Consider the following 288,358-nt stretch of genomic DNA (forward strand, 5'->3'; position numbering starts at 1 on the left):
CATAATTCTAGAACATCGATGAGTTTGGATTATTCGCATTGCATCCACGGCAATGAACTTGAAACGATTGAAAATGATCGAGACTGGGGAGTCGAAGTTCAACTCCCCAGGCTTAAATAAAGAGATTAGTGTCATCCAAATTGTAAACTGGTAAATTTTAAAGAAACTAACTACTTATTAAATAGACGATTTAAATGCATATCATAAAAAAAAAAAAAAAACGGCATTATTTGGAAGAGTCCATATACAGTATTACGTCACTACTTGACAGACTATTTTTAGATTCTTGGGCAAAACTTGAACTGCAGTCAGACTTGTGAATGAATCTGTTGTTTTGCTATGTTTTGATTGTGTGAATAAAGTAGTAGCAATGATAAAATAAAATAACTTATCTTATTGTGCACTTGACAATATACAGATCTTTGTGTATATTTGACCTGGCCGATTTGACGATTTAACGTTACCGCTCTCGAACCATTTAAACTGTGGGTTGGATGTTTGTGACCACAACCCTTCCTTTGTTTGTTTCTAGAGTAGGGTTTCCGGATTATGTAGCCCTTAGCATACCCATAATAGAGCATATTACGTAACACAAAAAAATGCCTCGACCAGAAGAGACCTCATCATAGATCAACTAATTTTTTTTTTCTTGGTTCTTACTCTTCGGTCAACTTTTGAACGGCACTGTGAAATTCATTTAACCACATAATACATTATTTTCGCATCCGGGATATCCCCCTTAAAACTCCATAAAATATTGCTGCTTTGCAGGGGACAGGAATTAAGTTAATTATTTATCCTTCATGCACTGTCTATAACAAGTTTTTTTCTTCTATAGACTTTTCAGCAGCCACTGTTTCTAATAAATTATTGTCAGCACCCCCACTCCCTCCCTTCATTCTTTTTCCAAATGAAGACGCATATGAGGACGATCCCCATTCCTAGAACAAATAAGACCTCACAGAATCTTTCCTTCATTCACATCATCTACTATTGTTCTAAATCCTAAAATTAGATTCGAAGTTCATATCTAATGTTAATGATTTTTTCCCTAATTCTCCCAATTTCTCTCCTATATATATATATATATTTACCTTAGGTGGGCAAGGTTTAGATAATTAGGAAATCCGCAAGGCTGCAACAATCAAGATGGTAGACTAACAGTGGGTGACGAAATTCATCTACAATTGTAGAATCGTTTTGGAATATTTCGCCAAAATAAACCATTAGTCAATTGCACGGTATTGCATTGAATTCTCTTAATTGGATTATCGAATCGTTGTTTATTTTTTATTTGTTTTGCATTTCAAACAACAATTTTTGATGATGTAATGCAATCGGTAATGACAGCGAATGATTGTTTTCAAATGTATCAACACTTTTTATTAAATGCAACATTTTCTTTTCAAAAAAAAAAAAAAAATTCTACCTTTTCCAGTCCCATCATCGGGAAAATTCTGAGATGTTGCCGCAATTTGTATTTCATAATAAGATAAAGAAAAATATTTATACCCTTTATATGCGAAAGTTTCTGTGATTTAGTAGTTCATAAGAAAGATTCCGGTAATTGGACCACATATTTATTATGATAAATAACAATAAAAAACAAACCCGACAAATTTCGTAAGTCGGGTAATGTAAGTCTTCAAGAATCAAAGTTACCTTTGATTCTTGAAGACTTACATCTTCAAGAATCAAAGGTAACTTTCGTGTGTTTAAACTCAAAGTTTAAACACGCGAAATGAGAAATTACTCAAAATAGTTCATTCTATGCAGTTGTGGCCGTCTATCTCTTCATTAAATTGAATATCCGAATGTAGATTCAGTGCAATGCTAAGGTTGAACAATGCTGATGCTGTCACGTTCTGTTGTTCACGTTCACATTGTCCGAGGTCTGACTTGGGTATATTTTTATCAATATTTATACTTTTTTCCTATCACTTCATATACAGAAGATATTTCGGAAATTGTAGGTCATAAGAATCCAAAGGAGTTGTTCAAAGTGCAGAAGTGATGAAAACAAAGAAAAAAAAATTGCTGCAAATGACTGTCAGTGCAAATGGAAAACATACACGCACTACACGTTATGACACACCAACATGTGTAGATAGTGGATGCAGAAAAATATTCTATCTGCATGAAAGGATGTGTGCCCTTGTCAGATCAGATCAGAGAGAGAGAGAGAGAGAGAGGGAGAAAGAGATTTGTTTAATGACAATCCCGTTTTACAATCCAGTAAAGGCTCATTAGTGCCGTACGTGGTGGTTAATTCAACTGACTTCTTCTGTAAGTCAAATTCAGAGGTAAATTAATGCCGGAGATGAGATAACAATTTTAGCTCCTTGAATGCTGAGGAATCTAATTTGTTTATGCCAAGATAACCTGACGGTTAAATTTATCGAAAATTAAATTTAAATCCCGTCTTATCCAAGATGTGAACGTTATCGAAGACAGAGGTGCGTAAACATGTTCTGTGCGAGAAATAAAATGTCATTGTTCTGATAATTTCTTAACATTAAAATTAAGTAGTTGTTAAATTCCACGAAAGAACAGTATTCTGATCGGTATCTGAGATTACAGAGAAAAACTGTCAAAAGTGCCCGATTTAAACAGCGGAGAAGAGTGAAATATTCTCATCATAAGTAAAGCTGTAACTCGGATTTGTAATCAATTAAAGGATCACTGAATAAGGTTAAAACACCGCCATGGTCTGCGATTTGAGGATAAAAGCCTATCTTTCATTACACCGAACAGAAAGCGTAAAATTCAATTTAAAAAAAAAAAGAAAAAAAAACATGCTATAACATGGGGGCTTGCTAAACAGTCGTTTATCTTAAAGAATATCACATGCCTTCGAAATCTTAAGAACATCACATGCCTTCGAAATCTTAAGAACAATTACTTCTTTCGGATGGTTCATGACAAAAAAGAAGACTGAATGTTGATCAATGATGACGGAATTCAGACCGGAGATCTTTTATTAGGTGAAAGGTTTCCAAGTAGGGCACAATTTGTCTATTAAGTATTTTTCCACTACTAAAGAAAAGGCTTAAGTCAACGGATGACGATAAACTCCTTCATGAAGAAATTGAATATGGAATAATTTTTAGGATAAAAGATAAATATGAGTGGATGAGGAGACTGAAGAAGCAGCAATCAGAATATAAATCAAAACGACTACACAAATGCACTTCTGCAGACTGATCAAGGTTTTTCTGATTTCTTCCTGAAGCAGTGTCAAATGAGTCAGAGAATACAAAGTTTCGAATGGTTGCAGGACACTTACTAGAATATCATTTTAAATGTTCCGGGTGAGGGGGGGGGGGGGTAAGAGTCGAAATATCAGCTTTCTGAAAGAGCAATTCACCAATTAAAATGGGACTATTCATTCAGAATGTAAAGTTACTGATCACTTTACTTTTCAGGCTTGTTTCTAAAATTATCATCTTCAATGCTGACAATTTTTGTCATCATTTATTATTTTAATATAATGAGAAAAACTGCTGGCTATTTCAATGAAAACCAGTTATGATATGCACTATTCTTATCTTGGACAGTCTCGGCGTATTTCTTGAAAAATTAAGGCCTATATAAAATACCAGAATTGAGAGCAGGGACAAGACGTAAAACGCGAATTCGTGAGTCTCTCATGGCAAATGAACCAATCAATCAGCATATCTAAAATAATGACTTAACCCAAGCAAATCAATAAAGGATAAAATTTACATCGATCACAAGGTGAGCTTAGACCTTTTACCTTTCCTGTCTGGGATTAAAAAAAAAAAATTTTGGACTCATGTATAATGTAGAAAAGCATCAAACGAAGTTGCGGGTGGTGAATGAGCAGCAGTATATTGGAGAACTTAGCATTTAGCTGATCTGCATTGCCTAGAAGAGTATATTCACAAGAGATGAAAAGGTCCGTATTTGGAGTGGTCAGATTTACATGGTTATGCGATCAGTTTCCGTGAGATGAGATCATTTGTGAAAATATCCCATCACTCTGCCTGATAGACTGCAGTCGGAAATGGTAAGTCGAGGTTGTGTCATTAAATTCTCCAGGATGAGGACCTTTACCAGCTGGAAAATTAGATTAGGAAAAGACTATTAATAATCCCGATGATTCGTGATATTAAGAGTGAAAGAGGTTTTATCAGAATGAGATAAAGCCAATTTTATCTAATAGAAATAAGATCGAGCAAAGGCATTTATCATTTGAGATAACTCATATCAGAGACACGGCGGGATGTGAGAGCGAACATCACCATTATGTTTAGAAATGGTGTGTTGTGCGATACGGGGAAGAGTTAGTTGAGGAATCTAATGGTTGAGTTTCATTAATCAGGGTAAATGAGGCGTTAAAGACTGAAAATGAAAATGGACACTACTGTAATAAAAAGAGGTTATTCATAAATATATATGGAAGGTGTTATTTTATTTATTACTTTTCATTTTCGGAAAGTGGTCTATTCCTCATCTGTCTGACTTTTGTATTTGTTTGAGAGAAGCTGAAATTGGGAGGGACGGAATATGGTCATGATGACCTTGTTAAGCCATATGCACATGACGAAATTACAGGGAAACAGCCTATAGCGTTACCATTCCGTCAAACAGAATTCTAACGGTCAATCTAGAAGATTGGCCGTTCCAAAAGAAAATTTCTATCGTTCTATCCGTTCCAAAAGAAAATTTTGTTTGAACTCTTCACGAGGCCCGTCTCCGAATGAAGATAGCATTCACATTACATGGGTTAGAATACATTAAAGCGTGAAGAAGAAAGCCGGACTGTGCTCTCGATGAAATTCACGTAATTTGCCTTTTGTGTGAGGAGAACTTCTAGCGCATACATACACCAACGTGACCGTGTAAACAGAGAACTGTGACGCCTTCTACTGAATGGTTCTGCGAATTTCCATGTATATTCATTTCGAGGATAGATGATCTAAACAATAAACACTGGGGTAGAGTTTATATACAGGGTGTTCGGGATAAATTTGACATATTTATAATTAATTATATTTTTCCGTAAGTTACATGTATTAACACACACTTCTCTTCATTTAAAAGTTTGGACCCTTCTTCATTCATATACAAGATGTCAGAAAGGATGGATAGCTGGAACCCACCTGAATCATGGAAGAGAATAACTTGTATCATGATGATTCGTGCCCGCCATCAAAATAAGGATATTACGACTGCTGCCCAATGCTCCCTGAATACAGTAAAAACAATCAGGCATGAACTAGAGACTTGCAATGGTGACTACGAGGATGTAGCAAGAAGAAAGATCCCTAGCAGACGATCTGATTGCGTTCGTACAGCAGAATTCCTCGCAAATCTGCAGGAACAGGTGTTGAAGAACCCTGGCATTGGAATTCGGGCTTTGTTCGTGGAGTTGCTAACTGTAGTCAAGCCCTGGATAACAAGGGTAGCCAATGGTAGGCCGTATGTATGGCAGCAGGATTCGGCCCCTTGCCACACCTCTGGGAAAAGTCAAAAATGGTTGTCTAAAAATTTCTACGACTTCACCAGTCCAAATGTTTGGCCTCCAAACTCCCCAGACCTTAACCCCATGGATTATTTTGTATGGGGCGCAGTTGAAAAAGACACCAATCGCACTTCCAGTAATACAAAAGCCCAGTTAATGGATAAAATTAAAACAGTTTTTGCGGCCCTTCCCAGGGAGACTGTAGCATCAGCTTGTTCGAGGTTCCGAAGCAGAATTGAAGCTGTGATCGATGCTAATGGTGGTTATTTTGAGTAAATCTTGTTCATAGTATTGTAATTAACTCTGCCTGTAATGTTTTTTGTCAATTCATTAAATTTAATAGATACAAAGAAGATTTTCTTTTTCCTTACGAAACTGTCAAATTTATCCCGAACACCCTGTATATATTTTTCAGTTAACCAAAAAAAATATTGTAATTGATTCAAACTCCAATTAAACTGTATTATTGAACAACAGTGCAACCATCCAGCCAGCTCTGGAATGAATTAAATGAAATACTCGTAAATACTTTCTTCTTCTTTCGCTATGCCTTATCCCCGTGTTAAACGGGGTCCGCGTTCACATCTTTAATCTTTTTCTTCCCCATTCTCCGGTCCAGGGCATCTTCCCGACTCCACCCTCTTTCCCTAAGATCTTCTGCCAACTTATCCCTCCATCTGAGTTTGGACCTGCCTCTTTTCCTCCTTCCCTCCACCTCCATATGCTCTACTCCTTTACCAACATACTCCTTCTCTCTACATGACCGAACCACCTCAGCCTGCTTTCTTATACCTTCTTACCGATCGGTCCCACCTTGATCATCATTCCTTATCGTGTCCACCACTCATCCATCTCAACATCCGCATCTCCGCCACCTCCATGTGACTTTGTTGTAGGCTACATCTCCGAGCCAAGGAGCATCGCCGGCCTCACCACCATCTTATACAGCTTTCCTTTCATCTTACAACTCATTCTCTTGTCGCACAGGACCCCGCTCATCTTCCTCCAGTTCATCCAGTCGCATGTTATTCGGTGCTGCATTTCCTCATCCAGGTTACCATTCCTCTCGACGACCGACCCGAGGTACTTGAATTTCTTCCCTGAAGTTAACCTTTCACCCTGGAGTCGTATGATCATATCCTCGTCACTCTCCATTGACATACAGGGTGTTCGGGATAAATTTGACAGTTTCGTAAGGAAAAAGAAAATCTTCTTTGTATCTATTAAATTTAATGAATTGACAAAACAACATTACAGGCAGAGTTAATTACAATACTATCAACAAGATTTACTCAAAATAACCACCATTAGCATCGATCACAGCTTCAATTCTGCTTCGGAACCTCGAACAAGCTGATGCTACAGTCTCCCTGGGAAGGGCCGCAAAATCTGTTTTAATTTTATCCATTAACTGGGCTTTTGTATTACTGGAAGTGCGATTGGTGTCTTTTTCAACTGCGCCCCATACAAAATAATCCATGGGGTTAAGGTCTGGGGAGTTTGGAGGCCAAACATTTGGACTGGTGAAGTCGTAGAAATTTTCAGACAACCATTTTTGACTTTTCCCAGAGGTGTGGCAAGGGGCCGAATCCTGCTGCCATACATACGGCCTACCATTGGCTACCCTTGTTATCCAGGGCTTGACTACAGTTAGCAACTCCACGAACAAAGCCCGAATTCCAATGCCAGGGTTCTTCAACACCTGTTCCTGCAGATTTGCGAGGAATTCTGCTGTACGAACGCAATCAGATCGTCTGCTAGGGATCTTTCTTCTTGCTACATCCTCGTAGTCACCATTGCAAGTCTCTAGTTCATGCCTGATTGTTTTTACTGTATTCAGGGAGCATTGGGCAGCAGTCGTAATATCCTTATTTTGATGGCGGGCACGAATCATCATGATACAAGTTATTCTCTTCCATGATTCAGGTGGGTTCCAGCTATCCATCCTTTCTGACATCTTGTATATGAATGAAGAAGGGTCCAAACTTTTAAATGAAGAGAAGTGTGTGTTAATACATGTAACTTACGGAAAAATATAATTAATTATAAATATGTCAAATTTATCCCGAACACCCTGTATATTCGGTCTTTACCCAGTTAATTTTCATGCCTCTCTCCTCCAATACCTTTCTCCACTCTTCCAGAGTCTTTTCAAGCTTTTCTCGGGATGATTCGCAGAGAACAATATCATCGGCAAATATCATGCTTCCTGGCGCCTCCTTCTTGACGTCCTCCACTAGTACATTCATGACCAGATCAGAGAGGTAGGGGTTCAGAGTTGATCCCTGATGGAGCCCTATGACAATGGGGAACCCCTCTGTCATGCCGACACTAGACCTGACCTGAGTTTTCGCTCCCTCATACATCCCCTTTACCAACCTCACATACTTTTCCGACACCCCTTTTCCCTCATACACCTCCATACCTCCTGTCTGGCCACTCTGTCGTACGCCTTTTCCAGGTCTATAAACGCCATATGTAGCTCCGTCTGCATCTCCCTATATTTCTCCATCAATCGCCTTAGATCAAATATTGCATCCGTTGACCCTCTTCCTGGCATAAATCCAAACTGCTCCTCACCAGTTTTTCTTTCCTGCCGTATCCTTCCTTTAATTACTCTTTCCCATATCTTCAACGTGTGTGACATTAGCTTGATCCCTCTATAGTTGCCACAATCTTGAACTTTCCTTTTTACCTTGTAGATTGGGACGAGAATGCTTTTCCTCCATTCCTCTGGTATCTTTTCCTGTTGGGCTATTTTCCTCATCAGATCCCATAACATGTCTACGCCCTCGCTGTCCAAGCTTCTCCACACTTCTCCAGGTATCTGGTCCTCCCCCACAGCCTTTCCATTCTTCGTTTTTCTTAGTGCCCAATACACTTCCTCTCTGCTCATGTCCTGCACCGATCCTTCGTTCGCCTCTCCATCCTCACACCTCTCTCTTGGATTCTACTCATTTAGTAGATTACGAAAATATTCTTTCCATCTTCCTCTGATTTTGTCCTCCTCTTGTAGTACTACTCCTGTGGCGTCCTTTATCTGCTTAACTGATGTTATGTCTTTCGAGGCCTTATTTCTAGCTTTAGCTATTCTCAACAACTTAGCTTCACCACCGTTTCTCTCCAGTACTTCATAAACCTCTTCAACTGCCCTCGCCTTCGCCCTTGCCACAGCTCTCTTTGTACATTTCTTCGCTAATCTATATGCCTCCTTGTCGGCTCTGGTTCCAGTCATGTCCCATTTTTTCTTTGCCTCTTTCTTTTCCCTGATATGCAACTTCACCTCCTCATTCCACCACCATGCCTCCTTATCCTCGGGCGACCCCTTTCCTGATGTTATACCAAGCACCTATTCTCCAATTTTCCTAATATTCCGACTCTTTACGTCCCACCATTCTTCCGCATCCTCTGGTAACTTCATTCCTTCCAATACCTTTTCTTTAAACTCATTCCTTGGACATTCCTTTTCCAATTTCCACCACTTTATTTTCCTATCTTTCCGCCACTTCCGTCTATTCTTCTTTTCCCCTTTTATATCACAGTCTACCACAACCAACCTGTGCTGCGCCGCTGCACTTTCTCCGTTAATCACTTTCTCCGTAAATACTTTAATAAATATTAAAAAAAAAAGAATGAGATGTCTTGTTCAGGTTCTATGATTTGAAGCAAATTGAAACAAGGAACTTTATGCGTGCTTTATATTGCTCTAAGCAAGGTATAACATTTATCGTAACAAGGAATATGCAAATGAGGAGGTGATTACAAAATAAATCTACACAACCTAATCTACACACTATGGTCAAACCAATAAAAAAAATTACAAGCTTGCATTTAATGCTGCAAGCTTCTGAAGCATGCAATTACTGAAATATGACCAATATCAAATTATAAGCTAGATCTATACGTACATTCCTTCACATAAATAGAATGCTGACTATGACATAAGCGTGTCACTATCAATTATAAACAATTTAAATGGATTTTAGCGCACAATTTCCAAAATATATAAACAGTCTAGAGCGGACATATCTAAACAATGATAAACTGAGAAGAATTATTCAGAATGTAAGTAGCATTTACTTGGTGCGCAGCTAAGTAATGCAAGCCTTACATAGATGTACTGCCAATGAATTAGCAAAATGGATCTTGCTACTTCATTACAGCAAACTACAATTTTGGCCTTGCATTTGTAGTTATTTCGTTTACGTTATGATATGTGTTTGATTCTTATATGGTCTTCTTCTTTTAGTTCTTGAATGCCTCATGGAATTTCTTAAGAAATCCCATAAATATTTTAACCTTCCTATGATCGGCTGAGTCAACTATTCACTGATCTTACTTGATAATACAATAAACTGTTTTTCGAGCCTTCTAAATGTACCTTTTTCTGTCTCAGGGAAGTTCATGGACTACCCCCACCCCCTTCTACAAGTCTCATTTTTAATTAAAAATTATATAAAGTGGTGGACTTTGAAACATTTATGTTTATCAGATACTAAATTTGGTTCTCACTCAAATTAACTTTGTATATTTATAAGATTATACACTTGAAGTGTATAATCCTTTGAATATATAAGCAGCTGCTGATGATGAGAAATAAATTCTCGCAATACTACTTTACGTGGAAATATAAAGATTTTTCTGTGTAGTAAAAATTACGTTTTCCCATTCACGTACAGTACAGCGACAATTCTTTGTTTGCGGTTTTTTTTTTTTTTGTCTTATGTAAGAGAAACATCATTTTATATTTGACTAATTTCGCCATTAAAAAGGTACAATTAAACCGAATGGAAAAACTTTTAATAGTGATCCTAAGTGCTACATTTCATTCAATTCCATCTGCATAATTATTATTTCGAGTCATTTTTCAACAAAACTTGTTCAATTAGGGCAGCAAAAGATCAGTGAAAATCCTTTTCCCCAGTAAAATGATCGGGATGAAATTAAAGTTAAACAACGTGGGAAAATTTTTGTGTTTATCTTAAATTTGGAATCTTATTAGATTTTGTTAGGTCTGAAAACAGTTAAAAATACACTATGAAATTTCGACACGCCTTGCTAGCTTCGGTTCCTGAAAACGGCCCTGTTGCAATAAGCCATCGAAGTGGATTACTCGAATAACTTGCGAGTGGACGGATGAAAAAAAAAAAAAAAGGAGTTCGGTAGATGCTAAAATTCAATCTCTTCTTCATAAGAGATTTTTCATAACAGCAAAACGTGACATTCGTGATATTATATTTAGTGACATCTCACAGTAATACTTCTTGCAGTATCATTTTGAAATTATTTCAGAATCGCACTGCAGCTGAGTTCGTGTTCTTTAATGAAGTAAGGCAACTCCCCGAGAGCTTACGAAATAGCTGATTCTCTGATCTCTCCATCACCTTTAAACTTATACTTTTCGCAGTGTAAACATCGTTTATCCACTCGTTATAGAATTACGATCGATATTTATGACCCCTCATTTTAATAAAGTTCCTTTGAATTGATATCAATGACGATTAAAGCACAGGAAGAGATAAATCGCACGAGAGAAGTTTGGACGAAAGGCTTAAGCGTAAGTGTTTTGATGTATTTTGAGATTAGCATAAAGTTTAAACCGCGGCTTTTTTTCTTTTTTCTTCTTTTTTTCATCCTAATGTTTGTAATATGCTATGGCCGATCATCATAGCATATTAAGAAGATTCGATTTATCTCGGCATGAGCAAGCCAAGCCAAGCAGTTCCTGGTAGTAACAAGCCACAATTAGCTTGATACATAAAGGGAAAATATCCGATATTATGAGCATTTCAGAACTGGAATCGGACAGGACACGAATAACAAATGAAATACACGTTTTTTTTTTTTTTTTTTTTGTTTGTTTTTCAAGCTTTTATTTGTCTGTCGAAATCCTCGCACGCAATTCGTGATGTAAAATTTGTTATTCTTTTGATTTTATGCATTGCATTCTTGAGACATACAAAATCTAAGTGTTACATTATTAATTAAAAGCCAGAGATCACACGGATGAGCCTATTTTTAATCTCTCCTACTTCTGAAAAATAAAAAATAGAACAATAAAAAAAATCTGCGCACTTTTTCCTCTGATTCGATGTTTGAAGCATGTACACGGGGAACAAAATTTCGCTAAGTGAATGACCGTAAACAAGCAACTAAAATATCGTGATAGTTAGTACAAGATTAGGTCGTTATATTTACATTATTTACTGGACATGGCCTTCTTCACACGCGCGGAAGATTAGAAGGCGTGTTCCATTTATAGCTATGTGTGGAACGACCAGATATACCCAAAACCTCTCATTCTTCTCAAAGGAAGTCTTCTTTCGATAACGGAAAACCACTGCTTTCTTCATCCAGCTGTCATTTGCGCTAGATAACAATAGTCCTCGCCATATCCGTCAGGAGGCGCTGCTCTAGTGCAGCACGCTTTAGCCACTCGTTGGCTACGGCATCGTTCCCGTTATCATTGCCGACACCGTATTAAATATCCGAGTGCAATACTTTGAACTGACCGTATTCATTTCCCAAGGGGTAGGTCAGTGTGGCTTGACCTCCGTGATGACAAGCATCTCTCACCTTTCAGTGCTGATGGACAGTGACCGAAGTGATCTTGAAATGGCTCGCCGAAGAAAGCACCTTCTAAGCTAGTGTACCTTGCCACGGATCGATCGATCAACTCGGCTCGACAAGAGGCTGCTCCTTCGGCCTCCGCTCTCGTGTGGTTCGCAAGCGGCTTTACATGCTGACGGACATCACGACGTTATTGGAAGGTAAGAGTAATTGTCTCAGCTGACAGGGTGGGATGTCCGGGTTCGTGTTGAGATGATGGAGAGGATAATGAAAGGTGACAGGAAGTACGCAATAAAAACGCAGCATAAATATTCTCCTCTGACAAGAAAATAATACTCGTAACGTTTCGAGTTAGAAGCAGAGCGTATTGATGGGAATATTTAACATGACTACCTCAGTTACTCCGGAATTAAAGCATTTGAATTTGACGCTGGATTTAAGCAAAATTCATTCCCGAGTTTCCTCGGTATGAGCGCATACTGAGTATATATATATATTGAATAATGGACATGCTTTTATTTTAACTTATACGGTTGAAACCAACCATGTGTGCATTCTCAGATCGGTGGCGTGCTTAGGGAAGGAATTCCGCATATTCCTCGCAACTCTCAAAATGATGAATAGATAGTATGTTATTATCTGTTATTCATGCGGAAAGATTAAACAACAACAACTAAGTACTTAATTCAGTTATTGGTTTGAATTCGATCATGGTAGACACACGTTTCAGTAATGCAACGTCCGTAGTGATAAATCGGTGCGGAATCATATTGGTTTATTTCATCATCATACTGTTGCTACTGGTTCAGAGCGCATAAATAAATATGCTTTCTACCACTAGCACAGTAGTATAGATCCAGGAATAACGAAAAATATACCTGTGTGGGTTATTTTGTCGAATTTTATATTTGGGTTATTACATTCCTCAAATTTTAAATTCTAAAATGCATATTGGCATTCTGTCGTATTCGATAGTCACATACTTATGTCACATGTATTCCTTAAATCACACGCATTCCTTCTTAAAGCCCTATCAGATTGGAATTGCAGAGAGTTCTAATTTCTTTAAGTAATATTGCTCTTAAACTGTGTGTCGATATACTTATTAAATTTGATAAGACACTACAGTTGTTTACAATAAAGTAACTTCGTTTATATTTTCCAAGACAAGCAGTACTCGTCGGAAATCATTAATGTGAAAGGTTTCCAAACTTTGTTCCATTCAAGATTGTGTGTTAGTGTGTGTGTGTGTGTGTGTGTGTGTGTGTGTGTGTGTGTGTGTGTGTGTGTGTGTGTGTGTGTGTGTGTGTGTGTGTGTGTGTGTGTGTGTGTGTGTGTGTGTGTGTGTGTGTGTGTGCTTTGTTAATATAACTGAACTTCCCCAACTCTTTTAAAACGGTAAAATATGCAGTTTTGGAATCTCTATTCGGTTGTGAAGAAAACGCAGTTAGTATTTCTAACAGCTTTAACTCCATGCGTCATCACCGCTAAAAGATGGTGACATGAATGATGAGCAAATGTATTCGATTTTATTATACCAATTTCTCAAAAATACACCTGGCAAATCCTAGTTTAATATAGTACTTCACGGTATGTTAAAAAGAAAGAATTGAAATAAAACTTTAAAGCAAGACAGTTAAAAAAAAAATCAAAAACCGAAAATATTCAGTAAAAATTAACGAGATATGAATTTCGCGGTGATTAAACTTACTGAACAAACGTGCTCGAAAGCTACTTAATTTGAATCTCAGCACTTTAGTGCCTCTAGATTACTGTCAATGTTGACACTGGCAACCCGCCAAGCCAAGAAAAATGTTTTTCTTTTTTAGATAGGATTTCTTTATGCCTTTTTCTTGCATTAAACAAAGAACAGGTGGCTGCATTAACCGAGCAAGTCACGATTTTAGCCTTCAGATTCATCTAATGCTCTCTGCTAATTAGGCTAATTCTCTCAGAGATTGAGAACCAGCAACGGTATTTACACAATCAAGTAGCATGCACGTCTGAGAAGGGGATAATTTTCAGGTATCCGGCAGATTCAATCTATTGCTGTTGAATATTTATCTAAGATCTTGAGTCAAGTGTAGTATGCTTGTTTTCTCTATACGCTTCTGTTTAGCGAGGAGAAAATTCAGTTTCCGGAAGGAAAAATCGTATATCACCTCATTCCATTATTTATTTAGTCGTGAGGTGAATATACAACGTGTAGGGATTCTCTGGTTAAGTAATTGGTCGAATGTTCAGCTGACAGGTGAGGAGAAGGATTATCGTATTCCATGAACCCTGTTGTAGAGTTCAAACATGACATTCTTAATCCATTTCAGGTCGTCTCCAATATGCAGAGTAGTGGTGTCGCATCATACCGAGAGAGAGAGAGAGAGAGAGAGAGTGTGTGTGTGTGTGTGTGTGTGTGTGTGTGTGTGTGTGTGTGTGTGTGTGTGTGTGTGTGTGTGTGTGTGTGTGTGTGCTGTGTCACAGTCGTGAGGACGTCGTGAAAGTTGCAAGACCTAATTTCTAATCCTGTCTAGGAGGAAGAGAAAGACAGGAGGCTTCATAAAGCTTTTTTATCTGAAAGTGATAATGTTCTTCTACGAAGTGAAAAGGTTTTTTTTTTCTTCATCCCACAAATGACGCGGACTGGCCAGGAGAGCACAATGAAGAGACACTCATCTCGTGCCCTTACTTGCTGGGCTCGTAACCGAATCTAAACAAACTTAGCTCATACCAAGGAATGAAATTCATCTGCCACTAGAAAGCAAAGTTATCGAGTAGAATTGCATGTGTGTGTGTTTAAAAAGGGAGTATCAGGTTATCGATACAAAAATACCACCTTTTTATTTGAACCCTATCAGTGAAAGATTGTTAACGTACAGTATGGCACATTAGAATCACGGGAAACCTACTCTAGATTCAAAACTTTTTTTGAAGTCACTTCCGACCTCCAATAAGCAGGCGTGTGGTCTTATCTCACAGAGAAGGAAATTCTTTCGTTATTTAAAGACATTCATAAACCCCAATCACACAATGGGAACAGAACTCATAACCCGTTGGTTTGAAAGCAGAGACTTTATTCGATTGGCCGACCAGAACGGCTGTAATTATGTCAACATAGTATTTATCAGTAAATTATCAGTTAGTGCTCCCCCTCTTTTCCATGCTTCTTGCGATGATGCTAACTCACTTCAATCTGTTGCATTTTCGGTTGTTCCAGTAGCTGACTTTTTGCTGTTTGCTCTGATTCACCGACGAAAAAGAGCTTATTTCACCCGGTGACAACTCAGAGGGATAGCATTTAATTATATCGTGCCATCATAAGTCATCTGTAATTGATTCCATCTGTACTGGATGGATGATTAATAACAGGATGCATCACGTAAAAGTGAGTATGCGATATTGGGTCGGAAACTCCGGTTAGTTCTTTGCATCCTTGTAGTGCGTAAATCGTCTCGTTACCTAGCTTTGATCGTTAATCGAGGGGTGCATACATTTATAATTTTAGATATTTTGACTGAAAATGTGGTGACCAAAGGCAATCTGGACAGGCTGTGAGCCTTCAGGGTCTGCAAGCATCGCAAATTTTTACTTACACACACATTCATATAGCTTATTTTATATGAACTCTACTCAAGAAAAAGCTGAAACCTGTGGTATATTAATACCGTGGGCGGACTATGTAAACCTGAAACCATACCCTAGAGACAACATGGAACGTCTAAAGCCACATCAGACTTTCAATAAGTGAATGGTGGTCTCACACAGAGAAAACATCTTTTACTACCTAAAAACCTTCACAAATATCCATGCGACGTGGGATTCAACCCACAGCCTCTTGGTTGTAGAGGACGTACCCTACCCCCTCGGTGAACCAGACCAGTAAAATAAACAAAGCGATGTGTTGTGCTACTCGAGTTTGCGAATCTCACGGTTTAACTCCTTTTAGTTAAACCGTGAGATTCGCACTGTCACTTAAAATATAATAATCAAATTCCTGACATGTGTCCTCAAGGGATGTACAGGATATTATGATCGTACTATATGAAGAACTTACATCATTACTAACTTCCTATCAACAATTTTCCTTCAAATCAGTCTGTTTCCTGTCAAGACTATAACCTTATCAGATCTTATATTTGTGTCTTCTAAGGCACTTTTTAATGTATCAATTCACCTATATCTTGATTTTCCTCGGGGGTCTTCTTCCTATCAACCTGGCAGAGACCACTTGTTTTGCTAATCTTTCCTCTCCCATTCAGTTTAAGTGACCATACCACCTGAGATTAGCTCTGCTAATGCATTCCTGGATGCTAACAATGCCAAGATCTTTCCTAATATTTTGGTTTTTAATATGATATTGCCATCTGTTCACACCCCTAATCTTTCTCAGGATTCTCATATCTGTGGTCTCTAGACTTTGGTCAAGTGTTTTATTTCTATGACAGCTCTCAGATCCATAAATTAAAATCGGTTTGTACACTGTCTTGTATACAACTCATTTAGGTTTTCAACTCATTTGTTTTGAGGAATTTCTCTCTCTCTTATTCCATATGAATCTATTCAGTTGATTCCTACCATACCAGCTTTGTTGATTCCGTTGTCGATTTCCATATTTAATTACCATCTTCACTAAAAATTGTATCTAAGTAGCTGAAATGTTTTACTTGTTCTATAGCTTCTCCATTTACGATGCAGTTTATATTTTCAATGTTTCTGCCTATTTTCATTGTCTTTGTCTTGTTATTGCTGATTTTCATACCAAATATATTACAACAGTTATTCAGCTTAATCAGGGAATCTCGCAGACGTGTACTGGATTTATTTAAAAGTGTAACATCATCTGCATAAAGTAAAGAGCTGAGATTAACATATCCAATTTTGATATCAGGTTTAATACTACTTTCCTTCAAAAACGATCCATATAGATAATGAATAACAGAGGGGATAATGAACATCCTTGTCTGACAAAAGATTTAAAATCAAACCATCTTCCTGTACTTCCTTCAATTCTAACTGCTGACTTACAACTCAAATAAAGACTAAGTATTGCTTGATATAATGCCCCATTGACACCATACAACTGTAGCGTTTTGAATAGCTTCTCCCTTGGCACCTTGTCATATGCCTTTTCCAGATCTACTAAACATAAATACAGATATTCTTTTTTAAATTCCCATGATTTCTCAACTATCTGTCGTAAAGTGAAAATCTGATCCTGACAGCCTCATTTTGCCTGAATCCAGATTGTTCTTCATCAAGCTTCCCTTTCCACAATCTTTCTCAATCGTTTTTCCAAGTATACTTGCATATCTTACCAGGAACACTCAGTAGGGAAATACCTCTGTAATTCTCGCATTCAGTTTCATTTCCTTTTTTGTGCGTGGGTACTATAAGAGCTCCACTCTAATCATCTGGAATTCGTCCCTCTGTCCAGGCCCTCTGAACTATGCAGTGCAGTCACTGTAAGACTTTTATACCTCAATACTTGAGCATTTCTGGTCGAATATCATCTACTCCAAGTGTCTTTCCACATAGCACTTTTGATGGCTTTTTCTACTTCAGTATGTATATGCATTCCTGATTGTGATTGCATACCTTGTCAGTATATTTTACCACTGTGCTGTCACTGATTGTTTCATTTAGTAATTTTTCAAGTAATTACTCCATACATCAAGGATATCTTTTTCTCCCGTTTTCATGGCACCTTTATCATCTCTAATTCCTTTTACAGAACGCTTTCCTCCATTTCTGAGCTTCTTCTACAGCCTCCAGAATATTTTGCCACCTTCTTGATATTTATTTTCTATGTTCTTGCCAAAGTCCTCCCATGACTTTTGTTTAGCTAGTTTTGCACAGTGTTTAACTTTCTTACATTTGTCTTATTCTTTAAGAGCACAATCTGATTTATTTGCCAGGAACTTTTGATATGCTTTCTTCTTTTCCTTCACTGCTTCTTTAACTTTCTATGTCCACCATGGAGTTCTGATTTTTCTATCCTTGCAGATAACCTCACCAGATGCCTCTCTGGCTGAATCAATCAATATTTTCTTCAGAGCTAGGCACTGAATCTCCAAGGTTTGAATCCTTTTCTCAAACCCTTTCATTTTTTCTTCAATAATCTTTGTGTATTTTAGTCTACAGTTCACATCTGAGAGCTGCTCAACTTTTATTCGCTTTAAAACTTTCTTACATGTTATTCTTTTCAATATGAAATTCAATTTTATCCTGCTCAAGACTAAATAGTGATCACTTCCAATTTCAAATCCTCTGTACACTCTGGTGTCCTGCACCATGGAGAAAACATCACTATCAACAATAACATAGTCAATGAGACTTTTCTCATCCCTTGCCTCTTCTCTCCATGTGAATTTGTGCACATTTGTATGTTGGAACATGGTGTTAGTAATAACCAGTCCATATGATGAGCAGAAATCCAACAGATATTTGCCATTATTATTAGCTTTGCTCTTTTCTCCAAAATTTTCCCAAAATACTTCTGTATGTCTGACAATCATTTCGTACTCTGCTATTTAGATCCCCACAAGGACCAACGTTTCCTTTTTCATTGTGTCAGTTGCTTTCTCTAAAGCCTCAAAAAGTTCCTCCACTTCTACCTTAGTAGAATCTGCTGTGAGATCATAGGCACAAATAAGTCATATCCGGTGCTCCATTCTCATATCTGCCCACATCACTCTACTTCATATTCAAGAAGATTAGCCTCATATTTAGTGTTGGATACTATTAGCTTAAAATATAAAAACATCATTATTACATTCAAGACTGTAATTGCGAGAAAGATAGTCTTTGTTTCTCAATAATGATAAGATAATTAGGGTTCGCTTTGAGAAAAATTTAAGAACAAGCCTTATTCTTTCTTAAATAAAATAAAATAAAAATATTGACAGGAAAACCTAAGCGTGCAGATGAGAGATTAATCTTAATTGTTTTCCGAATGCTCGTATTCTTCCATAGCCTTTTGTTCGCTTAGTCGTTGATTTCATATTTGTGGTGTTACGATTAGTCACAGCCTTTCTGCGTGAAAAATAAGTACATATTAAGAAACCCACGATATTTCTTATTGTTCGATCTTAAGGTCAAAAAAGAAAAGTACCATATCTGAAGTGCTGGGTGGCAGATATAGTGCACGCGGCACACACCGAAAGCGATGCTTGATTGTATGGATTAATGAGGACGCACGCATGGGTTGCACAATGCCAGGATATTCTTTTGATATCACGGTCTGATTAATGCTAATTCCTCCACTGTTCGGCTTCCTGGCGAAGGTCCTGGTTCTCTCTTTCTTTTCTCCGCATGCTGCCTCTCCCTGAATTGGTAATTGGTCGATGTCTTGACAAGGAGAATGTAATTCGTAATAGCATTCCCATTGTTTTCTTTATTAATGAGAGCCACTTTAAAATACCGAGTATTTTCTTGTTGCATCCGCTCCAAGCACATTTGAGACACTTTGATGAAGAGTGTGCTTGAATTTTAATATTATTGTGCAATGCGGTCCTTCACAAATGGATAAAAAAAGTCAACAAACAATTCATTATTGATTAAAATTCCTTCTTGCTTATTGATGACAACACGCAGTTACAGAATCCTTGCAAAGAACTGCTTTGTAAACAGGAAAATTTATTATTTTGACAGCCAATTCATCTCCTCTTTTTGACATTCCTGCACGCAATACTTAATGAATGAAATACAATCTCCTGTATTTTTCAAGTGGCGCATTATGAATTACCTTCTTGAGCATAGATGTGACTCACATATGGAAAGTGTATTATTTACTGTCTCACACGGGCCTCCACATCGTTGTCAAAGCTCTTTTGGCTGTATATAAATTAAAAAATAAAAATAAATAAAATGGATTCAGTGATCCAGAGCACTTTAAAAACACTTAAAAACAGTTATATCCAGATTTTCATAAAAAATTAATTATAGAAATATTTAGTAATTATTTAAGTTAAATCGAAGATTATCTGGCTAGCCAAGTTGACAGAATTTGCTTTTAATCGAATAGTTCAATGAATGTCCGTCTTTAGGTAGATGATTTTCGTTTCCACCCAGCTCTGTTTACTAAAAGTGTTTGAGATGGCTTGAAAAAGTTCCATGTTTGCCTCTAGAGCACGGTTTACATATTATCTAACCATACCTTCATCACAGTACTAATGTGTGATAGGTTTATTGCTTTGGTGATAGTGGGACTGCATTCACATTATTAAAAAATTAATAATAAAAATTGAGATCGAAATTAGTGTACGGTTATTGGAAGTGAGTGTGGCAGAGTAAAACTAGCGTAATCGAAAGACAGCTGATTCAATAGATTACGCTGTGTTAATATCAGAAGCGGAATACTTTACTGTGGGAATTGAATGCAAAAATGTTGACATGAATACTTTTTTTATAAATTCAGTGTAGAACTCTTTTTCCATTTATGGTTTTGGTTTGTTTTCTATAAATTTAATTAGATATGGACATTTTAGAAGAATGAACGCAACGATGTCTCAAGTCACAGGACTAATAAATAATTTTCCATCTAATTTGGAGTGCAAAGAGTTGTTCCTAGCCTACTTGCAATACATTCGAATCCCAATGTGCGGTTGAATGTTTCTAAATGCCTTACAGTGAGATGATTTTCATTGCTCAATGTGAAACAGCACCTTACAATAGGTCTAAGGCGACTCGAAGTACTATGTAGCATCGTAATTCTCTGATTACCCTGCCTTGTCCACCAAAGTTTCTGGGGTGCTACAGGTTTACAATCCCTCATACGTAGAGTTCTCATTAAAAATAATCCCATTTCATGTATTTGTACAAATATTTTAAGGCTTGATCTTAACTTTTGCTGGGAGACCAAACTATTAGTGTACGAAGCCTTGGTTGGAAAGATCTAGATCTGAAGCCCGTCTAAGACGCGAAGAATCTTTATTGGAGCTTTTCAACTGAAGGTGAGATATCCAGCTTCATATGAAGGCGGAAAGGTTTTCTCTTCCGGAAACTCGAGTTTTTCATCCCCCAACAAGGCAAATTGGCCACTAGAACACAAGTAAGTTTTAGACAAAAAATGCATTACAACCAATAGTAATACAGTATATTGATTTCGTAAGGTGGTGGCGAATACCCGTGTTGGCATCCCGGCCGTTGTATCATCGTACGATAAATAAATGAAGCCTTCCTTCTTCAATTAGGCAATATATTAATGCTGCCAAAATGAGAGAGGATTTCTTATTACTCGTAGAAACATAACACAAAAGCGCCTTGACTCGCAATATACTGTTCAAAGGCGGCAAAATATTTGAATGTTTAAATTAGGAAAATAAAAACATATATAATCCTTCGTCAATCTTTTCCCGATCGTTATTGATGTTTCTCACTTCTAGGGTATCTTTTAATTCCCTTTCACCCGACTATCAATATTTTAAAAAGTCGAGTGTTGTAACTGTTAGCCACAGCTTTACAAACGGAAGGTCCTACTGCGGAAACGGTTAGACGCTTAAATTTAGAAATATTTCAGAATCTGGAAACCAAGTACACATACTCGTAGTTCTTGGTTTCCAGATTCTGATAGATGCCGTTGTTTGGAGATTACATGAACTTCAGTGACACTTCAGATCTCGATAAACAACATGGCGGTAACACGCCGATAAAAATTAACTGCACACGTTATCGGTATATATGAATGTTTATTGTTATAGTTAAAAGTTCGCAAATAATGACATACATTTGTTAATGTATATACACCACAGATGTCTATTCCGCCACCCTTCTGAGATAGTTTAAGATCACAGGACATTTCAGGTTTGTTGCTTTAATATTTAACATTCACGCAACATGTAGGAACACTCGGTTTTTTTTAAATGTTTTTTTACGGTTATTTTGTATTTTACTTATACAGGAAACATCAATTGCAATATTGTCTTTTAAGTTTTTTTTATTTATTCGTATGGGATTCCCCCCGTTTTCCTCTACTGTCCCTTAAGACTGGTTGTGCCTTCCTAGTGAGGAATTAAGTATGTACGAGTGTGTTCACTGGGCCGGTTTGCATGTTCTAAAGGACGAAAATCCCGAGTTTCCGGGTGAAAAAAAAAACCCATGCCTACGTATGAAACCGGTTAACTCAGATTTAGTAGAAGGAGACAGATAAAAGTTCCTTGTGGCATAGACAGGAATCGAACCCAGGTTTTTCCACCCAAAGGGTTTCGTCTATACCGACTGAGCTAGAGTGGTTCTTGTCTTTTAAGTTAGATGAATAGGTTTAAGCATCCTTTGACCTAGAGAACACAGTTATCTAGAACAGGTTATTATCTTAAAACTGTTAGGAACTTCATTTGTTGTAACACTTCATTCGTATATTGCTCTGTGCGATAGAGAGATAAGCAAACAGATTTTTCAATATAAAACTTTTGTCATTATAACACCAAACTAAGTACATAAATTTAAGTGATGAAAAGAGCAGCATTAATTATAAAACAATCACTATCTCTAGAAATAACGTGTAGAATACTGGTACACATTCCATACAGTGCAAGTATGAACTGAACGACAGCAACAAAAAAAGCAATTAAGTCTTGTCACTTGAAGAAGAAAAATACATCTGCAGTTCAGTATATTACGTCTAAATGGGTTCCTGGTTGGTTTACCTCTTTTGTGAGATGGGAAAAAAAAAAACTACAACCTCCGTCTGAGACGAAATCCAGGGCTGGAGAAAATCTAAATATAGTCCCGACTCAAGTGAGACAGAAACATTACCCTATTAATATGTTCTTCACGGATATAACAGGGACGGCATGCATAAAATATCACACCGAATTAATATGCGCTGTATTTGACCAAGCGTTCGCTGCAAACAGCGAACATATTAGTGAAACAACAAATGCCTTCGAAGGGCTTACATAAGGCGGATGGTTTGCATTTCAATGGATTCGCAGTTGGGTGTCTTGAAAGGGGTATTGTTCAGTGATAGTGCGGAAGTGCAGCCAGAGAAACTAGACAGTTTGAGGGGGGGGGGGACTCCGGTGAATTTGGATGCGGGCATTATAGACGTGAGGGAGCAGGAGAATGATCATATGAATATAGCTCCCGAGGTTCTGAACTCGAGTGAAATAATCAACACAAGACGTGCTAGTACTGCAATTTATGTATATTAATGCCATTGTATCCAAGGATGGATTTCTTCTACACAGAAAACTTTGGTGAGTCGTCAGAAAACTTGGTAGTCCAAGTTCAAGGAAATTCAAGTGTTCCTTCAACTTTCGCTTTCAGATAAATCTCATGCATTTATGGATGTTATTAAGTTTTATCTAGGAATACGTGAAGCGCACTTGAACTCATAAAAACTTATAAATTCATTATACATTACTGCAGCGGGTAAGCAAAGGGGTAGATTGTTCGGAAACTCTGCTATCGATACCACACGTGGAAATTTATGCGCTACTTCAGGCCTCTAATAATTAAAGGTTAGTGGTCTCACACCAGGTGATGAAATTCATCTCTCACCTAAAAATGATCACAAACAACCATGCCTATGGCAGATTCAAACCCGCAGCCTATTAGTTGGCGGGTGGATACGTTAAACACTTCTCCGACCAGGCCTGCCAGCCTAGTTGGCCAAGTAATTAACGTACCCGCTTAAACTATCTGAACATTCAACGCTAATCTGATCTGAGAATGAAAAATCTATCTAAGATATTTCGTTTTCAGATAAATGTTCCTGTGAATTCGCTCCATTATAAATGTCGGAAATTAGTCAAGATTTCTAATTCTTGGAGATTGTTCTCGCTTTTATTAACGACGAGAATTAAATATAAAAAAAAACACCTCTTTACAAAAGCTGTCCGTCTTATAAGATAATAAGACAGACAACAAACGTCTCGTCTCAGGATTTCTTTTCAAACAAACATTCATCTCACAATTAAGAACGAAGAAATTTGTAAGATATATTATTCTGTTTCTCCGCCCATTTTAACATTACTAAAGTCAAATTATCCGTAAACTCAATGTATATCACCACAATATTTTTCGCTCTCTTTATCAAATTAGAATCTTTATTTCACTCTGTTAAGCTTATACGTGGTCCACTTATAAAATATTGCAGAGTTTATCGGCAGTGGTGCGACTGTAACACGCCTGACTAAAAAATCGAGAGAATATCAAACACAGAGCACCAATGACTAAACATTATAGTTCTTTCAACATGTGCTATCGCACGTGTTGAAAGAACTATTCAGACAACCAAAATGATGTATTCTGTAATGAGCCAGAATATTAACGACGAGAATTAAATATAAAAAAAAACCACCTCTTTACAAAAGCTGTCCGTCTTATAAGACAATAAGACAGACAACAAACGTCTCGTCTCCGGATTTCTTTTCAAACAAACATTCATTCACTACACGGTGAGATAGAATGAAAATCTTAGAACCCGTAAAAATCATATTTCGAACCTTAGACATTTAAACATAAATCCAAGTTTTTAATATTTCTGAATGCACAAACATATGATTGGACTTCTTAGCAAGAGAGAGCTAGCACCCGTAAACAGTATTAAACACGTTCACAAGTATCCGAGCTGCACCCTTAAAAATTAAAACAAATTTTTGTGTTGAGTCAGAAATTTCTACATTCACATCGTCTTGTGTTCGACGATTACCCTATTTCGTTATTTTTATGCTACAATGTTAAAGGAATGACCGTCTACATTAAGTATTAGCCGGTACACGTGAAACAGCTAAGGACATTTTCTGATCCCCAGATGATCAAAGTATCTTTATTGTTTACTTCACATAACCAAGAAATGAGCAACGAAAAGTTGCTGGACAGCTAACGAGTAACACAGTGTGGAAGAAATTCCTGCACAACCAAATTTAGAACGAAATTCCAACGACCTGAATTTGATCAATGAGGCCATTGAAATTTTTATGAATGGCGATCCCGACAGCGAAAGACGTTGAAAAGTAGAACGGATGATACTTTATGATGCGGTCGCTACAAGGAAACTCACATGGCGAGAAAAACGAAGCAGTTCAGCACACTTTATTTATAATATTGAAAGAAAGATTTTTTGCTTACTACAAAAGCGACGTATTCTGTCAGGTCATTCATTCTTTTATTTTGTAACTGAAAACATAAATGATAATTAATTTAAAATTTCTTAAAAGATTATTTCTTCAGTGGAATATTTTTGTACGCCCAGAAAAATCCATCGTAATAATGACAAACCTTTTATTTAAATTTGTATTACAGTATTCTGTTCTTGTTTCCTACTTGCATTAATCACGGACTATTCCTCATGTCCGCACCAAAACTCCAAATTCAAAGATATATAACTCAAACGTTTTGAGTGGCCTCAAAGTTTCGAACTACGCTCCTCGCTAGAGGCAAACATGAACAAAAATTCCATGTTCAGTACATGAAAGGGCTCAGAGGAGTTGGCATTACGCAAATGAAGAACATCCTTCTCGGCTTCTTTCATGTGCGCTTCAGAACAATAGAAGTTTACATCTGAGGATTTATAAACTGAATTGTACTTTGTTCCAGACGTTGCTTTCTGTAATTAGTGAAGGATGTTTGATAAATCAACTGAATTAGTTGGAGTAGGTAATAACCATCTTTGAGATGGGAAAATAAGTGCTTTGCTAATAATGGCAGCCATTGTTTATTACAAAGTACTCTTAAATGTAAAATAGACTGATGCATTGACGTCACAAAAAGAGGAATGGCAAGTATTCAGAGCAACTGTAAAAGAGAAAGTTTTGATTTAACCTTAGTCCGAAAGTATTGTGTCACTCACTAAATTAAGTGACACAATACTACACTGAGGGAGGAAATCTTGACGACTGTCCGTGAAATAAAAAGCCGAAGTGAAGTTGTAAATTGAGAAATAGACATGATAACTGCAGTACCCTGTCCCCACTCGCGTGCCCGCACACACGCACAGTGTAGTGATTGATCAAATTATATTAAACTACTCGTTAATTATTAGATACAAGGCAGTGGCGTAGCTAGGGGGGGGGGGGGTGCGGAAGGGGCGAACCTCCCCGGGAGGCACTTTGAACCTTTTTGAGCTTTCGCAGTTAATTCTAAAATACAGTTTCGAGAACTCATTTCCAAATATTGTAATACTACTGAGAATTTTACTCACAATTGCTGTAAGTGTTGCTAGTTGTGAAAGGAGTTTTTCTAAATAATATTTGATTAAGAATTACCTCCATTACTATGAAATAGACTTCGTCAATATCATCGACGATTTTGCTAACAGAAAAGCAAGAAAAATAACATTTTAGAATGTTGAAATTAAAGTTTTACTTCAAAAAATAAACATAATGTTTTAATTTATTTCCCTATACGTTGTTTTGACTTTTTGTAGTATTTTTGAGTTGTATTGAGAGGGGCGGCAAACTCAGGGACCGCCCTGGGCGATAACAGATCTAGCTACGCCATTGGTACAAGGTATGCTATAAAAAAAGATAAATTCTCCATTTCTAACGGAAATCATGGCGAATAGACTACGAGGCCAGTGTATGATACCTAATAATGACTTCTGGCTAGTTTGTCGCTTGTGAGGTATGAAAAATCCGAGTTTCTCAAAGGGAAAATTCACCCTTCGCCACCATAACAAATCTGCTAACTCACCTTCAGTTGAAAAGTCTTACAAAGGGGCTCTTCGCTTCCTAGACGGAATTCGAATCTAATCTTTCCATCCAAAGGACATCCTGAACTACAGAGTTCCTATTTCGAAAGGGGGACGAGCATTAAATATCAATATATTCTATTTGAAGTGATATTAGTTCTTTATAACGCATATTTATTATTTTTCATGAACAGGGTCACATCACATATTACAAAGATATTTTTCTGTTCTCATGCATTCACCCTAAGAAACTTGGATCACTGAACCTCACATAACAAAAACTTCGTGAAAGAGTAGTAATTATTAAAGGGAAAAGTAAACAGAATATTCCTTTCTTTTCTCTTCTCAACAAAGAGGAAAGCCACTTATCAACCTACTTTCTTTCACTTAAATAATAATAATTAAAAAAAAAATCTCAGGGTGACTGTGCTGCCTCTATGAAGGATTTTTCAGTTAGAACAAGGACACAAAGTTTGTTTTTATCCTCGCGTGACGAGGTAACGGAATTAACAACAGCAGTCATCTGGTTCGTAAACTAAATGGCGTGTGTCTCTGAGTTTGCATCAATCCAACTCTGCCGTACACACACGTCTTACTAATTCGTGCTTCCTCCATTATTTAAAATTTTATTAGAATTCAGTAGATATCAACTCTCCCGCAAAGCCGCCTTGGTTGTTTTAATGTGAATATCAGTAAACAGCTGGTTTACTGTATAACCCACTGCTGAATAACATGCTTAATTAATTTCAGATGAAAGGAGGAAAAACACGTAGATGTATTGAATTCAATTATGAAAAATACACGTAAGCCTTTCCCCTCTCTCCCGTTCTCCATATCTTTTCAGCTGAAGATTAACTGTTGTTGTTTCTCTTTTCTAAGGTTTCTTTTCTCTTTAGTTTAATTTCTTCCTCACACCTTTCCAGTATACTTGTTTAAATCTCTTTATGTATTTCTTTTTCAGACTGTTTCTATGCCTGTCTGTCCGTATATCCATTTCGTAGCAGAATATGGGGAAGTTCATTTGACAGTTTAGAAACTACGAAATACAAGAAATGAAATGTGTGTTTTGTAATCATTCTTGTAGATAACTTTAAGTGTGTTTACGTTACCATCAAGGCGTGTTTACATGCATTCCTCAGATACAAGCCAAAGTTCGCTAGTAAAGTGTGCTGGGTCGATACCAAAGGAATCCATCACCTATCAGCAGGGGCAAGCGAAAGATTTCTTACCTCTTCACTTGCTGCGTAAAGTATCGCACTTTTGAGCCTTCAAGTGAGACCTGATACTGAGCTCTAGTAACAACTTTTTCTAGTGGGCTCGGGGAATATAGAGGCCAAACTATCAAGAGAAATGGCGTTACAGACTTCATCACAGCAATCTCAGAAGAGAAGGAACGAGCAGCGGGTGAAGAAATCTATAACTGGTACATCTATTTATGAAATGCAAAAAAAGTAGGACCAGGTGCGTGTCAGAAAAGTATGTCAACGTAAATACAAGAAATCTCGGAATTTAAATAGATTTTTTTCACCTCTTTCTCCTTCGGAGGTGTCCATTTTAATATTATATCAAAACAGTATAGCGTAATGGTGAATCATGATATGCTGGTTATGAATTACGTTTTCTTTTTTTGTGTGTCATGATTTTCGTTTGTTGCTGTATGGAAATTGAGGTAAATGTCTTTTTAGGAAATTTCAGTATCGAATGGTTTACAGAATTACAGTATTATTCAACCTCATGGTCTAAATAATGTACCAACGTAAGAAATCGGTATGATGCATATATAGTCGGGACTTTAGATGTCGGACTACTTTGTTTCTTTCCAAATTCAAAATCTGCTCACTCGATTGCTTGCATCATTCAAGGATCGGTTTTCAATTAAATATGAATATATAACAATACAGAAGGATAGTTTGGGAATGTTACTAAACAATCTCCTCAGCAAATCTCTCTCTCTCTCTCACCAGTGGCGTAGCTAGGGGAGAGGAGGCGGGCGGTCCGCCCCGGGCGACACTTTTTTTTGGGGGGGGGGTTTCACGTGAAACACAATTTTATTTATCGACGATTCTATTATTTATGTTAAATTAGTAATTTTTATTACTGAATTAATAATTCGTTTTTACAACTATACTTACAACTAACATAAACAAAATATAAATGTAACAAAACCGTTACATTTCACTATCATACTATAATTGAAATTCTTAAAAATAAAACAATAAAGCGCATGGTAAGGCGATTGCTTTATTGGTTATTGCTTAACTGCGTCTCAGCAGCAGGCACCGCACAGTCAGTACATATTTGTGAAAACGTATTGTTTTTTTTTTTTCCTTCTAATTTTGCGTGTAACTAAGGCCATCGACAGAGTTTTAGGATCCCGGTGATAATATTTCTGCGGTTCCCTATTATATTAGGGTTTTTGCTTAACCCTTTTGATGCATGTATAAAAATTAACAAGCATGATTCCAAAATTCTGAAATGCCTGATTCGTCATTAGTTTTTTTTTTTTTTTTTTTAATCTGTTATACATTTATATCATTTGGGTCGTTATCGAAACCGTTGAAAACATATTTATTGTATTCTTTATCTATGGTTAGTCTAGAGCAGGGGTGGGCAACCCTTAGCATGCGTGCCAAACGTGGCTCGCCAAAGACTTTTTTCCGATACGCAACCCAGCGCTTATATATTTTAACTTAATATAATACAATTTTATTAAGTAGAGCTATTCCAAATAAAAATGCAATAAAAAAAGCAACGCTACCAACTGTTTTAGTAATAATAAGTAATAATGAAATAAGAAAGAAAGATCCTATCTACGCGATATACTGATGTACTAGTTTCGTCCAGTTCAGTTGTTGCATCGTTCACCAGGCAGCCAGACGTGGCGTGACTCTTTTACCATCATTTGATATATATTTTTGTGTTTCGTAAATAGCGTATCCGTTTTCTAAAGTGTGTATCTATGCGCATTTGGATTTTATTAAATCGTAAGTCATTAAAATATGGATTGAAAGTATTTATTGTCAATTAATATGTTTAACTTATTAGATATAAAAGCAAATTTCCTTTGCATTGCCATAAACATACCGTATTTACTCGAATATAACTCGCATTTTTTTCCCCAAAATTAAACCTAAAAATCGTGGTGCGATATATATATATATATATATATATATATATGGCGATTTTCGTAAACTAAAGTTTTCAGGGGGTTTTTTTTTCGTAAAATCCCGCATATATCTCGCACCACGATTGCTATTGCTATTTCCTGCCTAGAGAGCAGTTTCCTCGTGTGCATCCTACCCAAATAGCGCCATCTTCTTTCCCATGATGTCAAGCAAAAATTAGCAGTAATTTACAAGACTTGAGATACTTAATGAACAATCCTTCACGAATGACTAGTGAACAGACGCTATGGTACTAGGCCAGTAAAGATATAGCAGCTATGAAGACGTTCATATAATTGGCGTGGTATTAACAAAAGATCGCGGAGTCAAACATAAAACCAAGCCGACAATTTTTGAATTGAAATGCTAATTCCCTTCACCCAAATTCAATATCTCAAACTGCCATAAAAATATTCACTATATATTTCTTAGTTTTAACACGTTTACGAATTTTAACACTTTCCGTTTATTTTTATTGCTGCCATGGTTTGAGCTGGGGATACATACTCCCGCACATCTAGTTTTTAGTTAGATATGTGTTTGCAGGTGCAACATATGGTTTTGCTTGAGTCTAAATAGCATAGTTTTGGGGGGAAGGGACATGCGACTGATTAGTTAGTGCCATTTTTATCCAAGCTGTCTGTGATTGCACTATTTGTTGAGAAATATATTACACAGACTGCAAATATTTGTACCTTATTCAGAGACACAATAAAACGACCTGTGTTTACTTCTGTCAGCAGTCACTATTGGCTACTAGGGAGGGCGTGTGGTTTACCACGGGAAGCGAGTTACTATCGTCCTGAAACGTGTTTAAACTTTTTTTTTCCTGTGCGGAGGTATACGCGAAACTTTTCAATTTCTTTTTTCGTAAAGTAAAATCAGGGGTGCGAGTTATACGCGAGTAAATACGGTAAGTTATTTTTAAAGCTATGTGAAATGTATTATCAATATTCAGGATTATGAAGTGTAATCTGCACGTGATTAGATTGCATGCATACCCTTCTCTTTCATTTGCATGTGTGGGGCGGCTTATAATTGTACTAATTTTTGGTTTGCTTAAAGTTGGTTGGTATATGCAGAGAGTGATTATGATGAGATTTTCCGAGGCCAAATTATAATTTTTGTCAATGTCTATATATCTCTGTCCGCATTTTTACACCCCATAATCCGATTTCATTAAAGTTAAAAGCAGTATGAAGAAAGCAATTATTTAATAATTATATATATATATATATTTATAATTATAAATATATATATATAATTATTTAATAATTATATATATATATTTGCTACCTGCTCTTTACAGATTGAGCAGAATGTCATCACCACCACCACCAGCAGCAAAGAAACATGACATTCAAATGAAAAGGATATTAGACAATTTAAGGAATACTGGACTGAAAAATTTGGCATGATTAAGAAAGATAATAAAGCATTATGCATTTTATCCAAATCAGTTGTTTGTAAGACTTCTTCTGTAAAGAGACATTTCGAAACTGTTCATAAGAAATTAAGTAATAAAAGTGACCAAGAACAGAGAGAATTAATTTCTCGTGAACTGAGCAAGACAAGAAAACAGTCCGATACGTTGATGAAATTTATTTCAGGTAGGCCTAGTTCCAACTTAGTTGCTGCTAGTTTTGAGGTTTCAAAAGTTATTGTCCAACATAGATAACCAGTCAGTGATGTGGAGTATATTAGCGCAGCATGACTAGAATAGGCTCCGTTCCTTTTGACAATCTTTCAGAAAAGGTAAAAATTATTCAGCACATTAAAGAATTGTCTCTGAGTAGAAAAACAATTAAGGATAGGATACTTAAGTTGGAAAGGAATAGAGCAAAACAATTAACAACAGATTTGGCTTCATGTAAGTTCTTTTCTATTCGTGTTGATGACAGCACAGACATTACATCATCATCAGCTAGGCTGGCAATCTTTGCTCGATTTTTGTAGGGATGACGAAGTATGCGAAGAGAGGATTAACCTTGTAACACTACTTGAGCGTATCAGTGAGGTTGAAATATATGCAAAGCAGTTATGAACGAATTATCTATTCGGCAAATTGATATTTCAAAAGTGGTACCCGTCACAACAGATGATTGGTAAGAAAGTAGAATTTGTAAATCTGTTTGCAAAATATGGTGTCATCCACTGATAGGTTTTCATTGCATCCTACATGAGGAGAATTTATGTGCAAACGCTGACCTAAAGGAACTTCAAGAAGTGATGCAAACAGTAACCAAGGTTGTTAATTAAATTTGTGCAATTGCTTTGAATAAAATACAATTTCAGAATCTATTGAATGCAGTGGATTCGGTGTACAAAGGACTAATAATGTACAACAATGTTCGTTGGCTTAGTCGAGGTCTTGTTCAGAAACGATTTGTTGAATGCCCGGATGAGATAAATCTCTTTTTGACTAATCAACAAATGTGTTATAAAGAAATGTATGACATTCTGTGGGTTTGTAAACTGATGTTTTTAGCAGATTTTTTTTCCCGAACATTTAAATGACTTGAACCTTAAACTGCAGGACACGAAAACATCTTCAAATAAACTTGCAGATCTTTTCGGATAAATATGGATTATTTTGAAATGCAGTTGATTGATTTTCAAAGTTGGAGGCAGAAATTTGTTGACCTCAGAATTGACTTGGAAAATATTGAAAAGGAGCGATTAGAGACGGGAGTAACAGAGAGAAGTGCAGAAAAAGAGGTACTAAGAACTTGGAATGCTATTCCCGAAACGTTTGTATGCTTAAAAACCCTTGTAACAGCATTATTATCCATTTTTTCATCTACATATTCTTGTGAATCATTGTTCTCGGTGATGAACTTTGTAAAGTCTCGTAACAGGAGCAGCCTTACAGATGAAATTAGTAGTGCATGTATATCTCTAAAGGTTACAAAATATAAACCTGATATAAATTATCTGCCATTAATGATGCAGCAACAGCATCACTAATGACAGCAACTAGCAACAGCAGAGGTCTCATTGATGCTAAATAAATAAAATGTCCACTATTTTTGTTTCTCTAGTTTTGATTTCATGTTTTCTGCTAAAAATGGTAAAGATTAATTTCTGTTTAATATATTATGTACGTAAAATAACAATTTATCTGTAATTTTTATGCATTACTCGTAAGGGATTAAGAAGTAATACAATTATATCTTTAATTTTTTTTCTTTTATTGTTCTTTAGTCAAGTAAAACGATTATGAGATTATGCACCGCAATATATTGGAAAAACTTGAAAAAGCTTATGTCTGACTGATCTCTATATAAAAAATAAATAATAAATAACCAGAATTATTGTTTACTCTTTTGCTGATGTTAAAAATTGCGTCTTTAAATTGTTCGGCTTTATATGGCAGCTAGAATTACATTTAAATGCAAATAAAAAATATTCACGCTATCAACAGGGTAGGACTTTTAAGTAAAAATTCCGTCATTAATTTTTACATTCATTCAATCTTACATGACTTACAATAATCAATCAATATTCTTTGATTTTACAATTCTAGTGTGATTTTTGATTATTTGAAAAGGTCTTCCCAATACTTAAAAGACACCAAATAATAACATGTTCCCCAAAATGTCGGTTGGCACGTGAGAAAATTTTGCATCAAAGATTTGGAGATTTTGGCGCGCACACTAAAAAAAGTTGCCCACCCCTGATCTAGAGTCTAGATTTAAACAAATCTATCATACTGCTGCGCGTTTGGTAGTTTACGGCGATCAGGGAGCTGCGACGAAAACGCCCGTCAATCTGACCAGTGGTGACGGTGATTAAGCCTCGGATTGTCAGAAATGCCATACGTCTCTTTGACTTTTTTGTAGTATTTTTGGTGTGTATTTGTGAAGGGCGGGAAACTCAGGGACCATCCCGGGCGGCAAAGCTATGCCACTGCTCTCAACCCTCCCTCCCTCACACACACACACACACACACACACGTGGAATCTCCAAGTGAGAAACTTTCCGTATGGGCATTCGGTTCATTTGTTGTCAATGACAATTCGAGGCTTGATTTGCAAAGAGAAAAAAGAAAAGGATCCAATAATGTGCTTCGTTTTTTCATGCTTATCCTGGACATGAAAAGTTGCCCTATCTTTATTACTGTGAATGGTTAAACGTTATGACAAAAGAAGAAGAAACTTATTAATAATGGATTCGAATATCTATGACATATTTATAAAATACATGACTGGTTGGTTTTGAGGAAATTAAGTTCATGAGGTCAGAATATCTGCATGTTGGCTTTCCGGTGCATCTGTTTCGCAGAAGGAAAAACGCCGAGAGGAAAACAGATTGAAAAAAACGTTGGTGAAATTATAGATAAGAGTTCTGAATAGCAGTTGCCATAGAAAATATCAAATAAATACAGCAGAAACAAAACATGGGAATAAAGTAATCAGCAAGTAGAACAAAATTTTAGAATAGGTTATTCTGAGAAATTAAGATTATAAATTAAGAAAATTTTGAGAGAGGTTTTACTGATACCGTCCTAGATGAAGAGTTTCTTTTAGTAAGAAAAAGCTGGAATTTGTATCGAGCTGAATTAAAATACTCCTTATATTTTGCAATTTGTGTGTGTGTGAATTTTTAAATACTAAAACAGTACACACAGATCCGACTGCATTCGAACCTAGGTCTTTCAATTAATGAGCGCGAAATAAAGGCGCACACTGAATCAATAGACCGCCATCCTCTATCAGCATGCTCAGCCGACTATGAACATCTAAAGCATGTAAAAAAGCAGCTATCTTAATTACATCTTGTTTAATTTAAATCAACCAAGAATTTTGATTATTTTTATGAATTAGCATTTTATTAGGAGAGTGTCGCAGAATGGCGTTAGCAATTATTACAGTCGCTCTTTCCTGCCGGTCTCTGTGTCACACTCAATTTATTCCCTATTACCGAGAATCGGCAGTTGGAATCTTCATTAAAATATTTTAAGGCATCTGTTTCAGTCTATTTAGGCCATTAGAAGTAAGAGACCTCAAGAGCTGTGCCAGAGGTAGCTAAGCTACTGGTGGGGCAGCCCTAACTGGACAGGTCGAGAGGTAGGCGTTAGACTAAGAAAGATCCCCTGGTCCTCCAGGTTGGATGGAGGGTTTGCGTAAGGCTGGTTACCTTACCAAGTCAAAAATTTCTACAACTCAGAGGCTTTTACTGGAAAATTCATTGGACCGAAACAATGGAAAACGACCGAGAAAGAATGAAGGTGAACGATTAGGAATCTCGAACATTTTAAAAGTAGCCACGTGGAATGTAAAGCATAAACAACAAAGGAATTAGAATTAGCAAAACAACTAAAAACTAAAAATATTAATATAGTTGGGATAACAGAAACAAAAAAGAAATTAAAGGGAACAAAATATATAGATGGTATTAACTGTGTGTGTAGACCCACATATCAGAGCTTCTCGTGGAGATGCCATTTTAATCGATAATAAACGGAAAAAATAGAATACGAAAGTACAATTTTGAAACTATCGAATTACAACAGTTAAATTAAAAGCAAATAGAAGCTACTTAAATATCATAGGAGATGCCCCTGAAGAAGGTAGAAAGGAGGATTCGGAACAATTGTATGAGGAACTACAAAATCTGTTAAAAGTAATAAAAATGACGATACGTTAACAGCAGTAAATCTCTTAATGCTAGCGTTGGAAATAATCCAATCCCAAATGTCTTTGGAAAACATGGAGAAATTTGCATGAATAACAATGGTCAAGAATTACTAGACTTCTGTACTTTCGATCAATTTAAAATAACCAATGCTTTTTTTTTCAAAAAAGAATATAACTAAATATATTTGGAATGGCAGAAGAACGAGATCTATGATTGATTATAGCATTACTAATCAGAAACTAGCTCCACGTGTTAGAGACGTAGATGTTTATAGAGGAAGGGAATTTTTTTTAGATCATTATTTAGTAGTCTTTATTTTAGATCATTATTTATATCTCTGAAACAGAAATACTAGCAAAATGGAGAAAGGAAGTAAATAAGAAAAAACAAGAAATAGAACAAAGTATATCTATTACAAGAAAAATGCATTAGAATGCTATGTCAATCACGATTAACAGATTACCTAAAAGAAGCCAAAATCAATAAAGACGTAGAAGAAGAATGGAAAACTTTAATAAAGGTAATTCATAAAGCAGCCTCTGAAGTACTTGGAAAGAAAAATAAAATATGAAAAAGAAAAACATTAAAAATCTGAAACACTGATATAGAAAATGTAATAAAAGAAATGGCACACAAATCACTGCTTCAAAAACATACAAAGGAAACAGAAGAAATATACAAAAACAAAAGAAATATAGCTAAAACCGTAGTACAGAAAGCTCACCAAGATTCTTGGGACAGATTTATTAATATCTTCTTCTATAAAATAGAAGAAGATATACATGGAAGACAAGACAAGACATAGCCTACAAAATATTAAGGAAATTAAACAACGAAGAAAGAGATACTGCACAAATCAACATAATACAAACAAAACCATGGATAGAACATTATAAGAATTTATGGTATGACCCCAATTTATTAACAGAAAATAATAATGAAGAAATCAGCACTTATATAGAACCAATAAAATTGGAAGAACTAAAAGAAGCAATAAAGGCATGAACAAATAGAAAATCAACCGGATAAGATGTCATAAATACAGAGCTTTGGAAATATGACAGAGAATGTTTTAATCACAGATTCTTAAAACTAATAAATAACTGTTGGAGAAAATGTGAGGTTCCATCAGATTGGTTAAAAGCTAAGGTTATATCTATATTTAAGAAAGGAGACAGAGGCGATTGTGGAAATTACACAGGAATAAGGTAAGTTTATTACATGCAAGTTACAAAATATACAGTAAAATCCTGAATAAAAGACTTAGAAATATTGCACATAATCTACTCTCAGAAGAACAAAATGAATTCAGACATGGAGGATCATGTATATACAATATTTATGCGTTAAAACAAATTATTGAAAAAAGACGAGAATTTAATTTAGAGACTCACAAGACCTTTTACGAGAAAGCTGTTGGTAAAACATACAGAGAAAAACTATGGAATATAATGAAAAAACAAGGATTCATTACATTTGATACAAGATATACAAAGTTTATATAAAGACATAAAAATACAGTTAGGTAATAAATTAATAGAAGAGATTGAAATTAATCAAGGTTGGAAATAGTGATTTGTTACAAAGACAGGGATGCAGCTCATCTCCAACTCTTCAAAAAATATATATATTAAAATATGAAAAATAATAAAACAAAGTATCCAGTTAATCAGAAGAACTGTTATGAATGCAATGCTGTATGCAGATGATCAGATTATATTACAAGACAATGAAGATGACCTTCAAAAATCAGTTTACAAATTAAGCAAAATAAGCCAACAATACCATTTAAAACTTTGACAAAAGAAAAAAAAAAAGTCATGGCATTTAAACGTCGGGATCATGTTAGATCAGAAATAGTCATAGAAACCTAAATATTAGAACAGGTGACATAGCTTAATTATTTAGGCTGCATAATAACTCTTAAAAGATGAGGATATCGATGAAAATGAAAAGAATTCAGAAAATCTGTGGAACAGTTTAATTTTACAATTTTATAAAGTAATGACTACTCCCACTCTTATGTGGTTCAGAAACACGAACTGTTAAAAAGAAAGTTAAATACAAGCTGGAAAAATGAGATTTTTAAGAGCAAGTAAAGGATGCACAAATTTGAACGATATAAGAAATGAAGACATAAGAAGAGAGAGAGAGAGAGAGAGAGAGAGAGATTTACAAAATAAATGAAAAGATCAAGAAATGTAGAGAGGAACGGAAAGAGCATCTGTTTAGGACGGAAAGATTTCGGCTTCCAAAAGGCGTGAATAGGTCTAGACCGAAGAGAGCGAGAGGAAGACGTGTAAAGATTTGAGGATGCACACTAGAATCGGTTTAAATGTTTCAATTTCAGTGGGAAATTGTATCCACGTTTCAACAAACAGGATGCGGGTTCGAATTCCGCATTTGTCATGAATCTTTGAATGTCTCTCGGTCGGAGATGAATACATCACTCAGTTTGAAATGGCCATCCTGCTTATTGGAGGCCTGAAGTGAACTGAAAAAGTTCGATTTGGCCTCTATAAACATTATTATTTTTTTTTAAAAAAAAGCGCTTATGCCATATAAATTTGCCAGACATCATTTTAGCTTTCATAGAAACGGAAATATTCACAATTTAAGTGAACACTTTCAAAGTATTGTGCGTAAACAGTGAATGGTCATCAGTCTGCCATTTTTATTCGACCGAGATATTCGGAAATACAACATATCCTGCTATATTTAAAACATTAAAAATTAAGCAATAAATTAATAAAATAACGGGCCTTTTAAAATAAGAAAAAACACACCCCAAATGGGTTGTTCAGCAATTCCTCCTCTCCTCGGTGAGTTCGCATCGTTCAATCGATTTCAACGAAATCTGGAATTTAGTTGTTTCTCGTGTTGTGGAGGTCCGTTGGGAAATTCAACCTAACCGGACTAAAATGAAGTGAAATCGGAAAGTGGCGGGGGGGGGGGAGGATCACTTCCTCTTCAGATGGATGCCTCTGCAGGTCTCCTTCGCTTTCCACCACAATGGAATGTATGTGGCTTTTTCTAATATTGCTGCGTCTGAAAAATTCTTTCCAATCGGACTAAACTTTCGTTGGAGCGCTCTCAATTTGTATTCCAAGTGCGTGCCTTAGCGTTTCCAACATTTCCCGGATGTATCAAAATTTTATAATGACGTGAATAGCAGCGCAGAAAAAAAAAAGAAAAAAAAAAGCTGTTGCACTTGTGACAGCTCGACTTATAACACTGAAGGAAAGTTTTTTTTTTTTTTTTTTAATGGAGTGGTAAATATCAGATGTAAATATTTCATGTTAACCAATTATTCTAGTAACTGATATTCTTTGCGTGACATTCTCTCCAAATGTCATTTCCCTCACGGCCACTGGGGAGTTCGGGTTACTTTACGTTTCCAGTAAACAGTAGCTGACCTTTCTTTTCTCAATGTTTTCGGCTAATTTGGCGACAGAAATAATGAAATCGGGCAGCCCTCGATCATTATTGTTTATTTTTAAAAGAACTAAATAATTAAACTGAGCTTATATATGCTTTCATATAAACTCAATGCTATGGTAGGGAAGTTAATCAAATCTCTCTGCACAATCTGCTATTACTATAAATTATAGGCCGGCTTTTTTTTTTCAGCTTTCCTAAATAAAAACTGTCTAAATGTAAATATTTAAAAAAAAAACATTAATTAATCTGCAGAATAGAGTTGCGTCAAAGTGATTTGTTAGAATTTGGAATTAAAAAGCAACTTCAAATTTCAAATCAGAACACGAAATGCGTTTTATAGGTCATTATGTCGAGCGGAAATATATTAAAATCACATCTAGCGCACGCAGGTGCGTGTATTCTAGATGAAACGCGCGCGTGTAACATTGAATAATAATATTGTTTTAAACATTAAATTAATTATTGAAAAATCGTTCATTTTAAACGAGCAAAAATGTATTGCTAAGGAAAATAAAACAGCAAACAATAAGATTATTAAAAGTGAGGAAAATATTGACGATAATAAGGATTATAAAAGTGGAGGATTATTTGTGAATTGCCAATATGAGGGTTCCTACTCATTTAAAATAAGTAAATAATAACCTTGGTTTGTCGAATGTCAAAGACGTTTTGTTTTGAGAGTGACCAATACAACACCCACTGAGCTACACTTTTTTAAAGAAAAATGCCCTGCAATTCATAAGAGTGTGTTGAAACACTGGTTTTCAAATGTGCATCAAATAAGTTTGTGCGAGTTGAATCGGTGGATCTTGTCGGTTTCATTTTGAGTTCAACGCATAACTCACAGCGGACAAGCAGGCATCACGGTTCAGTGGCGCGGAAGAGCTTGCAGGGTCGCAATATTAGGTGACTGAAGACAGAGAGAGAGAGATCCAAAACTGGGAACGCACGAAACACAAATATGTTTTGTACAAATGGCACTTTTAATATATTCATTTTGGCAGAAAGAAACAAATCTGGGTTACAAATAGAAGAATAACAGGAAGTGTCTTTATATTATGTAATCCAAGTGCTTTATGTTGTTTTTATTATTTTTTTAATTTAAATTTTTTAAACCTCAAACTTATCTAAGACAGCGTCTCTTCCTTAGCTCAAAGGAAGTAAGAGAACGTATTTTGGAATAATACTAACTGAAGATAAAACAATTGCATTACATACAATTCTAGAATAAATAATCTTGAAGACTTAACTGTAATGGCTAAATTTCTTCTTCTTTTGTAACTGGATTACGAGTAAGACACGTGGGGTCGAAAGCTTTCCTCTTCGAACTGTGGAAAAATCACTTTTTGAAGATATTTCATTTTTCCAAAAGCCATTCTGCCTAGTTATATTCCTCTTTTTATTTCTGCTATTTGTCTATCTTTGATTTTAATGATTATCTGAAATAAATTTTGAATCTACTCTCTTCACTTCCCTGTCGTCACGTGTAATTCTTATTAGCATTGTATTCGTCATTACTGTTTTTTTTTCCCCTTGTATTTATCCAATTTAACTTGTCAGTTCATCTTCTTGCGTAGCTTCATGACGGAGGTGACAGGACTGCATATATTCTTTTATTTACAAATTTCCACGTGTATTTCTTCCATACCTTGTTTTGATTCTAGGATAGCCGAGGTTTTAACGGAATTAAATGCGCTTTCGAAGTTCCGAAAGAAGAACAAACAGAGGTTTATTTTTTTCATTTATCTTTACTATAAACTGCCTAAGATTATGATCAGTGATGCGTTAATTACATCCAGCCCTTGCCTGTCCTCTTTCTGTTAATACACACACACACACACACGCACGGGATGGGTCCGGAAAGTTCTGATAAATACATAGAATGAAATATATATTAAAGCAACTGATAAAACCACAAGATAGAACATACGAGGATATAAGAACATAAGTTACCTTGCTAACTCTGCTACTCGTATGTTCTTTCTTGTGGTTTTATCATTGCTTTGATATCATTTTTTGTTCTAGGTGTTCATCAGAATTATCTAGAACCCCCTCGTGTAATCAAATTGACGCATTATTCTTATAATTTATTACTTTTTTGTAAATGATTTGAATATCATTATTGAGGTATTGTTGCACGTGTCAGAGATTCTTGTCTATTTTAAATAACGTCTGAAGAACTTTACTAGCTAATCAGCCACTTTTCCATCCGAACCCCTTCCTTTCATCATTTTTCAAGGCTGCCTCAACCTGCTCTCTAACAACCTTTGGAATGTCCAGTTCATAATTTCTATTCTAGATGATATGAAGTTCTTCATAATATTCTTTGCTGAGGTTTCAGTTTATTCTCGCCTTATGGTCCTTTTTTCCTTTAGAAAAAAAAAAAAAAAAGATTGCTTTTTCCTACTGCCAGAGATCTCATAACATTCATTTTTTTGTATCGCTTTCAATATTTTTGTTCATCTACAATGAATATCATTTTATGCATAATGTGGAAATGTAATGTAATGTACTGATACTTTCCTAATAAAAATAATAAAATATTTCATTGAATTAGTTAATAAAAAAATCGTCCACTTTCTTCGAACGTACGTCCCTAAGGAGGAGCTCTAAGTTATTACTTGCTGGAAATCCCAACGCACTCTTTGCGGGAAGGTCACGTTACGGTAGTCAATAAAATATCCAACCTTAAGAAAATCCGTATACTTTTGAAACAAAAGTGATTTAGACCGAAATATTTCTTCCACTCCTGCAGTAAGTGTGCTGCCTTACAATGAAGTTTTCATATTAGTTATTTACTATTTGGTGGCCGACGTCAAATGGAACACTACCGATGGGAGTCTCCACCTTTAATGTAGTAGACGAATGCTTACATCGCAGTGTGTTGAAAGAAGTAAACATCATTGCGATTATCAGGATGTCCCTTTCGCCCTCTAGAAGTGAAATATTCGTTTTGTATCGCTGTTTTAATAAACAGAACTGTGCACTCGCGAATGATAACAATAGTGCTTAATACAGTCACGTACAGCCCTCTTCCACAGATCGGTACACACCAATTTGTCACCGCTGGACATCAAACCAACGACTCGGAGAGCAATTTCATGTTCATCTAATTTTTCCCCATTAGAGTTCCTGTTTTTACACTTCGGTCCAATTTTCGCGCTTCACGTACCGCCTACATTATCATCGCTCTCTTGTCCACTTCCTGGAAATATTAATGTCTGAAGCTCCGAGCTGACGAACAGATTATCGTACGCAAGCTTGGAAGTACTCGTCTCTGAATAAAATAATGAGTGCGCGTTGCATCGCAAGCCAAAGAGTAGAAAACAGCAATACGTTACGAAGATGATTAAACCGATGTGCATCTTACGGCAACAGGACAAAGAATTATACGAAAACTTTACAAAAAATTACTTGAATGTTCCCACCTTGAGATATTAGCAGCGTGAATCTCTTCAATTCACAACGAATTCATTTCTTATGTGCCGTCTAAAACGTAACTGAACCAAAATCTTTACAGTAAGTCATTTTTATTTTCTTTAATATTTTTATTTACATTCTTTTATACAATAATTAAAAAATATGTTAGTAGCTGTCGTTCCCTTGATGTAAAATATTCTTTAATTCCTGCTGAATAAAAGGGGCCTTGGTCTTCAAATAAGTTTGACAACACAGCCGAAAGTAAGAAATTTACCTAAATTTCTATTTTTTTTTTTTCACCTCTTTAATTGATAAAGCTTTTATTATACGTGGCGATCAGATCGGTTGAGATCACGGATGACGCAGGTAAGGTCATGACCCAGTCTGTTGTTTAGCAAACGGAAAATTCTGCCGCCTCTTTGGGTTAATAACACAATTAGAAGAATAAATGTGTTCCCTTTGGAAGGGTGACGGGGGGAGGGAAAACAAGTACTTTTACAATTACAATTACTGAAAATGGGTTAGCTGGTTTCAGATGAAGTCGATGGTCTTGGTAATTGGTTTTCGCGCAAAAGATACAAACCTCTAAAGAAGACCATTCTCTCAAGCCTAGACTAAGCTGCCTCGTAGATCTCAGTTTATTACAGTAAACAGTCGGCATTTTGTTGTTTTTAATACATATACACCATAAGGCGATCAAAAAAGCGTGACCATCAAAATGCCTCCTGCTTCCCTTATCGACTGTTCTCAACGCCACGAAAATAGATGTCCAGATATCGCTAATTTTATGCATTTTTTCTTATTATTTCCATTCTGTGGATTTATTCCGTGAACTCAGAAATTAGTTCATATTCAGCCTAATTCTAAAGATGAGAAAAAACTCTCGTAAGGGAATTCTCGAATTGTTGCTTCTCACCTCCACTGATTATTTCAAAAATAATTAAGAACGATATTAAGTTCTCAACGAAGAAGATAATCTCCAGTACGTATTATTCTGCTAGTCAATCGGCAGGAATCTTCTTGAGTATACATCGACCGTTCTTCGGGAAAAGTTTTGGGGAAAAGATATGTGCTCAAACGTGGAAAAAAGTGAACAAATCAAATTCTCGTTCTATGGTGTGAATATGTTTTAATTTTGTAATTTGGTTTTCAGATTTCTCTGACGTATCCTACTAGTGATGCGCGGGGGGGGGGTGAATCTTTATCTTCAAATTTCAAACCTAATGCTAGGACACCACAAGGTTCCTCTTCCCTCTCATCTTATTGCAAGTCGACTTTTTCTCACTGACTCTCATTAGTAAAACTCCGCAATTTTATTAATAGCAATACGACACACCCCTTCTCTCTAGTTTGACAAATCTTTGTGATACGGTGTGAACGAACATATCACAACTTTGTCACCATCCTAAAATAGATGTTCTCTATTTTTCGGTCATGATGTTAACTTTTCTCTATTAAACCCGTGCAAATCTCGTATCCGTCCAAATACAAAATACTGTTCTTTTATCTGTCATTAAAACGAAGGTGACAAAAGCCTTACAAAATTCTGAAGTCAATGCAAATTATTCAAACTTACAGCATAGGCTGAACAAATTGCATGTTTGGGATGAATATAAAAAAGCTGTACTTTTTGGACATGAATCGAAAAATAAAAAAGGTAAATGCCACAGAATCGGACCGCTATAAGACGATTTAAATGAATTATTTTAAAATTTCGCATGGCATACGGATACCAATCTAAAAGTAACGAGATTGTCCTTGAGGACCTGAAACGATGAATCATGAAAAGCAAATTTTTAATTTGTTATAATTTAATCTATGTTATATAAGGTTATCAAGATCTCTAGTTATACCTCTCTCTCTCTCTCTCTCTCTCGTGTGTGTCAAGTCAAGGAAGGTATGGAATGCAGTATTAAGACAGACGATATTTCTTCATCATTCAAGCAGACATTTGAGATGTACCAAGACAAACACGTTAGGTTTTGAGGCATTCCAGGAAGGGAGGAGCAAAAGGAATTCCCAGACGTTCGCACCAACAGTTTTAAGCCTGAAACGAGATGCCATTTCAACAGCGTGTTTCAGATTACTGGAAACGATCCTGCCACAGAAAGGAAGTCTGGTCGACTACAAGCAGAATTAGACAAGAAAATCCGAGAAACTTTTTAACTACATGGAAAGCAGAAAAGAAATACAGAAAAGGTCTAAATTAAAAAAAAAAAGTATTAAATGTTTGAGTATTATGCAGATACGAAGAAATAAAATTTTCAATATAAAACAAAAAATGGAAAATTTAGTCGTGTATATAAGCTGCCTTCTGCATACATGCTATCAGAACATGTATAACACAATTGGGGTGTGTGTGTGTGTGGGGAGGAGATGTAACTTTTTTCTTTTCATAGAATGCATTCCCTTCTTCCCAATTATTAAGGCTTTAGTGGTAAGTCAAGAAAAACAAAAATTAATAATTTTTAAAAACTAATAATAATAATTATTATTATTACAATTTACGCACCGACCGAGAGTTCACTTATGTAAAACATAGCTGTCTGGCATGGGATTGTTTGGTATTGATAAGAGGGATTTTGCCCTCTTAACGTTTCTGCCTGCTCTCTGATGGAAACCAACCAGTTCAAAAAAGTTGTCACGCCAGTAAAACCTTTATCAAAGCCCTAATAAAAGACGATTATACGGACGCTTGGGCAGCGCTCGTGTGTTTTAAGTAGTGCAAGCTGAGACAGCTCCGATGGAGAGGATTATATGGTCATAAGCTCTCTGCTGAATTTTTCGAAACTTTCAAAGTGGCTTTTTTTTTTCCCTTCGGATATGAAATAAAGATCTTTAATATTCCCCATTTCTCTCCAAGCAAACAAGACTTTGCTGAAAAAACATGCATTATGCGAAGAGAGAGAGCGCATGCATTTCGCTGTCTTCACCCGCTTCGTAAGAGGAATTATGCATGTTTCCAGTAAGCAAAATATGAAAATTACCATTAACACAACACTAATGTAAAGTTTTGGCTGAAACATCTACACATTTCCTGTCCAAGTACTGCATATGGAATATTTAGTACTTGGACTGGAGATGTTGCTAGGTGTAACAGAAGCAACGTTAATAACATGCATTAATAATTTGCTTCTATTCACACCGCGACACCTTTATTTGAAGCTGCATGACGTTACAGTTTCTCCGGGTAGGCCTTTCTTCTGGAAACCACAGGACGAAATCGGAAACCTTCAAGAAAGATGTATTTCGTTTATGTGGTCTTGTTTCAAGCGGCACCTTGCGGAGGAAGGCCGCCAACTACGAGCTTTTACACTTGTTCTCTGATGAATTAAGGTAAAATTATCTGTACGTGTCAGTTTTCAGAAAATTGCGCGCTTCGGGATGATCGATGATCCTGAAATCAGCCAACACTGTTGCTTGGCCGCAATTTTGAACGAACGGCTGGCCAGGTTGGGTAGCCGAGAGCTGTCATTTAATCTGTTTTACACCTGTTTAATAACCTCACTGCAGCTCGGCCTTTGAACGATTGCAACTAAATGCTGCCATCGTAAGATTTATGGTTGTTACGGCCATTTGGGTCATTTTTCACTGGACCATAATAACAATGCCGGTGTCAAGCATAGCTCTTGTAGTATTTATGCTTGTTCGCTACGAGCATCTAACATGCACAGTTTTTAATGTGTCTTATCTAATTATAAACAAACAGTTTCTCGTATTACTATTTTCACCGTTAAAGTGTCATCGATATAGCGTCATAAAGCAATTGTCCCTGAGTTTAGTTTACCAGGGATTCTTGGTATACGTACTTAATACAATGAGGAGCCGAGGAGTGCATAATCCGAAACCTTACCCTAGAGGCTAAACGTGGAACTTTTTAAAGCCACTTCAGATATCAAACAGAAAACTCACCTTTGTGTGTGTATCCCACCCGCAAAAATAGTCCGGATCATCTCGTAATACCTATTCCGTCAGTACCGTAGATGGAATACGTATTAAATGATCCGGACTCCTCTGCTCTACCGCTTTAGGCCTACACAAAGTTTTCTCTGCTAGTCTCGTATATTTAATACGAGCTTTTCGTGATTTGTCATTCCATTCCCAGAAATCCAGTGGACCAATTTTGTTCGTTCTTGCATTAAACGAAAGCTGAAGTGTGGGCCGTTCTCATAAATTTAGAAAACTTTCCAAATATGTTGTTCGAAGGTCATAGGTCAGATATTTCAAATGCAATATTTTTTCCCCATGGGAGCCGATTCTGGAATTCGAAAGCATACTCGCGAATTCACACTTGAAATCAGTCTCGCTGTGTTATTCAGGAATTAAACCGTGGCCGATGGGAACTATAAATGGCAACACGCTTAACGTTTATAAAAAAAAAGAAAAGAAAATGCACGAAACTGCCGAAATTCTGAAGACATTTACAGAAGCACAGAGAGAAGGGGGGGAGGAGCGGATATTGCTGTTTTGTGTGGATCTACCTCCGTCCGTGACTATCTTTCCGCATTTATGAAAACTGCGAGAATTTCCAATACAAGTAACACTCGCCATCTTAATTAACAATTCATAAAAGAAAACAGCGGAAATTTAATTGCCGAAATCTATTTTTAATACGCGCACAGCTCTAAGTAGCGCCATCCCGAGTGCAATCCTTGGAAAAAAAAGCAAAAATGAAATCCCCGGATTGAATGCCAATTGAATGCACGAGAATACAAATTAGTATTCTTCAGGAAGCCCTACAGCACTTTCATCTGCGCAGAATTTTTCTTTCAGTGAATTCTGATCGTAATGAAAAAAATAAAATAAAATAAATACTAACTGACTGACGTTTTTCTTATCGACTTGGATTTACTCCCTGTATTATTATTTTTTGGGTTAAAAAAAAATAAAAGTAAATAAAATAAAATAAAATAAAATCCTTCAGTGGGCATTTCGAAACAGATCGGGCTTCCATTTAATGTTTCACGTAAATTTCAGATCTCCGTTCATTATATGGCGGTTATCACTTTGTTGTGTAACTCTCAATAATGTTGTCCAAATGAAGATAATAAAACAGGTCTATAAAATCGCATATACACTTATACACTTTATTACCTAATAAAGATAAAGGGATTGACTTTTGACGCACTAAAATTAGGCGCCAAACTACTGCAAACAGAGAAAATTGTGCACAAACCTGTGTTTCAGAAGTTTAATGGAAAACGTAGCAAAGTAATTAAAGAGAAAATTTTGAACTCGATTTCAGGTCGAATTTAAGTTTTTCGTCATCGAAACATAATGGCGGCTTTATGTTTCGGTGTGTCTAATTTATTATTTATTTAGTACTAATACATGAATCCCGCTGTAAAGACCAAACGTGGAACTTTTCCGAGCCATTTCACACAAGGCGACCGAAATCGTCTCTACCTGAAAAACGTTCACCAATATCGCTAATTCAGCGGGATTCGAACATTAAGGCCTGTAAGCTGGAGAGAAGGAACCCTAAGTACTCGGCAAAGCAATATTATAACAACATACTTTAATAAAGTAAAATTATATTAATCTTATATCAAATTAAAATTATTAATTTTAAAATGGCAGCTCTAAAAACGAGGTTTCAGTAAAAGAAATCTAACTGGCGTTTTTTCTTCCTCCCAACATCGTTGATTAAAAAAAAAAAAACTCTCACTCTCACGCAGACATCTCTCGCATCCCTTGAGGATGATGTGAGACAGTTGAGAGTGGCTCATATCATAATTACCGGGAGTGCAACTGCTGGAATATCCTCTTCTGATAAATCTCTTTCTCTCATTCCTTCGGACCAGAGCGTAAGTGTATTTTTATCACCGAAAGTTTGTTGAAACCCTGCTTACACGGCAATACTCTTCACACAAAGATGAGTTCCGCCACCCCCTAATGCGTTTCTTCGTTGTGCTTCCGCGAGGTTTATCATTAATCACATCGCGCCAGCAAGGTAAGCAACTCGTGAGTACAAGAAGCGGCCAACATCCACTTTGTGTCAATCTTCATTTTCTCGAGAAAATGTAAGCCCTTAAAAGCCATGTGATAGCGTTAACTCTCTTTCTTCGCCAATCCGATGCACTCAAACAACGAAATCTGAAATGGCAAATATGTTACCATCCAACGTAAGTGTTCTCTAATATTGAAAATGAGACGAGATAAGAAGCGCTCTTCTCTTTCGTGATTGCCTTCTAACGTTTTAAAGATAAACCCGTGACCTTTGCTGCATAGTTTTAGGAAATGAATCTAAACAAATATCAAATAAGACGTGAATGACTTTTGAACTACTGTACACTTACTGTGAGTTCGGAGTTTAGAATTGCATCGTACGAGCGAACCTAACTTACATTACTCGATAAACAAAAAGAGCGCAAAGAGTTTCATATAAACACGTGATATTAAATAACTGCGTAAACTTACACCAGCATGATGCGTGATTGGATTTCATTGTTGTCGAGACCATGCTTTTCACGCGCTTCAGTACCAAATTACGTTGTTATAGCATAAAGCAGGGGTCGGCAACCGGCGATCCGCGAGCCGCATGAGGCCCAAACGTGCGTTTTTGGCGACCCACAAAAGGTTGATCATACTTACATGGCATGTGGCCCGTAAAATTTTATCATCAAGAAAATACGTTATGGACATTCAAGAGGACGTTATCTTCTACTCAATTGCTGGATGGATAAGTATAGGCGCCGTGCTAAAAAGATTTTTTAATTTACGTGAAGAAATAGATATTTTCATGACGGAACACGAAAATACTGTCCCACAACTACCGGATAAAATATGGATTATGTCTCTTGCATTTATGGTAGACATTAGAGCTACCTTAATGAGCTTAATTTGAACCTGCAGGGCCGATGTAAATTATTAGCAGAACTGTTTTCTGACATAAAAGCTTTTGAAAACAAACTATGTCTATTGAAGAAATATACGATGGAAGAAAATCAACATCATTATATATATTGCAAATCAGCATCTACAGTTGGATAGTAAACACAAAAGGAAACTTATTGAAGATTTACAAACGGAATTTTCAACAAGATTTGTGGATTTTCATAAAAATAGCATCGAAATGCGATTATTTTTGAATCATTACTATAGACGAAAGTTTTGGATTTACAACACAATGAAACATAAAAGAACGCATTTTCGTTAGAAAATATCCAAACATTATATCTATGCTTACAAAAAGAATTTGAAGGTTTAATCATTTTCGCAAAGAAGATGATAGTCGCATTTGGAAGCACACACATTTGCGAACAAGCATTTTCTGAAATGAGTTTTAGAAAAAAAAGAAATTTCCTTCTCGACTGACTGACGAACATTTGCATGCTTCGATTCGAATTTTCACCTTAGGTTATCAAGTGGATCTAGATAATTTGGCTAAGAGAAAACAATCACAAAAAGGGACGTTAAGCAAGGAGACACACATATTGTGATGCATAAACTATATTACTTTGTTTTTACGTGATAATAATTTTTCATTGAATTTTATTTTCATGCTTGTCTCATATCCCGTACTTTAAATATTTCTGTGTGTTTTAAGATTGATATAATAAAAATTGATAACTTAAGTATTTTTTTCACTCACTAGTTTCGCTTAATTAAACACTTGCGGCCCGATTATTAAAAATAAAAGTTGAATGTGGCTCGCGCGTTTGAAAAGGTTGCAGACCCCTGGCAGAAAGCATGAAAAAATATTACTTCTCTAGTAGTGAGGATATCGAGAATTTCCTTAAGAGCTAAGACGTAGCGGCGGCGGCGGGGGGGGGTCGACAGTGAAAAGAAATGTAATATATCGTTTGGTGTTTTTATATTTCTACGACACTTTTAAACTATTAAATAAATACATTTCAAAAAATTGGTGTTCGCCATTTTTCTAATGTGAAATAATGAAAAAATGCTACTTTTAATCATCATCAAATTTATCTAGAAAGATTGCATTTTCATATCTATACCTTCATTTTAAAAGAAATGCTTTATTATTTAATAATAACTATATTTAATAACTATATTTAATTATATTTAATAACAACACTCTACAAAGAAGAGTGTTACAAATGACATCAGGATTGTGCAATACTGATTATGAAGACAGATTGAGAATCTGTAGACTGCAGACACTAGCAAACAGGAGAAGGAGGGGTGATATGATTGAGACTTCCAAACTTCTGAAGGGGTCATACAAGATTTCAATTGATGGAATTTTTCAACTTATGGAGGGTGAGGAAAGGACGAAAGGGCATCCTTGGAAGCTGAGAATGAAAGCCGCCAAGAAGGGTGTGAGGGCTAGATTTTTCTCTCAGAGGGTGGTGCGTGATTGGAATGGATTGCCGTTGGATGTTGTGAGTGCAAGCAGTGTGAATGAATTCAAGAATAAGTATGATAGCTGGTGCGTGTAGTATGTGGCCACCCTCGATGAGTCTCTGACTCCCAGGAGGTCTCTTAATAATAATAAGAAGAAGAAGAAGAAAATAATACTCAGATTCATTGCGAGGAATCTATGGACAATTATAATCGCAAGGTTGTGTGCTGTATTATACGAAACTTTATTAATGTATTTAGATGATGAGATTTTCAGTAATTTAAAATGGTTTGGGATGATGATACCAAAGTACCTTCAAATCGACAGAATAGTTGATGCCTTAGAAACGCAACTAAGAGGGAATTTAGCAATTTGCAAGCCTGGTTGCCCGAGTGGACAACATCTCGCTTTCCAACCAATTGGCAATGGATTCGAATCTCTCTTTCTGGCATGGATGTTCGTGAAAATCTTGAGGTGATTTTTGTTGACCTGCGTAAGACTACATCACGTCTATTGGAGATGTGAAGTGACTTGAAACAGTTCCATGTTCGGTCTCTCCAGGTATTCTAGGATTATTTAACCAGGTGTACTACTCATGACAGTAACCATGCGTCGTCAACACATCAACTGCCAACGTTTCATTCATCAGACTGACGTCAACAACAAAATATACTACCGCAGAAGTGAAGTGTATTCCAAATAAAAATACTGTTCTTGTATACTCCCAGAAAATCCGGTTGTATACAAGATCGGTTGCTTCTGCGGAATTTGCTATGTGGGAGAGACGGGCATCAGCAGAGATACGTATGTCAAAGCACGTCAAGAACCTGAAAGAAGCAGGACAAGGCGCGCGGGCACATGCACTGTGAAAACTGAGACAGTGGTTAAATCATTTAAGAAGTGTGGAATTAGTAATGCACTTGATAGTACAGAGGACAATTTGTTCTATGAGGACTCAGATTCTGATTTAGAAGAGGTTTAAAGTGTCTCTTCACTTAGCTCTGGAGATGAATTTCTGGGTTTTGACGATTAAAAGGTGGGTACTCTTTCCTAGTTAGATTAGTAGTAGATCAATAATGTTCCACTTATAAACGGAGTTACAGCAAGGTAGAACTTAGTCCCTAATGATTGCTGTACGAAGAACAGCAGTCAGTGACTCGCTAGAGTGCTCAGCTTGAATTAGTACCTTCCGTGAGTGATATTTATAGTCCTGAGCTCAGTGCGTGTGTTTTTGTTCTTAAAACATCTTGTAGTAACATTCTAAAATGTTTAGGTGTTTTTTCTTCGATATCTACATAATAAATCTAATCTAGATCCTTCAATGCAAAAACTTAGCTTGCACAATGTCTTCATGCGTAACTACTTTTTTTTTTTTGCTGAAGGGTAAAATTATATCTAAAAACTTGAGAGTCGCTACTTTACTGATATTTTTGATATTGCTTTTGATTTGTCACAGGGAATTGATTGTGGCATTAAAATAATTTCGGAGTAAAAATGTTTACATTGTCACTATCATCACTATCTATTTATCCATTTATATAGTTATGAAAATTATTTGTTAACTAAACCTTTACATAGGCGTTTCCTATTGGACCTTATTCTATACATTTCTATAATTAGCGGTACCATGACCAGATTTTTTTTTTTACCTCAGGAAAAAACATTTCTCATTCTAAGTCCATTTTCCCCAAGAACTGAGTTTTCTCCATTTCTAGAGCTCTGAATTGCAAAGCATTTCTTAAATTTGATAGCGAAAAGTGTAATAAAGAAGTGAAATGCAGCATCGACTTCAGTCGAGCAACGTAAGCAGTTTCCAACTATGAAGGCAGCAGTGGCATTAAATGAGTTGCGAATGGTTAACCATTAGTCAAAGTATGACTCGCACTGTTTAAAAATATAAATTATGGAACTGTGGTCAGATAACGATGTCTATATTCTAATTGTATGAGGTCTGAAATCGGGGTCAACTGTATTATTGTGTATCAACTGCGTGTGTTCTCGTGGCCGGTTTGCCCGTTTTGCATGATGAAACAAATGAGTTTCCAACAAGAGTCCTCTCCCTTCCGTATGCGGAGGGTCATTTGATTAACTCGCCTTCAGTTGAAAGCTTTAAAATTCTTCTCATCGTAGAATTCGGCATCCTTGATAACAGAGCTGCCCGAGGCTCATTATATTATATAAGCACAGTGATGGCAGATCTATCAGTGTTTTCCCTGAGTTAGTGACCGACTAATAAATTGTTGTTTTCAGTGATGTGCCGTAATTCCGGAAGATAAATTTCTAAATGCGAATTTCTAAACCAATTATGATAATATAAGGAGCAACAGAAGCGAACATGATTATGCATATTATCGTCAATAATGAATTCACACAAGGATTATAAATTTATAATTCTCGTCAATATCGCTTATTAGTGAGGATAGGAGGACATAAAATGCTGCCCGAAAGTAGCCTGTAGGTGTGATTCCATCTCTACAACTAAATATAAAATGTTCTCGTTGCTTCACCTCCTCCACACAGACATTTTCTGTACGTGTTTTGGAGACGTGAGTTATTTAACCTGGAAGAAGTATTATCCAGTTAACCATGTTTCCGTAACACAGATTATATGAAACCTGAAATTAAATTAATTGGGGTGGTCATTAATATTATTAATTGAAGCATCAAAAAGTTTTCATAAGCTTCTTATGATAAGTGGAAAGAATTTCCTCGGAGTTAAATTGTCGGATTATATAAAGTAAATGCTGCAGCTTTATCAATTTGGCATTCAAGTGATTTGATAATCCGTTCCTGGATTATACTTGAATAGATCAGTATATTTTTCATTTCGCTGTATTTTTTGACAAACACATCACCATTTCAATTAATAATAGGGGGGGAGGATTGTTATTTCTATTTTAGCTTTACAGAACTCTCTTCTCCAAATAATAAGTCCGTGGAGAAAGGGATTAGTTAGATGCTTGTGAAGGTCTTTAACTAGGAGGACGAATTTCGTTTGACTACCATCCTGCTTACTGGAGGACAGAAGTGGATTGGAGTGTTGTGTCTAGAACTGAGTTTCGGAAGGATTTAACCCTTGGTTAACCCGCGGTTCTAATAATTACAATTTCAAATCCTTTTGTGGGTGGGATTCTCATAAAACCAATGGTGTCAGCCAAGTATCCGCTTTTAAATGTAGCAAAGACAGCTCACAGGTACTTGGCTCACTTTTCTTTTATGGGATCACAATAATCACGAGAATCGGTTGGTTGTAGTTTGTTGAATTTACCTATAACATATTTGAAAGAGTATAATTGAAATCTATAATAGTCTATAATAAGGAAGAGGAACGTTCGCAGAAGCTATAGACGCGAAAAGCAGTGTAAAGACATTCGCCGTACAACATGTTGGAAATAGAATGCAACTTTGTCGTCTATTCCTTGGCTGGAAACGACTCTACTTTTTCTCAACTTTAAGTGATTAAGCAGATTTCAAAGGCCTGGAGAGATTTTTTAATCCTGGAAACTTCTGCCTTGGAGTAGAGTCGAGTCTGTAGAGTGGCCTACAGAGAGGAATCGTGGAACTTTAGGGTAAGTTATGGAGATTAAGTGTGCGTGTGAATTTTTTTGTGTGGGTATTTTTGTATTTCGTATAGTATCAGATTTGCAAATATAGACTCGATGTTGTTAAGTCTAATCTCGCTAGTGGGATAGCGTGTGTGTGAGTATAGGCTTGTTTGCGTGTATTTCCTTCAAAATCGAAGAATTTTATCGAGAGATGCTATTTTATAGAGTGTGATATCCAGTTCGATGCTTCTTTGAAGTTACGTGTGTAAATTCTTGGATCGTTTATTGGTTTGTATTGGTATAGTATCGGATGTATAAGTATTTGATAGTTGCTAATCCTAATCTTATATCTCTTTCATTTTGCACATTTACTTAATGGATATGCATAGTAGTTTAATTACATTATAGTTAGTTTTTATTAGAAAGTATGAAAATGGAGACAAAATTGCTTTTGAAGTGGAATGATCATCAAGCCCATTATGTTCAATGTTTATACGTGCTTGCTTTCTAGTGAATCGCTTGTTGATGTAACTTTAGAAAGTGAAGGATTTCAAAATCTCATAAAATAGTGCTTGAAGCGTGTAGTCTCTTGTTTCAAGCTTTGTTTGAGGAAAAATCCATGGTAAGCATATTGTAATTATGAAAGATATAAGATAAGCGGATTTAAAAGTGGTTGTGGATTTTATGTATAGTGGTGAAATTAGTGTATCTCAGGATCGTTTGCCTTGACTTTTGTTAATTGCTGAAATGCATAGGTCCTCGGCATTAATTGCCAAGACTGTAAGGACAATCAAATTTCATCGCACTTCAATGAATTGGAACACATGTTGAAGAAGATGCTACTTTGCAGCGAGTCCGATTTTTTGGATGCTGGGAATATGGAGGCGTTGCAATCACATTTCGACACACCTGAATGAATCGGACTCACGACATGCTGAAGAAGATGCTAGCGATGTCACTTCTACTACTTTGTCGTCTGCTGCATTACTGGATGCTGAGGTCGTGGAGGAGTCTATGTTTGGTAGTGGAGAATTTCAAGTGGAGTCCTCGGAGTCGAAAGAGGTTGTCCAGGTCTTATTGTCAAAGAATAATTCTAAGGGCTGTTGTTATGCAGATGTACGGAAAAAATTATCAATAGATGACCAGCAACGGATTCTGGTATCGATTCCTTTAGCAGATCTGCAGCGAGGGATTACACCGAGGGAGTCCACTGCTACTAGTCCAACGCTATCGGGCCTTCCCTTGGTGCCTTGCGAGGGAAACTTGCATGAGAACATGTGCGGGTCTAACAGGAAGGGAAGGAAGCTAATAGAAAAGAGATACCATAATAAAAAACAGAAGAATACCTCCAAATCGAAGAATGCTATTTTATATGGTCGTGTCATCAAAGACTGAATCCACTGTTTTAAATATGCAAAACTCAAATGTATTAGTAATATCAAACGAGAGAAAAAATCAGTTTGATCGTGCAAATAGGAATACTGATACAACGTCGGGCAATTCAAAGGCCTTGAATGGATGTGCACAGTTTGATTAACGGAGTAAGTGAAAGTACATCTCTTTTATTCATCCACCAGTACTTAAGGATATGGTGTTCAAAAATAATGTTAGATGTGATGTTTTTTGATGTATGTCTCAGACTTTAAAAAAAACATGTGGTATGAGATTAAAAGAAGATTTGTATATATGTTAGAAATGTAAACGTATTGAAGAGATGATACATGAAAACATAACGAAAAATATGCATGAAAGTGAAAATGATTCTGGGATGAGTGAAGAGCGAAAGTGCGGAACCGATATTTTAAAGAGATTTGTGGCGCTCCGGAGCTCACTGCTGGCACAACAGAATGAGATTCAGGGTTTATATAAGAGATTTTTGGGAATTGGAATGGAAAGGATGAATTTGGTAGAGATGGATGGACAGGGGAGGAATAAGGTGGTGGGAAAAGTTACGAAAATAACACTAGAGAATTTATTGATTCGTAGAGTAAAAACCGGAGATGTCTTTAAAGAATGTTGGACGGGAGCTACATTAGACGGTGTGTGACTAGAGCTATAAAGAGAGGTGAGAGCGTAAATAAAAGGATTTTAATGGTTAGGACGAATGATTTGGGAAGCAGCGTAAATCAGGTAGCAAGAGATTTGAATTAGATGTTGGAGACTGTTAGATTTAAGAGGAAGAGTGCTAGGATAGTCATTGTGCTACCTAAATATGATAGGCGAGAATTGAGAAGGGCATTGATGATGAATAAAATGATAGCTAGGATGTGTAGGAAAAGAGATGTGGATGTATGGGAGGAATTTGATGGGAGAAAGGAATTATATGCTGATGATGGTCTGCATTTAAATGAGTACGGGAGTAAACGTTTAGAGAAGTTACTGTTTAATGAAAATATGTGGGTGTTAGATCAGGGAAACGACAGTTATTAAGATGAAAAGGAATAAGGATGGCTGTCAGAAATAACAGTGACAAGAAGGCGGGGAAAATGGAGGATCAAGGGTAAGACTTAAAAATACCCTCCTCTGTTTATATCCCAATTGGAGAAGTATAAGTTACAAGAGATTATAGCATTGGTTATTACGGTCCAGTGTCAGATAATGGGAATATCAGAAACATGGTTGACCAGAAGTGATATCTTGACTAGTATTTTTAGAGAAGGCGGAAATTATAAAAATAAAAAAAGAGGGGGGGGTGTATTACTGATAATAGCAAATGAGTAATGTCCATGTAGATCTGTGGAATTAGGGGACAGAAATGAGTGATTTTGAAAGTGTCTGGTGTGAAATAAGTGTATTTCACCTCCAGGGAGCCCAAAGACTCGTCGAGAGAAGGCATCTACTCTACAGCTCTGTCTCTATCACTCAATCCACGAACTACACCGAACCGTAACTACACCAACAACATCTACCGCTCACCATCACCACCACTAGTATTTTTGCAAACACTCACAAACATCCATGCCCACGACGGGATTCGAATTCTCAGCCGTTTGGCTGGAGAGCGGATACAGTAACCGCTCGGCCAACCAAGCCGGCAAAAATATCTAACGCCCAATGTGGGGCGTTCTTAGTTGGGGTGTATTTACAGACCTGGGAATAATGAACGAGATGAGAAAGAAATGTATAGGCAAATTAGTTTAGCTAGTGAAAAAAGCGTTATAATAATGGGGATTTCAATTTCCGAAATATAAATTGGAAAGAAGAAATAGGTAAAAGAAAAGAGAATTTCTTGAGTTCTTACGGGATCACTATCTCATACAGTTGGTGATGGAAGGAACCCGTGGGCAAAATTGTACGGAATTTAGTGATAACGTCGGATAACGTAAGTGTTAACAACATATCAACATTGCCACCAATTGGTTACAGCGACCATGTAGTTCTGACATGGGAGATGCGAAAGCATGCAGACGCATCAATAGTAAAAGGGTACATGTGGAAGGGGTACAAGGGAAAGGGTATAGGCAGATTATGGAAAACTCAGAAAACAACTTGAAGGAGTTCGATGGAAAAAGAACTTGAATGAAAAGAGATGAATATGGCATGGCGTGGATCATAGTTAAGAAGTATTTGATGATGGAATAAGACTGTGTGCCTAAATAAAATAAAAATAAAAGAGATTAACAAAATAGGTGTTAAATGGATGAATAGGGAAATTAAGCAGGAATTGCAGAAGAAGAGAAGATTATGGAGAAAATATAAACTTCGAAGATGTGAACAGTTGCATGAAATCTATAAATTACAGGCAAGAAGAGTGACAAGTATAACAAGAAAGGCGAAATTAGAGTATGAGAGGAGACTAGCGAAACAGGCTAAGAAAAATCTCAGAATTTTCCGTTTCAGAGATATCTTCCCTTTCTTTTGCAGCTAGCAAAAGAAAGGGAAGATATCTCTGCTTAATCTGATTGTGGGATGATAACTCTGCTAAATCGAGATGGCGCAAGAGTGATCAAGGAAGAAATTATTGTGAAGTTGTTCAGTGACCATTTTGCTAAGGCTTTCATACTGTTCTACTGAAATAGGAAGTTGAGGAATCAATACTTCAACCTTGTCCCTTGAAGCTGAATGAAGAAGTCTATGATTGTTAAAGTCATCTTGATGTGAACAAGGTTATTGGACTGGATGGAATTTCATCATAGGCGCTAAGGAACTGACACTTCCGTTGACTCAATTGCTTAATGAGTCTAGCGTCCTCAACAATCCCTAATGAGTGGAACGAGGACAAGGTTGTTCCATTGCATAATAGTGGAATCAAAACGGATGTTTCAAATTAATATGAAGCAATATGAAGCTTGTGAAATACTGACTATGAAGACAGACTAAAAGAACGTGGATTACAGACGCTAGTCAATAGGCAGAAGAGAGGGCGATATGATTGAGACATAAATTGCTAAGGGGTGCTTATCAAATAGATACCCAGGATATTTTTCAAAGAGTTAAAAGAATAAAGGGGATGGAGAGATTCTTCGAAGTTGTATAAAGATGTGGAGCGTAAGCGAGCGCGGCATGATTTTTTTTGCATGAAGAGTGGTTGGTGAGTGGAATTTATTGTCAAATGAGATGGTGAGTGCGCAAACATTGAACCAATTTAAGATGAGGTATGATAAACATTATCTCTGTTAGAATGCATCTTACTATTGCCTCCCTCCATCCTATATATATATATATATATATATATATATATATATATATATATATATATATATATATATATATATATATATATATATATATATATTATGCCTGGAGAATGGGTTAATTAAAAAATTGTATAATTATCTAATTTAGCACTCTTGCACTATTTTTTTTTTCCGGCACTGCATTAATAGGTCTCGAGATATTGAGAATTGGTTTCTCCGAATGTTCCATTTTGCACTCTCAAACAAAAAATACAATTCGATCTCATCAACTTGTTTAGGTGTACGAAATGAACAGTCTTAAACTGATTTCTGGCATAAAGTCACATGTTCAATACTGAAAAAAAATCCCCATTGATATCTACAAAATTACAGATATGCTGATTACTTTAAAAAAAAAGTTTGCCTTCTGTGAAAATCTGTAAAATTAATAAAAATTCTAGGAAAATTCAAAGAACATGGCCTTCGTATTTTGTCCATAAATTACATTAGATTCTTGGGAGGTGGGGGATTAATTGGAAATACGGCCAAAGCAATTGGGCCGGTATATTAGGTCTCTTAACTGCACTGTATGCCTGTTTTGCGGGAAGAAAAAAAAATCTGATGGCTCAATTCGACACCAGTTATCTCACCTTCAGGTTGAAAGGCTCAAAGGGTTCTTCGCGTCTTAGACGACATTCGAAACCAGTTCTCTCCATCCTTAGAGAAATGTCGTAACCCAGATGTGATTGCACTACACGAGTGCTTTTGAAAAGTGGATGTGGTTTCTGACTTGTGTGTGAGTGAGGGCAGGGGGGAGAGTCTGGGCTTAAAATATGCGAAATCATTGGGAAAAAGTCGATTCTCATTTGCTTCTTCTAACTCAATTTCTGAACTCCTGAATCTACGCGGAGCAATCACCAGTAAACAGTATAACCGTTCGATTTTTTATATTATTATTGTTGTTAATAAAAAGCCAGCAAGGTTTTTATTATTTTATTAAAATTATTATTTTATTATTTTATTAAAATAAAAACGTGTCAAAAAAAAAAAGATCTGTTCAACTAAAAATGTGTATTATTAGGAAGCATTATAACGTTTGTGATCATATTTTGATTTGCCTGTTAACAACATTAACGAATACATCGCAAATCTTCAAGACTGTGCTTTCAAGAGCACAAACATCCCCCTTCCCTGGATAGTTTAAAAATGGTAGCAAGTTCTTTCTTCTGGCTTGAAAAAAATATAATATATAAATAAATAAATGTTAATTCACTGTAAAAGCAAACAAAAACGTAGAGCAGCATACAGTTAAAACACCCTCAACATCAACCTGTCACCAACCTCATTGGATTTCAGAACTGATCATCCCGAGGGGGAATGAAAATCATAAAAAAATAAAGACAGTCATGGAGTACTCGGATTATTATTTTTTAGTTAAAATGAATAAATCTGCTAAAGTAAAGTCTTTTTAACCTGTTTTTTACACTGTTATACACTACAGCTACTTAAAAGTATCTTGTGTGCCATAAAGACCTTATTCTTGGTACTTTTTTTTTATTAATCTTTTTCTTTTTTTATTCGAGTTCCTCCCACGAAAAGGCTGTTAACGTATAGTACATTAGAGTACAGCAGGTAGGAGTCAGATAATTACGAAACTCGGTTCTTTGGATCTTTATCTTTTTTCACAGCTTCCAAATAAACAGGATGGTGGCTTTTACCACAAAATGTTGTACTCGTTTAATTAAATTGACGGGGGTGAACTAAGTTGAACTTCCATAGGTCAATTAGTAACGACCATGTCCTTTGATTGGATAAACCCGAGTTCGAAACCAGTCTAGAGGCGAAGAACCACTATAAGGGTTTTTGAAATGAGTTAGCCGGTCTCATGCAGGGATTACCTTCCGTAAACTCTGGATTCTTCATCCCGCAAGAATAACATACAGGCTAAGAAGCAGAACTCTGTCATAGCCTAAATTAGGTTTCTATAAAGCCAAGCTACTTGGCCGAGAAAGGACACTGAGTCTCAGATATTAACGGAAGAACACACACATATATATATATATATATATATATATATATATATATATGCCGGGAGCCAAAACATAATGACCAGCGCATCTTTATGCAAATCGACGCAACTGCAGGGAAACGACGCCGCTTGTGCAAGTCATGAAACGGTATTAATAATACTCGATACTGCGCTCTGTTAATCAGTGTGATTCTTGTTCTTCAGATGGGAAAGAAAGCGGACTTAGTAAGTTTGACAAAGGCTAAATTGTGATGGCCAGACGACTTGTTCAGAGCATTTCCGAGACAGCAAGGTTTATGGAGTTCTCACGGTTAACCGTGGTGAGTATCTCCAAAAAAGTGGTCTGAGGAGAGAAAAACCACGAACGCCGGCAATGTGTGGGCCGACCTGATGCTCGAGGTGAGCGAAGGCTATCCCGGATGGTACGAGTAAACGGAAGGGTTACTGTGACGCAACTCGCCGGGAATTTGAATACTGGTGACGAGTGTAATGTGTCACAACGCACAATGCATTGAACCCTGCTGAAAATGGGGCTGCGTAGCAGCAGGCCGCTCCGACCCATGCTAACCTCGATTCACCATCGAAAGCGCCTCAAATGGGCACGCGAGCATTAAAACTGGACTTTGCTTGAGTGGAAGAAGGTCGTCTGGTCCGACGAATTTTGTTTCCTGGTGCACCATGTGGACGGTTGGATACCTACGGAAGTGTTAGCACTAGGATGTACCGTAGAAAACAAGTCAGTGAAGGCTGTATAATGCTTTGGACAATGTTCTGCTGGGGAACACCTGTCCATTCATTCATGTGCAGGGAACTATGGCGTCTGCCACCTACTTAAACATCGTTACACGCAGATACATCCGTTCATGGCAACGGGATCTCACTCTGGTTATGCCTTCTTTCAACAGGATAATGTGCCGTGCCATGCCATACTGTCCGGATTGTGAGAGAATGGTTCGGGGAACATGAGGAAGACTTTCAAGTATTGCAATGGCCTTCAAATTCCCCAAGCATTAATTCAATCGAGCATCGGTAATTTGTGTTGGAACAGAACATCCGCTCTGCGACGGCTCAACCACGTAACTTACAAGAGCTCTTATTGGGCGCCGATGCCTCGCCGGATAAGAGCTGTTTTGGTGACACATGAAGGACCAATGTCATTATTAGGGTAGGTAATCAATGTTTTCGCTCTTCGGTGTGTGTCGTTTCAAATGTATTACAATACAGAACATATGCAGTTTGTTAGTCTAAGAAGTTATATACCGATCCCAGATAATCAAGCAAAGTTTTTTTTTTTTTTTCGCAATTGCATTCTTACATAGCGACACGACATTCTTTATGTATCGCAGCAAATGAACTTACTGACATTTATGGATTATAAGCAAATAACCTATTGTTATTTGTTTTCTTTCTTTCCTTGTATGTCATAATAACGCAAAGGATCAAAGAGCGAATGCCTAAGTGACTCCAGCACACAAACGGTAATGCAAAGCACTTCAAATCAAGCGGAGTTGAATGCCCCCCCCCCCCTCCGTCCCGCGTAAAGATGGATTAATGTGTGGTAGCAACAGTAATGCCAACAATATTTGCTTTACTTATTTATTGGTTGGTCGTAATTGACATTTTATTTTTTCTCGCAATGTATTTCTGCTAAATTCCGTTTTATCAACCTTTTTTAATGTTTTCATTTTGCATTTTGTATTTGTTTGTCGTATTTTTAAATTACTACTTCACCTCCGCATTTATAGATTTCTACTTTTTCCCCCCTCCGCGGTGTATTTTATTCTCCCATATTACTGAATTTAGTTATGATAATTTGGCTTTTAGAGATGATTAGTTTACTTTGTCTCTGTTATATTTTCACTGCCAGTTGTCATTTCTAGATATTTAAATTCCATCATGCGGTCTTTTATTATCCCGTTTAGTTCCAATTTACATCTGATTATTATTTTGCAGCTCCCATTGTTATTTTTCCGCTGATATTTCTGAATTAAAATTAGTGCGTGTCTGTGTATTTACATAATTGCCTTTGGATGTGATCTTGCAGGTACTTCCTGCAGGTAATTCAATAACGTCTGCATATCCACCCAAATCTAATGAATAGACAACAAAAGAGAATTTAGTTTCTTGTTGTTTTTATTTCATCCATAATCAATTTAAATACAAGCGGACTTCGAAATCTTCCTGTCTAATTCCTTTCCTCGATAGAATTGGCAATTATTTATATAACAAGATTTCATTAAATATTCCTTGTATGTGTGTGTGTGCGCGCGCGCGTGTATTTCTTTTTCTAAGCACCTTGAAATTTGATTATATATCAAAAGTCTTTTTCTAAGTCACCATAAATATTAAGTTATTGTATTTTTTCTTTTCTTTTATTAGATTTACGACATCAATACATCATTTCCCCCTTAAAGAAACTAATTCGTGCTTGTGATTTTGTGCACATTTTCAAGTAGTACGAAGTAAATTTATTCGTATGTAAATCAGGTAAACTAGGTCTTCCATGCACTTTTTTGATGTCAATCAGGAAATATTATAGACTGAAAATCCTGTTCTACGGACCAAACACAGTCTTTTACAAACTAGATGTTTTTAAATCTTATCAAAAATTATTATAATCACCATCCACCGTTCATTGGGATTTGCCTTTTCTTAAAACTCAAACTTCTTCCAAATGTGTGTTCACTCATTTCTCTGCCTCCATATTTTAGCATTTCATTATAAATCTCATCAATTCCTGATGACCCATTTTTCAATTATAAGGTTACTGATTCTATTTCTGAAATGCAAACTCCAACAGACGTCTGCAATTCTCGTTACTCCTTGATTTTGCAATAGCAATCAACAAAGCTCTGACGAAGCTTTTAAAATAGCAGAAAATGTGATTGAAGAACGAATTACCTTAGCCAAGATAAACTTCACATTAAACGAAAGTGGAATAAAAATCTGTTTCTTCTAGAGAAAGATTAAAAAAAAAAAAATTGCTAAAATCTACATACGAGGGGTGATCTGAAAAGTTCTCGGCCTAACAATGAAAAAAACGAATTTATAATTTCAAAATTATTTTTATTTTTCAACATAATCTCCCTTAAGACTAATACATTTATTCCAACGCCATTATCCCGTTCCTGCAGTGGTTCTCAGTAAGAACTGCAAAATACCCCTCTACAGTTGCAATCACCTCTTGATTCGAAGAAAAACGCTGACTAGCGAGGAAGAGTTTCATTTGTGGGAGTAGAGAGAAGTCAGAAGGAACCAAATCTGGGGAATAGGATGGATGCTCCAACAATTCACAGTGCAGATACCTTAATTTTTCCCATTGCCAAAACACTTTTGTGGGCGAGTGCCTGATGAAACATGATTTTTTTTTCTGCAAACCTGGTCTTTTCTCACGAATTTTTTCGTCTACGCTGGTTAAAAGATTGGAATAATATTCCCCGGTTATTGCTTTACCCTTTTCAAGATAATTAATAAACAAAATGCCTTTAGCATTCCAAAACACCGATGCCATGACCTTTCCTGCTGATGGAACCGACTTTGTCTTCTTTGGCGTTGAACGCTGTTTGGATTCTGGTTTGTAATGGTGAATCCAAGTTTCATCCATAATAATAAATCGACGCACAAAATCAGTTTTATTCTTGTTAAAACGCTCCAAGCGCTGTTCAGAGATTTTCATGAAAGCGTGCTTTGACTCATTCATGCACTTTGACTCGCCGATCATCCAATACCATATCGTGCACTTGATCAATGATTTCTGGTGTTTTTTGTTTCACTTTTTGGACGTCCTTCACGTGGATATACTGTATATACCTTTGTTAAGGCTGGTACGGCTACGTTTAAACTCGGCAGCCCGTTTGTTAATTGTCGAACACGAAGGAGAAGAGTGCCCATAAACTTTTATGAACTCCGAATGATTTTCTTTTGGCGTTAAACCTTCTTTTACAAAGAATTTTATAACAGAACGATACTCAATTTAATCCTTTTCAAGGGATACAGACAACACTTTTGCTTTAGACAGCTGTATTAGAAAAGTTTTCGAATTCTGTCTGCAGCAAGATCACATTAAGCCTTTTATAAAACAAACTCTTGATAGAATGACTTGCAATTTCGCATGGATGCTTATGACAGATGTACCAACTTAGAAAAAAAAATCATGCCGATAGTGTTGCCATCTATGGTCTAGCCGAGAACTTTTGAAACCATCCTCGTATATCTAACAAAGAATTATATACCTTTGTTTCACCAATAGTGAAAGAAAGGTATATAATGCTGTTATACAAAGATAAATAACAGCATTATATACCTTTGTTAAGACAGAATGTCCCTTATAGATTCTGAGATTTTTAAAACGCTACATCTTGTCACACACACACACATTCGACATAGAACGAAGCCTATCCGAAAGTGCTTGTTTGCAATTTCGCATCATGATAATGAGAGTATGCTCGACTGTTTATTCGCATATGGAATCGGCGTCGTTGTCAAGCAATATTTTCAGTTTGCTTTCACCAAACGCTGGATAATTGCAGATGCTGCTTCTGTAACCACCAAAGGCTGCGTATAGTTCGAAATCGAGTTTGCTAAATATATGCCGTGTTGCTAAGAGCGCCCATGTGGAATTATATTAGCAAATTAAGATAAAGTTACATTCCGTGTAAAATGTTATTATACTGTAATAAGTCATTACTACATATAAAATTATAATCCAGTTTGGGGAGGAAATCTACTGCTATGTATACTCTTGTAGTTACACGTGGTCTCCATACACCGGTAACAGGTCTTATCACAAGGTGGCCGCCATGCAGTGGCCTATCCGTTCGTGACATCAGAACTCAAAATCAACGGCAAGAACATTATCGGCTTGTTTGTTTGTTTAGGATTACGGCAAAAACAAGTTAGCTTGTAATGAACATAATGTATCTGGACAATTTGTCTGCATTGCAAGATGAAAAACTAAATTTGCGGAAAGGTAAAACTGCCACCACTGGGAGACATAACTCACTTTCACTTAAGAAGCCCTTATAAAGGATTTCACGTCCTAAATGGATTCGAACATTGTCAGTGAATATAAATATGAACGTGCCACTTCAGTCAAGAATCCCACTGGAAAATTCAGAAAGCAAATACCAAAGAGAGAGAGAGAGAGAGAGAGAGAGAGCTTGGAAGAATAGCAGAAAAATCTCGGCAAAGGGGTGTGAAAACTATCACACAGCCATTCCGAGAATCTGGGGGGGGGGGGGTTCCGGTTAGTAGGAGGACATGTCGTAATACACCACACAGTTTAAGCAGTTGAATAGCTGCACGTAAGCCAAGCATCAACTATAGCAATCAACAGCGCAGACTAAAATGATGCAGAAAATCGTTGACTGCGTTGGAAGGAGAGATAAATTCCACTACATGCATAATTTTCGATCAGATAAAGGGTAAAGTTTGGTAGCAGAGGGACATTGATATAGTATGGACCCTCTGCTGTATTATCTGTTTCTAGATAATGCGGTACATTATATGCTGATGTGGTTTTACAGAACAAAACCATCTCTTTCAACTCGACTGATTAGGTTTTACCAGGGGATAATTCCACATGGATTGAGGTGAGTGATGTGGAAAACCTTGAATAGGTTACAGGGTCGTGACTTCAGTTCAGTACAATATATTTAGGATTGATTGAAGGAAGAATGGTTCAAAACACCTCACTTATACTATCACAAACTAGGAATATGCCTACAACGATTCAAAGTGCAGTAAATCATGACAGAAAAAGGGCCAAACGCTATTGCAGTGCATGATTCAGGTGGTTTCTCTTTGTGCTGATTGCAAAATAGTGTATATAAGCAGGCACTGAGTAGATAGTTTGTTTGATGGGGAGTCATTTAACAGAATTCAAAGCTTCATTTTAGCATTCCGTGTGTTCCACCAGGCTGTATCAAGCAGTGCTGAGGGATATTGGACTAATAGCGAAACCTAATTTTTCTGTGTATTATCATAATTGGTTCCAGTGTGCTGGTGTGCAAGCTCCCGAAAACTGCGACCACACTAAGATGATCTCGCGCAACAGTATCTGGAGTGTATGGATAATTTATAAAACACCGCCAGATAACCACTGTTCTGTTAGTTGACATGGAAAGACCGAGTAAGTGTTAGAAGAACCATGAGGTATAAAATACAATTAAATCAGAGAACTATACAACTGCGGGTTAGGAATTAACATACTGAAATGCACAGTACATCGGGTCATGTCGTAGATGGGATAGCAGCAGACAATCTCAATGAGTTCTTTTGTCATCAAAAACAAGCAACTTAGCTACCGGCATAGAAATACGCTAGCACAACACTGAAGAACTGAGGATCGGAAGAAATCCCCATGGCCCTAAGAATCCCGGTTTCATTTATTCCACTAACGATAGGTCCCGCCATAGATAGCAACAACAGAAATCAGCGAGCAATGTCCTAAGTGAAAAGGGCGCAGATCGCAGACCATTTCCTTAGACTGAATCACGTTTCCTGACATCGGGTCAGAGACATCTCATTGCTGCAGTGTATCGTTGCTGGCCAGATTCATTCTTTCATGTTCATCCATCTGGTGAAGGTTACCTCCAAGAGAAGAAAAGTATATCGCGCGTCTCAAAGAACAGATTGTTTGGAACTGTAGAAGCGATTTGTCCTGATATTTCTGAAGATTTAAATCCTCATTCACCATATTTCAACTCAATCTGTGTGATGAAGAGAACAAGCTATCGACAGGGATTTGAGGCAACTGCAGGATGCAATTGAGTATTGTTATGTCGTACATCCTGGCTCTGAATCCGCCATCTTGTTAGAACGTAGTTCTTATTTAAATTATCTGTTTTTTATTATCTTAATTAATTGTTGGTTGATTACTAATCCAAATATAGAGAAATTTATATTATCCTGCGCCACCCTATGTTCAGATTAGTCTATACAATATATAGTGGAATCAATCATCAACTAACTTTTGCAATCTCACTTTTCTACAGGCCGACGTTAATATTATCATTTAAGGCTTCCGCAAGGTCCGATAAACTTTATGAGTGGTGCAATGAAAGAGAATCAGGCAAACGCCAAATTGGAATCAATAAAACAAAACATTTAATGCAGGAAGAATGTAAAATTGACAGCTGGATGCCTGATGCCTAACTTTGAAAACAAGATAATGTAAATCAACTTAGTTCAAATACTCATAACAAACATAAAACATTAGGCATGAGACATCCAGCTGTCAATTTTACATTCTTCCGAATAATTAAAAATGGTTCACACAGTTCAATGTTACAGAATCTTACAGTAAATATTCTTAAAGTAGAATTCTCTAATTCTCTCTTAGTCAACAAACACTTAATTCAATTATGAGGCAGTTATCACTTCAAGGGGGGAAACACTTTAAAGCTCCATACTTCGGCTAATTTTAGTAGAACGCCACAGTTAATGTTAAGATATATCGGGCGGAGCTAACTCTTATTTCTTCACGCTGAAATATAAAAAAAAATGGACTGCTCTTACCGACTTACATCCTTCGCACATTGGATTCACTATAGGCACACTTAAAACTGAAGTTATTATCACTTTGAAGTAACACTATTCAAAAGGAATCTTCACTATATAACTGAAATATTAAACATTGAGCTTCACAAGTTTTGACGCACTCGTTTCAGGTAATCTACTTGTTCCTTATTTTCTTCTACGCATTAATTTCAGCTTTGCACTATTCTTCCTCAACACAATTGGAATTCGACGTAATTTTAGAATTCCGTAGAAATATTCCTAATTGCCTATTAATTTCCCAGTCCCTTCTTAATTTATTTATGGCATTTCCAAATTCCCTTTACTGCCACCCGTTACTTCACTCCATACTGTCCTGAATGCTTCTCCCTTGTTTACTCTTTCGTTTTCCAATAAAATACCTTCATTCTTCCTGCCAAAATCCGGTTCTAGCCAGTCCAGCTCATATCAACTCCTTCTCCCTTCGAATACCGTAGCACACGCTCCACCATGCGCTATCTAAAATTAACTCCGTTTCCTTGACAGTGACCAATCAAATCTCATTAGCAGAATTTCTTAAATTACTTTCATTTACAATAAATAAAATGCTCATATTACAGTCCACTTAGGATACATTTACAAATTATATAATGAATTTATACAGAATAAATAACTAAAAAAAATTACAATTATTATTTCAATAAAAAAAATAACAGTAAGTATTTAAATTAGAATTTACTTAGGAGTAAAATTAGCTCAGGATATGCAATTTATGTTAAATCATGAATGAAGTATTAATAATCATAAAATTCTTCATTCACAATTTAACAGTATGCATGGACCAAACAGCCACGTGGAACGCTTTTCACGCAACACGACTTTCCCCCTCAGCACGTTGGAATTATTGTCACTGTTTTAGAATTACGGCTGAACAGATAAAGCTATGAAGCAATTACGAGGGTGGTTTGAAAAGTTCTCGGCCTCGACCATAGATGGCAACACTATCGGCAAGATTTTTTTTTCTAAGTTGGTACATCCGTCATAAGCATCCATGTGGAATTGCAAGTCATTCTATCAAGTAGTTTGTTTTATACAGCTGTGTGAAGCAAAAGTGTTGTCTGTATCCCTTGAAATGGATGAAATTGAGTATCGTGCAGTTATAAAATTCTTTGTAAAAGAAGGTTTAACGCCAAACGAAATTCATTCGAAGTTCATAAAAGTTTATAGGCACTCTTCTCCTTCCTTTTCGACAACTAAGATATGGGCTGCCGAGTTTAAACGTGGCCGTACCAGTTTTAACAAAGGTATAATATCCACGTGAAGGACGTCCAAAAAGTGTTGTTACACTTTTTGGACGTGATCAATGATTTCGTGCACGATATGGTATTGGATGACCGGCGAGTCAAAGTGCATGAAAATTACTAAAACCACAGGCATTTTAAAAGAACGTGTAGGATATATTTTGCATGAAGAATTGCAAATGAAAATGCTTTGCACAAGTTGGCTGCCTCGCTTGCTCACAGCAGATCAACAACGCACTCGCATGAAAATCTCTGAACAGTTCTTGGAGCGTTTTAACAAGAATAGAACTGATTTTGTACGTCGATTTGTTACTATGGATGAAACTTGAATTCACAATTACACGCCAGAATCCAAACAGCAGTCAAAACAGTGGACAGAAGCCTGCTGTTCAGCGCCAAAGAAGACAAGGGCATGGCATCGGTGTTTTGGGATGCTAAAGGCATTTTGTTTAGTAATTATCTTGAAAAGGGTAAAGCAATAACCGGGGAATATTATTCCAATCTTTTAACCAGACTAGACGAAAAAATTCGTGAGAAAAGACCGGGTTTGCAGAAGAAAAAAAATCATCTGAAAAATTATCTTAATAAATGTATTAGTCTTAAGGGAGATTATGTTAAAAATAAAAGTAATTGTGAAATTACAAATTCGTTTTTTTATTGTTAGGCCGAGAACTTTTCAAACCACCCTCGAATGTATCACAGTGTAAATGCTTGTTTTCTTCTGGCCAGTTTGCTCTTTCGCGGGATGAAAATCCGTTTGTGGGTATGTAAATGAGCAAAGCTATGTCGAAGTCTGATTCATTTAATCACAGGATATAAACTAAGGTATAAAACGGAGAAGCGAGAATTTCTAAGAGGTTGCGGTAGGGGAGAAGAAGGAGAGTGACCTCAACACAATCTTCCATGGAAATTAAAATGAAGGCGAAGAGGTTGCAAGATTTTTGTTGCTGCTGATGTGAGGTACAATGTGCTCGTTGCACCAAAGAACGGCATGCGAACATTCAGTACCTATTCTCGGGTCAAAATATACGGAGCTATTACGATGGGCGCGCCACGAGCTGTGACAAATTGGTCCACACCCTGTGTCTACACGTGCTTCAAGCCTTTGGAACATCGTCCATGCGTATAAAAGAATCAACAGGGCTTTTCCCCTCGTGCCTAATCCTAGGAATTTCACACGGCTGGGAGGAAAAGAGCAAACGGTGCTGACTGAGGACACTACGGCAGTGACGGAACACGAATGGAATGTTCCTGTTGGAGTTTCTTTTTCTGTAGAGAAATATTTGAAAGTTAAAGGGCACGCGAACTTTGCATGTTTGCATTTTTTATGCTTTGTTCCCTGCTAATGTTAAAAATCTATCCAGCAGTTTTCTTTAAAGAGAGAGAGAGAGAGAGAGAGAGAGCGAAAGAGTAGATAAAGTAAATTAACTTTTGCTATTTAAAGTAGCGTCAGCTACACTTAAACAGCTTTTCTTGATATTAAAGCGACTGATTTAACCACAGGAAAGAACATATTAGTAGCAGAGCTATCAAGGAAACTTAGGTTCCTACATCCTCATCTATTCTTTCTTGTGGCCATATCAGTTGCTTTAATATCATTTTTATTCTAGCTATTATCAGTATTGCATATTTCCTTGTATAGCGTCTTACATCACTTCTCTGTAGAAGCGATGAATTTGGAAAGAATTTGCTGTTGCAGCATTAAATCTAATCGGATTAGTTTAATCCCAGCTTCTGATAAAATCAATAGGACGACACACTAAGATAGCTTGCTTCAATCAGACTACTGTCTTGGTCCGGAATATCATCTGCTTCGATATCTCCTGCCTTGTTAAAGTAGGATAAAAGCTTTTACATTTATTAATTAACTGCCGCAGTGTGCCGAACAACATACGTGGCCTCTCCGTTTACTTTTAACAATGTGTACTCTGAGAGAGAAATTAATCCACTGAACTGTCTGTTTGACGAAAGGAGATCATTCGTTAGGCAGAATACGATCTGCGTCCGACTTGGATCTCACAGGCAGCGCAATATTGAAGCAATTTGGGACAAACTGGATACTGTTTAACAAGTCAGGCCAGTCACTTATGACAGCCTTGTTAAAACGTTTGCACTGACAAGTCGAGAAAGTAACTTAGCGTATAACTTACTGTTTTTTTACCTTCGATTTTTATCTTGGTTAGTTCATAAATAAGAATATTATTATGTAACAAAAAGTCAATTATTTAATGAGCAGAACAGATTTTACTGAAAAAAGTAATTTCTTTTTCAAATAATCCCAAGAATAATTAATAGTATGTGACGTTTCGGCGTAAAGAAGTTTTAGAAGTATGGAGAATTGCTGTGTGTGTGTGTGTGTGTGTGTGTGTGTGTGTGTGTGTGTGTGTGTGTGTGTTCAATTTCGGGACACACGAATCCCTTTCTACATCGAAAAGTAGCGTCATCAAGATAAAGTTTATCCACCCCCAAGGCTGGCTTTAAATGAAAAAATAAAACTTATTTCTTTAAGGGGAAAGCAGCGCGGTCGAAATCTTTGCCAGTCTCCCTCACTCAGAACTCATTTGTTGATCCCAAATAATTTTAATAACTCTCCTATTTTCCCTTAAAGCTCATCTTCTCTACAAGCTAACTTTATCTTTCCTTACACTCATTTTATTCATAACTTCGTCGAAATGCATGGCAACATTTACCTCGCCCAACGACAAAAAATGGCTTGAGGCAGAGTGTTGTGAGACATCTCAGTCCATAACGCTAAGGAAATAAAGCAATCGTCTAATGGAATTACTGTTGTAACACACGAAATGTGGAACTTCTTTCGGTGTTTCAATCACCCTACAATTATTATCATTCTCAACAAATGTCACTAATGTCGCTTCGGAATTAAAAAGGAAAGAAAGAAAAGTGCTCGAACTTTCCGGATAGAAAAGGTAACAAAAAAAAAAATTATAACGAACAGTTGTAGATAAGAGTGTGTAATTAAAAAAAAGTAGCTAGGCGGCGTTGATTACGATGTCCACTAGGTTGTTACTTCGAGCATGAGTTGAACAGGAATTACAGAAATCAGCAAGAGAAACAGTCGACTCGTTAATTTAGAACGTGCATTGAGGATAAGATAACAACGCAGAGGGTTCTCGTCTTCACTGATGATATGCAATTTGCATATGAATCATTCAAAAAACACCAAGTATGTTATGTAAATTATTTAAAACAGAAAGAAATTTTAAAAAAATGCAATACGGCGCCATCGTTATTATTCTTCCGATTGTGTAGAGTGGAAAAAAAAAATAAATAAACATGTTTAGTGGATAACTCAAAACACCAGCGCTGAATAGAACACACCGAGGCACAAAGACGAAGAGCATGAACTTTTACTCGTCCCGTGAATGGCAGAATTACAATTCGTGTTTGTCTGAAGGTGCAATGAATGCTCGTGATGGAGAAGTACACGCGAGGAACTAAACTTGTGTGTCACGTTTGTAGTGCGTAGACGCTTGCTCTACAAAGAGCGGCGTAACGCACAGAAATTTGATTAAAATGCATTTGTAATGTCGGTCTCCGCGCAGCATTCGGATAATTACCTCGGCAATGAGGAGAGGTGGATGTTGTGCCATGCACACGAACAAGAATGGCTCGCGCATTTGCAGCAACCTTCCGAACTCAATGCGCTTAGCACTAACGTCCCCGGACATCCAAATGCTAGCACTAATTGCGGAAATGATTCGCTAATACGGCTTCTCTCGTGCCGCGAACAGGTGCCTTCATTCGTCAGTGGTGACACTAACTTCTTGGAAAACTGCCGTCTCAAAGTAAAAGTTTTTCTCTCTCTTCGCAGGAGGAAAACAGGGGAAAAAAAAAAAGAAATAACCGGTCTTACAGAGATAAATAGGTGTGAACGAAAGGCATTTAGATACCACTCTACATTCTTTGTACAAAAATGCGTTTTGATGCTCGTAAGCACGCGCGCGCAGTGCTCTCTAAGCAGCGAAGACCGAAGCGTTTCGTAGCGATTCCTGATCTTTGGTGTCATTAATCACGGACCGCTTGGCAACAATTTCGTTTTTTTTTTAAGTAGATCTTTTAAATAAATGTCCGTGCGGATTTGCAATTTCTTCAAAAGTAAGTCTGTCAGTGAGGAGAATTTTCAAAGGTGGTTTATACTCACTTGAGCATAAAACCTTTATTTGATTTGGACTTACTTTGAACACTTAGCTTGGAACCCTTTCTTCTCTTCATATATCATTCTGCTGCACAGAGAGAGAGAGAGAGAGAGAGAGGGGGGGGGAGGTGCTTTGCTTTTAACGATGCTTTAATTATCTATTGATTTTGTGTGCGCATGTGTTTGTTTCTCTTTTTTTTCCCCACTAACTCTGATTTATCTTTCTCCATACAACTTCTGTTTTAGTTTCATCGTGTATCTTACTAAAATGCAATATTGGACTGAGAGGAGGTAGAGAAATAAGCTCTTTTTTTTTTTTTTTTTTTTTTTTGGAAGATCCTGATTTGTAAAAATATTTCTTTTTGTAATTTTTTTACTATCCCTACTGAACACCTTCTCACAACCATCCGTGTATTGTAAGAATCGAACTATATTTGTCTGATTAACCCAATGCAAACCAACCGCACGACGTTTCCAAAGTAATGAAGGTGGACACTTTCGTGTCGAAGTGCCCTTCATTTTTTCTTGAGGGCTCATTCGGTAAATATTTTCAGTCAATCCCGATGCGCTATTTACTACCCAACAAATCAAAGTTCAGTAATTTGGTAAAAACATCAGGCGAACACATCTCTATAAGACCGCTTAAAATAATGTCAAAAGCCATTAAAGTTTCGGATGGAATTAACGGTATGTGTAAAGAGTTCAGACATCAAACAAAGCCACAGCTGGAATGTCAACATCGTAATCCACCCACCTAAAGGCTGGGTAATCCCGCTAAATGGGAAAAACAAATCACCATAAACAAAGAAATTCGTCTCCTTGGAGTACCGATTTCGCAGTGTCATTCACTTGAGAAAATTTAAACCGTCTCTAAGAGCTAGGGGTGGTGAAGACTAAGCTAACTAGATTGGGGAGGGGATTCTCCAGTGTAACCTAAATTAACCTGAAAACATGAATGCTAATTATATGTCCACAATGCAGGTTACTTAAGCAATCTTACTAAACAGGTAACAGAAATTAAACACTTAAGGGATGAAATATCCAAGTCGTGCTTTGAATTATCATTTGATATATCTTTCGTATAATAATAAAATAACCTGTAATTGATCATCTTTACAGCGAACAGTTGTCAAATTTGAATGGCAATTTGAACACCAAGTTTCGTCACACCATACTTTTCTATATATATCTGTTGCGATTTCTCTCTAATACAGTAAAAATTTTATTTCTTAAAACTGCAACTTCTTTTTTCGTCTTCAATTGCATCATTCCCCTTCTTGAAGAAGGTCGCTTACGAGAAAGGAAAATGATTTGTAGGATGGATTGCTCACTCATCCGCCATTTGAAGGAGAGTCCTTTCATGTTATTGTCTGCTCAAAGATAATTTTTTTTCCCTTTTTACTACTGAAAAGAATAAAATGCATCTGTAAATAAATTCTCAATGTTTATACGCATGTCGAATGTTATAAGTGTCGTGTTTTTGTGTGGGTGGGCGGGAAAGTTTTGAAAAAAATACACTGAAAATGGAAAAAAAAAGGCCCCGCAAGAAAGTTTAAGAGCGAAACGGAAATTATCTGAAAGAACAATAATAAGATAATTTCATAATTCTGATTCTGTTTTAAGGGACCTCACGCACCCAACCTCCCTCTTCAAAACCTACTACGAATATTATGAAACTAGAAATCAATCTGGTCCACAGTTCATTATTTAGATATTGGTGTAGCGTATAAAGATAAAACATCGTTTATGCTGCGGTTATAATGGTTTTAGGGTACAGTTTACAGATGTGATATCCGAAAAGAAGCTGTTCGATTTAAATTAAAATAAACATTGCAGTAGCTTAAACCAAAGCCCGTCCGTCAGCCACAGCGGCTTACCACGGAGAGAACAGCTGGTACAAAGCAACACTAAAGAAGACAAAACTCTTGGTGGCTGAATTTTTGTTAGGCACAATAGGGTTTGGAGGGCAGTGAACTTCACATGGCGCCGTTTCTATAATAGTTTCATTTAGTTTCCATAATACTTTCACGCTGCTACAAGGTCGAATATTGTCTTCTTTTAAAACAGGGCTTGATATTGGTGTAATAAGCTTGGCGCCATCACTTAGGCTGCGTTCTTTTGAAAGCGTTTCTCGTATCTACTCTGGCAAGAATACTTCGCATACTCCGTCTGAATATTATTTGTTAAGCTGCGAAGCGTGTAAACAACAACACTAAAAGTGGCTGACTAGAAACGCATGACTAGCAACCAGCCTACGCAACACCTACAACATTATGCAGGAATCCCACGCAGGACCTTTGACCTCGATGAGTAAGCCGACTTGCATAATACTGTAGCGTGTTCACCAAGAATGAAAGATGACCAGAATATATTAAACCTCAAACTTTGGGATGACTAACAAACACCGCAAAGGTATAAAGTAGCAGTGGGTAACAAGTCACGCCGCTCCAGTACCTCCCTTGCACAGTAGGTCTAGGTCGTTCTGCACTGACGGTTCACTGACATTTCTTCATCACGGAAACAGTCTCTCATACCGATTTTAAAAAAAAAAGGTGGGGGAGGGGATCTTAGAACGCAAATTCAAATACTTACCGTGATGGAGATTATTTCTCGCATTAAAATTAATATGTCCAAACTTCTAGTAACAAGAAATTAAGAATTCATATTTCTTTGGTATAAGGAAAATAAAAATAAAAAAATGAACTTATAAGCACACAGTTTGTTCCGACTCCTCCACCTTCCCGCAAACATGCCATTTCCTAAACAGCAGACGTTAACACTATGGTTAAGTGTTACGCTGCCTTTCTGATGAAGACTTAAAATCGACTGTTAATCTGCAGGTTATTGTTGTTGAATAATGCTTCAGGACCGACATAATGAACAGATTAGCTCCCAGACTGATTACTCTTCGCTATCTACGTTCATCAGATATCCCAGCGATTCTCAAACTATTTCCTCATCGCGGACCGTTTAACATTAACCGTTTGTATCGCAGACTGACTCACTTTTTCCCCCGTAAACCTCACTCGTGAACTTTTCCTTATTCTTCACGATTATGTACACCTTTCGAACAGTTTAGAAGCATTGCTAATCGCGGAACTAAATATCAAACACATTGGTGATCCCTAAAATTGGAGAAAACTAACGAAGTATCGTGCGAGACAGATTTAATGATTGTGGAAAACGTAGAAGTATCCACTAAGAGATTTTGTTTTCAGATTACCCAATTTGGTCATTTCAAAACTGCAACAGTCCGCGCGGTTAGCCCAGTGGCTATGCGCTTCGCAACCACATGCCTGGGAAAGGAGTGTCCTGGGTTCGATTCCCGTCGTTGACGTGAGGAGCTGAGGATCTTTCTCAGACATACCCAAGTTAGCCGGTCTTGGGCGTGGACTGCAGGGTTTTTCTTCCAAGTTTATCTGGGTTTTTTCTCCCGCAATGAGGCAACCGGCCCCGTGAACACACGCATCTACAGACACACCGGGAGGTATAGGGCTAGCCACCTTATCCTCGGGACAGATACGGCATGAATAAAATTAGGATAGCTCCGTAACAGGCCAATGAGGCCTAATGCGAAAAAGGAAGAATAAGAAGAAAACTGCAATATATTAAATCAAAATTCCACGTTATCGTATGAATTAACTTGCCAGGAACAAAAAACAGGATCCAATAATCCAGGAACAAACTGGATACTATTAAGAGCGAATGAAAATGCGTTCGATATTTTCATTTCCTTAATGTGTTGTATTATACCACTTCGTTATTGTCAACACCTGAGGATCCGTAATAAATATTCGACCCAAGTTGTTCGTAGGTTCCTGGAAAAATGTGTCCTTTGCATTTTTTTCTCTTATCATTGTTTTCACCATAAGTGCATCTCGAGTTTCAAAGACTATTTTGTATCGAAAAAGAAAAAAAAACTAGAAGAAATATCCCTTAATAAAGCTCATCAATGAATACCTAAAGTAGCACCAAGTGGGTAACAAAAGCCATACAGCATAATGTGAGTCAGTCAATCACAAGTGCTTTCAGGCCCGATCCTGAAAGGCGCTTACCGTACTTGTTACCTCCATCTGGAAATCTCCTTAAGGAAAGGCCATTTGTAGCCTCGGAACTGTATACTTATTTTTTTTTTAACTCTACAGCTCGAAGACTAATGTTTTCAGTCAGTGCATAATACTTGCTCATTATTACTATTACAACTAAGTTGCAAACTGACGAATCATTTCGGGAGAATGACGAATATTCTGGGCTTGCTTTTAAAATAAGTCTCAGGATTATTGTAATAAATCAATCTTCTGTCAAAGAAATTCCAATTTCTTTATCAAAAGAGAATGGCATTATAAGCAACCTAAAGAGAATTTCTGAATACTATTATATATGTTTATTCGCAAATGATTTTAATGTTCTGTTTATCCGAAACAATCAGAATCCCTCGAAGAGACATGAAAATCATCTCACAAATCGCATGAATATTTTAACACTGCAGCCATACGGTAAGGCGTACAATTTAGAAGCTGAACGACTGAAAGACAAACTATATCGCTTAGCAACAGATAAGATAGTATGTGCTTTAGCGTGATGAAGAGAATCTCCAATCGCATTTCATTTTGAAAACTACGGAACTGAAACTCACCAATCGATTTTATTTGCATGTAAATCATAAATGAGGCATTCTTGTAAGGCAAACGAAAATTTATTGCAGCTGTTATTTGTACTTGCTTACACGAGTTTACTTACAATGTTAATTAAAATTTTAGATTAATTCAATGAATGGATTTGTAACATGATAATCCTTCAAGACTGCGAGGGAAAAAATACAATAATAATAAAATGAAAAGGATTGCTTGAAATTTTTAGCTACTAATACAAACTTCAGACACGTGAAAATAAGAAAAATTCAAACATTCTGGGGGAAAATCTAGATTGTAAAAATATTGTATTTGCTATTTGCAACAGAAGAGTAGTGAAAACGTGTCCTCTTACTCTTTTTGGGTAACAAAAGTGAGTTTGAGAATTTTATCTATCTATCATAATATAAAAATTAAAAAAGTGTGAACCCACCTTTGCCTGAATTGAAGCGACGATCTCTTGTGGAACACTTTCGACCATTTACACCAACACAAAAATGGAATTTGACGCCCTTTCTCTTCAGTGCAATGTCCGTATTGTGACACGCGAAGCGCTCTCTGGTTCAATGTTTTACCTGCTCCCAAAAGTGTTTTATGGGATTCGCATGAGGATGCTGAGATGACTTGGTTCAGTTGCCTAACAATGCATTTTTTGAAATGTGAGCCTGAGCAAGATGACTACGCTGTAATAAAAAAAAAAAATCGAAAATCAACAAAGAACGAATATGATGGTATTGCAATTGAGTAACGCATTTAAAGAAGCAACTAACAGATACATTTTGAAGATAAAAATTCTTTAGTAATAAAAACATTAAAAGTTAATCAACGTTTAACTACATTTGGGATTGTACATTTTCTACAGTTAATTGACATATTAAGGATGAGGCAGAGAGTAACTTGTATGTAGCCTGTCCCAGCTACATAAAAAAAACCGTTTCCAATGCCAGTTTGTTTCTTAGAAGATGACTTTCTTCAATGGAGCTTCGTCCTGGACAACGAAGAACACAGCTCGCATAATTTCCGCTGCATAACTGTGTAGTTAATGAACACCGTCAAATGGATGATTTGTTGTAATATAACAACAGCTGGAACCATGAAAAGCAAGCCCATTCTTAGGCTCTCCTCTGAATTTCAATGCTGAAAGAAATCATTGAGGCAAGCAGTGCTAAAATTTCCAACCTAAGCCCAAGAAAATGCATCTGAGCATCATATACTAACTTCTTCCCTCAATGAATCGATTTTATTGTTCCAAAATTATAGAACAATGCATCGTACCAAATGAGACCTGGTATTCGTTCGTTATGCTGTTTTATTGTGAGCTGTAGCTTTGGAATGAGAAGCAAAGCAAAGTGTATACTGTTATTATGGTGCTATAACACCAGAACGGTGTACATTATATTATTTAAGTTAAGGGATATTACATCCCATATTGTTTCATAGCCGAATAAGAAACTCAAAGAGTTTCATGCCGAATATAGTAAATATATAAAGCTCGGCGAGGCCAAGCGTAAGCAAATACCGGGATAATGTTACAACTGACCCTTTAGGGAGTGCAAACACTGAGGCAACTCATGGTAAGGGTGGAGCATCTTGATATTTCCACATAATGTGAAACCTAGCACCTAGGAGCTGTATTACTGTTCTACATTGAGTGAGAGAAGGTCAAGAATAGTGATCCGAGCTTGCTCCACCCTTATCATGAGTTGCCTCAGTGTTGCACTCCCTAAAGGGTCAGTTGTAACACTATCCAGGTATTTGCTTACGCTTGGACTCGCCGAACTTTATATATTTACTATATTCGGCATGAAACAATATGGGATGTACTATCCCTTAACTTAAATAGGTTTATGTCGCCGAATTGAAGCCTTTGGATCTTCATATAATTAATAAGTACATTATATTAGTTGGCTTGTTAACATTTGACACCCGGGAGTAATCCTGTTGTTCTATAAATTATCAAAACATGCATCCCTTTTTCAGGAAGGTCTTAGAGGAATGTGTAACATCTTAAAGTTTATCATTCCTATATTTTAAGTTCACAGATGAACATATGAGCTCATGGTAGGACCAGCGCGCTAAAATAATTTAGAAAGACTCCGTGTCGTCATTTCTAGATACGAAACCTCGTGGGGGTGCACAAGATATTATGTAAGTGTGAAACAATTACATTTTCATGCTCAACAACTTCTTTCTAAATGAATCTGGTTTGTGGGACTTCTGTTTAAGCGACCATGGTATATTCGACTTGCTTTACTTGGGATTCTTGAATGATACTATCCTTTGAGAACCTGCAAGTCCTTAAATAATATTGGTTCTATCATAGAGTTGCAGCCATCTGTTCACTCCTGTAATGCATTCTCGGAACTCTGCTGTTAATATTAATCACTGGTTTATTTCAAACCAAAAACTCAGATCCATTAAGTTAAGATTGGTTCGAAGCCTGTTCTGTGTACTTCGAATTAGTGTTTTTGCTAATTCGAAGTCCTTAATTCCCTGTAAATTTATTCAACTGGCTCGCACGATACCAGTTTCTTAATTCTATTATCTACTCCAATGTTTAATTTCATCTTTAGTAAAAAGAGTGCATAAATAGCTGAGAAGTTTCATATGTACACACACACACACACTCACGCACACACATGACGTAATTAGACTCGAACGCAAACATTTTTGGATTAGTGATCAGCATCGGTTGTCATGGAAACAGTACGTCACATCCGTCTGGAGCAGAGGTAAATGTTTTATGCTGTCTATGAGAGACTGTCGGTAGTTGATACAGTGAAGGTTTCGTGTTTTCCTTACAATTTTCTTTGTTGTATAAATATGCCATATTCAAATAGTTATTAGCAACAATTAAACTTTTGAAATCTTCAGTAGTTTAATTAACTTGCTAAGCTGAGGTTAGTAAATCTCAGCTTAGTGGTAAATCTCAGTGGACTGTGAAAAAAAAAAGCTTTATAATGGATTCACAGAGCTTCCATTTAAAGAAACAACTCCACTTTTGTCAAACATTCATATCTAAAAAAGGAAATGTACTATACACTTCTTACGTAGGTGTTTGTTTACGGAAAACACGGAACACACATTCTCCTGGAGACAGTGAAATTACAATAAACTTGCCATGAAGTAGACAGTCTATTATATAACTTTTCTAGCATATTATAATATTCCTTGAATAGCATGTAATAATATAGTTCACCGTTATCATAATAGTATATTATATTCTAAATGGTGTAATGAATCAGAATTAAGTACCAACTGACAAAGCCGGTGTGAATGGATGGAAGGAATTATTCCTCTACCAAATCGTAAATTGGTAAAGGAAATCATTTGCATATTCACTGGTAGGCGAGCTTGATACTCGTTCCAAATGCTGTGGCTAATTTCCCATCGAACTATCTGCCTCTTTTAAGCTAATTATGAAAAACATTAGAATAAAAAATTATTTAATTTTTTTTTTTTTACCAGACATCAAGAGAATGCGCGCTTTAAAATCAGCAGCCGAACATCTTCGTAGAAGTTTTTGTTAAGCTACAATTTCAATTACCCCTAAAATCGTGCTGCTACTATGACCATTTTCTTTTCCTAAATCCTCTAAAGCTCGTGACAGATTTATCATACACTCGTGATGAAATCCCCTTGGTTACATGGAATAATCGTATAGTAAATTATGTTTTTGTTGCCTTATCCGTCTTAATTATAATGTTCAGAAAAATGAAGTGGTGAGGAATTAAGGGGGGGGGGGGGGATTAGTCGAGTGAAAGTAGTTCCTGATTCAGCATAAATGTTAATGAACAGTGGATGCAGTTTAACTCGTTTTTATGCAGAAAAGTGTACTTTTGTATACCCTATTCGCTAAATAATACACTTATTAGCATGAGCCTACGAGCCTCTTAACCATAAAGATAATTTTATCTCCCAGTCTGATACCATCCCTCCCCTTATTGGAGTCTGAGGTGGCTTGAAATAGTTCCATGTTTAGCCTCTAGAGCAGGGTTTCCAGCCTATGCAAAAATATTGAAAAAAAAAAAAACATAAATTTAATTTTTTTAAAAAAATCTTTAGTCTACTCACGGTACTAATACACTGTAGGTTTGCAGCTTTTACGTTACTTTTTCTCAGGATTTAAAAAAGAAAAAAAAAGATTATATGAAAACAGAGATTCACGATGCAGAGGGTTATGTCATTTGTAAGAAATGTCTGTCATCAAATACATTGAGAACTTCCATTTGGTACAAAAGGAAGAAGATAAGAAATAGTTAAGATATGTTCAACAGTAAGAGTTCGTTAATCGATTTATAATAGAAATGGTCAGAATGCAGTCGTCATTTCTTCCCCCTGTTCGCAGAGGGAAACTGTTATTGGTTCTGAGCGTGCAATTACAAATGAGGTTAGGGAACCGCACCGTTCGGATGTACCGGAAAGTTGGGCGGAGTAAAAAATCTTTCTGATGTCACTTAGAGGATGTGATTGTTGGGATGTTAGCATAGCAAGCCTCGGTTGTCTTTGTCATCATGACTGGCACTAATCCGTTTGACGCTCACAGCAAAAATAATTCGGCAGCTTTGAATTCAGGTTTTATTAAAAAAAAAAAAAAAGGAACGTTTTTAATCCAACGCGTGAAGACGTCCCCACTTGACCACCCTCTTATGCCAATCCGTCATCTTGAGAAATTGATTGCACCACTACAGTCAATCCTTAGTACGGGAGGACTTTAGCAGTTTTTTTTTTTTTTTTTAACCACTAGAGGTCAGGTTAAGTAAAAGATCAAATAACAGCGTAGATTCAATTTACCTCTATAGAGTGCAAGAGCATGTAGCTTGTTTTCATGTACACATGTATCTTTCTGATGATGACCTCAATACAGGGGTCGAAACGTCAAGTGTTATTTTATTAATAATAAGTAAAATAATCATTTCAACACGTGTGTTTTGTGTCCCTAAATTCGTAAATATTACTGCTGATCACCGTGTAACTTTAAAAGAAAGAACCACTACAGTCAAGTTCCTTTGCCGTGTTTCCAATGATTATACCCGTTTAATTAAAACAGAATGGTCTTAATGATTCTTGAATACAGCGAAATCGATCATAAGGAGGCCAACTTCTAGCAAAACTTGTCTGCAGTTGTGTACCATATTTCTTCTATCCTAATCTACTAGATTGGTTTCATAAATTCCGATATAAGCGATCTTTAACTAGAATTAAACAAGGCAGTCAGCGTTAGTCCAGAACGCACAATCTGACCTACGGTTTTGGTGAGCCTATTCTTGTACTAAAGTAGTACTAACTACTTCAGAAGTAGTAAGAAACTAAATGTCTGCTCCTCACGAAAAGGGCAGTCTAAAGCTCCTTAACCATAGAGATCTCCTTTATTCTGTGATCAGTACTAAGAACCAATTTGCGAACACATCGTATATGGATATGCTATGTTCAAATAAGTACTGGAAGATCTTCCCCCAAATGAGAAATCTATTGAATGCGTATTCTTCATACTATGTAGCTTATAATTTCACATAGGGAAAGCAAACATACCCAACACATCTGTATGCTCTCAGTGGCACGTGGAGAACTTACGGACTTTGAAAGACGTGTTATGATAAGAAACAATATCGCAGGCGTATCCGTCCTTGATATTGATAATGATTGCATCACCTAGAATGAAAGGTAGGCATAAACAGCCACTGGAAATATTACTGAGATAAGAGAAAAAGAGAGATAAGCTTCTTGTCTGAGGGAGAATCCTTAGCCAAGAAACGCTGAAGGAAGGTTGCAGGCTTTGGAGAAGACAAAGTGGGGCAGACTGCATGGGAACCACGAGCAGAGACAGATGAAATGAAAGAGAAGTTAGTTCGGTAAGTATGGAGCAGGTTAAATGGATGTTGACCAGGCTCTTCTCGTGTTCATGCAGTCTTGGATGAAAGTACAAGAATAATGGGGCCATTCATATTTTTATAGAAGAGACATAAGGAATTCCTAGGATTAAGTGATTGCGTAAACCTGCGAGAGAGGGAACATCAGTTAATGGGGCGGCCCTCTTCTGGATAGTATCAAGCAAAGCAATACTATCCACTGTGAGAGGGGAGAAGTAGTGTCGCAGTGGAAAAGCACATTACTTGGTTTGGGAGGCAAAAGAAAATATACCTGAGAAATATTTGTACTAGGAAAAGATGGACAACCTAATCTTGCTAAGAGATCTTGGTATTATCGAGGGTAAGGTAGAGCGAAGGAGGATCTTTCTTACTAGAATGATTATCCTCGTTCCACTGAAGAACAACAAAGAAATCAGAGCACACGACACTCGTTATAGAAAACATTGAACCGTCTAATGACTGTGCAATAATACACACACCGGCCATTGAATTTGAGCCCTTTCATGTAGATACAGGATAATATGCAGACAATCGTGGCTCCAGTTAAACGGGAACCCACAAGCCCTTTATCCAACTCTGAAGGATACTTTGTTTTTCCTATTGTGGTGCATACTACAATAGGAAGAACATTACTGACCAGAGCATTCTTAAATAGTTGCCTAGAACGCGTGTGACGCACGTGACCAAGCATTTTGCATATATGCTGAATAAGTGACGTTTACATGCAGTATATGAAAAATATTTGGTCACGTCGGTCACACGTTCCAGGCAACTATTTAAGAATGCTCTGGTCAGTAATCTTCAACAGTATTCATCACAATGGGAAAAACAAAGTATCCTTCAGAGTTGGATAAAGAGCTGGTAAGTTCCCGTCTAGCTAGGGCCACGATTTGGAGAACAGCAACTGACCGAAGCATTTAATGAAGGATGTTTCTAATCCATATCTCACCGAACTATGCGCAGATAACTGAAGATGACCGGTACTGGCAGTCAATTGCCTATACGGAAACCACTGATTTCTACGAACCGGAAAGTTCGTCTACAGTGGTGTCAGAATCACCGTGACTGAACGCTGGAAGAAAGTCTCGTGGTCCGATGCGTGACGCATCGGACCACGAGACTTTCACCTTGTTCTGCAGCAGACAGTAGGCAGACAGTTTGACGGGGTCCCCCATTAAGCAATGAATCTAGTTTGCCTTGTAAACACAACCCAAGGTTTTGGAGGTGGTGTGGGGCATATTCTGTTGGTACAGAACGAGTCCCCTGATATTGCTGGAAGGTCAAGTGTCCTCCTAGGAATAACGAAACATTTTGCTGATCAAGTCCCTCCTGCAATGTTGACTTTTATCCAGCAAGTGATGGTTGTTGCAATGACGACAATGTTAGTTCATTGCGCAAGAATTGTTGAGCAGTAGTTCAGCGATTTTTACCAACTTCCCTGTCTACCACAAAGCCTGAATCCCCATTGAGAATGTATGGGACATATTAGAAAAACAGATCCGAAAGCAGTGTTCTCTTCCGTCAAATCTGAGCCGGTTAAAGTACCGTCTGGTGATGCCTGGCATGTTGTAGACCAGGTGTGTCAAACTCAATTGGACCGCCAGCCATTTGCCATAAAAGTGTATCTCGAGTGGGCAGCAAAAAATCTTCTACTAAAAAAAAAAAAGCTGCACTAATTAGAATCGAAGGGAAATGAAAGACTGAATTAAAATAAACTGGAAAATTAATAATGAAACTTTAATTTATTCTAAGTCATTACAAAACATAAAGTAATATTATAATGATTATGACAACTCAAAAAAAATAAAGAATAATTTTATTATATTAATATTTATAAATATACAGCATGTAAACCAAATTAAACCGAAATTAAAATATTTGAATAAATCAAATATTTATACAGTCTAAAATAGTATAGTCTCATTAATAACCATCGCAAAAATTTACAGAACCTCCTATTAGTTTGAATTTTTTTGTGTTTGTGTTGAAATAAAATACATCCATTTTTTTTTGGGGGGGGGGGCTGTCTATATTTTTGGGGAATTTTTACATGTCAATGATAATATTTTGGGATTAAAAAAAAAAAATATATATATATATATATATACACATATATATATATATATATATATATATATATATATATATATATATATATATATATATATACTTGCATAATATTATTATAGTAATTTTAAGTAATTTAATTGTGGTATTTTATTTTTTCCCGACATTTGACAACGTTTATTGTTAACCAGTTTGCCAAAATTTGGACTCAAAGATTGAGAACATACGACCTTCATTATGGCAGAAAGTTCGCGTCGGTTAGTCATGATCTGTGGACTGTTTTCTTACCTTTCATACATGAGAATAATTGTTCGCATAAATAGGTGATATTTATGCGAACTAGGTGAGAACATTTGCTGCAAAGTTTTTTTTTTTTATTTCCAGATATTTTTGACCTAAATAAGTGTATATTTTTGGAACATCAACTTCTTGGTATTTCTCTTTTAGAATGGAATCATTCTGGAAATCAATAAGTTACATTTGAATAGAAATAGGAGCTTTTTCGAAATTAAAGGAAAGTGGATCTGTAAAAAGCGAAAAAAAAAACTTCTTCTTGCTCCTTAAAATCTTTAAATCGCCTATCAAATTCTTCTTTTATCTTTTCTAGTTTGGGACAATATTGAGAAAAGGTAAAACTTTGATTCTTATTGTTCAACTGTTCACACATAGGAAAGTAATTCAGAATATTCTCTTTTAAATGATTTTGAAACAAAACTAACTTACATCTAAAACTTGCAGTGCATCATACATGTGTGCTATTAACTGATCTTTCCCCTGAAGTCTGACATTTACATCATTCACATGCCCTGTAATATCAACTAAGAATGCCAGATCTTATACCCATATCTGATCATTAAGAAATACAACATCATAATTTTTCAATTTTTCATTTCTAGGAACAATTTGATCTCCTCTAAAAAAAAAAAATTTTTTTTTTAATTAAAAAAAACAGTTTTTAGACCTTTATGACAAGATAACCAACGAATCTCTGTTTAATAGGGTAGTCCTTCAAATTCGCTCTCCAAGTCTTCAAGATATTGTGCAAACTGGCGGTGATTGAGGTCTCTAGATCGGATGAAGTTCATAGTATTTGTCACAACCTTGAGTACGCCGCTCATTTCCGATACTTGGGAGCACAGGACCTGCTGATGAATAATGCAGTAAAAAGATTGCAGTTTTGGAATGTCTGGATATATTTTTGAAATTGCGATATAAATTTTTATTATTGCAATTATATTATAGCAGGTCGTTGCGTCCGTATTGTAACTATAAATGTCTTATGAAAACGATTAAATCGAATGTTTAAATCGATATTTCTGTTTTATTATAAAAAAAGCGACCATCCTTTTTTGTATCTTTCCTTGAGGCATCACGGGCCGCAAGAAATCGGTTTGGGGGCCGAATGCGGCCCTATGGCCGCCAGTTTGACACTCCTGTTGTCGACCCATGTGCAGTCCCGTATAAGCGCTATAATTCGGGCTAAAGGTCCAATACAGTATTAAAAGTTTCTAATTCGGTGGCTGGCATATATACAAGGTTTATGAAATGAAAAATGCAGTCATCAGCATAGCTATCGATAGGATTTGAGGTCCATGAGAGTTATTTTATGCACAGGAGGAAGACAGTATGTATAGACGAGAGAATTATGCGTTGGTAACAAATCTGAGGAGAAGATGCGATCAACCATAACACTTAATGAACCATCATAGAAAGCTGGCGAACCAAGTGTAAAGAGCAAAAAAAAGTGGGCCATAAAGGGATAGTTCGCTTAGTAGTCCGCTGGTCCAGATTTGATCAAATTCCCTAGAAATATCAAGGGTAACCACATCGGTTTTTCGAAACATTTTCAAAACGTATCCAAAAGTGAGTGGCGGTAATGGTTAACTGATTGGCTTTGGAAGAAGAGTAGAGAAAGAGAAATTCCTGTTGCTATTCATTAATTAGCTTGTGAGTCTCCAAGTGAAGAGAAATTGGCAGTTAATAGCCTTCTCCATAAGGTGTTTGTATTTTGTTTCGTTTATTAATTTAGTTTTTTTTAATTTTATTTTTTTAATAGGCTGAATATAGTTTTGTTTCCAAGCAGTATGGTAGATGCTAGCCATGTAGAAAGACTTAAAAAGGTGATAAGGGGTGTTAATTCTGGGGAACAAGTTTTAGGGCAATAAAAAAGAGACTGGATGACTTGGTGTGTAAGCAATTCATGATTCTTCTGATTTCTTTCTGACAAAAGATTAGAAGGGCATGCACAGCAAGTAGTTTATGGTAAAATGGAAAGCACTTTGTCTTGGTCAACAATGCTGGAGTTTGTGGAGAAATCGACGCGAGTAAGTCAACCTTGTCTTTGGGTAATCTTAAAAGAGTAGCGTCTAGATGTGAGAGAGAAGTGGAAACATGGATGGACAAAACTTTGCCTAAAGCTCGATTGCAGTTTGAACCAAATGGGCCAAATACAGGAAGGTTCCTGTATTTGGTCCATTTAAAATCAGATTATCATCATTGTAGATGCAGTGTAGGCCGAGTGAGAAGTTGAAGTTTTACTTTTGAGACACTTGTAATATACTGAATTTTCTTTTTATAACAGCCCTGGCACGTTTAGAGAACTGAGACTTGGGTAGTGGTGAAGAATTTTGGTGCGAATAGGAGACAGGCGCGTTCATTCCAGTTTAGATTACTTCCATTATTCGGTCTCAGCAGTTGCTGGAACAGGGGAAAAGGTAAAAGTAATCAGATCGTAGGAAAGAAGAGCAAAGCCACCGAGTTCATCCCAACTTGGCATTCACGCGCCAATCATTCTTAGCGCCATGTCCAGAAGACAACATGGCATAAGAATGGATGGTGAATAGTAAAGGAACCTTGGACGAGGTTATGGTCTGGGATACCAAGAGTAGAGTTAGCATCCACAGTGCATTTGGAAGGAGGGTTGTTAATAAATGATCAGGGTGTTAGCAGGATTATGAGAATCACAAGGTTTTCTAGTGTGTAACGAACTGTCCGTGTTAGATTGCTGCTAAAGGCAATCAGCAACTCCACCAACTTGATCAGTGGAATAAGAAAAGGGAAGCCAGTGTGAGCTGTGGATGACAAACCCCCCCCCCCTCCCAAAGGATGATGACCTCAGTATTTGGACTGCAGAAAATCAAGCTTGGAGCTACATAATCAAATAGGTCAGAATTTGGAGAGCGAAGGAAACATAAAATGAATGTGACAAAGTTTAGCAAGGAAATTTTTAGAGCAGAGTGGGTCAAACGGTGGGGGGCGGAATTCAAGTTCTGGCATGAAACAACATGGAATGTTGTTTCAGACAAATATACACGTGCCATTCTTATGACGAACGAAATGGTGTGAAGTTTTATTTGAACAGCTGAGGTAGACAATAGTTGAGTCGGCAGGCGACTTTCGGTTAAGAATAAAGAGTCTGATTTGGATGACTGCGGAAGTGCTCAGAATTTATTACTTTTATGGCCGGAAATGCTGGATAAGTAAATATCGGATAGTTTTTTTGGAATATTATTAATGTTTCTGTTTTTTTTTTTGGTTCGATATTTATTACATTTTCATTTGTTATTGCACTTTTGCTGTTTTTCATATAATTTTCTTTCGAGAATTGTTTTGTCGGATTTTGTGTGTGTGTGTGTGTTGTGTGTGTGTGTGTGTGTGTGTGTGTGTGTGTGTGAGAGAGAGAGAGAGAGAGAGAGAGAGATGAGCTTTGCAGTGTATTTGATTAAGTTGTCCTTCACTGTTGGTAGGGAAGAAGAAGAGTTCGACAAGCTATATGGGTTTGCAGTCAAAAACCCATATAGATTGGATCCCCTCTTTTGTCCAAACGTGGCATCAACATTTTCCCCATTACACGGATTCGTCCATATCAGATCGGGTGGAGTAAATGAGCCGGATTATGTTTTATTGTTCAGCAGTTTTCCTGCTATATTCGAGGTGGGGGAGGGGGTTGTTAATTTTTAGTTTGTTTGTTAATCTATTGCCAATTTGTATTCTCATCCAATCCCTACTCTCGATGTTTCATAAATTCTTATGAAAAGTTTGCACGCAACCAACAAAGATAGAGCCAATGGCATGAAGAGAACAGCATTGAACAGCACTGAAATCTGCCTAAAACGCAAATCGTTTGCAATTTCCGTCCCTTTCTTTTATCGGCAGGTAAACGCTTTCTCAATGCTCGCACCCACGTTCCTTTCAGAAACGCCGTTCTCATAATTAAACTTCCCCGGCCAATTCTTTCGGTTCTTTACATCCCACGATTTGTTACGGCTCAATGTACAACAACAACGGCGCCCATGTCTGGCGTCTCTCGGCGGGGAAGAAGTCGAATGATCTCCAAGAAATACGCCGAGATTGTTTGACATTACGGACGGAAGTGGGACAGGTAGGTAGGTAGAGAGAGAGAGAGAGAGAGAGAGGAAAGGTTTTATAGGGTCCTGAAGCATTCTCATCGCACTTCATTAATCTCCCCGGCGTCGGCGACTCAGTGACACCCTGCGGTGTGAAGTTCACCTTGACATCATACCTTCTCGATCTCCGCCCCGATATTTTAAATGATGGACGCTAAACGTGGGAACGAAGCCAACCAACGGATATACAAAGCAAGTGATGTAACAAGAAAAAAGTGAAATACTCACGCGATGCAATTTCGAATATTATGAGACTTGCTGTCTTGTCATATGACAACTTAAAATAATAAAGCTTTAAATAATAAAACTGCACCATTGAGATAAACATACAACTGGGGTAAGGTAGTACAACACCGGGCAACTCGCAGCAAGGTGGATCAAGCTCTCAACTCCTTGTTTCAGTATCTCCCATAATGCACAGCACATCTCCTTGCGGACATGTATACTGCTATGCATTAAGGGAAGGGCCACTACCCAGACAGGTTTCAACCTTTATTGAGGTCTCGTTCAGTGGAAGCCAGACACAGAAGTGGTGATACTAAGGCAGAAGCAATGGAGAAGTCATATTTACCTATACGAGTTGCCAAAAGGTGTACCACCTTATTATTAAATTGCTCTCGATTTAGAGAAAGATGTTGGATAAAGGATTAAACTAAATTTTAGCCGTTTGGCTTTTTATCATATCGTTTGGCTTTTTACCAAGTGAAAAATAAACTTTCAATACAAATACAAAAATAAAATGGAATTCGTCTCAAATCCGTGCTTGGATTCGACACATTTGTCTTTTGGATTGCGCAGCTTTGCTTTTAGAGATTCTCTTTTTTAGCACACCAGAAGTGCGAACGAAAGTGTGCGTAATTTAGTAATTAAAAAAGTAGGGAAGCTATGAGTAGGAATCTACGGCTTCCGTAAATTAACTCCACTCCTCCACCAAGTCCTTCCTAGTTATAGCGTGTACTACATTATTACCCCACGTTGTAAAAATCTTCACAAACAACGAATAATCATACTTAAAACAACTTGGTTTTATAATATAAAATTAAAGATTTCTTTTAAAAACAAAATTTATTAATTATTATATAAAATAATATAATAATATAATATAATATACTAATATATAATACATGCATAAATATTTAAATAAATATCACTCAAAGGCCATTCCACACAGACACACACAAAAAAAAAATGTTTGCAGGATTCTTTTATTCCCAACTTGGGAAATCAGTGGGTAGTTCTCGTCATCCTTGGCTGTCATGGGTAGATGTGTTCATGGCTATCCGGGGAGGGATAAACTTATGGGCGATGACGGTGAAACAACTGTCGCCACCTCGTGTAAGAAATACTCTCTGAAATAGTGCGAGTTCTGTAGTTTACTTTTTTCCCCAAGTTGCGTAGTTAAAAACCGGAATTCGCGGGAGACGAAAAAAAATCCTACTTGCCTGTTTCAAATATAGACTAACTGGGTATGATGTTAGAGGGGAGGGGGGGGATATTCCTCTGGCCGGGGACATGAATAACTGACTAAACACTAATCAGTTGATTTGAGACAACATGTTATCACTACATGAACGTGCGATTCGTCGGATGTGATTTTACTCCGCACAGCACGCGAAAGTTAAGAATATGAATAAAAGAACCCATGTTTTATCCTTATACCCACATTACGCGCATAATGATAAAATATTTTTACGATTAAACTTTTTTAAATTAAAATTATGGTTTATATTTAAATATTTTACATTAGGTTTGCCCGCAGCTGTGGGATGTAATTCTCTGGGGACAGTTCTAGTGCTGACAGATGTGTCTGCGGCATTTTCCAAATCCGCTGATGACGTTGAGGATGCTCGAGCATTCCGAGACAGAGGTATTCGATTCGGTCAGTGAGTGTCGTTGGCCTCCCAGGACGTTTTCCTGCTGTGGTAGCATCATCAACCTTTCATCTATGAACGACATAGGAGTTCTCAGTTTCCTGAAGATCTCAGATACAATCTGATTATCGTATATATTAGCTTGAGTGGGAAAGGTTAGTCGATCCCCCGGAGAACGATAAAGAAATCGATAGCATTTGCTCTAAAATATGTAGCTTCGTGAGTGTCATACAGCCGAAAGGCTGGCACCAACGTGCATTTCTTAACTGTCCAAACAGCGACTATTGTGTCAGCTTACAGAAAGCAAGACCTTGAATTTGAGAAACTCCCCACAGTCGTCTGAATGCCCTGAATAAAGACGTTCGCTTTCTGTAGAGAGTAAAGAGTTGGCTGAGAATACGCACCGAACGCTGTCATATCCCTGGAACGCCTACACACCTGCGAGTGACGTCGAAAATCTGTTCTCAAGAGTAGCGTCGTCACAATCATCCCCCGCATGCCACATACATCATCAAGGTGAAAAGTTGTGGGTCGGCATACGGCAGGTAGTCACGAAGTTTCGTATATGTTAATATCTTCTCACGGCACCAAAGCAGGCAGGTTCTTTGGGATGTTTGTGCCTTTCTTGTGCAAAGTAAGAAAATACAAGAAATAAGATTATCAAAATAATCTTTGTATACTTAAAAGTAGGTTAAATTTAGGTACAGCAAAGTTTTGTAAATGTTTTTAAAGGGGAAAGGACCGACGAACGAACTGTTTACGTATGAAACAACACACGATTTTTTTTTATTTTTGTCCTCTTTCATTGATCCACTCAGAAAGAAAAACCCATATGCTTGAAATCTACTGAATGACAATTTGAAACAATTTGAATTTTCCATTCAAATTGCCATTTTTCATTTCAAATCGTTATTATTCGTTACAAGTTTTTCTTTGCTACAAGTGTTTTACTTCACTAAAATTTGTCATCTCAGTTTTGATTTAAATCCGATCATTTTAAGGGCAAAATGATAGATTATAATCGTCAAGACATTGTCTGCAAAAATGTTTCTTAATTCAAACTATACCGCAGAACAGTAAAATTAAGTGTCGTACGCATCTCTCTCATAAACGTATAGATATTCCTAAGTGAAAAAGAAAGACAGTTAATTGAATCGGCTTCTTACATTAAGAATTCTGATGTTCCACATCAGAATTCTTAATGTAAGCATGCATGATATTAGTGGACTTACATTTTCTCGAGATATTCTCCGCTGATTTAGTACACCGAATTGTTTATGAAATATCATCTTCTGTGCGGGCACCCTCACGTGATTGCACAGAAGAAATAAGCCAATGGAATGAATTATGAACGATCGATACCTGAATGTATATTTATTGTTTAAAACTTTTTATTTTTCCTTGCGATTGAGAAAGGAAAAAAAAACTTTTTTTTTTTTTAAACTTTGGCTGTGCCTATGCAAAGTGATAGTTTTTCATCCTTCGAAAAACTTCACCTCATCCGTCCTGTAGGATGGGACGTGTTTGGGGGAACCCTATGCGAATGGGGAACCCTATACGAATAAATAAACCTTTCGAAAATAACTTTATATTACATCCTTTTGGCTGTTTCGTAAAATATTTTGTTGCAAAGCGCTTTTGCAGGGTAGTAAGAAGAAGGCTCTCCCAAATAAATTCAGACGAGTTTAGCTGGTTTATGGTTTATTGGCAAAAAACAGCGAAGGTCATATACTGCGCCATAGTATAGGTTACAGCAATATACAAGGTCAGACGAGTTTAGTCTTCACTTTTATGTATATATTTGTGTGTGTGTATATACACACACGTATGTATACTACAGACACACTAGTACAACTGCAATTATGAAATATATTCGTGTAGTTTCTCTCAGAAAAGAAAAAGTAGGCAGCACAGTTTCAGAGGAAATAAAGAATACGACTCACAAACCTGTATAGGAGATAATATAATTATTCTGTCGGTTGAAAGTCCGTGGCATTTACCGATTGTAGTCCTACCCGCTCTTCAACCAATACGCTGTAGGTTCGAGATCTACTGTAGGCATGAATATTTGTGAATGTCTCTGGGTAGCGAATGAATCTCGTAGCCTAGTTTAACCATCATCCCGCTTATTGTCGACTGGTGTGAAACCTGCCAGGCGCAGATAAGTGAAACAAATATGGTACAGATTTTTCGTGCATTCTGGCAAAATCTCAGTACTACTTGTTTCAACCGTAATCTCAATCTTTAGCACAGGCTATTTGAAGACAACAAAAAAAAAAAAAAAAAAAAAAAAATTCAAATATGACGTCTGTAGAGGCGGTATGGTCACACCCGTACCTCACCGAGTTTTGGGAGTGAGGCATCCTTCTGCTCGAAGAAGTGATAGGGTCACAGATTCCCTTTCCACACGCAGTTAGTAGAACACTCAAACATCCATGCCCATAGCGGGATTCGAACCAGCCGTCTCTTGGTAGGAAAGCGGATACGCTAACCGCTCGGCTAACCAGACCGGTTGAAAACTGAAGACTTACTCATTGCTGTTGATGGTTTGCAGTCAAACTTTCTTGGAGCGTCTTTATTGCTTGTCTACCTTCACGGAAACGAGTGTCCACCGTGACGCTGTAAAACGATCAAGGCACTATTTCTACAAAACTTACATAAAGCATTGTGAATCTGAGTTGGCCTTTTTTCCTCCAAGTATGGTTTCGAGTTTGCCTAAGGGACTCTGATCGTTGCTCGATAAAGTTAAAATCTGCCTCAGGCAGATTTTAACTCCATTTTGAAGTATTATTTGCCCTGAAAACAAAACACGATGTTTTTATTCAAAGTTTGGCTTCCAACTGATATGAAGGTGAAAAATTCATTTCACTGCCCACACATGTGCAGTGTGAAGAACTTTTGAAATCAGCATATTAAAGAAGAAAGATCAGACGGGAGACATGAATTTAAGCCGTAATGCCCGTCCACTCGCATAAGACAAATTTAAATGAAACTTAAAATTTAAGAAGTTTGAAGAAAATTGGTAGTGCACTTTTAATTTCCGTAAATATTGTACAATAATTCTACTATTTTGCATTAATAGCGAAATAATATTCATTGCAGTAGTGGCACAAGAGAGGAGTTACCCTCGAGCCCCAGATTCACTGCGTCCCATTTTCAATAATCTTCTCTCTTTTTGTTACTTGATAAAAGAAAAGGCACGAAGATTGGAGAACAGTTGGAAGAAGTAAACATAAATATATTGAAATATATTTACTGCGGAAGGTTAATATTAAAGATAATATTAATCAGCCATTATTTCAGCAGCAGCTTCCGCACTCAAGCCTTAAATTCAATATTCAAAACATTTATTGAGATACGATTTGCATTTGAAGCAGTAAAGGCAGCTGCAGTGATTGGAGTTAGTTGGTTGCTCTTTCTGAAGTAGACAATAAATATTTCACTCAGATAGCTTAAGAAAGTCCGTGGGCAGAATTAAGGGTGCTTACTATTTTGTGGCTCTTCGAACTAGAAGAAATACTCAGTATACCTAAGAGAGAGAGAGCCAAGATACAGCGAACATCGCTCCTTATCTTTCGGCGTTCTACTTTTATCGCCGACTCTACGCTAAGATGAGTCTATCCCACAGAGATAAAGATTTCGATGGGAAAGTAACATCCGGGATGCACCTGGAGCTTTCATCCCAGGGGCTGCTTGAACAGCTTTCGCTTCGGCATTATTCAAGAACGAAGACGTGGCGGCTCCTCAGACTTTCGATTCACGGTCTTTCAACTTCCGACTGGTGAGAAACCTAAGCATCGAACTGCAAACCAACGGGGAGTCTAGTGATAGGCTCGCGCTTACGAAATGCTTTTGATCGACCGAGAAGTTCGATTTCTGTTGTGAAGGCGGAGGTCGCTGTCGGCTATCTTTGCTGCGAAGATACTGCTACAAGTTTTCTGACGTATTCTGAAAGGTAAGGGAGTTTTGGCAATTTAGTGGGGAGAAGAAGAAAAAAATGAAACTTTAACACTCCCCGAAACTTTTCTAGTATATAAATTTTAGCTCAACACATTTCATGAATCCCCCTCTCCTCGAATACAAGTATATAAACGGCACGTACCCACTTGTGGAGTCATTTTGATGAACCCATCATGTATAAACTCATCACGGAATCGCGTTCTACACTGTGAATAGCACATTGCAGCCTTTGGTGGAATCTTGATCACATTCGGATCGAAAATGTGGTCATCTTATTTCTAGCGAAGCTAAAGGCAAGCAGTTTCGCACAAACTCTTTTACCACTAACGCGATGTGATGTCACCAAGTCGATTTTCTTCTTACATTCTGCTTCAAAGATCTCTCTTATAGGATAACTCGCTCCTTATTTTAATGGCTAAATAACATTTAATTACGATCACCTCTCTTATGTCGGATGACTTTCTCGCAGATCAGGACCTCTGCCTGCCTTGCTGTTAATAATTTCATTACTCAAGAATTCGTGTACATTTTTTCTACACTAGACATTCCGAACAAGAGTTATTCCATGCGAACTTCTCGTTTGTGACAGAAGAAAGAACAAATTGAATTCTGAAAAGGACGCTTAAATAGATTCAATCTCCACTTTCAAAGCAATCAATTAGAAAAGGAAAAAAACCGGAATTCAACTTAATTTGAATTCGTTTTTGGTTTTCAATTAATTATTGTAAACTCGTTGATTTAGGTTTTTTCAACTAAATCTCTCAAAGTTAATACAAGCAGTTAGTGACATGAAAATACTACTATAACAGTAAGATGATTCATAACTGCAGAATAGATTAAAAAATATAGGTCTAAGACGGGGGAAGTCTCCAGGACTATCTATGAAAGAAATGTTAAAAGAATGACAAAAAAAATCACATGAATACAGAGAGAATGAAATCAGATATTGTATGGAGATGAGAGAATATTAATTGAAATACCAAAGATAAACTACATCAATTACATTATTAAATACAGTATGAGAATATTTTCTGATAAAACTTATGGCATTGAAAGGAAGAAAGCCAATAAGAAGGAAAATAATTATCTTATCTACAATATAAGATACACTGAGCAGCCACAAAAATAATTTCAAAATAATGTTTTAAGGCCAAATTTAATACAAACAAATCGAGATTCAGTAAAAAAAAAGGCAATGCTTTTTAAAGTTATACTATATGCAAATGAAATGAAAAAAGACAATGAAAAAAAAAAAAAAACGAAATTACCAGTGAGATACGTTAACTGTACAGAGAAATTTTATCATCCAGTATGTGAAGATAATGCCAATAGACAATATATATATATATATATATATATATATATAAATATATGTTAGAGTTACCAAGTAATTTTATAAGCTTGGTTATTTAACTCCTAATCCCAAGTAAGCAAACAGTTATGTTTGCGCCTGAAACATAGTTCAAGTCTAAAGATGGTACAACACCAGGGCTACTCATTGTAAAGGTGGGTAAAGCTCTGATCACTATTCTTGGTATTTCCCACAATGTAACAGCTTTACATTATGGGAAATACCAAGAATAGTGATCAGAGCTTTACCCACCTTTACAATGAGTAGCCCTGGTGTTGTACCATCTTTAGACTTGAGGGCGCAAACTTAACTGTTTGCTTACTTGGGATTAGGAGTTAAATAACCAAGCTTATAAAATTACTTGGTAACTCTAATATATAGTATCCCCAAGTTAAAAAATTAATTACATATATATATATATATATATATATATATATGGTACACCTACACTTCATAGAACCTAGTGTGACAATGTGCCAAAAATAGTCAATTCATGCTGAAGAGGAGAAATAAATAAAGAATGTACGAATTGGTTACGAACACGAGAAATCACGTGCTTTATACGTAAATTTTCCAACATTTTTACAAGCAAAATAGATACCACTTTAAGAACTTTAAGAATAGTTACCACTTTAAACATTCATCCCACGAAACGCATTGATTACCCTAACATCGGAATGGATTCTCCTTCTTTTAGTGTCGAAAGGTTCCCCCCATCTGTGGGCGTACAGTGTGTATATATATATATATATATATATATATAAAGAAAAATACTCTTAAAGAAATGAGAAGACACGACTGGGGTTATCATGTGTAACGCTATAAAAGGAAGACCATAGTTACGATATCAGAAAACTGTGTTCTTCTGTATCCTTCATATTACAACTATTCGATGTTCTGTGTGATGGCGTTATTGATGAGAAAACAACAGAAAAGCAACTCTATCTGAAGTATTTTTGTAAGCTATTGAAACAAAGATGGATAACATTAAACAGCTTTAAGACTCTCCCTTCGTAAGACCTTTTCAACTGATGCCAAGAAGAAAAAGCTCGCAGAGAGTATGCGATTAGCAGATGTAAGACACTGAGCTCACCGCCTTTGTTGCTTCGACCGTATTTCCAAACCTCGTAACTAAAACTCAATCATAACTCCTTTTACGAGGGAGTTCCAGTCACCTCAGGAAAACTGCTAAGTTCGTACAAATTTTCTGTTTCATTTTGCAAAAACTGTTTTTTCTTCTATCTTTGTTATAAATAATTCTTAATTAAATGTATTACATCGATAAGAATGCAGCCTTAAGAGGTTCTCTTCTGTTAGATATCTTAATATGTTGTTCACCGCTAGTTAAATAAGACCACCAAAATCTCAAGAAGAAAGAACTTCTTCAGCTCAGTCACTTTCTACGAAGTCCTTCGACTGGACAGCATCAATTGAAGATGAATTAGCTGATCTCATATGGCTTTCTGAAAAACTGTTTTTTTTTCCTTCTTGCGATGAGGCAAGCCGGCTAGGAAACACACACACACACACACAGAGAGAGAGAGAGAGAGAGAGAGAGAGAGAAATTTAGGCGTATGATCAACAGTCTTACCCTAAAATTATGGTTATGAAAATCAATCTGGGGGGTCAGAACCAGGCCTGTAAGCACCTGAATTTTTCTTGCTGAAAAGTTTGCGTGCACTCTAAGTCAAAAATTTGATGGAGTTGCTAACTGACGACGCATAGTAAGGTCAATAATGCCGGTTATTTAATAAGAAATTATTTCATCAAACAATAGATGATATGATCACCAATTAGTTGCATTGAGAGCACATTTGATTTCGTCATCCTCTTCAATCGATATGATGGAAAGAAGTGTTTTAATTTCGCGAACGGGTCTCACGAATGAGATTCCAGTTTGGACAGTGTGCGTTCCCCTAATGCTTATCACCCCCCCCCCCCCCAAGATGAAGCAGCCTGTAGTTTTTACTGTAGAATAAAACATGCGCAAATTAACACACAGAAAATAAACTGAAAAAAGAAAGCTGCGCGATATTTATTGATTTCTCTTGAGTTATGATGTTGAAAATTTGTACGAAGGCGGATTTGAGTGTGCGATCGACTGACCAACGCTCCCAAGTCTTTTAGACATTGATTAAAGTGATGACCTTGTATGTGTGACTAATTGACACACCAAGTTATTTATCAATCCCATGTGGATGCTGAAATTCATCCCGAATGGAGCTCTTGGTACAGTTTTTGTGAAGATTTTATTTTAACTCAAAAATGGCCCCAAATATTGGAGTGGGACTTTCTTTGTAGTAAAAAAAAAAAAAGCAGAAGTCAGAGACTTCTCTAAAATCTGGAAGGATGGGTCTATCTCCATGAAAACAAAGATGTGAGACTTGAGACCTAAAGAAGTCTGACAGGAGAAGGATGGCTGCTTTTGAAATGTGGTTACAGAAGGCTGTTGAGGATATCACATACTGAAAGGAAGACAAACAGATGAGTTTTAGAATGGATCGGTAGAATTTTAATACTCCTTAAGGATATTGACAGAAGAAATTTGAAATACTTTGGACACATTAAAAGGATGCAAGGAGAATTTTTCCAAACAGTCAGAGCAGGTAAAGATCCTGGAAAAGGCGGAAGGGGTAGACCGTCATGAGATGGATGGATGGTGTGTCTGGAGTGAGGCCAGCTGGCGAGAACTAGAGCGGCACATCACCGAGCATCTGAGTGGCCATAGGACATCATCAGATGTCCTATGGCCACTTTTCTGTTGTCCTTTGATAATGTCCTTTTCTGTAAAGAAATTCAGGATTATTTTAGCGTCTATTAATCAACCGAAATCAATGATGATTGTTTTCTTCTATCGCAGTGGATAATACTTTTCTCTTAGAGATATTTTAATTTTGATGGAAATTAAGCATTTAATAATTTTGTTTGTGGATTGATTATTCAATATTTTTCTCCCCTCCATAAGTAATGTTTGCGTATACTGTAATAAGCATAAATCATTCTCTTCTCTTGGACTCACGAATGGAGCAGTTTTCTTTATGTCGTATATTGCATCACACGTATGATAGTTAATCATTGGAGATTATACTTTATGGTGTAGCAAATTTTAATTATGTGCTCTTTTTATAAATGCCTAGATTCAAGGGCAGAATCTTAGAGCGGCTTCTAGGACAATTACCCCTGGACAATACTCCCCCCCGGACAATAACCTCCTGTTTAAAAAATAAATAAATAAACCGTGTAAAAAAACTCCCCGGACATTAAAACCCGATGCAAAAAAACCAAGACAACGAACCCTCCCATTTGAAATATCGGTAGATGAAATTAAATATGAAAAAAATAAAAAATAAAAATAAATAAAAAATAGAATGCAAAATAACAATTTTAATCTTCTTCGGATGTTATCTTTGAACGCACAATCAAAGGGACTCATCACATTCCTAGTATCACGTAATTTTGTTAATAATATTTACCTGTAGTTTCTTTGATCCGAATTATATGTCAAATAATTCGGATCAAAGAATTCGGAAAAAAAGACTAATATTTCCTGTAATTTTAACTGTTATGACCATCATGAAGGATTTACGTTAAGATCATAGGATTAGGAATCTCCGCCAACAAATAATTTTCAACCAGTTTCGTCTTATTACTGTAAACATTATGGTTAATATTTGTGTATAAATAAGTAACTTACATTTGAAGCTAAAATTAAACTCCGTGCAAAAGAGCTTGTGGAGTGTTAAACGATCATTCTCATGGTCCAGATTCAGCACAACAAGAAGTTCTCAAAGCAGTTCAACAAATTAAAAGACTGGCGGAAGAAACCAAAGAAACACCGCAGCAAATTACCACCCAATCTCTTTCAACGATAAGTGAAGATGCAAAAGCCAAGTTGCCGACAGTTCATCATTTACTGTACGTCGCAAATGTCAGACGTCACCGTCAAGCTGTTAATAATCCATTACCTGTTCTGTCGAATGTTGGTGAGATGAATGTTCCAGATCATTACAAAGTTACACATGATGGCCAAGATTTTCTTTAGTTTGATTCTGGTTCAGACAATAACAACAGATTATTAATCTTTGGAATCCATGACAATCTCAGACTCTTGGAAACAACATCTCACTGGTTTCTGGATGGGAATTTCAAAACTGCTCCTCCGCTTTTTTTTTTCAACTGTATACCATTCATACACTAGTTAACGGACGAACCATTCCGTGTGTTTATGCATTACTGCCAAACAAAACTCAGGATACATATATTAAACGGTTTGAGACATTAATTATGCTCAATGGCGATTTGAAGCCAATCAGCATCATGATCGATTTTGAATTGGCATTTATAAACAGTTTAGAAAGAAGTTTCCCAGGCAGTGAAATTAAAGGATGATTCTTTCATCTAAGTCAGAACATCCACCAGAAAATTCAAGAGAATGGTTTGCAACAACGTTAGCAATAAGATTCCGACTTCGCATTGAAATTAAGAATGTTGCTGGCTCTTGCATTTGTTCCGACAGATGAAGTTGTCTGTGGTTTTGAAGAATTGTATGAATTTCTACTTCCAAAAAGCTTACTGGTCGCAGATTATTTCGAAGATTCTTACATTGGAAGACCACAACGCCATTGACGACGGCAACCAACTTATGCCATCAATATGTGGAATATGTATCAACGATCCGAAGATGAATTACCAAAAACAAATAATTCAGTACAAGGATGGCACAGAAGTTTCCTGTCCAATGGCGGAAGTTTCCATCCCACCATTTGAAAATTTATTGGATTCCTCCAAAGAGAACAAGCATTACAAGTTTAGTGGACTCAACTGTTGGCCGGTCATCCATCACAAACTCCGAGAAAGAAGTATGCTGATTCAAATGCACGGATTCCTCCCATGGTTCGCAGTTACCGTGATCGTAGCATTATTGACTATCTACGTGGGATAGCACACAATCTTTCTTTCTAAGTATTAATGCTTAATTAATAATATTAAATTACATTTCCTGTAAAAGATTCAATATTTTAAATGAATTAATTTTTCTTTTTATCTATATCCTAAAATATACATATTAAGTGTTAGTATAATTTGAATATGTATCCATGTTTTGTTGCATCAAATAACTTTTTGTTAATTTTTTTTGTCAAATTTATATTGAAAGATTTATTTTGTCAAATAATTTTTTGTATCGTTTGTTGGGTCAAGGAAATTTATTTAAGGAGTTTTTATTTTTATACCGGGGTTAATGTCCAGTTTTTTTACACGGTTTTTTATATGGGGGGTTTTAAACAGGGGGTTATTGTCCGTGGGGTTATTGACGGAGGGGTGGTTTGTCCTATTACGTCTCAAAGCTACCCGAAAGCAAAAAGAACATACACAACCTCATTTTTACAAAACTATGTGCACAATAAATTCCCTCTTCTGGTGAACAAGATGACGTTGGATAATTCTGGGTAACTCTCTGACTTGACAGCTGTAACAGTAACGTAGTTTATGTTTCGCAACAGTTTAGACCAACGAGGGGGGAGGAATCTCCGTGTCTTGATCGTCCAGAGATAGAGTCGAAGAACGTTGAGTTCTTCTCTAATAAGGAAATTGGATGAATATGACGTTGAAACTCCTCTTTTCACATGTTGGGTATCTTTACTGTAGTGAATTTAAAAGTCCGTTTCAAAAATAAAAAATAAAAATAAATAAAACGGCTAACGCCTTTTATTCCCTTATAGGGAGTAGGCGAGGCCTTTATGCCCTATCTAGCTTTTGGAGACTGAGTGGGCAGTTCAATCTCCACCGGTAGCTAATCAGAGATAACTGGCGCATGTCTATCACTAATTATAGCTGCCACCGATGAAGAGGCTGGAAAACAAGTGCTGCCATCTCTTGGTACCTAACCCTAACAAGATATGTTACTGTCTGAAATAATGAGGGTACTACGGTCGATTTTCTTGAGTTTACGGGATAAAAAAAAAAAAAAAAAAACGAGTTTCCGGGAGTAAAAACCCGCTTGCCCGTGCCAGAGATCGACTAACTCGGGAATCGGTCGAAGAAAGGCTTAGAAAAAGTTCCGCCAGTCGGCGACTAGACTTGAACTTAAGTCTAACTTCGAGCGACCAGTAAAGTGCAAATTTTTGCATACTAACTCCATATTTTCCAGAGCCGGTGTCAACTGTAAATGATACGTGAAAGACAAAAATCACTTGCTGGATTGCATGTAATGTTATTTATTCTTTCTACTGGAAGCAATTTTTAGAAATCTTACCGTTATTTCGACAGTTGAATAATAGCAGTAATGCTTCGGTCACAGTTGCGATACTTGTATGCTGGTGAACGATTCGTTTCCGGTCTCCGTGGATTGACATTTTGGCGTTCCAAACTGCTTTCAGCTTCATACTCCAGGTTGCTGTGACTGCGATTTAAATCACCGATTAAGGGCGTCTGATTATTTCTTTGTGCTCTGCATCTTCAGGGCTGATTGCGGATTTTAGTTTGAGAGCCGTTGGTGCTGCGTAGGAAAAAAACCATCACGTGTGTTAATGATGCCCGCTTTAAATAGGACAATAAGTGTTTTGAGATTTTTTTGGTTGAATATATATGTTAAATACAATACAATATATATATATATACACACACACACACACACACACACACGCCATATATTTCATGTGCATATTTAAAAAGTCCAAACTTTCTATCAAATTTATTGAATATTTAAAAATGAGTTAAACTAAATGCTAAATGTGCAACATTGCACAAATTGTTTTTTTTTTCTTTTTTTTTTTTGTTTCACAATATAAACTTCATGCCGTTTCTTCGAGGGAAAAAATATCCAGGTACTAAGTGTTCATAATAAAACTGCTAAAAAGAGTTAAATACATAGTGATAAGACAGCGGTTGTATTTTTTGTTTCGTGGCTTATGATAGCTGAAACAGTTTAAAACGAGTCGATCACAGTGAAAAAGTATTCAGATCCTTTTATCCGATACAAACCAACAGCTGCCAATTAAAACAAGTATTTTACATAAGAATTAGATTATTCGGATTCAGCCTCAGCGACTGTAATAGTATTTTTTACACAGACTTTTGTAATCAAAAAATCTTCACATTTAATTTCATGTACCCTTATTAATATTCCTGCCATAAAGTGTGTGGTCATGTGATATACCTGTGATAAGTATGCAATTTATGTTTCTTACGATAAGCTTCCACCTGCCATAAATGATGCGTGATGGATGGGATGTAGTAAATCTATGAGTTGTACACACTGAATTGACATATCGAATTCCCTTGTAATCTGATAAACGTCGAAACCGAACTCTTCATCGCGCATCCCTTTTCAGATGTAATGTTATACGCGGATGTGCTTTCAAACAGTTAAGTAATTAGTCTCTGTCACGACATTTAAAAATGAATGCATTTATGCAGTGTAGTGCGGACAGATGAAATAGAAATTAGCACTGTTAGCAAAATCAACAGCTGGTCGTGCTTCTTAATCGCAGAGTTTCTTGCATGTCTAAGAAATGCGTAGGAAAGGACGCACCACTACATTGGGGTACGTGTATGTAGCGACTGTATTTGCGTAAAAAGTTCATCCCATTGGACTGTGTAGACGCTCATTTCCAAGTGATATGGCAACTGAATAAATAACCTCACCTTTGCTTATTCCACTTTTTAGCAAGAAATTTAAATTTTCTTAGCAGCTTAACACCTATGAGCTTGTCTGTCTTTTTTTTTTTTTTTTTTCGGTTTAATGCACTAAAGTGCGGCCTTCCTTCCTGTCTCAGCGAGCGAAACAAATCTCATTCGTAGCAAACGCCCTACCTCCTCTTGAAATTGTCTTGCGCGGTGACACCTCACGTGTTTACATTAGACTTTATGACGTGTAATGCTTTTCTCATGTCCTTGGAAGTAATTACGTCACTGACGCCCGCCTACATCTCATTCCAGGGCACATCGGTTCTGAATGCCAGCACCTCCTGTAGGACCTACCTGCCTTAGTGAGTGATTCCCCCTCCCTCGCCAGGTGAAAGAGTTATGTTCATCTCCACCGTCATCTCCTACAACCTGGGTTTCTGCCAACGTTCGCTGGAGAGCCACAAGAACGTTCTCTTGCAGCCAAGGCACGGGACACAGTAATATAGCAGAATGAAACTGCGGAGCCGACGCACGTGCACTTCCTGACAAGGTCGATGTTGAAGCTGTTGTGACACAATGGAGTTAAACGTTGCTATGGTTACTCGCAGGCAACTCTGAAAAGGATTTCGCAGCCGTTTCTTTAGTCCATAGAAAAACGCTCGGTCGCAACGACGTGTCGGCAGGAGTGTCGGGCCACCTCAACCGATAAAAGATGACGACCATAGCCGCCGACGAAGCTTCCTCACCTACAGCAGAGACAATGAATCGAATGGAACTTTCTAAATATATGCCAGAAACCATTCCCAGGTGCGTTTGCAGTCGACACTCCACGCTCTCGCAATAAAGGAATGAAACTGAAACAGCGTCTCCTTGCTGCTTTCGCTGTGTCCTTCGGCGGCCTGTTTGTGATTTTTATGCTCGAGACCAATCTTAGACAGGTCGCCTTGCAACTGAAGGTCGTCTCTTCTACGCTCGGAGAAAGTCAGCAGACGGCAGCAGCCATCATCCAGAGGAGGTTTCTGAACAGAGAGGAGGCGACCAAAGTGTCCAAAGAAGCGGTTAATTCTTCTAGCCTCAGGCCGTCGGCGATTCCCTCAGGCGACCAGAAATCGCGTAATGAAGGTGTCGGAAGTCTGTTCGAAGGAGGAGTTGCTCCTCCCAGCGATAGGTCCATTACACCGGCTAACGGCAACAAAACCGACAAAGGAGAATTCATTACCTTGTTACGTTACGTGAAAGAATCGACGCTCCCCAGGACTGGATGGAGGAGGAGCGGCCTCTGGAAATTTAACCCTACCCTCAGGGAACTTCTGGGAATACAAAAGAGGTAAGTGTTTCATTTCTTTTTTCTTTTCAAATTAGGTATAGATTATTGTATGTGTATAGAGTTCAAAGGTCAGTCTCCTCGTATAGCTTACTTTTCAGCTTTGTTGCGCATCAGCGATGGCAATCATCCTAATAATGTCTTCATTGGCTACTTCACCATACTTTATCAGAACATTTATTTTATAGTAGGTTATTAGACGGTTGGTATTTTTCACTAATGTCCCTCATCACTGCTACCTACTCGCTGTACGTTATCCTCGAACCATTAGGCCGCTGATGATGCACGTCACGCACAGTGACGTATTTTGAACGGGCATCGCTCTGCATTAGGCAGATATTTCGATTTCCTAATGGTCCACGAAAGCATATCTACTTTTTCGCATACGTCTGTGTTCATTTGTCCCTCAATGTGAGCCACAGATATCTTGTCAGAGCTTGCTTCTTTCCCCCTGTTATTTCACTGGTATTATCTAGTTTAGCAGAAAGGCGAGCCGCCAACTACAAAGGAAAATTGCACCTCCTAATCATTTATCTCTCCTCTTCACTCTAATTCTTGGAGAGAAGAACGTAATTAATCAAGATAAAAAAAAAACGACTATATTTGACAGGCAAACATATATTACGCAGTGAGTATTAGAATACCATTTAAAAATAAAGCTTCGCCTTCTACGTTAAATCTCAGTGTATTTTTCGACCACTGCCCACGATGTCTATTAATTATGACCTTCTCGCATAAAAATCATCCTTCTCTGTCTAAACTTAAGCTCTCCATTTTAGACAGATCAAAATGCTCAAAAATACAAAGCCGGTGTTATATTAGCCAAAAGGGAAGCATTTCTCGCATCTGTTACGCAGATACTCGGCCGCTATTGCCCTGTTCAGATATTCCCATGGATACTGACCAACAAAAGTCCACTATTTTCTCAAGGTTGAATTAGAAGTGATTTATATGTATTGCAACTTCGAATTCAATGCACTTACTATCCCTTGTTATTCCTTCTGTTTTTTTTTTTTTTTTTTTGAACAACCTTCCTCCATCAGTATTGACTAGAAATTGCATTCTGCAGTTATTGAAGTCAAACACGAATTTATGAAGGTTATATTCGCAAAGTAAGTTCAATAAGATCAAATTAATATAATCATAAAGAACCTAAATGTAGTGTAATAAGGATGGTTAATATAAGTAATTAGCATTGTTCACATTATTAACTGCTATAATTACTGTATAGATGAGTCAACAGAGTAATTGGATGAACGACGTAATTAATACGCAATTAGTATTTGTGTACCAATTGATGTAGTTGATTAGTTCACTTGATGGCAGTTCTTATGAAAGGTGGTCATTTAAAGATGTGGAATTGTTATTAATATTGGTGATAATTATAAATTATTGTTGATTGCTGAAATTTCAATTCATGATGGTGTTTTGATAAATAATTAACATTGTTGAACATGTTGAAACTGCTTCGTTTTAATGTCATAAATACAAAGCGAGGAGGGGAGTGGACCTCGTTGGAGCACAGTTGTGATATCGCCCTTGCTCTGTCTTCTTCACATCACTGGAAATTTATTAACCACTTCTGCACTGTTAATTTGGGATTGTTTTCGTCTAAATGTTCTTAATTATTTCCTAAAAACATAATATCTGAACTCAGACAATTTTCCCCCCATTAATGTTTATGCTACATATACAGCAGAATTCTGTAATTCGTACGGATCAAGATATACCATCTCGAGGAAAGTCGAAATGAAAATAATTATCTTCCGATGCCAGTTTTGTCTGCTGTGATAGGCAGCTTTAGACACGGGAAACGCACAAAACTTTTAAGATATTCCAACTTAGAGATCGATTGTCTTGATCTTTTTTTTAAGCAAAAAGAAGTTTATATTAAGTTGTGTCTGTTTCTGGGGATGGGTGAAGCGATGTGGTCATTTAACAAATGGGCCACTACAGCTGTGGCTGACCATGCACGTATCGTGGTGTAGTTACATAGTCTAGCTCTTGCATGCACTGGCACATATAAACAGTAATCTGCTGTGTGCGCATATTGCTGGTTTGACCGTGTTTATCTGTATTTTCATTTTAACAACGTTGGCTGTTTTCAAATTAGAAATACACGGATATACAAATCGCTTACTGTTTGTTCCTTTGTAACTACAGTGGGTGAGCTGGGTAAGGAATCAGATTTCCTTACTGTATTTTCCTCAATAGTTTATTATTATTGATATAGAACGTGTGTGTGTGTGTGTGTGTGTGTGTGTGTGTGTGTGTGTGTGTGTGTGTGTGTGTGTGTGTGTGTGTGTGTGTGTGTGTGTGTGTGTGTGGTGTGTTTATTTCTCATTAAGAAACCATCTTAAGGAGCTACTGCCTTATTAAGAAAATTGATAAAGCAATATTGAGAAAGTGTTCGCAGTGCACTTCACATAGATACATTTCTTTGTTTGGCTTTTACGCAGCCCTTCCGTGAACAAACAATACGCGGGTCGACTTGCGTGGTGCCGAAGCCGTCCTGATTGTACAGCTGACCGTCGGAAAACGCAGTGCTGAGTAGTGAATGAATCACGAGATCAAATGTACATCGCATAAAAACTCCAGGAGAAAGTGCGGAAATGCTCTCCTGCTTTTTACAAGAACCTTCTGTCACAGCACTCAGAAAAACTAAAGGCGAAATTTACATTTAGATTCTGGGTTTCTTAGCTATGGGGATTTTCTGGAAATTATGCAGTTAATTATCAACACTATAATCTGCACCTTATTAGCGCTGTAGCGAAGAAATGGAGACACACGATTTACTTGAATGTTATCACCATACCAATGAGTTATTACCATAACTGGGCCTTTCAGCCAATCGTAATATAATTTTAAATTACTTTAAAATTATTTCATATCACTGTCTATTGTAGAGAATCATTTTCCATAAGTATTTAAATGGCATCCTTGTCAGTGATATAACCTTGCTAGAAAGAAAACGCACCCCCCTTTAAACCGCAGCTGTTAACAATGGAATTGCTCGTTGAACTGATAGGAACGCAAAGTGGGAAAGCAGTTTGTCAAGTGACAAAATGCAAAGGTTAATAAACCTTGAATTGGCAGAGTTTATTAAGTACAACACAGAAAAGTGATAAAATGTGTGGGGAACATGTACTCGTGGGGTTAAAGTCCGATCTGGGATCGGGTGTCATTAAAGACAGATGGATCAATGACAGACTACAAATCCCATATCGTGGAATGATATGGGATTTCTAGACACCTTTGTTATGACACAAGGAGGGTTGAGAGCTCACCTTTAGAGAATTCCTTGATTTAATTGGCGATTTCGCTTCCTTTCATGTGTTTTAATGAATCATTTGTTGATAATATTCACATTCAAACAGTAAGTGCAGAAGAAGGGTGATATCATCGCACACGATGAAATACTCTGAACATTGAGGTCTGTTTATTTTCAAAATGCTGCTCACTTTGATGTGAATTTTGCTACCACTTTTATTTCATTATCCGACAATCCACATAAAATGCAACAAGGGTTTCGTCACTTCTTCATTTTTAATGCAAGCGAAATGCTTAATCAAATAGGTTCTTAAATATTCATGCTGAAAAAATGCATAAAAACTTAAGTTTGAAGGAATTTTCTTTTATTAGGTTTTTTTTTTTTTTTTTTTTGCAAACCCATCTCTTTCGCTATATCCGAGGGCTAGTGCATTCCTACGGCCTACTAGTTGGCAATATTCCTAATCCTAGTATTTAATTGCATGCACTTATTCACCCGTGTGTTCCACGGTTGATCAGTTTCAAGGAAAAAAAACCCCGTTTCTTTCAAAGTCAACCTCATTTGCTTCTATGAAAGGACAAGCAATCCTGCAATCAGATGAATAAAACTACACGTTTTGACTCGCACCTTCAATTCTTCTGCATATGTTAAGACGAGATTAAGAAACTAGAATTAATAAGATCCTCAGGATTTCTATTTAACTCTTTCACGGCGATTAAGGATGGCACTGTGTAATTTACGGTGCATTCCACAAAAAGGATATTCCGGGTAGTAAAACTATCACCATGAAAAAATCCTCCACCCTAAAATTCTTTTATCTACTCTCGCAAGAAGTCTGGGAACGATTTCTCTGATAGTGGGGCTAGTAAGGAAAAGCAATCAGTCGAACACATTTGTGAATTGGATTAACTGCTACAGCAGGTGGTTATAGCAGAGTACAACAAAGCAGAAAGCTCGAACAGCATTCAGAAATATCTAGAAAAGCAGGCTGTCAAGAATGATCTTTTTTTTTTTTTTTACTTCACTAGTTTCCTTCCAGATATCGAAATCTGTACTATATGCCACGTTATGAGGAAAAGAATATCTATATACACCTATTCTCTATTTTCTAATCTCTGTGCGATTAGAAAAAAAAAAAAAGAGGGGGGGGAGTTATAGTGAAACCCTGGCTATACTTTCCGATGTTTGCTTGCGTGTCTACATCTATTGAAATAATCCACTAACTTCCTCGAGAAACTTCAGACACCTCAAAGATACCAAGCTGATTTTGCAGAGCAAAACCAGCTTTCTCTCTTCATAGTATAAAGTAATTCCATCAAACCCCCCCCCCCAATTAACCAACCCACTGTGTGATTTATGAAAACAAAGTATTGCACGTAATCGCGAATCGTGATAGGACAGGAGAGGATCTACTTCTGACGGATAATAATCAGCAGATAATTCTCTAATGCGCGTGTGCTTCTTAATAACCATTGCAATGATTACGTAAAGTAAATAACAGGAAGAAGCAAAACGCCACCTCCACTTGAAACTCGAAACTTTTCCGGATAAACAAACAAACGTTATCTTGCGTCACTTTTATCCCACGAACGAAGCCATCTAATTCGAACCCCTCTTCCCATGACGTCATCTGCGGGTTTCCTTTTGACATCCTGGAAATTTATGCCTCCTGGCGCTCTCACCGCATTTGTGCATGCTCGTCATAAGTGCGTTCATCAGTCCCATAAACTCGGTGGTACGAAAATTGTCATATCTGCGAAGCGTGCGAAAGGCTGCGTCAAAGCAGCAAGACGGTTCCGAATCCGTCAGAACTTCGACTACTTTTGATGTTCTCTTTTCAAGACGTTTCAGATCAAATGAAGTGTTAGCGCTTGCGTGTAGATTCGAATACAGCAAGTCAAATTCTCGAAACTTTATTACTTTGGAAGAGTTTGCAATTTTTTCTTCGTCCTCTGAAATGTTTCTTTCACTTTTTAGTCTTTTTTTATGTCGCACACAAATTCTGCCTTTTCCTCACTTACTAGCCGACCTTCTTCTATGAGGTTTAAATATCTAAAGTTACATATGATTAATAATTACTAAAGGTGTAATCAGTAATTAAATTCTAACTATAATTTTAAGACGCATGCTATTAGATGATGTTAAATTCAGTTTTTTTTTTTTTTCGAGCTGCTCTACCGCATTGCTGTGATGATCTACAAACTCTTCCTTGACCTTCCTCATTTCTGAATCCACCGTAGTAAATATAGCTTCTCTGCAGACCATCTCGACTAAAAAAAATCAATTAATCGCGTTTCTTTCCCCCCGTTCTTACATGAATAATCGGAATTACTTCCAAAATCTTTATATTTTTCAAGATAAAATATTGCAAACATTCATAGTAGTAAATATTCCGAAAAAGTCAACATTTTAAAGACCAGATTTCCAATCATATCCAATTGTACGTGAAATATCTTTACACTCAACTGCTCCCTGCACACGTCTTGTGTGTCGGGGGGGGGGGGGCAGTCGATTTCACAATCATGCACAGCACAAACCCTTCTTTCTCAGACGTGTCATGCCGTGCATTATGCCGAGAGTCGCACCCAGTTTCAACCTGTATTTAGGTCTCATCAGTCGAAGTTAGTTGCCCAGTGGAGAGCTGTCTTGGGGCCAGTTATTACCCTCTTTTTTTTTTTTCTTTCAGACCAAGGAAATTCATGGTCAGCACATTCCAAAAGTAGCGACTCATGTCGTATCACAAAAACGTAGTTTGTCCAGCAATCGGGCTGGCACTGAGTTCGCTAACTATTTTATTTTTTTTTTCAGTTTGAATGTTATAACAGTGATCATAATTCTAATTAATATAAATATCAATCAAAAATTCAATTCTGTTCATTACAATTCCATATTTTATGCAAATACAATAATAATAGGAAGATTTAATTCCAAGGTCAGTATCGTCGTCTAAACGATACACAGTGGATACGATTTGAACAGCTTAGTTTTCACTGTTAAGCTAGTGCTTGATGATGTGTTCTTTTTTAATGATAATTTCGTTTTTATTAATAAAGTAAATTGAAATTATATATTTCATTATTATTACTAAATGGTAAAATATGAAAAGAAACCAATATTAATGTGCATGCGTGTGCAAAAACCTAATCCAAATTTTGATTACGGAATATCCCTTTGTATGACAGTATATGATATTTCCTTGTTTACGTAATATAAAATAATGCTTTATACATTATCCATCTATCTATCTAGAAATGCCTATTGGATCTTCAATAATACCCTCCTGAAAGATCCAGATTACATAATAAACACTCAGGCTTTAATAACCAACCTCACTCACTCGAAAGTGGATACAGAACCAATGAAAACATGGTGGCCCACCTAAAATCACGAATAAAATCCTTTACGCAGATCTATAGTCACCAGAAAATCAACAGAGGAACATTAGAATCCGACAACTTGAAGAACAGCTCAAGTATCTCCCAGAAGAAAGCCCTGAATATAATTCAGCCTTCCAAGCCATGCAAAGACACTCAGAATTATCTACAAAAGGTGCCCTACTTAGATAGCAGTATACACAAATAAATCTTTCAGATGCCCCCACAAAATATTTTTTCTCTTTGGAAAAAAAATGCCAGGCAGCAAACTCCTTCTCTGCTATCAGACTTCAAGATGGCAGCAGCACGGAAGATCCAAGTAAAATCACTTCTGAAATCCTACAATACTACAAGAATTCATACAGCTCCACAGGAACATCCCATCATGCCATTCACGAAATACTGAAAGAAACAAAAAAAATCTCTGCAACAGATCGGAACCACTTAGAAAACAAAATCACGCTAGATGAACTGAAAATTGCATGCACATTCTTGCCAAAGAATAAATCTCCTGGCCTCGATGGTCTCACGTCAGACTTTTTCTAAGTCTTCCGGAATCAACTCGAACCACTTCTCCTCAAAACAGTGCAAGAAGCCTACCTCAGTGGGCTCCCACAATCCGTCACGACCTCAGTAGCACGATTGATACCAAACAAGGGAGACTACACGGATACCCGAAACTGGCGTCTAATCTCCTAAATAATACCGATTGTAAAATCATTTCCAAAGTTATAGTAAACCGAATAAAGTCAACACTGCCTGAAGTTATTGGTCAACATCAAACGTACTCTGTTCCAGGAAGATCAATACATGATAACTTCCATTTAATAAGAGATCTCATCCACATCGCAAACAGCCAACATGAAAACCTAGCACTCGTCAGCCTTGATCAGGAGAAGGCTTTCGACAGGGTAGAGCACGAGTACCCCTGTATAAAGTCCTAAAGGCATTTGGCTATGGTCCTCTCATCATTGAAACAGTGCAATTGCTATACAGAGATGCACACGTCTGTTTAAAAATCAACAACAGGCTCACTCGCACTTTGTCATACTCTCGAGGGATCAAGCAAGGATGTCTCACACTGGCCATGGAACCCTTCTTAAAAAGAGTACACGACACCATCATCTCCAAACGAACCAGCATAATAAAGCCATATCAAAAAATAACTCTATCAGCATATGCCGATGACGTAAAGGTAATAGTCCGAAATGAAGAAGAAATGACAGTAGCCGAGAAAGCACACAGTCTATATGCAGAAGCCTCAGGGGCCAAATTAAATTCTGCAAAAACCACTGGCTTGTGGTCAGGCAGACGGAAGACTAGAAATGATTCTCCGATCGAATGTACCTGGTCAAGTGAAGGACAAATATACTTAGGTGTGCACCTTAGCAACACCAAAATATATAACACACTGAACTGGACACAGCTGCACAACCGATTTAAACATGTGCTAGTTAAATGGAACAGCATTCGTTCCATGTCTTCACTTAGAGGAAGAGTACTAATAGTTAGCCAGATGGCTGCGAGTTTGTTATGGCATATCCTCAAAGTATTCATACCCCCTGAAGAATTTCTCCACCACATTCAAAAGGCAATCAAACGTTTCCTCGGGAATAATACTAACTGGACAACATACCCTGAACTCTGCAAGCCACTCAATAAGGGAGGTCAAGGCCTGATTTCCCTTGAAAACAAGATTAGATCCTTCAGTATAATCTTCTTCCTAAAGACACTTCATTGCAATCATACTTATGTAACCACCTTCGATTACATCAGGAAATCATCCACTAGAGGACATACACTTTCCGCAGTCCTCCGAATGGCCAGTTCTACACCATCTCCTCCTAAACTACCGCATTTTTACAGAGATGCTCTACAGCGGTGGCAAAACACTGAACTTCATCACACACTAACAGGATCAACAGAGTCAGCTGTACTTACAGAACCACTATTTTCAAACAGAAACATAACAAGTCTCACAACCGGCCAGCCCTTTCTTTTCCCTACATGGAATTGGGCAGGAATAAGAATCATAGGGTACCTCCTGACCCAGACCCTAAAGTGGAAAGCATTCACAAGCCTACCAATGAAGAACCCAAAAACTGAAAAGCAATATCAACAGCTGCAAGCCTCCATTATAAAAGCCTATCCAGATATCGCTACACCTCAGGGAATCCGTATTCCTTCTAGAAACTGCTCAGAGCCGATATTTCATCTTGTACAGTCTGAAGCCTCACTTCCAATTCTTCCCTCCAACTACAAGAAAATATGCCACTTTCTCATGTCAGTGCCTCTAACTTCGCCCTTCGTATATTCATTCTTAACCCTCTCATCTATAAGGCTGTACATACCACCCAGGTTTCAGTAGGATCTTCCAAATAAATCGAAGTGTGCCAAACCAGATTTTAACATACAGTGGAAACTATGGTATAACATCTTGCCAACTCCTAAGCTCTACAAATTTCAACTTAGAGAAACGGATCTGTGTCTATTCTGCGAAGTTTCAGGTACCTTAGAACACACATATCTAACCTGTCCTGCAAACAAAGCGATGATCACTTATGTCCTGAATACTGCCTCTAGCACCTGTAACTACGCACACAGCCAAGAAGACTACTGGAATTTAGTCCATACAGAAGAAAACAGACACAGAATATGCAATTTCTTCTTTATCTACAGCTTCTACTTAAAACACACAAGAAATAACCACCACCCATCCATCACCGAATCGGCACAAACCCTCATGTATAGCCTCCGTCGGAAACTACAAAGCAGACTTTCACTGGAATTTGATTACTACAAATAAACAAAAACTGTCGCGAAATTCATAGAGGAGTGGAACCCAACTGGTACCCTGTTCTGGATTGCCGACGACAATACACTTCATCTGAAAGATAACTAAAAGTGAAACTGAACTGTAATGTTGAGTCATTTATTGCATTTTCTATTGCATATCCGAAAGGAAAATCTTTTTTTTCTGGAATATGTAAATAGTCCGTTTGTTACCTATCTTCTAATGCATGTTTTATCAAGTTAAATAATAAAAAATGTGTGTGTGTGTGTGTGAGAGAGAGAGAGAGAGAGAGAGAGAGAGAGAGAGAGAGAGAGAGAGAGAGAGCAATATAATATATTCAACAGATATGTTTACAGCATATTTAAGAAATTAAATTACAAAATACCAATAATAAATCCCTGTTACGCACTCTCATGGGAATGCGTTATTTATCAGGACCAAAATGTTCACAAATTGTTGCAGTGATAATGAATAAAAGAACGAAGTGTAAGATCTGACAGTACTGGAGTCCTTCCATTCAAGAAGTTTACTGCTGAATCTTACTCTTGCCTGAATGTAACATTTTAATAAAAATGGTTTTGGTTTTCCTCGTCTCGGTATTATATCAACAAGATACTATTTCCATAAAGTTTCGATTAACGTTGCCTCTTTTTTTTCACTGATACTGATGGTTCGAACCACGTTGGGAAGAGAAGCAATATCCACTCGGACAAGGCTAGCTTGAACTATTTATTCAAGAGGGCCATCATGGATGCCTTTGAATGTCTTTAGGTGGTAAATGCAGTCGCCACATGATGTAAACCCGCTCCTCTTTACTGGAAGCCTGAGTTGGTTTGAATCAATAGAAAGTTCTTGAATCGTACGAATGGTGAAAGATATTTTATAACATGATTTGGTTTATATATATGTGTAGGGAGAGAGAGAGAGAGAGAGCAAGTGTTAGTGTTAACGGTTGAACTCCGAGTCATTTGCAGTGATTTATTACGAGCTCTAGGTGTACTCATGCTGCTTCTTTACTGTCTTCGTGAAATTATATTATTACTTGAGAATCTTGATGATCAGAGTTAAACATAATGAGACTTGTTCAATGTAATCGATGTTTTAATTGCTAAGCGTAAGGCGTTGCGCTTTAGCGAAAGTGCAGAAATGCATTTTTTCCCTAAGGGAAATTCGGAATAAGAGTGGATATGGACTCAAGTTCAGGAGACATTTCAGAAAAATTTGGACGAAATCGCTGCTGCTGTAAAGAGGACACTGATAATAAAGACTAGGGAGAATGAATGTTGGTCCACTTTAAGAGGCTTTGATTAGACCGCACGAGTTTATGAACTAATTCGGTCACTTGATTTCTGAGTGATGAGAGAGATGAATAATTAAGGCATTTATCATCATCATCATCATCTTTCAATCAAAAGGATTCTAAAATGCTAGTTATGAGGAGAGATTTAAGATTGTATATTGCACAACGTTTAGGAAGGAAGGACGGAAATTACTCTCGATGATCCAAGTTACCAAAAGGAGTTTTTCGGATTAATGCTAAAGGAATTGCTCATATAGTGCAGGGAAGGGGAAAGAAGAATGGTGTTATTAAAAAATAAAAGCAACGTACGTAATTAGAAACACTTCCAGATAACAAGAAAATAAGTTGCAGTACTATAGTAATGCAGCCAAAAGTGGAAGGCGATTTTCGCAATCCTTAATGGAGGTGTGAAGTAGCTGAAATATCCGAAACTGATCTAAAGAGGAAGAATGTGAGGCTTCTAAGGCAAAGTTTCGGGACCATTATATGGTTGACACTAACTACTATACTAATGTCACACTTAGTAGGGGAGGTTTGGAGAATTATAACACCCTAATCAGGGCAGGATATAACAACACATTGCAAAGCCATAAAAATTGGAATTAAAAAAAAATAGAAACAGCCATTTAAAAAAAATTGCCGATTGTAAACAGTATGGGTAACTTAATTAACACATAATTATGCAAATGGAAAAATTTTATTTTTCTGTTGAAAAGTACACGAGAAGAAAATTGTGCGCACATAAAAGACTGTTCCGCCATCTCTGCATTGAGGCCGGATGATTCACCTTTCTGAAACCTCTTATAAATATCCTTCCCCATTTAAAACCATCACTAAAATATGTGTTATAACATACAGTTATGTGTAACTCAATACATAAAAACGAATTTCTGCTCTCACTTGGATCTTGAGCAATCGTTATTCTTAAATCTTCGGCTGAGTTTTCTATGGTCGTGATATCTTCAGTGTTAAGTAAGGAGTATTGTAGTCACGGGTCAGCCGTTGCCGTGATACCAGTTTTGATAATGAGAAATTATTATATGATCGGGTGTAACAAGTCTGTTACCTTGAAATTCAGGAAAATATACTCGTGAAAAGAGCTCATTTTTTTTCTTCCTCCCCATTAATCTAGTCAATAAAATTAGCAACTAGATGAAATGTTGAAATTTTAAGAAAAGTATCATTTTGACTTAATAAATTAAAAATGGGCTGCAAAACATGAATTCCTCCATTCCTGCAGAATATGGATTACTTGAATATGGAAATGCATGTCGATTACGCACGCTAAGAATCATTGTAAGAACAAGCGCTACCGCTCATCGTTTCCTCTATCGAGATTAAGTAACGTAAGAAACTGAATTGGCCAAACTTTTAAGAAAGAGCCATTTCTTTCTTGTAGAATATTTGTGATCGTCGAGATAAAGATACGAAGAGTTCTAGAAATGCTTCTCTGTGAGTATGTAACACGACACAGCGTGAGATCGAAGTAAGATATAAGACGGGACTTTGACCGGTTGTTAAGGATGCCAAAATGATGGGACGCTACTTTTTAAATCTACCCGTGGAGCTTCAACTGCTATTTTCGACCATGAATAATACACTGAGGTCATAGTTATTCCGTACCAATACTATCCTGTGCGTGACGTCATCATCTTTCGAATTGCATTATTTATACAATGCAACGTTGAGCTGCTTTTTTATTCCCTCTAAACTTATTAAACTTAGAACCCGAACCTAACCCTACTTAAGATATCCCAGCATAAGTTTCAGATGGAAAATCAGAACTGCTTTCTTCGACCAATATTTCACTAATCATTATGGCACACTCGTTAGTTAACATCCGCTCAAGACCTCACAGTATCCTTGACCTTTTGCCTCTACTTAGATGTAGTTATAACCCAAGGACAAAGTGCAGATTATGAACACTGAGAAAAAGTAGCTTTTCGTATAAATGCGTAAGGAAAACTTGAGAATGCTATTTCCTCAGAAATTAAATCTCCAGATTAAAGCGACAACTAAGTATTTCTTAAGAATGTCATCAAACATCCTCCTTTCTCACACACGCCGAGTTTCTTCTATTTCTCCCGAATCTTGTCTGCTACTGGGATTTTAAATGTACTTGAAACTGTTCGGGTTTTATTATTGCAAATAATAAAACCCGAAACCCAAACTGAAAGAAGAGAACTCCTGTTCGGACCTCAGAGGGAAAATGTCGGTGTATATTAACGTGATTGATTTTATTTATTCATAATTAATTATGACCGCTTGTGTTTAGAAATATTTAAAAAAAAAATTCATCAGTATTTCAGAAGCACAACACGGAACGATTTCGTTTTCACACTGGTGCCTACTGGACAAAAACATTCATTGATCTGCTAGAACCTCGACCTCGTAGGTCGTTGAAATGTCGCCAGTTAAGCAATATCATGGCCATACACATAATGTCGTCAGTACTAAAATAATATGGATAAATAGGTGAACTGCTGTGTCACCTGTTAGCAAGGCATATTATCTTTATGTTCCTCTCTACGTGTTAGGCTCATTCTCATATTACAACCAAATAAGTTGGCTTTATACGAACCGAATCAAAGCCGTGACGGTGCGGCTAATCTTCATATTCTGCATAAAGTCTGCATGTCCGTCAACTGCGTGTATTTTTTGGCTACTTTTTCTGTTTTGAGAAAACGGACCACAGGGAAATTTTCTTTATCCCTTTATCTTTTTAGACATCTAAAAAGATAAAGGATTTCATTTATATAAATGGGGGAGATTCAATCTAAATCAAAGCTTTCTGGTTGAGCTATGGAGGCTAAACAAAAGCAACAATCAGCTGTTGCATTGAAAGAACGTTACATAAACTCCAGGAGGAACTTCAAGGATTAATTCCTTCAGTGATTTTACGCAAAACTTTATAATATGGTTCGATTTCCTACCAGTAATGAGAAAGGAGATCAAGAAAACCAGAATACCATATTAAGCAATTTATTTTAGAATTAGAAGTTACAGAAGTTTTAATTTCAATTTACTCCTGAAGATGAAATGAATCATTCTAAGCAACAGTAAAGCTCTTCCATAGCTGCTCAACTATCCGCCTTCGATTTGGATGCTCATTCCTGCATGCAATAATGCTTGAGGCTTTCTGTCGTTGGTTGTTCATTCTGAATGCAAAGACTGTTCGAACGACTTTACATTTCTACTCTTGGAGTGGAGGCGAATTTGAGAAGAGCGTGATGCGTGCATAGCAGAATTGTTACTATAATGGATTCCGAAGCGAGATAGGGAAAGATCTGATTAGCTGGTGGCTGAGTGAAACAGCTGATGATAAGATGAGCAGTAATTTTTTTTTTTTTTTTGGATTATATACTTGTTTGAAATAACACGTTCGTGAACCTACGAGATGCGAGATTTTTCTTCCGGAAACTCTGGATCTTTAATCCCGGAAAAGAAAAAAAAAAGTCATACCTGCTGGAGAAAACGCAATTATATACTGGTCTCAGCCGCCTCTTCGTAATTCCATCTAAACTCACATCCTACCAGAGCGGAAGGAAGATCAGACTTAATAATAGCATCGGGAGAATGGAGTACACTGTATTAATTACCTCGAGTCCTGGGACAGTGATTATCTGACCTCGCAGGGAATTAACTTCGGAAAGAGATGATAATTAGGAAGTACCGGAGATGAAATTTCAAGAAAATTCTGTCCATTCCTTCAAAGTAGTTAAGAAGTGTTACTTGGGAGAAGTGATGTAATGGAAATAACAATGAACACTTTTGCATAATTCAGTGTTTAAGTTTATCCCAAGAAGAAAATTTCATAATGAATGTAAAGTCGGTTGGATGAATAAGCAATCCTCAAGGAAATACGTTGTGCGAACAGGTTACGGAAAGGGTTTCGCTCTGATAAACCAACTGCCAGTGTGATGGATATGAGCAGGCCAGCGTGAAGGAAATTGCTAATTAAAGATTGAGGAGCTAAATTTTAATTACAGTTTGCTAGGAACGGTAAGATTACTCTCAAAATCTTTTACAATTACGTAAAATGAAGTCAGGACAATAGAAAGTTATTAAGAAACTCGACGGAAATTATTTTGAAATACCAACTATTGTAGGAGAAAGATGTAACAAGTCTTTTGTGAATATAAGAACACTAGTCTGTCAAAAGAAGAAATAGTGAATGATTAGTAGTTCAGTCCTTCAGACTGAGAAACTGTCAGCCTGCGAGATTGCAGAGTTTATTTTTATTCACAAGAGAGGTTTTGAGCAAATTGGAAAATATGGTACTTTGTTCACAAGGCAACGAAACATGAATGGATAATCGTTTCAATACCTTATCAACAACACTTACATTCTAGGTATCTTTGATAGGGACACTGACTGCCGAAAAGGTCAAAGAATGGCTTTCGTTAAGGAAAAAGAAATTAAGCAGACTTGACGTTTTTTTAGGAGGATATCACGAGAAATCAAGGATATCATCGGGAGGGGAAGGGGGATTGTCCCATCAACAAAATGTTCTAAAACTTGAAATCTTTTTCTTGATGACCCAGCATTATGTGTTACGTCAGGCATGATAATCTCGCCCTGGATTTACCGGCCATTATGGGTAAAATACGCAAGTAGTATGGGTGGCGGTTTGAACAAGATCAAGATAAGATAAGGATTCGTGACGTCGTTGTATGATGAGTTCATTGTCGTCATTGTGATGGAAATGTGGCGTGACGTCATGAGTTTGGAATTTCCCTGGGGGCAGATGTTTAGTTGTAAATAAGTGACGCCATTTTTTGAATGGAAAAGGAAGATAAATTAGTGGATAAGGAATCGTGTCGTGATTGGTGGGGCACTTTGAACAAGACCAAGATAAGATAAGGAATCGTGTCATGGATGTATGTTATTATCAGATGAAGATAAGTGACGTAATTTGTTAGCTGTAAATAAGTGACGTTATTGTTTTAAATGGAAAAGGAATATATATTAGTGGATAAGGATTCGTGGCGTGATTGGTGGGACACTATGAACAAAATAGGGGTAGGGTGAAAGGGGAAGCGACGTCCGTTTAGTGGATGTCTGTTGTTATGAGTTGTAGATAAGTAAATGGCTTGCGTATAGCATTATGGGTGATGGTAGTGATAAGATAGAGCTTGGAATGTTTGGAATTTAGCTAGAGAATCCCATTCTGTCAGGGACATCACGTGGTGCGTTTGGTTCGAGTAGTACCATTGTGGGTTATTTCAGAGATAAGGAATCGTGACGTTGTGTGTTTAGAAATTTCTGGGGAACATGTCTCTGATATGTCTCTGGTATTTTGGTTTGCCTATGGAATTGTGGGCGATATTTTTGAGATAAGATATCTTAAAATTTTCCCAAGGTGACACACATCCGTCATTGTCGTCATGTTTTGTCTTTGGTTGTCTATAGATGAAAGTACTAATTATCCAATACAGTTTGGGGTACTTCTTTCCTGTTAAAAGACTATGGGAATGAATTCTTAAAGTATAATAGAGTCTAGTGGTGGCAGCGTTTAGGCTTTTCTGAATAATTTAATTATATGCTGGTGTCCCTCAAACACACACTTTTTTTTCTCATATACATAGCTCATCCGAGTATTTTGATTTATCTATATTTAAGATCTTAAAGTTCAATAAATAAATAAATAAACAAATCGTGTGTGAATTCACTGTGATTTCAAAAGTGATCTTACTTAAATATGCATAACACATCAATGACACTGTTTGTTCTTTTAAGTTTACACATTGATTTCACAGATATTACTTACATTTCTTTCCAGAATGGGACATCTTGGAAATATTGAGGTTTTCTGAATATTCCAAATTGCTGATTTTAACATATATTCACAGCACAAAACACACAAACACAACATCTGAAGTGCAGTTGCCCTTTTTTCATTATAGGTTTCTGGGGTATTTCGTTTTCCTTCGCTCATGGCTATGTTTTTTTTCAACACTTCTGGAGTTTCTTTTGGAGAACTTTTGTATGTAGTCTAGAAATTCTAATGATAATTTAAATTTACTTACAGTCTTTCCAGAATGACTATTCTTAATGCAAATAGATATTCCAAAATTACTTGAATTAAAGCATATACATATATCCACACCACAGCACAACACACACACAAGCTTGAAAGAACGAAATTTCTGTAAATAACCTGTTTGACTTTTGTTCCCTTAGATTTTCTGTCCGTTTGGTAGTCTGTTAATTCCTTCACATTTGGGTCATACTATCTTTTTATTGCTCACGGTGGTGAGTGTAAGCTGAAACTGTCTTTTCCTGACTAATATATCCACCAGCGATCAGTAATTTCCCATCTCTCAATGTGGATTTTTTTTATATGGTTCTTTTTTTTTCAAATGATTGGTTATTTTTCTATTTTACTTTTAAAATTCAGTTAAGTACATATTATAACCAGAATAACTGAGTAAAATAAATAAATAAATAAATAAACTGTGTTATTTTCCCAAACTATTATTTCATTAGTTTTGTTTGTAGATAACCAAGTGACTCATATCCGGTCATTTGTTTTCAGTCCTCGTTCTGAGTGTGGGAACATTAGTTCATTTAAAATTTTACACTATATGATATGTTTAGGTAAGTGCACAACGTGTCTTTTCATGACTCAATTTCCTCCATTTTGATGTTTTGCACAATCTTTCTGTATTCTTATGACACCAATATTCTGTTAGAGATTAGTAGTTCAGGGTTTTAGAATATGTGAACGAAACGTTTAGAGATCTCTCAAACAATGTCAATAGTTAGCATTAGACAATTTTCTAAAATAATTAATTACAAGATATCAGTTTCCCCACTTTTTTCATTCCCTTAAAGGAATATTATGTATTAAGTTTCGAAAAAAAAAGTTTCGACTGACTGTCACATGTTTTTAAACTTTTATTGGAAAATGCAACAACAACAACAACAGCACACGTTTGTTCATTAAGTTACAAATGTATATTTTATATTGCCTAAATATTAAATCATTAAAGGCTTACAGTTGCATTTTAATTCCAAAGTTCGTAACTTACTTACTTACTTATGTAACTGAAATTTATTTATTTTTCTTTCTTTAGCATTTGTAAGTTAAGTAAGGAAAATGAGACTAAACAAGGTTTTTTCGCATTACTAACTAAAAAAAAATTAAGACATTGAACTTAACATGTGTCTGAAAGCAGGGTTACCATATTTCTTGAAAACAATATGCAACAATGTCAACCATCAAAAAAAAAAGAAAAAAGAAAGAAAGGAAGAAAGAAAGAAAAATTGTAAACATAAATAAAAAATATTTACCTTCAAATAAATATTTATGATCACACCAAGCAAGAAATTTATCACCCTTTCAAAGTTTTGAAATTCCTACCCATATTGTTTTCATCACTTGGTATCATTTAAATGAAGAACAGTTCTGGCTATTAAGTTCGTTAATGTTTTTTGTTTTTTCTCTTCCAATGGTGGGTATTATTTGATATTTGCACGTTGATTCACTTGTTATCTGCATGCTACGATACCTTTTTATTTATACAACAAACGTTTTAAGAGTTTAGTAACTTGATAGGTTAAAATATCTAATGTCTCTCTCTCTCTCTCTGTAAATAACCAAATTCTAACAGTTGTACTTTAAGTACGACTGTTTTTTCTAGTCTGTTGGAGGTATCTACATATATAATAAATAAATTGTCACTTTCCAGGTGAAATATCCTCCATTAAAATTCTGGCTATTAATTTAATACCCAATTCCTTTTGCTTCCAAGAGCTGACACAGTTTCTTAAAATATTTGAGGTCTTGCATGAACAAATAAGACTTTTAATTCACTGAGTGAATTTTCCAAAAAAAAAGTCTGGTTAGTTTGTGGCAAGAACTTTCACAAGAAAAAAAATCATTTGTACTTTATTCATTTCAAAAGACACAATTACATTATTAGCTATCATCACATCTGTCTTTTTTCCTGTTCTCCTAATGGAATAGCATGTGTTGTGAAGTTTTGAAGAAAAAAAAGTTTTGACTGCCAGTCATATGTTTTCTAACCTATATCATGTACAGATGTTTGAAAAGAAAAGAAAAATGTATCAAATAAGACTTTTAATTCACTGAGTGAATTTTCAAAAAAAAAAGTCTGGTTAGTTTGTGGCAAGAAATTTCACAAGAAAAAAAATTAATTTGTACTTTATTCATTTCAAAAGACACAATTGCATTCTCAGGTATAACATCTGTTTAATTTCGTTCTCCTAATGGAATAGCATGTGTTGTCAGGTTTTGAAAAAAAATTTCGACTGCCAGTCATATGTTTTTAAACTTTTATCATGTACAAATGTTTAAAAAGAAAAGCAAAATGTACCTTCTTTTCAACAGCAAGCTTTTCTAAGAGTTTGGTAATGTGATGGGTTAAAATAATTGCAGTCTCTCTGTAAAATAACTAAATTCTTACCTTACTTTGTGTGGGGAAAGGTAAACTTGTATTTGTGTTATGTGGAGAGTACAAACCTTTTTTCTATACAAAACTTTATCAGTTCGGGGTTTGAGTATGTGAACGAAATGTTTACAGATACCTCAAACATTGTCAATAGGTAGCATTAGACAATTTTCTAAAATAATTAATTACAGGATGTCAGATTCCCCAGTTTTTTTTCTTTTCTACACCAACCTTTTTTAAGTTTCATAATGTGATTTGTTAAAATATCTACAGTATCTCTGTAAAATAATCAAATTCTAACAGTCATATTGTTTGAATTTGGTACGACTGTTTTTCTAGTCTGGTGAAGGTATCTACAGATATATCAACAAAATTGTCCTTTTTCAGTTAATTTGTACTTTATTCAAATTTACAATTCTGTTATTTGCTATGGTCTCTGTTTTTAATTCTCCCATCACTAGAATGTATGGGTGGTAAAGTTGTGAAATAAGTTTCGACTCACACTCAAGTCACTTGTTTTAACATTTATCATGTACAGTTGCATGAAAAAAATGTACCTTCTCTTTATTTTTGGAAACAGCATAAATGTTTTCTGTCTGTTTGTTCTTTATCCTGTTTTCTCACACCCCAAAATTTGTATTTTTGCTTTCTGCACAAAGTGCGATATCTTTTTATTTCCTATGCCAAACTTTTTAAGAGTTTCAGTAAGGTAATGGGTTAAACTATATACTGTCTCTCTGTAAAATAACCAAATTTTAACAGTCCTGCCATTAGTATTTGGTACGAGTGTTTTGTTCTAGTCTGGTGGAGCTGTCTACAAACATAGTAACATAATTGTCACTTTTCATCATTTGTACTTTATTCACAAAACTACAATGCCGTTATTTGCTATGACCTCTGTTTTTAATTTCCCTACACTAAAATAGTATGGGTGGTAAAGTTGAGAAATAAGTTTCGACTCGCAATCACTTGATTTTAAAGTTTTATCATGTACAGATGTGTGAAAAGAAAATGTGCCTTCTCTTTATTTTTAAAGCACCATAAAAGTTTTCTGTCTATTTCTTCTTGTTACCTTGTATGAACATTAATTTATCCTGTCTTCTCAATCCACAAAATTTGTATTATGTAGCACAGTCTGATACCTTTTTTAAAACAGAATTGCTTTAAGGTATATAAAGTTATGGATTTTTTATCAAATTCTAAACAGAATAAACATGTAAAAATTTCATTGTGGAAAACACAACAACAACAACATCACACATCTTTGTTCATTTAAGTTTATAAATGCATATTTTAATTTGCTGAAATATTATTATTTACAGAGAAAAAAAATTAGAAATATGTAATTACCTAAAAATGTTCAAAGACTTTTGTGGTTCACTCATTATTTTACTTTACTGGCCACAAAACATCACAACACAATTTGATACCTGCACTGGATGAACAAATTGCACTAACTGAAAAGCTGGTTGACTCGATTGTGTTCCTTATAGTACTATTTACCTGATCCTTACACTGACCGTTCCTTTCAAAGTGAAACTTTTGTGCAAATGACTCACAGACATGTTTCTGCATACTGTTGGATATGATGTAGATGTGAGATTATCTTACTTTGTGACACATTCGGCAAACCGTATCTCTTTGGCTCGAAGGGTATTCTATATTATTTGTCCTTATTATGTTAAGTATTTTATCCTCAAACAGTTTTTGATGTTAGAGCATGTGACTAGTTCTCTCATGCATATGTCGGAAAATTGTTGGGATGGGGTAAAAATAGCATTAAGTGGTGGAGGTGAAAGGGTGGGCGATAGGGTGACAGTGGTCTTCCCTGCAATGCTTCCACACCCATCCTCTAATCCCTCACCCTACACTCCTCCAGAATATGTCTGCTCAGGATGAACTAGAGAACTAGTCACCTTGTGACTAGTTCTCTCACTTCTTCTTCTTCTTCTTCGCGTTATTCCCGCTTCCTATGCAGGGTCCGCGTGTTACTTAGATGCGACTACTTGTTAGTACTACTCCCAACCGACCCGTCGCCTGGTCTGCCGCTGGGGGGGATATATTTTTGACTGTAGAGGTGCATGTTCACGGGGCCGGTTTGCCTGTTTGCGGGATGAAAAACGCCAGATAAACTGGCGGAAAAAACCCTACTGACTGCGCCCAAGACCGGCTAACTTGGCTATGCCTGAGGAAGATCCTCAAATTCCTCACGTCTACAACGGGAATCGAACTTGGGACACTCCTTCCCCAGTCATATGGTTGCGAAGCGCAAAGCCACTAGGCTAACCGCGCGGTCGACTAGTTCTCTCACTCATATGTCCAAAATTGTTGGGATGGAAAAAAAATAAATAGCATTAGGTGGTGGAGGTGAAAGGATAGTGAGAGGGTGATAGTGGTCTTCCCTGCAATGCTCCCTCACCGCATGCTTTAACCCCCCCCCTCATCCCTCTCTCCTCCAGAAGATGTCTGCTCAGCGTAGTGGAGATGAGCAAGTTTCCTTATTTGTGGATATCTTTTAGTGATGTCACCTACAACTGATACTGATAACTGCAGAGCAAAAAAAAGAAAATACGCTTCCCTGCAATGCTCCCCCACCCCATACTCTAACCCCCTCATCCCTCTCTCCTCCAGAAAATGTGTGCTCAGACTAGTGGAGATGAATGAGCTCCTCGTTTGCGGATATCTTTTAGTGATGTCACTTCCAACTGACACTGATAACTTTGGAGGAAAAAAAAATATGCGTTTTTTTTTTCCCTCGAAAGTTATCGGTTGGAGGTGACATCAGTAAAAGATACCCGCAAATGAGAAGCTCACTCATCTCCACGAGGCTGAGCAGACATCTTCTGGAGGAGAGAGGGATGAGGGGGGTTGGAGCATGGGGTGGGGGAGCATTGCAGGGAAGACCACTGTCACCCTCTCACTACCCTTTCACATCAACCACCTAATGCTATTTATTTTTTTTCTATCCCAATAATTTCGGACATATGAGTGCGAGAACTAGCCACATCTGTCGGCTTGAGAATTCTGTGTATGTCGGTTTGTGCAATAGTATCAATCTGGTGGTGCTTTATTTTTACATAGTCCGGATAATGTGTTCCAGAGACCAAACATGGGCTTCTTTCAAGCCGGGTCTCACAAGAGGCGACGGTATTCATGTCTCTCTCTTGATGGTATTCACAAGCGTCCATGTCCACGGTGGAATTCCGAGTCGAAGCTTGTTTGTTGAAGACAGATGCACTAACCACTCGGCTAACCAGACCAGTAGTTGATGTGCCAGCTTGAATTTCCAATTTGTCCAACCAATAGCTCTAGTTCAATGGATGAGATCAGTGGAAAGCCAGCATTGGAAATTCCTTTTAACTATTGCATTGCATCAACTATTTTCGTCAGCATGTAAATATTCGTACTTCAATAAATGTTGGTTCCCTGCTGAATAAGTGTGCCTTTACACAACAGAATTTGCGAGAGCACAACTATAGTGAACTCGCAGCTCGTAATCTTCCTCTTCAAGACACTGTATGTTCTTGCAAATGGTACGCGGGCATAAGCGTTCTTTACTTAGTACTCTCCAGGTATCCACTTCTTTAACAGCGACAAGGCATGCCATGTTCGCTGAGAACTTTATGTGAATTTGGCCAGAGAAACGTTGAAACGTATCGTATATTATTGTAGCTGGTGGATTTAAGGATAAAAGAACCCAGAATACATCCTCTTGAGACATTGGAGCAGGTGATCTCACATCATGTGCCCAGAACTACGTTGTAGTCCTCAAAGCACGTTATTCTGAACTTGTTGATTAATCAATTGAGTTTAGATACATCAAAAGTTCCAGTTTCTCGCAGGAAGAAAAAAAAAAAACATTAGTGAGTACAGTCGTGAAATTGCCGTTAGTATTTCGACAAGAACTCTTCCATAAGGTCTTAAAACTCGTTGTTCTAAAACTGAACCATTAAAACTTAGCTAAAACTTACACAGTTAAACAGTCATTCCAATAGCAAGCTTTGAGAACCCTTAAGAGAAGTGGTTCAACATAACTAGATTACGGTGAGTATAGATTCGGGCAGCTGTAGTTACTACGTAATTCAGAAATACCTAACTTTCCCCTCCCCCCAACACGCACACGCACACACACACACACACACACACATATATAAACTGAGTTCACAGAAGGCAGGAACAAACCCAGAAGTTCGATGGATTCCTCTATAGCAGTAATGTGCAATCTAAATTGGAATAATAAAGGGATTTGTGGGTTATTTTGGATTTACGGTCTAAGCAACTAAAACATTTAACGAAACAAGACAAGGCGATTCAGTTTTGCGCTACTAATATCATTACGGATAGCAATATAAAAACGTGATGTTATACCTACTGCAATAATGTAAACTCCATTAGAAGCAGTGAAAGCAATTCATGGACTAACAAAATGTGCTTTCATCTCTCCAGAGGAAAAGTACGATGCAAATTAGATTAAAAAAATTAAAAAAATAGAATTATGTACGTTAGATATTGCCCTGAACCTGACTTGAACGCAGCAAAGAAATAAGACAACCATGTTTAATGTTTTCGATACCTGTTGTCTTTTTTTTTAATTTATTAAAATCCTACATCAATCAGTTATTAGCGCAATCGTCTCACACTCAGCGGAAATAAGAGTCAATGCATAAAATCATATGATGATGCAGACGAGCGCCTCAGGAAAAATAGCTGCTATCGCAACAAGAATTTAACACATTAGAGGGTGAAGTCGAAAAGGCAGATAAATGGACACACACACACACACACTTGATGAAATGAATATACCGCACGAATGAAGACGATATATATGAATTGTGTGTGTGAGATGAGAAAGCAATTCGACTGTTTTTCATTAGGTACAAAATACTTAAGAAAATGCATTTATAAAAATGTATGCGGCCGACTTGACTGTTGTAGTTCGAGTGAGCTTTTTTTTTTTTTTTGTCATGAACATTGTCAAACTTCTAATGAATCACAAGTCCTTCGTAAATCCACAGGATGGGAAACATCAGTCAGTAAGGCCAGCAGAATGGAATTCCTTTACCTGAAAGGATAAAGGAGGCCTGAATAATTGTACAGCAAGAATACTTGAACCACGAACGTTTGATGGTTTATTAACAAAGCGGCGAAGCATAGCTGTACAAGTAAAGGAACTAATTGCAGATAATTAGAGAAAATGTGTTTCGTAATGGGATCCCCGTATGTGGCAAAATTCATTATCGTAACAGCTGAGCCAGGAGCACTTTGGCATATGCATGGCAGCCAGTTTTGTTCTGCCTTATTTTCTCATTAAATGGTTCCCACTGAAATGAGTTCACAAATTTTAACAGCTACCCTAAATAATATATTTCACAACCAGAAAAGAAATAGTTGTTACAACTAACTGGTGTATCGTTAGGTACATCTTGCGCAGCTTAGAGATTGTTGTGCAACTGTGATTGCTGGCGTGTGAGAGATTCGAATGTCACACTAATTGATGACTTCCAGATGTCATGAAGTCTTTGATTTCTATTTAGTGTGCAGTGTGAGCGAATGACCTCGGAAGACTCCTTGAACAATCCGACGAAGAAAGTTTCTCTTCTAAGTAAGGCATGGAGGAAGCTTGCATATCTACCGTGTGATGTTCTCGAAGATGTGTGTTGCGAGTCCAATTTTTTTTCTTCTCTCTTGTTTTCAACATCGTCTACATGTTGTTCTACGGATTTCGAAACTTCTCCCAGTTTGACGTACATACATCTTTCCCAAAGAACAAGAAATCTTGTATGCCCCAGGATGGTTATAAAATAGAACTTTTCCTTTAGGGGAACGAAAGAAGCTTCGTAAGGTGTGAACTGGTTTATGGCCGTTCTAATGTTGACTGATTTTATTCAATGGGTTGTTTTTCTTGGTGTGTTGCCAATGTATTGGGGTAAGAAGACTGCGCCTTGGTAACTGATTTCAGGGTTAACAGGGGTCGTTCACTGTAAAATATCAGTTTCTTTAGTAATGTATATGAGTAGGATTTTGGAGGACCTGATGAAATAGGATTTGAAGTTTTTCTTGTTTTAATTTCATCATTCTTTGAGTATATTTAAAGTTGTTTTAAGGTTCTGAAATACTTAATTTTGTTGTGGGTAATGGAAAGAAATTGCGTGTAAATACCTGCCCCTGTGGATTTACTTCCTCTAAACTTTAATGCTAATCCTCCAGCGCTATTTCTATTGGAATGGATCTCCATAGCTGGTAATTTGTCGTTCTTTGTTATTTCTAATGTGAATTTGATTTCGGATGGCGATTATTCAGAAAGTGTGCATAATTTTCAAGATATTTCTGGGGTGTGCTTCCATGTAATAAAAATATCATCAACATATTTCCACATGTGGCTGTAGGGTGGTTTGTATTCTTCCTCAATTTTTTTTCATATAGTGTACACCCACAGATGCGAGACCCTTCGACACTTGTGCTCATGGCAGAAGAAGGTGATCCACTCCGATAATAGGGTAATTAATCCGTTTTGTGGATGAGTTGTTTATTATTACACGTCGGAAAATTAACTTTTCTTTTTTGCTCATTGTAGTTTTTAATGGTAACTATTTTGCTTGTATAACATTGGAAAAATTTACGTATAAAGCACGTAATTTTAATTTCGCGTGTTGGTGACCAATTCGTATATTCTTTATTTCTTTCTCCCCTTCAGCATGAATTGATTCTTCTTGGAAATCTTCCAGACCGGGTTCTATGAAGTGTGGGCGTGGCGTACTATACATATATATATTAGCGATCGGAGGTGATAGAGGTAGCCAGAAAAAAATGTTAGTTGCAGAACAAAAAAAAAAAAAAAAAAACAAATATGTGTGCTGTGGGTTTAGACACACAACGAAACAAAAGCGAGTTGCAAACTTATGATAATAATGAAATTTTAGTTACTACTTTTCAATAACCTGCCCTGTTACTTCTGTTTGGCAAAAAAATTAAAATATTGTTTTCTGCTTCTGGCTTAATAAATAGGTGATGATAAATACAGGGTATTCGGGATAAATTTGACAGTTTCGTAAGGAAAAAGAAAATCTTCTTTGTATCTATTAAATTTAATGAATTGACAAAAAAAACATTACAGGCAGAGTTAATTACAATGCTATCAACAAGATTTACTCAAAATAACCACCATTAGCATCGATCACAGCTTCAATTCTGCTTCGGAACCTCGAACAAGCTGATGCTACAGTCTCCCTGGGAAGGGCCGCAAAAACTGTTTTAATTTTATCCATTAACTGGGCTTTTGTATTACTGGAAGTGCGATTGGTGTCTTTTTCAACTGCGCCCCATACAAAATAATCCATGGGGTTAAGGTCTGGGGAGTTTGGAGGCCAAACATTTGGACTGGTGAAGTCGTAGAAATTTTCAGACAACCATTTTTGACTTTTCCCAGAGGTGTGGCAAGGGGCCGAATCCTGCTGCCATACATACGGCCTACCATTGGCTACCCTTGTTATCCAGGGCTTGACTACAGTTAGCAACTCCACGAACAAAGCCCGAATTCCAATGCCAGGGTTCTTCAACACCTGTTCCTGCAGATTTGCGAGGAATTCTGCTGTACGAACGCAATCAGATCGTCTGCTAGGGATCTTTCTTCTTGCTACATCCTCGTAGTCACCATTGCAAGTCTCTAGTTCATGCCTGATTGTTTTTACTGTATTCAGGGAGCATTGGGCAGCAGTCGTAATATCCTTATTTTGATGGCGGGCACGAATCATCATGATACAAGTTATTCTCTTCCATGATTCAGGTGGGTTCCAGCTATTCATCCTTTCTGACATCTTGTATATGAATGAAGAAGGGTCCAAACTTTTAAATGAAGAGAAGTGTGTGTTAATACATGTAACTTACGGAAAAATATAATTAATTATAAATATGTCAAATTTATCCCGAACACCCTGTAGATAAACAGTGCTATGAAAACTAAAACCCAAACATTGCATGGGCGCGGTCACTTTCATATGCTCAATTACTTAAGGAATCCTTAATTACTCTTTTTAAGGGCATTCCTTTATCTTAAAAAAAAATATGAATACTCAGGGAGTGCTGAATATTTTATTCCTAAAACAGTTTATTCTGAAAAGAAGAACTAAAAGTTATCAACAAAAATAAAAACGAGTTTGAGAAGTTATAGAAAGTGTGGCGTGTTGGTTGCAAATTTTCGGATGACAGTCGTTTATTGAGATCTGTACCTACCAACTGTGGGTATCATCGCATTTTCACAATCCACAGCAATTTTCTCTTCTCCTTTGCTTAAAATTGTAAAGAGGCATTAATTGCTTAAATAACGCAAGAAACCACTGTATTCCAAAGTTGATCGGAGCATGTTAAACAATTCATCAAGCAGAAGATGAGTAGGGGGATGAAAGGGGCAGAAAGAGAAATAGCGGCGCTTTTCATTTTTCAAAATTGTTTTAAGTGCTTTTTTAAAAAAAAAAAAATTTCATTTGATGCTTCAGAACTTGCCAAGCTCTGGGGAATCGATAAGATTCAGTTTTCGAACGGGAGTTAGAGCTGAACAAATTTCTGTAAATGATTCTTGAAATGAGCGGTCAGTGATTCACTTCAGCAGTTGGCTTCAAATCTGCGCCATCACTTTTGCTGCTGCTTACAGAAAGAAATCCCGTTAACATTTCGGGGAGACTTTCTGTTTCCATTTAATTCTTTGTGCAAATCTCGATGGGCGCCTTGCCAGGGTAACTCATGATATTCATCCAAAATCATAAGTAGGAGGCCACTCCCTTCTGTTCTCCTCCCAAAAAATTATAAAAATGTAAAACTTTTACCCGCGCTGCCTTTTCTCACCCGACATGATTTGGAACTGGCTACTACCTTATCGTGCAAGTGGGAACACGCTCGACTTGATTTTATGCGCTAACCTTTGGACACCCATCACCAATCAGGCACAATATTCAGAACTTTATAAGTAATATGCGATTAATTATAGCACTTCTCCAATAAGAAGTTTAGCTTGTCCCATTCCTTTTTAACTTTTTTTTTAAATTATGATTTCATAGATTTAGTATTGCCACATGTTGAGAATGATCGCAGAATTCGTAGCAAATCAAAGCTTTCAGCTCTCTCTCTCTCTCTTTATTAAAGTGGCAAATAGTCTAGTAGTCTTATGGTTTGATTCGCATCATGCAATATGTACGTAGTTTTCTTTCAAATATAGACATAAATCTCTTCGGATAAATAACATATCTCAATACATTAATAGTTTGAGAGTTTGATAAATAACATATCTCACTTATGAAAACCTACACATCAACAAGATAACAAACACAGCTAGTGTAGTATTATTCCTGATCAAAATCTTGATTTAAAAACATTCTGTGCTGAATTTGCACACATCATTTAACAGAACTGGCGCTACCTTTATCTGTAACTATGCATGTACAATCAGAAATAATTCTGAGTTCGATTTTGTTCAACACAGCTGTCGACGAAGTGCTCTTGCACAGGTACAACTTTATAGTAAACATCTGTTGCATTATACACCTTCCAAGAGTTCTTTGTACATCTTACAAAGCAACTAGTTGACTCTTCTGCACCTGACAGCTACGTTTCAAGTAGAGACAGGCGGTGATTCAGCATGAAGAGGAATTTCAACACAAAATAAAGTATTTGAACAGCTTCTAAAACACAATTGCGAATGAAGTCCGCAAATAAGTTAGCTTGTTATCTCATGGGAAAAAATATGCGCAACGTACAGGTGAATCACATTTTAGCAAAAAACAGTGGTGATGAAAACTATAGGACCCCGAAAAAAAATTTTTTTTTTCTTTCTTTCTTCTATCAAACAAATCTGATTTTCAGTGGGTTTTAAGATCCGGATCATCTCGTTTTGGGTACAACACACTATACCTCACTTATGAAAACCTACACGTCAACAAGATAACAAATACAGCTAGTGTAGTATTATTCCTGATCATTAAAATTTTTTAATGTCATATTGTGAATACTTTCTCTAAACGTTTTTATTTATTCTACCGATGATCTGGGAGTGTGGTTTAAATATCGCGAAAGACAGACATTTATTTATAATAGTTATCAAATTCCCTTCAGTGACTTGAATACAAAAAAATTGTTTCGCTTTTTTTTTCCCCGACGAATACTCGATCAGGTCTCCTGAATTTCGAGACGATGCAGATAGCGTAGAGGGTGTAAACGAGTGTGTTAAAGATGATACCGCGATTGTGGAATGTAGATTATGAGGATAGACGGAGAATGTTTGGCTGCGGACAGTGGGGAAACAGAAAAAAAAAGGGAATGATACAGAGACCTACAAACTTCGGAAAGGATCGCGTAAGATAGGGATAGATATAATTTTTTTTTAGATGGCGGGCTGAGAACGTGAGTGCATCCTTGAGCATGAGTGCAGTCAGAAGGTGAGAACTAGATTTTTTTCTCACAGAGTGGAGCGTGATTGGAATGGAATTCCTTTGGATGGTGAGCGTATGTTGCTATGGGAATAAATTCACCAAGTATGACAGCTGTTGTTAGCAATGCATGGGCCTCTCGTGATGAGTCTCTAATAACAACAATATGAATAAAATCTTGTCAAAGGGACATTTTTTGAAGTTTGAATGAGGGATATCCTGGAAACAGTTCATGCTCTGCACGAGCATTTATGTGAAAAAAATTTAAAACTGAAAATTTATATAGAATTAGTGAAAAATAGAAAGCATCCTTTAAACCCATGAAATGTTTACAACATTTTGTGGGTTTAAATTCAAATTTAAATTTAAATTTTCTTGAATTTAAATTAAATTTAAATTCAAGAACAGAAATTAGTTCAGAATGAAGTCGAAATTTCTTATGACCCTTTGCATATATAATAACGAACTGCCTTTTGATTTTGCTATCATTGTCACTTGCTCTAGCAACATTATAGTACGTTTTAACCTGAACTGCATAAGAGGCAAGTGTGTACGGGCCCACGGTATTTAACAAACTAAATTTTGTGAAATTAGACAAGATAAACGATTTGGGCACAATTATATGCTTCTTTACAAACGTGAGTGTTCTGCAGCTACAAGGTGTGTGCAAAATAATTGGCATAGAACCAAAATTTGCATCTTACCGCCAATTTCTAAAAGGTTATGTTGTAGGCAGGGTCTCACAAATTACAAAAAAGCAAGAGAAAAAAATGAAGGACGATCCCGTAAAAAATCAAGTATAGCTAGGTTTTCAGTAACGTTTAGCTGCATTTAAAAGTCTCAAAAATTTTAAAGAAAAAACAGTTTGCAACGCCATCGAATTCAACATCAACAAGTTTCTTCTTTCTTGTCAACTTTCTATCCATCCAGTGTACTATCAGAATAATCTCGCCTGTGGGAAATTTTGTATATAAAAAATATTTATATACAAAAGTAAATAAATAAACCTCCATAAAATACAGAATTAATTTTGTCATCTCGCAAGTTCGTTGAAACCAGTGATGAAGGTCTTTAGAAAAAATTAAATAAATAAGGACCAAAGGACTCAAGTCCTACGCTATCTTGAAGATTCATCTAATAAACGACCGACCGATGGATTCCATTGCTGCCGATCAACAGGAGATTTACTAGACTGGGGTCATACAAGGCTTTGTTCTTTCACCCACCCTCTTCCCTCTATATACAAACAATCTACACTTGATAACTGCCAATGCAGTACGCAGTTTTGCTAATGATAGCACACTATACTTCTCTTTTCGTTTGATAAATCTTGCGAAGCACAAGTGTAGAACTCTAACCTCTACCACCTTAAATTTCATCTTCAAAACATTAAACAATGGGGTCTGGATAACCTCGTCAAATTTAATGCTAGAAAAACAGAGCTCTGCAAAAAAGAACCCCGTTCTTCAATCTTACCCTTGATCATACTCAAATCTCTCCTAGCACAAACTTACACTGGTGACCAAAAGCTAAGGGCGAACTACATTTTCATGACTACAGCCAAATGTGAATATTGCCAGTGTAGTATTGCCAGCACGATAAGAAGCATTTTGTGTAAAAATTGAATGTCAAACTAATTCGTAAGAAATTATGAATTTAAAAACCGACATGCAAAACTTGTAATAATTCAAGGATGAAGTCAGTCAGTCGCGTACACACACCCACACGCAGAACAATTAGAGAAAGGTGCTCATGTTCCGATGCTTCTTATTGTGTAAACCACGGCTCCGAAGAAATTAACGAATGTTACATTGACCTTCTCAGTAATTCTTCTTTGCCTATGCCGAGGCAACTCCACAGAAATAACTCGGTAAAGTACACTGGTGTCCAACAGCTCAGGATGACCTATTTTTACCTGTATATGAAAAATATTGTCATGACTACAGAAAAATGTGAGAATAAATTTATTGCCAGCATACTAATAAAGTATATTACACAAAACTCTGTTCTAAATTTCGTACAAATTAAATTGCAATACTCTTTTGGCAAAAGTTACAAATTTCCTAAGGACGTAGTTAAGGAATTTATGTACAGTGCTGTTCGAAGCTGACCTGCCGTGGTGCGTCAATTAAGTTTTGCTGTTATAGCCGAAAATTTGTCTTCATGCTCCGTGGTTGAGCTGGAGCGACCTCCTAGCAAACGTCTGGAACACATTCCATTGGTTTGAAAGCTGCCCAGAACCTGGATAAACGCTATGTGATATTCCAAATTCTCTGGCAATATCAGTAATTCTGCGGCCTTCAAAGCTTTCCAATAATTCTTCCCCGCGTGAAATGATCTGGACGACGTCTTTGAGATATTACAAAACTTCCAAGTTTGCAAATTTATTCCTTCACGAAAAGGACCTTTCTTTAAATACGATCGCTTATCGCAGCCTTTTGCCTTTTATTCTTTTGAGTGCTACCACGTGATCTCTTTGCTGGCGATTCGAAAATTTGAATGTGTACCCGATTTCTATTTGAAATCATCAGTTATATAAATCGCTACAAGCTGATTCGGCTGAATTTGCGATTGTAATGTTTAGAAATAGTGTTCGTCTTTAGGTTTTGGACACCGGTGTATTAGAAATATTGCTTCCTCTGTATGCAAAAAAAAATTAGGTTTTTCTTTTTATTTCGATGACCCTACTCTCATTAATAAACTCTATTCACTTTCGCACAGGCGTTCAAGTCTCCATAGCCTGCATCTTCTATAGAAACTTCTATGGCCGTTTTTCGTGAGAACTGGCATCAATAATTCCTCCACCCTCTTGCAAATCTGTCCAAAGACGTGCAGAAGCCAACCATTACTGTTAGCTTCCGCCTAAGAGCAAAACTTCTACGATAAATGCAATTGTTGCAAACCTTGATCCCATGTTTTATATCTAAATATGAGTCATATGTTTTTTTGATATGAGCATGTATATAGATTAAAAAAAATTCCGAAGGCTTCAATTTGGCGTTGTAAAGTTATAAAGAATGTTATAAATCTGTCCTTATTTCAGCCACAATTGAATTAGAAGCTTCATGTTTCTGAATTGATCAGAGAGCTCATACAACCGTCTGCATCGGAGTTACCTTGGTCTAGTAATACTTAAAAGATGAACTTTGCTCAGAAGTCCATATGTTCACATTCTAATATACTCGTGCTTTTTGATTAAATATTATCTAATCTTGCACGCTATTTCTGTATGCATGTCTGTCGTGCCAAATGGCTAGCAAACCCAAGTGGCATTTTTCTTTTTGAAGTGTTTCCTTTTGGAGGAAAAAGCTTGCCTTGTTCCCACATGAAAATCTCACTAATTATTCCATACACGGAATAATACTCGTGGGAAAGCAATGTTCTCGTTTTCATAATACTGTCAGCAATTAAGGTACTGTTATCCGAAATGAAAATGACTCTCACACTAACATACTCCAACTGTATTCAACTGAATACCGATTTGCAAGTATGAAATGGTGAGTACTGTATAATCACTGCATTTCGTTTCAAGAAGTAATCAATGAAACTGTGCTGCAGGGTGCATTGGGTGCAATTTTAGTCTGGTTGTTGAAGCACAGCATCGTTTCATTAGGATTAAATGTGTAAGATACTTTATCTATCTATGTAAGACAGGTGGCGCCACGTATTAGCCCGTACTCGTCGCCAGGCCTCTACGAATGAGTCATTTATCCCTAAAAGAAGAAAAAACATTAGCAGTATTACACAGCTGCCTTACATTGTTTATGATATCCTAAAACAGTTTATAAATATTTCATTATCGTCTGTCATACGCGAAAGGCTTCTGTTGCTGTTTATGCTTTCCTGTTTTCTGCTGTATAAACGGACTGTCAGGGAATGTTCGGCCCTGTTTATGTCTGTCGTCAAGACCACTTTGTTTGCATCTTGGGGATGGATATTAAGCTGCTTGCAGACCCGTTTATTATCAAATCAAATTGTTTCCTCCAAAAATACGAAAAGGGTTGTCAATGTGCTCGAAAACTTCCAAGAAATGTTCAAAATGATATCCAGTGAAAGCACTTCAAGAAAATTATGCAATTCCTTCGAGTCCTCTCTCCTTCCTTCCCTCCCTCCTTCTCTCTTTTTCTTTCTTTCTTTCTTTGATGAAAGCTGCAACAGTGCAATCCATAGTTTGAAATTCCACACTGCTAGTTAACACTAAAGACAACCCTTCAAATGCACGAACAGACACACGCAATTCATTATGCAGTCATTTTAGTCAAAATTGTAGTCTTCGTTTGTGCTATATTAATAAACATATTATAGTCTTATAAATATAATTTGTGACGGTTAATAATTAGAGGAAAATTAAAATTAAAGGAGGGATCGGTTGATATCAACTGCAGAAGCACATTAAAAATGAAGATATTAGAAAAAATGTCATATCTAATATTCAATAAGGATTAAGCATCGCCAGTCTAAGGTGGTGATGTCATTTAAACGAAATAAGAAACATTAATAAAATTTGGAACCACTAAAATGTAGGGATGGATTTAATTTGCTGTTAGCATTTTGCGTTAGAAAGCTGAAATGAGGGATGTGACCATTTTGTACGACTGAAAAATAATAAACTAATTTGGAAAACGGTTGTTGATTAGGAGCTGGTCATGACTAGCTTCTAATCAACTTTTCAAAATTGGATTATGCTGGATTTTATGGTCTAATGTAACTTTTAGTATATAAGGATGTATAGAAAAAATAGCAACAAGATAATTTGCAATAAAAGACCCTCCCTAAACACACACGAAAGAACGAAAGATGTTAAATGTGAATGTATTACTCTGACAGTATTTATAAACTTGATTTAGTGAAAGGTTTGTTTTATTTCTGGAGCTGAAATAAATACATTCCCAACAGCAAACAGAATGGGTTGATATAATATGTGGGCGAACCCCATAGAATATGGGGCAGTGCGGCATCTGTAGTGCTGCACTAACAAAACTGCCTCACAACAATCAGTATGCAAATAACCGAAAAAAGTCAGATTTTAGTGAAATGAACTACATTAGACGGTTGTGGGATGTATTTCATCCCCATATGGAGGTAAACTCTGCAAGATGTTATTGAAAAGGAGACATGGATAACAAAGAACTTGATTTTCGGGACCAGACCATCACAACTTATAATTTTAGAAAAACATCGAAAAATTCAAATAAAATAATTAATCGAATCCAAGAACATGGAGAATGTGTCACTGGGGTCGATGAAGCTAAGTTTACTATGATTATGCCACGAATCCCATGTGACTAGTGAACGTAATCCAGATGAGAATAGATGATAGTATATTGGTTTGCGATTACTTGTCACCATCAGGGTGTGATGAATGAGTGTGAAGTGTGGACTCTTCAAGATATGCCACATTTCTTAAAAGTTCTAATAGTGTAACGATGGTTCGAGGAGTGAGGATTTTTCGATGAACATGAATCCAACTCTTCTCGCCAGGTCCATGCGTGATCACCTGTAGAAGCGTACTACAGAAATACTTTTATTTCTGTAGTAGACGCTTACTACAGAAATAAAAGTATCAAATTAAAGACTCTTTTAGATCTACTCAGATTCTGTCTACCCACAGGGTTAACGGACAATTCATCACGGCGCAGACAGCTCATCGCGGGGAAAATTCATCGCAGAAAAAATTCGCTGAAAGCGTTATTCAAAAAAATTGAAGTCAGTTTGATTTAACACGTGTTATTTAGAGGTGTGTGATATAAATTGTATCTGAGAGATACCGCGAACTCCGATGTCAGTATAGTATTGGTTTATTTTTTTTTATTTATTTACCGTTGAAAATGGCTGAAAAAATATATCGATTGGATAATCCAACTCATGTTGAAGAGATTCAGCGATTTTTTTACTCGAGTCCGATGATGAGAATGATAGAGTCGAATGCGAAAGTGATATTTGATAGTAAATTGTATCTGAGAGATACCGCGAACTCCCATGTCAGTATAGTATTGGTTTAGTTGTTTTTTTTATTTGTTTCTTGTTTTCAATAATTTCTAGATTGTAACTGAAAATAAATAAACCATCATGTATTATATTTGTAGTGGTTTTTTTTTTTTTTTTTTTTTTAAGTTTTATCGCATTTCAGCACATACGAAATGAATGTATCTCTCTGATACACGCCACCTAAGCTGCAATTTTTTCGACCGCGACCTCTGCATGGTTAACCTCCCAACCGGCCAGGGCGTATATATATATATATATATATATATATATATATATATATATATATATATATATATATACGTCCAGCAAATCCTGGATACGAGTCCCAAACCCGAGAAATATCATCACAGCACTGTATGCGGATGACACTGCGATACTATCAAGATCTCTCAGCCCTCAACTGGCAATCAGAAGGCTACAAGGCAGTATCAGCGCATTAGAAACTTGGCTAACAGATTGGAGAATCCAGGTAAACCCCCTAAAAAGCTCGGCTGTACTATTCTCCAGAAGAAAAGTCACCAGCAAGGACGACATTCAGCTCCACGGAGTCAAGATCCCATGGGAGACAGAAGTAAAATACCTCGGAGTGAAACTAGATAACAAACTCCTATTTAGCAATCACATTAAACTAACAGGAGAGAAGATATCCAGAGTAATTGCGCAACTCTATCCCCTGATCAACCTCAAAAGCAAATTAGATCTACGAAACAAGCTAACTCTGTACAAAACTCTAATTCGCCCAGTTATCACCTACGCTTCTCCAGCATGGAGTCATACCTCAAAAACTAACATAGAAACTACAAAGAATACAGAATAAGTGCCTAAGAATGATCCTGGATGCTCCATGGTACATAAGAAACTCCCAGATCCATCGAGAAGTAAATATCACTTACATCCCTTCTCATCTCCGTGATCTAGTCGAAAAATTCTTCTCCAAGGCAAACCTGCACTGAAATCCACTGATTAAGCAAGTTAACAACTACAGTGAAGCAATACATTGCAAATACAAAAGACCAAAATCAATTCTACTACAAACCGAACCTAGCTAACTTCAGGCTCCAAGAGGGCGAGCAGATAGCTCAATAATATCTCTTGTTCCCCTTTATCCGTGTTTACACGGATAAAGGGGAACAAGAAAAGCATTTTTGCTTCACCCATCCAGCTAGTAACGTTATATGGATACGAGTCAGACGACCTGTTGAAGAAAGATGAATATCAAGTGCATTTAATTTCATATCCATTAGAAGGTGCGATAAGCGTTCACACTGACGAGAATACTTAACCAGATTACCTCGCGTATGTAGCTACGTTCAGTTACCTATTGCCAGAAACGTAGTTGCTTGCCATTTCCTCGGTAACTAGAATCTAAATTATATTACCTACAAGTTACATTTATTTTTGCTACTTGTTTTATCGTATAATTATAGATTTTAGTGCCAGTGCTAATAAGAGATCCTTTCATATTCACTTAAGATTGTATCACTCTAGAGAACAATGCTACTATCTTTTTTTTTTTTGCTAATTATGTTAGTCGCCAATACATTTTATTCTCCCAGAACTTGATTCAAGATAATTATTTTTGTCAAACAATTATTTTATAAATTCATAGAAACCCGAATCTTAAAATAAATACAGCTTTCATCTGCTACAAATTGTTTTCTTTATTTTTTATTCATAATCTTAGAAAATTAGTTCACAGATTGCGTGAAGATTCGCTCTTTTACGATATCACCTTATAGATAATCATACGTAAATCTTGAATCGTATCATATAAATGTATAATATTTATAACGTAATCTGTAGTTCTTTTCACTTCAACTTTCTGGGTTTCCTGGAATCGCTCATTACATTTAAATGAACGGCTATTATGAAGTAAACTGCTATGCACATATTTTCTGCTAATTCTGATATTATGCGGCAATTTTTAAGTAGCGATACTTTCCCGACAGTTTATCATTCGAAACATGTAGAGGTGCATGCGTCAAAATGAAATTTTATTTCCAAAATTTTCATAATAGAATTAAAATTGTATTTCGTCTTTGATGGCTCACTCCTCCTCCTCCTCTTCCAAACTATCACACACACAAATACTGCTAATGTGTGCACCTTCTTTTTATTTGAATTCATTATTTTTCAAAAGTAATTGTACCAGATAACTTTTAATATTCCGATACTGAAATTAAGTTTGATTATTACAAATAAGCAACTTTTGTATATTTTCTCATTTATATTATTTCCTGATAAATGTAAATCATTACATTATGTGATATTGGGGAAATTAATATTTAAAAAAACAGTGTCATCATACAAAAGCAATATCAGAATAAAATTTTTAACAAATATTTTTTAAAAAGTTTTCTTATGTGGGAATTTTTTTATTTTTCACATATATCCGCGATAATTTTCGTGCGGTTAATTTTCCCCACCATTGAATTTCCAGTTATGAATAGTCTCCGCGATGAATTGTCGGCGATCAATTTTCCCGCGATGAATTGTCCGGACACGACCTACACAATACAATGGGTTAACATGTGTGAAGTAGTTCAGCATTTGACTATAGAATGTTTATATAAAAATAGTCAAATATCTATTGCAGGCGACTAGCTGTTCCAAGAAAGCATGTGCTTATTCTAATTACTTAATTGCAATCAAACCACTAATGATAGGTGCCTCTGACAATTAGAATTATTGGAAGATCAAAGATTAGATAGAGGAACTCTTCTCCAGAAAACAAGCATGGTCGCCTTTAAATCGCTGGGGCTTTTCAGTAAGCAAGCCGGTGATATCCCGTCGGGTAATGAAAATCAACTACCACCTGAAATAATCACGCTATTCTGTGATCCGAATTCGGAGTATTTGGCTACAAGGTAACGCCGGTATCCCACCAAGGCGAGTAATATTCGTACTGATTGATTTCAACTGTTGAGCAGCCAAAGATTTTCGAAATCCGTAATGTCACTATTTCCCCAAAAGACCAAAGACAATTTCGTTAAAACCATTATAAAAGTTTGTCAACGAAATTTTAACAGTACCATATTCTTTGACAATAAAAGACTTCAGAAAGTACACCCAATATTTCATTTATTTATTTTCAGTTGGTCCCCCTTGTCGAATGGGCTCGCACGAGTTAGCACGAAATGCCTTAACATCAATCTGAGCAACCGAAGTGATAAAAATCTGCAAATCATTCGTAGTTCTGCATACGAAGCATTTCGCACTATATTTCACTTTCATAATGTTTGTGCAGGACTCACCGACAAGCATTTGTAAGGCAATTTGGATAGCATTTTAAACAGATGTCGTGGAATAGGCTGTTTGCAATTATGGTACAAGCAAATGAGAGGTATGAGGCAAGAACATTATTCGGTTAACTGCAAATGTTCTTCTGGCCCTGTCTTTGAGGGATGAAATCCAGAAATTAGTTATTCACATTTGACTTCACTGGAAGCCGTATGGTCACCCTCGTACCTCGTATGGTTTTGGGATTGAAGCCTTCTGCTAGAAGAAGTGGTAGTGTCGCAGATACCCTTTTCACAAAGAATTAGTGGAACAATTAAACATCCGTGTCAATCCCGCAGCCTCTTGGCTGGAGAGCGGATATCCAAACCACTCGAAAAACCAGGCAGGCATCTTTGTATGACATTGGTTAATCAGTTCCAGTTGAAAAACCCTAACAAAGGTTCTTCGCGTACTACCCAGTTTCGAACCCAGGTTTCATTAACAAAGAAAAATTGGGAAAAATGGTATGAGAACGGCAAAATACAACTTATAGCGGTACTAAAAGTAGACCATGTCTTGGCGAGCGAGTTAAACATGGCGGTTTCTTTTCTCTGTCACAATCTCAAGTTGACTTTATGCTATGATGTACCTACTTTTGCTTCACAGTAGTTTTCTATTCAGGAAAGCAATCATATTAAGAAGTGTCATTTTCAGGGACAGAAATTCTTGTCATCGCTGGAAGCAGCATCTTTCTTCTTTTGACAGCGAAATGTGAATCAGATGTTGCGTACAAAAAAACGTTAAGGGCAATCTGACAAAACGCAGATCTTTACAATCAGCCACTGAACTTGTGAAAATACAGTAGACACTTCGAACAGCTGGCATTTCGCCACCTGGAACTGAAATCATGTGTTGGGAATAATGAAGAGAACCTGGCAGGGAGTGAGAGCTCCAAATGAAATTATACAAATGAATAGTTCTGTTCGTAACGCATCCTTTCTAGACGTCTCCCACAAGTAATTAATCTTCAAGTTTACCGACGGCATTTATGAGAACTCCAGGGAATATGAAGGTCTTTACGTATCATGCAATTTATTGGACAATATTTTCGAGGTAAGAATGGTAATTACGCGAATTGTACAATTTAAATGCAGGAAAATAACGCTCCAGTTGTGAAGATGTTCTAGTTACGTGATTATTCCGACCACTGGCATCCACGCACGCATGAACGAACACATACAGCTTAAATGATGAGAGTTCTTTGTGTATTCTTGAGTAAACGACTGTAGCGCGTCTGATTGCCTCTTATTACAAGAATCATCAGCGCCAGAATTCGTCCTTGTGTAACTCCGGTTTTAAGTCGAGTATTATCGACCCTTCACTTTTATTCAGCAGGGGACTGAATAACGCACGAGCATTCAACAGGATGTAGCCTGCTAAATGAAGCGTTAATCCAATCAAAACTGCAGTAATTGGGAAATAGCTTTTTCCCCGCTGCCCTTCTACTCCCCGTCCTCACGCAGGTACCACCCGTTTAATCGATTTCACCACAATTTGGCATATAATTGTTTCTTAAGTGGTTTGAATTTCGAATCAAGTCGGATTACACTGAATGGAAGGGGGAATTTCCAGGTGGTAGCATCCCTCGCAGACACATCTACGTGTCACGTGGTTCCGTTTTTGACTAAACGCGAAAGAAAGTTGTTTCAGATTTCTTGATACTTCCCGCACAACTGGATCAAAGGGATCAAGGAAGGAGACTAAAATGTCGTAGACACCGATGCAGATCGAATCATTCAACCAATTGAATAAACAATTTATTTATCAATTATTTTATTGACTTCATTTAAAAATAAATGAATAAAAGGCATTACATCTCGTGAACAACCTCAAATGTAGCCAAATATTGAGAAAATGTTAATGCAGATTTTTTATTTGAGAACGTAATTCCCTGCTACAATTTAAGCAGCCATAACAGGTAGCTACTTCTGGACTTTATCTCCTCGTCTCTCGGCAATATATATATATATATATATATATATATATATATATATATATATATATATATATATATATATTTTTTTTTTTTTTTTTTTTTTTTTTTTTAATGAAATTCATTTATTATTCCAGTGAGCAACACCATTCGGCATATGTTCTCTAAGTCGTCGTCTTCCTATTCAGGCTCTAAACCACGTGGCCTGTTCCGGACTCAGTCCATCTTCTTGGACTTCCCCTATTCCTTTTCCCTCCAGGATTATATGCTAAGATCATTTTTGGTAGCCTTTCTCTCTGCATTCTTGCTATATGGTCTAGCCTTTCCTATATTTAATTATCGAGTTAGTTATGGAATCGATTTTGAGAATTTTAATTATTTCACTATTTCTTTATTTATCTAATAGAGTAAGTTTTTCTGTTTTTCTAATGAATTTCATTTCTGCTGCCTGAATTCTCTGCATATCTCTTTCTCCAAAGGTCCAGATCTCACTTCCATATAATGGTTTGGCTATTGTTTTGTAGACTCTATGTCTTGTGTGTTTCTGTATGTAGTTAGGTTTAAAGGTTCTGTTAATTACACCAGTGATTTTTATAAATTTTGTCATCTTAAAATCAATATCTGTTTCATTTATGTAAGATAGTTTACAGCCTAGGTATTTGAAATTATTAACTAGCTCAATTATTTTATTATTCATTACTATTTTACTTCTGACTTTTCATAACAAGCCATGACTTTAGTTTTCTCTGTTGACATTTCTAGGCCATACTGTTGTATATTATTATTTAAATTATAAATCGATTTCTGTAGTTCATCTTCAGTCTTTCCAAAGATGATCTGATCGTCAGCAAAGAGTAGTGTGTCTATTTTTGTATGTCGATCGATTTGGAAGCCACATGTATTTACTTCTCTCCATTTTTTGATAATATTGTCCATATATATATTGAATAATATGGGTGATAAAAGACGGCCTTGACGGACTCCTCTATTTATTGGTTTCCAAGTGGATATGATATCATTTTGCCTTATTGCTATTTCATTATTATGTGCTGTAAGATCATTCTCAGACTGTAAAGAGTTGAACATAGAACATCCCTTACAAAGGAATGCGAAAAAGTATTCGTTTTTTAATTTATTTTACGAAATGAACCCGTATTTCTCATTTGCAGTTATTCAATACATCACAGGTTCTCAAACTCTTTCGATTCACGGCGCCCGTAGGCCAAGAGAAATACTTAACAGTTCCGTTCATTTAGTACAGTCAACCCTCGACTTACGTCCGTTCGAAGATACGTCCGTGATCCCATAAGGGAATAAATAACATTTTCGACTATACTTTCGTAAAAAGGTTTTTATTTAGCGACAATTCAGTGGCAACAGCGCATTTAGCGCAAACTTCCCTCGGCAGTCGGCATTTGGCTTCAACAGTTCCTCTGTGGATTTTGTGTTTGAAAAATGTTATTTTTTTGTGAAAGAGTGAAACAGTGAAAGAGGCGAGCAATTGATCTTGAAACAAAGATGCAAGTTCAACGATAGTGACGAAGCTACGACAAGGTCCTATCAGTGATTGGAAAAGCTACTTGCATCATGGATGGAGGACCTGAACCAAAAGCGCATACCTCTTAGCACAGGACCATAACTGCTAAGGCACTAAGTCTCTTCAACATGTTGAAGGAGAAAGTAGGGCCTAATTACGACTACGAATTCAACGCTTCTTCCGATTGGTTCATGAGATTCAAGCAGCGTTTTGCTCTGCTTAATGTAAAAATGTATGGTGAATCTTCAAGTTCCGATGAGAAGGCTGCCAAGGAGTTTGTGGAGAAATTGGATAAAATTATTACGGAGAAAAATTATTTGCCACAGCAAATATTTAATGTGGATCAGACTCCCTTGTTTCGGAAAAAAAATGCCCTAGCGGACAATTCATCCACAGAAAGCTAAAATCTATGCCTGGTTTCAAAGCTCTTAAACACCGTGTTATGATTCTGTTAGGGAGTAATGTAGCTGGATATAAACTGAAACCATTTGTGATATGGCACGGTGAGAATCCACGGGCCTTCAAAAACATTAGGAAGCATACTCTTCAGTCCTGAACAATAAGAAGTCGTGGATGACTCAAAAATTATTTGAGGATGCCTTAACTGTTATGCGAGTGAAATGGAAAGCTATTGTGTGAAAGAAAATGTAGAATTTAGGTTTTTATTAATTCTAGATAATGCTCCAGGTCATCTTATATCAATGATCTTCACCAAGTTCAAGGTCATGTTTCTTCCTCCAAACATACTTCATTGATCCAACCGATGGATCAGGCAGTTCAAGTAGTGTTTAAGGTTTATTATCTACGGAGAACTTTTTCACAAACCATTTTAACTAATGAAGGAAACTACCAGACTCTCATGCAATTCTGGAAAGCATTCAATATTTATAATGCTATTAAAAATACTGGTGTAGTTTGGGACGAAGTGATCTCTCAATGTATGAGTGACATTTGGAAAAATACATTAAAAAGGTTTGTGCGCGATTTTGGAAGTTTTGAAAAATATAAAGATTGAGTGAAGAAATAGTGGACCTAGCAAACAACCTGAACCTCGACGTGACCTCAATGTGCATAGTTCAACTCATAAGAAGTGTCCCTGAATAGTTGACCAATCAAGAATTGGTCAAACTGGAGGAACAACGTGTTGCAGAAGAGGAAGAACGAGAAAAGGAAGAGGGAAAAAAGAAACAATGAGAGGTAGTTAAACAATTCACAGTTAAGGGTCTTGCAGAAATGTTCTCTGAAGTTAGCGATGGTCTCAGAATGGTTGAAGACATGACCCCAATGTTGAACGCTACTTATTAGTAGAAAGGAAAGTGCATGATGAATTTGCTTGCTATAAACACATTTATGATGCAAATAAGAAGAGGAATAAGCAAAGCACATGGGACATATTCATCAAAAAAACAAAGGTTACACCAGAAGAGCTGCAGCCTGGTCATTCACATAGGGGAGGTAACGAAGATGTGATTGTGGAGGAGGATTTGTGTGATTATTCTCCTGTTTTATAGTGGAAGTAACGGACAGTACAGTTTTATAATAAGGTTTAAAATTTAAAATGAGAGTATACTTATTACTGTTAAGTCCCTAATCCCTATAACTCTGTTGATTTAATGTATCGACTTACGTCCGAACCGACTTACATCCTGCCTGATGGAACGGAACCCCGACGTAAGTCGAGGGATGACTGTAGTTGCATCCTAAAAACAAAGGCGTTAGGATTTACAATCTCGATTATGGCACTGCTGCTGGGTTGTCAGAGGCAGAACAACCATCAGTAGTGCTATAATCGAGTTCCTTAGCGCAGAAAATATCTAGTGATTGACAATCTTTAGCGAACGAATGGTATAGTATGGGAGTATCAACCTATGACCCATGGATCGGACGAACCCGATAACGATTTCAATCTGGACCGCGAAAATGTGTATGAAAAAATAGGTTAAAAAATGAAATTAAAGACACGAGCACTGTGCACACATCCAACATCTACGCCACACAAATTATATTTTATAACACTCAGACATGCGTTTTAATTCTCTCTTACGTAAAGATTACGTAAGAGAGAATTCAGGCGCCATGTACGTGTGTGGATCATGCAATCTTTGAGACGCAAAGCACAAATAAATCTAAGCAGTAGTGTTAAAACAAACAAATCGCTTTCGGATAGCTGTCAAAATCTATTTGCATTCAGAACCCAAAGATGCTAATTTGACACATCCAATAACTTAAACTACAGAGTATTAAAACATAAAATAAGCAGCATATTCTTGGAACAGATAAAATTTTAAACCAATATTTTTGTCATGCTTACTGCAAATGCATTAAATATTAACTATTGCAAAAGAAAATTTGGCTGTACTTGCAAAGTGAAAAGCATGAAACCAACGAGACGTGAGTACTCTTAAGAAATAGTACACTGCCTGGAACTGAAAGACAAGATGTATACAAGCCATAAAAAAACATTATCACAATAAATACACGAGTACAGTTCCACCATTTATGAATGAATCAGGTAAATTCTAAACTGAAAGAAGGGAAAAAAGGATTATTATGCAATGAATTTAAAATATGGCAATTTGTAAATGATATATTTGGTAAAAAATATCCGAGAACCAACACTCCAGAGACTTGGTAGCGATAACAGAAATCACGTATATCTAAAACAGTTCTACAAGATCAATTTAATAATTACTTCTCAGCTAATAATCCCTGATTAAAATTTTAATGCATCGCTGAGAATGGCACGTTTCAAACAAATTAAGAAAGTATGATAATTGCCAGTTCATAAAAACAGATGCACAAACATTATCCCAAAATATAAAGGCATCTCCTCCTCCGCTTTTTTCTTTTCGAAAATTTTGTAACTTTTTTGTTAATTTTGTAAAAAATTATATTTAAAAAAAGTTGATAAACTTTTCCAGCAGCTATTCTGTGTTCAAACAGAGCGCATTCATAGTTCAATTTTATCAACTTTATTTGTTTGTCACAGGATCCACATGAAGTGATTTGAGAATTTTTTTTGAATCCAGAAAGTTTTTAAAACGCTAATCCTTGATATAATAAGTTGCAGGCTACAGGAAGAGAAAATGCTCTTCGCTGGTTTAAAAACCAATTAACGTTTGAATGTAAAAATAAATTTACAATATAATTAATAAAAAAAATCCTTAGCCTAATCACGGTACTAATTCAGAGTAGATTAACATTTAGTGAGAGGGAGTCCCAAAAAGTGCAAACAGTAAAGAGAACCAAAATGTACAGAAGTCCAAACTCTTCAGCTGAACTATGAAGTGTCGTGAAAAAGTTCCGGTTGGGTCTCTAGAGTAGCGTTTCCAGTTGATCTAACCCAGTGTTTCTCAACGTGGGGCCTACGCCCCACAGGGGGGCAATTTGAATATTTAGGGGGAAATTAGAAAATGATGTTGCATTCGTCACCGCATCACTGATATACTAAAAACACTCACCATTGTCGGCAAGGGAGGACATCAAAATCGTTGAGGTGAGGCATCAAACTCTTTGAGGCATTGAGGTGGGACATGGTCCAAAAAACGTTGAGAAACACTGATCTAACCCTAGTCTACCGAGAAAGGTTGTAAAGCTATCGTAATTTACTAATGTAAGTTAAGTTTACATCCTTTAGTGAGTAAGATTCACAAAAAAAAAAAAAAACATAAGTGAGGGATGTAGGACGCTTAATCAGTCAACAATGAAGATGCAGCCTTTTCATAATGAATAAAGTGATATTATCGAAGCATTTAATTAAAAAAAAAAACTTTCTAAAAAAATATTTACAGTTCGAATATTGTGCAATTCAGAACGTAATATGATTGAATCGTATACCTTAGCTTTTTTTATTATTATTTTATGTGAATTCTACACACCAATCGCACATCAGCGCACATAGTGGAGCTAAGAGATTAGAAAACCTTGCTGTGGAAACCAAACGCGAAACTTTTCTCTAGCTTCTTCTGACTTATAATAACCAGTGTGCGATCTCACGCTGATGATGAAATTCTTCTGCGATTTTTTGACAAGATACCCCATGGAATACTGTTACGCGAATTAGAACAAATAGGGATGAATGTGGATAAAATGATGGCTGATGAACAGATCCAAAAAAGTAGTGTATGGAGGAGCAGAATCCAGGAAGAAGCAGGTGACCAGTGGTGTACCCAAGGCTCTGATTGGACCTTTATTGTGTAATTTGTACATAAATGATACTGGAAATGACTTGAAGGGAGAAATTCAGTTGTTTGCTGATGATGCAAAGTTGCAATAATTAATTACGCTCGTGTAGAGAGCTTACAGGATGATTTAAATAAGGTGGCAGTATGGGTGTCAGTTCAATGAGGAAAAGTTATGCATTTTGGGATTAAAAGATTACAAGCTGTGGATATTTCGTACTCCAAGAGATTGATGAGGATAGGGGACTTGGGGATGTTAGTGGATAGAGAACTGAAGTTCAGAGAGCATATTGCTAAGGTGTTCAAGATAGCTTGCAAGGTTACTTGATTATTGAAGAACACACTAACATCCACAGATAAAGAAGTTATTATTCCTCTTTATAAGGCGTTGATACATTCACATCTGGATTACTGTGCTCAGGTCTGGTCGCCTGGATTCCTCGGAGATGAGGAAGTTGTGGAGAGAATTCAGAGGACAGTGATTAAGTTGGTGAGTGCTGTAAAAAATGCTCCCTACATTGATAGATTGAGTTTGTGGATTACAGAGATCAGCTGATAGGGAGAGAAGAGGGGGGGGATATGATTAAACATTTAAGTTACTATAAGGTTTACATTTAACTATATATAAACATTTAAGGTTTTTATAAGATTGATGCAGTGGAAATGTTTCAGCAGTAGGATAGTGGTGGAAGAACAAGAGGTCATCCCTGGAAATTAAGTAAGAGTGTGATTAACAAGGGTATGAGGACTAGATTTTTCTCTTGGAGAGTGGTGAATGAATGAATTGCGTTTCCTGACTCAGTTGTGAGTGCTCCATCAGTCAATGAGTTCAAGAAGAGGTTGATAGATATTGTTTTGATAGTTTGGGTCTCCTGCGATGAGTCTTCTGACTCCATGGAGATACCCGTATAATAATAATAATAATAATAATAATAATAATATTCAATGTGGGAACGACACAAATTATGCTTTCGATACTCGTCATGGGACGGGATACAACAAATCAAAAAGAAAATTTTACTCGCAGAGTACACCTGAATATGACACTTATTCCAATTAAAAAAAAAAAAACTATCAAGTTAAGAATTCTCAAAATATTTGCTAATCTGCTTGACGTAAGCAGCTACATTTGTCGTGTACAAACCTCTTCGTGTTCTTTCTTCAAAATATGTGCATGAATAAATTGCTAAAATAGAATGCCATAAATGATAAAGATTACATCGTTCAGAACCGGCGAAAATTGTACTTATTTATTCGTTCGTTTTTTTCCCTTAAATCTTCTCCGGGTCTTTGTGATGAGGAAACAGCGTACAAAACCCGATTTGAACCATTTTAAAATCGATGGTATCGTACATCCGTGCATTATAATTTGTAGGATAACCCATTTAAAGCTATTTTAACACACACGATTACACAAAAGAGTAAAAGAAAAAATATTAAGTAACAAAAGCTTGTGAATTATGGGTATGAGGACATTTACAGATTTCTTTTATAGAGTCCTTTTTTTTGTATGTAAATCACAATTTGCTTCTGAAAATTCCAATTCCAAAACAAAACAGAAAATTCACAGTAAAATATCCATTGGTGTGGTCCCTCTACAACACGAGGAACCATTTGCTACATGATTCTGCTGGTTTGCTGGATGATTTTGTTTTGAAAACCGTTGAAACGGGTATTCTGCTCGTAGAGGGGATTTAAAACCAGGATCCTTCCACGCGAACAGCATCGTCTTTACCAACTGATCTGTAGGGTTTCCCGTATAATTGAAAATTAGAGTGTAAACTTTCCGATGAAAGTATTGGTCGAAATACTTAGCAAGCTGCCAAATAAATTACTACAGTCACTCTAGTAAAAAAAAAAAAAAGGGGGGGGGGCTTGAGGGTGCATATCAGGAATTTGATGGTGATGATTGTATTATTAATGGAACGATATGCACTTAGTATTAGTGCAACTGTTATGTGGTTAAGCAGTGGTGAAACAAAAGACTCAGAGATATTTAAATGCTCAGCTTGTATACCATAATATTGATCTCCTTAGGGAATTAGAAGAATGTTGCAAGTATATTTATTTATATTAGTGTTCTCATGTAATACATTATTGTAGCATTGTAAATACTCGTCAATTGCTATTCTAATGGTAGCCATGTTGTCACTAGTTTCATTTTTAATCTAGGTAACAGACGTATGTTAGCTGTGCGTTTTGGAACAGATGCAAAGAAAGTTTTTCTTTTATTTATTATTATTTAATATCAGTCCCATACTGGGAGGTTTCAGAACCTATATCAAATTCGTTTGTTTGTACAGTTTGGAAGTACAGATTAGAAAGTCCAGTACACAAGAAAAATCGCATTATATAAATACTCGCCGATTCAAACTCCACTGGGTAAGACATCCTCAATTTTGATGAAGAGCTGATAAATAAAGTGCATTTTGAAGTGCTTTCCTTCAACACAGATCCCAAGTCTCAGATCCAGTATAGTGCTGAAAGATGAGCTGAGTTCATACATAACTTTAGACCTCAGCAGTAGCTACTGAGGCAGTTACTGCTTCGTTTTCAACACTCTGCAGCAAGATGTGAAAAGAAAATATATATATATATATATAAATACTTTCATTTTGTAACTCAATTTGTGCTTTGGAGAAATGCAGCATTTATTTTAACGAATGAACAGCGGTAAACCCAACCGCAATATTTATCGTAGCTTAAATCCTTAAACTGAAGGAGCATTTCAATCAGCGGTTTACTAATTCTGGTACCTCAAAGGAATAGTGTGAGATTAATCCGAGATGGTAGAAGCATTTTTATATCAAATCTAGAAATCACTCGTAACTTCAGCAGAAAAACAACGCAGTCTCCAAATTATGCTCAACATTAATATTAAACCAATGGATTTACGCCTTTTCTGCACAAACAAACTCATCTCAATTTCTGAAGACTATATTTTCTATCACGAATGGGGAGGGGCACCATAATGTAGTGTTTAAAAATATTAATTTAGCGCAGAAAGATTGTATGCATGCTTTTCAGAAAGGAAGGTGGAGTGAAACGTAGACATCTGAGACGGTCTCCACCCTTAAAAGAAATAAACGAGAAGTACGTGAGATTTATTAAAGACAGTTAATCCATCAACGTTGCACATTTATTAGAAGAATGTGGTCTTTTCTCACTTAGCACCAGATCGATTACTCTATGAAGCAGTCGTTGTACTTCGCCCTGAAACTAGGGACGACTCCTTGCCATGGATCCTCTCCAGCAACGCAGTAATGCGATAGTGTTGTGATTAAACTTTCCTTGACACTCTCCGCAACACATCTTTAAACACGTAATTTCATTTGCATTGTCATCGTGTGCGACATCCATCTGATTATCAGTAGTAGGAATGCTATTACACGATCTGGTTGCTGGACAAATGGCATACTTCACTTGAAGTATGCCATGAAGTATGGGAGAGAATTGTGGCATTTTCGCAGAATTTACGATAATTCTGCATTTGCACTAGGTCAGATTTCAGGTCAAAAGAATTTTCAATGCAACGTTATAGAAAATTTCATCAAAAAATCATGAAAAGTGATGCAAGCTAAAAGGCTGGAACAGTTTGGAAATAACTACTCCACATTTGGAAATAACTACTCTTCAGTGGCATTTTTAATAATTAGCGATAGTGATCCAGTTTTACAGGAGAATTTGCACTCTCAACGATTAAAACAGTAATACAGCCTTCGAACCGTTTCTAAAATGCAATGTTCTGTTTCCATAGTACGAAGTTACGTTTACAAGTGCAGTTTTTTCCCATTTAAAAAAAAAAATGAGATGTAATATTTTTTCTAGATGAAGTTGTCGAAATTATTTGTAACGGTGTTTGCCACATATCACTTCTTATCCCTTTACAGCCTTAATTTAGGTCCAGTTGTGCGGAAATTATCGAGAAGCTTTACACAAATAAATTAGAATTTAATAGAATGCTGTAGAAATATCTGCAGGGAGGTGGAGATCCCTGTAGGTCCCAATATATTTTCGTTATGTTGGGCTGAATATTTCAGAGAACTTTAAGCAATTGTAGAAACATCCGTATTTCTAATTTAGCCGAAAATGGTTAAACAATGTGACCTGTCAGCGTAGAATGCAACTCCCCCCACCATACACAAACTTTTCCCCTTCATTTTTGTTTGAGTATTCTGAAATTCTCATGGAAGCATGAACAACTTAAACAATTGATTAAACCAGACAAATCGAGCAACTACGTCCTTCCTTACGTTTTTTCCCCATTTAAGATGAATATGTTATAGGACCTTGCGACATAAGAAAGAACTATCAGTTGAACCATACGACTTTTTACTTGAGGGGAAGAAAAATTCCACTTCATGGATCTTTTTTTTTTTGTTGTTGTTGTTAATTATTATTGATTTATTAGCCTCCTCATTTCAAGTTTGGCAGGGTCCGACCTGATCACCTGCTAAATTGTCAATGTCGAATAAAAGTAGCATGCGAACCGGAAATAAAACGTCGAATTTTGGCTCTGGTCAACTTTATTCCGTCTACTTTTATTGTATTTATTTATTTAGAACTTGACCTACTAATGCTCTGCGTGGACAATTTTCACACGCCCTGATGACCGCACGGCACTTTAAAAGATTTTTGGTAATATGCATAGAAAACACATGACTAATCCGTTAGCAGCTGCGGCCACGCACCGCACAGCTTAAGAGAGAGAGAGAGAGCATTGGCGTTAATAATTCTTATAAGAGTGAGTTGCATTTATCCATGGTGTGGATAAATGCAACTTCATGATGCTTTCGTACACTCCTTGCAGTGGCATAGATTTGACTTAGCAGCAAAGCGATGTCCAGCTGACGGAGGTAAAAAAAAAATTAATTAAAAAAAAACGAAATTGCTAGCATTTGTTTCATTCGACTGCATAAATTAAACTTGAGTGTCAAAATTAAATAATCATTAAATAACCGACTTTGTATCCAAAGATCATCACTTCGGGCTAATGAGCTAACAGCTACATCCATATCTATGGCACCTTTTCGACTTGACAATTACAGTATGTAATAAATCACATCCTCTGGTGTGGCATATTACATATTGTGAAGATTAAGTGAAGTAACGGGTCTCGTAAGCTGCAAGATTTGCCTCCCGGAAACCTGGGTTTGTCGCACCGCAAAAGTCCAAACCAGTTGTAGAACACACTCAGTTAACAGGCATAATGTTGTGAGTGCAAGCAGTGTGAATGAATTCAAGAATAAGTATGATAGCTGGTGTGTGTAGTATGTGACCTCCCCCGATGAGTCCCTGGAGGTCTCTCTTAATAATAATAATAATAATAATAATAATAATACGCTGGCTTCATAGTTGCTTCAGCTGTAATGCAACGAACCTAATCCTTTGAGTTGATCCTTTCTATAAAACCTTCATGATTCACTTGGAAAAGTACCACGTCCAAAAGAACGGAGTTCAAACTCTATCGAGCATGTGAGGAACATGTTTCAAGACGTTTCTTAGAATCTTAATTAGCTAGTCTCAGATATGAATATAAAGTTTTATTTTCTTATATTCTGGAACCATCTGATTCTTTCCAGCATACATGCAGTGAAGCAGCAAAAACAGTTTCGTCTCTAGTGTCTAGGACGGTGCAGGAGAAGTTAAGGTCATGTGGCATAACAGAAGAAACCGTAGAATTCCCGTTGATTTGGAACTGGATTGTGACAAACTACCACAGCTCATATGTGAACTGCATATCTTGTACAACGCTTTCAACTAATTTCTTGTTGAACATTTTATTTGACACTGCAGCATTTTTCTTGGTGAATCAGTGTTTTATTAGCCTGAGAATAAAATACATAGACTGTATTTAATTAATTTGAATATTTTAATCCGACAGTACAGAGATTTTTCATTAAAATGATTATACACAAAAATTAAACTCGATTAGTTCCTCCTGTATCTAAATCAAATAACCGACTTTGTGTCCAAAGCACAAAACCATCTTAAATCATCTTTTATTTCCATAGTATCCAGCTAATAAATATTCGTTATTCTAATAGTTCTATTAAATTAAACTATTAACTAAAGAAAGAATACCATTTGATTATATCGATAATTCAAACTACTCCATAAGAGCTCTCGAGTATTTGTATGTAATTTGTGAAATACATACTTGGAAAAGAAAAAAAAAATGATTTACGTGATGCCAAAAATGAAAACCATGAATCAACCTGGAAATCGTGACAAGTCACGATTAAAATATTTATATATAAGCAGAGCAATTTGTTTTAGGTTAAGAGGAGTATTAAAGTCTAGTCATAAACCTGAGTACAAGATACGTGCGGGATGAATATCCATTTATGTTGTCATATGAACTAATTTTAACCATTAATGTCAAATAATCAGATGAAATATGTGCTAACATTTTCTTAAAAAAAAGTATAAAACATTATATATATATATATCTACACTGAGGCAAAATTTGGGTACTAACGTTTGATCTGTGTTATAGCTGCACTGCATGTACGTGCTGTTTTCAAAAGTATTAGAGCAAAAAGAAACCGAAGAATGAAATAAATATGCACAAAATATTATTAGAGCCTGTGTAGCTCAGTGGATGTGGCGTTTGCACACCACGGCGCTTGGCCGCACGAAGGAAGACTTGGTTTCGAGTCTAGTCGGCGACTAGAGGAAATTTTTCTAAGCCTTTTTTCGACCGGTTCCAGAGTTAGTCGATCTCTGGCATGGGCAAGCGAGTTTTTCCTCTCGGAAACTCGGGTTTTTCGTCCTGTAAATTCAAGAAAATCGACCGTAAAACCCACATTATTTCAGACATTAAATATATTGTGTTAGGGTTAGGGACCACAAGATGGCGGCACATTTGAGCCGTCTCTCTTCACTGTGTACCGCTTAATTAGTGATAACCTTGGGCCATCTATCTCTGATTGGTACCAGTGGAGATTGAACTGCCCACTCAGTCTCCAAAAGTTAGATAGGGCTAAATGGCCTCGCCTACTCCCGTAAACGGGAATAAAAAGGCGTTAGCTGATTTTTTTTTTTTTTTTTTTTTTTTACAAAATATTATTTTAATGTAGCATTTGGATCCATGATACAAAATATGGTCAAATTTGACTATGTACATACACATGTCCGGACTTTCTGATAGCATGATTCAGCAGATATATCCTACCATTCTCCACGCAGAACATCTTTTCAAGCAGCCAATGAACACAGTTATTACTGCCTTTATCTTGTCAGAACACTATCGAGTTATCTTTAAACCCAGTGCTCACATATTCCTAGAATTTCATATTCCTAGGCATTCAAATTTCTGTCCGGCTGAAATTTGAATGCCTTTTTACTAAAGAACTACCACGCATGGAGTACTGAGTGATCTCGGATGATATCTCATATCGGAAAGCATGCGGAATTGACCATCCTTGTGTATTTCATAATCATGCTTGCACTGCTGCAGCTGAAATGTTTCTCTCATTATTAGAGATGAAATTAGGACTGTGGAGTGATGAAGCAGTTTTACTTTCAGCAAAAGATACAAAGAGCAACCGGATGACGTGCTTCTCATGGGGGTTCATTCTCAAATCTTTTGTTGATTGCGCCCAAGTACGGATGGATTACAAGTTGGTTTAATTTACTGATCAATTAGTTTAGTTTATTGGTTTAATGAAAACTATACTATACTAAAAATAGGCAATACGTTTCACCCTTTAAGTTATATCTGAAATTTTGTGATTTCAGCAAGATGTATAAATAGCGATAAGAATCGTTGGTTTCATTTCTGGTGCTAGCAGCACGCCTCCCCATTGCCTTGTCGAGAGGCATCATTGCCATTATTAACATCCATGCCAAAAAAGGGAATGTTGTGACATCACATTTTAACACTTCCTAAGAAATAAATTGTGTCATTTTTTCAGGTGGTGGCCGAAGACTACTCTTCGCTAGAAGCTCAAAAATTGGTGTGGAATGCAAAAAAAAATTTCCCCAAAGAGGTTGAACCTTGAAAATGACTTCGATGGACACCATTGGACAAGATAAAACTTGAGCGACAAGATTTCCAGATTCAGTTCGAAAACAAAAAAATTTAGAAGTTAACAATTCTGTTATAGGAAGTCAACAAGATTTATTCTTCATGTTACAGGAAGAATAAATTCCTCATCCGTAATTTTATTTGGTTTGATTTCATACCGCTCGAATTACAGCGACACAACTAAGGCTATGGGAACAGTCTGTTAATTGTTCGTCTGGCCGGTTTGCCTAATTTGTGAAATGAAAAACTCCAATTTCATATAAAGGTGAACTCTTTCACCTTTATATGAAACAAGACGGGATTCGAACCCAATCTTTCAAACCAAAAGGCATAGTTGCTATCTGACTGAGCTAGAAAGGCTCTGAGAGGGAATAGGCAACGAATTTTATCACGGATTAGTTCAAGTGTGGCTTGAACTAGTCCACTTATTGGCAACCTGAAGTGATTTGGGGTGAAAAAAGGAAAAAAAATTACATCTTTTATTTTTAGAGCAGGGTTTCAGTATTATGCACTCCCTTAGCCCATCCACGACACTAATTCTAATCCATCACAGGTTTACAACCTCTCGTACATTTACATTAGCTCAATTTATATTATAATATATAAATATATTAGGGGTAACATCCCATACGTGGATATCTGTATAATTACGATATGAAAAGAAATTAGTCCTAATTGCACTGATAGTTATTAAAAAGCAACAATAAATAAATTCCCTATACGTCATCTTTTGACGAGATTCCAATTGAATCTTTTCAACTAAGGAGCACGTTGAGTTCTTTTAATTGAATGGGGAAGCCGTAGAATGGATATGTATAGAATATCCAGTCCACACGTGCGCGCGCTGTAGGTTCGAATCTCCCATCGTGGAACATTGATGTTTGTGGGGTGATAGATGAATTTCATCGGGCCGTGTAGTTGTTTTATAAGCAAGATTTCCAAAATTTCTAAACCTTAGCTCTCCCACGATACTCATACAGTATATACAATAAGTTTACAACTTTTTTTGTAGATTAGATTCATATTAAATAAGTAAAATAAAAATAATTCATGAATCATATGCATTATGTCTGTCAACTACCTTTTGGGGAAGGGGGTTGGTCTGTTTTGCAGAGTAAACACTGAAATTTCCGGAAGGGAAGTACTCCCATCATTACACTTCGGCATAAGACTGCCTAACACTTTTTTTAAAGTTCAAAAATGTTCCTCCCGTCCTCCTATAGCTGGTCGTTAAAGTCAAAGGGCTGTTTCGAATGAATTGTGTCGTTCTGACTACTGATACATGAACGAGGAGAACAGGGGTTTTATATCCACAGTGCTTCTGTTCTTCATTTCAACAAGCGAAGTACGTCGCATCACTAAAGTTATAAGTGATGAGAGGAAAAATCTTTTAAGTGTAGTAAGTTTTAGTATATCCATTGTTTATATATAGTATATGAGATTGTTTCTTCTCTGAATATCACTGCATGTAAACGAAATATAACACTGAAGGTATTTATTTCTGTGGATGTTTCTTTTCATTTTTATGTCTAAAAAAGAGAAACTTCAAACACATTTTAGTATGCAGTTAAACCATAATGTTTGGCTGGTTTTAATTAAGTAGCATCTTAATTTTTTTCCCTAACGATATCTTCTCCTTTTTAGAGACAATCTCACCAACTGGGAAAAATTCCACTTAAGCATCACCCAAAACGAACTTTACGGTGAGAAGGATGCAACAATCGATGGTTTGTTATTGGACATGGCTACCGATCCCATTGTAAGTGTAGGTAAGTGCTGTTCCGTGCTGAACTCAGTAATTACTAATCTCGTAACCTGGATATAACTTTCACACACTATTAAGAAGATGAAAGATTGATGTCGTACTGGGAAAACAGGATATTCCACTTCGATGGATGAATTATGAGTGAGGCACAAGTATTACAAGGAAGCTAAAATTATGAAGTCAAATACACGCATCTATCTTAATTTGAATTTCTTATGACGTGGCGAGACCTCGACAAACATTTATAGCAATTATAACCGCACGAGAAGTATAAGTTAATGGTTAAACGTTTCCGAAAACTAGCACCATTTCCGTCAGATAACCACCACAAAACACTCGCCCACTTCAAGGCCGACAAAGAAAGAGAGAGAGAGAGAGAGAGAGAGAGAGAGAGAGAGAGAGAGACGTAAACTTCCTATTCGTGTTTTGGGGCTATACGAATATAGTTCTACCGAACTACGGTAGAACTATATTCGTATACGAAATGATGGACAACATTATGTACCTATGTCTAAGAATGGTTATAAATTTCGTACTTCCTATTTAGATGGGGGTGGGAAACTTGGAGAAATCTATTACTGATGAAGAGAGAGTGTAAGATTACTATCTGCATAAGTAATTTTAGACTTCCGAACCGACAAAATGATCGCTTACAGCAGCGATGCTTTCCCCATTTGTTTTTTTCTTTTTTTTTTCTTTCAAGAAGTCGTAAATAGGAAAAAATTAAAATTTTAAGTGTAAAAGTACTATATTTGTGTCGCGTGGCTATAAATGAATAATAAGAATATACCATGCTAAAAAAAAAAAAAAAAAAAAAAAAAAAACTTTATAATAGCTTATAAAAACATAACACTAATGCATTACGGTTGTTCATTGCGTGTATTATTCTGCACGGGTTGCGTTCCGAGGAGTTAAAAATCCGAGTTTCGGGTAGGAAAAGCTTCCATTTGAGAAATCGGCTAAACCTACCTTTAGCTGAAGGGGGAAAAACTTATTATTAAGCTCCTTTGCCTTCTAGGCCAGAATCGAACCCAAGTAAGTATATACAAGAAAAATATAAAGTCAACAGAGAAAATTACCTTTAGACAATTTTGTCAAGAGTAAGTGTAAGTCTATGTATAAAGTTACTCTTTTATAGAAATGTAAAACACATTGTATATCGGAACAATCACATAAAATCCGTCATCACAGCGTGGAGCTCCTGGAGATTAAAATTGCCAATAGAATGACCGCGTTCTTGGAAGAAATAAGGACAGTCAATTAAAACGTGTATGATGGTTCTTATTCTGGTTGCACATAACAAAGCACAACAGCAGATGTCGAAGGTGGTTCATATGCTTCGACGTACTTTAGAAAGGCTTTAATTACAATTCTAATAACCTGATCAGATAAATCGAAGTGTATTGTATCTTGCAGAAGCATAATGGTGTCTTGAGCAGATAAATGCTCGATACAAAAGGACCAATTAATATCTTTGCAGCCCAAGAAGTGGAAGCACAAGTGCGAATGATGTTATCATTCTTCGACATTTATCTTACAACTGACTTACTTGAGGTGATCATGCTCGGTGTTTTTGTCCAATATACTTTCCAAGAAGTGGATTTCTGTTGCAACGGGGATTATCGCTAATCCTAGTCTCAGTTCTGGGTGGTCAGGATGAATACCGTTTAGCAAAAATGCATGCGAGCCGTTTTATTGTGGCAAAATATGAATCCATTTACGTCCCTTGTTTCGAAGATGGTTAATGGCTTGCTGCAACTGTCTGTCTCTTCCAGGAATGACGAAAGATGGTAAAGTAATTCACGCAGAGAGTGCTGCTTCCTCCACCTGCAAGTCCCACATATTAGGTATCACGTCATTCGCTCTCACAGCACTACTCTTACAGCCTTACTCTTAATTTGTGGACTCCCTCTCCTTGAAGAAAAGATACGAAGGGTTTAATCCTACTCGGAATTGAAAGACTCGGTTGGAGAGAGAGAGAAAGTCTTTAATGAAAAGAAGGAGGGAGGTTCCCTATAAGACCAAAGTTGCACAGGTATTTCAATACAGTATACGGCGAACCTTCAAGATCTGTCGAAAGTTTTTTTCCCATGTCAAAGAAAACCGATAACAAGTGCTCTCACGTTTTACAGCAGTCATTTCCAAAGGGTGCTTCACTTCACGTCATTGGATCGGATTAAACGATCTAATGCACAATGATATTTTTGGAAGCCAGTGTTACGACATGTATTACGATCCAGCACGAGTACGTTTGTTTCGTGTAGTAGGGTATCTGCGGAAACCTCAAGCTTTTTTGTACATTCTGAATTCCACTATGATTTGGGGGGAGTTGGAACCTCGTTGGGCATTGCAGTTCTCGCGGCTTCTATAATACGATTCACTAGTTCATTAATAAGAGAGGATACAACAGTTGAAAAATCAAATTCTTCCGCGGTTGAGAAATATATTCCGGTTAGCTTGATCGCTTTTCATTGTGATATCCATGATGGAATAATACACAGCTGCCCATGTTGTAAGAGGTGGCTATTACGGTAAAATGATTGCCTAACTCCCATTTATACAGTGGGAAGAAGAATGATGTACAAATTGTTAAGTCAAGCTGTGACCATTTGGAGAAGCATAGAGGATAAAATTACCTGTCGTATTTAAGAGAGAGAGAGAGAGAGATTATTGGTGTCGTGCTCAACTCTTTCTGTAATGTTACTGTGTGCACTGCCTGGGTATTTGATCCCAGTGATGGTGATCCGCAAAACAGGGCGGTAAAAGAGACTCACGAGAAGCATGCCTAAGAATATGAGAAGGAAATCGTTCCCTCCACCACAAACAGTTGACATGGAGAAGAAAAGGGCGCGTCGATACCAAGGGTAGTAGAAAAGAAATAACAACTAAATATATCAATTAGTGACATTGTCACTGCTTAGCAGTATGGAAATTAAACACAGGATGACAACACAATTGCGCCATTTGTTATTGCAGTGATACGTCATAATTTCACAATTCTGTCATCGGTGTAGTGTCAGTTGCGCGCGTGTGTGTGTGTGTTGGGCTGGGTTACCAGTTTTGCAAAAGAAATGATGATATTACAAAGAGAAAAAAAAATCTGCTGTCACTGACTAAGATTGACTAATTTGGCCTTGCGTGAAAGGTCTATAAAACTTCTTATGAACCACGAGATCTGAATCAAGTCGTTTTAGTTAAGAGATCCCACCCTGCATAGATCATATACTGCAGTGCTGAGCGGACGCAATTACGACAACTGCTGATGCATTGCGTTACTTGTTTGTGGCAAAATTGCTGCTGTTTCTCATTATTTAAATTAGTGTTACTATGACAACTGTAGTATCTGTTTCCACCTATGAGTTCTCTGAAATGTTAAGAATCAATACTTTCTCCTCCTGCCAATATAAAACAGGTTGTGCAAAGGCTTACCTTTATTTCCTAAACCAATCCTTAACGGAAAATGAGAATTAAATTTCTTTTTTCGTTTTTTTTCTCAGTTAGTATACTTGTGACGTAATTCAGAACCTTTTGTGCATCTTTTCATAGAGCTACTAAATCAAAAACTGGAGTAACAGAATTGTCACAATCTGTATGGCGAAACGAAACAAATTTCATACATAAAGAAGTAACGAGTTTGTTATGCCAAAATAAGGCAGCGTTTGTTTGAAATTATGGTCGGAACAGCTAAGAGAATAGTATATTATTATCAGATTGGCTATTTCGAGGGCGAAAAAAAAAACTGTTTTCTGAACGCTGCTATCTCCGTATGAGATCGGTTGACTCACCTTCAGCTTTCTGGATCGGATTAGAATACAACTCTTTCCAACAAAAAGGAAAATTGTCACATCTTCCTTCCGATCATACTAAGAAATGAAAGTAAGACAGTAAGAGAGTGGTCTGAAAAGTTCTCGGCCTAACAATGAAAAAACGAATTCATAATTTCAAAATTATTTTTATTTTTCAACATAATCTCCCTTAAGACTAATTCATTTATTCCAGCGATGCTCCAGCGCCATTATCCCGTCCCTTTAGTGATTCTCAATAAGATCTGAAAAACATCCCTCTACAGCTGCAATCACCTCTCGATTCGAAGAAAAACGCTGACCAGCGAGGAAGAGTTTTAGTTTTGGGACGAGATAGAAGTCAGAGGGAGCCAAATCTGGTGAATAGGGTGGATGTTCCAACAATTCATAGTGCAGATCCCTTAATTTTCCCATTGCCAAAACACCTTTGTGAGCAGGTACATTGTCCTGATGAAAGATGATTTTTTTTTCTCCTGCAAACCGGGTTAAAACCTGGTTAAAAGATATCTGAATAATATTCTCCGGTTATTATTTTACCCTTTTCAAGATAATTAATAAACAAAATGCCTTTAGCATCCCAAAACACCGATGCCATGACCTTTCCTGCTGATGGAACCGTCTTTGTCTTCTTTGGCGCTTAACAACCAGCTTCAGTATACTGTTTCGACTGCTGTTTGGATTCTGGTGTGTTATTGTGAATCCAAGTTTCATCCATAGTAATACATCGACGCACAAAATCAGTTTTATTCTTGTGAAAACGCTCCAAGTGCTGTTCAGAGATTTTCATGCGAGTGCGTTGTTGAACTGCTGTGAGCAAGCGCGGCACCCATCTTGCTCAAAGCTTTTTCATTTGCAATTCTTCATGCAAAATATATCCTGCACGTTCTTTTGAAATGCCTATAGTCTCAGTAATTTCACGCACATTGACTCGCCGGTCATCCAGTACCTTATGGTGCACTTGATCAATGATTTCTGATGTTGTTACGCTTATCTTTTTGGCCGTCCTTCACTTGGATCATCTTCAAGGCTGGTACGGCCACGTTTAAACTCGGCAGCCCATTTCTTAATTGTCGAAAACGAAGAAGAAGAGTACCAATAAACGTTTATGAACTTCAAATGAATTTCTTTTGGCGTTGAACCTTCTTTTACAAAAAATTTTATAACTGCACGATACTCAATTTTATCCATTTCAAGGGATACAGACACTTTTTCTTCAGACAGCACAGCACAGAATGACTTGCAATTCCACATGGATGCTTATGACAGATGTACAAACATAAAAAAAAAATCTTGCGATAGTTTTGCCATCTATGGTCGAGGCCGAGAACTTTTCAGACCATCCTCGTAAATGTATAGAAATATGTGAGTGATAAAACAAAAAAGGTCTAAAGTGGCTTATATGTAGTCAGTTATTCATTTTGCTAATTAAGGGTACACACACACACACACACACACACACACACACACACACACACACACACACACACACACACACACACACACACACAAAAAAAAAAAAAAAAAAACACGGAAAAAACAACTACTAACATTTCGCTGGATTTCAAACTAACATATGTGGAGCCGGAAAAAACATTGTCTCGGTAAACATGGCAATTAACAACAATCACTAGTGGAGACAATTCAAAATTAGAACGGCGAAAAGTATCAACGTTCTTTTGCGCTTTCTGGTGTTGAAGAAAATAAAATTAAGAGCTGTTATGCCGGTCATAAAAACGATCCTGAAATGCATTAATTTACTAAATGTAGCCACTAATGTGATGAAATGACTGTTCTAAATACATTAATTTACCAAAATTACGACAGGCAGGCCTTTTAATGCAGATTGCAAATTAACACCCGCAAATTTTTAATTACATCTGTGGCTGCTACAATTAAAAATTTCTTTCATTATTACAAATTGTTAATTCCTTTTCCTTTATACAAAGGAGAGTAAAATACTTTGTCTTTAATAAAAGAAGCTAGTTATTTTAACGAAGAGTTCAAATAGGTCATATATTGTAGGACTTATAAAATAGCTTTCCCCCCCCCCACCACCACCACCCACACGCCTTGGATTGTCTGCTGCCAGTATTAAAATATGACTTGGCCAAATTCATTTCGATGGCATATATGCAAAACAATCGGGAAAAAAAAATACCCTTGTGAAATAAATATCAAAAAGTAAATAAAACAATGGGGGAAGCAGGGTTCTAGAGTAAGCAGGAGATCGGCGGCAACTGAGTATCGGCTATTCCATTATTTTTAACAATTCGTGTAATTTAATAATACTTTTTATCATAATTTGTAATTATATTTCATAATCCTTTCTTGTTGCTTCTGTTGCGATATTGTTCGAATTGCAGAGAATTCCATTCTTAAGAGTAACCCGAAATACATAAGAAGCAACTTTATTCTAAATTTGTTTGAAAATTATTCCTATTAGTTCGACTGAGCTGCTTATCTTAAGCAACTCACGAAATAACTCCATTCCAAATTTGCGTTTGCAGAGGAATAACAGATGGCGATGAAGAATGAATACTGCAAAGCGTCTAAAATGCATCAGAGCCCTAAACTTTATTATTGGTTTGAACAGAAGTTAACGTTTCAATTCAGCAGAAGGTTTTTGTGCAAGAAACAAGTCAGAATAAAGGAAATGAAGCTTTAGTGACCTCCCCCAATTTTGCTATGTTTTGTTATAAGTTGATCAACTAGTTCATAATTTAATTCTATTCTTGAACCTCTTCAATAATAATTCTAAAAATTTTCTAGTTATATTTTAGTGACTCGCTTTTGGAATTCAACTTTTAATATTCCGTGATTTCAGGTCCTTACATTTCCTCCTTCAGTTTTTACTTCTGAGATTTTTGGACATCTTGCAAAAATTTTTATCAACTCTTGTACCACACTGTAATAAACTTCTTCATAAGACCTCGTTTAAAGCGCATATATTTCGTCGATGTTTCGGAGGAGAACAAAAAACCAGAAGTTTAAACTTCCAAAAACAAACTGCTGACCGGCGGGCTCTTTTTTCGCAGCCTCGCAGCGTTTGTTAAGGAGATATATTTTGACGCTGCCAAGATTTCCGTATACAACATAATTTAATAAAATCTTGATAATGTTATCAAACCAAGAATCCAATTCAAGTTTCAGAATTCTTCAATTGTTCACTACGAAAGGGGGAGAGAAGACAAAAGTGTTAATAAAAAATCTTATACGAGATTTAGTTGACTGATGGTATCAGCTTATTCTTGCTCAAACAAGAAAACCAAGTCCAGTATTCGGACAAAGCAACAGTCGGATATCAAGATTTGCTGCAGTTAGCTAGCTATGGCTTCTTCTCCCCCAAATTATAACGTGTATACTATGTAATGGGGTATATTATGTAATCAAGATACCAAGTTTATATAAAATTACTTGGTATCTTGATTATATATATATATTATATACCCTAGGTAAAATACTTTCTACATATTATATATATATATATATATATATATATATATATATATACGTTTGTGTTTTCATTTATATTTTACTTTTGATTAATTTTTGGACAAGTGTCTTAAAATAGGGTTCCTTCTTCATTGTAGATCGCGCTTGTTACTACAAGCTTGTTTCGATATTCTTTATTTCATTTTTGATTTTTTTTCATTTGTACAGGATTTCCGGGAGGGAACCCTGCAACCTCTGTCCCTGGCAAATGAAGTGATCATCTTCGGTAATGGCATAAAATTATCTTTAGCAATGTTTCTTAGTTGCTACAAATGCTGACTTAGCCACGTTCCCCTGGTCACACCCGATCATTCATGCTTCATTCACCTTAGTAGTAGGGGGGTCACTTCTGACCAGATCAAGATCAAGATAAGATAAGGAATCGTGACGTGATTGGTTGATGACGTCATTGTGGGCGTGGCTTCATGGGTGTGTAATGTTTGGAATTTTTCTGTGGGCAAGTGTGTCACTGGCTTCTGTTGTTGTGTGTTGGTTCGCGTATGGGATTATGGGTGATGGTAGAGATAAGGATTCGTGTTGTGATTGGTGGTGCAGTTCTGACCAGATGAAGATCAAGATAAGATAAGGAATGGTGAGGTGGGTGTGTGTTGTTTTCAGATGTAGATAAGTGACGTCATTTTTTATTTGTAAATAAATGTCGTCATTTGTAAATAAGTGACGTTGTTGTTTTGAATGGAAAGGATGATATTAGGGGATAAGAAATCGTGTCGTGATTGGTGCTCACTTCTGACAAGATCAAGATCAAGATAAGATAAGGAATCGTGTCGTGGGTGTGTGTTGTTTTCAGATGTAGATAAGTGACCTCATTTGTTAGTTGTAAATAAGTGACGTTATTGTTTTGAATGGAAAGGGAAATATTAGTGGATAAGTAATCGTGTTGTCATTGGTGGACACTTCTGACCAGATCAAGATCAAGATAAGATAAGGAATCGTGACGCGAATGTTTGTTGTTATTTCCCCCACCCCCCCCCCCCCCCACCCCCCCCCCCCCCCACCCCCCCCCCCCCCCACCCCCCCCCCCCCCCACCCCCCCCCCCCCCCACCCCCCCCCCCCCCCACCCCCCCCCCCCCCCACCCCCCCCCCCCCCCACCCCCCCCCCCCCCCACCCCCCCCCCCCCCCACCCCCCCCCCCCCCCACCCCCCCCCCCCCCCACCCCCCCCCCCCCCCACCCCCCCCCCCCCCCACCCCCCCCCCCCCCCACCCCCCCCCCCCCCCACCCCCCCCCCCCCCCACCCCCCCCCCCCCCCACCCCCCCCCCCCCCCACCCCCCCCCCCCCCCACCCCCCCCCCCCCCCACCCCCCCCCCCCCCCACCCCCCCCCCCCCCCACCCCCCCCCCCCCCCACCCCCCCCCCCCCCCACCCCCCCCCCCCCCCACCCCCCCCCCCCCCCACCCCCCCCCCCCCCCACCCCCCCCCCCCCCCACCCCCCCCCCCCCCCACCCCCCCCCCCCCAACATACGATACTTTCACCAGACAGTACTTTACCTTCCTCAGATTTGACAGAAGAGTTTGCGCCCAGAACTCTTATTCCAATATGTCCCATAATATCTCAATGAAATTCAGGACAATATTTTGTAGTGAACAGGGAAGATGATGGAAGTCACTGTCAAGCTCTCTGAACTGAAAAATTCTTGCACGATGGACAATAGCATGATTGAACATGAAACAATCTTCACCTGACAAATAAAAAGTCAACACTACAGGATGGACTTGACCTGCAACAATGTTCAGATATTCCTTGGAAGACAATTGACCTACTGACAGTGGTTAAATTCTAAGCAAATAAGTTCTGGGATCTTACACAAAATAAGCAATTGTATTTACTTTTGAATGCTATCCGTGGAAGCTCCAAGCCTCCCTATCCTTACATCATATGTTCATAATCAGGCAATTGTTGATATTGACTTTATATACACATTCAAAACTGTAAACAGTAGTTGAATAATAACACAATAATGTAGGCATAATTATCATAAAGTGAGAAGTCACAAAACAGAAAAATGTTCCTACGAAATAACCAAGTAGTATGGGTGTCACTACGAACAAGATGTACTGGGTGATTATAAAATAACGTCAAGTTTTCAGAGCCCTCTAGCGAGTAATGTATTGGACGAAACACACCAATATTCGGTAGACATACACAGTGGAACACGGGGATTCGATTTTACGGAAAAAATAGTACCAAAAGTCGCCAACAGGCGAAATTTTGGCCCTGTTTGTCGAGTAAAATGCATTAATTTCCATTATCGCGTTTCTTGTGAGCGATCATGCAATAAAAGGAAAGCCTGTGAGATTTCTTATCATTCACAGACGAACTGCTTTTCGAAGCCTCTTACCTTACGTGAGCACGCTTTGTTAGTCAAACTACTATCAGTGGAACAATATTATCAGTGGAACAATATTATCAGTGGAACAATAATGGCAGTGCTTGTCTTCATGATTTTCAGCATATGAAAAATTTACGAAAAGGACTGATTAGCGTAACAAACTTACAAAAACTGATTTGCGCCCTGGTGATGAGACCACACGAATCGACTTATCTTTGAGATTCTTAGCACACATGGAAGTGGATGATGGCCATGGCAGATTTTATGGAGTGATGAAGCGCACTTTTATTTGAACAGTAATATTAACATGCAACTGTCGCATTTAGGCTGCAACTAATCCGCTCATGTATCGGCAGATGCCTATCCACTCATCAAAAGTCACAGTGTGATGCATATTTACGGCATCTTTTATCATTGGTCCATACTTTTACGAGAAAAATCTCCAAAATGGACCAGTGACCTGTTCCGTCAATGCTAACAGGTATGCCAATATGCTACAGAACTTTGTGGTTCCACAACTGCAGCAAAGAGGATGTCTCGATTTGACCATCTTCATGCAGGATGGTACACATCCCACATCAGACTTCAGGTACAGCATGTTTTGCAACAATATTTCTCTTGCAGAAGAATCATTAGTCATGCATTTCCCATGCCATGGCCACCGAGATCACCTGATCTCAATCCTTGTGACTTTTGTCTGTGGGGATTTATTAAAAGCATTGTGTATCAAGGAGATGTACCCAATATTCCAACTTTGAAAGATCGAATAACGTTACACGTGAGACAAATCAATTCCGATATGTTTCGAGCCACTGTTGAAAATGTCGTGCATTGTATGCAATTCCTGGAACATCAGAATGGTGGTCATATCGAACGTCATGAAATTGATGTGTGCTGTCTCTCATTTGCCATTTAGTCATTCATTAGTCACACCTACTAAAATTAATTTGGCAGTGCCAAAATTTCCCCTGTTGGCGAGTTTTGGTACTATTCCCCCCATTAAATTGAATCCCCATGTTCCACTGTGAACATCTACCGAATATTGGTGTGTTTTGTCCAATATATTACTGCTAGAGGGTTCTGAACACTTGATGTTATTTTATAATCACCTGGTAGATAAGATAAGATAAGAAAACGTGGCGTCATTGGTCGATAAGATCAGTGACGTCATTGGGTGATTAGATAAGTGATGTCACGAGTATGGAATCCTTGGAATTTCCCTGGGGGATATCTCTCTCTGTGACATCACGTTGTTGACATACTTTTAGTTAGAGTATGAAATTCTGGATGATGGTTAGAGTATGGAATTCTGGTGATGGTCTGTTGAACCCAGTTGCCGATGACATCACGTTGTTTCTTTTGGTCAGAGCATGTAATTCTGCAATATGACGCCATCTGTCAGTGACGTGAGGTGAGCCTTTGGTTCGGGTGTGGCATTATGGGTAATGATTAGAGATTGGAATTTTGGGTTTGTCATTAGGTAGCAATTAGACATTTTCTGAAGTAATTAACTACTGGATGACATCAGTGGTGTCCACCCTCCTTACCCCCACAAACATACACATACCCTCACATTTTTTTTTTTTCACATTTCGTTGCCAATCGGTAGCAGTAGACATTTTATAAAATAATTAATTACTGGGATATCTGTTTTCCCCAGCATAACTAGCCAGAAATCTGTATGTTTGTAACTATTTAAAAAGTTAGACTTTTTCTTAATTGTATAATTGTCGTTTTGCAGATCTTAAAATTTCATTACTTTTTCCTCATTAAATGTTAACTTTTTTTTGTACCATAATTAAAGAGAATTGCATTAAGGTATAAAATTATGGATTTATATATCAACAGAATAACTGAGTAAAAATTTCACTGTAGTGTAATTTAAATATTGAAAACATCCAACGACACCAAACTTTGTTCATTTAGATATGCAATTGCATTTTTTTTTTGTTGAAATATTATTGACAACTATATTCACAGAGTATAATTCGAAACATAATTACCTACAAATATTTCACAATTTCCAAAGATTTAATAATAATTTAAAAAATGTTCGTTACTCACTGTGTTTTTTTTTTTTTTTGGTTATAAAATAATTAATTATTAATTAATTATTTTATAACCACTAATTAGTACATCGAAATGCTGATGACGCAAACGAATCTTAAGATTTGTTTGCGTGATTAGCAAAAAGATTGTCTATTTCAACAACTGATTTTTTCGGAAGGGTGGTATGGAATTAACAAATTCTGAGGATGCATCAACGTCTGGTCACTGAAGCTCAAAATCCCGACTTCATTGTATTCATGAAAGCTGCTCTGTAGTTTTGAGGCCTACTTTCCCACATTTCTTAATAAGAGATACATTTCTCATAAAAATTCAAAATATGCTTTCCCAAATCTACTTTTTATGTCTCCTTCATTGACATACAGAAACTGCTTTTGTTTGCAAAACTGTTGGATGAACTTATTATCACTTCTGGCTATTAATTTTACCTTCGATTCCTTGTGCTTCAAATCTACTTCTGTAGCTGAAATTTTAATTTTTTGTTTTTTTCAAAAAGTTTACACAGTTTCTTGAAACATTTGAAGTTTGGCAGGAACAAATAAGACTAATAATTCACTGAGTGAATTTTCAAAAAGTCTGATTAATTTGTGGCAAGAAGTTTCACACTGAGAAAGGAAATAAGATTTCAATTCTACCCAAATCAAATAAGACTTAAACATCTCATATTACTGTGTAACAAAACTTTTTGTACTCAATATCTTCAAACTCGCAAATTTCTTTTGTTTTCTACTCTTACTGTAAAAATGTAAGAGCCATTTCTTGTTTTTACTTTGTACGAATATTAGTTTCGCTCTCTTCTCATTCCTCAAAATTTGTATTTGTGTTATCTGCAGAGTACGATACATTTTTTTTTTAATTTTCTATATCAAATGTTTTAAGAGTCTGTTAAATCACCAAATTCTTACAGTTTTACTTTAATTCCAAACTGTTGAACAAATATTCTAGTCTGTTGGAAACATCTACAGATATAGTAACAAAATTGTCACTATTTAGTTTTACTATTCATTTTGTACTTTATCCATCAAAAAAAAAAAGCAAAATTTCGTTATTAGCTATCTCCTCTGTTTTTTTTTTTTTTTTTTTTTTTTGTTGTTGTTGTTGTTGTTGTTGTTCTGCTGTTGAATAGTAGGGATCGTAAAGTTTTGAAATAAGATTCGACTGGCAGCCACATGATTTTCAACTTCTATCATGTACAACTGTGTGAAAAGAAAAGAAAATGTAACTTCTCTTTATTTTTGAAAACAGCATCGAGAGTTCCTAATATTGCTTGCTCTTAGAGCCTTTTGATGTTTTGAATGTCTAGTTCTGTCACTCATATGTCAAAAATTGTTGAGATGCGGAAAAACGTTCATAGGAAATGAGACTTAGTTAATTTATTTCTAAGTGTTTTTTACATTTTGCGATTGTTTGGTTTGATTAAAAGTCGTAGCGTCTGCTGTATGGTATAATGATGTGATAAATTGTCATCCTAATATTACTTGCTCTTACAGCCTTTTCATATTTTGAATATCTAGTTCTGTCACTCATATGTCAGAGGTATAATTATGTGATAAATTGTCGTAAATATATAATTAATGAACAACTTCATATGATTGCTTACTCCTTCTGTTCCATTTTTACAGTTATCACCGGCTTGTAATGAGCGGAGGAAGCAAATAGGATTAGGTGGAGGAGGGGGAAGAGGTAGTCGAGAGGGTGAAGTCACCCTTCCCTGCAATGACCTCCACCCAACCCTGCTGCAGAAGATGTCCACTTAGTAAAGGGGAGATGAGTGGCCTCACGAGTGAATTCACTGTTTGTGGACTCGACTATCAGTTTGAGATAAGTGACTTCACTAACTGATATCCGCAAACAGGGACGTCACTCGTGATGTCCCTGTTTATCACGGCCAGAGGACCGTGATTCTCATTTGTGTTAACAGTTCGTGGTCTCTCTGACTCCTTTGGCTTGCGGCAGAACTCTTCTGGTACGTCAGAAACTCTCGATTAAGGTAATGGTGACACACCTGCTTGGGGCACGCTTATGGAAATGACGGACAAACTGATCACCAGACATGTCGCAGGCTTGGACAATTTGCACTATCAGCTCAGCATGAACGAAAATAATGCTCAACAATTAACGTCTTTTCTTACAAACTCCAATTCGATTGCTACAGCTAAATGTAATTGCATAGACTCTATATGTGTTCTTCAATTAATGTGCATGCAGTCTAACGGAATATCTCATAATGCGTGCACTGAAGGGGTTGTCGAAGTTCAGTACTTTTTCTTTTGAGCCATAATGTACTAATATAGTAAGTATTATTTATTTCACAGTTCTCGGGTTTTTAACTTTTATTTCGGCTTCTTCCTAACATGGAAAATAATAATTAAAGATTGTTTCTTGATGAGATTTATGATAAGTGTATATCACTCACACTAACATATATATATATATATATACAGTATATATATAAAAGTCGCCGATAGAAAAAATTTTTGCGCTGGCGGAGTCGAAAGCAGTCAAAATTTTCACGTAAACGCAGGTAAAAAGGATTATGCAAATTTTACTGTGCGTACGTGACAGCAGCGTCACCAGTTTCACTTAAAAAGGGATTGTTGGAACCGTTCAGGCAGTTATTCGAATGACTTACGAATTGTGCTCAATATGCATCCGACCTTGCCTCAGCATGCTTTACTTGCTAAGTTATTTTACCTTAACCACTGCAATGCCGTAGCGGCCCTTCGGGAATTTAGAAGGCTTCGTAACCTGCGTACAGGTCCTATGTCAGCTGTAGCACTGAGAGCTATGATTAAGAAATTTGAAGAAACTAGATCACTAGGAGTTAGACCTGGAAGAGGACGGAAAGCAGTCAAAGAAGAGACAGTAACAGACATTGCTACTGCGATGTTCGACGACACAGGGACCAGTACTGGTCCATAAGCCATATCAAGTTGGCGAATGGTACAGTCTGGAAAATCTTACATAAAATGCTTCATTTCTATCCCTATAAGTTCAGTCGTGTGCAAGCACTAACTACCGCAGATTATGATAAGCGCATGACCTTCGCGATAATGTTTCTTGCTCGAATGGAGGTCGACAATGACAGGCCTTGGAGAATATTGTGGGGTGATGAGGCTCAATTTTACCTAAATGGGTCAACATTCAGAACTGCAGAATTTGGGCATCTGAACATCCCCAAGAGATCCAGCAAGTACTACTGCATTCTCCAAAAGTAACCGTATGGTGTGGCTTCACAGCCGATTTTATAACAGGACCATACTTTTTTGAGCGTATTATCCCTACAGGTCCTGTAACCTGCTCCATTACTGGAGATATTTATCAACGAATGCTGGGATATTTTGTCATTTCTTGCATTGCAGCAAAGACAATGTTTGGACTCCATAATTTTTATGCAGGATGGAGCACGGCCACACATTGAAAGTTCAGTACAGCTCTTTTACGCCCGCATTTCAGTAATGAGAGGATTATCAGTCAGTTATTTCCGACGGCATGGCCGCCTCGAACACAGACATCACTCCATGTCACTTTTGGCTCTAAGGATATTTGAAATCCGTTGTGTTTGTTGGTGGCATTCCCAACTTGCATGTCCTGAAAGAGAACATAAAACGGACTGTTATGAACATCCAATCCGACTCCTTAAGCTCCGCTGTAGAGCATGTCTCACATGATGTAATTTGTTGTACACAAGAAAGGTCAGCACATTGAAAATCGTGTATGTAGTTTAGGGGACCCTGATTCTGATGAATAAAACATTATTTCCTGTTAGTTAAATCACTACATTAATTTCTGTGTCTTCTTGCACGTTGTTGTTTTAGTTTATTTATTATTATTCTTATTATCATTATAATGCACAACATATCCAGCTGGAATGAGTGACGCGGCTGTCGCTTACACCGTCGAAATGTTATTATTCCATTTTATCTGCCTTTAATGTAAATCATTAAAGTTTTCGGCTCCGCTAGCGCTAAAATTTCCCCTATTGGCGACTTCTGGAACTAAATCTTTTTTTTTTTTTTGCAGAAATCATCTCCCCATTCCTTTAAAAGTCTCAATATAAAATTTGGTCTCATTCCGTTTATTGGCTTTATCTATAGATGCCTCGGAAGAGGGAAAGTTATTTTATGACCACCCTGTATGTATATATATATATTAGTGGCGTTGCATGATCATTTCGGTTGGGTGCGCTATCATGTTTTCCAGGAGGGGGGGGGGGAGTTTGGAGACAAATAATAATTCATAAATTTTTATAATTATTGATTTAATTAAATAATTACATCAATAAACGTCTTTTACCTTTTTTATGTAATTATTTGTCGATGTAAACTATAAATACATTATTTTCATTTTGCATCGATTTTAATGATCTTTCTTGGGGGGAAAAAAAAGGTATTTAGAATTAATAGTTTTAGCACAATTTCATATATTGAAAAATTGAGCGGCATATTTTATTAAAAATCAACTAATTAATGAAACCTAAATTAAATTATTTCAGTTAAAAGGCAAAAAAATCATAAAACTAAGAAGTAAAATAATATTAAATTACATACACTAACCTTTTAAAATGCATTTTTTGTTTAAATTGTTTCACTATAAATTTACAATTCACACTTCACTCTGTAACTTACTAAACAGAGGGCAAACTAAATGGCCACTGTTCACAAATCAGAAAAAGATGAACCAAAAACAGGAACACGTGTTTTATTACTGTAATAAAACACGCGTTCTATGGCTACCCCGCAAGAGGCAAACCCATAATAAAATTTTAAGACAGACAAAACGTTCCCAGGGTCGAGGGTGTAAGATTACATATCTCAATCAATTTTACGATTATAATTTGTGGAATATTTTAATCGATCCCTGGGGGGAAGTTTCCCCCTTCCCTGCGGACGCCCATGACACTGTGGGATTGTATTTTATCGATGTATGAAAGTTTGAAAAGGGGATAGCGCAGGGGTGGCCAACCTATGGCGCATGCGCCAAAAGTGGCGCATCGCATGATTAGAAGTGGCGCACTGAACCCCAGAGAAAAATTTAAAAAAGTTTTCTATTTTCTATACGATTTATACATATAAACACACAATTAACCTACCACTGTATTCTAGAGTGCGCATTTATTATACTTGTTTGATCTTGAAGCAACAGGCACCCGCAAATGCTGACATGCGTCACCAGTTACTCTATCAGTTTACAGCTAACTCTCGTGTCATAACGTTCGATGAACTGCTGATTCGATGTGACTGAACAATCCCGTGTTTTCGAACTTATATGTTTTTATTAACAGTTCTTTAAGTTTAAGATAAGATTTCTGTTTTCATGAAGGCTTAATATAGTTCTGTAAATTTAAAAATATATATTTTTTTATTTTGAACGCGTATGTCAAGTCCTTTCCCGCTCAACTAATTTGCTGATTACTGAAACCTGCAATTATTCAGTGTATTTGTATATGTGTGTTTATATGTTTTTTTTTATTTATACAATATCTTTCCTTTTGATTTACGTATAGTAGGTTTATTCCTAAAATTGAACTGATCATCAGCAAAGCTTTCATAAGGAGGATGTTTGGGTTATGTGTGTGATTGCCAACTGATTATGGCAGGAAGCGATCTCATATTTCATTGGACATAATATATTACGAGAGAGAGAGACGAAAACTCTTTATGAAAAAAAATATATATATGATTTTTAAACTTACAGAACTGTATTTGGCCTTCATGAAAACAGGAATCTTATCTTAAACTTGTAGAACTGTTTTTGAATGTGCATAATGTTAAAATTATTATTAAATAATTCAATAATTTAAATAAATTATTTAATAATACGCTTTACTTTTTGGGATAATTTTTTTTTTACAGTGAGTTACCCATTAATTTGCAAAATAAAATGAGCAGAAGAAAAGCAGAAGGTGATAGCAAGCGCCAGTTTAATGAACTGTGGGAAAACGAGCTCTTATTTATTGCGGGTCCTTCAGGAAAACCATGTGCATTGTTTGTGAAAGTACTCTCTCACATAATAGAAGACATGATCTTAACAGACACTATAGAAAACATTAAGCTGAATTAGAAGAAAAACTGAAGTTAGTTCCTGGGTCTGAGTTGCGGAAAGAATGTGTGGTTAAGAAAAAGGAAGAAATAAAAAAGAGACAAATATATTTGCGAAACGAAGTTATGAAAGTGTGGCAGTGCTGGAGGCATCTTATGAAATTGCCTTTGTGTTGGCTAAAAAACACAAGCCTTTCTCTGATGGAGAAGTTGTTAAGCCCTGTCTCGAAAAATTTGCAAAATGTCATGGTGATAAGAATGTTGTAAGAAAAGTAAACCAAATTGCTCTGTCCAAGCAAACAATTACAAGACGCATCAAAGAACTTTCCCATGATGTTAATGAGCAATTGAAAGTCCATGTTCATGCTTGTTCTTTCTTTTCTTTAGCCTTGGACGAATCCGTTGACATACGTGATGTAGAAGAATTAAGCATTTTTATAAGATGAATTGATGGTAATTTTAACATCTTTGAAGAACTAATCGGTCTTGAGTCACTTCATGGAAAAACCAGACGGTCAGACATATTTGACAAAGTAAAGTTATGTCTAAAAAATCAACAACTAGATTCTAGTAAGCTCATCAGTGTTTGCACTGATGGAGCACCGTCAATGGTAGGTAGAGTTTATAGGACTTTAACTTTACTTGAAAGGTTTTTAGGTCGTTCTCTACTAAAGTATCACTGTATTATACATAAAGAATCTCTGTGTGGAAACACTCTAAATTTGAAGCATGTTATGATACCAGTTGTAAAGTGTGTGAATAACATTAGAGCAAGAGGGTTAAACAGAAGAGAATTCAGAGAATATTGTGAACTGCTAGATATGGAATATGGTGATCTCATCCTTCATTGTGAGGTGCGCTGGCTTTCTAAAGGACAAGTTTTCAGTAGATTTTGGAAGCCGAAAGAAAGTGTTCGTAATTTTCTGGAAGAGAAGGATGAGCTGCATGAGGAAAAAGCCCTGTTGTGTGTTGAGAAATGGCTATTTGATTTAGCATTTTTAGTTGATGTTGAAAGCCACTTCAATGATCTAAATTTGTAACAAATTGTTTCCTAGCTTAGTAAATGACATCGATGCATTCAAAATGAAATTAAAACTGTTCATCTCCCAGTTAGAAAATGGGGATTTAAGTAAATTTCCCCATTTAAAAGAACATAGTGAATCTATTGAAGATAATGGCAACTTTACAGAATATACTGAGAAACTCAGATTATTGCAAGAGTTCTTTAACAGTCGTTTTAGCGATTTTGCCGAAGAAGGAGACAGCATACTTGTATTTATAAACCCCTTTTCACTTACTGAAAAAAAAATCTTGACGATGTCTAGTAACATAGAAATGGAACTTATTGATCTCAGAACCAATTCTTTATTGAAAATGAAATTTAATGAACTTCCATCACTCCCAGATGCTTCTGATATAATTAATTTCTGGCGATCGTTGCCCTGTGAACATTTTCCAGACCTGAGAAAATTTGCTCAGAGTTATATCTGTCGTTTTGGAACTACATACAGATGCGAACAAGCATTTTCATCAATGAAAATGATTAAGAACAAACTACGGTCGCGACTGACTGATTCAAATTTGAAAAACTGTTTGATGCTTTCTGTTACAGATTTAACTTCAAACACCACAAGCATAGCAAAAGCAAAGCAATTTCAAAAGTCTCAATAAAATAAATAATAAATCAATAAAGTAATCATATGAAATTGAAATTTCATATGATTACCTTATATGAAATCCTTTTATTTAAAACTGCTAAAAGTGTCCATATTACCATATATATATAATAAATCATTTATGCATAACTGTTAAATATATCCATATTACCATATTTTAAAAGGGCTGAAAAGTGGTATAAGTTTGCATGGCGGATCTTAACTTAAAAATGAAAAAAATTGACGCATGAACTATAAAAGGTTGGCCACCCATGGTCTAACTGATTAGTACACAGACACACTTTCGCACGCATTGAAAATAATAGTGCACCATGTTCAACATGTTAAACTCGCTCTTTTCCGAATGGAGAGCATTCTTTAAGGAGAAAAATCAACTTATGTGCAAATTGTCGGGTTGACCGAGTGATTTACGCCTAGAAAGAGCAAGGGGTCGGAAGGATGTAAAAAATAAAATTAAAAAGTCTCTTAGCACACGCACAGTACTAAGGGAGGCGGAAATCGAAAGTACCATAGTACTTTCGCAGGTGGATTTCACATAAGAAAAAATAACTGTAATTGCAGTGCAGTACGCAGGTGGGCTTCTCTATCGTCACTTCAGGAATGGAACTCGAACGTCTTTAAGTTAAAAGTTTCGTTTGCAAAAGAATATCAGAGCATCAGTCTTCTTCCTCTGCGCGTTTTTCCGCTTCCAATGCAGGGTCCACTTGTTACATAGATACGACTTTGATTAGTACAATACGACTTTGTTAGTACAATCCCCAGCTTGCCGCTGGAGGATTGTATTTCTGACTGTAGACGTCTGTGTGTTCACGGAGTTGGTTTGCCTGTTTTGAGGGATGAAAACTCGAATTTCCGGGTGAAAAAACCCCTACCTCCGTATGAGACTGGCTAACTCACCTTTAGATCAGATAAAGGTTCCTCACGTCACTGACGGGAATCGAACCCTAGTCTTTCCGACCAAAGGGCTTCGTCAATATGAAATCTTAATTTCCTAACTCGACGTGTGTAAATCGTCATAAATTGCAAGCTGCGAAAACATTAATATGCAACATCATTATGCAATATTAGTGGCATAAAAAATCTCGTTTAAGAAATTCACCACTGCATCGGTGCATTTTTTTTTTACATTTTTATGCATTGATAGTTATGCATCCCAATACAACCCTAGAGCTAACGGTATTTGTTTATTTATAATGAATAACACTCAATGCGATAATTATTTGTAAAAAATTAACAAAAATAAAGTTACAAATATTCTTAACAATGAGTAGAACTTCCATGCACTGCACCAAGTTGGAAACTACTAAGAAGCTGAGGAAAGACAAATGAACAGGCATGATGTTGCGATTAAAAAATATTGAGAAAACTATTAGCTGGTAACAGAAATACAAAGTATTTTAATATTTTATTACGGAAAAAAACTTTTAAATTGCAAAAGACATTTTTAATATGACTGTAAGTCATATACTAAAGGGATATCACCAATGACATTTTCCCATTAATCTGACAACCAAAAACAGTTTTCTCTTCTCCTATTTAACGGAAAAGTTATTTTTTTTTCTTCCCGAGATCATGGATGTGTGCAGATGTGTCTTCCTTTCCGTGATGACATCATCATAACTTTCCGTTAACCCATGCTACCGTGACGTCTTCAATACGGAGCATCCTGTGGCAGCAGGGTATGCATTTGCTGCAATAAATGCGAAATTTTATTGCCTTTTCTAAGAAAGCTGTCAGCATCGTAAAATGTACCGAAGAGGAGCGCTAAATAATAGGTTCTCCGTCGGGATACTCTCGTATCCGTTCAGGCGCCATCCATTTCCTCGACAAAGCGTCAACGATTTGTCACCTGATTTAAGTTCTTTTTATTTTGTTTATTTGTCTCCAATGGTCGTCCCTCGAGAGATGAGTAAAAGGATTATGTCCTTTTGCTGGCCTGACAGTAGCAATGTGTGACTGTTCTGGTGTTTGACAATCATCTAAGCTTCGTCAACACACAGCAGAGTGCTCGATCTCAGGAGAAAAGAAAGGATCTCTGGTGGTAGTAGAAGTAATAAATACGCTTCAGCGCAAGTGAAAGAAGACATTTCTATTCATAATTTACATCAACTATAATATAAATTTGAATTAAAGAGCGCTAGAATGACTGCGCGCGATCCTAAACAGATAATATAAATAATTAATTTTGCTATCTATATTTTCTTCACACTAATTTATGAAGCACTTCGAATTATAAAATTAAGGCAGATTATGAACAATCCACGCTTAAAATTAGTTTTTAAATTCCCTTAAAAACGAATCCTCACTTACAGAAACATTTTCTGTGAATATTAAACTGGTTTTAAACGTGGATTGTTCAGAATCTGTGAATTCTTCGAACCTGTTGCGAGGCCGTGAAAACTACAATTCTTTCAAATTTTATGTTCTCGTAGCACACCCTGTGAATTTTGTTGTAAAACTGTGCAGTAAAATTCACAAAAAGCTGTTTTCGACGAAATTCCACTCTGAAAGGACTTTTATTTCTGTTTTAAGATTTATCAAATGCACAGTAAACTCCAATTTTCATTTTATTTGCTCAAATAAGTATTCTTTTATTTCTCTTAGTAATTGTTGCTAAACATTACAAATTAGTCACCTACAAATATTACTTTCTAGCTCTCTTTTAACAACTTACTATTCACAATTGAAAAAAGCAATTAATTGCTTCGAAATAGGGTTCAGCGACATGCATTTGTCCACTGAAAAAGACCGGTTTGTTTTATTTGAATCTTTACGGAGATAGTTCTTGCCTGCTGTGATTTGTCTCTCGCCGATAGAAAAATCGGTCGCGAATACACTTTACACAATTTAGTTCACCTCTGTGAAACTCAGACCCATTCATTATCAATCCACCCACTGCAGTCAGGTATCGAAAAGCAGCAATCGTGCATATGATTAGTTTAAGTCGACGAATTTTTCAAGAAATCCGCGAAATTTGATTTCCGAGTGACCTGCAATAACGATACAAGACTATGTATGATTAAGAAGAAAATTATCGCTTTCATTTTTCAATCCTCCATCAAAACTATTTGCACTTTATTTTTCTACACTATTAAAGAAATATGTCGTTTGAACTTTTAGGTTTCCAAGGGACAAAGAGACTCTACCAGATCATTTCTACTTTGTAGACTTCGAGAGACATAACAGTGAAATAGCAGCATTCCATTTAGACAGGTGAGTGAAAGTCAGTTTTGCTTTTATTCTAATATTTTCTTCGAAAACTGCAAAGGCGAAAATGGGCACTGCTGACATTATTCCAGAATGTCCTCCCTTGACAACTCACTTTGTCACTATGTACTGGAGCGAGAAGAGGGGGTGGGGGGTTACAGAGAGGGAAATGAAATGTCAGTTTGATTTAAGTGAAATCACGGAAGAAACAACTGAAGCTATGGTGGTGAATGTCTTAATTGTCTTAACTGTGTTTATTGTCTGGTTTACCTGCTTTTCGGAATCGGAAATCCAACACAGTTTTAATTCCCTTTTTGTATAGGGGTGCTATGAGAGCTCTACTTCAATAATCCGGAATTCGACCCTCTCACCAGGCTTTGGGATTTATGCAATACAGCCACTGTAAAACTTTTCCACTTCTATATTTGAGCATTTCTGGTCGAATTTCATCTACTCCAGCGACCTTTCCACATTTCACGTTTTTGATTACTTTTTGTACTTTTAAGTACGAATATGTATTCCTGACTGCATTGATGTTGGGATTTTCCCACCATCATGATGTCACTGCTTCTTTCATTTAGTCTTTCAAAACAATTACTCCAGACATCTAGAATAACTTTATCCTCGGTTTTCATGTCACCTTTATCATCTTTGATTCCTCTTACAGTACTTTTTCCTCAATTTCTAAGCTTTTTCAATAGGCTCCAGAATATTTTGCCACTTTCGTTTCCTGATATTTATTACCTATATTCTTACCGATGTCTTTCCATGACTTTTGTTTAGCTATTTTGCACAGCACTTTGCTCTATCTTACATTTTTCTCTTTATTCTTAAGAGCACAAGCGGATATACTTGCCAAGAACTTTCGATATGCTTGCTTCTTTTCCTCTATTGCCTCTAACTTCCTGAGTCCACCATGGAGTTTTGATTTTCCTATCCTTGCAGACAACCTCACCTGTCTGGTTGAATTAATGGTTTCTTCAGGGTTTGCCACTGAATCTCCAAGGTATGGTTCTTGTTTTCAAACTTTTTCATTTTTTCATGAATAATGTCTGTGTATTTAAGTCTACAGTTCACCTGCCAAAGCTGCTCAACTTTGATTCATTTTAAAACTTTCTTTCACACTCTTCTTTTCAATATGAAACTCAATTTTATCCTGCTCAAGACTAAATAGTGATCACTTCATATTTCAAATCCTCTGTGCACTCTTTTGTCTTGAACCAGTGGGAAAACATCACTTTCAACAATAGCATAGTCAATGAGACGTTTCGTATTCCTTGCCTCTTCTCTCCATGTGAATTTGTGCACAATTTTATGTTGGAACGTTGTGTTAGCAATAACCAGTCTATGTCCTGAACATAAATCCAGAAGGTGCTTACCATTATAAGTTTGCTCTTTTCTCCAAATGTTCCCAAAACATTTCAATGTCTGGCAATCATTTTCTACTTTGCTGTGTAGCTTTCCAACTAGGACCACTTTTCCTTTTTCATTGAGCCAGCTGCCCTCTCTAATGCCTCACAAAATTCCTCCATTTCTTCCTTAGTAAAACCTTCTGTGGGACCTTCTTCATAAGCACAAATAAGTCTCATTGTCCAGTGCCCCATTCTGATATTTGTCCTCATTACTCTACTTGCTATTGCCTACCTTTCAAGAAGATTAGCCTCGTATTTAGTATTGAATACTATAGCTACTCCCTGTTTTTCCTGATTGTTATTGCCTGAATACAAAATTTTGTATTTGTTGCTTAGAAATATTTCACTCGTTTTTGTCTTCTTTGTTTCAGTCACGCCTATGATGTCGATTTGTTAAATATAGCCACTGTTATTACAAAGACGGAGATATTACAGATATAAAACTGACTCCGTTTAAAGTAGTAATTTCAAAGTAAAACTAGTTTTATGAATTGTTTTATGATATGAAATATTAGAGAGATGTGGGGAAAGGATGTTACGTAAAAGTCTACACCAAATTACGATACAGACAAAAAAAAAAAGTTATATTTGTTATGTAATTAAAGTAACGAAATATATAGTTTTAAATTAGCGAGCTAGTACAAAGATCAGCCCGTAATGCTCAAAACACAGAGCATTTTACATCCAAGTTTTCCTAAACCTAAATATTTTCAAACATATTTTCGAATATGCTTGAAACCGTGAGGCGTTGACACCCTTTATCTCCGACTGCCTTCAACGCCAATGCAGCTGAACTTATCTCGCATGCAGCTACCTAAGTACTCCTTTCTCTCCTTTCTACGGGAATCTTAAAATCAGTTCATATGTGGATAAGACAAACTGCACTGCATTTACGCTACTCATCCTCTTCCCCAATTTCTTGCATCCTAGAAATTATCCTTTCACTTCAGCTCCACATATCTGCTATTCGAACACGCTTTCTAAATCTCAGATTTGTCAAAGTATGCAAAACTGTTTCTCCGACAAAAAAAAAAAATAATAATAACAGTAATAAACAAATAAAATAAAATCGTCATCATCAATTTCCTGCTATATATCCCCAAGGGGTGTTCAGGTTACTGACGACACTACATGATTCAGTTTACATTATTAATCTTCTAATAATTTTCCTCCAGTCAGTCCGTTTTGCTTGTGCGCAATCGAATATTGTCACTTCATGCGTGTAAGGCACTTCAATCTGAATCAATCCACCTGGACTTCTGCCTTCCTCTGGGTCTCTTTCCTGCCATCTTGGCATCAAACATCTGTTTTGCTAACTTTTCCTCACCCATTCTATTTAAGTGGCTGCGGTCTCTAATCTTTGATCAAGTGCTTTATTTCTAACCCAGCTCTCAGATCGATATGTTAAAAATGTTTGAACACTGTCTTGTATACAGATAATTTAGCATTTTGACTAATTTCTCTCTTATTCCATAAAACTTTATTCAGCTGGTACCAGCTTTACTTATTCTGTTGTCTGTTTCCATCCATCTCCAGATTTCACTTGCTATCTTCACATAAAACTGTGCCTAAATAGCTGAAATATTTTACTTGTTCTATTGGATCGCCATTCAGAATGTAGCTGATGTTTTCTATGCCCCTGCTTATTTTCAGAGTTTTGGTCTTTTTATTGCTGATTTTCATGCGAAATTTGTTACAGCTGTTATTCAATTTAGTTGGAGAATCCTGGAGACTTGCACTAGATGTGTTTAGAAATATAACGTCATCTGCATAAAACAAGAAGCAAGTTTGACATCTCCAGTTCTAATATCAGGCCTGATGCCACTTTCTTTCATAATGCGTTCCATATAGATGATGAATAAGATTGGATACAATGTGCATCTTTGTCTTACCCCTGAGTAGTCCCTTTTGTAACAAGTAGACTAAAGAGGTAAAATTAAATGAGGTTTTAATTTAGGGATATTAATTGGATATACCTGCGTGCAAATTTTTTTATCAAAGCTGAGACGGTATACAATTAAAAGTGGTGAGCAAAAAATACCGAACAACTCAGTACAAAAATACATTCAGATAAACGAAAGACATCAATGAAATCAGTGATGAGAAACCAACACCGAAAAGATGGATTACGCAAATAGTGGATTTAAAAGAACTGAAAACAAAGGAGGGGGGGTGAATAAAAGTGTTACATATTTTAGAGGTTTCGTAAAAAAAATTACTCTTCTGATTTCGTAAGTAGAATTTAAATGTAAACATTAAATTACATTTTTTGTAGGCTTTTAGGTTTCCGCAGAGCTCCTCCAGTTGTAGGAAGGGTTTTAAACATTACTTCGGAAATTTATAGCCTAGCAGATGGCGATTTGCTGAAGACTTTCTTTGTATCTCCAGGTGAGGTTTAAACCCAATAATTTATTTTTATTTGTATGTATATTTTTAGTGAAAAATTCTATATGCTATTTTATATCTTGTTTAACGATTTACAAAATTAGCAAATTTTTAATTTAAACGATGCTCCGAGTGTTATAGCACAATATCGCTGGGCAACTTCGATGGCATCAGCCATTATCAATCCACTGCTGGATGATGGCTTTTCCAAGATGACTCCACGTCAACGGCTTTTCTTCCCCCATGTCACTTCTGAAAATCTGATTTCTCGGTCTATCGTGATTTTTGTGGCTGTTATGGTCGTTTTCTCGCTGGTGGAATCCAGTCCGGTGCTTCATTTCTCCAGCGTTAATCTTGTCTCAGAACAATATGCCAAGTCCATTACCATTCTTGATGATTCGCTCTTCCTATAATATCAGAGACTTCGGCTTGATTTCTTATCCAAGCATTCCTTTCGTGATCCACTCGTGGTGCCAAGCACACATCTCTCCACATTAAACTGTGCTGGTCTAATTTTGAATCTCCTTTACGTGTGACTCCCTGTTTCGCAGACATGTTAACACAGGGAGAAGCATCGGTAAAACACTTTCTATTTTAGAGTCAGTGGTAAGTTGGATTATAAATATCGACTACACTTTCCAAATGCGTTCCCAGCCAGGTATTATTTGTCTCTTGACATCTTGCATGGTATATGTCGGATCCACATATTCGATTTCATCGTTATTGCGTTTTATTATATCTAGTTACATATGGCTATTGAACAGTAGTGTTGATCATAACTTTGTAGCACTTAGTAACTTAGCAGAACAGAATAATGAGAATATCAAGTATAATATAATAACTTCGTAGAATATAACAGAGTGTGTTATGAGTCTTTAGATTCATTTTTGAGCTAACTATTTGGCTAGCAATTTGCTTAGATTGCTAGCCCAGATTGCTTAAACGTCTCCGATTAATCTTCGGCCCTTTGTAATTCCCAATCAAGAAGAAGAAGAAGTTTGAAAATTTCTTCTAAACATGTGGTGAATAGCTGTGTCTTTGACTTTGCATTTAGATAACATATTCACTGCTGTTATCATGAAACACGTGTGTGTGTGTGTGTGTGTGTGTGTGTGTGTGTGTGTGTGTGTGTGTGTGTGTGTGTGTGTGTGTGTGTGTGTGTGTGTGTGTGTGTGTGTGTGTGTGTGTGTGTGTGTGTGTGTGTGTCCTTTCTCATTAGGTCGGTAATGGTCGGTCACGCCGAAATGACTTATAGTCACTAATGCACTATGTAGTTAATGGCTGTCAATTTGCGTGTGTTCTTCTGGCCTCAATGCTGGATTTGCGGGATATAAAAACCTTCGTTTCGGAAACGAAAAACCTTCCGCGTCCATATGAGATCGGCTAAGCTTGCTTCAACTGAAAAATTCTGATAAAGGTTACTTGCGTCCTAGACGAACCCATGTCTTCCACCCAAAGAGTCGTTAACGACTATATTATAGAGACTCACGGTGTGTATCCGTTAGTAAAGTCAACGAAGGACTTAGTTCGTTATAAAAACAAAATTAACAATACGGTTATGTAAACCACATTTCATTCAAAATTCGAATCAGATGACAGTCTGCTTTGGCTGCAATCGCTAAGGATTCTCTTAAATTCCGAAAGGTTTAAAGGTGCGAGTATGTCTCGATGTAAAGATTGCAGCAACAAAACAGTAGTACTGCAGATATTCTTACGTTAAGATTTCACTATCGTCTAATATTCACATATATTGGTACTTCAACGACCAATATGCACAGCCGTACTATGTAACCAGAGGAGTCTTGATGTTCTTACCATCCCGTAATTCTTTATAAACAATAATAAAAAAACAAGGAATAAAAAAAATTAAAAATATGGAGATTAATAGAAATATGGGTTTGAAAATGCTCACCAGCATGCTCTTTCAAAAGACGTCAAATGATGGAGGTTCTGAAATATCAATCCTTTCCTAGCTGTAGAGTGTAGAAGATTCACTACAGTAGCGGTAGAAAACCACACCTGCAAGCAGCACCATGAAATGGATCCCTGAAAAAAGTAAAATGCGGCTACTTATTAAGCCCTTAAAATCCAAGACCTATCCATAATTTTAAGAAAAGGTGTTTAATTCAATGCCTAAATATACATTATTGTGGGTGAATTGCTTGTTTTGGGGATGAACAACCCAATTCTATATGAAACAGCTTGACTCACCTTAAATTCAACCCCCCCCCCCCCACGCACACAAAGGTTTTTCACGTTGGTTGTTCTTTTGAACCCCACCCTTCCAACCATAGGGGTTCATCGAAACCTACCGAGCAATTGAAGCCTCTTAAAATTTGCCAGGTGGGTTTATTTTGATATTTCTTATGCTTTATTTTTTCATTAAATTCTTTGTATTTGTCAATTTATTATTTTTTTTTTCAATCTATAATTAAAATTTTTTTACTGAATCGATTGTAAATTAATACCATCCCGACTTTAGAATGAATAAACTGCTAAGCGCAATATTTGCTTACTTACTTTTAACACTTAAAAATAAGTAAATCGCAGAAGTATAAAAAGTTAAATGAAACTCACCAGTCACGAAATGGAATGAAAATGTGGCTGCCCTCTCGTTAGAAATCTGAACCAAAGAGCGGGAGATATGAAGAAGGATGCATATCGCATTAAAATGTTACGAATGTTACCAAATGTTGGTTCTAAATTTATTAACCAGTTTGAATTAAATGTTGTGGAACGAAAACTGAAATTCTATTCGTGATCGGTTTGTTAAAATAACAAAATTTCATTTATATGAAGCACGTTCACACACACACACACACACACACACACACACACACACACACACACACAACACACAGACGAGCAGCGGAATCGAGATTTATTCCAAATTTCCTCTTCACGAAAAAATCTCCCAAAGGCGCTATAACCGTAAGTTACTATTCGAATGCCCCCCACCCCTCGAACCTGGCATGGTTTTTGTGAATATCATTAGTTGGCAGATGATTTTTATCGACCGTGTGAGATCATCGTCGTGATTATCGAAGGCCTGACGTAGTTCTGAAGAGTTCCATGTTAGCAAGGTTGATGAACGGAAAAACTGCTTGCACACAGTCTCGTAGAAATAATTGTTCAAAATACTGAAATCCTATTTTCTCTCTTATTTTTTTAACATAAATGTAAAATAAAGATCACAAAAAATATATACAAAATGTTCATATTTTTTTAAAAAAATTCTTAGCCCATTCACGATACTAGCAGTATTCGTGCTATAGGTCTAGAACTTTCCGTGAGTCGCATAAAAATATATAACTGTTTAGGCAACTTTTTTTTCCGTAGATTAACGTAATATTATAAAATGTATTGAACTACATGTTAGCTCTACGGAAATAAATGCAACACAGTATACAAACCAATGCTCAACAACAGAGAAAATATAATTAGCACAGAGAAATTTTTTTTTTAAATCCTAACACAAAAAAAAATTAGTTGTGCTATCAGGAAGTCAACTCAGAAAAATAAATACATTAGAAAAGGGGCGAGGCTTTCGAACGTAGCATACAGCTATTACGTGACGAGAATTCAGAAGTGAGCTGAGTGACCTTGAACGACTCGTGTGACAAATGGCTTCTGAATTAGTCTCTTTAGAGCACTGAGGCTAATGAAAACTTTTCCCGTTAGGTACAAATCAATTTTTGCGATTCGCTGTCCCGTCATGCTATTAACAGCCTCATTTCTGTCTTTCTCTTCCAGCTAATAATCTCTGTTTCCATGGTAAGTGCAGCTACTACTGCGACACATCGCACGCCATCTGCGGACACCCTGACGTATTAGAAGGAAGCTTCGCAGCCTATCTTCCTCCCAAAACGCTAGCTCCTCGGAAAGTGTGGCGGAACCCATGGAAACGGTCTTATCACAAACGTCGAAAAGCTGCTTGGGAAATAAACAATGATTACTGTAAATATGTGAAAAGAAAACCTCCGTATGACGAAGGTCGAAGATTGCCTGACCTCACGGACATGGCCGTCCTGGATTTTTTGATAGGTAAGTGTCTCAGACTACTTGAATCTCAGTTTTGAGTCGTTGATTCTTCTGTGAAGAAGGCTCCAAAAATATTTAGTGGCTTAGACTTCCACGATATCGCAATACTGCGCTGTTAAAGTTCGATACTACTAGAACACTAAATCATCTCCTAATGTGCAAGTGAAAAACTAATCAATGTTAAAAGCAGTAATTCTCAAATTGAAGCGCACAATCGGAGTAATAAAGAAATTAACAAATCAATAACAGAGGATTTAAACACTTATAGGTTTGAAATATCATCTATGAACTACGGTAGATGAATCGCATACGGTGAAAAGGCTATTTCATTAACTCTCCTTCAAAAAAAAACAATATTGAAAATTGTAATGAATTAATTGTAATGAAAATTGTAATGTAATAATTATCACAAATTTGTAGCCATTAGGAATATTGTAAAGGGCAACAGAACGCACAATAAAGAGAAAATCCAGGAACTATTGTTTGCATTACTGAACACTTCTACAAAAGAACTAATTACCTAACATTGTTATACATTGATGAAATTTCTTCATTAACAACAGATGAATTCATGGAATTTACACTCAGAGCGCAAAAATTCCTCTGTTAGTTACATGGATTTCCTACTTTCAGAAAAGCCATCCTTGTTCAGTGAAATAAGGAAATTGGAGTCCTCAACCAATATAAATCACTTCTTTTACTGGAAATATATTCCTCCACAAACAATGCAAAATGATTTGGGTGCCTTACTTGCTGTAACCATAAAATTTCTGTGCACTTCTAATAACTACAACTGCAAAAAAAGTACTATTATGCATTTGCTGCTCATACAAGCAAGCCATGGAATCCATTTAATCAAAAACGAACATCTGTGGAGTCTTTCAAAATTTCATCTGTATACAAAGACAATCTTATACAATTGTCTTTGTATACAGAGTTGTCTTATACAGTTCAAAATGCTGATGGTGTTCCATTTTACTGGTATGTTAACACCAAGAAAACAAGAGCTAACTTGAACCAATAACTCAAAGCAGTTAATTCTTCATAAATAATTTATATAAAGTATTGCATAAATATCACTGTAATAAATGTTTTCATTGTAAGTTTATCTCGTGCTAGTTTTTCGCACCTTTTGTATTTCAAGAAAGTAAACAAATCCGGAAAACAATTTAAGGAATATCAGGAAGTGTGCGTGGGCTTCTTTTCTACAAATTAATGGTCATGGAAATTGATGGTCAAGCGCTGTTATGTTTCTCTTCTTATCTTTCCTCGTAACTTGTTTGGCTCAATACGCTGTCAGGGCCAAGTAACTTGGCTTCATGAAAACCAGTTAAGGATCTGAGAGGGGGATTTATCCTATCTGCATAGAGGGCATTTCTATCAATCGTACTCGTTCTTCGGTTCTTTCGCGAGATGAAAACTGGATTTTTCGTAAGTAAAAAGCTATCTATAAGCCATCTCACGTACGTGTGAAAAAGCCCTTATTCCTCGCTTCTTCAGAATTGGAAGTGCCTCCTATGTCTTTCTTACTAAAGGCATCGTCATTTCCGACTGAACCAGGAAGCTAGCATACTGTTTGTTTAGGTTGAAGTTATCCTTTAATCATTAAATTTTACAAACTCTAAAAGTAATCTCAGGCAACATCCCTTCCTGGAATATAAGTAAGAATGTTTGTAAACAAAATTACTATAAAATAAGATTGGATTGGTTTAGTATTAAACGTCTTTTATTGTATACTGTTCAAGCATAGTCTCTGGCATGCTTAATTATACCAGTGCAAAAAATATTGTTTTACCTAATTTGGAAATGGATTTATAACGAATTCGTATTTTCCAAATAGCATTTTTGAAAAGAGCTCACCTGTCTTCCTAAAGCTAAATTTGAATGCACGCGACATAATTCTTGCAAGGGTTCCTGAGAGACTTCTTGCTAGAAAGTTAATTTTTGTTCTGCGTCATTCTTTAACACTAACAAGAGCATAAATAAAAATAAATGTTAGACAATATATAATTTTAACAAAATTTATAAGCAAATATTCATTCATCGTTTTGTACGTAGGTAACATGGACAGGCATCATTACGAGACCTTCAGAATCTTCGGAAACGACAGCTTTCCTCTGCACCTGGACCACGGTAGAGGGTTGGTATTCAAAACGTTCCTTAATTGACCACTTCTTGGTGAATTACAATTACTTTCGTTGTGATTGATATAAATGAAATAGTGTAGTATAATAACCTTGTATCCTTTAATTATCTACTGAATGTAATTAATATTTGAGTTTTTAAAGAGTTGGTAACCGTAAAACATAAGAACAAAGCATAGTGTGAGAAAGATATTAATTAGTGAAATTACTTTTTATATATTAATTATTATAATTATAACAAGAATTTAACCATCTATAAGTAAACAGATTTATTCGCTCCATTTAGCCTCATGTTCTTTTTCGAAGGACCAGAGTTTCGATGTTTTCTATCTGTTTTTATGAAAAGTGAAGATTATTATTATTATTACTACTACTACTACTGTATTACAACATGATTGGATGTCTCCGAGGAGAAAAGATTTCAGGAGAATTTCGCGCATTTTGTTTTAGGTTATCGAATTATTGAAAATAAAATTTCATCAACATGCAGCATTTTTAAATATTTGTCAGTTAATAGAAATAGCCGCTGAAGCAACATTGCGAGTGAACATTAAAAATCTCCACTCAATAAGAATCACTAACGTTTCAGTAATTTTTCTATCCTTGTAAATGGTCTTTCGTTTGATCGCACTCCCACTGGCCGTATCCACCGTTGTCGCTATCAGTTGGCTGTTTTACTGTTGGTGTTTTGGAGTAACTACCAAAGCAACTAAGGCTCTGAGATGGTATATTCTGTCTGTTAATCGCTTCTGATTAGTTTGCTGAATGAAAATCCCGAGTGTCCGGGAAGGGAAGGAATCCTTGCGAACTCTGTAAGAAACCAGCGAAACCCACCTTCATTTATAAAGTCCTAATAAAAGATCTTGAAAGGATCCGAATTAAGTCATTTCAAATAAAGAGCTTCTTCGCTAGAGATTAAGTTACTTTCGGGGCGCCCTTCTTAAAAGAGGAGCCCCAAAGATACATCTCAAAAAGATGTACTTCTGGAGCGCCTAAATAAAGCTTTTCACTAAGAAGCATTCGCAAAAATGCTTGTGAATCAACCTTGAATAAACTAGAACTGCGGCGTAGAGAGGAAGGAGACATGTACTTATATTTTTTAGGCGACGAAAAGGGCTTACGACTAAGACCATTTTAACTACCACCGAAAGTACGCTGTTATCTGTGTTTTTTTAATAAATTAAAAGTTAACTCCACTTCGATTTTATTAGCTTTTGATATGCCAATGCCATGATAGAAGCAGTCAACAGCACTTTTAAAAACTTTCACGACTGAAATTCAGATATGTTTATAGCCCAGTACACACTCATCTACGTAATAAGAATTATCATGTCTTGAATATACACATGCTGAATTTCCAAAAACGACTTTACAAATTCTCAAGTACCCAGAACGGAAAATCCAATTTAGTGAGCCTCGTTTGACCACCGCATAATAAATAATACTCATTTTGTACTTTTAGTAAAGAAATTTACTTACTATCATATATCTAAGATGTACGTCTTTATCTTGAAACTTTTCCCCGTATCCTAAAACTGCCTTATACTGTATAAATTCTATAACTGGCAAGATCACTCATTGTTCTTAGGTAACCCTTATTTGTCGCAGTTACCTTATAATTATGCTTTATATAACATCACGTATTTCAAAACATGCACGCATCATCCATGCTGATTTATATTCTTATTGATGTTTAGCTTTTAATCTTTATGCTCGCAAGTTGTTCACCTGCTAGCTTACTGTCCCGAAACTTCGAAGGATCGAGCGGCTTCAAGTGATAACTGTTCAGTTTGATTATACTTGCAGAAGGGCTGTACGTCTCATGACAAGGAAGTGCGGGTGTTCTCAACATAAAAAGGAGTCTTTCCATAGCATCTACTAAAATGACCTCTTTCAGATAGTTAATGTCTACAATGAGAGGGGGGGAGACGCTAGAGTTTATTGGGAGATAAAAAAGACAGGATAAAGAACAAGGAAAAGTGAAGAATAGCTCGGGCAATAGAGCGAGGGAGATTGGTGCTCCTTTAGGATATGTAATGCTAACTGTAGCAGAATTAAGGTTTAGAGAATAGAAGGAAACGATGAGAAATAAACGGAAAATCGACTAATGTGATATTGCCAATAATACTTCTTCAGTATGAGGAGGAACGTAAAGATCTGTCTCACTAAATTATTGCTAACTGAAGAAAAGGCTGTACATGCTTCTCTTTCTCCGAAAACGGAACTCAGGCAAAATCAGTTATTAGTGTGATAAGCAGCGGCTAAAATCTTGAAGATAATAGAGTGGTTCTACTTCTGGTATGTTTTCATCATAACAACAACATTTATTTTTGTTGTTTTTTTAAGAGGATAATAGAAAAATTTCTTTGCTTGTTAGAGAATATTATGCTGCAATTACGTTCGAAGCAGCAAGGCAATTTGATGTGTTCTTCTTGCTTTGCCAATGACAAATCCGTGTTTCCAGAGGGAACAAAATCCTTTTATCTCAGTATGAGACCAACTAACTCACCTCATGTTGAAAATCCTCAACTGAGAACCCAGAAAAAAATCATGTACCAGAGATAAGTTATAAGAGCAGTGTAAACCAAATTTATTGAACACTGTTAAGAACATATGCAAATGATCAATTTAAAATTAAAAAACAACAACTGATAGTTAGTTTAGTGTCGGGGGGGGCAGTTGGCTCAATATTTGAAGCATCTATAAAATGCAAAAATGCAACTTACACTGATTGTAAATCATTTGTGGAAGAGAAGAGATGGAGCAGGAAAGGAAAAAGTAACCCGATAGAGACGACTTAGTAGGAGGCCTGAACGTCACAATAGGCAGTGACCATTCATTCTTCTCCTCCCGTCTTTGCGGAACTGACGGTTATATCTCATCGCAGAGAGAAGATGCTTAATACATAATGCGAAAGATAAGAGGACTTCTGAGAAATGAACCGGAAATTGCTTTCATATGAACTGAATATCCATTTACTAAGAAAGAAAACAAGCTATAATTTTTCGGGGGAGGGGATGCTTAAATATCTGATAAGTATATTTCGAAAAGTGAAATATTAAGGGGAATCTTATACTTAATAACAAGATAAAGGCAGAGGAGAGAAGATATTAGAAAGAGCGCAGAATGATCAAATAAGAAGAATCTTCCGGTGGAATAATAATGCTAGTCGACGGAAAAGGATCCTCACAGAATTTCCATATGAAATGAGCCTATACAAAAGAAGGAAGGGTGTGGGAGAGGGAAATAAAAACTACTCAGACAGAGAATTATTGGTAGAGATCTGTTGGAGGGGGGGATGACAACCGTTAAGTTTTCGTTATCAATTATTATGAACCTCAGAAACTTCTATTTATGGTTCCTGATTGGCTGAAGGAATGGCGTCTTGACCCGCTAACCGATATGCTGTTCGCTCTAATCCCACTGCGACACGGATATTTACGAATCTCCTAGTAACAGATCAGTGTATTTTTGTTTAGTTTTAATTTTTGTTTTGTTTTTTTAACGATGTTCCGTGGAACCCTAGGATTCCGCGAATCCCTACAGGAGTACTCAGAGCATACAGGCATTTATAATTTGTATTAGATGTAATTTCTGGGAGAGAGAGAGAGAGAGAGAGAGAAGGAAAAAAACTTCAGTGAATGGGAAAATACTAATTTCGTTTATTAAATTGACTTATTTCTGGATTAAAATTTCATTATTCCTTTCCCATAATTTTTTATGACAGTTTCATAGGGGTTCCTTGAAAGAGAAACGTGTTTAGATAGGGTTTCGCAGTCAAAAAAAAAAAAAAAAAGTGATACTGTAGAAGATTATTTTTCTCGCCCGATATCAGACGGTCATCCCGCTAATTAAACAGGATGGTCATCTGATACTGGAAGCTTGAAGCGACTTGAAAAAGTTTCACGCTTGGCTTCTAGAAAACGGCATCCAGATTATCTACTCCTTAGTTCACAACCTTTCGTGGGTGGAATTCATAAAAAGCATTGTATAAGTTGTATTGATAGATAAATAATGTAAATCAATCAATGGAAGTTTTAAAATCCAACTTTTTTTCCCTCTTTACTAGATTCGGCAAATCGCATCATGATGAAATGTCAATCCTCGCTCCAATCTACCAATGCTGCCTAATTCGACAGTCGACCTTAAAGAAACTTCTCGATTTTCACCTCGGAGACCAAAAACTAAGCCATCGCATGCAACAGTCATTGAAGGCAGATCCTGTCTATCCGATACTGACGGAGGCGCATCTGGAGGCTCTCGATAGGAGATTGGAAATTATTTTGGAGGTCGTAAGGAACTGTTTGAAAGATCACAGGGCCGACGAAGTCATTATTTATGACATTGCGTGATGACTGAGCCAATGAACTGTCAAAAGGAAGGCAGCATTAATTGCATCGCTGAATTAAAATATCAGAACGATTCCTGAAGAGCTCAACGAAACACGTGTCCCATTTACATTCTACTGAAGCATATCTGATTGGTGAAGCACAAAAGTGGACTATCTGAAGAATGATGAGTCACTATTTACTGGTTCCTTGAAGATTATCAAATCGTTTTGCATATACCAAAGTTTAGGATTCATGTGAAATATATCGCTATTTTCTAAAAGAGGAGATGTACGGGTCACATGAGCATCTTTTTCTTATTTTACTATCCGAGATTCTAAACAAGAATTTATAAAATATATATAACCACGTTTTACCGTACATATCTACTAGTTATACTGCGAGTTACAAAATTACAAAATACAAAATATTATTATTATTAAATTAACTGCCTTATAACATTGCCTTTCGCCATGGGCTTGTTATAGTATAAAAGTTTTTAATATTAAGCTGCTGAAATCAAACCAAAACGATGTTTGAATTTTCTGTCAGCTGAATTGTTTTGCAATTAAATGCAATAGCTACAGTTGATCTATTAAAATATTCATATTATAAAGTGAAAAACGGTCGGTGTTAGCCTACATAGCAACGTTTGTTAACATTTTATCCATTTTTTGAATGACTATTGCTGAAAAATGTGAGGGAGAAGTTGCTTATAAATTAGAATCTACGTTATAATAGCCTAAACAAATTCGTTTTTACAAAAAGGTATTTTCATTTTACTGGATGGTTTATTATTCGATTATAATAGTTCCAATACGTTTAGATGCATCTTTAAGGGAAATTACATTGCTGTATAACAGTGCCTTAGGCTGGTCGGCGAAATTTTTTCATCCATGGTATGAAGATTTTAATCCTTATCTATGGACCTCTCAAACCTCTTTAATAGATCGATTTTTGGACAACAGATGTTTAGCATACATTTTATAAGAAATAAATTTACCGTATGTTTTATCTTTAAGACCCTCACCACAACATGAACGGAAAGGAGTATCACTCGATAGAAAACGAAATATTCTGATGTGCGAAGACACAATTGGACAATCCAATCTTTTGGGACTTCGAGGTCCTTGTTTTTCCTGAACAAGTTATGCATATCATCCTTTATTATATTGTTGAAGATCTCATATCGTGTTTGTATAATACTCTCGGAGGTACAACGTCTTCCTGGTCTTTTTAAACACTGATATTTCCAGAGCAGCCTCGTAGTTTAAGATTTCTGTTACAACACAGCAAACTGACAATTTATTTTCCGTGGCTGATAGAGCACTAAACGCAGAGTGCTAGGGAACAAAGGGTCTCGATCAATACCGATTTCTGCTTGAGTAGATCTATCCCCTCCCCCACCATCAACGTAATCGTTGAGACCATCTCAACATTCAAAATAAACTTCTGTTTTTTAAGAATGAAAGTGGTTTATTATGAAATTTTGAATGAATGAAAAGCTAAGAATTAAACGAAAGTAATCATATTCTACATAGCAGATGCTCAATATGAAGTTATTAATTCCGCTTTCTTAATATTCTGCGAAGAAAGTATGCATTTATGTCTCTGATTTAAGAACTGTAGTAATCTAAATGTTCCCTTGGACCAAATGTGTGATTTTCGCATGCTTGCAATTATTACAGCCGAAGCAACTGCGCCTGTTCTCCAGCCAGTTGTCTGCTTTGCGGGATGAAAAACTCCCCAACCTGAATACGAGACTGCTCAACTTGCCTTCACTTGAGCTTATAAACGTGTTTCGCGGTCTAGACGGGATTCAGGGCTTTCAAACCGAAGGGGCAAATGGTACGGAGGCATCACCATTGGCAGAGGGGACATACACAAAAAGGGTGCTACATGTAATACTTCAGTTGTAAATGCTATAAATGTCGGTGCTACATAACGATAAGCTTCCACACACAAATTTAATGAATAACGTGTGCTTGTTTCTGATTCAGAAAACTCTGCATGAGAAATTCAAATCTTAAAGAAAATATCGTGCATACTTCGTTAAGATTTAGTTTTAAAACCATCAAAAATGTTTTTGCTTACAGCAAAATGTAAGACGACAAATTAACTTCGTATACAGCACGCTAGAAGAATTGCTCCTTCAGCAGTATGACGTATCAGTGATATCCATCGTGGATTCCTTCAAAATAAATTTATTAATGCGTCAGATAAGACCAATAAATGAATGCACTGTCGCTTGTGATGCTGAAATAAAACCAAAATGGATAGTCTCGGTTAATAAACGGGCTACTCTGTAAAATATAAGTCGTACAGTCATGTAATACCGCCCTGCATAGAAATGTAGGCGCTGCGTACAATTTAATTTAGAGCCACAGCTCTTGAAACTTCGCAAAATATTATTAGAGCTCCGTGTTAAAATAGTCCTGATCGAATGCTAACTTAGATTAGAATGGCGAGAATAAAGAGTTCTTTTAATATAATAAAGAAATGACGCTATTCAAAGTGACTAACATTCTTCCGCAAATCCGAAAAGAAAGCGCATTCTGTAAAAAAATAAATACATACAAAAGTAAAACCTTCGTCGTGTTCAATATAAATGTGAAAGAGTGAAACAGCAAAAATGTGAGCACTTCAGAGACAATCAATAATGAAAGTTCAGACAGAAAGGAGGAAAGAAGAGATGCTACAAAATGTTAAACATTTCATCAGTAAAAAACTACTTTCTATCTTTATAAAGAAAATAACATTCCACATTAAAAGTAAATATTAAAAGAGTGCGTTATTTTATTTATTTTGTGAAGTGTATACTGACGCATAGTCTAAAGTAACAAACCCACATTAATAACGCCAACATCGCTATCGTTTGAGCAAAAGAAACCAACGCAAAATCACGTTTATTACTAGTTTTGGCTTAATACAAGCATTAAACACCATATTTCAAAAAAAAAAAAAAGAGCTACGAATGTCATTATTTATTTATTGTAAAAACAGCAACTAAAATTAAGTTCGATCATGTTTACAATGTTCGATCTTGGAACAGAACTGGATAGGGTGTACATCACATCCATTACTTGTGCCACATCCTAAGTTTAAGGTTCATTCATTGTATTCCAAAACTTTAGTACAACAGCCTGTTGTAGAATATTCTCCCAAGTAATTCCCAAAAAGTTCAAACCAGAAGGATCAAAATTATCGCCGATTTTAGGTACCATACAAACCACGCATTCCAGAAATGTGTTCTCGTGCGAGTCCATTACCCCCCCCCCCACACACACACAAACTGCTTCATAAATGCGTGCACAATGTAAAAGTTACGTTTCTTATTATCTTTCTTGTTCATGCTGTTGAGAATTTTGTATTCCTCGATGTCATTCTACAAACGTGTAAGCTTCTTGCGTGGCTATAAGTAGGATGCAGTTTAAAAATAATAATCTTTGACACGGAAAGTGATTTGGCTTTTTTGTTTCTAACATCAGAGACTCCTTAAAAAGCTACTTTAGTTGGCTCAATGAATGCTTGCGTTCATTGAGCCAAATTGTGTTTTCCTCATTTCCCCACTGCTGGGTTTTGCAGTACAAAACACGCTAAGCCATTTAATAGAAAAATCAAATGTTTTTGCGGTACAGCAACCACAGGAAATTTAAAACTTATTACCGTGCTAACAACTCATTTAGAGAGTTTCTTTAAAATTAGAAAGTACTGCCATGCGTCGAATTAGCATTTATTCGAACCTATCTGATATGCGAATCATAAAGGACCAATACAATTACTACATACAGCGGTGACGCATGACCGTTTTCACAATGCATAGGACAACACGGAAGAGTTCCTACTGTATAAGATTTATTCTCTCGTAGTGAAACCTAAAAAAATATTTTTGTATTTAAAATTGACCACACAATATTAAATTATGCATTAGCGTAATAACATCATCCTAGAACAGTAATTGCAACTAAGAGGTGCTGCTACTCCAAGGACTCAGTTCTTGGATTAACTTCGTGTTTTCAAAGCCTAAGTTAAGTGATCATATGCAGTAATTTCACATATCATATAATATCAAATGAATATATTTTGACCAAGTCGAGAATCACAAGAAGAAAAAGCGACTTTTTTTTTTTCGTGTACCTTTGTAGGCAGTTTACTTGAAACAATGCCATCGTTTTTGATCACTACGTTACGAATAATTAATCTGGATGGGAGAAGTTATTTTTTATTTTCAAATTCAACTCAGTTACTGCAAAACAAATAAATACAATGTTGCAGTCTACGATTTCGTCAGCATATTCAAAATCATTGAAGAAACTACTCTTACTGATATTTACTCAACACGAAGAAAAAGGCTTTTTTATGGAAGCTTACGCAGCATTTTACTGAGAGTCAAACCGGATCACCAAATGAAGCTCCTGGGAATAGTATATTGGGTGTTCCTTCTGTCTCTTAAGTTTCTTTTTCTTCTCTCTCTCTCTTTAATGACCGAATTTTTTCAGGTCTTCAATGATCAATAAGTGGAGTACTCTTTAAAATTTGTGACGTCCATTAAGACACCCTGAGCTCGAAAATGCATGCTCCTGAGTGGAAATGCAGCAGCACAATAAACAGAATTCTGATTAATAACTAATAACTAATAGTTAATAATAACCATAAATGATGGTTAGATCTCTCCTTTTTTATGGAATACATCTGACCATCAAATGAAGTCTTGCTGCATTGTCGCAAACACGGAACATTGTGACAATGCAGGATTACTTCACTGCACTGTCGAAATGATGCACCAAATCGAACTTGGAATTCCAGAAAAATCACCAAACGTTTTATTCGGTTGGATCCCGAAAAGTGAAGCTTCATAAAAGCTCTCTTTATTAATTAATTATTGGGAACACAGGAAAGTTTTACACAAAAGAGAGAGAGAGGGAGAGAGAGAATCCGGTTTTAACACTTGGTGTAATGGTTTAAGGCATTTATTCAAGACTCTGCTCAATAATTCAAGCAGCTCTCAGTTTTTTCCCAGTGTGTTATTCTAAAGATATTTCACTTGATGTTCTTTGAAGTAAACAGCGAAAGAGTAGAAAACTGTGACCTGCAGTTTTCCAAGTGCTCGAGGAATTTATCGCTAGATTTACTAATTAACAGTTAATTTAATACACTGACTAACCTAAGCAGTTTTTATAAAGGCAAGCATTTCCTTCAGTTTAATTGAGGCGCAGTACTCGAAACCAGCGTTGTTGGTTATCTCCCAGCAACCAATGACTTATTAAGATGCAGTTAGCACCTAGGAAATGAAAATAGCTAAGCTTCAAGTTTGTTCAAATAAAAGAATACTTGCAAAAAAGGAGGGAAGGCATTGTTCGTATGCGGGTATTGATGGACGATATTTTTAATTTTTAATGCACTCCATGCATGGAGAAATGTAAACTAGGCTTAAGTTGTTACCTAGAATATCTTATCCTAGGAATTCTCCTTGGGCTAAGGGAAGTATGAAGATACTTATATCAGTTTCATTATAAAGTTAATAATGTTACATTTTTAAGGCATCATATTAGTTTGTATTTTTAATATAAAATTCATTAATTATGCAAACACTATATACTTGAGAGAGGAAGAGAAATGTTGAGAAACACTTCAGAAATTTCTGGTCTACGAAGCAAAAGAGATCCATCAAATTATGAAGTAAAAAGGGTTTAAATGTATTTGCTTCCTCCTATTTTTCCTTGAGTGTTGGTAATCGTTTATCTCCCAAGGCTGTAGCCTAATTTAACATTGATGCTGGCTGTATACTCATTCACCCTCTCTTTTAAAGTTTAAAAGAAATGTTTTATTATTATTTTATTTTTTCTGTCACTGACGATGTATAAGCCAAAAAATACTAGTCACTTAGACACGTATACTCTCGGGGTTTTGTTATGGGTTCCAAGGACTATCGCTATTTACTATGCTGTGTTGTAAATATTTGTAAACTGTTGCTGACACATATCCAATGCATATAATGTTTTCAAAACATTCCTGTCTTGTCACCAGAGTTTAGATTCCATGTTGAATATATAAATAATAAATTTATTTCATGTTCCAAAGTTGTCCGTTTGTGTCATTGAATCGAACATGTCACAATCAGTATCAGTGGCGTCAAGGAAAATTTTTATCCGATAAATTACTTTAGTACTTCTCATGGCCTGAGGAAGTTACGCGTCGGGAATGATTTATTTTACGAACAAGCTTTCCAAATACATTGTGTCTCTATTTTAAACAGAGAATTCCTAGAACAGAATAAAGAAGTGCTTACAAAACAAAAGCAAACGCGTAATACGTGAAATAGTTAAAGCGACAGTTCAGAATGGATAAAGGAAATTATTGGTAAGATATAATGGCAACAGGCAGTTTGTGTACGTGTAGAGAAATGAAAAAACATTTCACAAACAGACCATCCCTTTGATAGCGTAGGACGAACGAATGAATCGAGTAAATAATCGAGCGAACGAACCGGATGAATAGAAGCACTGCAATTCACGGAGCGATAACAAAGAAACTTCTGTTATTTCTAAGAAAAACTGTACTCATATCAACGCATTTTTAAATCACTATGCTTTTACATTCCTCCTCCCCACACCACCAAGTATTGTGCAATCCAGAGAACACGGTTAAACTTGAAAGACCAGCCTGGAATTTCAAGAGAAGCTCATTTACAGATTACACTAAGTGTTGTCAACATTTAATAGAAATAAAAGTATAATTTACATTATTTCAGATCCAAAGATCTTTACGTATATCCCAGCTTTACGCTAGCTCAACAGCACTAAAATCGTTTTTTTTTTCAAATTTCTATTTCAATTTTCAGTTAATGTATTTTAAGTTTTTTGTCTAATAATTTATTAACTGAGCTGCGTGGATACGTCGCAAACGGTCTGTTAGTCGGAGGCCAGAAGTGGCTTCATTCAGGTACGATGTTTGACCATCTAAAGCAGGGTTAGAACTGTGACCTTAAGTCCACTCATGGCGCTCTAATGTTTTTTGGAGCATGCAACAGGTAGATTATTTTATATATATATATATATATATATATATATATCTGCATCAACACTTGTGCAGTCACTTCCATTTGCTACTTCTATCCAGTCGATAAAGCACTGCAGTTATTGCCCTTGGTAGTACTTTCAACTAGGAAACTAAACCCTGTTCAAGGAGAGATCGGCCATGGGTCGTACAGCAGTAGGCAAGGTTGTAGGCGTTGCCTGTTAAACCACTTTATAGCTCAATATCAGATGTACCTATTGCAAGGATCTTCAAAAAAACAATGTAGTATTCTTGTATCGTTATGAAGTTGTTTAATAGTATAATGGTTACATTTAATATAAAGGAAATGTCTTCAGCAGAATTTTTTTCGAAACAAATTTAATAGTAAATGCCAATGAGCATGGGAAATTTTTCCGACCTGTTAGGCACCAAAAGTATTTCAATCTTGTAGGCGTGTTTCTCAAAATGCAAAGGAGTTGCTTTGTCCACCCATACGGAAGTTATTCAGGGACTCAGAGTGGGCGGATATTATTCAAATTTGGTAATTTGACATCCATGCAAAAATGGGTTGCGATATTTCAATTTTTATTCGACATTGTGCAGAAGTAAAATGCCAAAACGTATCGAAATTATAAATTCCAACAACTCCCCTTCATATGGATAGAATTCAAGATATACACAAGAAGACGTTCACGGGATTCATTCGGCTTCAACTAAAATATGTTACGGGAAAAAGGTAACAGAACAATCAATGATTCATTCCGTAGCGTTTGAATGAAATGTGGCGTCTTTAGGACCTAGATTAAAATTGGTCAAGCAATTTTAAATTTTGGTTTCATTCCGACTGGGCAAAATAAAATCAGCTTTACAAGTACATTAGTCACGAGAGCGGACCGAAGTTATGGAATGCTTGATAAAAATCAAATAGAGAGAGTATCTTAAGTAGCACTGCACAACAGTCCCTAGAACATTGTAACTTTGTCGCAGACATCATGACTGTTCTCTCAAAACAACCAAAATATCGATAATCGAAAATTCCCCTCTGCCTATCCATTGGGTGTAAATAAAGCTAGTCTTTGGTGTGACAGTAACTCTCGTCGTCACACTAACTCAAGTGACGTTCGGTGCAATAATTTCCATCCTTGAACGAATTCTAGGTTAAAGGCTCGATGGTTTGGCCTCTTCGAATTCCATTTTTATTGGAAAACAATTTTAAATAATTTCTATTTTGTTTTTGCTTAATCATAATGTAAGTCATTAAAATGGATTAGTGAGCCAAAGGAAAATAACATCTGTCCAATAAAACGAGTTATTGGACTGAAGAAATATCACAAACGGTTGAAGATCACCGTGATAATACTGCTATGTTATTGAGGTCCATTCTTATAAGTTCCATACAGGTGATTGTATTCCCAGTGTTGATCATCTCCCTCTTTGCTGCCAATCTCAAGATTTCGTGAAGGCAAATATCTTACTACTTTCCACTTGTTTAAATCAAGAACAACGTAGAAGTGGTCGTGATTTAAGCAAATCACAAATTTCTAATCTTAAGCAAGACTCGAGAATAAAAAGGTGAGAAACCATTGAAATGTGTGATATCTTAAGAAAAGGAGTTCATGTAGCGCCAGCAAGAAGAAAAGTATTTGTTGTTTGAGTATTTCGTAGTTTTGAAATTTTTCTAAAAGGACCCCTCCAAAGAGAGTTTAAAATTTTAACTCTGTCATTTGGATAGCGACGGTTGGGAATGTTGATAGCCAAATTAAGTGACATCGAAAAACACTGGAAGGTAGCTGAGGGGACGAGACCTAAGCAGGACTGCCACTGCGGTATCTTCAAACAAGACGATTATTTATAAAAATGCTCGACAAAGATGTGCACATTTCACAGAAGAGCACAATCGAACTCCACTAGTGATACGTGATCAAATGAATTATTTTTTGCAATTGCTTTTTTTTGGGGGGGGGGGAGATGCAGGGACATTAATCTGCAAAATCAAATGTAGTTACAATAATGTGCAATACTACATGATAAAAGACAGACAAATATTTTAGGAAGTAGAAAGCTTATTAATGAAATCAATGACGAAATGATAATTAAATATTATTCTGATGTTAAAAAAACTGCCTGTCGTAACGTTCTTGGATACGGCTGAGCTCTAATGAATGCAAAACAAGTGCGAGTGTGTACAATATGTAAGAAATAGTTGATTCACAGACACTGCACTTGGAACGGATACTGCATCGGATACGGTTTTTAATAAGAGCGTGTCATTCATTACTGATTGCCAGTTTTCCGAAGAAGAACCTTATCAAAGTAACATACAAGCTGGTATGTTAGTCCGCCATTGAATTCTGTTAACGGAGAAATTAAGCTGGCTGGCCAAATGGATAACACCGCACTTCCTGCTAGCAGGCTGTGTGTTCAAATCCAACCATGGGCACGAGTATTTGAATATCATTAGTTGGTGGACATTTTTCGTTGCTTGATATCAGCTGACCATCCTGTTTACTGGAAGTAATCCAAACGTGGCTTGAAAATGCACCATGTTTGGTCTCTAGAATAGAATATGCAAACTGGATTATCCACCCTTAGCCCATCCATGGTACTAAATGTACGATACATTTCCTAAAAAGGAGGGGGGGGGGATAAATAGGAATTGTGCAGCTGAACCATCGCATGATCTTATTGATTCGCTGAATGTGTTCTGTTTGATTAATTCTATGAGTTCGAATCGTTCGGATCCAAATCGTTACTTAGAGGTTATCGATTTGAAAAAGAAGTTTTCAGACGAAACATTCAGAATAAGCACAACGTTTCTTATTTTCGTCAACGCTTATTAGAAAAAGTTACGTTTTGCAGTCAGTCACTCTAAGTGCAGATAAATAAATGCCAGAATTCGATAAAGAAATTAAGGAAATCTTAGACCTGGTGAAAACGTTTCTTCAATAGCTCGCATATTTTTTCTTACTGAACCACTCATGAACTCAATTCAAACTGTTACGTGAACAAAAGAAATCTAAGATGGGTGGGGATTCTTCTTTTGGTCACAAGACCGACTCGCAAATCAATATCACTGTGTGGTGAGACTTGATATGTGATGAATTTGTTTGCCCCAAGTTAGCTTAAATATGGAAGCCTATATTAAGTTGTTTCCATTTGGGCAGGCAGACTTGAAATTGTTAATTCAGTCATTCACTTTCTGAAAGTCCTATGACCTTACGTGGCGATGTGAGTAATGTGAGAGGGAATCGTTATTAAATGAGGGATCACGTCCCGGACCGCTGTGGGACGCTTCAATCAATAATGAATGCAAATCGTTTAAGGTCGTTCTTCGCGCATTCACGATGAGTAACCAGGAATAAGACATTTGCAAGAAATGTGAAAAAATTCTTAAAATTTGTAAAATGTAAGCGTATGATGAACCATGTAAACCATGAATAAAATGAGTGCATTAATCTACTCTGGAGCGGAAATATTTAACTCGGGTGACTCACTACTGGTGTTTAAAATCACTGCTGGCTAAAGAAATTCACCCAAACACCAAAAAACATCCAAACCGAAAAAGAATTCGAACCTCCATCCGCTAGCTTGTTGATAGACAGCTTATTTTAGAGCACATAAGCACCCATTCAAAGACCTAACAGTATCTTGACTGGTAACAACTGAGCTGTCTATACGAAACACTGTTCTCTCCTGTACAGTGCATTTCACGGTCTCTCGCTTGATGATGTCAGATGGGAAAAGGCTTCTCGTTCTTTCAGTTATTGGTGGGCCAAGGAAAATATTACACGTCAACATCTTTCCTATAGGTGTTTGTTAATATTTTCTTTTATGCGGTCATTGTCATCGTATGTTACGCTTTCGCGCAGGCCTATACATTTTACCACGTAAGCTTCCGTAACCGATTATCCCGCGGAATAGGTTGGTTACTCCTTATTCCCGGTAATATATTATGTCTGTCGAAGCGTGTGTTCACTGGGCCGGTTTGTCTGCTTTGCGGGAGGAAAAACCTCAGGATAAACTGGAGAAAAAACTCTGCTGTACACGCCCAAGACCGGCTAACTTGGCTATGGCTGAGGAAGATCCTTAAGCTCCTCACGTCGTCGACGGGAATCGAACCTAGGACACTCCTTCCCCAGGCATATGGTTGCGAAGCGCGTAACCACTCGGCTAACTGCGCGGACTTTATGCAGTGCACAGTAAATAATATCGATTGTTTAATACTGAATGTTTAGCACCTTATTCTTCACACCACAGGTGAGCAAAAGGAGGTAAAATGCTGTCTCATTCCAAGGGTCCTACTTGCAAAACCCTCGCAAATTGAATATCAATGATTTGTTACAAATGGCAGAAACTCAACGATCCAGAGTGGTGAGCGTATCCGTTCTCCAATCAAAAGGCTGCGAGTTCGAATCGAGTAGTGGGTGGATGTTTTGTGAATGTGTTCAGATGCATATGAATGTCATCCAGTGTGGGGATGACACATTAGTTTGCTGAAGCAACTAATGCATTTGCTGTTTTTCCGTATATTTCGTTTTCGTTTAACAGACAAACTCAATGAGCATGTTCTGGAAGCAGCATTATCATTAAATACACTTTTTTGCAATACTGTCAATTTGATATAATGGATTCAAAATGAAAAGATATTGTTACTAACGGATTGCACTTATAATTACTATAGTTCCATGGCTAGTGCCGTGCTCTAGAAAACGCAAATAGCACGTGTCTGCCATTCCTCATATCATAAACGACTTCCGCGAATGACGTCAAATCGCTGAGAGCTTTTCTGAAAGCAGTAGCGCACTTTGAACTGTTGTGCTGCTTAGTCTCATTTCATGAGCTACGATTGTTCCGCCAACCCCTTATATAAATCTTTCAATGAACTGCTCATCTTGCTAACTTCATTAAACACACTCAACCGTACTTCATTTGGAAGCAAATTTTACAACAACTGAAACCAATATTCATAGTGTGTTACAAAAGTTAACTAAATAAATTAATGCAAACAAATGTAGGCTAATAGAATAACTTACGGTTCATTCATTTAAACATTTAAAACACACACACACACACACAGAGAGAGAGAGAGAGAGAGAGAGAGAGATCGTTCTTGTTTATGATCACTCGAAGCAACTAATACATTTGCTGTGTTGGCTTTTACCGGTTTCTTTTGCTAAGGAATTTGCAACATCCATATACGAAAAAACTAAACCTTCAGTTGAAAAGTCTTTATAAATGTACGTCTTAGTTAAGATTCACCCACCATCATAACAAAAAGATGCTGTTATGCTTCTGACTGCGCTAAGAAGATGCGTGTCCAAAATCATGGAGAAATATTTAACAACAAAACAAATAAGTCAAAAATTCTAATGTGCATTAATATCATCATATCATTCCAGTAATCATTCACAGAGTATCATTCTACACATAATATATTGAGAGTACCACGGGGGGAAAATGGTTAAAATGCAACAAATATAATACCATTGTATTCGCTAAATCCTAAATGAATAGCAGCCATAAAATGAGTATGAAATATGAACTCATTTAGATCAGACTGTACTTTGTAGCCCAGAATCTTTATGGAGTAATAGCATAATTTTAATACTCACGTGTATGTATAACATGCGTTGCCAAGACAACATATCTTTTACATGCACATATTTCAAATGATTTACGCCACCTATAGAGATTACTAGTAATGAACACTTGAGTTGAAATTTCCCAACGTTGTGATTTGGCATCGCGCTCATCGTTTACACTTAGACGATTCGATAAAAAAAATATTAAAGAAATAAATCATTTTGAAATATTTATGGATAAATTATATTCTTTTTATCATCAATCACCATAAAATCAACGATAATTAAATACGATTGCAAAAGACCTCGGCATCGAAATTTTACAGATTGGCCCTGTGTTTGGACCACGATGGGCAGCTTGCAGTTTACGAACGGCTCTTGCTTTGTGGAGAAATTACCCAGCTTTATGCAAGCATTTTGCATCGAATGATAAATATAAGAGCTTTTTAAACCGACTTCTCAATTTTTAAAAGATCTAGCATTAATGATTGATATCCTACAGGAATTATCATATTTGTCATATTTGTCAGAAGCTCCAAAAAGTCGCAATATAAGTATTATAAGGGCTAAGTTAGGCTTCTTTTTTTTTTTTTTTGCTCGACGATGCGAGCTCTTTGTTAAAATTTCCATCATAGCTCACCACTGAGAATGGCCCCTCGTTGTTGGAAACCATCTACTGTGAGAATTTATAGAAATCACTTGACTGTGAAAGATCATTACCAAAAAACTACACAAAAGCTTCATACTTTCTAAGATAAAAGAGACCACCAAAAGGCTTAAAATGGAGCGCAGGAATGAATTCCTGCGCTCCATTTTAAGATTTAAATATATAACATATATAACATATCTGCGCTCCATTTTAAGATGTAAATATATAACAGAATATAACATATCACAGAGAGACATATGTTCCCCAGAAATTACCAAACATTCCAAACTCTGTCTTCATCTGAAAACAACACACATCCACGTCACGATTCTTTATCTTATCTTGATCTTGATCTGGTTAAAATTGTCCCACCAATCACGATACGAAGCCTTATCCACTAATATATCTCCCTTTCCATTCAAAACAATAACGTCACTTATTTATAACTAACAAATGACGTCACTTATTTACAACTAACAAATGATGTCATTTATCTACATCTGATAATAACACACACCCACCACATGATTCTTTATCTGATCTTGATCTTGATAGAAGTGTCCCACCAATCACGACACGAATCCTTATCTCTAATCATCACCCATAATTACATACGCGAACAAAACACAAGAACTGAAGCCATTGACACATGCCCCCAGGGAAATTCCAAATATTCCAAACTCATGACGTCATGCACAGTGACGTCATCATCTTATCAACCAATCACGTTACGATTCCTTATCTTGATCTAGTCAGAAGTGACCCCTATACTACTACTGTCCATTCGAACAGCTCTTTGATCATGGTGCTTCCGTTGATCATAATCTAAGGTAGCATTCCAAGATCCAACACTGTCGATTCGCGTTACGGCTGACACAAGCAATTTCATTGATTTCTGATGACCGCCATAACTGATGATTTTTCAAATGGACTTGTTAAGCAGGAACATTATGTTTCTCTGTGATATCACATGGTGTTTTTGTTTGCCTATGAAATTATGGGCGATGTTTTTGAGATAAGATATCTCAAACACACATCCGTCATTGTCGTCATGTTTTGATATAGTTGTCTATAGATGGCTGTACTAATTTTCCAATGCAATTTGGGGTATTTCTTTCCTGTTAAAGGTGGAAATTCTTACAGTAGAGCCGTGATGGCGGCAGTGATTAGGCTTTTCTGAATAATTCAATTATATGCTGGTGTTCCTCAAACACACACACACACATTAGACATGAAAAGTCACTAATGTATCCATGTTGATACTCCAATATGTATCCTATGATTATTCTTATGAAAAAATATCCAGTATTACAATTACACATACCAAAATATACGAGCAGTGAATTACTGAAATTACAATTATCAATTGTTATGTTTAAGTTAAAAAAAAAACTAACATTTCTCTCCAGAATGGGAACATCTTGGTACTATCTAGGTTTTCTGAATATTCCAAATTCTTGATTTTTAACATATATTCACAGCACAGAACACCAACACGAGTCTGAAAATGCAGGTGACTTTTTCATTATAGGTTACTGGGGCTAACATATATTCACAGCACAAAAACACTCAAAACATAGGAGTTGAAAGATATTTCTGTAAATAACCAGAAAGGCTAGTTGACTACTTAATTTAGATTACTATCCTATTGGTTCTCTGTATTAATTCCTTCCCACAGTTGCTCATGCTATGTTTTCCCAAGCTTGGTGGGAAAGTCTATGCGCGGTTTTGTTTAGGGTAAGTGTTATTTCCGGTTTCGAATTCAGAGTGCTGTTAGAGTATGGAATTCTGACAAGTGAAATAATTTTTTTTTCATATTGATTGGTTATTTTTTCAATTTTACTTTTAAAATTCAGTTTAACTACATATTCTAACAGAAAAACTGAGCAAAATTAATAAATAAATAAAATGTATGTGAATTTATTTTCCACCACTGTAGATTTCTCATTAAGTCTTATCTTAAAGATATCTCTCTTATCTGGTCACCAATTTGTTGTAGGTAGGTGAGAAAAATTGTGTTTAGGTTGGAACTCTTATTTTCTTGTGGGAAATTATTGCTGTAGTAAATTAATGCTTACATTTATTTTTTTTGTTTTAAACCAATATGACTATTGATTTTACCTTCGATTCCTTGTGCTCTTAACCTATTTCTGTAACTGAAATTTATTTTTTTATTTCTTTTTTCTTTAGCATTGGTAATTTTAAGTAATGGATATGAGACAAACAAGGTTTTCAACTCTCCATAGCGTTTTCTTTTAGAAACTTCTTTTGCCAGGACGACAAATAAATATTTATTTTTTATTATTTCAAATGAATAATAAAAAAGTATTTATTACAGAGCTAACTCTGTAATATATACTTTGTTAATTTGTATGTTACCTTTTATTTGACTGCAATAGTACTAAGAAAGTGTATTTACTGAATCTAACATACAGAAATTAAATAAATTGAAAAATACAGTTTTTTTTTCTTATTCTTCTGGTTTAGCATTTGCACTGATGTTCATAGTGTATGATTTGCTACTGGTGCTTACGTGTATTCAAGTGATTATTCTCCATGTGACATTTCAAAACAAGTTGAACTATGATTTTTACATAGTTCAACTATGTAAAACTCATTTCTGCTAGTTCCAATTGACTGTTGTCCTCTCAGCCCTACATTTATTTCACAGTAGGGATATTTATGTATACATTTTAACACACTTATCATATTAGATATTCTTTCCAATAAAATAAATAATTATTTATTCTTATTTCAAATGAAAATTAGCTCAGAAAGAAAGAAATAAAGAACAATTGTAAAGAAAAAAATGTTTACCCTCAAATAAATATTTATGATCACAGCAAACAAGAAATTCATGCACATATTGTTTTCATCATTTGGTATCATTTAAATGAAGAACAGGTCTGGCTATTAAGTTCATTAATGTTTTTTAATTTTTCTCTGCCAATGTCGAGTATTTTTTGATATATGCATGTTGATTCACTCATTATTTGCATGCTAAGATACCTTTTTATTTTTTTGTCACTTTTCATGTGAAATATTCTCCACTAAAATTCTGCCTATTAATTTATTACCCATTTCCTTTTGCTTCCAAGAGTTGACACAGTTTCACTGATTGGATTTTCAAAAAAAAGTATCTGGTTAGTTTATGGCATGAAATTTCACAAGGGGAAAAAATGTTATGGTCTTACTTAAATTTGTACGACACATTAATGACACACAATTATTATTATTAACAAATTGTATTTACCGAATCTTACATACAGAAAATAAATAAAGTGAAAAATACAATATATTTTTTGTTCCTTTATCTTATTGTTAAATTTGCACTGTTGTTCATCATAGGTTCTTCCCATGCTTGTGGAATTGCCATCATGTGGTTTTTGACAATTTCACTCTCATCTGAAAGTTAATTTTCATTTGGTGATCGTTGGGAATTTATTACTGTAGTAAAATTAGGGGTTGCATATTTATTATTATTTTTTTTGAAACCAATACATATATTTCCAAGCATTATTAAAAGCACAGAATCTTTCGTTATGTTTCCAAAAGCATTTAAAAGTACACATTATGTTTTCACGTTTTGGGCATCCAATTTCATTTAAATCAAGAACAGGGCTCCCTATTGACCTCATTAATGTGTTTGATTTTTCTCTTCCTTTGGCGAGTAATATTTGATATTTGCATGTTGATTCTATCATCCAATTTCTTAGTTTGTCCAGAGATAGTGAACCAACTTCCCACTTCAGCTGATGGTTATATTTTATTAACCAAGAATTCTGTTTTTTAACTCTTTCAGGTTATTCTTTCCAACTACAAGGTGATTTTGTCAATGCATATCTAAAAATAATTCAATCAGAAATACAAATTTCTTCAGGAAATAAATTTGAAGTCTTATTGAAAAGAAATTGTATATCAATTATAGCAATGATAACCGAAAATTCGTATTTTTCACCCACTGTAGATTTTGCATATTCGTTTTCTTTCATTCTTCTTCTTACATTACTTCATATGGCATCACAAATAAATAGTTATTATAATAATTATTATTATTTCACTGATTATTAGCTCTGATCTTATATTTTATGTTAACTTTCTGTTAGAAAATTCTGAACAATTAGAACTTTTCACAAAGAAACTTCCAAAGAATATTGTGGCTCACCCATTATTTTTGCATTACCAAACACAAAAGACCACAACACAAAACAGCAGCTGCAGTGGATGAATGATTACCTTAAGTCCAAAGTCACTCGACTCGATGTTTTTTCTTATAGTACTGTTTACCCTTGCTATGTCCTACCCTAACTGTTCCTTCAAAAATGAACCTTTTGTGCAGATGACTCAACGACATGTTTTCACATGCTGCTGGATATACTGTTGGTGTGTTTTTATCTTACTTTGTGTGGGAAAAGGTAAAATTTGTATTTGTGTTATCTGGAGAGTAAAAATATTTTTTCTATACCAAACTTTAAGAGTTTAACCACGTTTTTTGGGTTAATTATCTGCTGCTTCTCTGTAAAATTCTAACAGTTCGGATTTTTGATTATATGAACGAATTGTTTTCAGATAACTCAAATAACATCAGTAGGTAGCATTAGACAATTTCTAAAATAATCAATTACAGGATTTCAGTTTTCAACACTTTTCCCCGTTCCTGGCATTAATTTCACAGTAGTGATTTTTTTACAATAATTAAACAGAATTGCATTAAGGTATAAAGTTATGCATTTAAATATCAAATTCTAATGAGAATAACTGAGTAAAAAATTCACTGTGGAAAAACACAACAACAAAAACACACATCATTGTTCATTTAAGTTTACAAGTGCATATTTTATTTTGCTGAAATACTATTTACAAGTATATTCACTGAGAAAAATTCGAAACATGTAATTACTTAAAAATATTTCAAAATATTTAGTTTAGACTCTTACCATTTTCCAAAGAGTTCAATGGATAAAATTTTCGTTACTCACTGTTTCTCGGTTACATTACATCAAAATAGCTGGTCATGCAAAAGAGTTTTTAAAACGGATACCATGGTAAGCACAGCTCCATACATTTGATATTGTGTCAGTCTGGAAATGACACCATGCCTCCCTAAACATTCTGTGTATTCTTTTGTCACCAAATATACACAAACAGTTGTAAAATGTTCATAAATCTCCCAAAATAAAGAATGTTTATCGAATTGGATAAAATCTTGAAAGTCTAATTTTACCTTTGATTAATTTAAATGATTAGCGATAATTTTCCACATGATACGAATAGCTGGTAATTCAGTTTCGAAAAATAGTAAATGATTATCAATGTTGTACATTTTTGGTGAAAATCTCTCAGCTTCTTCACAACTAATAGAAAAAACTTTACTTCCATCAGCTCCTGTATCATCAAGTATTAGTTCCCCATCTTGGCATTTCAGAATATAACACTCACCGAGATCCATTTCATAGTCAACTCTTCTTTGCAAGTAGCCGAGGATATTAGACCACTTCCAGCATAACTTTTCCCAAGGGGTCCTGGATAAATACATCACAATGTACATGTCTTCTAAAATAATAATCAGTTTCCATCCTTTTAGAGCTAAGTGAAGAGTTTAGTCTCGTGCTATTTTCCCGAAGAAAGAAATTTTCAATGACTTTTGTTGCTCACCCATTATTTTACTTTACTTTCCTGGATACAAAACACCACAACACAATATGATAGCTGCACTGGATGAATGAATTGCCATATCTACAAAGACACCTGACTCGTTTGTTTTTCCTTTTAGTACTGTTTACCTGACCCTTAACCCTGACCGTTCTCCAAAATGAAACATTCGTGCAGATGATTCATGGACATGTTTCTACATGCTGTTGGATATGATGTTGATGTCAGATTATCTTACTTTGAGACATCATAGGGCAAATTTTTTCTCTGTGGCTAGAAGGGTATTCTATATTATTTGTCCTTATTATGTTAAGTAGTTTATCCTCAAAAGTCTTTTTGATGTTAGACCATCTGACTAGGTCTCTCACTGATGTGTCCGAAATTGTTGGGATGGGGGGGGAAATAGCTTTTGGTGGTGGAAGTGAACAGGTAGTCAAGAGGGGTGACAGAGGTCTTCCCTGCAATGTTCCCATACCCCCACCCCACCCCTAACCCCATCATCCCCCTATTCTCCCCTCTCCTCCAGAAGATGTCTGCTCAGACTAGTGGAGATGAACGAGCTCATCATTTGGAGATATCTTTTAGTGATATCACCTCCAACTGATACTGATAACTTTGGAGGGAAATGAAAACCATCCAACTGATACTGATAAATGCAGAGGGAAAAAAAGAAAGAAATGCTTCCCTGCAATGCTCCCACACCCCATACTCTAACGCTCATCCCTCTTTCCTCCAGAAAATGTCTGCTCAGCCTAGTGAAGATGAGTGAGCTCCTCATTTGCGGATATCTTTTAGTGATGTCACCTCCAACTGATACTGATAACTTTGGAGGGAAAAAAAGCTTTTTTTAGGGACAACAATCAATTGGGACTAACAGAAATGAGTTTTACATAGTTGACTATGTAAAAACCATAGTTCAACTTGTTTTGAAATGACACATGGAGAATAATCACTTGAATACACGTAAGCACCAGTAGCAAATCATACACTATGAACATCAGTGCAAATGCTAAACCAGAAGAATAAGAAAAAAAACTGTCTTTTTCAATTTCTTTAATTTCTGTATGTTAGATTCAGTAAATACACTTTCTTAGTACTATTGCAGTCAAATAAAAGGTAACATAGAAATTAACAAAGTATATATTATAGAGCTAATATTCATTTGAAGTAATAAGAAATCAGTATTTATTTGTTGTCCTGGCAAAAGAAGTTTCTAAACAAAAACGCTACAGCGAGTTCAAAACCTTGTTTGTCTCATATCTATTACTTAAAATTACTAATGCTAAAGAAAAAAAAAATAAATAAATTTTAGTTACATAATAGGTTAAGAGCACAAGGAATCGAAGGTAAAATCAATAGTCATATTGGTTTAAAACAAAAAAATAAATGTAAGCATTAATTTACTACAGCAATAATTTCCCACAAGAAAATAAGAGTTCCAACCTAAACACACGATTTTTCACCTACCTACAATAAAATTGGCGACCGGATAAGAGAGATATCTTTAAGATAAAACTTAATGAGAAATCTACTGTGCTGGAAAATAAATTCACATACATTTTATTTATTTATTAATTTTGCTCAGTTTTTCTGTTAGAATATGTAGTTAAACTGAATTTTAAAAGTAATATAGAAAAAATAACCAATCAATATGAAAAAAAAATTATTTCACTTGTCAGAATTCCATACTCTAACAGCACTCTGAATTCGAAACCGGAAATAACACTTACCCTAAACAAAACCGCGCATAGACTTTCCCACCAAGCTTGGGAAAACATAGCATGAGCAACTGTGGGAAGGAATTAATACAGAGAACCAATAGGATAGTAATCTAAATTAAGTAGTCAACTAGCCTTTCTAGTTATTTACAGAAATATCTTTCAACTCCTATGTTTTGATTGTTTTTGTGCTGTGAATATGTTAGCCCCAGTAACCTATAATGAAAAAGTCACCTGCATTTTCAGACTCGTGTTGGTGTTCTGTGCTGTGAATATATGTTAAAAATCAAGAATTTGGAATATTCAGAAAACCTAGATAGTACCAAGATGTTCACATTCTGGAGAGAAATGTTAGTTTTTTTTAACTTAAACATAACAATTGATAATTGTAATTTCAGTAATTCACTGCTCGTATATTTTGGTATGCGTAATTGTAATACTGAATATTTTTTCATAAGAATAATCATAGGATACATATTGGAGTATCAACATGGATACATTAGTGACTTTTCATGTCTAATGTGTGTGTGTGTGTGTGTGTGTTTGAGGAACACCAGCATATAATTGAATTATTCAGAAAAGCCTAATCACTGCCGCCATCACGGCTCTACTGTAAGAATTCCCACCCTTTAACAGGAAAGAAATACCCCAAATTGCATTGGAAAATTAGTACAGCCATCTATAGACAACTAAATGAAAACATGACGACAATGACGGATGTGTGTGTCACCGTGGGAAAATTCCAAGATATCTTATCTCAAAAACATCGCCCATAATTCCATAGGCAAAACAAAACACCATGTGATATCACAGAGAGACATATGTTCCCCAGAAATTACCAAACATTCCAAACTCTGTCTTCATCTGAAAACAACACACATCCACGTCAGAATTCCTAATCTTATCTTGATCTTGATCTGGTTAAAAGTGTCCCACCAATCAGGATACGAATCTTATCCACTAATATATCTCCCTTTCCATTCAAAACAATGACGTCACTTATTTACAACTAACAAATGATGTCATTTATCTACATCTGATAATAACACCCACCCACCACATGATTCCTTATTTTATCTTGATCTTGTCAGAAGTGTCCCATCAATCACGACACGAATCCTTATCTCTAATCATCACCCATGATTCTATAAGCGAACAAAACACAAGAACTGTAGCCATTGACACATATGCCCTAGAGAAATTCCAAACATTCCAAACTCATGACGTCATGCACATAGTGACGTCATCATTTTATCAACCAATCACGTTATGATTCCTTATCTTATCTTGATCTTGTCAGAAGTGAACCCCATACTACTGACAGTGTCTCGGCTCTCCAGCCAACAGGTCAGACTTCACCTTAGGTATTTATCTTATACTAGGGGGATCCTACCCCCCCCCCCCGAGTTCCGGACGGGTAGGCCGGTTCTCCTTGAATTCTGATGACTCGAATTTTGAATACTCGAAAGGGGCGTTACCCTGGCACCTACGGCACCCAAACCCCTCCGTGTTCCGGTGTGGTAGGCCGGTTTTCCTTGAATTTTGAAAACTCAAAAAGGGAGTTCATCCCCCCTGACGCCTACAGCGCCCAATCCCCCGAGTTCCGGACTCGGGGGGTTGGGCGCTATGAGGCCAGTTCTCCTTGTATTCTGATGACTCGAACTTTGAAGACTCGAAAGGGGGAGGGGTCCCCCTGGTGCATACGGCGCCCAATCCCCCGAGTTCCGGACTGATAGGCCTGTTCTCCTTGAATTCTGATGACTGGAATTTTGAAGACTCGACACTCAGGGTAGCTCTGAGTTTCAAAACGTTTCAAATAACTTGACAAAAAACGGTGACACAAAAACGTTACAAAAAAGGCTTATCATTTTATATTGTAGAGTAGATTAGGTATTTCTGAATGATTTTAAGGAATAGATGAATTTCATGAAGTTTTCATTGAGCAACCACCACCTTACTTATTGGAACAACCACTTTACTTATTTTTAACCGATTTATGCTGACCTCATGAATGAGGTCAGTGTTATGAGGTCTGGAGCATGGAGGCCGTCCCAGAAGATCACATATGTATCTGATTTGGTAAATTCAGGGAATTTGTTGGATGTTCTAGATCATAGGTTGCCAAACGTTTTCGGGTCGCCGCCCACTTTGCAAGACATAAATTTTGTAACGCCTCCGTTATAACAGTTTAAATAAAACCATATTTCAATATTTGAGACTGAATAAAACCATATTTCAATATTTGAGACTGAATAAAACCATATTTCAAATATTTGAGACTGAATAAAACCATATTTCAAATACTGTACTGTCGACATTTCTTCTTATATTCAGACATAATGAAGTAATAAAATTTGCAAAAATATTCACAAAATAAAAGATTTAATTTACACTTTGTATGACTCCACTTATCTATCACACTTTCGACTGATGATTGTTGGCAAAGCACACAAAAAATAATGAAACTTATTCCTAAACCACTGGTATTTATAGATTTGAAATCTAGCCCGAATCGACTTGCATGCATTGACTTGTTTGCGATACCATCGTACTCGTGCTTCGAACAAGTCACTGCAAGCACTCATATTCCTGTCAAAGCATGCTGAATTGAGTGAATTACCTACGTAATAGTTGACCGACATAGTACTAGTTAAGACTCGTCTGCTGCGTGGATAGACTAAAGCCTGTATGGCACGATCAATTTTTACAATAGCAAAAAATGAATAAATTTTTAAGTATATAAAAAATAGAAGTTAAAATATCCTGTATGACACGTTCAATTTTCTCATTGACATAGAAAATTGACATCTATTTCTATCTGACATGGTAAATTTTTAAATGATTAAATAACTGAAATAGAAAATTGATAAAAAAATTGATCGTGTACGACAAGCATAAGATGAATTAAAATTCAACATTTAAATTTTAAATGATTATCTAATCGCAAAATCACGAAAATAATTAATTTTTAAATATATATTATTAATTTCTTCTATAAAGAGCCACCGACCCCTAGACCGCCTGAACGCCCCCAAATGCTTCTGATCCCACTATAGCCCCCCTAGAAGGCTTCATCGCCCACTTTGGGAACCTATGTTTATTCTAGAATCTAGAATGGATGGTGTTTTTTGCGTGTTACACTGGAACAAAGTGCTTAGTGCGTGAGCACAGGGATTATGAAGCTTTATTATTCACAAGATTCCGTCTTCCGTGATGATAAATTACTACACTAGTAATTTATCCTCATGGTATTGTCATGTTAATTCCGGGATTCCCCATATTATTACTCTACCATGATACCGCTGGTCTGGATGTACAGACCATATGTGAGAACATCATATTTTTGTTGTTTGCAATCCATTTGCGTGGCGCAACAGGAATCAAATTCGTCCAGCATGCGTGCTCACACACGCAGTGTCAAAAAACTTGCTGTTGACAGCACAGTACAGCAGCTCCTTTTATTGATGACCTTGGATGAGGCAAGTAATGTCTTGTGGACTTCACTGAAATTCCACCATACATGCGAGAGTACAGCTCGTTGTTATTTGTAGTGTTGCTACCCCTCCCCAGGTTGGGGAGGGGTAGCAACTATATCGACGCTATTAGTCATCCATACGAAGGTGTTGCGTTCTTCACACACGTTTCAAAATGAGATATAAACTAACACCGTGCATTACAGCTGGGATATCTTCTACAAACTGGTATTTTCTTAAAAATGAGTGTGGGGAATTTTTATGCACCTTAAATTCAACTAAACCAACTTCCGACAATAAAATCAGTTACTCCAACGTATAATACCCCACAAGGCAGACATCTGTTTGAATTCACGCTATTTAGGCAATAACAGTTCTGCAGGTTTGCATTATTTTAAACTATTGAATCGTAAATTCATATTTTGGACCTGCACCTCGCACTTCAGGCGGATTAATATCTTAAAATATTGCTGCTTTTGATGTCAAAAATCGTACATTTCCCACTTTCCATACGTTAATGATAAATAAAATAGGGTCGAATTTGAGGTGGGTTGTACTGTGTTGGAGTATCTTCCCACGATGAGTCCTTGGAGGCTTCGCGTAATCATGTTTATAAATTTTAACGCATGTGTAAAAGCCGCCACAATGGTGTTCTTCAGACGTGCTGCCATCTAGTGACCTCATATAAAACTACACATGCAAATTTGTGAACCTATTCTTAAAATCGATTTAAAACTCACAAAAATTCAAAGTTGGGCATTAGAAATGCTAAGTACGGGAGAAATGTCTGAAAAAATTAGCAGAATCTACCATATTTTAAATTAGTTTTATAGTGCATAAGGTAATACTCTTAAATTGTCAGTACATGGATTGCGATTACCGTGTCCCATATCACATGACTCACACATGTAAGGGATTAATGGAACGACAATAAAAGCAAGACTGATTAAGCCAAATTGTACGAGCGGTAAAGGGAATCAGCTCGAGGGATACACAAGGTAAACTGGAAATTTATTATATATTCGACATATACATACAGTTAACATACAGTGGCGCACTCAGGATTTAATCTTGGAGGGGGCCGAGTGCTCAGGATTTAACCTTTGGGGGGGGGGAGGCGAGTTGAGTAGACGTTTTGCGAATACACACTACACATCGCATACGACCTATAACTGAGCATCTGCAGTGATCGCTAATTCATAAGTAGCACACAACATAAATAAAAAAAATGAATTTTAATTAGGAAAAGATTTTTGGAAATTTTTCTAGTGTTTTTACCTTTTCTTTGGGGGTGCCCGGGCCCCTTGCCCCCCCCCTCTGGGTGCGCCACTATTAACATATATTTAACTTAAATATATGTTTAAATGACGTGTCAGAACTATTGCATGTCATGCACGTTATTCAGCAACAATGTACCGCTAGGTTAAATTTCCAAGTTACAGAGAACGTGCACCAGCAGGTATCTGAAATCTCAATTCCTGAACTATAAATGAAGCGCCATGTTTCACCTTACCTTGTGCATAAACGAACTGCGAGCTGTAAACATTACCTCGGATGCAGTTTTTAAATAAGAAAGTAGTACAAGCTACTTTTATAAATTTAAGATACTCATTTACATCCGGGTTCGCTTAAAGGTCAAAGGTAGATTACAAGGAGGAGACCGGCACATAGCCTTTTAAGGAAGTGAAGAACTGACAGTCCAATCATCATTACTTTCTCGTAATGTAGCCAGTTGGTGGGTATCTTGCATAAATACTGAACGAACGAGGATGACTGTTCGTGATTTAGCCGACGGAATGTATTCTTATTGTCTTAAATCCAAAATACAAAATGATGGAACTGCAGGAGAGTGGCCTGGGTAAACAAGACCTCCCCCCACCCGCACCTGTCCTCATTCCCTGTCAAAGACCACAAACACGAAACGTTTCCCTTCTGGAACAAACGCAATCTCAACGTCAGTAGAATTCAAGATTTGCATCCTCAAATAAGAAGCATCAATGGACAAATGGAAGTGGCAGCACAAATGGAGAAGACCGGGTCATAATGGATGTTACCGAAGCAAAGAAGACAGAAACGGGTGAAATTCTTCTAATCACAAATATATATTCAGGAAATAACGATCCACAAAAGGAACAAGTAGCTACAGTATTCAACACGAAACACAAGGACAATCTTCTTGAATGGCAGGCAGTATCAAGTAGTGATATTAACAAACATCAAAATTGGACATTGAGACTTATCTCTAAGATCCTACAAAAATTTCTTCTAAGGAAGAAGTGGAGAAATTGTTTGAATCATCAGAGAAGGCAGCCGACATAAAAAGAAACTTTGTCCTTGTTGGAGATCAAAATAGCAGAGTACGAAATGAATACCATACATGCAGAAATGTTTGGGGAAAATTGGAGAAACGACCAAAATTGATAATAATGACAAGTACCTGCTGGATTTTTGTGCAGGCCATGGACTAATGTCAACTTTAAAATGTGCACAAATTCATAGTGAATACAACACTATCAAGAATAACATAGTCAATAAGACAAGTCTCATTGACTATGTTATTCTTGATAGTGTTGTATTCACGGTGGTTCAGGAAACAGGAGTATACGTGAGATTTGAAATAAGAAGTTTTGAGTTGGAGAAAATTAAATAGCATACTGAAAAGAGAAGTATGTAAGAAAATTCTAAAAATAATCAAAGTCAAACAGCTTTCTGGGAAGAAGTGTAGACTCAAATATACAAATGTTATTGAATAAAAGTGAAAGAGTTTGAAGACAAACAGTAGGAGACTATGTGGCAGGCTCAGAAGAAAACATTGATTCAGCAAGAGTGAGATATGGCGAACTTCTCCGCAACGCTAAAAAAAATAACTGCAAAAATATTGAAAGTTCGCAACAAATAAGTCCGAAGATGCCCTAAAAGAATACAGGGGGAAATGTAAGAGTTAAGCTATGTGTAAAATAGCTACATAAAAGTCATGGAAAGACTTCTGTAAGAAATCTTTCCAAAAAAAAAGTTTAGAAATAGAATAAAGAGTACTGCAAAAAGATTCAGAGATGACAAAGGTGACTTATAAACTAAGCATAGATATTCCAAATGCTTGGAGAAATTACTAAATGAAAAGAAATTGCTAAATGAAAAAAAAGAAAAATAGTCAAGACGAATACAATTGGGTGTACTTGTGAATAATTGAGGAAACGGAAGCCCTTAAAAACTTGAAATGTGGAAATGCAGCTGAAGTATAAGACATTCGACCAGATATGCTCAAATATGGAGGTTAGAAAAAAGAATCTTGCAGTGGCAGCACTGTAACTTAGAAGATCTAATCAGAGGGTCGAATTCCAGATGGATATTGAGAAGGTCTTACAGCACCCATCTATAAAAAGGGAAAATAAACCTAAGTGAGAATTACAGGAGAATTTCTGTAGTGAGTTTTAAAGATAAGATTTATGGAAGCATACTTGAGAAGAGGCTGAAAAATTGTGGGAAAGAGAAATTTGGAGAATAAGCTGGGTTCAGGACAAATAGATGTTGTAGGTGTTAGATTTTCAGTTTAAGACAAATGTTCCATACCAAGACAAACGCTTTTATAAACGCTGCAATTATGTGGTGTAAACGGTACGTTATATCCAGCAATGCATAGTCTGTATTTAAGCTGCAAGTCAACGGTCAGAATGGAAAGAGGATGTAGAAAGGTATTATATTGATGCAAAATAATGTGAAAGGCGAGTGCACACTACATCCACCGTCATTCATTATCTGTATGGATGACATCGTGATGAAAAGTAGCATTAAATCTGATATCAGCTGATATCACAATTGAAGATGTTAATATTAGCTCTTTACTTTTCTGCAGACAACGTGATACTTTTAAATTCAGTACAAGTCTGCAGAATGCTTTAATTAAAAACAATGAATAACCGCTGTAACAAATTTGGTATGACAATCAACAAACAGAAATGTAAAAGCTATAAAAAGAGGCAGGAATATCGAAAACATACAGAGCTGTATCTTGATAGGGAAACTTATAGAATAAGTAAAACTTTAGCTATTTAAGAATAATGTTTAAGGAATTAGAAAATTAAATATGAAAATATAGAAGAAGAAACAAGCTTGTTATGGCAGCGCGTCAAATGAATAAATTCATAATTACTAAGAGAGAAATTAGTCAACACACTTTACTAACCGTATATAAAGGCTGTGTTCAAACTAACTAACGTAGTTGAGTTAGAAACAACGCAGCCTGTACTAGGAAAATAGAACTTGTGACTGAAATATGCTATTAATAGGTGTACCAAAAATGGATTTTTTATATTATTGACTAAATAATATAGTATATATTATTGTAATAGGAAAGAGAACAACACGGTTATAAAGAAGCAAAATATACAATACTTACTTGGCACGCTTGTTTGTGTGTGTGTGTGGGGGGGGGGGTAATAGCAATTTCATTCATGAAAGGTTGAAAGCCGTACTGTTAACCTTTGGCTTAAGGTTAGCAGTCGTGGAGATTTTTACGTGAAAGCTGGACAAGCTATAGCTTAGCGCAGGGGTCACCAAACTTCTTTGACCGTCGACTCCTTCAAGAGTTTCTTGACTTTTTATCGACCCCTCTATTTTGCTATTACGTAATTATAATAGGACAAGCAAAAAATACGCTTATGTGAGTTTTTAGATTGTTTATTTTATAGTTACAGTGTTTATTGTATGTATAATATAGTATATATTATTATATTGGCTTAACGTCAAAGGGATACGTTTTTATTTTTCACGTCCTTCTTAACATTACATATTTGATAGGAGGGATAAATAATATATAAAATTTAATTTAGATAACAAAATAATAATACAATCTTCCTTATATATATGAAAATAAGACTTTTATTAACTTAGTATACAGTTTACTAACGTTGTCAATGTGAAGGGTGCGCTTCGTGACTCTTGACAAGATTAGCAATGATGGGTTCACAATTAGTAAGTTTAAGCCTTAAATCGCCACGGAATTCTATATCTAGCTTCTTTCTTTGTTTTGTTAAAATGGAATTAACATGGCTGAAACCAGATTCAACCATGTATACGAGCTGAGAAATGCAAGCAAAAAGGGGAGTACCACTTCAGAAAGTTTTGGATATTTTTCTACAACATTTATATTCGTCCAAAAGTAATTTAAAGTCATATTTTTAAAAAGCGTCTTAGCTTCAAGATCAACTGACAATTCAATAAGTTCATCTTGTAAGTTACATTCGATATTTTCAATATCTGCAGAAAATGGCGTGATGACCCAATCTTGAATGTGCATGTTTTCAAAATCTGCAAAGCGCAATTTAAAATCATCGCTCAAATTTTGAAGATGTTTCGTGTATATTTCTAAGTCTTCATCTTTTACTTCCAATTGCCGTAGATTTGAAAAGTACTGAAAATCTTTTCGTAACAAAATGATGATTTAAATAAGGCTAATTTAGCTTGGAAGCCTAAAAGAATCGTCCGAGCTTGAATAATCGTGACATCTTTACCTCGTAGACGGGTCTGTACGTCATTAAATTTTGAAAATAAGTCCGCCAAGTAGAAATATGATTTTTATTTCTCTTCAGTTCATCACTCAAAAACAAATTAACATCTGTAAGAAACATCTGTAATAGGGTTGAGTCGAACAACTACAAATCTATGTAGACTTGAACCTCTAGACAACCATCTAACTTCAGTATGCAAGAGTAATTGGTTTGATACTTCATTTTTTTTTTTTTCACAAAGTTTGGCAAACAATCGCGATTTAAGAGGATGAGCTCTAATCTGATTAATAGATTTAATACACACTCTTAGAGTATCATGCAGTTCGTCACTGAGAGTTTTTGAGAGTTAAGTAAATAAGCAACCGCGCAAGTGTTGCAATCTCGCTCCCGCACCGCCGGCCGAGCGGGAACCACACATCTGTTTATTGGTAAATACGTCATTTTGGCCTACGTAACTATTTTCATGACCTTGCTCCGTCTTGCAGGTCCTATTCATGTCACTGTTCCCACGATTCACTCTTAATTGCGTTGTCATTCAGGATGGAGGTAATCCAAGTTAACCGAATTAAATATTACGCGTACAATGATGGCTTATATTTTTCTATCGACCCCAACCGATCCCTAACAATGTTATATCGACCCCCAGGGGTCGATATCGACCACTTTGGCAACCACTGGCTTAGAGCCTTACGTCATTACTCAGTAGAGGGTGGCCTCTTAAAAGTTATAGTTCAGGGAGTCATGGCAAACCCTTAAACCCAGCCTCTTTAATAATATCTGAAATATTATCTAAAAGATCAGATAAAAATAAACTTAAAAAAAATAAGTGAAAATCAAAACGGCTGAAGTTCGTGAGATCGAGCAATCGCAATGTGCATTGAGTATGAATGAGAATAGATGGCGCATTTCCCAGACTGAGAGCGAGAGAGAATTAAAGTGTTAAATGTTACATTACTTTTGCGACTCCTTCCTAAGAGGAAGGAGTCACAAAAGTAATGTAACATTTTCGACGTCCCCCAAACACGACATTTATGTCTTCATAATCACTAAGCTGATCATCGCAAAGATAAAATCTTAAACTGCTTCCTTTTTGTGCATGACTACGTCGGTTGGAATGGAAATATGAATTCGCGTGATCTTAGAAAAATAAAAATATATATCTGTGAAGAGGATCAAAATAATCTGGTTAATTTGGAATGGGTGGGCAAACTCCAACCTTTCCTGGTACTGGTTAGCGATTTCAGTCTTCCATCATTTTATAAGCATAAAACTGGCTTCGGAATTTTCTGGCCTATTTAAAATTTTGACAAAGTGCCCAAATTCTGCGCTTCGATCCAAATTGGACCTCGAGGATCTCACAATGGGTCATGAAATTCCTAAAATATCTAACGGACAGACAGAATCATTAAAGTTCAAATGAATTAGATTTGCAGCTATCTTTAGTCAATAAATAAATAAATGCATCGATAACACTGAAAGAGCTGGACAAGTTCTTTTTCCCAAATCTTTACTTTTTTCCCCAAGTTCTTTTTCCCAAAGATCATCATAAATACATGACGATTGTCAGGGTTGCTAAGCAGATATTAACGTACTATTTGTGTTGCATGCTAAATGGGATTTTTAATTTCAGGCAGGTGATTTAGAAAAAAAGTTTGGGAACCATCTCTCTCTGGGGGGGGGGGGGGGGGGCAGCCTTTTATCAAAGCGTTTGCAAAACTGACCTTCAAGCAAGGGCTTTTTTGTTAAACAAATGAAAAGAAAAAAAAAAGAAACAACATTCTGTTGTATAAAGAACTTAATGATTAATAAGCCGAGTATGACCCAAAAAACGTCTTCCTTGCAAACCTCCACCTGATCCCATATAACTCCAATATCCCTAAAAGGATATTGGAGTTATATGGGATATTAGTTTTCATTCTGCTGCCATTCAATATCTACATCAATAATGCAAAAGACGGTTTGAAGGAAGAGCTGTTTGTTATCGATAATGCAAAGAAAGACCGATAGAGTAATTAGGGATGCAGCATTTGCAGAACAATTTGAATAGCCGGAATTGTGGGCCAGTTCAAAGGTAGTACATGTAAATTCATGCACTTTGATGTAATGAGATATCCAATGTGGTATTATATTGGTGGGATTATGCTAAAAGACACTGATCAGACTTGGGATCTTGGAGTTTTGATAGATAAGTAGCTGAAGTTCAAGAGTCATAAAGTCACCCATCTAATAATGCAATACTGAAAACGAACATTGACTAAGGATAAAAAGTCATTTTGCCTCTTTATAAGGCTTGATAATACAATATCACCTGGCTCTATTGTGCGCTGATCTTTTGGATTTCGAGGTAAAGAAGTACAGTGAAGAGAAAGTTCAAAAGTGGGCAAATTTAAAGATATCATCGAATTCGGTTAACACCAGGATGGACTGAGAATATGTAGACTAGAAATCATGAGAAAGTTTGTTATGATAGAGACGTACAACCTTATAAAAGGGTCACCTGGCGTACCGGTACAAAATCCTTTTGATTTTGCAGAAGGCGGGTGGAGTACGAGTGAGAGTATCCTTGGAGTTTGAACGTGGATATGAAGAGGAATAAGAACTGGGTTTTTCATTCCACTCTCATAGAGTGGCATGATTGGAATGACTAACTTTTTTTTATTCCAATGGTGAATGTAAGCAGTGCGGGTGAATTCAAAAAGAGGTATAACGGTTGGCGTGGGTGATGTTTAGCTTTCCTCAGTTATCCCCGGCTTCATGGAGGTCTAATAATAATAACTTCCCATTTAAGGGACTAATACTTATTAGGCACTTATAATTAAAATTAATTTGCTTTTCGCTCATGATTTCTGATACTTAAAGAAAAATCAATATTTTTCATGTAACATCTACGATCTTTGAGTATATCCTTCTTTTAAATGAAAAGCAAAAGGATAAATATTAGTGTTGCACACCTCGTCGCAGGCAAATTTCCGCCTGCTGCTGAAAAGAATATTATGAAAGAGTTGATGTTGTCTGGTAATCGAGCCTTAAAACTGCACTAATAAAAGGCGAGTATACTCCTGTCGAAGCTCTCCTGGTGATGACTATATAGTTATAAACTTTCTTGGTTTCAAGTTCGCAAGACTAATATTATACTCCTTTAAGATCTGTACTTGAAGTCAAATGCTAGATAATAACATAGAAGACAGGGATGTTGAATGAAATATATTTTGTTTCTTTATTAGAAGGATTAAATTATTTCAATCTTACCCATGAAAAGTTGTAAAAGTATAGCACAATTAGTACCAAAAGATCAGACAATCCCAAAGAAACAAAGTGCTCGTGATCAAATAAAGTACTTCAGAACGCAACAGGACCATGCAAGTCATGTCAGCAGAGAGAGAGAGAGAGAGAGAGATGGCATCGCAACGAGCATTGCAATTCATGTTCCAAGGCGTATTGTAAATACGATGCCGCAGTAGTATTCAAACAATGTACATCCTGTGGGTTACAAAGGCGGAGAAGACTCTTATCCCCCTCCACATTTGGAGAACCTGTTTTAAAATGCGAATGGATTAGGATTTTTTTTTCTTTTTTCATTGCATACAATTCAAGTAATATTATTTCCACTTTCATTTTTCCTTGCGCGTTAAATTAAATGGACCGTCACGGCCAAGTAGCTTAGCTTCTTAAAACCTGACTAGTTGTTATGAGAGGGCGAATAATCCTATCTGCATAGTGTATTACAGCTGTCAATTGCGTGTGTTCTTCTGTTCAGATTGCCTGTTTGTGGGATGAAATACCCAGCTCACGGGAGAAAAAATCCTCCACCTCCGTGTGAGACCGGCGGCCTCACCTTCAGTTGAAAAGCCCTGATAAACATTCTTTGTCCCCTAGACGGAATTCGGACTCAGGTCTTTCAAACCAAAGAGCATCATTGAAGAAGCGGAGTAAGCTATGGAGGCCCTCCAGTATTTGGTGTACATAACTGTATAGACTATCACAATCAATCAGTTATATCTTGAATCAAATTCAAATTCAAGTTATATCTTGAACATCTCAAGAAAAACACATATTTGCACGATTAATCAATAAATAATTCGTCTTTTCCCGTATTAATTTGGAATTTGCATGTAAACCAAACTCACAGTTCAAAGACTGCGGTCATTTTGGTAACTTTCATTTCGTAGACTGAAGAAAGTGTAAAATCTTATTCCGTCTGTACTAGTGAAAGCTAATGTAGAATTTCACTGAGAAGATTATTTCTCTGGAAATTTTCCACGAATGACTGTCACACCCACGCGCACGCTCTTACAACCGCACCCCTTATTCATGATTCATGAATGGCGTACTCACTTTCATAACAACATCAAATGTAAAAAAGGTTACGACAAGCATTTATTTATTTGCAATACGATAATATTAAAATAGCTTCATCAAATAGCCTAAACATTATTCCTAGCAAAGAATGTTGCTGTGCAATATTTTGCCTCCCTCACATGACGAACGTCACGCATCTCATGATTTCATTAATGCCAACAATAAGCTGCACGAACTGTGACGGAAGGGCTATTAGCATATGAATTTTGGAGACAATCTGAATAATGCAGCGGCCATCTGTATGCAATGAGTAGCACAATCGCTGTCGGATGCCAGCGATTGTGAAGCGAAGAATCGTCTTTTTCTATACTAGTTGCATATAAAAGAAATGCTTCTATTAGTTCTGTGGAAGATTAAAAAAAAAAAAACGCTTAATAAATAATAGTAGCTTTTGACACATCGTTTTAATCAAGTACTTAATAATGTCGACCTTTGCTTGGTGTGACTTCATTTGGAGCGAAAAAGAAAGTAATATTAAAAGACAAGTTCAGCAAATAACTACGGACAGAAATAACTTAATTTCAAATCATTTTTTACACCTTTAGGTTCAGATAAGAATACCTTGTGTAAAAAAATACTTAACACTAAATAAAAGTTCAACCATACCGCACCACATTTTCAATCACCTGACCAGAAAGAATCCGAATTTTTTTTAATCTCATTCGCCGAAAAGGATTAAAAACAGAGACGAAAATTAATTCTCTGTGTAATAAGAGAGAAAGAACTACGGGTAGATAGTATTGGCATGCCCACTCATAGTTCTCATGTAGCCGATACATAAGGCAGGGTTTTCAGCTCTGGAAGATTACGTTTGTATATAATCAAAAGTATTCAGTCTCTTGACTATGTCCTATATTATAAAAAAAAATACTGCACACCCTCAGAAAGCAGTGAACGATGTCAACCAGAAGAACGTAAAGGCGGCGGCAGTGTGGATAACGTTTCTGTTCAACCAACAGGCAGTGGATTGAAATTCCCCCTGTGAGACCACAGCCCCGTTCACTGCAGAAGTTCCTTGAAAAAATTCCTTGTTTGGTCTGAAGAGGGGGGTTTCAGGATTATTTAACCTTTCGGGGGTAGAGTGCACATAAAAGAGGAAAAGACATCAAGAATCGCGTCATCAAGTCACTGCTGGTAAGTTCATCATAATTATCCAAGACTAGTTTTTCAGATGAAAACTTCGAAACATAATCGTTAAGATTCATGGAATTACTAAACATACAGAAGATCAGAGTGACATTATTGTCTGCAATGTTTTATAATATATGCAGGAGAGTATTAATACAGGCTGAGGTTCTAAGTATGTCTAGTTACAGGGCCACACGTGGGAAAGATTATAAACGTTTGAACCGCGACTTATTTAGAAACTCTTCATATTCTTGGGAGAGTTTAAACCTAATAGAGCCTTTGTATTTTATCACATTTTCTACCTGGGGTGGCAGTGAGCTGCACTTCTTCCTTGAAATATTAGCATATTCATTCCAATTAACAAATTAATTTTTTTGCCATAACTTAACCACAAAAATCATCATTCTTGATTTACAATGGCTAAAAAAGTTAAACTGTGTAAAGTGAGAACCTGTGAATGAATAACAGTGCTTCCCACATGATTATTAAGTTTAGGAACTTAATAATCATGATTATTTTACAGTCTATGAGTTTTGTTTATTTTTTATTCTTCTAGCCTTCCCAAATAAACATCCATTGAAACAACTTGTTTACCAGCGTAGGCATAATCGTCACCTAAAAGATCTCGTAGAAAATCCTCCCTATTCATTTGGTATATATTTTTATCCGTGGAAGACTAACTGTATTTCACAGGACATCAACCCAGAACGGAAGACAATAACCGACAAAAAACGAAGAAATCCAGTAATACGGTACGCCACTACCAGTTTATCGATTGGCTCACGAACAAATAGCAGCAAGCCAAGTCACTCCAATCCTCGAGTACACCACTAAAGCAGAGCAAAAAAAAAAAAAAAACACTTAAATTACTGCAGTTCATTAACACAGAACTTACCCAGATAAGGAAATTATATTAATTAGAACCAACTAAACCAGTAATTTTAAGCGACACTACTGCATTTTTTGCAAATATCACAGTTAACAGAAAAAAAACAGTATCTCATGTATCGTTGACATATTGCTCAGTCAAAAAAAAAAATTTAAGAATGTACGCAGCTTGGCCAAGTTTGTGATATTTTTGTTAATCATTTTACACACACACACACACACACACACAAAAGGAGTGGAGTACCCACTGAAATTTGCATTTCAAAACATTATAATCAGTTTTTCTGAATTTATGAAAATATATGTGTTGTAACATGGCAATATTATTACAGTATTTTGCTCTTTTTTTAACCTCAAAGGGCGTGCAGGAAACTACGAGATTAAATTATTAAGTCACAATATACTGTACTTCGATTAACAATTTTCTTGCAAATTACTCTATCTTTCGGATCTCCAATATTGTAAGGTATTAATTTCGGATCTTCCATTTGCTTTTTTATCCACCATACGGGCACCAACACCTGCTTTCCTAATCTTTCCACTCCCATTCTGTTTACGTTGTCAAACCGAGTGAGATTAACTTTTGCTCGCACACTCGTGAATACTAATAATGTCAAGTTAGTATGACATTATTAGTATTCAGTAGTCATATTATTATAATATGACAGCCATTGATGCATCTGTTCGCTTCCTTTGCTTTTCTAAGACCTCTCATTTCTGTGGTTTTGTAGTCTTTGATCTGCTGTTTTATTTCTGACCCAAATCTGAGATCCATAATTTAAAATTGGTTTGAACGCTGTCTTCTACACAGTAAGTTTCCTGTTTTGACTAATTTCTCTCATATTCCATATTCAGCTGACTTCCCATGAGACCATACTTGCTCATTCTGTTGTCTATTTTCATATTTCATTTCTATTTTCTGTGCTCTATTTCTGTGTAACGAAGTATACTTATCAAGATTTTATTATATGCAGTTTGAATCTCGCATTAAAATTAACTCAGTCTTTGATGTAGCGTTGAATGCGATTGCATGGAAATAGGAAAGCCAAACAAATGAACAAGAGATGACATTAAAAACTTCCGAACCATGTGCTGGTTATAATAGCGACTTGTCCACCTTACCAATCTACATTTGTGTGGATCAAAAGCTATGAGCGGTGCTAACATTTCTGGTCAACTATCGTAAATCTGGACAGTGGTTTCAAATTAAGAACATCAAAAGCAACTGTTTTGGTGTGCACACTAACTGTTTATCTCCGTAGGAAGCAACAGGTGCCCTCGTATAAAAGCCACAATTGCATTGGAAGCAAAAAGACATTTGTTGTCCCATGTTTGACACATGCATAAAAGATAAGGAATGGTGACTAGACGTTCAAAACACAATGGTCGAATAACAGTTAAGAAAAATTTATTTTAAATACATAATTCGTTTCAATACGCGAGAAATCGGATTCAACACGAGCCATAAATGGTTTCATATTGCAATCAATCAACAAGGGGCGTAAGAACTGTTCTTCAATCTTTGTTCGCTAAAGACTGGCGCCATACTGAAGGCAATTTATTATTTACATCGCACGCGTCTGCATTTTACTTCATGCAGCATCTTTGCGAATACAGAGTAGCTCGAATCAGATTTTCGATTGAGTTCGACACAGAAAAGTCATCAAAAGTACAATACCTTTCAACCCAAATGTTTAGATTCATGCTTGAAGAGACGTAATATGTTTTATACGTTTATTGAGATGTACGTGTTTCACCTGAGAGCTTACTTCCATGACTGGTATGAACCATACGAAGATAACGGACGATGCTTTACTGATTCTAAAAAGCTTATATTATAAAACGACAAGCAGTCAGTCGCAGCAGTCATTAGGATATTTTAGTTGCGGGATAAAATGTAATAAATTACTGATTTATGCTCACACGAGAACATTTTAAATACGTAGTTTCAATTATTTAATGTGTTACAGATTAGGGGCAAAAATACTGACCACTGAATCCCACTGTCCAGATGGCCAAGAACAGGTTGATGATGAGTGAAGTGGTAGTTTAGGTTTTGTCAAGGCGATAATCAACTCATAAGATATCTGAACATTAATTCCCACCCCGTCCTGCGCCAATGCCATAATAAAAACAGCACATAGAGCCAGAGCTGTTTGTTCAATCGATACACTCCAAAAAGAATTAGAATACATTTTCAATTTCGCCAGTAACAGTTATAATCATAAAAAAGAACGTGTTGCTAAACTCTGTGCCTAATAGTAGAAAAACTAAGAGAATGCCATTAGATCACCCCAAGCAAACTGGTAGCATTTCCTTATATTAATGGCATATCAAAAAAAAAAAGTTAAAAATACTCAGTATTAGTTACAGATATTAGTTAATACTCTTATCCTACAATGACAGCTAAAATATACATCCCCCCCTCCCCTATCTGCTCCTTGTTGATGGCGTGTGCAAGTGTAATAGATTGTCGTCACTTCACGCTGCATCCCGTCTCAAGAGGTGTCCGCTATCGATGTTCTGTCATTCTATATTGATCCGCTGTAAGAGCAATACGATTGTTCCAAAATGGAACAATCGGAAAAATTCATCGTCTTGAACAGCGCTTCTTACGCCAGCAAGAAAGGAAAAGTTCGTGATCAAGAGGAAGATATCACGTGTTTTTTACGTTAAAAAGACTTTGATTGGAACCCGTTTTTTAATATCTTTGGAACGGAATCTTATTAGTACGATTTCAGACCAGCGTGGGGGGTTTCCTTACCCCCCTTACAAAACAAATTATGCGCTTTATTTATTTATATGGAGTTTCCTCCCTTTTCTCCCCCGTCCCTATTGGGGAGAGTTGAACTCCCCCCATGGGGGTTAAGTATTTATGGCTGTAGATCCGTGTGTGTTCACGGAGCCGGTTTGCCTGCTTGAGGGATGAAAAGTCCCAGATAAACTGGGGGGAAAAACCCTGCTGTCCACGCCCAAGACCGGCTAACTTGGCTATGGTTGACGAAGATCCTTAAGCGCCTCATGTCTGCGACGGGAATCGAACCCAGGACACTCCTTCGCGAAGATCCGACAGCATATGGTTGCGAAGCGCAAAGCCAATAGGCTAACAGCGCGGACAATTATTCGCTGAATACACAGAACAGATAAGCATTGTGGTACAGAGTGGCCCATAAATGACGAAGTGGTTCAAACATTTAATAACTTTTTTTTTGTTATAAGGAAATACAGAACCTGGAGATTTTTATTAGTTATAAAAAACCACATTACGTAAATACCTTCCACTTACAAAGAAGGGCTCTGTCTATGGCATGTTCCGTGACTGCTGTTAATGGTTCTGGCTGAAGTGCCCTAATTTCTGCACGATTGTTCACCTTCAGCTGTTGGATGGGCTGGGGCTTGTTCGCATACACTTTTCCTTCAAGTAATCCCATAAGAAGTCGGCAGCCGTCGGATCTTCGAGAAATTTGTGTTAGAATAATCGAATGCTGATTTTCTAAGTTTAAAATAGCACGATTTTAGTTCGTTCTTGGGTTGTAAACTTTTCCATGATTAATTCCCCAAATGTTTCTTAGAATACCTAATAAAATAATTAATAATTAAATAGTTATTCACACTTTCAACCCCTTCATTGCTTACGGGCCACTCTGTATATGTTTAATGTTACGCCCCTCCAAATTTGCCATATTAAGATACGCAACACCGAACTACTAATTTTTGCAATGGCTTGCACGTGAAGCGTCCACTAAACGTTATCCTTAAGGATGATTATATTTTTTTCTTACATTTCCCCCTTGGGCTATACAATTCGAAGAACGTCCACAGTTATCTGTGAATTAAGATTTTTTTAATGTGTTCAAGCATAGCACGGATGAGGCACTTAGTGGAGATATCTGAACATTAAAAAAATCCTTATTTTGTTCACAAAATATCCTTAGAAGAATCTCTTAGCTCATAAAGTAAATTAGTTGGTCGATTCTATTTACTATCCTTTTTTTAAATTAATTCAAACGAGGAAGTGCTTCAGTATTATGCTAAACATGAGCTTGCATAGCAGAACTGCAAGTAATCACGAGGCAGTCTACTTTGCTACAACGGACAATGTTTTTCTCTCTCTGCTCAACCCGATTCAAAACATCCTGCTCACATTTTACACTAAATTTACTTAATTAACAAGAAAATATAACTTTGGAAAACCTTACAATTCATTTCCCTGATAACAGGAATAATCGAAGCATGTGTGTGACCTACGAAACAATATTACGTGGCCTGGGCTGCTGCGGGTGAAACAACTACGAGTTGGAAAGCGAACGTCCTCATTTACTGCACCATCATTTCTTTCTTTCGCATGAAATTTTAATAGCGGCATCGATTGAAACCGAAATGCGAGCAGGAAATTTCCCACGTGAATTGTAAACAACCTATTAAAAATTATAAATATTTACTAGATGTTAAAATAATACGAAGGTGGATGAACGGAATTATGGAGTTGAGCTTTTTTCTAATAAAGATTAGCAACCCATTTATAAATGGCGCGTGTAATTTATACATGACCACAGTCATCTGCAAACGGTGCACATTGTGCTCAGCTGCATTTGTGATGGGTGTGCCTGCTGACGCAGAGATGAGTTCAGCGAGTTAGGATCCTAGGAAAGAAGACTCCTCCATAATTCTGTTCACGACGTAATAACATTTACACACTTTTGTTATGAAGCATTTCACTTCGTTACGCTTAATATCTCGGACTTGAATGATTTGTTTCAAGAAACAGCAAAGGAATGATCCAGTAAGTTAGTGGTAAGTTTTTCTCTCTCTCTCTCTCTCAACACCTCGTTTTTAGTGTCAAGTAATGCATGCAGTAGACATATTTCATTTCGTATAACGCTTGAGTTTTGTCTTTCAGTTCTAGAAGCGAATGAGAATTTGTAGTCATATTGTTCAAAGATCTTTTAAATTAGATTAACTCAGATTATCAGAAATACTCGGGAATAAGAAAATCAGGGAGTTGATATGCCAATCATGAAATCACATTTTTGCTGCCAAAGCAACCACCCATCATCCTAATAGCAACATTTCTATCATGTTTTCTGGTATAATTCAAGTAGTTTAGGGCAAATTAGTTCAAGGGATGTGTCAACAACGCGCATCTCTCAAGATGTGCGTTGTTGAATCACGATTTTGCATCTTTGCATAACATAAGCAAGCAACAGTAACGCAATTCATACTTAATTGGAGGCAATCTTGGTTACTTGGGCTGTCCAATCACGGCAGCGAATTTTAGGTTTAGTAGTGAGTCACCTTACAAGTCATCAGGGCTAAATTTTGCTTGCGATAATTCCGATTTCCTTCATAATTTCAGCACAATCGAACAAAAAAAGAAGCGGGAAGTACAGAATGTTGCGTTCTCTGTGAACATCTCTCTGGATCCCATCGTTCAACCCAATTCCAACAAATATATAATTTCATAACTTTTAATGTTTCTTATAACATGATGCTAAAGTCGTTTCGTAAGAAATTCAGAACAACTGGACTTAATGATTACAAAAAACAGAAACAGGCAAACCGATCTTCATTAGGAAAATAAGGCAACGGGAAACCACATAGTCCATAGTAATTACTATTTCCTATAAGGCAGCAGTGCGCATTAGACGAAGCAGAAATTCAGACCCCTGCAGGTGAAAATCCGTCTAAACTGTTTTGATCAACTTTGGAATAGAGTTTTCTTTCTTAGACGAAGGTTACCTTGCCAATTTCCTGCACAACCGGACTAAAACGGAGAGGGGATGCAAATGAAAGAAAAGTATGAAACAGGCCGCTGACATTGCTATAGTCGCATCGTTCAGTTGATTCGTATACTTCATCCCTTGATTGCTTCTAAAAAAAAAAAGTAATATATATATATGAACAATCTGTAGCCTGAAAGAGGGTGTCCTTGAATAATTTTTCTTTACTACAAAGCAATCACTTTCCATGTTTATCATTTCCTCTTAAAATAATCGCAACCAGTCAAAAAGACTGGTTTATCGAAAATTAGCAGCCAGTGTTAGAATTCGGCAAAAAGGAAAATTCAGATTTCCTATCAGTTCGTATATTTTGAAATTCTCTATTTCCACAATTGAAGCTCGGTTACTTTCAGTATTTGAAAAAAAGAATAGCCTTATATTAAATTATCTTACGCAATACCAATCCTGTATTCGCATGATCTACGTATAAACCTTGTGTTCGTAGTCCTCCTGTTGATACGCGATGCTAGATTTCTGATGCTCTTAAAAGATTGGGACGCGCCCTTCAGAACGGTATCGTCCCCACCTCGGATCACTGCTTTTAAACAGTCTATCGAAGCAATCTAAATAGCGAATTTATGCATTGTCTTAGTGCATTAAGATGTTACACAAAGAACGAAAAATAAAAACCTTAACATATTATTTCGTCTTTCAGGCCATATTTTATAACAATGCACTCCGGCCTCTCAGAGCGTAAAAGCCCTTAAATGGAGACAAAGGCTTAAAAAAGATTCCATATTAAGTCTGTGACAAAGTATACGGATATACGCGTAACTAACCTGATCCCCCCCCCCCCACACACACACACACGCACTATATATATAAAACTAAAGTAACTTAGGGTTTCTAATCTTTCTTCCTAAAAAGATCGCTTTCGAAATTGTCTGATTCCAGTAATTTGCTCGAATGGAACTTGAGTAGTGCAGGAATTTATAATCGTGTGCATCTTGCTGGTCTTTTAACATTCCTGATCTTGCATTGTTTCAAGCCAGTTTTACACCTGCTTTATTATGCAATCTGCGATTTAAATATTCCATTTATATTTCGACTATGTTTACTATCACTTCGCAGGTAGTTTAAACTGCTGTCTAAATCCACAATGTAGCTTCAAAACAGCTATACCGGGTATTTCAGTTGATCTCGAGAAATGATTTCGGTATTAACGAAAATCATGGGTTAATTACACACAGGTGATTAATCCGATTAACACCAAGTCCGTAATTTCAGCTGGTAGGAATCTCTAGAACAGTAGCGAACATGAATTTCATAAAATTGAAAACTTACGCTGAAAAAATGAAAACGCAATACAATAGTGATGAAAAGAACAACAGAAGATAGTAAAAGTAATATTACATATGTCATAAAAATACTACAATTACTGTTCAAATGGTAATATAGAGATTGATAGTTGAAGACTTAGGAACAAAGAACAGGAAAAGGAAATAGAAAGAACTATAATGTCTGTAACAAAGACCCGTAGGCATACTGGTTACTATAAAAATACAAATGTAGGCGATGCAGTCACTACAAAATCAAATGACGATATCATACACGTATCATACAGCATATACTTAAGACATAATATATAACATTTAAAGTAGTATCGTATAGTACACGTTTAAAACAAAAGTCAACATTATTTAGTCCCGTGAGGCAGTCTCTCGATATTTTTCTAAAAGCATATTCTGATTTACAACTCATCGAAGCTGCTTGTTGCAAAATGCTCAAAATGATTTGTGAAACATTTCTTTGCCTTGGAAGCTATCAGCAAGTTCCGACCACAGCGTAAACAACGAACAATATTATGTATAAGAAACTACTACTGTATACATTATATAGACAGAGTTTATGTAATGGCAAATTGACAATGGTGGCAAACAGGTGAATATGCGAAGGAATCAGTAATGGCTACAGCTCTGATTATTCTATTTCACATTCGAATCAAAGGAAGCAGATTGTTGTACACAAACCTGCCACGAATTAGAAGCCTTTATGCAGATATACATAAACGACATTGTATGCAGTGTATGTGCAAAATATTTGGTCACGTGCGTCACTATGTGTTCTAGGAAACTATTTAAGAATGCTGCTGGTCAGTAATCGTCAATAGCGTTGAGCACACTATTGAAAAATGGGGAAAACAAAAGGATCTTTCAGAGTTCGATAAAGGACTTATTGTGGGTGCCGGTCTGGATAGAGCTACGATTTTGAAAACAGCAGAGCTGACCGATCTCTCAAGATGCGAGATATCCAGGGTACTTATTCAGCGAAAAAAAGAACCCATATTACTTGTCTAACAGACGTAACTGTTGTCCAGAGACAGTCTGTCATGAACGAGATCTCCGTTGTCTGAGAAGGCAAACAGAACTTCTTGTGTGCAGCAACTGACCGAAGAATTTAATAAATGCTGTTCGCGAAGAAGAACTATGAAGAAGAAACTGAAGAGGATAAATACACCCTGGAAGTAGCATGCCTACACGGAAACCACTGATTTCTGTGGGGAATCGGAAAGTTTGTATGCAGAGTTGTCAGGAACACTTTTTTCCAGTGTTCCTGACAACTGGAAAAAAGTCATGTGGTCCGACAAATCACGGTACACCTCGTTCTATACAGAGGGTGGCAGAGAGTTTGGCGGGAACTCCATGAAGCAATGAACACAGCTTGCCTTGTAAACACAACCAAAGGTTCTGGTGGTGGTGTCATGATGTGGGACATGTTCAGTTGGTATGGAACGGGTCACCTGATATTACTAGAAGGTCGGGTGTCATTGATCATTGTTACCCATCAAGTTCATCATCTCCTGCAATGTTCACTTTATATTCAGAAGGTGACAGTTGTTTCATGGACGACAATGCTACGCTCCATCGCGCAAGAACTGATCAGCAGTGGTTCAGCAAAAATGACAACGACTTCCACCATCTTTCTTGGCCACCACAAAATTTGGATCTGAATCCCATCGAGAATGTATGGGATATGTTAGAAAACCAGATCCGCGAGAAAGTCCTCTTACGTCTAATCTTAGCCAGTTAAAGCAACGTCTGGAGAATACCTGGTATATTGTAGATGTAGATTCAATGCAACACCTTGTGGAGTCTATGCTAAAGCGCATGTGTGCTGATGGAGGTCCAACACGCTATTAAATAAAAGTTTCTAATTCATTGGCCGGTGTGTGTGTGTGTAATCTCCACCCCAAAAGGTGATATCCCATATTGCAGTGAAGAATTTACCCATGAAATAATTCGCAATTTTCAATTATTATTAATCAAATTTTCTTTTATTTATTTTTAATTTGGGACTTTAGCAGATAATACGTTTTGGTGAGATTCTCTTGTCGACGCCTATGCTTACTTAAAGGAGACGATTGAGATTTAATCCTTCCCCCATCACATAAATTCACGTGGATGAGGACTTGAGTTGAATAAATGAACGCAACGAGTCGGTCTATGATGGCTATTAGAAGCATTCGAACCAAGATCCGGGCACAATCTTAGGACTTGGAAAAGAGGTTTGACTGTTAATTGCATGTATAAAATAAGGCAGTCTTACAAACTAAAACTAATGATTGTTGTTGATCTACTAAATTATATTCCAACTTGCAACACAAACATCTTTACACTGCAGTTCAACTGCAACGTCAGACAATATTTGATCATTCATGCATTCAGGAATGTGTAGACCTAAGTACAGTTTTGCTAATTCTCTAAAAAAGTACCATATTCCAGAAATAATCCTTTAGAGTAACTAAAATGAAAATATCGCTTTGGATTACCGTAATCTAAGCTTATGTAATAACAAATATCTCACTCTGACATATTGATCTCAGCATATCCAACGATATTACTGTACAAGCTGTTTTATTGTTGTTGCGAAATATCAGAGGAACTTAAGAGTCTGCATGTTAAGTCATTCAAATAAATTGTGTGTGTGTGTGTGTGTGTGTGTGTGTGTGTGTGTGTGTGTGTGTGTGTGTGTGTGTGTGTGCACTTCCACATTTCTTTATTTTATTGGAAGAAATTATTCTGAAGTTTCAGGATGACAGAAGTACTATCGTTACTGTTTGAGGCAGTAAGCTGTCTTGTTTTTAATATCTTAAAACATTCCTCGAACTCGCTATGATATCAAATCAAGTGTGTCATGAATAAGACTGATTATCTGCTACTATGGCTGGAAAAGAGAGATGCTGTAATGTTATTTCACCAAGATCTTTTGTGCCACAACAACCAAGAATGCTCTATTTTGGATGCAAAGACATCTGATCCTGACATGGAGAACATAATTCTACTTGTAAGCTGACAGAAAAAGATAATCGGATTGAATCTATGGGAAACAACCCTGGAATGGAAAAGGGAAAATGAAAATGGAAACGACAAAATATAATACACATAGCAAACTGGAATGTAAGAGGAATAGCATATAAAGAAATAGAATTAGACCAGTTACTAAATGAAAGAAATTCTGAAATAGCAGTAATCACTGAAACAAAAAAGAAATTAAAAGGAACTATGAGAACTGAAAATTTTAATGTGATATACAGTGGAGTAGACAGAGACCAAAGAGCACAAGCAGGAGTCATGATTTGGATTCATAACTCCCTTTCAAAACAGTTAAAACATTATAAAATTATGGAATGAAAGAATAATAGAAGCTAGAATAAAAATAGATAGAGGCTATTTAACAATAATTGGTTTATATGCCGCAGAAGAAGGAAGAGAACAGGATAATATTGATTTTTATAATCAGCTACAAAACATATATAATAAAATAAATAAAAATGATTACATAATTTTAGCAGGAGACTTAAATGCAAGAATTGGAAACACGAAAATTAATAATAATATAGGAATACATGGAAAACACACTCTAAACAGAAATGGTAAAAAATTGATTGACTTTGTAGTTTATAATAACCTAAAAATAATGAATTCCTTCTATAAACATAAACACATACATAAATATACTTGGGCAGCAAGAGGATGGAAATCAATATTAGATTACTTCCTATTAAATGAAAAGACATCAAAATTTTCACTAGATGTTAGAGTTCACAAAGGATATGAAATAAGCAGTGACCACTTCCTTGTTAAAATAAAATTAAGATTACCACCTAAATGGCTACAAGTAACAAGAACAGAAAGAAAAATTGAAACATTTGCTTATAAAACCAGACTATTAAATGACACAAATGTACAATGGCTATATGAACAAAGAATTAACCAATATCTAGATAAAATAAAACAAAATGAATAAATAGAAATAGAATGGCTTAATATAAAAGCGATACTAAATGCAGCAGCAAATGAAAGCCTAGGAAAGACCAAAAAATTCAATAAAAGAAAAAAACTGAAGATCTGGGATGATACAAGCAAAGAAATAATTAAAAAGAAAAAAGAAGCTTATCACAAATGGTTAAGCAGTAAAAGATTAGAAGATGAAATAGATTATAAAAGAATAAGAGCCATAGCTAAAAGAGAAGTCAGAAAAAGACATAGAGAATCATGGAATAAATTTGTTTCTAATTTAGAACATGATTTATATAAAATAAGACCCAATGTATATAAGATTTTGAAACACCTAAATGCAGATACCAAAAAAACATAAAATTAAACACTGAATTAAAATTAGAAGAATGCCTAAATTACTACACAGAACTGTGGACAGACAAATATTTTAAAAAAGACAACTAGCAAACAATTAATGAAAATGAAAAGGAAATAACTGAAGAAGAATTAGAAATCAGCCTGAAAGAAACAAGAAACGGAAATTCACCTGGAGAAGATAAGCTAGGTTCAGAACTATATAAATACGCAGGAACAAGATTCAAAAAAAGACTCTTATTATTTTTAAATAAAATTTACTCAACTGATATCCTCCCAATAGAAGAAAAAAGCAATTGTGATTCCTATCTTTAAGAAAGGTAATAGAGGTGATCCTAAAAACTATAGAGGTATCAGTATACCAAATTCCTGTTACAAAATATATAGCAGAATCGTAAATAACAAACTAATGAAATATCCCGAAAACTTTATTCTAGAGGTACAGAATGGATTTAGAAAAGGACGATCATGTATAGACCCAGCCTTTTGCCTAAAATTAATAGTAGAGAAAAGAAGAGAATATAATTTGGAAACATACTGTATATTGCATTTATTGACATTGAAAAAGCATTTGACAAAGTTAAAAGAAACATATTATTTAACATATTAAAAGAAAGACAAATACCAAATAATATCCTAAAAGCTATCACAAGTATATATGAAAATAATCAAATACGAATAAGATTAAATCACGAGCTATCATATACGAGAGAGATAAACCAAGGAGTCCGACAGGGATGTCCCCTCTCAGCAACTCTTTTTAATATCTACTTAAATGAAATAATAATAAAATGGAGTAAAATTTACACCAAGGAATTAAACTTTCACCTACAGTTAACTTAAACACTCTCCTCTTTACAGACGACCAAATAATAATTACAAATTCTGAAGATAACTTACAGAAAGCTATTTTAAATCTAAATGAGATATCCAAAGATTATGGTATGATAATATCAACAGAAAAATCAAAAACGATGGCCTTTAAAGGACAAGATCCAGCAAGAACTAAAATAGTAATATATAACAAGATCTTAGAACAGGTGAATTCATTTAACTACCTAGGATGTATGATCACATATGAAAATGAAAAAGATATAAACGTAAAAATTGCAAAATATTTAAAAATAACAGGTGTAATTAACTCTATATTTAAACCAAACCTAGTTCAAAAACAAACCAGTCTTAATGTATGGAAGCGAAATCCGGACAATAAAACAAAAAGACAAACAAAGATTAACAACAGCAGAAATGAAGTTTATGAGAAAAACTGCAAAGTATACCCTATTTGTTCACAAAAGAAACGAAGATATTATGAAAGAATTAAACCAAGAACCAGTAATAGAAAAAATTAAAAAATAAACATAAATGGATGGAACACGTTCAAAGAATGAAAACAGAAAGATTACCAAAACAAGCCTTAAAGTACAAGCCATTAGGAAAAAGAAAACCAGGACGTCCTCTTAAACGATTCAACGATGACTTCTAAGGCCGGAACAGGCCATGCTAGGCCTAAATCCTTGTACATATGATGATGATGATGACATCTGATCCCAGAACGAGCATATTTATAAGACAGAGTTATCCGTGGCCAGTGTCCCAAGGAAGGGACAAAAGTCTTGTCCCTTCCATGGGACAAAATTTCAAATTTCAATTTCACGATAATAACACAGACCAAAACTTTTCAAAGAAATTCATAACAAACACTTCCCATAATTTGAATCTCTGGATTTAGATATTGTGAGTTTAATTATGTGAGCAACTTAGCATTAAGATTCGCAACATTTCTAAAATTTCTCATGGCAAGGAAAGAATTTTTGAATGCTGGTAATAAAATATTTCACTTTTTGTTTTACAGGAAAGAAGAAAATGTAAGAGTTAATTGCAAGAAATGAAACAAATCCATCATGCCTGGAGACAATAACAGTTGTAACGAAACTTATTTGATGACCAATAAATTAGACAAATCTATTCAGACAAGCATGGAAACCAAGAAAGAAGACACAGCTAGTAGAAGTATTATCAGCATCATTCTCTGGGTATTAATAGTTCTCTTGTGTTTGTTTTTCTGCTCAATGCACAGTACATATTTCATTAGTGAATATCTCCAGTATCCCATAGTTCTCAGCGTTCAGTTAGAAGATGGTACAGTGGAATTCCCTGATATAACAATCTGCAACCTAAACAGGTGAGCCATTTCAACACTTTCTACGTGATGTAAGCACTATCTATTATGTTCTCCGTATGATGACCTTGCCTTTTCACTTTTTTTCCCAGTCGCATAATGCTAAAAGTGGCAGTTATAATAAGAGCTCAAAAACACGATTCACACATACACACTGTGTTGACAAAAGTATTTGGACATTTTACGTGCCATGCAAATTTCGCATCCTACCGCATGCAAATATTCATTCATTTGCGTGTGTGCATAAATCTAATAAAAGGTGCGATGCGACGTTTCTTTTGCACTGTACTGGATGATCAAGATGCCAGGTTCAGCTGAACTGCAGAATTCCAACGTGGGATGGAAGTTGGGTGCCATAGTTTCTAGTAACATTGCTATCCGTCTCAGTATACCGAAATCCACAGTTGCTTATGTCATTCGCAGATGGAAAGTTAATAGTGCTACCTCAGCAGGAAAACGTCCTGGGAGGCGACCGACACTCTCTGACAGGGACAGTGTCGGGATGTTCAGAGCATCCTGCACGTCATCTGTCAGCACTAGATCTGTCCGCAGAGAGTTGCAGATGTCTTAGGTTACCACAGCAATGCTACTGCTAACAAGCCACGTATCATCCACCCCTCAATTCCAAACGACGTTTGGACTGGTATCTTCCACACTTTTTTTTTTTTTGTTCCCACCAACGAAAGGTTTTTAATAAACCTATAGTACACTTGTAACTTGGATGGGCTAAGGATTTTTTGTTCCATTTTTATCAATTATATATATATAATTGATATTTTCCCCCTGCTATGCAATACTGTATATAATTCAATATCGCTAAAAACGAGAACATAATATTGGAGTGACAGAGAGATTATTTTTTAACTTTGTCGAAAATAAATATCAGAATATTTCATTTTGCATTTCTCTAAAACATTTTGAAACATTGTTTTATAAATTAATAATTCATTTTTTGAATTTTTTCTTGAAACAGAATACGTAAGTCGGAACTGGGCAGTTACTGCTGCGACCAAAATATTAAAAAACCTCCACTGTGTCTCGCTTTGAATGTCAACTGCCCGGGCTCATTTTGGCATACAAGGAAAGGCACCCCCATCAGACTACCAGTAAGTTATCTCAATATAAATAATAATAGTTGTTAATAAATCATCTCTTTGCACTCTTAGGATTCATCGTGGGTGGCTTCTTCGCCTACCACCCCATACATCTGAGTAAAATCGTTAATTCATAGAGTAGACTCTAGATGGCAGCAGCGTTTAGGCTTTTCTGAATAATTTAATTATATGCTGGTGCCCCTCAAACACATACTTTTTTTCCAAGCTCAGACATGTTTTATTCTATATTCATATTCTAATTCATATTTTATTCATAATTCATCCGAATATTTTGATTTGTCTAAAATTAAGATCTTAAGTTCAATAAATAAATAAATAAACAAATATTGTGTGATTCACTGTGATTTCAAAAGTGATCTTACTTAAATATGCATAACACATCAACTGTTTGTTCTTTTAAGTTTACACATTGATTTCACAGATATTACTTACATTTCTTTCCAGAATGGGACATCTTGGAACTATCGACGTTTTCTGAATATTCCAAAATTGCTGAATTTAGACATATATTCACAGCACAAAACACAAACACAAGATCTGAAATGCAGTTGACCCTTTTTTCATTATAGGTTTCAGAGGCTTTCGTTTTTCCTTCACTCATCGGTTTTTTTTTTTTTTTTCACACACTTCTGGAGTTTCTTTGCTTACCGAGAACATTTGTGTGTAGTCTAGAAATTCTAATGATAATTTAAATTTACTTAGTCTTTCCAGAATGACTCTTCTTAATGTGAATAGATATTTCAAAATTAGTTGAATATCCACAATGCACACACAATCTTGAAAGAACGAAATTTCTGTAAATAACATGAAAAGCTATTTGACTTTTGTTCCCTTAGATTTTCTGTCCATTTAGTAGTCCTTTATTTCTTCACATTGGGGTCATACTATGTTTTTATTCCCACGGTGGTGAGTGTAAGCTCAAACTGTCTTTTCCTGACTAATATATCCGCCAGTGATCGGTAATTTCGCATCTCTCAATGTGGATTTTTTTATACGGTTCTTTTTTTTTTTTTTTTCAAATGATTGGTTGTTTTTATATTTTAATTTTAAAATTCAGTTAACTACATATTATTACCAGAATAAATCAGCAAAATAAATAAATAAATGTGTGTGCGAATTTATTTATCCCAATTGTAGATATTTAATATGTTATCTGACTCATTTCCTGTCACAATTTGTTGTATCTAGGTGAGAAATCACGTGTTTAGGTTGGAAATCTTCGTTCCCATGGGTAATTGTTACTGTAGTAATTAATGCTTACCTTTTATTTTTTTTTGAAACCAATACATATAATTCTAATCAGAATAACTCAGTAAAAAATAAATAAATAATTGATTGCCCTTCTCTGACTATTAATTTTACCTTCGATTCCTTGTGCTCTTAATCTATTTCTGTAGCTGAAATTTATTTTATTTATTTATTTTTCTTTAGCATTAGCAAGTTAGGTAACTGATATTGAGACAAACAAGGTTTTGAATTCTCCATAAGGGTTTTCTTTTAGAAACTTTTTTGCTAGCACAACAAATAAATAGTTATTGCTTATCATTTCAAATGAATATTAGCTCAGTAGTATTCTGTACTTTGAAATTAGTTTAATTTCCATGTTGCCAATTTCCAATCATTTAAAACATTACACTATATGATATGTCCACATGAGCGTACAATGTATACTCCTTTTTGATGTTTGCATGGTGTGTTCTTATGATGACACCATCATTCTATTAGAGCTTATCAGTTCGGGGTTTGAGTATGTGACCAAAATGTTTACAGATAACTCAAACATTGTGAATAGTTAGCATTAGACAATTTTCCAATCACCAAATGCTAACAGTCTCACTTTAATTACAAACAATGATCAAATATACTAGTCTGTTGGAGACATCTACAGATATTGTCACTATTTAATTCATTTGTACTTTATTCATTTCCAAAGACACAATTACATTATTAGCTATCACATCTGTCTTTTTTTTCTACACCAAACATTTTTTAAGAGTTTGGGAAACGTGATGGATTCAGCTACCTATTGTCTCTCAGTAAAATAGCCAAATTCTAACACTCGTACTTTCAGTACAGCTGTTTTTTTCTAGTCTGGTGAAGGTATCTACAGATATAATAAAAAATTGTCACTTTTCAGTTGAAATCTTCTCCATTAAAATTTTAGCTATTAATTTAATACCCGATTCGTTTTGCTTGCAAGAGTTGACACACTTTCTTGAAATATTTGAGGGCTTGCATGAACAAATAATACTTTTAATTCACTGAGTGGATTTTTTCAAAAATCTACTCAGTGAATTAAAAGTTCACTGAGTGAACTTTTCAAATAAAAAAAAAGAAAGAAACAGAAAGAAAAGTCTCTGGTTAGTTTGTGGCAAGAAATTTCACAAGAAAAAAATTTAAGCAAGACCATATATATATATATATATGGTATGGTGTTACTTAAAATTGCATAACACATCAATGACACCCATTTGTTCATTTTAATTCATATTTTATTTTAGTGAAATATTATTCACAATGTATTTACTAAATCTAACATACAGAAAATACATAAAGTGAAAAATACAATCTTATTTTTTGGTCCTTAATCTACTTATTGTAAATTTTGCATTGTTGTAAAAAGGTTCTTCCCATGGTTGCAGATTTGCCATCATGTGGGTTTCGACAATGTGACTCTTATCTGAAAGTTTCTTCATTTGTGATTGTTGGGAATTTGTTACTGTAGTAAAATTAAGGATCACAGTTTTATTTTTTGAAACCAATACATGTATTTTTGAGCATTACTAAAAGCACAGAAACATTCACTGTTTCCAAAAGCATTTAAAAGTACATGTTATGTTTTCACGTTTTGCACATCCAATTTCATTTAAATCAAGAACTAGTCTTCCTATTAACCTTGTTAATGGTTTAAATTTTTCTGTTCCTTTGGCAAGCAATATTTGATATTTGCATGTTGAATCTATCATCCAATTTCTTAGTTTGTCCAGAGATAGCAAACCACTTTCCAACTTCAGCTGATGATTATATTTTATTAACCAAGAATTCTGTTTTTTAACTCTTTCAAGTAATTCATTCCAACTACAAGGCGATTTTGTCAATGCATATCTTAAAATAATTCCATCAGAAATACAAATTTCTTTAGGAAATAACTTTGAAGTCTTATTGAAATGAAATTGACAATCAATTATACCAATGATAACTGAAAATTCGTATTTTCACCCGCTGTCGATTTTTCATATTCGTTTTCCTTCATTCTTCTTACATTACTTCATATGGCACCACAAATAAATAGTTAATTATTATTATTATCATTTCACTGATTATTAGCTCTGATCTTATATTTTATGTTAACTTTCTGTTACAAAATTCTGAACAGTTAGAACTTTTCACAAAGAAACTTTATAGTACTGTTCACCATTACTATGCCCTACCCTGACCATTCCTTCAAAAATGAACAAAAAAGAATGAAAAATGTCGTTGAGCAGATGACTCAATGACATTTTTCACATGCTGCTGGATATATTATTGGTGTGTTTTTATCTCACTTTGTGTGGGAAAAGGTAAAATTTGTATTTGTGATATCTGGAGAATGTAAACATTTTTTTTATACCAAACTTTAAGAGTTAAGTCACCTTTTTGGGTTAAATTATCTGCTGTCTCTCTGTAAAACCATCAAATTCTAATAGTTCGGATTTTTGATTATGTGAATGAAATGTTTCAGATAACTCAAACAATGTCAGTAGGTAGCATTAGACAATTTCTAAAATAATCAAGTACATGGATGTCAGTTTTCATAAATTTTTCCCCGTTCCTGGCATTAATTTCACAGTAGTGATTTTTTTTACAATAATTAAACAGAATTGCATTAAGGTATAAAGTTATGGATTTTAATATGAAATTCTAATCAGAATAACTTAGTAAAAAAGAAAACACACGTTTTATCCCTCAAAAGTTATCAGTATCAGTTGGAGGTGATATCAATCAAAGATATCCGCAAATGATGAGCTCGCTCATCTCCACTAGACTGAACATACTTTTTCTGGAGGAGAGGGGGAAGATTAGGGGATGAGGGGGGTTAGGGTATGCGATGGGAGAGCATTGCAGGGAAGACCACTGTCACCCTGTTGACTACCCTTTCATTTCCACTACCTAATGCTATTTTTTTCCCATCCCAACATTTTCGGACTTATGAGTGAGAGAACTAGTCATATGGTCTAACATCAAAAACGATGTTTGAAGATCAAATACTTAACATAATAAGGACAAATAATATAGAATACCCTTTGAGCCACAGAGATAAGGTTTGCCCTATGATGTCTCAAAGTAAGATAATCTCACTTCAACATCATATCCAAGAGCATGTAGAAACATCTCTGTGAATCATCTGCACGAAGGTTTCATTTTAGAAGGAATGGTCAGGGTTAAAGGTCAGGTAAACAGCACTATAAGGAAAAACAAATGAGTCAAGTGTCTTTGCAGTTATGGCAATTTGTTATGGGTGAGCCACAAAAGTCATTGAAATTTTCTTTCTTCAGGAAAAGAGCACGAAACAAAACTCTTCACATAGCTCTAAAAGTATGGAAACTGATTACTATTTTAGAAGGCACTTCCATTTTGATGTATTTATCCAAGACCATTTGGGAAAAGTTATGCAGGAAGTGGTCTGATATACTCGGCTACTTTCAAAGAAGAGTTGACTATGAAATGGAGCTCAGTGAGTGTTATATTCTGAAATGCCAAGATGGGGAACTAATACTCGATGGTACAGGAGCTGATGGAAATAACGTTTTTTCTATTACAAATGAATTAAATAGTGACAATATCTGTAGATGTCTCCAACAGACTAGTATATTTGATCATTGTTTGTAATTAAAGTGAGACTGTTAGCATTTGGTGATTGGAAAATTGTCTAATGCTAACTATTCACAATGTTTGAGTTATCTGTAAACATTTTGGTCACATACTCAAACCCCGAACTGATAAGCTCTAATAGAATGATGGTGTCATCATAAGAACACACCATGCAAACATCAAAAAGGAGTATACATTGTACGCTCATGTGGACATATCATATAGTGTAATGTTTTAAATGATTGGAAATTGGCAACGTGGAAATTAAACTAATTTCAAAGTACAGAATACTACTGAGCTAATATTCATTTGAAATGATAAGCAATAACTATTTATTTGTTGTGCTAGCAAAAAAGTTTCTAAAAGGAAACCCTTATGGAGAATTCAAAACCTTGTTTGTCTCAATATCAGCTACTTAACTTGCTAATGCTAAAGAAAAATAAATAAATAAAATAAATTTCAGCTACAGAAATAGATTAAGAGCACAAGGAATCGAAGGTAAAATTAATAGTCAGAGAAGGGCAATCAATTATTTATTTATTTTTTACTGAGTTATTCTGATTAGAATTATATATATTGGTTTCAAAAAAAATAAAAGGTAAGCATTAATTACTACAGTAATAATTACCCATGGGAACGAAGATTTCCAACCTAAACACATGATTTCTCACCTAGGTACAACAAATTGTGACAGGAAATGAGTCAGATAACATATGAAATATCTACAATTGGGAAAAAAAATTCACACACACATTTATTTATTTATTTTTCTGATTTATTCTGGTAATAATATGTAGTTAACTGAATTTTAAACGTAAAATAGGAAAACAAGCAATCATTTGAAAAAAAAAGAATCATAGCAAAAAAAATCCGCATTTATAGATGGGAAATTACCGATTTCTGGCGGATATATTAGTCAGGAAAAGACAGTTTGAGCTTACACTCACCACCGTGGGAATAAAAACATAGTATGACCCCAATGTGAAGAAATAAAGGACTACTAAATGGACAGAAAATCTAAGGGAACAAAAGTCAAATAGCTTTTCCGGCTATTTACAGAAATTTCGTTCTTTCAAGATTGTTTGTATGTGTTGAGCTGTGGTGTGGATATATGATTTAATTCAACTAATTTTGGAATATCTATTCGCATTAAGAAGAGTCATTCTGGAAAGACTGTAAGTAAATTTAAATTATCATTAGAATTTCTAGACCACACACAAAGTTCTTGATGAGCAAAGAATCTTCAGAAATGTGAAAAAAAACCGATGAATGAAGGAAAAACGAAACGCCCCAGAAACCTATAATGAAAAAAGTGTCAACTGCAATTCAGATGTTGTGTTTGTGTGTTTTGTGCTGTGAATATATGTTTAAATTCAGCAATTTGGAATATTCAGAAAACGTCGATAGTTCCAAGATGTCCCATTCTGGAAAGAAATGTAAGTAATATCTGTGAAATCAATGTGTAAACTTAAAAGAACAAACAGTTGATGTGTTATGCATATTTAAGTAAGATCACTTTTGAAATCACATTGAATTCACACACAATGTGTTTATTTATTTATTGAACTTTAAGATCTTAATTTTAGACAAATCAAAATACTCCACTGCTCTTTATCCTCAAGTGCAGAGATTTTTCCTCCTTGTGCCATCTCTCTTCTGCAACAACTCACTGGTCTAGCACTAATATCTATAATAATATCTACAGCGCATGAAATTGCATTCACAATCGATAAAGAATTAATTCAAAACTTTCCCAAAGCAAAAGCCCGGAAGATTAATTTTTCATAATTTTTGTATTTGAGATGTAATAATTTTCTTGCTATACAGATATTAGGAATAATCATATATGGATACAAATATATTGGTTTTCATTAATAATTTTTTTTAATGTTCATAATGATATTATTTTTATAAATATCCACATGTGTAGGTGAACGTGTGCTTGTGAGTATGCCAAAATATATATAGAGAGAGACAATGTATAGAGAGCCTAAATTTTCTTTGCCTAGGGGCATCAGATCAGATACTCTCAGACCGGCCCTGTCTGTAAGTGAGCTCTAGTAGAGTTCCAAGGGAGTGGAAGGAGAGCAAAATAATCCTTGCATAAAGAATGCTTTAAGATTGAAGTAACAAATTATAAATCAATCAGTAGCTCAGGAGTGGCGGTAAAGTGCTGGAAAAGTTGGTCAAAGAGAGAATTCAGAATGTATTGATAAGAATGTGATACTTTATGAAGAGCAGCAGAGCTTTGTAATTTACCAACTTTTTATAACAGAGTGGCAGCTGAGTTGGATAAAGGGAATGTCAACACGCTCAAGCTGCTGGATTTCGCAAAGGCGTTTGACAGAATACCACACGGAACTCTTTTGTAATTTAGAACAAATTGGAATTAATATGAAATTGCTGATAAGGGTGGGTGATGGACAGATACAAAAAAAAAGTATTATGTGGAGGAACAGAATGCAGAAGAAAGCAGGTAACTAGTGGTATGCTGCAAGGCACTGTGATACAGTGGCGGCCAGTGAAAATTTTAAGTATGTGTGTCTGTGTGTGGGGGGGGATGCTGCATATACAAAATAAGAAAAAATAATTCATTTTTTCCTAATCAGTAACCAATTTATTAATAAGTAAATTTACATAATAAAAATTGCTTTATTAAAAATGTTTCACCCTCACTACGAACACACACTAATAATAAAAGTTTCGTACACAGAAATAACGCGCGCAATCATACAATTTATCTGTAGCGACACTGCTTGTTGAACAGCGTATTTGTTTCGTGTAATGATAATTGAGAATATATAATTCTTTCATATCTTCTATTATTTATTTATATATTATTTATAAACACAAACAAAATTTAATTTCTTCGTTTTTTTCCTTGAGGGTGCTGCAGTGTCGCGGTGCCTATGTACAAGCCGCCACTGCTGTGATAGGACCATTATTGTTTAGTTTGTACATAAATGATTTATTTGCTGATGCAAAAACCTGTGTAGGGTAAGAGTTATTCAAGGCAATGTGCAGAGCTTGTAGGATGACTGAAATAGGCTGTCAGTATGGCCAAGAGATAATGGATGACAGTTTAATGTGGAGAAATGCAAAACTATACATTTTTGGGATAAACAGATTACAAGCTGAATACCATATTGATGGAATTGTACTTCAAGAAACTGATGAACGTAGGGATTTGGGGAAATGGTAGTATGGAGAATGGAAATTTAGATGGTACATTGCTAAGGTTGCCAAGGTATCTCATAGGATAACTTGATTATTGAAGAATATACTAACATGCTGAGATAAGGGAGTTATCACTCCTCTTTATAAGTCCTTGATACGTCCACATATGGATTACTCAGGTTTGGTCTCTTGGGGATGAGGAAGTAATGGAAATGGTCCAGAGGCGAGTGATCAAGATGGGTGCGTGGCCTGTGCAATGCTCTATGAGGATAGATTGAAGGTTTGTGCTTTGCAAAATTTGATTAACAGGCAAACCGAGGAAATACGATAGAAATATTTCAGTTCCTTTATAAATAAGGATTTTATCAATTGATTCAGGGGAAATGTTTTAGCACTTGGCCAGAGGGGGAAGAATAAGGGATCATCCCTGGAAGTTGAATACAGGTGTGGTTAGCAGAAGTGTGAGGACTATGTTTTTTTTTTTGCTTGGAGTGTTATGAATTAGTGGAATGAGTTGCCAGAGTCAGTTGTGAGTGCTTTGTCTGTTAATGGGTTCAAAGAGAGGTACGATAGATATTGTATGGATAGTTTGTGTCTCCCACGTTGAGTTTTCTGCCTCCAGGAGGTGTCCGTAGAAAAATAACAATATAGTATATAATCATGATTCATTGGTCCAATACTTTTTTTTATCTTCTGAGAAAACGCATTGAAAACAAAAATTTCAGAATATACTTGCTACTAGTATTTTGAAAAACTAATATCTAGACTAGGTGTGCGAGTTCCTCCAGGAATCGGGTCGGATAACAATTTTTCGATTTTTCTCCTGTCTCAGCAAATAAGGTAAACAGAAAATAAATGAAATTCGAAAAATGTCGCGTGCAATGCAATCAAGGAGAATTCCGCACTTTCGTGTCAGCCGCCAAAAGGACAGGTACTTTATTCTTAATGCGAGGATCAGACGATTAAAAGATCATTCTAAAAAAAATGTTGCTCGCAGAGGGAACTGTTCGCTCACTCACTCCCCTAAACAGGAGCAAGTTTTCAGTATTTGACGTGAAACATTTCTTCATGTGTTGATTAGTGAAACATCTGCGATTCTCTCTTCGGATATGAATCATCCTGAGGTTCGGTAACCTCGGTCTATAAATAAATATGCTGAACCTACTGCACATTATCCAGAAATGGAGACCATGATATTTCTATTTAGGTCTTCATGTGATGTTCAACACAGTGGTGTAGCTAGAGCTTTTGCCGTCGGGGGCGATCCCTGAGTTTGCCGCCCCTGTCAATTCACACTAAAAATACTACAAAAAGTCAAAACGACGTATACAGAAATAAATTAAAACGCAATGTTTATTTTTGAAGTAAAACACTAATTTCAACATTCTAAAATGTTATTTTTCTTGTTTTTCTGTTAGCGAAATTGTCGATGAGATTGGCGAAGTCTCTTTCATAGTAATGGAGGTAATTCTTAATCAGTTTTATTTAGAAAACTCCTCTCACCACTAGCAACACTTACAGCAGTTGTGAGGAAATTTCGCAGTAGTATTACAATATTTTGAACTGAGTTCTCCAGATTGTATTTTAGAATTAACTGCAAAAATTCAAAAAGGTTCAAATTGCCGCCCGGGGAGGACCTCCCTTCCCCCCCCCTAGCTACGCCTCTGGTTCAATACCAGTATGACAAGGTGTGACGTATTTGGCTAGACACGGAGAAAAGTAAAAAATGTTTCGTATGATATCCTCTGAAAGGAAAGTCGGGTCATCCTTAACACGTGTACTTGATGATTATTATACCCGTTGCTTTTTGGTTATGAGTTAGCATCGATATCTCTGCAACAACCAGTTCATTTGTTCGATCCAAGTGGACTGACGACTTCCTTCGATGAATAGTGCAAACCTCCCCCTAAGCCTGAAAATGAAATCAGCAATAGAAAGAATATTTCTCTTCTGGCCGAAAGAGCGGAAGAAAATGAAGGAAACGGTCGGTATAATGCGTGAGCTATCGGAATTAATAAACAAAGTCAAGGAAGTTATTTTTTGACTTAAAATCGCGCAAAACTAGAATACAAATAAGCCAACACAGTTAAGGCCTGAAATGCAAGTGGCATTCAGCAAATACTTCAACGAGGAGCTGAGCAAATAGCACATTCACAGTAACAATTGAAAATGCATTTGAATGTTCTTCGCGTTGCAGATCGGATTCAAACAATGAGGGCGTCAACTAAATGGCCGAATAACAAAAGGCGACGAGGTCAAACAACGTACTATTAAATGTACTATTAAAGTTCAAATGTGTATCTTCAAGAGGCCAGTTTCATCATTTTTTTTCGTGTTTTATTCAAAATAAATTCATTTCTGTTCTTTTACATATCACTTACTATGTTTTGAAGTCATAAAATCAGACGCTGTTGTTAATATTCGGCAATTATTCAATTTGTTATTTTTAATATAAAATAGTAAAATATTTTTCATACTTAAATTACGTTAAAATTCCACTTTCATATTTCCAAGGACATCTCGAAGGATGTATAACGTACGTGTAATTAAGTTCTAAGAAGAGGAGCGGGAATTTGGATTAAGGTGTAGAAAACCTGCAATAGGAAGCTACTTGGGCAGCACGTCATGAAATGGGGACCGACTCGAGGACTACGAACCAGTATTTCCAATTATTCACCTACCAATACAACACATCAAACCAAAGCCATTATCCACAAATATCGCATAGGGATATACATTAGCATGGATACAGTTAAGAGAGATTCAGAGTCCGAATATAAAGAAGTTGTGATCTGACTATGGGCGGATTACATGGATTAGACGTGATTGCTGAGTTTGTTAAACCTCTGCTTATAGGAGGTTCTTCCATTACCGAACTTCTATTCATGTCATATATTGTTTTCTACATTAAATCTCATCCAAGTGTTTTATCTTTTAATGACCTTCTCTTCAGTTAGCAGCAAACCATCTTCATCCCTTAGACAATTTACTTGATACTTTTCTCCAGAGCATATTTTCCTTGTCATCTGCACTTTTCCAATGTGTCCTAGTGCTGTAGCATTTTGTACTCCCGCCAAACTGTCCACATGTTCCCCTTTAGATTTGCATCAGATCTTCTCTCTCTATAATTGCTCAAATGAATTTCTTTAGTTCTGAGGTTTGTCATTTTCAAACATTATTTGGCCATATAGTTCATTTAAAAGGACAAATTTTAATCATCGCCTCTGGCGATATAACCCATCACTCGGTCCCGACCTACTTATGAAGAATCCACCATTAACTCAGTCCAATGCAGCTACTCTCCAGTTCGTTTTCCAGATCACTGCTCACCCATTGACCATCTCAATATATTTCACTCCTCTGTGTCATTCTGGTCGTGCATAGAAGAATATTTTTGATCGTTACGATCAAAAAAGTCTTCTATTCAAATCAAAACGATCAAACGTTCGTTTGATCGTTTTGATTACTGCCCCCTCCTTTCGAACAACGTGCTATCATTGTCATCCCGCCAATTTTATACACCTCACGATATCCGAAAGTGAACAGATCCCTTTATTATGGTTCCTTCTCCACAGCTCATCATGTCGATGGAACCTTCTTTTCGACAATTCAAGTATACTTTCTCATCTGCTTTAGTTGTAGTACATGTTTCGGCATCATATGTAAGTACTAGTAGCACTAGCATTTTATATAACAGTTTTATATTTTAAAAAAATAAAAAAATACTGATCGCGATTATCAAACCTCATTAAATTCCACATAGCCAGACAGGAATTTATCATTTCGAATCTTCTGCCAATAAAAACCGACCATTGAGCAACAGCATAACGTTGTGTCTATGTTGGCCATATAGTTCCACACTGTATGGCTCCATACAGTGTGGAAGCGTTTCACCAAAAGTCAGAACTCTTGACTATTTACATTGCTAGCAGTTCATTTTTCGATCATAAACAATCAAACATGGAAACAGACTCGTAATAGTAATGTTCTTTTCGAAAACTAGAATGGCGCGTGCAAGAAATTTATTCAAAAAACTTCACCGATGATGGTTCGACGAGTTTATCAGTTATAATACCGTTGTATTATTTCGGGCTTATGCACTCTACATGCATTATCACATCATCCTGTCTAATTGTGTCACTACAAGAACCAAAACTGAGGCAGTTTTCCATGCATTTTAAAGAATGTTTAAATAAGAAATTTCATTCGTGTCTATCCAATCAGTTCAGAATTGTTCACATGAGTTCGAATCATTTTGCCAATGAAAATGATTCGATTGAAGTCCTAAAGGGATCTTTGACATAATGCTATGCTTTCAACTTTTATTTAGTTCCGTCCAGTCAGAGCAAACACAGCGTCATTTATAAGTGCACTTCTTTGTGTCCGACTGAAACTTAAATTGGAAAAATCGACAAATTTCTATTTATTTCAAATACAAGAAAAAAAAATCCAACAAAATTCATCCAAAAAAGACTCAACCTTTTTAAAATCTTTCTGACCTAATCATAAAACCATTCACAGAAACATCGATGATAATGTGTATGATGGTTGACCGGCAATGTAACTGGATTGGAGTTCTAATCATTACATAATTTCTGCAACAGCTAAAGCTTTGTGTCATACGAATATTTTGTATAATGGGCATTCCATGAGAAGCGTTTTGTGTAAAAATTTAATGTCAAACTAAACATTTGTAAGAAATTATGAATTTAAAAACCAATATGCAAAACTTGCTTGTAATAATTCAAGGATGAAGTAGGCCAGTCGCGTACACACACACAAAACAATTGGAGAAAGATGCTCATATTCAGAAGCTTCTTATTGTGTAAAACATGGAACCGAAGAAATTAACGAATGTTACATTGACCATCTCAGTAATTCTTCTTTGCCTATGCCGAGGCAACTCCACAGAAACAACTCGGTCAAGTACACTGGTGTCCAACAGCTCAGGATGAACTACATTTTTACTTGTATATGAAAGCATTTTCGTGACTACAGCAAAATGTGAACATCAATTTATTGCCAGCATACTAATAAAGTATGTTACGCAAAAAACTGTTAAAAATTTCGTACAAATTAAATTGCAATAAATTTTTGGCAAACGTTACAAATTTCCTAAGGACGTAGTTAAGGAATTTATGTACAGTGCTTACAGAAAACTATGCGGAGAGACATTTCAGTGTGGAATATGTCCACCTCGAACTGTGATGCAGCTCTCACAACGTCGAACCATGCTTAGCACCAAGTGATTCAGGAGTTCTTGAAGCAAACTGGCCCACTCCTCCTTCAGAGCAAGGGTAAAAATAACGAAGGCAAGCTCTTTATTTTTTGGAAGGGGAAGGGGTTCACCAGTTATAATCCTCTTTTTCCAGCACTTGTAGCTCGGTGCGTCCGTTAAGCATAATGCCTCGCCACACCATGACCCCAGCACCCCCCTATCTATCCCTTTCAAGAACATTCTCGCGATGGTAAGCAGTACCACTTTCACGCCAGATCAAGTGGAGGAAAGACTAAAACGACTCATCTGTCCAAAAGTGTCTTCCAATTTTTATGGACGCAGACTACAGGCCTTCTGGCGTATAAGCCTAATTGTCACTGACATCTTCCAGAGTTTATGGAGATATCCGCATACTATTGCTTGAATGGAGCCGACTTGCAATCTGACCTGCCGTGGTGTCGATTACGTTTTGCTGTTATAACCAAACATCTGTGTTCACGCTTCATAGCAGAGCGAGGGCGACCTCTCAGCAAACGTTTTAAACAAATTCCATTAGTTTGAAATGCTGCTCAGAGCATGGATACAACGCTATGTGAGATTCCAAACTTGAGCGATATCAGTAATTCTGCAGTCTTCAAGCTTCCCAATCTTTCTTCCCCGTGTGGAATGTCTTTTTCCTGTTGAGTGCTACTGTAATATTTTATTTTGTAATATTTATGATGCTATTAATTTTATTATGTCGAACTGTTGAACTGCGCCGTTAGTACATTCTATGATTTAATTTTCTTATGTTATTCTCTTTCTTATGTCTACCTTACTTCTACTCGTTTAAATCTTTCTGTTTAGTTCTCTTTACCTTTTTCTATCTTAAACCGATTAATTTAGTCCCCGCTTGTAATCCTTTATACTACCTACAAGTGATAGCGCTGTTAGTGAAAACACCTCTAGAATAGGCAATTCACAGATCCAGTGTTAACTATTTCCCACGCGATATAATTCAAGGAAAATTTATTTGTTTTTTCGACTGTGCCATCCTGAATTAATGTCATGGCACAGGAAGAATAGTTATAACACTTATAGAATAGATCACTTTCTAAAATAATACCTTAAATAGTCAGTCCTGGCAATTTCTCTAATTTCAGCACAAAGGTTCGATTATTTTGTGAGACAGTGCATTGGTCAAAAATCAGGTGATAGTTTTAAAGAAACAAAACATGTTTATTTTACTTTAAGTTTTAAATTTTACAATACAATATTAAACAAATTCTCTCTAATTCCTGCTTTAAACTTAAAGTCGTAACCTTACAATATAGACCTGCAATTCACAATGCTAAAAAACACTTGCTTTACCAACTCTGGGCAATTACTGGTTAGCCAGTGATATTGTTACAATCAATATCACTGGCTAACATTCTTCTCAATAAATATATTAGCTAACTTTCAGCCCCAATATAATTTTAACAAAGCTACGTTCAGCAGGCATACAATTCTTGATCACAATCTCAGCGTTAACATATTAATATCTACTCACAAATTCGTAGAAACAAATACAGTCGTACCAGTCTGGATGACTTTTGGCGCTGGTACAGAATAGTAGACTGTTGCATAAATTGGAAAAAGCTGACTGCTTTCCTCGGTCCTACAGTATATCCTAGCCTTTGCTGAACGGCTCTTGGCGGTCATCCTGGTGTGGTCCTCGTCCGGGATCTGTACCATAGCTCACCGTCGGTTTTTGAATCTACTGTCGAAGCCGCATATCTGGTCGCACGTGGCACATTCCGCTACTGGAAATACATCTCCGTAGAATGACCTTCTTCTCCTGGGCTTTCTACTTCCGCAAGTCGAGCAAACTCCTAGAACAATCGCTAACCTAAACTTATTTTATTTATTATTTTTTTGGCTAGATGGGTGAAGCAAGAATGCTTTTCATATTCCCCGCTATCTGTAGAGGACAATGGAAGGTATAGGGTGTTATTGAGCTATATAAAGCTCTGATCATGGCAGGAAGGTAACAGCAATAGCCGAGCCTCAGTTAAACTTCATTGGCTACAGCATTGCCATCCATTACCCTCCCTGGGTACCCATTTTAGTCGTTTCGTACGCCATGCATAGGCTACAGTGGGGCTATTCTTATCTCGGCCACCATAAGGGGTAACCTCAACTTCCGAACAGCCAGTCCCCTCTATATGATTCAGAAGCTCCTTGTTTTTAGTGTCGGAGACCCCCAATCTCCATAAATAAATGACGTCACTGATGTTGTGACTTCAGAGTTGGCGGCAACAATCTCTATATCTGAACGACCTTCAATACTTTTGTTTACTTTTAGGTCGCCAACATAATCCGGTCTAATCGCCTTAACTTAAAGAATTACTTCTAACATTCTGTTACACCAAACCAACATTATGCACAATTTTAACCTTTACAATATTTTTATATAATTTGTGAACAATTTCGATATCATTCCTTTTGATAGTTAGCTTCACAATCAGCACTTCTTTAAAATATAGTAATTTACAATTTTTCTCTTTCCTCATGATTTGTGACCTCAGTAAAATCGATGCCGAAAAACCGTTATATAAAATTTCACCGCATCGAATTTTACACCACCACATGACTCGTTTGCGCACGATTCGAAAATTTGAATGTGTACCGCTTACTACTCGAAATCGTAAGTTACGAAAATTACCTTAAGCTGATTCGTCTGAATTGGCGGTTGTAATCTTCAGAAATAGTTGTCCTTATGTTTTGGAAAATATATCCAGTAATACTCTCTGACCAGTACAGAGTTCCGATGCCACTCCTATCGCATATTTGAAAAGTATCACGACGTCGGATGAGGGGGGGGGTGGGTATTAATGTGTTCACTTATTATACTGCGGAAACTGACTCATTTTAATGGAGAAATAGTGCAAAATTCAACATGTTGTGCCACCAAGTTAAATACTCTTTGATCTTCTGTTATATATCAACAAAAGTAACACGAGACGAAGATTGGGATATTTGAAGTTTCAAATTCAATTAATGAAGGAACCAGAACCTAGAGGTCAGCACACACAAAAAAAGGTCCATTTATTTGTCTTTTCCAAAATTCCATTCTTTTGACGTTAGAATTTCGGTGTTAAAGAGGCGTCTCCTCTCCCTTCGATGAGACACCCACTGTCATCCATCTTTTATTTCCTCAAGCATTAACTCTTATTGTTATTAAGAGAGACCTCCAGGGAGTCAACGACTCATTGATGGAGGCCAAATGCTACACACCAACTATCACACGTGTTCTTGAATGCATTCACACTGCTTGCACTCACGAGAGAAAAATCTAGCCCTCACATCCTTCTTGGCGGCCTTCATTCTCAGCTTCCAAGGATGCCCTCTCGTCCTTTACCCACCCTCCATAAATTGAAATCCTGTATAACCCTTTCAGAAATTTGTAAGTCTCAATCATATCACTCCTCTTTCTCCTGTTTGCTAGTGTCTGCAGTCTACAAATTCTCAATCTGTCTTCATAATCAGTATTCCGCAATCCTGATATCACTTTAAACACTCTCCTTTGTACTCTCTCCAATATATCAGAATCACATCGGAAACCAGGAGACCAGACCTGCGCACAATAGTCCAAGTGAGGTCTTATCAAGGCCTTGTAAAGAGGCAAAATAACATCCTTATCTTTGCATGTGAACGTTCGTTTCAGCATTGCAATTATCTTTTTGAGTTGTATTTGCAAGTTTTGCCACATGGCCCCTAAACTTCAACTTCCTATCTATTAACACTCCAAGATCCCTCGCCTCATCAGTTTCTTCTAGCCTAATCCCACCAATATAATACGACATTGGATATCTAATCATGCCGAAGTGAATGACTTTGCATTTACTGGCACTGACATTTGACAATTCCAGCCTATTCAAATCATTCTGCAAAGATGCATATCAGCAGCATTCCTGATTACCCTGCCTATCTTTGCATCATCACAAATAACTATATGTCGCTTGTCAAATCCTTCCCAATATCATTAATGTACAGATTGAATGACAGTGGACCAAGCACTGATCGTTGTGGTACACCACCACTTGCTACCTTAAACCTTGCAGACTCAGATCCCTCCCCCATATACCACTTTTTGATATCTCTCAGTCAGCCATCCTCTTGTCCATGCTAATGTTGTATAACCCAAACCCATTTTCTCCAATTTATGCAGCAGTCTGCCATGCTGTATTCTGTCAAAAGCCTTAGCAAAATCCAAAATTGCCACGGTGTATCCATTCCCCTTGTCTAGTTCAATGGTAACCTTGTTATAGAATGCGAGCAAGTTGCTAAACACACGACCTTCCCTTAGTAAACCCATGTTGTTCATTGCAAAGTAGAGATTCACTGTCAAGCCATTTCTCAATGCGAGCCCTAACCAATTTTTCCAAAATTTTCATCACCACTCCTAAGATACTAATTGGTTCATAGTTGGATAAATCGGTCTTTGCACCACCCTTATGCAATGGAAGTACCATACATTCCTTCCATTCCTGCGAAAATCATTCACATTCATGTTCAGGGTGGATTCGAACCAAAATTATGCATTGCTTTCCCATTGCATCTCGACTGCAAGTAATGCTTTGCTTGTTAAATAAAGAACTTAATTTTTGCATACTTCATTTAATTCATTAGTCTCATAGAAACATTTTAGCTAAAAGATTGCTCTTAATTTTATGGTTACATTTTTTTTTTGCAACTTTTATGTTTGTTATTCGTCAATAATTTTCAACCGACTAACCAACTACCTTTTATGTGACTTCGACAGGAATCAACGTTATTCGTTTCGTGCCACGGAATATGGAATAACGAAGACGTTGCCAAGAGAGAGTATTCTAAAGTATTCCATTCTCTGAATGAAGAAAACAGAAAGACGCTTGGCCATCAACTGAACAGCATGGTAAAAAGTTGTCACTTCATGGGACAGACATGCGAATTAGGGTGAGTTCTGAAAATGTTCATGTTTTAAGATGCTGCAAAAATTTAACTAGGAGTTGAGTATTTGACATATCGTTTAATTTCAAACCTCAATACATCGCAGGACTCGGACACGTTCTCCGGGTAGACTTTCCACTAGTGATGATAAAGGGGTGTGTATTTGCCACGTTCCTCTACCAGAAATGCGATTAGTTCATGTAGTGGAGACGAATATTCGTTTAGTCTTGAACCAACTCTCTCTCTCTCTCTCTCTCTCTCTTCCTAAGGGTTCGGATCAAGTGTTTGAGCAATGATAACCAAATTGACTGTTTCCACAGATTTAAGTTAAAAATGCGTAATTGTCTGAATTATCGGTATAATGTTCGGTGTCCATTTTTAGCAGGCATTATTACAACGGGGATCCCAGTCGAAATGAAAAGAAGCATCTCCATACAATAGCAATGCACTTGACAGAAAGACTACTGAACGAACGCCCTCCTACCAGGCTGCCATTTCCAAGCATATTCATTTGATTCGAAGAGTGTAGATTGCGATTCGTCGTACCACAAACGGCTTTAGATCAGGCTTATGCCCAAACACATCGCGCTAAACCACTGAACTCGAACCCAGCATTGTTTGGGATAATCTCGGGTTGTACCTATCAGCCATTTCAAGCAACTGTGCAGTTCAGTGATTACCTGGCATAAGGGGTATTTGTGCGAAATATATATATTCCCTGCAACTTTCGAAATGCTTATATCAAGCAATTCCTTACCTTTAGAACATGTAGAATAAACCGTAAAACTCGGCACTCCTTAATATTTTTGGAGAAATTAGACTTTCAAAATTGCACTCTTTCTAGTCGACGGATTTAGCATGGAAAGTATATGAAATGAGAGTCGCGGACGTGTCTCTGCGTGAATCGTCAAGACCGGCTCTCTGTCTTCATCCACTGTGGTCACCACCACTAGAAATGACGTCGCTTAGTTACGTTCCAGTGATTAAACGCATGCTATCACGTGTTCTCTTCATGTTCTAAGGAAGGAAGAGAAACGAGGATATAGTGGCAATTTTAAACTTATGAAGGAAGATGATAAAAAAGAAAAACTGAGAAAGCGAACAAACCTTGACTATATATCCATTCTATATACAGTATATATAAAAAAAAAAGATAAGCCGAAATTTGAAACGTTTTTATGTCACGTTTTGAAACGTCCAACAATGTGTTTGCCTTCATGAGACAACAATTTGTTAAGCCGAGGGCTTAAACATAAGCAGAAATTTGAAACGAAATTTGTCACGTTTTTATGTCACGTCTGCATTGTTTTGAAACGTCCAACAATGTTTTTGTTTTCATGAGACAATAATTTTATCGTTTCAGGATTACAACAATCAAACTCATTGTCGACCATTAGAACAGTACGTGTTAGTGTTCGTTACTGAAATTAGCATAACGCGCATGTCATGACTGATTATATAGTAAATATTTTATTTTCATTTCGTGATTTTGAATAAATAAAGTGAGGTTCATAAAGAACCGGCCTACCAGCCCGGAACTCGGGGGGGGGGGAGATCCCCTAGTATATATATATATTAACAAATTATATTAGCCAGTCGTTACAACAGCATGACTGAAAGCTTTTGCCGTGGGTAGACTGTTCTGACTACGAGGCGCACAGTTTCACTGTTGCAACGACTGGTCTTCAGTAGGGTTCAAGGTTTCTCCGATTTCTTAATATGTTCCTTTATTTGCTCTCCCTTTCTGAATTTCTTTAATTAGCTGCCTTCCTTATCTGACCACGAGGCGTTCAGTCATATTATAATGGCCGGTCATTAGTTTTCTTCGATTTCTTTGTTTTATTTTTTTCCTTTATTCTTAATGACGTCACGCATCATCACTGCGAGACGTCACTTCCGGTTACGGAGTTTAGACCGACGAAGAGAGTACGCCAAACTCGATATTGCGCGTTGCTTCGCTCACAGTCCTTTGCTAAACCGTCGGACAAGAAAGTGTGCAATTTTAAAAGGCCAATTTATCCGAAAGTATTTATGAGTGCCCTTTACTCCATCCACCCTTTAGTGAATCTGAAAGCAAAAAAACAAAAAAAAAAACTGCATCATGGATAACGAAAATTCTTTCGCATTGTATCTTTCAAATTGCTTTCTTGATCAGTCTCTTTCTGCTAAAAGTTTCAGAATTTTGCGTAATTTATTATTTTATTTATTTGTTTGTTTGTTTGTTTGAAAGCCGTACGCCGAGATATCGCTGTTTAATGTCAGAAGCAAAGATGATAAAGACAGCAAATCCTGCTTTATTATCGCTTAGTGGTTCCCTAGTGCGGACGGACAGACACTATGCTTTGGACAGCTGGATGCCGAATTCTCATGCTTGGCTGAGAATTCGGTAACTACGAACGTCTAAACGAACGTCTAAAAGAAAAATGCGTGATTTTCACAATAACATTATAATAATAAAACGTTTTTGAGAAGTAAATGCGTTTCTCACTTTCTCCTTAACTGATGTAAAAGAATTGACTAGGCTGAATGTTCTTTTCTTAACACACTCATCAGCACGTTACTGATACTGGACAGGTTTTGATTGGAGAAACAGCCCTTCTACAACACATTTTTCTTAAGCACATGTGTTCATGTTACTCTTTTTTTCTTTTTTTTTTATTCAATACTTATTTCTGAAAAATAAATTTAATTTATTTTTGGATCATTACTTTCATGTTTCTTGCAGCAACGTCACTGGATTCAACAACTTCTTGTACGGCAACTGTTTTACCTTCAGTTCGGCAAAGATCAGACAAGGGCCACCGATCATGTCACTCGGCAGTGTTAGCGGTAAGTACCCAATGGATAATACGAGATAAATGAAAAGGGACGTCTTATAGCAAAGAGACTAAAGCTAGCGCTTAAATTAAGCCTGAAAGAACAGTGCATTTGAATAAGTATTTTTCATTGCTTAAAGTTCGAGTATCATCTTTTACATACCTAATTGTACAACAATAAGTATTATTTGTACATAATGAGAAAACGAATTTATGTATATCGATATTTTCTTTATTGAATTAGTTAATAAATATGAAAAATAATTTTCCTCACCGTAAATTTAATATCCGGAAGCCTTTGACATAGCACTCACGGAGAGAGCACGTTTTTCTGCTAAAATGCTTATTTACATTACGCCCTCGTCAAATCGGCGAAGGCTGTGAGAGGAGAGTCTGTACACGTGTGTTCTCTGGCATGTCGGCCAGCGAGATGGAAAAAGTGCTTTCCTTGGGGGAAGGCGCTGTTATCATTCAATTTAATTAAATCACCAAATGTATCAGTCCTGTAAACAGACTACACAAGAGGTGACAAAATCTCTAACGCATGAATGCGTGTTGCAAGTTATTCATTCTCATTGCAAAATGTATTCAGACCCACGTAGATCCTTCAGACCACTGGAGGAGGAAGAGGGAGGGTTGGGTGGGTGTTTAGGATTTACGATCGAAGCAACTCGGGCTGTGAGGCCAGTATATCATGTCTGATAGCAGCGTGTTCTTATGGCCAGTTTGTCTGTTTTGCGGGAGGAGAAACCCCAACACTCCTGCATGAGACCGGCTAACTCGCCCTCATTTAAAAAGCCCTTATAAAATTCCTTGCATTCTAGACGGGATTCAGAGGCAGGATTGTTTGGAATTGCGGCCGAAAGGACTAAAGCTATGAGATCTGTGTCTTATCAGAGACACAGAAACATATCAGTAGAATACCACCTTCTCCATAAACGCTTACCTATACATGGTACTGTTGTATATAGGTCCTGTGACCTGTCATGCCTGTGCAGGGGGGGGGGGGATCATAAAAAAGAAGTCGAAATCTAAAAGGAGAAAATTATCTGACCACCTGTATGTCATGGAATCTTTCTAAGTATGCACGTGGAGAAAATTATTTCTCCCTCCCCCTCAGTGAAATTGCCTAAGAAGTGCACCCACGACTATTTGAATCACCCTTCTAAGAGCACCTATGATAATTACTAGCAGCAAGATTATTTTCTGCTGAAAATCCTCCTTCCATTAACTTGTATCTGCGGGTTTAGTTTACTTTGGATTTATGACCAAAGCACTTCAGGCTGAGGCATTGCCGTAACTGCGTGTTCGGTTTTTCTGTGTATTTTCTGTCTTGCGGGATGGAAAAACCTGAATTTCCAGTCTGCCTTCAATATTATCTAATGGTTGATCTGCGGAACAAGTATTTTAAAGCTGTACTCTCCTTAAAAAAATAATAAATTGCGCCTCTCTGTGATGTTTCTTGAAGCTATGAAAATGAAGCCCGGAGTTTGTTATATACCGTGATTTATTTACACGCAGTTGTATACATTGGAGAAATGTTTCGTCCGACAGATTCAAGTGTGGCTGATCGATACTTGATATGCATAACCATTTAGCAAACTGCTATGTTCAGTCAACACCGGAACCTTGACTAATCGCCACAGCATGTGTAGCAATCACCCAATCATAGATGCGAGGTGTGCAGATATAACATGAATTCGGATTGTACGATGGATGTTATATTCACCATCGTGATTTGATATTTAAATTCATCAAGACCAATATACCCATTTTTATTTTTTCCGTTAATCAAAATGCTTATTTCGCTTTGAGAAGATGCGAATTCTAATGTCTGTTATTTAATATCTGCGATGATTAGGTCTTCATGTAGAATTGGATCTGGAAAGAGATGAATACTTTATACCTTTGACCTCGAACTATGGAGCCAGAGTTGCTATTCATGAGCCAGGAGTGGTTCCTCAAATGGAAAATGATGGTATAGATATTACTCCAGGGGTGGAGACATCGATTGCTACAGAACAGGTAAGAATTATTTTAAAAAAGTGATCATGGAAATGGTAAATTAAACAGTGAAATGATGTCGGTTAGCTTAAATATTTTTTTCTCTTTCCTGCCTTTCTATTCCTGTTTACTTAATTGGAATGAGATTCCTGAAACATAACACATCGAGCTATCCGAGAGATAGATTCCGGTATTGAGACCACATGTGTTTATTAAATACGAACAGGATACGTGAACACCCGACAAGTTTCGTAAGTCGTATGACTTACATCATCAGGGGCATTGCGTACAAAAAAGTTAAACACAACTAGCAAAGATTAAATTCCTAGTTCATTAGCTGTTTCTAACTGTAACATTGAAAAAATTGAAACATTTGTTGGAACGTTGTTATTTGTTGTCACGATCTGTGCTTCACGTGTGTTATGTCCGAGATCTGAGGAAGTTAGATTTTTTATGAATGCCAACCACACTTTGTAATATTAAACCTTAGTTTTTGCTGCACTGTGTAGGAATTCTAAGCATTTTTGCCGCTTCCCTGAATTTCCTCGTGAAACAGTTTTTATCAATATACGACATGATCGCTTTTTCCAAAATTACTTTATGGCCAGTGGAAGTTGTGTGGAAAACGATCATGTCATGTATTGATAAAAACTGTTTCACGAGGAAATTCAGGGAAGCGGCAAAAATGCTTAGAATTCCTACACAGTGCAGCAAAAACTAAGGTTTAATATTACAAAGTGTGGTTGGCATTCATAAAAAATCTAACTTCCTCAGATCTCGGACATAACACACGTGAAGCACAGATCGTGACAACAAATAACAACGTTCCAACAAATGTTTCAATTTTTTCAATGTTACAGTTAGAAACAGCTAATGAACTAGGAATTTAATCTTTGCTAGTTGTGTTTAACTTTTTTGTACGCAATGCCCCTGATGATGTAAGTCATACGACTTACGAAACTTGTCGGGTGTTCACGTATCCTGTTCGTATTTAATAAACATGTGGTCTCGGAATCTATCTCTCGAACTACTGAACCACAGAAACCTTCGCACACACATCGAGCTATCGTTCAAGTTTTTCGTAAGGCTGCTAGCTCATTGAAGTTGCTTCGATGAAAATACTGTGATATCATACCAATGTGTAATAATAATAATATAAAAATAATATCCCATGCATAATAGACTTCATCTGTTACGCACAAAAATGAATCGTGGACACATCACAAGAATTAACGAACTCAGGTGCTTTGCCTGCTGCTTTCCTGATGTGACTAAAAAAAAATTACAAGATGGCAAACTTAAAGCTAAATCTTGGATTTATATCAAGCGGCTTTAGTCCATCCATTTATTGCTATCTAAACTATGCAGAATCGCAATAATCCACACCGACTTCAGTTACAACCGAATAACCAAAATTCGCTTTCTGAATCTGCCTTAACTTTTCGTTGAATGCCGGTTGGATAACCGAACTAGTTGTATTCAATCAAGTAATGTAAACATCTGCTCTAGACTCCTTCCCTTAAGATTTTATAACTGCCATTAAGATATTTTTGGAACCAGTTTTGAAATTTCTGCTTATTTCTTTGCAGATATCAATGGTTCGCCAGTCAAGTCCGTATCCTGACAACTGCCAGCAGTATCCGTCCGATGGGGATGTCAAGTTAACCCGAATGGTTTGGCATTTTCAAAGCTCATTTCGCAATTTGGTTGCAGAATTAATTTTAAACATTTTTAACTCTAAATTTATGGTGCACGATGATCGCCAAAGTATGACCGCAACACCATTCCGCATTATTCAAACAAAGAACTGGCTCTATTCCGTGCCGAAAGAGCGATGATCCCTTTGTAGAATTATACCCTTCTCTCATGAAATGATAAAAATTCTACCACAGAAGCGAACAGATTCGCTTTCGCTACTTCCGTTTGGCAAAGGAAGATGAAATAGAGTTTGAATATTTCATTCCGATTCGCGTTGAACCCAATCCCCCGATAATCATCAGTGGCGTACGTTTGTGGGGTTTCTATTCGCATGTCCTTAATATATGTACTCTGTGACGCACCGGTTTTATCATCGCCATTTTGGTGGATGTTTTCATTTTATTCCGTTTCCTTATTTGTTGCACGATTTTAATTTTGTTGCGAACGAAGTTCGAATACTTTAATACTAACTTAAAAGTATGATAATGAAGGATGCGAGTACATAAGGAAGATATCGTGACAGCGCCACTTATAATTTCTTATTTCATACTTTCTTCAGTGTGGTTATGCTTGTTAACTTGAAACGAAATGAGGACTGGGAAGTAATTGCACGGATTTTAATAAACGTTACGCACGTTGAATAGGAGCGCTGCTTTCTGACATTTCGACAAGTACCAGAAATAGTTGAATATTATTCGATTAATGCGCTGGTGGGCTGAGTAAATCTTCGTGTAAAATTGAATGTTAATTTCCTTGTAAAGTCCACTCATCTTTACCAAAACACGGTAGAACAGGTGTGCGGTTATTTATTACAAGAAATTAACGAAGGTTTGTTAAGTGAGGACATTGAAAACAAAATCTTACAAAGGCAGGTGCAAGCAGGAGCGAATGCATGTCTTGAAATTCACGCTTGCTCTTGTTATCATTCAGGGATGATGTGATTGAAGTCTGATTAGCGGAATAATGAATTACTGACCATTTAAAACTATATATTTAGAAATTTACGTACATTTAGTTATACAAATACGATATTTATTTTACAAATGATATTCTATATTTTTTAATTTAGCTACTTGAACACAAATTCTATCCCACGGTTCTTCTTAATGAACTGGTCAATAACATCGTCATAAAAAGTTGGTTGTAACTTAATTTTCCCCAGCAACACGCACACTTGTAAAGGCTGGCTGAAGCTCACTGACTAGAGGTACGTTGACTGCGTATGGCCTGTGTTTAAGACGACATGAAGGGAGCGGAAATGGCTATGCGCGCATGAAATCACAGTGCTGCAGCGAGGACCTGGAAGCTCCTACAACCGAGCAAGCCAAGGTAGCTTTGACTAGACGAGCAAGCATCGGCCTTCGATACACAACGCAAAGCTCAATTATTGCAGCGCAAGCTTGAGACGTCTTCCGTCGACAAAAATAAAAGCCTAAATGGAATGCTTATAAATGCATGCATTTATTTAAAAAAATTTATTAAAAAAAAAACAACCGCACCACATCCTAAATTCCGCTCCGGCAGGTAGCGGAATTTAGGATGTGGTGCGGTTGTGGAAGAAGACACGCGTGGGTTGTAAGTATACGGCAACTTTGCCAGAGGTTTAGCTGAGGAAGGTGGTGGTTTGGGGTCGTAGAAGACGAGAAGCTTTGACATCGCTGAAATAGCTCCTTGTGAGTCATCTCTGGAGCGAGCATTTATTAACAAATAAATATTACTTCTTTCTCAATTAATGAGCTTGCGCAGCAAGCATGGAGAATTCGCCCTGGGTGCAAGTGTTGCGTTATTCTGAGCAACTGCAGATGTTCATTAAGTGTTGAGTTCCACAGAGTGATTTGAAGATTTTGCAACAGAAAATGGCTGTGCCAGTCTTAACACTTCATAGCCGTCTTTCGTACAACTGAAGTTCATTAATACTCATTCATTTCTTTTAAGGATTGTCTGCGAGAATGCTTACAAGCAGCAGCAGTGAAAAACTGCAGTTGTGCAGATCCTAGTTGGCCGTTACCTGCCGGAGCTAATCCATGCGACTTGACAAACAGATCAGTAGGTAAGCCAAACTCTGCAATTCTGAATTTTTGTTATGCTTGTAATAAGTTACTTGTTTTCACATATTTTTTAAAAGTAATTTTCTAATTTTTGACGTAATTCGCGAATTTTTTCTTTATCAGATTTAAGCGTGGATTCATATTATTTAGAGCAACATCAAAGGCGTAAGAATATAAGCAGAGCGTATTTTGTGTCAACTAGGCGGACTCAGCATCTGATATCTCTGTTTTACGGAAGGGAAGAAGCAAAATTTTAGGAAATGAACATAATCTCCTACTACAGTGTCTAAGCCCTGGATTCAAAGGGTTTTGTTAAACGTGATCTTGTTTTAGTAATTCGGTCAGATTTCATAACAAAGCGACAGGACGGACTGGTTGATGAAAAGGATGCTTATGCCACGATCTTTCTAGATTTCACAAAAGCATTTGATCGTTGCTGCTTGATAAGGTGATGTTAAGTTACATCGAATGAGTTCATATGTCAGATTAATGGACTAGATTGGCTGAAAAATAGTTAGCTATAGAAGGAGTAGTAAGACAGACAAGTGGAGGTACACAAAGCTGTCAGTACTGAGGCGTAGCCTAGTCGTCTTTTATGTCAAAATGAATGTATCGGAGGATGCAACGAGTCTTAAATTGGTGATTTTATTTTTGTTTGTCTTGAATTACGGCAAATGCAGCTTAAGCTATGAGGCCAATGTATTATGTTTTGCCCGTTAAGTGCTTGTATTCCTCTGGCTAATTAATGAAAAGCGGGATGAAATATCCGAAGGGGCGAAAAACTGTCATCCCCGTATGAGATCAGCTAATTCACCTTCAGCTGAAACGCCATCATGAAGGTTTTTCATGTCCTAGACAAGGATTCGCAACTGAAGTCTTTCCAAGCAATGGGCATAGTGGGAGGGGGAAGAAAAGAGAGCCTAACTTCAGTTTTAGGATACTTGGTGCAAATTATTTAAACGAGACTCCATAAAGAAAGGCTCACGGGTAGTTTTACGAGTTTTAGAGACATCGGAATAAGCTGTAAAGCAAGAACGAAAATAATATTATATATATGCACTGTTGAATGGTTTTTTTTTTTTTTTTTTTTTGCATGTGTGTGTTGTGGTAATTTGTTCTTTTCTCTATCTTCAAATGGTCAGGTGTGCTGTCGAGGGCCTAAGGGTCCATTTAAATCAGTGAAACGAACAAATCAGCAAAACACTAAAAAAAAAAAACATGTAAAAAAACAATACCACAAACACTGCAGTCAACAAGAATTACACAGTTTGGGTGGGTTTACCTTTCGAACAGGTAAACCCACCCATCCACATTTATGTAAAATTTACATAAAAATTATTAAACGCTGTTGGAACATTAGAACAAGTATGTACATACATTAGAATTGTAAATACAAAAAACTAATTTGGAACTTTTCTCGCTTTATGTTTAGCGAATTTATCAATAATATATTCATAATCTAATAACTGAACTACATCGGTTTCTATGAACATCATTGACAAATTAGTTAAATGCAACTGAGTTAACGAATTTTTTTTGACAATACAAATAAGTATTGTCAAAAAAGAATCGCTTCTACATTTGGAATGTAGACGGCAAACCCCCGATTAATAACTTGTGCATATCAACAGGATCGGTGATATTTTCTTCTTTTATGAATGCAATGAAGTGAAGAATTTCATCTTTAAAATATTTAACGTCAATATCTTTTATGGTATTTTGCAGTTATTTTGTCCGCACATTCGTTAAATTCAACATCAATCATTTTGAAATCGAAAAATAATTGAAACTCCTTTAGTACATCAGTGTAACCGGCGGTTATCCTAGATATTTCAGAAATGAGCACGTCACAAATAACATTGTGCACATTTATTACGAAATTTTGTTTTTCAGTAAAATGTCTCATTATCAGTAGCTTCTTCAAACTGCAGTTTTCTTTTTTTAAACCTGTCCACCTTGTAGTTTCGGTTTTCTGTTAAAAATTGGCATCGTTCTCAATTTCATCGAATTTATTCCTGACATCCATGATAAATTCGGAAAGGGATTTCAAAAGATGTGTCCCTAACAATAAATTGTACTGCATGTCTTGTAATGATTTGCTGGTACGATTTATTCGTTATAACAATTTATCCCATAAAACTGTTAGTAAAGCGGTTTCATATTCATCAAAATATGCTGACAGTTTCTTTGCCTCCAATTTACTCATTGGTTTTTCATTGTCGGACAAATTAACTCTCTAATTTGAATTCGAGCTTCTTTACCATTTTGATAACTAGATTTTAATGCTGAAACTGCGTCTGTTCTTCATGCCCATCTAGTGTCAGTTATTCTTTTTATATGTCGAGATTGAATGTGTGTCATACTGTTTATGAGTATATTCCATCGCCGAGTGGAAGACGAGAAATATACAAATAAATTTTGAACAAAGTCAAAATAATGCAATGCGCTAGAAAAGGATTCCGCAGCACAATTTCCTGTTAAATTTAGGTTTGGCTAGCGTTAGTACAAGTTTGTACAGCGTTAGTACAAGGTTGCTGTATCAATATGATGTTTTATTCTACCTTGCAATCCGCTGTATTTTCCAGCCATATTTCCGCATTATCGTACGTTTGACCCCTACAGTTTTTTATATCTACAGATAACTCTCTCAAAAAATTTAATACGATCCGCTCTAAGTATTCAAAATCGTGATTTTCGATTTTGAGGAATTCGTTCTTTAATATTTCCATTTTTATCAACAAATCTCAGAATAAAAGTTAACTGGTCTACATCAGTTATGTCGGGAGTAGAGTCTACAATAAACTGCTTGAACTTCAGAAATTAAATACTTCTGAACTTCGCTACCCATTAAATTTATAAATTCATCACATACAAAGTCCGATAAATAATCCACTTTGCCCCTACCTGGATTACTGAATCTTTGTAAATGACTTTTCAAAAAACTATCGAATTCCGCAAGATACTCGCTACAACTTGTGAAGTTTCCCCTTCGATTGGAATCTGTGCCTTCCCTGTGGCCACGAAATGCCAATCCCAAACTGGCCAATAATTTCACAGAGGCACTCACTCGTTTTAAAACGGTTTGCCAATACTTTTGCTCTGAATCCATTTGCTTTTCCAAATGTGTATCGATACGCTCAGTAATCGATAATCGTTTTTGTAGAGTTAGCATTAATTTGAAATGACATGGGGAAGATTCGTGTTCTTTCAAGCTTCGGGCTAAATTTCTCAAGTCGTTGAATCCTGTTGAAAATTTTGTTCGTAATTCGGAAAACGGTCTGCACACATAACAATAGACACATTTACTTGTTCCTAACCATTGACGAAATGCTTTGGTTGCCATTTGCTTTCACACAATAAAAATTAGATTCGGAAATATTTCTATAGTAAGATCGGTTCCTATTTGTATATTGTACTTTAAGAGTTGTAATATCTCCAGTGTTACATGGTTTATTGATTAAATAGTATTCTATCATTTTATCAGATAAATTCACAATGCAATATCACTGGGAAAATCGCAATGGTGTTCATTTTTACTACGGTCTGCTGAAACTTTGCAAAATTTGTTTTGTGCTTCGATTGCTCTTCGCTGTTTTGTTCTTCATTAGGAACACCTACAGCAGATTGTTTTTCGATCTTCTCTTCCTTTTCAATTCGCTCTTCGGTTCTTTCCAATTCCTCTTCAGAGTTATTTTGTTTGTTCTTCATCGGTAATATGTAGCGCAAGTTGTTGATTTCTCTGTATGTATTTCGATTTCCTTTTCAGTTCGCTCAGTTAAAAATTTAGACAGCGAATTTCTTTGCTGCAGCACATATTTTTCCTTTTAAGGAAATTAAAGAAAAAATAATAGTAAAATAAAATTAACTGAATTTCGCCTGAAACTGATTTGAATATTCGATGGTATGATTCTAATAATCGACTAAAATGCAGTGGATTTTACTGTTTTGAATGGGTTTCGATCCTTGTTGATTCTAATAACCAGTGATTACAATAAACAGTGCTTACTGTATATAACATAAACGATAATATAACACATGAATACTTACTTGATAATGTTTCTTTTACAAAAAAAAAGAAAAAAAAAAGAAACAAAAGCGACACTAAAACACCAAACACAAGTAAGAACTTTTTTATTCGTTTGCACAGTTTGCAAGAGAAGATCAACTGCGCTTATTTGACTGGATAGTAGGTACGTATTTTTAATATTATTTATTACTTAAGATATTTTATTTAAGTCAAGGGATATTACATCCCATATTGTTTCATTGACGAATATAGTAAATATATAAAGTTCGGCGAGTCCAAGAGTAAGCAAATAACTGGATAGTGTAACAACTGACCCTTTAGGGAATGCAACACTGAGGCAACTCATGGTAAAGGTGGAGCAAGTTCCGATCACTATTCTTGATATTTCCCCATAATGTGAAACCCAGCCCCTATGAGCTGTATATTACTGTTCTACATTATGAGTGAGAGAAGGTCACTACCCAGACCGGTTTCAACCTTATGTATAGGTGAAGCGGGCTCTAAAAATAAGACGATCCCGAAAGATCGCCCAACTCAGCGTTGTTCCACTCGATGACAGGCTCACCACATCACCGAGAAGAACTTCTCAGCATTGGCTCTACCCAGTGGCAGGCTCACCCCGCCACCAAGCAGAGCCATAATCTCAGCGGTGGCCCCACTCAGAAACAGGCGAAACCCTACCTCCAAGTGGAGCCTCTCAAAGCCAGATCCGCCCCGCACCGGTTTCCACCCTCATTGGGGTCTCATCAGTGAGTAGCTAGACCTAGAAATACCAAGTTTGTAGCAAACAGAACTTACATATACCCTACTATGAGAATTGCCAAGGAGGTGTCCTAATAAATTACTAATTATATGAAGAGCCAAAGGCTTCAATTCGGCGACATAAACTTATTTAAGTTAAGGGATATTACATCCCATATTGTTTCATAGTCGAATAAGAAACTCAAACAGTGTTGCACTTCCAGGTATTTGTTTACGCTTGGACTCGCCGAACTTTATATCGTTTCTATATTCGGCATGAAACTCTTTGAGTTTCTTATTCGGCTATGAAACAATATGGGATGTAATATCCTTTAACTTAAATAAGTTTATATCGCCGAATTGAAGCCTTTGGCTTTTCATATGATTAATAATTACTGAAGATATTTTCTCACGGTCGAAAAGGAAAAATTTTATTGGTCAGTTATTAAGTAGTAAAAAGGTTTAATACTCCATTTGTCGTTCGACGAACAGCAAACAAACGACGATATGACGGGTGGTCCGCAGGCAGACTTAAATTAATTAAATAAATATATATTTTTTTAATTATTCAAACAAAACAAATTAAAATTGAATAAGTAAGTAGTAAATAAAAATTATTGAAATCAAACGGAGACTTAAAGAAACAACAAATAGCGTCAGAATGTTCAAAGGCAGAAGCAATAAAACTAATTGTTGTTCACTTCACCCTTTTTTATTATTCATCATCTGCCGCTAAATTTATAGCAGAAGCTGTAGAATAAAGAATAATAAAAGAGGAGTGAAGTGAACAACAATATACTTTAATTGCTTCCACCTTCTTGCTGTTTTGTCAAATTTGAAGTGAACGTGTGTTTCCGCATGTCAACCAATTGCTTGTTGATTATCGATTTTTATTACTGAAGGTTTTCATCCTTCAACCAAGGCTCAGTATACCTTCAGAGGTGCTAAGTGATACTTGGACAAAGTATGTCGTGAGTTGCCACCAGTATTTATATATTTTTCGGAAACGTTTTTTAATAATGGAAAAGTGAATTAGAACTAGGACTTGAAAAGAAGAGCAAATGAAACAGATGATGCTAACCCTAATTGTGATACATGTGTTGTAACGGCGAGTAAATCTGATGCTATTAAAGTAGGAGAAACAAGCAGTTCAAAGAAAAAAAAATACAGTAGGAAATATAACCGTTCATATTTGGAATTTGGGATCCAAATGAAGTGTTGTCGAAAGAGTGCATGAAACCTGCGAAACTTCGACGACATTTAGAAACTAAACATTGTGATGTGAAAAATAAGCCAATTGAATTTTTTCAGCGACGCTTAGGGACATTAAATCATGGGAAAGATATAGTTTCAGCCATGGGTTCCATTAATAGGAAGGCACTGGAAGCATCCTATCTCTTAAGTTTGCGATAGCGAAAACAGGGAAACCTCATTTCATCGGGGAAAATTTGCTACTTCCAGCTATAAAAGATGTGGTAAAAACGATGTTTGGCAACAAGTGACTAAAAGATGTTGATTTGATTCCTCTTTCAAATGACACTGTCAGTTGCAGAATTAATGATATGGCAGGTGACGTAGAATCTCAGTGAATCGAAAGAGTAAAGAAGAGCCCTTATTATGCGTTACAAATAGACGAGACTACCGATGTTACAAATGATACGCAGTTAATATGCTACGTAAGATATGCGCATGATAACAACATTCATGATGATATTCTCTTTTGTACAACTTTGCCATCCCGAGCAACTGGAGAAGAAATATTAAGTAGGCCTTTCTTTATGTAGGAAATGCCTACTTGATGCCTACGATGCCTACGATATCTTCTTGATGCCTACGACAAAATAATGGCATTCGATAAAACAAAAAAAAAAAAAAACTGGTGTTGTGCATTAGTTATTTAAAAGTCAGATCATTTGCACCTTTTCCATTGGAATCCTTTTTAGTGGAAAATGATTTTTTTGTCGATTCTGAGTTTCTGGAAAGGATTTGTGACCACCCTCAAAAATCTGAAAAGGAATTTTGAAACATATTTTTCGAATAAGAAATTATAAGAAATTTCTGTGAGTTCGAGATCTATTTCTGGCTTATTGCCACGAGAACGACCTTTCGTTATCGAAAAAAGAACAGTTAATTGAGCTTTCAAGTGACAGTGGACTTAAAATGCAATCCCGTGATCTTGGTTTGACTAGATTCTGGATCTCGCCTTCAGTGAGAAGTGAATTTCGAGAATTATCTGAAGAAGCACTCAAAATCGTCGTGCAGTTCTCCACAACCTATCTTTGTGAAAAAGGGTTTTCATCGCTCCTTCAAATAAAAACAAAATACAGAAATCGTCTTCGTGTGTGTGCCAATCTTCGATTGAAGTTGACCAAAATTGAGCCAGATATCCAGCAACTCTGCAAGAGCCGAGAAGCTGAACCATCTCATTAAAACTAAGTAGTAACATAATTATATCATATTATTTATTTGGACTACAGTTTCCGATTATTCTCGTTACTGGCTTTGGAATTAATCCATTTCCAAAATCGAACAAAATCGTTGATGAAACGAAAGTTACGCAAAGTGACGTCACGGCGAGGCTCGGTCAGCTCTGCTGGCGAGGAGGATAGCTGCTCGCATCCCGTTTTGGGAAGTTCCGTATCTCTTATGGTCGCTTGCGGGAATATGTGGCCGAGCACACCGAATCCGTCGCATGCAGACAACATCTGTTTGGTCATGGATTTTACAGAAACACACATCACAACGCAACGAATACAAGCAGCACACAGGACGGATATAAACAAAACCACCACACGATTAATGAATCTGCCAGATTTACGATGACCACTGTTGTGCCTCAGGATAAAACAGGATGGATATAATTAAAACCACCATCATAACACGATTACGCATGCGTACAGTATATACGGCATATGGTCGTTGGCGGAAAAATGCCCCCGATCACGTGGATGGCACTTTGCGACTGACATCGTGGGTTGGACTGTTTATAGATATCGGGAATGACCTCACATAACAGGATGTCTTAAACTTTTTTTGCTGGTCATAGAAAACTCCTCAGGAAATAAGGCGATTCGTATCCGGCGGAAGTGTGTGTGTGTGTGGATAGAGGGCATTAATGGCTTTGGGATGTTCTGAGTGAAATGTTTGGGTATATGTAAGGAATGGTTTGGACAGGACAAGGGATGTCAAGTTCGTATTCAGTATTAGGATGAATAGAGTAAAATAAGAACAACATTTTGCCCTCGTCTCACAACGCACTTAGAGAATGGAACAGTTTACAAGGTCCAATCAGAGAGTGCGTGAAGATAAAAGTTGTCGGCAGGGGCGCGCCAGTAGTGCCCGGCGCCTGTGTGCAAAACTTTAGTTGGCGCCCCTATACCCCCCCCCAATAAAAAAACACTTTATAAAAACGTTATTTTTAATATTTGATGCCAATAAAGTGAGTATTTCATTTTGTATTTTATCTCCTAAATAGGAGAGCATATTTTTAAAGTCAGGATCATTAGCTACACGTCGCGTGTGTTGCGATATAAAAGGATCAAACTTTTCTAACATCTCAGTGCATTTTAAAAAATTGCCATTGTTGCGATCGTAAAGTTTATTACTTTTACCACGAAGAGCTAGATTTTGTTTGCCTAAAAACTGTACTACAAAATGTATTCTTTTTATAACTTCATACCAACGTTTCCTTCCATTATCTAAAACTGTTTGTTGCAAATGATCAATACAAGTTTTATTTTTAAGGATGTAATTAATTCTGTCCATTTTTTGTAATTGTTCAAATGATTTAAATTTTTCTCATGACGATTCAGGTACATTGCAAGATGTTGCCTATATTCTGCGGATAACAGCAGAATATACAATAAAGTTAAAAACTGCAGCAAATTTTCTTATATATGTTTAGAGCAAATGCGAGTGTGAACAAGATTAAACCAATTCAAACGCTCGCATCCTGTAAACAGTCAACTCACGCAAGTTCAAGTTTTTACTTGTTTACTCTAAACTACTTGTTAGAACTAGGATCAGAATAAAATAATATCTTAAGGAATAATAACAAATAAGTGATTATAAATAATTTGTTTAAGACAAATCTATAAAATATAATTTAAATTTAAACAAAAATGTAATTAATTTTGATATAATTAATGAATAATATTTTTAAGTATTTCCTCCTCGCCTGAAATCTTTGGCGCCTTTATTATCCTGGCCCTGTGTGCGTTGCACACATTGCACATATTGTCGGCGCGCCCCTGGTTGTGGGGCAAGCTTCATGAGCATGGGCGGATGAATGGGGGAAACATATAATATATAAAAGTTGCTGTGGGCAAATGAATGGGGATTAAAGATAAACGTAGTTGTGGACAGATGAATGAAGGCATCAGTGAGACAGCGCTGACATTCTCCATTCATTTGCCCATGGTACCAACGGCGCTAAAGATGTTGTTGTAGGGTGGGTTTAATGAGTGTGGGAAGATGAATGGGGATAACATATAAAAGTTGCTGTGGGCAGATGAATAGGGATGTCAGCGGGACGGCGCTGTCATACCCATTCATTTGCCCACAGCAAATCGGAAGCTGATACCTTTATTTGTTTAATAAAAAGTAAAACTGTGTTCAGTGATGATACACTTTTAATCGTTTACTTCCAACTTAATTGTTTCCATATGTATTTGTAAATGTTTTTGTATACGTGAATGTTGTATGTGTAAATATAATATGTAAATGTTGTATGTAAATATGTATATATTATATGTATATGTTGTAAATGTTGGTAATCCCCACATACATTTAAAAAAAATTACCTAACTTAGTGGTCCGTAGAATTGTTTTAGGCATTTTACTGGTCCTTAGGCTTAGAAAGGTTAAAAAACGCTGGTCTAGATGAAGATGGTACTGTGCCTGAGGTTCGCAAATTGTATCTCTCAGGAGGCCCCACGCGCGCGCTTCTTGCGCCTGTGCGATGGTCCGCCACTGGTTTTAGGAACTCCAAAGAGTGAGGATATTCTCCGATTATTTGACTGCGATTCTCTGCTTAATGCACTTAATTAACAGACGATAAAAATTACCCACCACCTAAAGATCTCCACAACGGACAGTTTGTTGATTGTGAAGTAGAGATAGTAGCCACTTGTCTATTCAGGTTAGTAGTCTGTGGTTCTTCTGACCACAAAAGTGCTTCGATTACGGACGACCGTAAACAGTGGTGTGTGAGAACTCTCCAATAGGGCGATTTCCCTGAAATTGGCATTTGGTACGTGAGGTGACACTGCTGTATTCAGTAACGCATGGACAACGTAAGCAACTGCCTTTTATGTCAAGTTATGAAAAGCACCCAATATTTTAGTTATATTACAAGCAGCGTGAAGTTAAAAAATAAATAAACAAATAGTTTAAAATTATTACATTTTAACTGTAAATATTACCTGTACGAGCAGGTAATTTTTATGTCTGCATGCTTCATATAACCAGGAATGAATTCCACCTAATAAGCTGGCTCCTCTTGTTTGTTTGTGTGTGTGTGTGTGTGTGTGTGTGTGTGTGTGTGTGTGTGTGTGTGTGTGTGTGTGTGTGTGTGTGTGTGTGTGTGTGTGTGTGTGTGTGTGTTTATTGCTTCCCTTTTTAATTTAAAATATATGTGCAATCAAAACACTTTGCTTTCATTACCTTATTTGATAAGCAATAAAATTTAATTGTGAGACTCCACATTTATTTACTGAAAGGATGACGTCATCACAAGTTATTCTGAGTGTTCGATGCTCTCAACTGGGCTCAGTATACAAATAGCTAGTCATGAAGAAACTTCACGTGCAAACTCTCCTTTTTTCGTTTATTTGTAAAATTCACTTGAGAACAACAACAAAAACAGAATTTCTTTTCCAGTTCAGATTCATTGTTGTTCTGCTCTGAGACGCATTTCTTTTAAATTAGAATCAGAAGCAATTTCATGTGACTTATTCTGAATTTAAACACTATTTCTTCTATAATGATAGATTAATGTTCATGGAAAAGTTATTGTTCTGTTTTCTTTCTTTCTTTCTTCA

The 288,358-nt window shown here is 36.4% G+C and overlaps 1 protein-coding gene across 1 annotated transcript; it reads left to right on the plus strand.

Annotated features, from left to right (window-relative positions):
• The first annotated feature begins 12,029 nt into the window (after positions 1 to 12,029).
• On the plus strand, positions 12,030 to 206,214 carry LOC150099841 (extracellular serine/threonine protein CG31145-like). The gene is made up of 9 exons (XM_090403502.1): positions 12,030 to 12,258; positions 105,896 to 106,910; positions 163,073 to 163,197; positions 164,212 to 164,293; positions 185,744 to 185,836; positions 189,518 to 189,630; positions 193,381 to 193,671; positions 195,727 to 195,808; positions 199,882 to 206,214. Exons 2-9 carry the CDS (start codon positions 106,432 to 106,434, stop codon positions 200,162 to 200,164), a joined length of 1,548 nt encoding a protein of 515 aa, XP_090259628.1. The 5' UTR covers positions 12,030 to 12,258; positions 105,896 to 106,431; the 3' UTR covers positions 200,165 to 206,214.
• Positions 206,215 to 288,358: the final 82,144 nt, after the last annotated feature.

Source organism: Typopeltis vanoorti, chromosome 14, assembly GCF_054136105.1.
Source record: "Typopeltis vanoorti isolate ZY-2024b chromosome 14, IOZ_Tvanoo_1.0, whole genome shotgun sequence".
NCBI classification, from domain to species: domain Eukaryota; kingdom Metazoa; phylum Arthropoda; class Arachnida; order Uropygi; family Thelyphonidae; genus Typopeltis; species Typopeltis vanoorti.

Excerpts from the sequence above, each read along its gene's own strand:
- LOC150099841 (XM_090403502.1), top strand. The coding sequence starts at position 106,432 with ATGAAACTGAAACAGCGTCTCCTTGCTGCTTTCGCTGTGTCCTTCGGC. Across the intron at positions 106,911-163,072 it reads CTTCTGGGAATACAAAAGAG|AGACAATCTCACCAACTGGG; the intron begins GTAAGTGTTTCA and ends TCTCCTTTTTAG. Across the intron at positions 189,631-193,380 it reads GACTTTCTTTGTATCTCCAG|CTAATAATCTCTGTTTCCAT; the intron begins GTGAGGTTTAAA and ends TTTCTCTTCCAG.